The 288,358-nt window shown below is 30.6% G+C and overlaps 2 protein-coding genes, 3 long non-coding RNA genes and 1 pseudogene across 6 annotated transcripts in view; 2 read left to right on the forward strand and 4 right to left on the reverse strand.

Moving 5' to 3' along the window:
• Positions 1–4,062: 4,062 nt before the first annotated feature.
• Positions 4,063–5,678, reverse strand: LOC129317421 (uncharacterized). Its single transcript, XM_054961748.1, has 3 exons — positions 5,580–5,678; positions 5,249–5,463; positions 4,063–4,633 (listed from the first exon to the last, which is right to left on the reverse strand). Exons 1-3 carry the CDS (start codon positions 5,676–5,678, stop codon positions 4,063–4,065), a joined length of 885 nt encoding a protein of 294 aa, XP_054817723.1.
• A 24,835-nt stretch (positions 5,679–30,513) lies between these two features.
• Positions 30,514–32,276, forward strand: LOC129317817 (uncharacterized). Of its 2 annotated transcripts, none has more exons than XR_008595058.1 (3): positions 30,514–30,665; positions 30,799–30,886; positions 32,146–32,276. It is a non-coding gene; the product is annotated as an uncharacterized LOC129317817 (long non-coding RNA). The 2 variants fall into 2 exon arrangements; XR_008595059.1 differs by having other exon boundaries at positions 30,514–30,661.
• A 37,068-nt stretch (positions 32,277–69,344) lies between these two features.
• LOC129317790 (uncharacterized) lies at positions 69,345–72,175 on the reverse strand. Its single transcript, XR_008595048.1, has 3 exons — positions 72,006–72,175; positions 71,812–71,902; positions 69,345–69,492 (listed from the first exon to the last, which is right to left on the reverse strand). It is a non-coding gene; the product is annotated as an uncharacterized LOC129317790 (long non-coding RNA).
• Positions 72,176–105,471: 33,296 nt separating this feature from the next.
• LOC129318210 (beta-amyrin synthase-like) lies at positions 105,472–226,466 on the forward strand (annotated as a pseudogene).
• Positions 226,467–244,660: 18,194 nt separating this feature from the next.
• Positions 244,661–247,260, reverse strand: LOC129317422 (disease resistance protein RUN1-like). Its single transcript, XM_054961750.1, has 3 exons — positions 246,427–247,260; positions 246,261–246,311; positions 244,661–245,938 (listed from the first exon to the last, which is right to left on the reverse strand). Exons 1-3 carry the CDS (start codon positions 247,258–247,260, stop codon positions 244,661–244,663), a joined length of 2,163 nt encoding a protein of 720 aa, XP_054817725.1.
• Positions 247,261–287,332: 40,072 nt separating this feature from the next.
• Positions 287,333–288,358, reverse strand: part of LOC129318219 (uncharacterized) — an 8,585-nt gene continuing 7,559 nt past the window's right edge. Inside the window, exon 2 of the long non-coding RNA XR_008595207.1 lies at positions 287,333–288,358. This exon is cut by the window's right edge and continues 5,120 nt beyond it. This is a non-coding gene — a long non-coding RNA (uncharacterized LOC129318219).

The raw sequence follows: 288,358 nt of genomic DNA on the forward strand, positions 1-288,358 counted from the left end.
CTTTCATCTCTTCTTTTACGGCTGTCTTCTATTTATCTTTTGCTCGCATCTTGTAATGTCAATTCTTGTGGACAATGAGCCAAAGTAGTAACGAGAGTGGTTGTTCTAGGTCACATTAATAAAACTTTATTATTAATTATGGGTTCTGTCTGACAAAAACATAACTTTTATTATAAGCAACAAAAGGATTTTAAGCTTTTCTTATCTCCTCAACTGTGTTGTAGTGATTGATGAAACAAAAGGGAATAGAAAGAAAATGAGAGGGAATTGGCAGTGGAGGTAGCTGGGTTCTTTTTTATTTTTTTTCCCCCCATTAGGAAGGCTAGCCAAAGCTAGAGTAGAATGTTACACCAAAAGCAGCAACCAAGGGATCAGTGAGACAAACCCTCACTATAGTCTAGCATTAACAACTGTTCACATTATTTGGGAGGATCACGAATTAACATCAGCCCACATGAAGAATTGTGAGCCATGTGAGCCAAAAAATCAGCACAGACCATCACCTCGCATGGGGCATAAAAAAGCTTAAGATTGCTATGGTTAGAAATCATCTCTTGTACTTCAGAAACATCCTCATAGTAAGGACGGGCAACATGAACTCCTCAATAGACATAGAGGATGGCATCGAGAATCAGAATAAATGGCTGCCTATTCAGGATTCAAACTTAGGCTCAGCTGTACACCATATTTGATCGCTTTAATTTCTGCAATAGTAATTGGGAGATGACTTAGATTGCAAATAAACCCTTTCAACTACTCGCCATTCGAGTTTTGCACTAACCCACCACGGGCTGAACAATTCTGAGATTGAATAAGCGAAGCATCAACGTCTATTCTGAGTGTCCCTTGCAATGGTGGGATCCATTTATATCCATGATTGTCCCTTGTTTTGTCATGCGGCAATTTGATAAGCTCCAAGTCTCTTTCCTCCATCAATTTTCTTCTACATGCATGTAAAATATGTCCCGAGTTATATCAGTAACAATTTGTAAAATTTTATCTCAACCATTAATTTAGAACCCATAAGATTAGAAATTTCATTATGTACTTGACTAATTTGCTTTTCCTGAGGCTTGTTTTGAGTCCCTTGGAACTGAGAAGGAAACCCAATGAGGTTATAACACTGATCACTTTGTGTCCCTTTCTGTGCCAGTTTAAACATTCATCGGCAAAATCACCACGACCTTGTCCACTATGCATGCCCCTTCTCCTCCTCTTTCCATCATTGTCGCATTTTCTCGATGTGCGAGACGATGTAGAAACGTATCGTTTTGGATATCTTTGAGGGGGCAGGATGTAGGGCCAGCTCTGGTACCATGTTGAATCATGGGCCTGACATACTGAATAATATCTCAATAATCATTATTAAAAATAGTGTCTAACAAGACTGAGCCAAGCTAGACTAACGAATGAACCTATTTATATAGCTGATAAATGGTAAATTTATATATTTTTATTTTTTAATTTAAATTTTTAAATATTTATTTGAGATTAATTGAATTTAATTAAATATTATTTAATTTTATTAGCTAATATTTAGTTTTAGAATTTTAACTAACTAAATATTTAATTTTAAAATATAAATAATATCTTTAATATTTTTGCACAGGTGTTATTTAATTTTATTTTATTTGTGCAGATTTTTTAGATTTAATTTAAAAGATATTGATAGAGAATATTTTAGATAAGAAGAATATGAACATGCTTGAAGATTAAATCAAGAATTAAATATTTAAAAATTTATTTATATTTATTTTAAGTTTTTTTAGTGTAATTTTCGGCTAGGGTTATTTAGGACAGTGTCTTGGAAAGAAAGAAAGAGTGACGCAGCAACGCATCACTTTTCATATATACATAAAGCAAATACACAGCGAGGAGGCAACACACACGTCACGGATAAAAGGACTGACGGCAATCGCTCTTCATCTTCCGATTCTATTCTCCAATTCTTTTAGGCGATGACTTCTCCCATTCTCATCTCATGTTATTTAATTTTTAATTTTATGAAGAGCTAAATTATTATTGTAATCAATTACAAATATAATTTTAAATTTTAATAAGAGTTTTTAATATTCAAAGAAGATTTTATTTTAACATTATTTTAATTTGCTCTTCTTCTCTTTACTTCTAAATTTTATACTTTAATCGTTATTATTGATTAGAGTAGTTTTGTTGCATAATTTTTGGGTTATAAATTTTATCTAAGGTTTTACTTGCTATAGGTGATTGATATAGCATCGTAAGAGTAACTTAGCCTGGCTTGGATGATTATTCATGCTTTATTTCTAGTGTGGCTAACTTAAAATAGTTATTAGATTGTGGGTTAATGGAAATTTTAATTAATCTATAACTTAATTTATTGTTTAATTTTTGAATGGTAATTTGATAAATGTATAATGAAACCAGAATAAGCAAGTTAAATAAAATTAATTTATTTTGTGGAAAAGAAAGATTAAATTTAGGTAATTGAATTGTGATTGATTGTACTGTTTGTTCTTGGTAATTTTCTAAATTGAATTCCCTTTATTTATTTAATTTTAATTTAGTTTTTTTAAATTAATTCCATCATAAAAAATCCCCCCTATTATTTACTTTCTTATAATCATAATTTAAATAGTTACTCTATTCACTTTTAGGGAAACAACTTAAGTTGCACTTTGTTACAAGATTTAATTTTATTAATTTTGGAAGTATTCGATAATAGTGTCAATAGCCTACAAAGACCAGCGAAGAAAAGCAAGAAAGTAAAGAAACAGAAATAAACACTAAAGGCCAGAATACAAACGACCCAATACAAATGCAAAATAAATATGACAAGCTCAATTTATCTTATAGTTTCTACAACTTCTCTTACCGAAGACATGCTCCTTTAATGCTTTCATGATTCAGCTTGGAATTCTTCAACTTCACACCCTAAAACAGAACAAGGTTGAACAATTGAAAATATTAATCACTAGACACAAATGCTCCAATAGCAAGAAAATCAAAATCTATTTCCAAATGGGTCAATTTAACTTGCTTCCATTTCCCTAATTCTTAGGGCCCAAAAGTCCCAAACAACTTTAATTAAAATTATTTATGTATGGGCGAGTATGTCTCTAACATTGATATAAAAATTAAAAAGTGAGAAGAAATTAAAATAAAGGGATGATGGTGAGTTACCTATGAAAAGAAATCAGAGTTTTCTTCGTTTAGCAGAAAATGTTTCTGCTTCCTTGTTAACAATGGTGCTGTCTTCTTCTGTCACTTCTTCAACTTGGTGGGATCTCTTTCCATAAGCATAAAGACAGTGTTGAGAAGAGATTTCACTGTTACCACTTGTCCTGCATACATTCATTGATCTGCGACATTCTTCAACATCTTCACTTATCATATGCCACCCAGACTTGCTTATCACAAACCTACTCTCATTTTGCTTATCAAATTTTCCTCCCCATTGTGCTTCCATGTTTGCACACTTATATTTTTGTGTATAAAATATGAATTCAACTGGTGACTATCGACTGTGAAATTACTACTAAGAAAGTAAATCATCAACATTTGATGGGGATTGTTTCCCATGGCAATTGCCCAAGATATTCCACCTTTGAAGAGTTCATCTTGTGAAGCTTTATAAGCCAACCTGAGTTGTCGATGGAACACATATTCACTAGATGATGGAAGATCCAGATCTTGTAGAACAATGCAAAGAGAAATTCCCCACCTTACACATAAGCCACGAACATGAGAGATGTCTACTTTTATTAACACAATGGAATCAGATGGTTCAAAACCATCAATCAAAATACATCGATCAAAATCTTGGCATGAGATTTTGCTCTCAGAAATTTGAATAACATGATTATCTTGAAAGCCATCAACTTTATCAAGAAATTGGAAATTTTGATTATGGAACCATGATGGGATATCACTTTCCAACGTCCACTAGCATTTGTAAGCCATGTGATTTGAAATCCTAGAAGGAAAAGATTTTCAAAAATCATGACCAAATGTGTCCAAAACGGATACAAACTCGGAGAAAGATATAGCTTGCATTGAATGACAAGCAATTGTACATATATGCTATAGGTTAGGCGGAAGATTTGACAAATATTTAAGCTTTGGGCAATAGCTCAAATGAAGAGTAGACAGAAGTGATAGATTAGCAACACATTGAGCAGGAAGATGGGTAATTTTGTTTCCAGTTAGATCAAGTTCCTTCAATGATGATAAGCAACTAAGATCCTTAGGAATTGATCCATCACGGAGATTACAATTAATTAATTTCAAAAACTTCAATGAGGAAAGACATGAGAATGAAGGAGGAAGAACACAATTGCCATCAAGCAAGTTGCTGAAATCATTTTCACTCAAATCAAGGAACTCCAATAAAGGTAAGCCACCAAGAACATTTGGAATTGTTTTAAGATTGCAGTCACTTATATTCAATGCCTTGAATGATGCTAGACCTGAGAATGAAGGTGGAAAAACACAACTGCCATCAGGCAAGTTTTCAAAATTGTTTTTGCTCAAATCAAGGACCTCCAATGAAGGTAAGCAACCAAGAGCATTTGGAATTATTTTGAGATTGTAGTCACTTATATCCAATTCCTTCAATGATGCAAGACTTGAGATTAGTGGAGGAAACGCCAATCTAGTTTGACGAGAACAAACTTATTTTCATCAATGTTTTGAGGTAATGAGGAGAACTTTGAGCAATCAAAAATATTGAGAATTCTTAGGGATTTCAAATTACAAGTGGAGCTTGGAAGACAAACAAGGTTTTGACAATTTTTCACATCAAGAACCAATAAACTATTCATGCTTTTGCCCAAATTGTGGAAGGTTTTTAACTTTTAAGCACCCATAAAGGATCAATTTCTCCAATGAATGCATTTCCATTCTACTTGGAAGAGCCTTAAGATTCTTGCAGTCTTTCAAGTCCAATACAACAAGTTTTTTTATGTTGTCCAAATGATGGGTGAACTTCAGTAAGCTTTATGCAACCTTCAAGAACTAGTTGTTCAAGATTGGGAAGCATCAAAAAATCAAGAGTTCTTATGAAATACTTAGAGTATCTCAAATCAATGCACTTTAACTTTTCTAACATCTACTCTAAAACAATACAAATGTAGGGCATTATCTTTAAAAAACATGTAACAATATTGAGCTATATTTGGTTGGTAAAAAAAAAAAAAAACTTACTTGTGTTCTTTACCAAAGGTGTATGATCTTGCTATGATGCATTTTTAGGAGAACAAGTTGATACAGATGAACTCTGTGTGGAAGAGATTGCAAAGGATATGCTTGCCATTCAAGAATTTTCAATGAACTAGGAAGACATGTGAGACCATGAGGAAGATACACATTACATAAGATGATTAGTATTCTAAGACTCCACATACTAGAGAATGCTTCAGAACCCCAATTTGCTTTATATGGTATAGATGATTGAAGATATATAACTTCTATCAAATCAGATCCCTAGAAAAAAGCATCAACATCATAATGAAGGATGAGAAATAATATTGATCAATAGAGATCTAGCATATACATAAATACAGAAATTTAATACATCTCTAGAACAATGATATGCTTACTTTGTTTTTAGATATTACATGATCTATATCTTCTCGTGACCATATCCTGCTTCTTTTGCCAACATCCTTGGATTCCTCCAAAACAATACTTCTACCCATTTCTTGAAGGATATCATGCATGCCCAAACAATTGCCATGGTTAGAATAATATTCAGTTATCAAGCATTTCTCAACAAGTTCTCTTATTCCAAGGATTGGGAAAATACCACACATTTCAAATATTTGTGTTACTTGATCTTTTTTCATTCCCTTAAAAAAACATGCAAGATCTAAAAATATTTTCTTTTCCATATCACTCAATGCATCATAACTGATTCTAAGTCTTATTAGAATATTGCTCAACGGAAACCTTTAATTTTCTCCAAAGCTTCTTTCCATTCAAGTTCACCTCTTCCACAAAGATAAGAACCCAACACTTCAAGAGTTAAAGGAAGGCCCTGGGCATGGTGAATGATGCTCTTACACAACATCAAGTAACCTTCCATAGGTTCATCCCTTTTAAAAGTCCTCTTGCATAACAGTTGAAGAGATTCATAGTCACTTAACAATGCAGCCTTATAAATTTCAAATTCTCCATGCCCTATCAATGCATGCATATCTTTAGTTGTTACAATTACTCTACTCCCAGGACCCAACCAGGCTTTCTTAATAAAAAGTTTCTCTAATTGGCTTATTTCACTTGCATCATCCAAGACAACAAGAACTATTTTGCTGCATAACAAATTTCTTATTCTATTCTTTCCTTCATATGCATCATCAATATCCATGTCTTTTATTTTGAGTCCGGAAAGAAGTTTTCTTTGCAAGGGAACCAAACCCTTGGTTTCAAAGTTTTCTCTTACATTAGCAAGAAAACAACTAATTTCAAATTGGTGAGATAGTCTCTCACAGATAACTCTTGCAAGAGTTGTCTTTCCAATACCTATCATGCCCCATATTCCTATGAAGCGAACATCACGTAATCCAATCTTTAGAAGTGCACTCACTTTTTCTACTCTTGACTCTATGCCAACGAGCTCATGGTTGAAACAATATGGTAACTTAGACTGCACCTTTGCCCATACTTGTGCGATAATTTCTTCAATGAGTTTTGCTTCATGCCTACACGGAGAAAGGAATAATCAACAATTATTTAGTACCCCATTTCGTCCAAAATATTAGAGCTATTTAATTAATTTATAGAGATTAAGAAAATTAATTTAGTTAATTACTTGTATAAAAGGTGTGTTGATATCCCTAAAATACCCCCTTTAATCACTGGTATTGGAAACCATCCCATCAATTAACGGTAACCCTCCTTTAATATGTGGAGTCAGTAGGGATAGTTTGGAGAAAAATTATAAATTTAGAAGACAAAGTGAATTGAGGTTTTACATTTAGGATAAAAGCAAACCCCTCAACTAATTTCGACATTTAGGATCTGAGAAGGGCTGTGTGAAGGAATTTTGAGGTCTGAGACAAAATTATTGAAAAGGCTTAATATACTATCATTAATCTATTTTCATATTATTTTTTCAATTTATTAAAACCAAATTTATTTTTTTTAATATTTTTGCCACTTCAAATCCTATAAAAAATTAAAATAAGTACAATTTCAAATACAAAGCAAACGAATAACAAACACACATAATATAGCCGACACTGGAGATCATTTTTGGTTTTTTTCTCCTTTTTAAGCAAAACATTAATACTCCAATTTTTAAATAAAAATATATAATAAACATTAATACTTAATGAAAAATATAAAGAACGATCACATAAAATATAGATAAATATTGGTTTTTTGGCCTAAGGTGATTGCCTCATAGGCCTGACAGTTCATACGGCCTTGGAACTGAGGTAGTATTACAAATTACTGCCAGCTATGTACAATTAGATGATCAGATTGTAGTTTTCACGATTTTTCACTTGGTGGTCGAGAAAAAAATGGCATTAAGTTAAAAATACCAAAAAAAAAATTATGGAATAAAGCTGCTACTGCTATAATGTTTAGCTTAGGAAGGCAGGAAAATTAATTGATGGCAGAATATCAATAAGATCTATAGAAGAACAATCAAGTGAAAAGAAATAACACACACACTGACACACAAAAGTGATGAAATATCCATGGCGGCGTTGGTTTTTATGGCAGACCTTTATCCCATGTTCCAAAACTTCCATTGTACAGTTAAGGTATATGACTACTTGGCGTGCATGTGCACGCGTGTGTGTATCTTTGCGTGCGCGTCTGGGTGTATGCATGCGCGGGTGCTCTGTGTACGTATAGCCACGCGATTGGCTTTCGATGCCCATCGTTTGATGAGCATCGTACAATCCAAATGCTAGGATTTTATTTTTATATTTTTATTTTATATTTAATATAAAAATATAATATTTTAATAAATCTATCTTATCATTATTATAAATAATATAAATTTAATTTAAATAATTTAATTTAATATAAAAATTATAAATTAACTATCCAGATATATTCTGAACAGTTTGAATTTAATATTAAATTTTTTATAATTTTTATAAATTTTTATTTTAGTAAATATAATATTAAAAATAAAAATAATCTTCAAACTGATACTTTAAAAAAATTTAAGAAATAGCTACAACTTAAAAATCTAGATTGCCTAGAGTACATATAGATAATTAATTTATAAAAATATAAAAATATTTAATATTAAAAGGAATTCAATGTTAAAAAATGTAAGACATTTTGTGTTTTTTAAAGTGTAATTATTTCTTTTTTTTAAATTTCTCCAGTTTATATTTTTTTAGGGTGAAATTCTTTATTAAATAAAAGTAAATATAAAAAGATAGAGTTAGTTTACAAATAAGTAATTATGTTATTGAGGGTGAGATTCAGTTAAAAATATATTGCATTTTTCAATGAAAAAAGTATTATTTATAATTTTTATTTAAAATCTGTAAATTCTGACCATTTAAATTTTTTAAATTAAAAATTTAAATGATTCCGATTATTCATCATGTGATGAGCAGCATAGTGCTCAACCCGACTGGGGCAACGCTCTAACTATCAAAAGAACTCAGGTTGAAAATATGCTCTTTAAACATTGTTCTTTCGTTTTTATTTTTGTTTATTTTTTGCTTAAAGAAACAAAAGGTTAAAAATGCAATTGTAAGGAGAAATTAAGGGCTGTTTTTTTTATTTATAATTTTTTTGGCGCCCACTGATGGGCTGACCATATATTCCCCCCTGGTTAAATATATGCAATTAATAAATGAGAGAATCACTAAACTAATTAAGGCTAAACTATATTTTAATACTCTAACTTTATATAAAATTTCAATTTAATCCTTTAATTTTGTTAAGTCTCTTTTAGTCCTTTAATCCTAACATTATTAATTTTAAATAATTATTTTTTATATCAATCATCGTTATTTTAAAAAAATTATACTTAACATGTCAACATTTAAGAATATTTTATCAATATTTAAAAATTCAGTGTAAAAATTAGTGTTAATCTGTTAGGGTTAAAGGATTAAAAAAACACTTTATAAAGTTAAGGGACTAAAATAAAATATTATATAAAATTAAAGGACTAAATGTATACTTAAACTACTAATTAATTAAAAATTTTAATATTTAATTTTGAAATTTAAGCTTTAAATTAAATTCTTCCAACAATATCATTAATTATAACTAGTACATCACTACAAGAAAACAGGAGATTTGAGATAGAAATTTGTAACAATATAAAGAGTGTCACATACGTCTCAAAATCATTCCAAATATTGGAAATATCTAAGTATGCAAAACTTACTGATTTGTAGAGTCGTAGCCAGATATATTTGCAACTTCTTCCAAGGCGTCTCTCCATCTTTGCACCTTCTGTTTGCTTTCAGCAAATCTCTGACTATGTTTCACAAAGGCGCAGGCAAAGGTACCTCTCTGATGACGTACATCAGATGGATCAATCTTATAGAAGACTGCGATAACTTCTCTACCCAGAGATTTTTTAGATTCAAGAATCCTTAGGAGTTCATCCAATCATCAACTCGAAGAAGCATATGTTTCGGAAAGAATAACAAGAGAGATTAGAGATTCATCAATTGCTTGAATGATGTGGTGAGAAATAACCTCTCCGTTCTCGAGCTTATCATCGTTGAAAGTTATGATACCCTTTTGTTTTAGAGCAGCGTGTAATGGGGTGTCTTCTCCCCTGAAGCTCAAGAAGACATGGTACTTCCATGGTGGGATTGTCATCAAGTTCATGGAAGTCGAGAGACAGAGAGGCAGCTTCAAAAATAGGATCTATTCAAGGGTTTAATTAGTGGATTAATTAGACATATAAACAATTAACACATAAGGAGAAAAAAGAAAGAACAGAGCTTCCGTACCAGATTCGCAGCGGCGAAACAGGAAAGGGAAGAAGAACCAGCAACTATACAGTGACCAGGGACGGCAATGCGAAGGTAGGAATGTGGAAGCTCTGGACCTGAATGGTTTTATTTGCTCGCTCTCGCTATCTGAGACGCATCAACGGGAAGAAGAAGACAAGAGGAAAAAAATAGACCATGACCCTTAATTTTTTTAAGGGTATAATGGTAATTTCTCTATATCACTAATTATTTGAATTGAATGGTTCTATTCAGTATCATTCATCCCACATTGTATATCACTTTAATTTGAATCTATTTAGAAAAAGTGATTCTAAAGATCAAAATGAATTTTTGTTCTTTTTCTTTTTATCAACAAGATTAGGTTAGTGAAGGAAACTAGGTTTTTATAATGTGATGAACCAATATTTAAATCCTCAAATTAATAGAGATATCCAAATTTATTGCTCCATTATGTCTTGAATAAGATTGCATTTAATAAGAGAATACATGTGAATAATAGAAAAAAGGAAATTCTTTTTTCAGACAAAAAAAAAAGTAAAAAGAATTTGCCTTTGATGTTTAGAATTACTTTTTGTAAAATTTCCAAACCACCTAAGCCGTTACTCTTTCACGCATTCAAACTTCATTCTCCTTCCACCAGGTGAAGGAGGCAATATAAAGAAGTTCTCTTCAATCTCAATAAAATTGAAGGGAGGTAAATATATTTCACTCCAAAGCTAGAAAAGATCCTTTGTATTGGCATAACGCCTAAGACTAGCTAGATACAACTTTTAAATGGTGTTGCTTCCTATATTTTTTTAAAATTTTACTCTTTGTTATCAAATAGAAGTCACATATATACAGTGATACACATCGAACAATAAATATAATTAAATGTAGTTGATTAAAAAAGAATTTCTTTCTTGTTTTACCCATAAGACCATAATTAATAAAGTTAATAATCCTGCATCGAAAACCAACAAATTAATGGATAAGTCAAAGTTAGTTTCCATAGTTTGGATTATTTTTTCAGGGCTAATTTAAAAAGAAATATAATACTCTCTCTATCCCAAATTATAAAACACTTTTAGATAAAATATCATGTACCAATAAAGCTCGTTAAATATACTTTATTACCATATTTTTTCAAAACAAAAATATAAACTTTCAAAAATGCCTTAACTCTATTGCCTTGTTCTTTCTGGAGTACTAAATATTTCTAGTGCTTTTCAAAATGACTTATAGTCTCTCATTTTTTATTATAAGACACATCTAACTGCATCACCAAAATCAAGGATAGGTGATTAAGTTAGGAGGAATGGCATTAAGGGCCCTAAAAACAGAGTTTATTTCACTTAGGGCTTAAATGAATTTGAAATTGCTCTGCAGGCCTTGAGGCTTCAAGTGCAATTTTTTTTCATAGCGAAAATACTTTTTTGCCCTTAATGGACAGAAATGAAATCCAATGCAGAGAAAGAATGACAGACACGGGGATGGGTATTCAGCTGGAGAATGGGAAGGTTTCTGATCTCTAATAGAGAGGAGTAACTTTCAAGGTGCGTAGATTTTGAAATCTTTCCATCTTAAGTAGTGCTTTGATGATTTCATGGTCTGAGGTGGAAGTTTCCTGGTTTTTGACGGTGTTGCAGCAGAAATGAGCTAAGATTTTTATTGTTCTTGCTGTAGAAATGAGAGGCATCTATTGTTGCTACATAAATCATTTAAGGGTAGAAATAATCTAAGATTTTCCATTACTGGATGTGAGTTACTGGCGAAGTGGCGACAGAGATGATCTTCACTCATTTAATATGTAGTGGTTCATTTAATGAAAGCATTTGAGGGGGTTTTACATGAGATAGTAGGGTGCATATGAGATAGACTTTTTGTTGTACAAAGTTAAATGTAATATTGTTGAAATTGGATTTTTATTTGTGATTCTACTGCTGATATGAGATAAAGGTTGCTGAACCATTTTGGTCGTGATAGATGGACTTTTTGTTGCACAATGATAATGGTTGACTTATTTATATTGGAGTTTTACACGTGAACTGAATGAAATATGATCCAATATGAAGAAAATCTTTCACCAAAAATGTTGGAGTTTTTGTTGTGCAAAAAGGAACTTGGAGCTGTTTTTTTTAGACGTTGAGATGTGCATTATGTTAAGCGTAGTTTAATGATAAATTGGAATCACATGACATTCAGGTGAGAATATATGAACTTCGTGTTGTACATAGTGGATATTATGTTATGCCTTGTTTTCATACCTTGATCATTCCTTTTGTTAAGCTTAGCCTAATGATAAATTGGAATAACATGGTCTTTCAGGTGAGAATAAATGAACTTTATATTGTGCATAATGGATATTGTGTTATATATGATTTGCCTACTTGTGCAATTTGTTGAAGAAGCCTAAGCTACTGATATAAGCTAAAGGTTGCTGAACCATTATATTGGTTTAAGTGAGAATATATGAACTCTGTGTTGTGCATAGTGGATATTATGTTGTGCCATATTTGCCTAACTTGATCATTCCATTAAAGCTTAGCCTAATGATAAACTTGAATAACATGGACTTTTAGGTGAGAATATATGTACAATATCTATGGTTGACCTGTTAATATTGAATTTTGACATATGAATTGAATACAATATGACTCCCAATGTGAAGAAAATTTACTGTCAAAGACGTTGGAGTATTTGTTGTGTGAAAATGAACTTTGAGTTGTTTATGTTGAACTTTGTGTTGCGTAAAATTGGGCTTCTGTATGTGAACATTTACATAGATTAATTTCTTCATTGCAAGTTAATATAAGAGATGGAAAGTAATTCTAGAGAAAAATTGTTTTGTTTCTTCTACTGTGGCAATGAATTTGTGAGGAGTGCTGATAGTAGTATGAAGTATGAGGGTGGAAATGTAATTGCAAGAACCATAACAAAAGGAATGAAATATACAGAGCTAAGATCATTTATATCTTCAGAAGTTTACCATGGTGATAATAGAAATGACGTAAAGTTTACTGTTAAGATTGATTCAAGCACATTCATAGATCTGCTTGATGATGTTGGAGTTAAATAATTATTTGAATACAATGGAAGAACTACTCATGTGTATGTTGCTAGACGGGCTGCACTTGAAGATGATCCTGAAGAGTAAGTATTGACATTCATGTCATTTGGGTTAAAAAATGCATTGTCAGAAATATTGGATTATATAATGTGCAAACATGAATATTTACTTCTTTATTTTGAATAGTTAGTCATTTAAAATATAAGTCATTAATATAAAGTACTAATAATGTGGTAACTTTTATAAATGCAGGATAGACCAGTTTTTACCATTTTCAGATGGAAGTTCGCGATCTCCTTAGCATTGGGATATTGATTTGGAAGGCTTCAGCTTATGCAACTCTAGAGGAGGCATTCCAACAGAAAGTGGAGAAGATAATTTTGGGTATCTAATGCATTCCTACCCCTATTCCAGAGATGAATGCTAGCAAGTGGAAAGATTTGCTTGTTGGAGTAGGACAAACTTTTGCTCATGCTGTGGCATTTAGGAAGGCATTATACAAATATAGCCTAGCACACAAGTTCGGATACAAATTTTTGAAGAAAAACCAGGTCAAGTTATTGTGAAGTGTGTAGTTAAAGGATGTTCATGGTATATTGGAGCATACAAGTTAGGTGGAAAAGATAATAGTTTCTTAAGTATAAGAACTTTTAAGGATCAACATCTTCATTTTGTACAAAAAAATCTTAATGTTGCCCATAAAGTAGATCAACACTAATGTCATCCATAATAATTGATGAGTTGAGGGCTTCCATAGGCAAGTCTCCTAATGATATTAAACGAGACATCTATAGGGCGTATGGTTTGAAACTTAGTTATTATCAAGCATATAAAAGCAAGGAGAAAGCTTTGGCTGAAATACATGGTCAACTAGATAAATCATATATGTTAATTCCTTGGATGTGTCAAAGGCTAATTGAAAGTGATCCAACCACAGTTGCAAAATGGATAACTAGGCCATGCAATAGATTTCAATGTTTGTTCGTTGCATATAGATGTAGCATAAAAGGTTTCATGGAAGGTGCTCGACCCATACTATATATAGATGGGTCTTTCTTGAGTGGACCATATAAGGGAACTCTATGTGCATATGATGCAGATAATGTGATGTTTCTTGTGGCAAATGCCATAGTAGGTAGTAAGACAGTTGAGGAGTGGTCATGGTTTCTTTAAAATATTAGGAACATAATAGAATCGTGAGAGATAGCACTAGTATCTGACAGACATAATTCGATCATTAAGGCTATACAAGCAATATACGGTTGTGACAGGCATGCTTTCTATTACCGTCATGTGAAAGAAAACTTTAGGTCAGAGTTTTTGAAAGTCACAAAAGGTAAGAGAAAGAATGAAGTAACAAAGGATGCAGCATTCAAGCTCCTGGATGCAATAGCTTATACAAGACTTCCTAGTGAGTTTAATGTTGCAATGTCAAATATGATGAATTTTTATCTAGATTTATTGCAATGGCTTGAAACACACGGTGACATAGATAGATGGGCACTTAGCAAGTTTCCCCATAGGAGGTGGGATAACATAATAATCGACATTATTGAGTCCTTTAATTCTTGGGTTGTCAAGGAAAGGAAATATAATATTGCTGTTTTTATGTACGAGCATAGGGAGAAATTAGCGAAGAAGCTACACAACAGCAAAGTGGCACTAGAAAAATGGACAAATAGTGTTGGACCAAATGTGAAGACTAAGCTAAAGGAAAATGTGTTAAGAGGTGATACATTGCAAGCTGATTTTTATGCACTGAATACTATTAGGGTGAAAACATTAAATAGAGATGTGCGAGTAAATCTTGAATTACATGAATGCTCTTGCCTGGCATGGCAGATGTTTGGATTACCATGTCCTTATGCATGTGCTGCCATAAAGCTTTCACATGGCAATATATATCAATATGTTGAGGAATGATATCATTTAAGTTGTCAAGAAAAAATCTATGGTAGTAATATGATCTTGATTGAGACTTTTGACATTCCAAAGCCTGATACAGCAACATTAACAGATAACTTGTCACAAACTTTCTTGCAGCCGCTTTTAACCAGCTGTCCTCCTAGAAGGCCAAGAACAAGGAGGATAGAGTCTCAATTCTAAGATAAAAAGATTTATCATTGTTCAAGATGTGAGGCCGCACACAATTGCAAGACATGCAAGAATCCTAACCCATCATGACAAGTAGTTACATTATACTTCTTTAGTGTGCATAGGTAACTATCATTATATATATGGAAGCATTCCCAATTAATATTTTTTTAGGTAACTGGGAATGACATATACTTTTCGTCTGTATATAGAGAAGCAATTGTTAGATGTTTTACATACAGTGGGTAACTTTTTATGCATGTCAAACTTGAAATATGATGTCAAATTTCATGTGGCTAGTACCCATATGAAATTCTTATCTGATGTAATTGTCCTTATTAATATTGAAGGTGTATGGACTTTTCATTGTCCATCCACGGACAGCGTCTTGTGTATACTGGGTAGTCTTCCGTGTATGGTCTGCATAGCCATTTTAGCAACAGAATCTCTCAAAATGCATAGACTTTTCATTGTGCATACATAGCCATCGTATAGTTCATAGTGGGTGTTCTGCCATGCATGGTTCTGCATAACCTATCTCCAAGGTAGTGAATTACTGAAAAATCATAGATTTTTAGTTGTGCATGTATGGACATGGTCTTGTGTATAGTGGGCCTTTTGCTGTGCATGGTCTACGTAACCTGTCATTTTCTCCAGCTAGTGAATTACTAGAAAATCATGGATTTATAGTTGTGCATGCATGAACATGGGGTTATGCATAGTGGGTGTTCCACCGTGCATGGTCTGCGTAGTCATTTTAGCTAATATAGTAACTGAATTACTCAACATTCATGGATTTATAGTTGTGCATGCATGGATATCATCTTGTGCATGCATAGATATCATCCTGTGCATAGGGGGTATTGTCCTGTACATAATGGAAAGGTTGAGACTATAGCTTTCATTTTCTTTTCGTGCAAATATATACATAATTTCAATTGCAAACAAAAACTATTTCCAAATTACAAAAAAAAAATCTTCAGATATGTATACAATCCTTATCAGAGAATCTAATTCTGCAATCCTACATTTGTCTTTTCATGTGCCTGTTTCTACAAGTGAAAGTGGACGTTCACAGATGACATTGTTGGGATGCTCTACTAGCCAACATAATATGTCACACCTCATGGCCGATAATTCTTGTGTTGTGTATTTAGGCATGGTAAATGGAGGATGATCAACATTGACAGTATTGTTCCAGAATTTGAGCCACATAATGAGATAAATTCCACAATCATCACTGTACAACGAAGGCAATAGAGTGAGATATGAATGAAGGCAATAGTGAAAAAGATTATAACGTTATACCAACATAACTTGTTCTCTTGCTTGATGACCCGCAGATAGAGTATGTCACTACACTCGACCTGAGATAATTTTGGCCTCACCTTGAGCAAAATTGATCTGAAATGCTCCCTCTGTAAAAGTAAATGGTCAGCCATCAAACACTAAAAGGGTGGCAAATTCAAAAGCAAGTGTTCATAATTTAAAGCGTATAATATTTGCACCCATCATTATTTAGCCCTTGTACACTGGATCCTTCAGGCATTTTTTTGCCAACTTCCCTTTCCCTTTTCTTCCTACTTTTCTCATATCTTCCTCCTTAGCCTCTAATTGCTCATGATCAACCATAGAATCAAGAATATAAAATTTCATTATCTTTGGCTCTAGGACAAAGCAGAACCAATGTTTTCCAATAACCGCAGGCCCAAATATGAAATCACAGTCACCTAAGTTATATCCCAAATGCTCGGGGATAATATGCTTTGTATTCTCATCTATATTCCACCGTGATAGATTCTTTATCATCTTAGCTATGAATTCAGCATCAAAAATATGACATGTGACATGAGATGACTACTCCTTCTGATCACCTACAAGAGTCCTGCTTACCATAGTAATTACCTACATAGACATATATGGACATTTAGTTGTTCATTTGTGAACATGTAGTTGTACATATATGGACTTCCATTATTAAATGCAAGTTTGAAATTTTTTTACCTGATTGCTTATCCATTGTGCTGGTCCAAAAGAATGTAGCCCACTCCATGTAAGATAGTAGTTGTATATTTGGACAAATATCCTGCGGCATCCAACGAAAATAAATAGTTACGATACTTTGTAGTAAGGAACATTTTTTTTTTCAATTTCTTATGACATTAATTTTTTTCTTACTCTTCACCATCCTCTGTTGTACACCAATCTATGTACAATCCGTGCAGCCATTGCTTGTCACTAACTTTTCTCTTCTTCTGGGTAACAAGTGACGTCCACGGAGATTTAACAACAGCCTTCTTCTTCCTCTTAGATCTCCTTACTGGAAGTTTCCCTTTCTCTTCGGTAGCCACTTTGTGTTCAGATGCATCCATGTCTGATTTCTCTACTTCTTCTACCACTTGATCTCTATCTTTCTCTTTATCCTCCCCACCTTCTTGTTTGTCAACTTCTATGTTTTTTAGATCCTCCACCTCTGCTTGTTCTTCTATCTCTATGTCTGCATCATCATCATCCTTATCATGTTCCCCCTCCTCACCCTCCTCGTCGTCCTTGTCATTCTCACCTACCTCATCTTCATCCTCTTCCTCTTCCTTTTCTATGACAGCCCTTTTTAATTGCAGCTCTAGTGGCTTATTAGCCATGTAAGACATGATTCTCTCTTGTACTTCCTTCATTTCCTACAAAATATGAAATGTGCACTTATTCATAATAATATGTTCTTGTTTCATAATGAAATGTTCACAAATTAACATTGGCAAAACAAACCTTCTCTATGTAAGCCTTCACTCTTACGTACACATCCTTCGTGTCCTTCACATTAAAAGGTTCACTTGTTCTGAACTTAGGGTTCATTTACTCATAACTAAGGGATCCAAAAATTCTGTTGGGTTAAAAGTATACACACCTTGTCATGAAAGGCAATAATTGAAGGCAGTTGCGTCGAGGCATTAAGGTTGGCATCATGGTGGGCTAATGCTTTAGTGTACAACAGGCCATGGCAGCTTTGCCACTCAACCTTCACCATTTCATTAACCCTTTCTTCAGTCCAATACCCTATTGCATCACTAGCTGGGGGTACAACTTTGTTTCAGAGGAAAATTTTAGAGATAGAAAATCTGAAACATCAATTTAATGTAAGGATAGCTGTAACAACTAAGGTTCATGAGAATAGCAAAAATAACTTAGCTTACTAATAAGAAGTAGAGGCATCCTCTAATATATTTGGTTCCCTTTGACTTTCCCTTCTTGACATGCTCCTTGTAGAGCTGAATCTCTCGATTCAACTCCTCTAACACAAAAGTAGCCCAATCAAAATTACACCATGCATCATTCATACATGCCAACACCTTCAACACCTTACCAGTAACTCGGGGACTTCCACCAGGACACAAAAGAGTTCCAAGTGTCAACAATAAAAAATGGAACTCGAACTTGTCATTCTCATCATTTGATGTGATCTTGTTCTTCAAGTCATTTAATGACATTAATTTATAATCACTCTTCAATTCTGCTACCAACTCTTTGTTAACATTCAACTCTACTACCCTTGTAGCATTAGGTAGCCCCATAGTAGCATGTAGGTCCCCTACTCTCACTAATACCATTTTTCCCCTTATTGTCATTTTCTGAGTCAGGGGATCACAAGATCGTATGATCTCACGGCACAACTCTCTTGGGATTTTCAAGCCTTCGATATCCAACAACTTAGAAAACCTAATTGCCTCAACTTTCTCTTTTAAATGGCCATTCTCTTTTACAAACTCAACAATTTCTTTAAATTTTGCTGGAGAGCATCGAGTATGGAAAGGAATATCATATTTTTTCTATGTTTTCACCTCTCTATTTTCAGTCGCCTTCATTCTATACGGCTCCCTCTCCTTTATGCTCATTTCTTTACATATCTTAGCTGCAGCCTCATTTGAATCGCCTACCTTTTTGTACTTGCCTTTATTGATCTCCAAAAATTCTCTTCTAAAATCACGCCATCCCATAGTTGATATCGCTTTTTGTGGTTTGTTGGAAGCCATTTTATGCTTAGCACTTGTACAAATTAACTATAATTAGCAGAAAGAAAATAATCAAGGATAGCAACAAATCAAGAAAAGTGGATTTACTAATAGTGACCTAACAGTGACATAATTTCAGAACCAAAATGAATCAAGAAAAGTATAAAGACAAATTCATTTCTCATTCATGCACAACTACAAATCCATGAATGTTGAGTAATTCAGTTATCATATTGGTTGAAATGGCTACACAGACTATGCACAACAGAAGACCCACTATGCACAAGACTATTTCCATGGATGTACAACTAAAAAACCATGATTTTTTAGAAATTCACTAGCCTGGAGAAAGACAAGTTATGCATACCATGCACGCAGAAGACCCATTATGCACAAGACCATGTCCATGGATGCACAACTAAAAATCCATAATTTTTCAAAAATTCACTAGCTTGGAGAAAATGACAAGTTATGCAGACCATGCAAGGCAGAAGACCCACTATACACAAGACCATGTCTATAGATGCACAACTAAAAATTCATGACTTTCCAGAAATTCACTAGCCTGGAGAAAATGACAGGTTATGCAGACCATGCATAGCACTACTATGCACAAGACCATGTCCATAGATGCACAAATAAAAATCCATGATTTTCCACAAATTCATTAGCTTAAAGAAAATAACAAGTTATGCAGGCCATGCACGGCAGAAGACCTACTATGTACAAGACGATGCCTATGCATGCACAACTAAAAATTCATGATTTTCTAGAAATTCACTAGCGTAGAGAAAATGATAGGTTGTGCAGACCATGCACGACAGAACACCCACTATGCATAAGACCATGTCCATAGATGCACAACTAAAAATTCATGACTTTCCAGAAATTCACTAGCCTGGAGAAAATGATAGGTTACACAGACCATGCACAGCAGAACACACACTAGACACAAGACCATGTCCATGGATGCACAACTAAAAATCTATGATTTTCCAAAAATTCACTAGCTTGGAGAAAATGACAAGTTATGTAGACCATGCATAGCAGAGACCTACTATGTACAAGACCATATCCATGTATGCACAACTAAAAATCCATGATTTTTCAGTAATTCACTACCCTAGAGAAAATGATAGGTTGTGCAGACCATACACGGCAGAAGACCCACTATGCACAAGACCATGTCCATGTATGCACAACTAAAAATCCATGATTTTTTAAAAATTCACTAGCCTGGAGAAAGACAAGTTATGCAGACCATGCACGGTAGAAGACCTACTATGCACATGACCATGTCCTATGGATGCACAATTAAATCCATGATTTTCAAGAAATTCACTAGCCTGGAGAAAATGACAGGTTATGCAGACCATGCACGGTAGAAGACCCACTATATACAAGACCATATCCATGCATACACAACTAAAAATCCATGATTTTCTAATAATTCACTACCCTGGAGAAAATGATAGGTTGTGCAGACCATGCTTGGCAGAAGACCCACTATACATAAGACCATGTCCATGGATGCACAACTAAAAATCCATGATTTTCTAAAAATTCACTAGCCTAAAGAAAATGACAAGTTATGCAGACCATGCATGGCAAAAGACCCACTATGCATAAGACCATGTCCATGCATGCACAACTAAAAATCCATGATTTTTCAAAAATTCACTAGCCTGAAGAAAATGGCAGGTTATGCAGACCATGCATGGCAAAAAACCCACTATGCACAAGACCATGTCCATGGATGCCAACTAAAAATCATAATTTTCTAGAAATTCACTAACTTAGAGAAAATGGCAGGTTATGCAGACCATGCATGGCAGAAGACCCACTATGCACAAGACTATGTCCATGCATGCACAACAAAAATCCATGAATGTTGACTAATTTGCTTACCATATTGGCTCAAATGGCTATGCAGACCATGCACAACAGAACACCCATTATGCACATGACCATGTCCATACATGCATAACTAAAAATCTATGAATGTTGAGTAATTTGGTTACCATATTGGTTGAAATGGCTACGCAGACCATGCATGATAGAACACCCACTATGCACAAGACTGTGTCTATAGATACACAACTAAAAATATAAAGATAGATTCAGTCCTCATTCACTGCTTATTTTATCCCTTGTAACATTACATTTAGGTGAAGGGTTGTTTAACTACTAATGGAACAAACCATGGAAAGGCAAAGTGCAAACTACCAAACTACCATATGCAGAAAGAAGAAATTGCAAGTTTCAGGCAAACAATAGAAGAAATTACCAAAGCTGCAGACACTAAAGGGTTCAGACGCACGGTGACAGCAGGAGACTAGATTTGATCGTGTCACGATGAGAGCTTTAGACGACCAGAATGAGACTCCAATAGAATCTTATGGTAAAGTTATAGGAGCATTGGTAATGAACGGTGCTACTGACGAATGGATCAGGCCGACCGCGAGCAACAATGAAGAGAGCACGAAGACACGCGAAAAGACGAGCACCACTTGAGCAACTGGAAATAGATAATAGATAAGGAAATCAAAAGCTTTTCGAACAGCAGTGAAATGAGAACAGAAAGGAAATGAGAATAGAGAATTGCGTCAGTTTTTTCCTCTAGCAGAGCAAAGAGAACGAAGGAAAATAGGAAAATAGGGAGCAATGAGAATAAGGGTTCGTGCATGTTTTTTGATTCATATCAGACAAAGGGCAAAAAAGTATTTTCGCTCTGAAAAAAAATTACACTTGAGACCTTAAGGCCTGCAAAGCAATTTCAGATTCATTTAGGCCCTAAGTGAAATAAACTCTGTTTTTAGGGCCCTTAATGCCATTCCCCCATTAAGTTATTAATTTTGTCTAAAAATATAATGAACTTCTAATTTTAACCTTATTTAAATAAATTTTTTTCAAATTTATAGTACATTCTCTCTCATAATTAATGAATTTAAATAGATGTAATATTGAAAGAGTACAATTAATATCATATTAAGTGCCTTATATTAAGAATCAAATAATGTTTCTAAAAGATATCTTATAATAAGGACCAGAGGTAATATTTGATAACACAGAATATTCTCAGAATGCGACTTATATTTGACAAGCAGAGAAAGTATATTGTATTTATCAATTTATATATAGAATTTAAATTTATCTAGATACAATTTTTTTTAAAAAAAATTACTTATGTTTTTTGTGCTTTTTAAGGGAAAATATATCTAATTTTTCTTAGTAGCAAGAAGTTTACTCGTCTCCCCTTTTACTTAGCAATTAATAATTTCCCTTCTTTCAAGTAAGAGTAATATTCTTTCTTTTTAATAATAAAAAATATTTTTAACTAAATTACAGTATCTATGAGTTAATATAAATTAAATTTAAAATTATATATTCTTTTCATATTTACTCTTATTTAATATGGTGTCTTAATTATAAAACCTTATCATACTACAACAAAAATTTTTTTGGAGCATTTTGGAAACGCTCCGAAAGGACGAGCTCCCATATGTACAGGAGTGTTTACAAACTACTCCAATAGAGGAGACTTACGGAGCTTTTATATCAAGAAATGCTCCCGTAGGTCAATTCTACGAGAGCTTTTCCAGCCATACAAGAGCATTTCAAATGCAAAAGCTCCTGTATGGTGATCTACAGGAGCTTTTTTAGAAAGAAAAGCTCCTATAGGCTCAAGCATACGAGAGCCTTTTCCAATGCAAAAGCTCTCATGTGCGTGATTTATGAGAGCTTTTCCAAAAAGAAAAGCTCCTATAGGCTCACTTACCTATAGGAGCTTTTCTTTCATCAAATGCTCCTATAGTTTTTTTTTTTTTTTTACAAATTTTGTTTTTCTCTTCTCCACATCATCATTGCATTGCATGTAATAACTAATATTTTATACAAAATTCAACAATTCAACAATCCAAAAATGACAACACAAAATTTAACAAAACAACTATCATTCAATTTTAAGTAAGAAGTACAACTAAGAATTACAACTAAAGGTCAAAGTATTTTTTTTTTACATACCAAAACTCAAGCAACTAACAATATAGTTTTCATAATATATATATCTATATGTAACAGCCTTAGCTCACCAAGGGCCTCTCTCCCTAGACTTTCACCGTGTTGGACACACTCCCCCTAGGCCCCACACAGATGACCCTTTTTAAGAGAACATCAGGAGATAAGGCTTTCCCACAATAGTATGTGGGATTATTTTCTTATAATAAATACCATGAGGAGAGCCTTCCTAAGTTTGATTTTTTAACCTCTCCTACTTAATGAAGTTGAGGCTGAATCTGGTACTATTGAACCAAATTAGTTTTAACTTGACTTAATAGTACCTAACTTAGCCTTAACTTCCTTAAGGTGGTAGAGGTTGGAGGTTCAAGTCTGAGAATGTTCCAAAAGACCCTTGTGAGGGTGGGATGAAGAATAACCCAAGTATCACCTTAGGTAAAGCTGGGCCCGTTGCGCGAGTGGTTAAGGCTGCAGTCTAAAAGACCCCTGGTGAGGTAGGGTGAGGATTATTACACTACACCTATACCTATGCTACAAATTCTAACCACTTTGAATACCTTGTAAACATCTCATAACATATTTTGACCACTCTTCTATCAAGTCATCTATTTCTTCCATCTTGTAAGACTTGCATTGAACATCTTCAAAGAACTGTAAGACAAAATAACATATAATTAATTAAATTAGTTAATTATGCACATTTAATGAAACTAATTTTAAAATACTTACATTTTCTAGAATGACTATTTCTCCATCCTTTATAATATCTTTCATGAATTTCATGGTGTAATATCCGCATTCCCAATGGTCAATTTGTTTTGGTCCCTATAAAAAGAAAAAAGTGAATGCTCAAATTTTGTCAAGTTATAAACCAAATTAAAATTTAAGAAATATTAATTAATGCACCAAATGGATCATTCAAAGAGAAGTTATCTATAAAATCCTGTAAAAAAACTGGCAAAAATCTGATAGAGCCTCCCCTTAGAAGATGGACATTCCAATATCCCAATAATTCTATAGCAACCCAAGACAACATGTTTAGAGAGAAATATTTAAAATATCAATCAAACAGCCATTTAGAAGTAATAAAATGATAAATACCTTTATTCTTATCCACTTATAATAATCAGCTGGATCAAGTTTTCCAATTTAACATAAGTATTAATTAACTCCATTCTCATATTCTATAATATTTTACACAAGGGCATACGACTCCATAAGAGTCTTGGTCATGACAAAATGTAAATTCAATAAACTCATTAATTCCATTCTCATATTCCCTAGACAAATGATTGGCAGACATCCATTTTCGGTCCATATCAATCAATTACTTTCAAATTTTTGGAGAAACCCAAGAATTGTAACTCCTCACAATTCTACACTAGTCACAAAAATTCAACAACTTAGAATTCTAATAAATTATGACAAAAATTGCATGAAAAAGAAATTCATGGACTCAATGTCTTTCTAATAACTATGTATTTTATTTTATTAAAACAAAATCTAACACCATTGGAGAATAAAATCAGACATGCATAGTTATTTATTGTGGAGATTTAATATATAAAAAGTCTAATATATAATCCAACTAAACTGTCTAGATATTCAGAAATTTAAAAAAATAAAAGAAATGAAAGTAAAAAAATAAAAAGCAAGAGGATACAGGAGCATTTTAGAGAGAAAGAGCTCCTGTAGACTCTAACTTATGGAGCTTTTCATATCATAAAAGCTCCGATAGGTATTTAAAAGTTAAAATAAAAGAAATGAAAGTTTTAAAAAAAAAAAAAGCAGCTTTTCAGAGACACAAAGATTCTGTAAACTCTGACCTATGAGAGCTTTTCATATCATAAAAGCTCCAGTAGATATTCAAAAATTAAAAGAGTAAAACAAAAATAAAAAAGCGCCATGTGGGAGCTGTTCATAAGAAAAACACTCCAATATTCTCCCATTACCTATGAGAGCTTTTATATAAGAAAAGCTTTCGTAGGTGTTCAAAAATTAAAAAAATTATAAATATAATGTTTACAAGAGCTTTTTCAGTTAAAAAATATTTCAGTTCGAGTAATTTATTTTTATAAACAATTTAAAATTAACAATTACTATGAATTTTATAATTTAAAATCTTATGATAAATATTACTTATTTTTTATATAAAATATAAAATATAATATTAATAATTTACTTTTTCAAAATAAATTTAATTATATAATTTTACTTTCCTTTGCAAAATAATCATTTATATTTTATAAGTATTTAAAATTTTTAATGTTTTATTTTATTGTTTTTATTTAAAAAACTAACAATAGATTTTCCATGTAAAAACGCTCCTATAAGCTAAAAATTGCCTACAAGAACATTTTATTTATTGAAAAGCTTTCATAGGTTCTAGCTTACTGGAGTGTTTTCTTTCAAAATAGCTCTGGTATGTTCCACCTTTTCAAATTAGAGCATTTTTTGTTAGAAAAGCTCCTTATGCATGTTCCAATAGACCTATTTTGTAGTAGTGTCAATTACAACCCTAATTAAGAGTGTTTTTGAAAAAATTATTAATTGCATCTTGAAACCCAAACTGTCAAATATTTTTTAATATGATACTTTAAAAAAAAGTTATATAATATTAATTAGCTTTATGTGATGATGCACACAACATGTTTCACTACAAGTGTACAGGTTAATATGCAATATATTAGTATGCCAAGGTCGATTTCATAAGGAATCAAGCACAATAGCAATTAGGAAATAAAGTTCTCACTTGTGTTCATGTTAAGCAAAACTAATTATAATTGATTGATTAACTAAAATTAAAAATTAAAATGAATAAAATGAAATAAGATTCACAATCCAATAACTATGAATGTCCAAGGCAACTTAAAATCACTAATCCCTTGCTAGCTTCATAAATCTTGCTTTAATCCAAGTAATTAATTTTAATGCCAACTTTGTTAATTTAGAGCATTGGTAGCCATAAGGACCTTTCGAACCTCAAAGCCACTCTCAAATTAATCATGTTAGTCCTAACGAAATTATCCAAGATGCAAATTCGCACTTATGTATATTTCTATTCTAGTTGAAAATTAGATAACAATCTAATCCCACATTACTCAATTTAAGGGTCCAAATGACATTCTCATTTGTCAAGGAAAAACCCCAATACATGTATTCATGTTTAATGGTGGTCAAACATCAAGTAGACGATTAAATGCAAGATTGAACAACCAAAATCAACATTAAGCATAACCAATGGCTAAAAACATGTTCTAATCTACCAACAAGTTCATAGTTACTCTAAGTCAAGTAGAATCAACCACTAATAGCCATTAAACCAGCACAAATTAGCAATACTCAACAAAAGATACCACAAAAGAGAAAAGGAAGAAGAAAGCTTAGGAGGGATGATTTCTATTACAAATTGCAAAACTCAAGTATTCCCTAAACTTCTCCAACTCTTTCTCCACGATAGAATGTTCCCTAGACGTGCAGCTACTGTCAAAAAATGAACTGAAATGAAAATTGGTGTTCAAAAAACCCTTGAAATCGAAATTAAGTGAAGTTGTATGCTTTGTTGAAAACAAATGTGATGTCACAACATCCAAAATTAGTGTTGTAGTATCACTGAGCAAGATTTAATTTGTTGTGGGCTTCAAAATTGTCAGCTTTTGGCTCATAAATTTAGCCTCCCTATATGAAAAAACCTCAAATTTAATATAATAATTTATCAAATAACTTCTACAATTGTCTTAAACCTTGTCCACTTTCAATCTCATAAATAACTATTCAATTAATATTTGCTAATTAATTCCACAAGATCACTTCCAATTCCATTAAAAATGCCATTAAATTCATTAAAATATTGAAAGCCATCATGTAACTGCCATGGATTATCCTTTTTCTTTTATAATTCTACAAAGTTAATTTCGAGGGGCTCTTTTCTTTCAATATAATTGTAGCATTCCTCATTCTACCATTGGAAGCCAATTATTGGATCAACCCTTTTTTATGAATTTTCTGATTATCAAGGGATTTGTTTTGTACAAAATACCCAGTCTAATTTTGCTTCATCCCGTGAGAGATTTTCTTTTAAAGAAAAGCGACACAATAATCTCCTTTTCTCTCTGTTTATATATTTTTTGACAAAATTATGTATACTAATAAAATTCATTGAACACATTTTATAATCTTATTTTTAAACACAAATTAAATATAAATTTTTAAAAATATCATCATTAATAGAGAGAGAAAATATAATAAAGAGGAAAGGTAATATTGGAACAATTATAATTAATGAAATTATATTTTTGTCAAAGTGTCTTATATTTTGGAATACTAAATCACCTTTAAAAGTATTTTATAAACTAGGATAGAAAAATATTTTAATTACAGCTGTGAATTTGAATCTTATGAATAAAAAAAATTTAGAACAGTCTCTTTGGCTCAAATCTAAATTAGTTTGTAATATCACATGCTAGATAATTTTTTAAAAAAATTAAAATTAATTTTCATATTTAAAAATAGTTAAAAATCCAAACATTTATTAATCTAACATGAGAAAACCTGGACCTTACCTTATAAAGAAAAATCTTTTCTTATGAAAATGTGGACCTTAATTATGATTTTTTGTCTGAGAAAATCTAGATGAACCAATAATATACAAGGATATCCCATCCTTAAATCTTATCATTATCCCTACTGATGCAGCTTTTTAATGGTTGCTAACTTTGTGTCTGTCAAAAACCAAAAGCAAAATCCCATTCCTTTAATTGTCTTTGTGTCTCAAGATGAGCTCAAGAGTTATTGAAAAAACAACCCCTAAGAACTGTGGGTCCCTTATTTTACATATACATTGGCAATCTCCTTACTCAATCAAAAACTGTTGTTTTGGTAGTGCCATGATAATTCTATCTTTATTTAGGGAAAAAATTTTAAAAAAGACTATATATATATATATATATATATATATTATGTAATGTTAATCTTTTCTTTGGGAAAGCAGATGAGTATTATAGAGGTTAATAAAACCAATTCAATCAAGGAGAGTCTTGAAATTAAACTTGAGAGAGCAATTTGGTTTTTCAAGAAGCAATCCTTCTGTCAAATGATTCCAGGACTAATTATAAGTATTGATTCAATATTTTTGAAGAAGGCAGTTTCACGGTCTATCTTCAAAATATATATCATCTTCATCCACCTTTGGTGCAGAACATTCACAAAGATTACTAGCTCCTCTAGTTATGTTATTTTCAATGTATCTCAGGATGATTATCTTTTGAGAAAAATTTTAAAAAAGATTAATATATATATATATATGTAGTATCTTATATTGCGGTAAAGAAGGTTGGGAACAAACGGGGATATATGCATGAAGGTGTGATAGTGGTTTTCAGGTAGAAGAAGAGGAGGCATGGGAAAGAGGGGACAGTGTACGGCAAAGTGGTCGGGGTCCAAAAATCTGGACTGTGATTGAAGTTGAACATAGGGAGGATGACCCCCATTTTTAAGGGTATAATGATAATTTCTCAAATGCACTAATTAGTGGGTGGAGGTGAATTGAATGGTTCTATTCAATATCATTCATCGCACAACATATATCCATTCAATTTGATGAATATCTTTAGAAAAAATGATTCTAAATATAAGAGGGAAATTCTTTTTCCCTTCTTTTTTTACCAAAAGGGTTAGGTCTGGTGGAAGGAGCTCATACTTCATAGTATGGTGAATCAAGGTTTAAATCCTCATTGGAAGAGATCCTTACATTTAGTACATGGCCATGTCTTGAATATGATTTCCTCCAATAAAAGAATACATGTGAATAATAAAAAAAGGAAAATTCTTTTTTTTTTTTTGGCTGAATGAATGAAAAGAATATTCCTTTGAACTTTAGAATCACTTTTTCTAAATTTTCCATGGGTTAAAGGGCATTTTGGTCCTTCAATTATTCGCTCAAGAGTATCTAGTATCCTAAACTTTTATGTGCTGCAATTTTGTCCTTCAACATTTGAAAATGATGCTTGGGCTACATGCTATTAAAAAGTTAACTTTAATCATTAGTTATAAAAATTACAAAAAAAAGACCCATAAATATAGAAAATGACCCATGAAATTGCAAATAAGTATCCTACAAGAAAATTAATGTCACACCCCAAATTTTATGTGTGACCGGCATAAAGCATGTGTAAGAACTTACATTCTTTAAGCCATAACTCAAGAAATTCCTGATTTTTTTATCATAAACCCATTTATGATAAAAAGGTAGAATTCTTACATGCATAATTTGCATGCGAATGAAAGTCATACATTTGAAAATAGAAATTTTAACAAAACATCCTCTAAAAATAGGATGTTCCAAAAAATTTACAACAACAATTTCAATAAACCGCATGGAGCTCTACTCCTATCAACAGATAGATAAGTGGTAGCTAATCAAGATAAGGATCCTAGAGCACTTAGAACACTACTTATAAAAGTAAAATATATAAATTACTTGATCCAAATTCTAATCCTTAAATTTTCTCTATTCTTTATGATAATCCTACCACTAAAAAACTTTTTTGTTGTTTAAAAAATATTTATGGAAGGAATTTTGTAAATGAAAGTGATTATAAGTATTAAAAAAACCTAAAAAGTTGAAGCTAACCTAAAAAAATGGCATGCCGACCTGAAGAATAGAAGAGGAAGAAGACGCCGCAAGGATGAAGTGATAGGAATGGTTCGTGAAAGCGGGGAGTTTGAATATAATAAACATCTCTCTCTTTTTGGTTTGATAAATATATATTTACTTCTCTCTTTACTTTTCTTTTCTTTTCTTTTTATTTCACCTATGTATACATTTATTATGTTACTTCCGCTTTCATTTTTATTTTAATGTTTACCATATAAGATATTTTAACCTTCTTTCATAATTATCTAATATTAGATTAAAGTTATATCATAATCCGGAATAAAGCTTTAATTTCGTATTTTTGGTTCAACATGATTTTTAAGATATTTGATTAATTCTCCCAAATGGAAAGATAATTTATATATATTCTTTTTTAAAAACGAAAATCCTAGCTTGTGATGATATCTTAATTAAGTTAAGTGTAATGACCCTAAATTTTACATTGAACAAAATTTTCTTCCAATGGATATTTTATTTAAATAAGATTTATAGCAAATAGAAGTTGGTAGTTTGAAAGAATTTATGTTAGAAACTTTCTTGAAGGTCCAAAGTTTAAATTTTTTTGAAAAAAAGTTTGATTTTAAATTTTACAAAGTTTTATGCTCTTTCTGATAATTTTCCTGTTCCCTTTCTTGTAATTTTTGCATATATTCTTGGATCAGATTTTTTCCTTTTGCGAGAAAGAAAAACCGAGCATTTCCTTCTCTTATCTTCACCGACTTAGATTCTCTTTTCTCTCATCACTGTCGGTATTTTCTCCTTACCTTCGACTTGTTCTTCTTCTCACCGTTGGGCCACACCTCGCGTCACTAGTGTGTCTTTGCAGCTAGAAGAGTGGAGTCGCTGGAATCTCTTCGTTCTTTGCTATCATCTCTCGCTTCTCTGTTCAAGTTAGGCATCCGTATGTGTATGTGTGTGTATTTAGCTTCAATCCTTCTTGCTTCCCGGTTGCTAAACGTTTTGTATATGTGACTGAGCTAAATTTCTTTCCTTTCCTGGCTGCAATTTCTGGTTTTTTTTTTTTTTGGCTCATTCGAGCAACAGATCAGAACTCTTCCTTCTTCAATTTTTTTCTTCATCAGCGTCGACGACCTGCTGGTTATGAGCTATTCCTGCTGCACTTTAGGATGAGGTAAATCGTTAATCCTCTCTTTTCCTTCTTCAATGGAAACAACAACACTACAATATTCTCTTCTTCCTTCAGTCGGTTGATGTGGTCCCTTTTCCTCATTATTGATGTGCTATTTTTAGTGAGGATTGAAGTGTGGTTTTGGTTGGTATTAGAAATTGCTTGATTATGTTGAGTTGAGTATAATTAATGAAAGTAAAAGTTTGGAAGTTGTAGAAATTTCTTGGTTACTTATCTTATAATTTTGTCAATCATAAATACATGCCATTAAGGTAATTGTAAAAAAAAAAAAAAAAGGTATGAAAGAATAAATTGGTGAATTAAGTGTTGTTAAGTTTTCATGTTATAGTTTGAAGAAACCTATGTAAATTTTAGCTCAAGTTATTAATTGAAATTTTAAAATATCCAAGTGAGAGAAAGGAAATGCAAAGGATGCTGGTATGATTTGTTATTAAATCTAAAGAAAGCATGAGACTAGTTGATATGAGTTGTTATGACATCGGTTGAGAATAGGTTACAATGAGATATGAGGATGAATTAAGAGTTGGTAAAGGTTTAACTAACTGAAGAATCTCTGAAACATCATCAGTTATAATATTATCTTTAATATTGTTTGGATGGAATTTAAATGCTGGATGCTAACGGTAGTCCCGTTAACCCTTGACGCGCCATGATACACCTAGCTAGCAGGGTGCTTATAGGAGGTGCTAATCCTATGCGATAGCTAATGCACGTGGAACGGAGGAATGGTTATTCGTGAGCATCACACTCACGCTTGTTTTTCATGGACTTCATGCCTGCGTTTGATTCGTGACTCTTGTTGTGCTTGTTTCGTGGCTTTCACCCACGCTTGACTGGTTAATTATCCTCATAGACTGTGTGTCCACGCTTGATTGGTTATTTACTTTTGTGGACTGCGTGTCCACGGTTGTTACTCGTTTTGATAAAGCCTTCCTAAATTTAAACTAAAATTTTCATTTCTCTATTAATTCTCTAAAAGTATTTTGTCGAATTGCATTATTATTGAAAATTTTTATATTTTATGAGCTATATGATTTTAAACATTTATGTTATTCTAACAGCATTATTTAATTTCACATTTATTTTATTGAGAAAACTTGTTCTCTATTGTTAGCATAAGTATATGTTTCATTATTTCATGAAGTTATTTTGAATTAAATTTATTAGTTGCTATCTTTATAATTTTTTTAAATTATAATTTTGATTGGAATGCTACTCACCAAAAATTTCTTTGGTCTCAGACTTTGTAGGTGACCCTGTACCTCCTACTAGTCATTGAGGGGCACTATTGCTTTTGGTTAGTGGAAGCACCTATTGATATTTAGTTTGATTTAAATGTGCATTATATTATACAATTGTAGTTTAATGCTCCACGTATACCGTAGTTAAGTCCTAATCTTATTTTATTTTGTGAAATCTGCTAGTGTGAAGTTAAATTCCCTTTCTAGTTTGGCTGACAGGTTTTTGTTATTATAAAAATTTTTGGGAGGTCCTAATTACAGGTAAAGCTCTGCCAAAATTTCTACAAAATAGTGAAAACTTTACAAACTTCAAATTTAAATGTAAATTATATTGTTAATTTGAATAAATTTTTTAGTTATTTAAGGCTTATGGAATATGAGTCTATCTCATATTCCCTGCTGGTCACACCTTAAATACTAGGGTGTGACATTAAGCCTATCGATCATCTAATAAATTTAATTACTCTTAATTTTTCTCTAAATTTCTATTAACTCTAATTAAATTTTTAAATATTTATATTGGGATGTTACATTGGCCACGACTTGTCTTCGCTGTAACACCCGCCACTGCACGCGAAGTGTTGGCCTCAGTGGACATATTTTGCCTATAATGCCCTTTTGACATATTTAGCCCTAGGAATTACCATGCTTCAATCTTATTTAAGTTTTATATTAATATTTTGGATATAAATTCCTTACTTTGAATGCGATCCCATTGGCACACAAATGTATTCAATAAAATTCCTAAATTATCACAGTAAGCCTAAATTGTATGTCTAAATCTTTTCACCATGATTTAATCTTTTCTATCATGGTAGTCTACTTTAAATGATTTTATTAATTATGTAAACTTCTTTTTTACCATGGTATATCTTTATAAAGATGTTTTTTATTTTTAATTATTATGGTAGACTCTTTTCTACCATGGTAGGATTTTAAAATACTATCTTTTGTTTTTTCTACCATGGTAAACCCTTTATTATCATGGTAGTGTTTTGAGAAAATAATCTTTTGTCTTTTCTATCATGGTACACACTTTTTTAACCATGTTATAACTTTTAATAAGTTGTAATTTTGAATTATTATCTCACTTGTTCGTTTAAAATGTGTTGAAAAAATATGTATTACAATTTTAGGCTTATCAGATATTGACATTCATTTATTGTGATTTTGTCCCAGAAAATAGCACATGTCATTATTTACGGAGAATGACATTCAGGTTTTCAAAAGATTGAATTAATGAAAGTTAGATCCTGACAAAATTATCTTAAAAAATAAGTTGCAAATATCAAATTAGACAAATAATAAGAGTTGCAAACCGGAGTCTCAACTATAATCTAAGAATTGCAATTAAAACTTAAATTCTTATCACTAAATTGAAATTCCTAAATTTGTAATTTTCTAAATAGATATGTTGGACACTTTCAAAAAAAAAAATTGTTATGAATTTAACTGTCATTAATTCAATCTTTTAGGATCTAATTGTCATTCTCTTCCAATTATTTAATCCACTATTGCTTCTATGAACTTATCAAGTTTATTCTTCAAGCATGCATGGCATACTGTCATGTATAATCAATAGCGCAGCCATGGTAATTAACAAGAAATAAATTTCGAATAATTGTCCTTCAAATTATATATTGAGGGCTGAGGGTCATAATTTACATCCAATAGCCAAAATTAAGTAGCATTCAATGACTCGGTGCTAACATATGGCACCTCTCAATTACAAAGTCTAATTTATTATTTGTTGTGGCTTGTTTAATTATGAAGTTTGTTTTGTTATAATTCACCCGTGCCATGTACAGGATATTCTTGATTTCTATATAAATGAATATTAAATAAAAATTTAAATATTGAGCAATATATGTATAGTCATTAAATAGGGAATTTAGTATAAATATATTATATAATTGGGATATTAAAACTTGTTAATTGTTAATTGTCATTTACCATTATCTAATATATTTATAGTACAACATATAAACAAATTAAAATGTATCTCCCATGGTTATTTTTTTCCTTTCGAATTAAAGGCCAATTTTAAGTATAGTACTTAGTTGATATAAGTAGTGGTGTGAATAGTATGAAATGAGATTATGACAACCATATCCTGTGTCCAATCATGAAAAAAGGATAAGGGCTAAATTTTTATCCTGTCTTTCCCATTTGATGGGATCAAGACAAGATAGGAAAATCCCATAAAAAGATCATGGTCTAATCTGAAGATACAATAGAAATACTCTAAACATAATAGATTTGCTTCACAATATATATAATTTTTGTTAACTCATCTCACAAATCAACAAGCTTTTTTATCAACTAAATTTTACCATGTTCCATGTGTGAATCCTTCGCGCCATCTATATATTTCATTTAAATGTCATGTGGGGTACTAAAATTTATACATTATTACTGATCGGTAGAGTAGTAGACAGACATATTTGCAACTTCTTCCAAGGCCTCTCTCCATCTTTGCACCTTCTCTTTGTTTTCAACAAATCTCTGACTATGTTTCCGAAAGGCACAAGTAAAGGCAATCTTATAGAAGATTGGGATAACTTCTCTAAGATTGGGTAATTTCTCTACATAACTAATTTTTGAGTGGAGGTGAATTGAATGGTTCTATTCAGTATCATTCATCGCACAATGCTTATCCCTTTAATTTGAATCTATTTAGAAAAAGTGATTCTAAAGATCAAAAGAATATCTTTTCTTTTTCTTTTTCTTTCTAGTGACAATATTAGGTTAATGAAAGAAACTAGTTTTTTATAATGTAATGAAAATCTCCAAATTAAGAGAGATGTCGACATATATTGCTCGACTATGTCTCAAATATGATTGCGTCTAATAAGAGAATACATATGAGTAATAAAAAAAGAACAAAAAAAAAAGTAAAAAGAATTTGCTTCTGATCTTTAGAATCGCTTTTTCTAAAATTTTCAAGCCACCTAAACCATTACTCTATCAAAAATGCACCATTCAAAATCCATCCTCCTTTCACCAGGTGAAGGGGGAAATATAAAGAAGGTCTCTTTAATTTCAATAAAATTGAAGGGAGGTAAATATATTTTACTCCAAAGCTAGAAAAGATCCATTGTATTGGCATAACGTCTAAAATTGGCTAGATACAACTTCCAAATGGTGTTGGTTCCTATATTTTTTAAGAAAATATTTTTACCCTTTTTGTTATCAAATAGAATTCACTTATATACATTGATACACATAGACCAATAAATACAGTTAAATGTATTGAAATTTAGCAAATAAATTTTTCTTTCTTGTTTTACCCATAAGTAATAAAGTTAATAATCCTGCATCGAAAACCAACAAATTAATGGATATGTCAAAGTTAGTTTCCATAGTTTGGAGTATTTTTTCGGGGGTAATTTTAAAAAATATAATTTTAAATATTTCTAGTACTTTGCAAAATGACTAAGATACTCTCTCAGTCCTTAATAGAAGAGACATCAGAATCAAGGATAGGTGATCAAGTTATTAATTTTGTTTGAAAATATAATAAACTAATTTTATCCCTATTTAAATAAAAAGTTTTTAAATTTACATTACATTCTCTCTCATAGTTAATGAAGTTAAATAGTTGAAATGTTGAATGAATATAATTAATATCACATTAAGTGCCTTTTATTAAGGATTAAAGAATATTTCTAACAGGCATCTTATAATAGGGACCAGAGGTAATATTTGATAACACAAAATATTCTCAGAATGTGACTTACATTTGACAAGCAGAGAGAGTATATTATATTCATCCATTTATATGTAGAATTTAAATTTATCTTGATGCAATTTAAAAAAAATTAGTTATTTTTTCATGTGCTTGTTAGGGAAAATCTACCTAATTTTTCTTAGTGGCAAGAAGTTTACTCGTCTTCCCTTTTACTGAGAAATTAATATTTCCCTTCTTTCATGTAAGAGTACTGTTGTTTCTTATTAATAATATAAGATATTTTTAATTGAATTACACTTCTAATGTCTAGTATAAATTAACTTTAAAATTAAACTTTCTTTTCATATTTACCCTAATTTAATACGGTGTCTTAATTATAAAACCTTATTAATTACAACCCTAATTAAGAGTTTCTTTGGGAAAAATTATTAATTGCATCTTGAACAACCCAAAATGTCAAATATTTTCTAATATGATACTTAAAAAAAAAGTCCTATAATATTGAAGAATGGAGTAACTACCTTGGGTTACCAATTAATTAGCTTTATGTGACGGCCTTGGATTTTCCTTTTTTTTTTTAAATAATTCTACAAAGTTAATTTCACGGGTCACTTTTCTTCCAATATTGTAACATTCCTCATTCTACCATTGGAAACCAATTATTGGATCAACCCTTTTTTATGAATTATTAGACAACTAAAAGAACTTCCAGTCAAAATATAATTAGATTTATTTTAATAATGGGGAACTGCTATTAGGGATCAAAATGAACTTTCCATTCTTCTCATATTTTTTTAGTATGTGTATATATTAATGAAACTTAAAAGAGGCTAGTGCATGTAGTTAATATGTGTTGATTATTAAGGGATTTGTACAAAATCCCCAGTCTAATTTTGTTTCATCCCTTAAGAGATTTTCTTTTAAAGAAAAGGGACACAATAAACTCATTCTGTCTCTGTTTATATATTTTTTTGACAAAATTATGCATACTAAGAAAGCTCATCAAACATATTTTATAATATTATTTTTTTAATCTCAAATTAAATATAAATTTTCAAAAATATCATCATTTAATATAATCTATTTTATTGTGAAATATTAAATAAAGAGAGAAAATATAATAAAGAGGGAAGGTAATATTGGAACAAATATAATTAATGGAATCATATTTTTATTAAAGTGCCTTATATTTTGGGATACCAAATTATCTTCAAAAGTATTTTATAAACTGGGATGGGAGAATATTTTAATTACAACCTTGAATTTGAATCTTATGAATAAACAAAATGTTAGAATAGTCTCTATGGCTCAAATCTAAATTAGTTTGTAATATCACATGTTATTTTAAAAAAAATAAATTAATTTTAATATTAAAAATAATTGAAAATCCAAAAATTGATTAATCTAACATTTGAAAATGTGGACCTTATCTTATCAAAAAAAAAAATCTTATGTTATGAAAATGTGGATCTTAATCATGATTTTTTTGTCTCAGAAAAATCTAGATGAACCAACACAATACAGGGATACCCTATCCTTAAATCTTGTCGCTGTCCCCACTTTTTTTTCTTTTATCCAACTTGCCATTGTCCCTACTGATGCAGCATTTTTAATGGTTGCTAATTTTGTATCTGTCACAAAGCAAAAGCAAAATCTCATTCCTCTAATTGTCTTTGTGTCCAAGATGAGCTCAAGAGTTAGTAAAAAACACCCCATAAGAATTGGGGGTCCCTCGTTTTACATAAAGATTGGCAATCTCCTTACTCAATCAAAAACATGTTGTTTTGGCTGTATATATCATGATAAATATTCTATATTTTCTTTGGGAATTTTTTTTAAAATACAAATATATATTATATATTATATAATATCAATGTTATCTTGCAAAGTGATCTGTAGAGTTTCTCTGGCAATGTCGTACAAGAAAGCAGATGACTATTATAGAGGCTAATAAAGCTGATTTAATCAAGAGGAGTCTTGAAACTTGAGAGAGCAATTTGGTTTTTCAAGAAGCAATCCTTCTGTCAAATGATTCCAGGATTTGTCTATAAATATTGATTCAATGTTTTTGAAGAAGGCTGTATAATGGTCTATCTTCAAAATATCATCTTCATCAACCTTTGATGCAGGACATTCACAACATTGCTAGCTCTTTTAGTAATGTTATTTTCAACGTATCTTAAGATGATTATCTTTTGGAAAAAATTTCAAAAAAAAGACTAATATATATATATATATAGTATCTTATCTTGCACTAAAGAAGGCTGGGGACAAAAGGGGATATATGCACGAAGGTGTGATAATGGTTTTCAGGTAGAAGGGGAGGGACGGGAAAGAGAGAGTGGATAATGTGTGGCAAAGTGATTGGGAACAAAAATATTGAATTGTGATTGAAGTTGAAGAGCAGGGAAAATGACTCCCATTTTTAAGGGTGTAATGGTAATTTCCCAACATGCACTAATTATTGGGTGGAGGTGAATCGAATGGTTCTATTCAGTGTCATTCATCGCATAATATATATCCATTTAATTTGATGAATCTCTTTAGAAAAAGTGATTCTAAATAGGGAAAATATCAATCAAGGATTATTAGAGAAAATTTATAGCAATTAAGGATCACTTGTTAAAATTAGAATGGATACTTGTTAATTGAAGTGAGTCTTTTATTAATAAGTATTTATTAAGGTTTTAACAACAATACACTATAAATTAACAATAGTCCATTCAGACTTTTTTTTTTATTTGAATTTTGACAACCATTAGTCCTTGATTGATATAAATTTCCATTAGCGGTCCTTCATTGCTATTTTCTCTTCTAAATTTCAAAGGGAATATTTTTTTCTTCTTCTTGTTTTTTATTTTTAACAATGGAGTTAGATCTAATGAAAGGGGCTAATACTTCACAACATGGCAAATCAAGGCTTAAATCCACATTGGCAAAGGTGCCCATATTTAGCCCCTAACCATTTCTTGAACAAGATTGCCTCCAATAAGAGAATATGTGTGAATGATAAAGAAAGGGAAATTCTTTTTTCTGAAAAATAAACAGAATTTCCCTCTGATCTTTAAAATCACTTTTTCTATATTTTCCATGTGTTAAAGGGCATTTTTGCCCTTCAACTATCCGCATAGAATCATTTGATATCCTAAACTTTTTATGAAATGCAATTTCACCCTTCAAAATTTGAAAATAATATATTGGGCACCTGCCATTAAGAAAATCAACTTTAACAGTTGTTAGTTGATTGCAAAAATTTAAAAAAAATCTAAAAATTATAGAAAATGATCCAAAAAATTGCAAATATCCTATAAGAAAATTAATATTTGAATAAGTCTCCAAAATAATGGTTAGTCAAAATCATATTTAACCTTTTATCACTACTACAAAACTACCCATAAAGGACACCTCATATAGGACAGTTGTTAGCACAATCGTCCCATATAAGGAGCCGAGAATGTTAGAACACATTTAGGATATTTATGTAAGGAAACATTCTATATGCTAATAATATAGGATGATTCCTCATACAATCACCCTATATGTATTTCTAGAGTTTTGAAAATTAATTTTTTTCAAAAAATATACACATATATAAGATGACTGCATGAGGGAACCATCCTCTATATGTTTAACTTATAGAGTTGCAAAGTTTCCCTTCCCTCTTGCAATGTCTTTGTTGAACCCTAGTTTTGATGATTACAAAATAAAAAGAAGTTTCGTGCATTTTAGGCTTTCTTAACTAAAACCAAGTTAATTGGCTTAACATTAAATTTGACTAAGTAAAAGCTTATACATACCAGAAGGTATGTTATCTTGTTAGTTAAGTATTTGACTTAACTATAATCTTGGTGCTTGAAGTTGTCTTGTTCAAAAATGTTTTTAAGTATTGCTAACACCGGTACTAGAAGTTTTAACACCGGTGCTACCCTTATTATTCTCACTATTATATTAATTCGGGTTTCACATAACACCAATCCTACTCATTCTAACACCAGTGTTATCCCTTTAAACCTGTGCAATTGAGTATCTCTTATTCGAATCCTTTTCCTTGCACTGATACTATCTATTCAACATCGATCTTATTCTTCATTTATCTTTGGTTGAATTAAGACAACACCTACATTACTTGGTTAGCACCTGTACTAAGTTTTGTTCAAGTTTGTCCAACACCTATGCTAACACCTCAACACTGGTACTGCCCTTTCTTCTATCCTACAAAGAGATTTGATTGATATGTTACTTTCGTGTTATTTCCTTTTAAAACTAATGCTAAATAATCTTTTAAAACTAATGCTAAATAATCTTTTTAGAAATATTCTAAGTCTTCTAAAAATATCAAAAATATTTATCTTTTACATATTGGATTACACCCAGTACTACAAGGACAACACCTATGCTATGATCTTCTTTCCATGTCTACTTTTCACTGTAACACTGGTGCTAAAACATGATAACACCAGTACTGCTATGAGTCTTTGTGCTCTGTTTTTCCTATCTCTTTCGAAGGTCATCAGAACTCATCTTTTAATCCTTCTTTCTATACAAAATCAATTGTGTTCACTCTATATCTTTACTAAATAATACTTAAACACAATTATTTCCTTGAAGTTTTTCTAGTTTCTTATGATTGTTGTTGTTCACTGAGTCAGCTTTTTATTATACCAAAACGTATAAGCTTCAACCACTTTTGTTAGAAGTATTAATGTTTTTAGCTGTTACTATATAAAAGAGAAAATCTCTATCGTAAAGCACTGTTCCATTGGCTAATCCACTGAAGAACCTCAAAGAAGCTTGAATATTTGAGGAAACTCAAAGCTAGAAGGAAACAGATCACGAGAAACCTCCAACAGAAATATTTATGAGTTTAATGGATCATTTATGATCCCCAACTATAAATAGACTCATTTATGAAACCTAAAGAAGGAGAGGAACAACGAGAACAATAAGAACATTCTGCATTTATTTGAGCATCAAAGCTTACGTACCTTTTGTATATCATTTATTCTTAGAGAGCTTCATTGATTATATATCTACTCTAAAAGAGAGTTTAAAAGTAGTAGTAGTTCATTCTTGAACTTACTCTATTTATCCCTATTTTACATCTTCAAAAAAGAGGAACTTAAGCTTGGGGAGCTTAAGGGGATTTATCATTACCTTTATAAGGGAGAGAGTTTCAAACTCATTGAGAAGTTTATTTACATACTGAGGCAACCAAGAGCCCAGATTAACCCTGGTAATATACTTAAAAATCTTAGGAGGTTCTTGAGGACTGGATGTAAACTCAAGTGGTAGGAGTCAAATTAAGATAAATCACTTGTGTCAAGCTCTTCTCATCTAACTCTCATGATTGGTGATTTTGTTCCTTCATCTCACTTATTATTATTGCATTTCATTTAAATTTTTAATTAGCCCAATTTACCCCCTCTTGGGGCATTTACAATTGGTATCGGAGCGTGGTTGCTCATTTTTAACTTAATTGTCTAAGTAAAAGATCCTATTAATGGCTAATTTTGTAGATAATTTAGGAGAAGGTATGTCAACAATGAGGCCTCCTGAATTTAGAAGAGAAGACTATCCTTTCTAGAAAAGCAAAATGATGATGTATCTTAAAGCTCAGGACATTGAGATGTTGGGCATCGTTATCGGAGGTCTATATATCCCCATGATCCTTGGAGATAATGGCCCAATGAGATAAGAAATAAAAGAAGAATGGGATGATGAGGATAAAAAAGATTGAATCTCAACACCAAGGTAAAACTTACAGTTGCTTGTGCTCTCAATAGAACAAAATATTATCTTGTTACTCACTGTACCACTGTAAAAGAAATGTAAAATGCTTTGAGACAAGCTCATGGAGGAACTGATGGTGTTAAAGAAAATAAGAAGAGTAGTCTCATTTATAAATATGAGACATTCAAGATGAAGGAAGGAGAAGCAATTAAAGATATGTAACTACGTTTTACTCATATTATTAATCATTTGATAAATTTAGGCAAAGCTTATACTCAGGCTGAACAAGTCAGAAAAATACTCAAAAGTCTTTCAATGGAATAGCAACCTAAAATCACTTCTATTATTGAGGCACAAGGAGTATCAATGAGTTCGGTAGCTACACTCTTCGAAAGCATTAAGGAACACAAATCAACCTTGCTCTAATATAAGGAAGATATGGGCAAAAAGAAGAAAGGCATTGTTCTAAAAGTCAACGAAGATGAATTAGAAGTAAAGTCTGATAAAGATGAAGAATTTGGCATGATAGTCAAATGACTCAAAAGATTCTATTAAGGAAAGAGGAGCTTTAGAAAAGGATCTTCAAGCAGTAAGAAAGATTAAAAGGAGCCATTGACATTTATGAATGCAAGAAACTAGGACATATCAAATAGGATCGTCCTTAGTGACATAAGAAATAAGAAAAGGAGAAAAAAAATGAAAAGCCTTAGAAGAAGAAGAAGGCCTTTGCTGCATGGGGAGATAGCTCTTTAGATAATGATAAAGAGGAGGAGGAAACAACAACCCTACACCTAGTAGCATAAGAAATAGATCTAATTGAATCATAATCAGATGAGGTAAATTTTAATCTTCTACAAGATGAATATAATGAATTATTCTATCTATTTAAAGAACAGTGCAAACAACTTTTGCTTGCTAAAAATAAAATTTTTGTGTTAGAAGATAAGTTAAAAACATCTTCTAACAGAAGAATGTTTCTCAAAATGATTGTAATTTATGTACAAACTATATATCATTACAATTTCAAAATAACATCTTGAAAAATGATTTAGCAAAACTCACTCAGGGTACTGAGATGCTAAACATTTTGATTGGCTCACAAAGATGTATCTCTAATAGGTCAGGAATTGAATATAATCCTATCACTAATACTTCTTAAAAGAAGCCTAAAAAGGTAGCCAGATACTACCATAGCTACTTTAAATCTTCTATGCATTCTTCCAGTATGTTTATTACCTACTCATATTGTAACAAGAAAAGGCATCATGTCAAGTCTTGCTTACATAGGAAGAATGGATAAAGATGCTGCTGGAATAGAATATGATTGCAGATCATATAGAGAGATGATTAGATCTCTTCTATATTTCATAACAAGTCATCCAAATATATTCGTTAGTGTTAGTCTTTGTGCAAGGTTTCAATCAACAGCAAAAGAATCCTATGTGACAGCAATGAAAAAGATTTTCATATATCTAAAAGATACTAATTCATTGGGTCTCTGGTATCCTAAAGGAGGAAGTGATTTTTTTAATTGGATATTTTGATGTTGATTATGCAAGACAGAGAGAAAAAGCACAAGTGGAACATGCCACTTTTTTAATAGTTCACTTGTGTATTGGACAAGCAAGAAACAAAATACTATCTTTTTATCACCAACTGAATCAAAATATATAGCTGTTGGATTGTGTTATTCTCAAATCTTATGGATAAAGTAGTAACTTGAAGACTTCAAAATCAAGCTCAAGAATATTCCAATCAAGTGTGACAACACCAGTACAATATGCTTGACTAACAATTCAATTCATCATTCTCAAACTAAGCATATTGACATTCATCATCACTTTATCAGAAATCATGTTCACAAAAAAGATGTCATAGTAGAATTCATCCCTACTAAACTATAACTTGCTGATATCTTTAGAAAACCTCTAGGAGCAAAGTAGTTCGTATTCATAAGAAGAGAGTTGGGTCCATTAAATCTCAATAAATTGTAAGAAATTCTTTCTTTTTACTCTTTCTTTTTAATATATTTAATTATGTATTCTAACTTAGGCATTGAAGTTGCTATTTGAAAGTGTAGGTCTTTGTCTGTAGAAATTTTCTATTAGTGTTATAAAAATATATAACATCAGTGTTAGAAGTTCAACACCAATACTAATGGGTATTCTGAGATATTGCATATAGCTAACTTTGATATTAATACTAGCGTTATATTGTTCAACACTAATGCTGTGAAAGCCACTATAAAGCCATTAACATTATTAAGAGATGAGTCTGGCACCTTAAAATGACTTAGCATGGATAATATCAAATTGATTTATAACTTTAAATTATGTAACTGTTGAACTTTAATTTTTTGAGTTTAACACTAGTGTTATGATAAGCAACACCAGTGCTATATCAGTCTATATATATATGTGTGAGTATGCATTCTCACTCAATTCACTCTTTTGCCCCAAAACCACCAATGCTACTTTCTCTCTTGTACAAACTCCCCTTTCATTTAACTCTCTCATGACCATTTTTCCTATAAACCCAACCATTCCTCTATCAAATTTACACTATTTTCTCTATCCAAATCTCTGATATACACTGATCAAATTTGTGATGAAGCGTACATGAACAAAAATGACTAAAGAGGCTATGAAAGCTTGAGGACTCTCTGTGTCTGATTTCTTCCAAGCTAGAGACATTGTGGTTAAGCAAGCTGGGTCTAGATGACGAAATTCAAGTCTTAGCAGCTACAATGAAGTTATAAATAAAGTAGAACAACTTGCAAAGGTCAGAAAGAGAAAGGAAAGAATGAAGACGAAAACACTCAATGAAGAACAAGTGAAAACCATTGGTATTGCTCTATCTCATCCTACTCCTAAGAAGCTTAAGACTGCTCAAAAAGGTCAAAGAGCATCAAGGAAAACTAAAGCTTTTCAACCCTCTGAGCATGAATCTATCTCTTCTAAGAGGACACTTGAGGGTACGTTACCTAGTCAACCTTACTTTGAAAATCTTAAAGAATAATGATTTTGCTAGTATCAATGAGGAAAGGAAAAGCTTGTATCAATGAGGCATCAGATAAGAGTAATGATTTTGCTAGTTTCTACTTCAACTCACTCCATACTGGGCAAATTCCAAGTCTGGCCTTAAAAAATGGTCAGAAAAGAAGTCAATAAATCTTGCATTATCAACTTAATAGAGCTCAAATAGAAAGGGTATGATGTTACTGAAATGATGAAGCCTTATAAGACTCTATTGGAACTCAATATGGTAGTAAGTCTAAAAGTTATAAGAGCATTTTATAGTTCTCCACAAGTTCTGCACAATGGTGAAGTATTGAAAGCAATAGTATGAGGAAATTCTTTTGACATTGCAGAAGACAATTTCAACACTCTTTTGAATTTTCCAACCAATAAAAGGTTGATGAGGCTGTCAGACTTATCCTATCAAAAGCCAATCATGTTAACAACACTAGTGCCAACATGGGAAGAAAGTTCTAGTCTAATGGAAAAGCCAAAGTCCATGCCAACATTTCACAAAGTAATCTATCATATTCTATTAAGGTTGATTACTTGCAAAAGATCTAGGGTAAACAAGTTTATCTTTAAAGACTTGAGTTTTTTGATTGCCTTAATTAAAAGATTCAAATTGGATGTTGCCTTCATCATTTTTAAGAAAGTAATAACCTTAAAATATAAAAAATTAAAATATTCTCCCAATTTATATTTTATTTAAATTAGTTTTATGCAAATGGAGAGTGATGACTTAATGAAACTTATGCTAATAGCTTATTTGAAGATTCTAAGTTTGAATTCTTTTGAGCAATAGTTAAATTTTATTATTTTAAAATTTTAGGGAAAATTACAAAAAAATCCTATTTCTCTTATGTTATTAGAGGAAAATGCTGTGTCCTCTTTTTGTAAATTTTGTAAATTTTTAATATTCAGATATTTATTCTCCTCCTCTGTCAAATGAGGTGGTCTTATGGTTGCTGTCTCCCTTTGTTCATCCTCAATTTTCCGATGAGTTCTTGCTGTTTTGCCTCTGGTCAAGTCTTCCCCATTTTTCCTTTTCTTTTCTTCTCTTTTTCGGTAGTGCACATGCATTCTAGACCAGAGGAAGAGGGAGTTAGAGATTTTTTTACTCGGTTCCAGTAGCTTCGAACCTTAAATCCGAAAATCCATTCCTGTCATTTTCCTCTCCATGGTCTTATCCTCTAGCCAGTGACAATAGTTTGCTTGCCGTCGCCTAGTTGTCTTCCTCATTTAATGATTTTCGTTCTCCACTCATTACTGCATCGTTGCTGTACGTGGGAGCTAAGGCATAAAAGTTGAAACACTAGACTGAGCTACTATCTGTGATTCTTTTTTATTCTTGGTTTGATTTTGCTAGCTCTGTTCTTCTTTTTTCTGCATGATGTATCAGATTTTCCCTCCCCTGTTCAGCTTAAGGTGTGATTCCTTCTTCGCTTTGCTGTCTTTATTTAGTAATTTCTAGTATAGGATCTTTAAGTCTTCTTCGTATTTATTTTTCATATGAGCGGGTATGTGAGTTGATGATTTGAGTTGCAAAAATTTTCTCTTCTACTACTGCTGCTAAACGTGACTGGTGTATAAAGGAAAAGCTTGATTTAGGATGAAATTTATAGTTGTATAAGAGAAGGAGATGATGGAGTGGGTTTGAGTTTTAATTGAAGTTGATTGGATTATTGATTATAACATTGCTATTGAAAATTTTAAGGAAGTGATATTGAGGAGGAAGAGATTAATATGAGTTTAAAGATTGATGCCTATAAAGTGTTTGATTAAATGCTCGTTTGGAGAGTTTTTGCTTGACTGTGTATTTTCTAAAGTTCTATTGATTGATTCAAATGTTATTTAGTAGAGTTTTAATCTAAGCATCACAAAGAAATTGTGACATAAATGATGATGTTTAAGGTAATTATGATTCATTTAGATGGACTATGATTGTGTTAAGGAAAAAAATTAAAATTAAATTAAATTTAGAATCATGTTTTGCTCTTATGGGATGTTGAATCTTGTTATCAAATTGAATATAGGAAACTTTATAAAGGACTTGTTGATGCTTAAGGATTGTATGGCTGGCAATTTATAAGTTTTCATACCTATGTAAGATTTGATTTTAGAATGCATATAAGATGTTTGATGATGTGTTGTGGGAAGAGTGCAAATGTGAATAATGGTATTGTTTAGTTAAAACATGTTAGTAGATTATTATGATTTGGGCGCTAAAAAGAAATGCAAAGGACATGAATTTCTTTAGAAAAAAAATAAAAATACTGGTGTCCAAGAGCAATGTGAGAATGTATTACAATAAGTGAGTAAATAATTGTGAGTTTTATTAAATTTTAAAGATTCCATTATTATTATATTGGATGTTTTAGGAATAAACCTTATGGTGAGGAATGTTAAGGGATAAATTACAATGTTGGGATTACTTTAAGTGGATATCATCCCAACTAATTTTTTCAATCAAAATTTTCTCTAATAAAATATTACATTTTTTGTATAAATCATTTTAATGACAACAATGTGATTATTGTTTATTTTGATACTTAAATTACTTTTTTTTTGTGAAACTTTTTACAGATTTGATAATTTTAGTTAGTTAATAAATACAAGTTGCAACTTTGATTATGAGATTTCATCCTATCAAATATTGGATTGATACAGAGAATGATTTGTGCGAGCTTAACTTTGAAAATGAAAATTTTATATATTACTGATGATTTCCTTACATGTTTGAAATTATATTTAAAAAGGGACTTATTACAAAGCACTAGTTGCTAATGGCAATTCTGTTAGCCCTTGGCGTGCCATAGTCAATCACTAGCTAATTTGATTTTCATAAGCTTTTTTCTCACGTTTGTTATTTGTGGGTCTCATACTCGTGTTTATTTTCATGGTCTTGGGCCGCATTTGATTAGCATTACCCTCGTGAATTGTGTGCCCATGTTTGTTTCATAGCTTTGGCTGCATTTAGTTATTTACCCTTGTGGACTATGTGTCTATGTTTGTCTTCATGGCATAAGCTACGTTTGTTATTTACCCTCCTAGACTGTGTGTTCACGTTTGTTAGTTGTTTTAATAAGTCCCTATAATTATGAATCCAATTATTTGATAATTTATATTCCATTATTTTTATTTAGTAATTTGTTTATAAAAAATTTATTTCATTTATGTGCTTTCTTGAAATCAAGTGATATTATCATTTGTTATGATAGTTCAATGATTTGAGATTTTATTTGAAATTTTATATAGCCATTTTATTATGAAGTTTATTAAACTTTTATGGAAATTGTTGTCTCTTTAACGTACATAATTATTTCAAACTTCCCATTCTATTTATGTTCTATTGTTTATTGTTGGGACATGATACCTTAGTTGACACCGATCTTCCTGTTGATCCATGAGAACTCATAGATGTGCTGGGTGAAGAACTAATCAAAATTTCTCTTTTTATGTAACTATAAATGCTTATGTATTTTATTTTTGGAAAAGTCTGGTTAGGTGCTCCACATATGCTATATCTAAGGCTTCTATTTTGGTATATATGCTGTTTGTTTATTGGAAGAGCTAAGCTCCTGATTGATATGATATTCTGTAAATATTTTTGCATTGTAAAGTTTCGAAAGATCCTATTTACAGGTGAGGTTTTGTCAAATTTTTATAAATTTCTTTTTTAATTTTATTATGATGACCAATATCAAAATGTTAAAATTTCATTATAAATTTTATTACATTTTAGAAATGGAATGAGTTTAAGATTAGAGGCTTACGGAGATGTGTTATATGGTTCACATCTCGTCTCGGTTACTCTCTATTTTTGGAGTGTGACAAGGAAGATCAAGAACGTAGTCCAGATGAGTAGAAAAAAGAGATAGGAAACATCTCATCTATGGAAATGTAATTTTCAAAATGCTGGAAGATTAGAAGATTATGTATCTAGAAGGTAATGAGGTATTGGGACATGAGGAGATCAACTCTATGACTTTAAAGAAAATGGAAATTATTAAAGAAGAAGGAGGTAGTGCTTAAACAGAAGCTTACTCAGTAGCAGCTCATAATGCTCAAGGCAGACAAGATTCTCAACATGCTCAAAATGACTCAAATATCCCACCACCATCACAAGGAGTATATCTTGATTTAGATGGTATTAAGTAGTTAGATAGGAGGTTCAACATTCAAGCTAAGCTTTTCACTTTGTGTCTTGAAAGACAATCTAAGGACTTCAACCAAAAAATAAAGAAATCTTCTGAAGAGATTAGAGAAGAATTTAAAGAAGAAATTAGCTTGTTGAGAGCTCAAGTTTTGAGTTTGGGAGGTATACCAGGTAGACCAAGGGACTTATCTAAGCATTATTCTCCCTTTAAGATTGGTACACTTACTAGTGTCTCTCTAGATGAGAATGACGGAACACAGTTTATTGAGGATTTTGTGTCATTATACACATCCAGTACCTCTACTTCAAAGAAGGGGACTGAGGAAGACATTGACAGTGACATATAAATACCTTTCAAGATTAGAAATATGAGGATTGGACTAATTTCTTCTACTGATTTTAAACTAAGAGCTATGTTTGAAGATAGTTCAAAAAGAGCTAAGTCATATGCTTCAGACAGCAACAAGCTTGTACTAGTTGTGGCTAAGATTGCCATAGAGTATATTGAGATATCTGATAATGAAGAAGAATTGGAGTCTGCACAATCACCTCTACCTTCTACTCCATTCTTCTTTGGGATCAACTATACAGCTGCCTATTAAGACTTAATTAAAAGAAATCCTGATTTTGTGTTGTCTCCTACACCACTCACTGCTATTTGGAATTTGGTGCAGTTTTTAATCCTCCACTAAGGTTCAAGAATAGACTAGTTTGGATGGAAAGTAGTACTTTTACATCCTATGTGCCTTTCTCTAACTTTTTTGTTCTTGTTGATCTATCCCAGCCTTTTGCTAGTGACAAAAGGGGGGAGAAGAGTGATGCAGAGTTAGAAAACAAGGTAGGCAGCAAGGTTCACAGTAAGATTCAAGATAGTAGGTTAGATAAGCAAGTGGTTGAAGATTCAGGAAGTGGCAAGCATAAGGGTCAACTTGTAGTGAGAAGACCAAAAAGTGCCTTGCCTATACTCATTAGATTTAAAGTAAAGCCTTCAGAATCTTTTAAGCCTCAATCCTCATCCAAACCCTCTAAACCTCAATCCTCTCAACCCTTTAAAACACCCAAATCTTCATCTCCCACTACTAAGAAATTCCATGAGTTAATGGATTTCTTTAGTACTATTTTTAAGAAGTGAACTAAGTGATTGTTTAAATGTTTTCTTGTTTATCTGATTAAATTTTCTCTGATTTTTAACTTCTTTTAAATATATATAGTATGCATTTCTTCTCTCTATGTTTATATCTTTTAAGAAATAGAGATCAAAGTCTCTTCGAGAACTAACACTTTGCATCTGAGTTTTGTCATCATCAAAAAGGGGGAGAAATATTGAACACTAGTTTTGATGATTACAAAATAAAGAGAAGTTTTGTGTGTTTCAAGCTTTCTTAAATTAAACCAAGTTAATAGGCTTAATGTTAAATTTGACTAAGTAAAAGCTTATGCGTAATATAAGGTATGCTATCTTGTTAGTTAAGTATTTGACTTAATTATAATCTTTGTACTTGAAGCTGTCTTATTCAAAAATATTTTTAAGTATTGCTAACATCGATACTAGAAGTTTTAATACCGGTGCTACCCTTATTATTCTCACTATTCTATTAATTCGTGTTTCATATAACATCGGTCCTACTCGTTCTAACATCGGTGTTATCCTTTTAAACCTGTGCAATTGAGCGTCTTTTATTTGAATCTTTTTCCTTGCACTGGTACTATTTATTTAACATTGTTTTTATTCTTCATTTATCTTTAGTTGAATTAAAACAACACCTGTGTTACTTGGTTAGCACCTATACTATATTTTTTCAAGTTTGTACAACACCTGTGCTAATACCATAACATTAGTACTGTCCTTACTTCTGTCCTATAAAGAGATTTGATTGATATGTTACTTTCATATTATTTCCTTTTAACACCAGTGCTAAATAATCTTTTTATAAATATTCTAATTCTTCTAAAAATATCAAAAATCTTCATCTTTATGTATTGGATTATACTGGTACTACAAGGACAACACTTGTGCTATAACCTTCTTTCTGTGTCTGCTTTTCATTGTGACATTGGTGCTAAAACATGATAACACCGGTACTACTTTGACTCTTTGTGCTCTATTTTTTGTATCTCTTTTGAAGGTCATCAGAACTCATCTTTTAATCTTTCTTTTTATCTAAAATCAATTGTGTTCACTATATATCTTTACCAAATGATATTCAAACACAATTATTTCCTTAAAGTTTTTTTCTGGTTGCTCATGTTTGTTTTTGTTCACTAAGCTGGTTTTTTGTTATACCAAAACATATAAGTTTCAATCACTTTTATCAGAAGCATTTAATGTTTTTAGTCATTAATATACGAAAGAGGAAGTCTCTACTATAAAGCACTATTCCATTAGCTAATCCACCAGAGAACCTTAGAGAAGCTTGAATATTCAAGAAAACTCAAAGCTAGAAGGAAATAGATTGGGGGCAACCTCTAACAAAAAAATTTATGAGTCTAACAAATTATTTATGATTCCCAACTATAAATAGACTCATTTATGAAACCTAAAGAAGGAGACGAAGAATTAGAACAACAAGAACATTTTGAATTTATTTAAGTATTAAAGCTTACCTACCTTCTATATATTATTTATTATTAGAGAGCTTCATTGATTATATGTTTACTCTAAAAAGAGAGTTTAAAAGCAGTAGTAGTTCATTTTTGAACTTACTCTATTTATCCCTATTTTACATCTTCAAAACAGAGGAACTCAAGCTCGGGGAGATTAAGGGAATTTATTATTACTTTTGTAAGGGGGAGAATTTAAGACTTATTGAGAAGTCTGCTTATGTACTAAGGCAACCAAGAGCCTAAATTAGTCTTAGTAATATAGTTGAAAATCTTAGAAGGTTCTTCAAGACTAGATGTAGACTCAAGTGGTAGGAGTCAAATTAAGATAAATCACTTGTGTCAAGCTCTTCTCATCTAACTCTTGTGATTGGTGATTTCATTCCTTCATCTCACTTATTATTACTGCATTTCATTTAAATTTTCAATTAGCCTAATTCACCCTCCTTCTTGGGGCATTTATAGTCTTCTTCCTCTCTGTAAGCTTAGAACCCTAACGTCACAAAACCATTTTCTTTAACAAAAACCCAAAACCCCAGACCCAAAATCTAGAACTAGACGACATCATTCATGACAGTAGTGTCTTTGACTTCAATCGATAGCACTTGGGAAGTTTGGCTTCAAATTAATTGTAAGTTCTTTCTTTGTCTCTTGTCTGGTGTTTCTTTATGTTTGTCTATAATGACATTAGAAAATGTTGGGATGAGATTTGAAGAAATTAAAGTTTAGATTTATCGTTTGAACATTATGCACATAAGATATTTGATAAAATGTCCAAAAGGATTGTGATAAATTTTGGGTTTTTGGAATTGGGATTAGTTTTCTTTTTTTCTTTCCCCTTATAGCTATGTTCTTTGTTCTTGTGGCTTGTTTCATATTTGGTTTGTATATCTTAAAATAACTTTCTAATTGTTGAGTTTAATCTTAGATTATTGAATTTAATTGTGGTTTGCATCTCTATTATGTCACATCTCAATACTAAGGGTATGATCGGCATGAAATATGAGATGAATTCATAATCCATAAGCTTTGATTAACAAAAACTTAAGCTAAAATATCAATATATGTAAGTCATATATAATAACAAAGTTCGTAAAGTTTTAAATGTTTTATAAAAATTTTAATAGAGTCTCCCATGTAATTTGGACCTCCTAAAATTTCCACAAAGATAAAACCTATCAACTAAACCAACAAAGAGGCTAGCTCTATTCTAGCAATTGACATAATAACAAAATAAGACTAGGATCTAATTATGATGCATGTGGAGCACTAAATTATGATTACAAAATAAAATATATAGTTTTACCAAAAACAATAATCACAATAGGCAACCTCTTTTCCAAAAAGAAAAAAGGCCCCTCAATGATCTATTAGAGGTTTAGGATCAATTACAATATCTGAGACTAAAGAAATTGCCAGTGACTAGCATTCCAATCAAAATTATAATAAATAAAATATGAAGATAATAAATAATAAATTTAATTCAAAATGACCTAATTAAATAATGAATCATATACTTAAGTTAGAAATAAATAATGATTTTTCTCAATAATATAATTGTGAAATTAAACAATGCTATTAGAACCAGATAAATGTATTAAAAAATTTTACTACTCATAAAATATAAAAAACTCCAATAATAGTGCTGTTTGCTAAAGTACTTTTTAAAGAATTACAAGAGAAATGATAAATTTTAAATTAAATTTAGGAGGGCTTTATCAAAACAAAAAACAAGTGTGGACATATAGTCTATAAGGGTAAATAACAAATCAAGCGTAGACATACAATCCACGATGGTAAGTAACTAGTTAAGTATGGTTGAAAGCCACTAAGCAAGTGCGGCAGAAGCCATGAATCAAGCACAAGCATGAAGTCTACAAAAATAAGAGTGAGTACGATACTTATGAATAACCATCCTTCTATTTTGACGGCCTTTGCATAAGGCTAGCATCACCTATAAGTACCTTACTAATTAGGTGTATCATGATATGCCAAGGGCTAACGGGGATTGCTGTTAGCATCTAACGTTATGTAGTCAATCCTCCCCAATAAAATCAAGCATATATGGAGCAAGAAAACAATTTCAAAAATTTTCTATTTCAAACATCACTCAACCATCATTTTTCATTGTCCAAATTTATTATTACTTCCTCCATACATGAATCATTGCATTAAAAATTTTATATCAACATAAAATTCAGTAATTACACTACTTTAAAATATATATATATATCATTTATCATATGCACGTTTCAACCATTACTTATCAACAATATAAATCACCAGTAAAATAAAGATATTTTCATTAATAAGACAATTATTAGAAAAAATAGGATCAACAATGATATTTATAAAATTTATAAATGAATAACAATAAAAGTTAAATAAAAATTTTTATAAACACTTTGCTAGAAATCTATTCGTAATGCTACCCGCTCACTTGATATGTAATGACCCAAATTTTTTTTCTAAATTAATGTAAATTAATTTTCTCCTAATTAATATTTTATATAGATTAATTTTATAGCAAGTGAATAGAAGTAGTTTAAAACTTGATATGTAATGACCCAAATTTTTTTTCTAAATTAATGTAAATTAATTTTCTCCTAATTAATATTTTATATAGATTAATTTTATAGCAAGTGAATAGAAGTAGTTTAAAGGAACTTATCTAGTATTTTTTTGAAGTTCCATAATTTGAATTTTATTGAAAAGTGTGGTTTTATTTTGTTTTCAATTATGAAAAAATTTGTGCCTTTTCTTTTTCCTTGGGGCGTTTCTTGTAGTTTTCTCAATTATCCTTTTTGTTCAGAATTTATATGTGTGTTACACGAAAATAGACCATTGGTCGAGCTCATTTCTTTCCTTCCCTTCACCGACACGAGCATTCTGATTCTCCACCGCCATTGCACTCCTCCCCCGTTCTTCACATCTCCGATGGCGGTAGTGGTTGTGCTGTCTTGCAACACCAGGTTCTTTATCATCCTTCCCATCTTTTTGATTATTTTTCATGCTGCTACTCTGTTCTGCCATTCACGATCAAGTCGCTAGTGTGCGTGAGGAAATCAGCTGCTAGAGTTGGAGAGGGTGGTTGTAAGCTCTTTTTTTTTTTTGGGCTTGGTCTAGCGCTGTTAATTTTCATTTGCTTCCTTTCTTGTGCATCGAGTTAGATTTCTCCCACGTCCAGCTGTAATCTCGTCTTCTTCTCTCCCTATTCACTTGGTCTTTCTTCTCTGTTGTTATTGATTTAGGTGAGTAGCTTTAAACTTTTCTTCTTGCTGTTCTCTGTGTGTGTTTGCTGAGATGAATAAGGTTGTAAGTTTTATTTTTCCTTCCCTATACTGTCATGTATATCGAGTTTGAAAGGACCTTGACTGAAGCTGAAACTATAGAGAACAAGAGGATGATGGTTTGGCTCTAAACTTTATTTAAATTTGATATAATTGTCAATGCTAAAAAAAATTTAGACAAGTGGTTAGGATTAAGAAGTTTTATTGAATGAGCTAGGAAATGATACCCACTAGGTATTTGTTGAAAGGTCTAAGAGAAGATCGTATTTTTGTTAAATAATTTAGCTTTGTGTCAAGTAATTTGAGAAAACTTTGTCATGTAATTAAGGATTTAAAAAAAAATTTAAATCATTTGGATCGATCATGTTGTGATAAGGTTAGAAAGAAGTTTAAAAAAAAAATTTTTTATTATGAGGAGATTGGAAGAGAATTGGAATTATGATTCAAATAATAATACTTGTAAGATTTTTGCTAATACGCATATTAAAAATAGTTTTGTTTGATTATGACTTTTTTTTTAAATTTCATTAGTTTTTATGCAGACATACTCAATTTGGGTATTAATTATTCATGAATTTAACTTAAATTATATGAAGAATTTTGATTATGAAACTATGGTGAGACAAATTATATTCTATGAAATTATATGGATGATAATTATAAATGATAATGTTTAAAATGTGATTTGAGAATGCCTTTGAATTGTTTGAAAAAAGGGGTGATATGAGAACCTGAAATTTAGAGTGATTAATTATGGTATGTGTATATAAAATATTGATTAAGTTTTGTTGCTTGTACTTGATAAGAGTTGGAAAGAGTTTATCAAACTTGAATATGCCACTGAAATTTTCTTTTTATATTAGATAGGGCATTTAGAGGAACGAAGGTTTAATTGAGTTCTAAAAAGTGAATTTTAGTACTCAAGAAATGTCATGTAATTGAATAGTGTTCCAACTCCTTTATCATAAAATTATTTTCTAAAATATTATATTTATGTAAATCATTTTAATAACAACTATGTTAAGTATTGAATACACTACTAGAAAAAATTAGATTTGTGAGGAAATTTAGCGAGGATTTATGTATTCCTCTGTAAATGGTTGTATTAGTGAGGAATTTTGCGAGGAAATTTAACTTCGTCTCAAAGAAATTATTTAGAGAAGAAATTTAGCGATGAATAATATGTTCCTCTCTAATGTGCTTAATTAGCGAGGAATATTAGCGAGAAATATTGTATCCCTCTCTAAAAGTTTAAATTGCGAGGAAATTAGCAAGGAAATAAGGTCCTCTCTAATTAGCGAGGAATTGGCGAGGACTGATTATTCCTCTCTAAATAGTTAATAGAAAAATTAAAAAATAATAATAATTAGAAGGGTTCTAATTTTGTATTTACTTTTTTAAAAATGTACCTATTTTACCAAACTATTATTTTGTACTACATTAATATATATAAAAAATATTTTCTAAAATTTTATAATGCTTTCTACATTAATTGTTTTTAAAAAATTATAATCTCTTCTATATAAAATAACTATTTTTACTTTATAGGATTTTTATATTAAAAATATTTTCCTAAAAATATATTTCCCCTAAATTTCATATACCTCCAATTTATTTTTTAAAATTTTATTTTATTATTCCCTCCATTTTGTTCCCACGCAGCAAAGTAATCCTACTCAGCCCTTATTTCTTTATGCGTGCCTCACTAGGTGAAACCCTCACCCCTTTTGTTCTGGCGTCATTTTCTTCTGCCCTTATTTTCGAACATACAGAGCAAGAGCGTGAGAAAGAGCAGACCCCCTTTGTTCGATCTCCATCGTCTTCAAAATCGCTGACGTGGTTATGAGTAAGCATGTCTTCCGCCACCGCTGAGAGGTTAAGAGCGTGATTCTGCCACCGCCACCATTGTGAGTAAGCTAGTTGCTGTTTGGCTTATTCGTCCTTCACTGTTATTGCTGGAGTTGCTGTCGCTGCTAGAGTCACCATCGTGTTCTACTGTAACGAGTCTCATCGAGGTCAGGGGTTCCTTCTATTTCTGTGTTACTGTCGATCTTTGCCCTTTTTGTCTCTGTTTTGTGGTAGTGATCATAGATAGCTATGGAAGCTTGATCCTCTTCCATCGTCCCTCCTTGTTCCTTAGGGGAGTGAATATCAGCCCCTCCTCTCTTTGGTTTGATTCTGTTCACATATGTAATGGCGAATGAGGTTCTCAATTTTCATTCCTCTCCTTTCTTGGCTACCATAGGTCTGTGGAAAAAAATTTTAGTAAATTAAACTGATTCCATTTGGTAAGGTAGTTCAATTATTGTTGATGCTATTGGTGAAGTTGGATAGGATTTTTTTTTATTCTTTGAGTTTAACACTAGGTTGTTGGTCTAAAGCTATGGGAATGTGATTTGCAGAGAAGGGTTTAGAATTTATATTAAATATTTATATCTACAAGAGGTTCGAGGAAGGACCCATTAGAAAGGGTCAAGTTTAGTTATGAATTTTTTAAAATTTTATTAACTGTTACAAAGATATAGTTTGGTTTGGGTGTTAATTATTTATGGATTTAACTTGAGCTTTGTGAAGAATTTTGGTTATGAAATTATTGTGAAGATGCTTTCTAAAATATTTTTTTATATTTAATATAAGTTATAGAGAGTTATTAATTAAAATTTGTGAATGCCTTAGCTTGTTACTTAGAAACTCGTTATTTTTTTTTTGTAATGTAGAGGAATGATGGGTGATAGAAGTTGGATATACAATAGACAAGATCAGAGTAGAAAGGGGTTAACTGAAGAATTCATAAGTGGCATAGATGAGTTTATAGAGTTTGCAATAACTCAAAAAGACTTTGTATCTAATGGCATGATACGATGTCCTTGCTTAAGATGTGATAATATAAAGTTTCTTGACATAGATCTTGTCAAAACTCACCTTTATAGGCATGGTTTTATGCCCGATTACTACCAATAGGTCTCTCATGGAGAACCCTTTGTTGCAATGGCTAGAGAAGAATGTAATGTTAATTTAAGGTTTCAATTGAGGGGTGATAGTATACCAATTTTCAATGAATGTTGCAATATGGTTTTTGAAGCTGCTGATCCTAGTTTTAATCCAAATTTATTTGATACGAATGGGACCTTTAGTAGAAATCAAATGTTTGAAGTTGAGGAAGAGTTTCCTAATTGTGAAGCTGAGAAGTTTTATAAAATGTTAAAGGCTGCAGAAGAGCCACTTTTTGATGGGTGTAGAACACATTCTACATTATCTGTGGTGACAAGATTGCTAAATATTAAGTCTGAATTTAATATGAGTCAGAGTTGCTTCAATTGTGTTTTACAATTAATCAAAGAATTGTTACTAAAGGATGAAAAGTTGCCTAATGACTTGTACAAGACAAAACAATTGGTTGGTAAGCTTAGGTTAGGGTATGAGAAGATACATGTATGTGTAAATGGTTGTATTCTTTATTGGAAATAACATAAAGATAAAACCACTTGTCCTAAATGTGGTCATCCTCATTATAAGCCTAGGAAGAAAGGTGATCGGCGAAAGCATAACATACCTTATAAGATTTTAAGATACATGCCTCTTACCCTAAGGCTATAAAGACTGTACATGTCATCAAAGATAGCTGAACATATGACATGGCATTCAACAACTCGTCGAGAGTTAGGGGTAATGAGCCATCCTTGTGATGGTGAGGCGTAGAAGCATTTGACCAAAGCCATCCTTCTTTTGCTGCAAAACCTTGCAATGTTCGATTGGCCCTTGCATCTGATGGCTTTAGTCCCTACAGGCAAATGTCACATAATTATTCTTGTTGGCCAGTAATTGTCACACCGTACAACCTTCTGCCAGGAATGTGCATAAGTAGCCTTTATATGTTTCTAACTCTTGTCATTCCTAGTCCAAAGAGCCCTGGCCAAAATATAGACTTGTATTTGCAACCTCTTATAGATGAGTTGAAAACATTATGGGAGATTGGTGTAGAAACATATGATTCTTTAATTTAGATATATAAACTTTCAAATGCGAGCTGCTCTTATGTGGACTATAAATGACTTCCCTGCTTACGGTATGTTATCTGGATGGAGCACACATGGTGTTTTATCTTGCCCCATATGTATGGACCAAAGTAAAGCATTTTATTTGAAAGAAGGGAGGAAGCCATCTTTCTTTGATTCTCATCGCCAATTTTTACCAAATAATCATGCTTTTCGAAAGGAAAAGAAGTCTTTCAAAAAAGGCCAAGCTGAGAAGTCTTCTCCTCCAAAGAGGTTATCTAGTGAAGAAGTATGGGATAATGTGCATCGTTTACCCTCTATCATGGAAAAAATTGGGACAAATAAGCTACTTGGTTTTGGCAATGAGCATAATTGAACCAAACGAAGTATATTTTGGGAGTTGCCTTATTGGCGTACAAATCTCATACGCCATAATCTTGATGTGATGCACATTGAAAAAAATATGTTTGACAACATATTTAACACTGTTATGGATTATAAGGGTAAAACAAAAGACAATGTAAATGCAAGGAAGGATCTTTCTATATATTATAACTATCCAAATTATGAGTTGATTGAAAAAAGTGAAAGTAGCACCAGTAAGCCAAGAGCACCTTATACTTTAGGAAAGGAACAAAAAAAGTTAGTGTGTGAATGGATTACAAATTTAAGGCTCCTTGATGGGTATGCATCAAATTTATCTAAGTGTGTTGACATCCAAGCTCTTCAAATATCTAAGATGAAAAGTCATGATTGTCATGTTTTCATGGAGAAGTTGCTACCAATTGCATTAAGAGACTTGATTCCTGAGCCAGTTTGGAATGTCTTAACTAAAGTCAGCATATTTTTTAGAGATTTATGTTCAAATGTGTTGCGAGTAGATGAAATGCAAAAACTAATGAATAATATTGTTGTGACACTTTGCAAATTGGAAAAAATATTCCCCCCTGGATTCTTTGATTCTATGGAACATTTACCAATCCATCTACTATATGAGGCTAAAGTTGGTGGCCCAGTGCAATATCAATGGATGTATCCATTTGAGGGGTTTGTTGTTCAAATTATATATAAAATATTATATAAATGAGTAATTAGGTATTGATTCATGATAAATAACTTGTAAAATATATATTTTTACAGGACCTTACATGACTTGAAAAAAATGGTTAAGAATAAAGCTTGAGTAGAGGGATCTATTTGCGAAGCATACTTGATGCAAGAAGTTTCAAATTTTGGCTCATATTATTTTCTCCCTTACTTTGAAATAAAGTTAAATAGAGTAGGTGGAAATTATGATAGTGGTGAGGTTGATGCACCAGATGGATGCCTCTCATTATTTACTCATCTAGGTCATGCTAGTGGAAGAATACATAAGAGATTCTTAAATAATGAAGAATTTAATGCAGCTACACTATATGTGCTTTTGAATTGTGCTAAAATTGAGCCCTTTTAAGAGTAAGAACAAAAATAGCTCTTAATTATTACACTTAATTAAATTTATGCTATATTTAACTGATACCTCTACTTTAAAATGTAGGATTTTTGAAGAGGAATTAATGGTAGAAAACCCCAACATAACCAAGAATGAGAATGAGAGCAAGACAAATGAAGAGTTTGCATCTTAGTTAAAAGAATATGTTAGTTTCAAACTCAACTGTTTTAAGCATTAAGATTTTATTTATTATATCTTATATAAATTATTTATCATTTATTTGATCTTGTTAACTTTCTATAGGTATTCAATCCAAGAAATGGTGTTATTGATAGTCGAGTAAAGTACTTAGCTTCTGGTCCTTTATGAGAAGTGCGAACATGGCCTCAATACATTGTCAATGGTTATAGGTTCTATACAATTTCACATGGCTCAAAAAAAAATGACAATGAATAGTGGTGTCTGTATTAAAGGAATGTATTATGGTGATTTTGAGAATGATTACTACGGATTGTTAAATGATATAATAGAATTAGAATATCATAACCCAAGCCTTAAAACCACAACACTTGTGTTGTTTAAGTGTGATTGGTTTGATCCCACTATCAATAAAGGATGGAAGGTTCATAATCAATTTGGTCTTGTTGATATTAACTACAAGAGAAGGTTTTCCAAGTATGAACCCTTCATATTGGCTGAACAATCTCAACAAGTCTATTTTGTTGAATATGCTAGTAGAAAAAAGGATAGAGCTGATTGGAGGGTTGTGTATAAAATAAAAGCTAGAAGTGTGATAGATTCACCAGATTTAGCGTATCAAGAGGATGAAGTGTCAAACATAATTGAACCGGAAGTAAATGATGGACTTGATTTGATAGTAGAAGGTGAAGGAATTGAAGAGGAACTTGTGGATCAACAGGACATTAACAGTGAAATATTTGACATAGACAATCAAGAAACTGTTGATTCTCAAGACACTAAGGAATCTGAATTTGAGTCTGAAGAGGAAGATAGTGAAGAGGAGAACAATGAAGTTGCTCAGTATGATAGTGAGGATGAAGATGATGATGGAGAATCAAGTTGATTAACTACCTAGAATTGGGTGATGGTGATATCTTTAATGCTCTCTATTTTTGTAGATTATATCTTGTTTCATTCTTCATTTCTAATTTATGGCCTTGATAGTCATTCTAACATGCTCTGCTGGTTGTTTGCAGGGATCGTTGGCCAAAAATACCTCCACAGATCCAGAATTCTTTCAGGTCAATTTCTTTCCCAATTTGGCCATCATATATATACGAACTTAGAACACTGCCAGAAGCACAAGGTGTGGCATAGCTGCCTTCTTTTAAAATAAGAAAAGTTAGTTTTTGTTGAAACTTGTGTATGTAACATATTTCCATTATCATTGTAAACAATTTTATCTGATTTTGAGTATTAAAACAGTATGGAATTTCTAGATGCTGTCTTTTCTTTCTTTCTTTACTATTAATATTGTGTTTGCAAGAGACTGTTGGTGTGAAGTGGAAGAGGGCCTTGTTGCATTTCACTGAAGAAATTGACAGTAACATTGTGCCTAAAAGGTAATGCATTCCTTTAATATCTCAGATATTAAGGGATATAGATTATTTTTATTTATCCATGAGGTATATTGTCCATAAACCAATGTTGTTTGCACGGGCATATTGTTAATATTTTTTAATTGACTAATGCTACTCATACGACCATATTTGATAGTGGGAGTATCATTACTCAATGTACCTAGAATTTTTCTCATCCTTTCTGCATAACAATCCTAGCTGAGGATTATCAATGTCACAAGGCTGCTATTTGTGTGTAAGTCATTAATTGGATAAGCCATGATCTCATGGTTTGGGTTCTGTTTAATACTAAATTTTTTAATTTTCATGAAAAACAAAAGGTCAACTCCACTGGATCTTATTATTGAGATTTCTCTTTTAAAAAAACTAATGACTAGTCATCAACTTTGTTTCTATGTGTACAAACTAATTAATATGTTAGATAGATTGTTGAGATAAGTTGATTGGGCAGAAATGTTACTTGCATACGTAGCATTGGATAATTAGGACTATTCAAGAGGATATCTATGATGTTCAGCTTTATGTTCAGCTAATGCACTGTATATAAATTGGATATAAAATGCTCTCAATTCTTCAGATATGACCTACTGGAATTAACTACCATATCTTTAATGCTCTCTGTTTTTATAGATTATATTCTATTCAAATCGGAGTATGTTTTTAGTTCCTATGTAATTAAGGACCTCCAACATGTTCTGTGTGACCTCACTTACGTTTGATTCCATGCTTTAGGTAATGACAAAACTACACTTGTTAAATTTTATATCTTATTTCATTCTTCATTTCTAATCTTTTAGTGTATTTAACCTTAATCTTGTTTCTAAGTTAACAAACTAAATTTAATAATTATAAGCAATGAGTTTTCCATGCATTTTTATACACAGTAGATCTTAATTTAATAAAAGTACCAGCTACTTGGAGATTAAATATGCTTCCAACTGTCTATTACTGGAGGTATGTAGATATGCTTGCTTTGATTTCACATTCCGAACATTTGTTAAATTTCTTCTTGTTTCCTTTTCTTGCAGACGGTGGATTCTTCAAACAAGGATAAATCGCAAAAACAAAAGGCTGGAGGATATTATGCTCAGAAGGTCTGAATTTGATATTTCTTGTAGACTTTCACCGTGTGATTTATGCCCAAATTTCATTGAATATTACCTACATGAATTCATGATTTAGGCAGAGACAGATTGTACTATTTGTTGAATCAAGAAAAGCATTTGGGCTTGTTACTGATCTATAATCCAGATTATTTCTTTTAGATTTCCCGCATATCCTGAGTTCTCCTTCAGAACAATGCCCTGAAACTAATAACATGAGAATATTTTTGTTATTTCTAGATGCCATGGGTACACATGCCATGAAGCACCATTTCCCCGTTATATCATTTGATGGTTAAATAGACTGTGACTTTGCTATCCAAGTGTTGTACTGTATTCGCAGGTCTTAGTAGATTATGTGATTGGCAGGGCTTGATTTTGAATAACAGGGCCATTATGTATAGACCATCATCCATAGAAGAATATTTGATAAATATAAATATCTACATTTAGGTAAGTTCTTTGACTCACTCTCTTGTTTTAAAGTATGCTAGCTTTAGCTATTTTAGGTTCTTCTATCTAAATATTACCCCCTTATTCTGTGATGTGTGGTTAATCCTGTCTTATTGTCTAGGTTTGATATGTTAACTGATTGTCTAGGTTTCTATATACTATCTAGCTATGCCAAGAGGAAGAGGTCGAAGAAGAATACAAGGGGGTAGGGGGAGTAGCATTAGTAATGGAGTTGAAACAAATTCCACCAGATCACAAAGTAAAGATCCTATAGAAGTTGTCAACTCATACACTAGATGTGTTCGACCACACCTACCCATATCTGGAAATGGGATTCATATGTTGATGTTGATTTAAAAGTTTTGTTATGATTTTTTTCTTTTAATTTAAACACATTTGTCTTTACATGAAGGTTCACCCCATATTGTGCAATTCGTGATATCACTAAAATAATCAAAAAGTCATTTGCTGGCTCATGGCCTACTTGGACTTCAATCCTGTCTCACATTAGAGACAAATGGTTTGAACAACTAAATGTATGTTATGATTTTTTATTTTTTTGTTCTTAAATTTGTAGATTCAATTATTAAAATTTTTAGAAAGCTTTGGTTTTGTTAATTTGATTGTTATTGTAGAGATTATATCATTGGGAAGAAAATGATAAAGATATAATTAGAGGCACTTTTGAAGTTGTGGGCTCTAGAAGACTCTGTGACACATTCTATAAATTGAAAGAAAAGCTAAAATATAAAGAAGATTATATTCCCAATTGGATTAGTGTAGACCATTGGAATGAACTTAAACAACACTAGAATACTATAAAGTTCAAGCAAATTACAGCCACTAATTCAAGGAACAGATTGGTGAATCCTTCTTTGCATTCAGGAGGATCATGTCCTGCCCATGAACATGCTTATAAATTGGTAAGGTTTGAGTCATTAAGTTGTAAAACTCTCATATTGTGCCATTAATGTTTTGATTTTAAATTTATATTAATGATTATTATTTTTGTAGGAGAAAGAGAAAGGAAAAAGACCAATGTTATCTGAAGTGTACAAGGCAATACACAAGAAAAAAAAGATGATTAATGGGTTGATGACAAATCCAAAAATGCATATGTAAGTTTAATGTCAAAAATGATAATTAATTTACTTCTTCATTTATATCTACTTACTAATTAATTGAAATTTTAATTTTGTTAGGTCAAGTATAAACATAACACTTAAATCCATCTACCTGGATAGCCAATTGGAGAAGATGAGCAACATAGAGATTTTGAGAATGTTGCAATGTTTGAAAATAAAGGTGAAGGCCAAGATGTAAATGTTGATGATGGAGACTTCATTGAAGCTCAAGCTTCTCTCTCACAAGATCAAGTGGCTCAAGCATGGTTGAAGGCAGTTGGTGGAATGAAGAAGACTGGTAAAGTTTATGGACTTAGATCACATGCTGCTATGGTATGTGGAAATCATGGCAAGACCACTTGTAACATTAATATTGTTCATCCTACTCCTCCACATCCTACACCTTTACATCCTACACTAAATGTAGGAGATTTTGTTCAGACACCTGCATTTAAAGAAGCTGTTAACCGTGCAATAGAGGACAAGATAGAACATGTATTCGGCCAAAAGATGTCAGAGATGAGATTTTCCATTCAGCAAGATATTTTTGAGGCTATTCATAGTTTAGGTGAGATAGTTCCAACTCTAGAGCAACGTGCTAGCAGTGCAAATTCTTCTAAGCAACCGGATCCAAATGGTGGTGAAAAATAACCATGTTATTTCCTTAGTTTTTCCTTTATTTTTTATGTATGAGATACTTTAGAACTCTTATTGAGTTTATTACTCTACTATCTTATAATATTGTATGACTTTTGATATGTGGTTAACATATTGAACCACTTGATTATGATATGACTTTTTCATATATGGATTATAGATAGATTGAACCACTTATATTATATTGTGCACTTTAGATTTTATTTTCTAGTTAATTGCTTGATTAAACAAGATTTATTTATAATTAAAATTTTGATTCTTACAAAACTATAGTGCACTTTAGTGACCAAATTGCGAGGAAATTATTCCTCTCTAACTAGTTTGATTTGCAAGGAATTAATTCATCTCTAAATGTTTGCTGTCTTGATTTTTTTTGTTGTTAATTATAATCTATTAGCGAGAAACTAGCAATGACATATTCCTCGCTAATTTAGTGAGGAATACATCCCTCACTAAAAAAGTCCTAGCTAAAAAATGAACTTAGCGAGGAATTAGATGCCTCACTAATTTTAGAGAGGAAATAATAAGTCCTCGCTACTTCCTCGCTAATTAGCGAGGAAAAAATTATTCCTCGCTAATATTTAGCGACCCATAATTTAGCTACGCATTAGCAAGGAAATTAATTCCTCGCTAAATTACTTTTAGCGAGGAATAGATCTTATTTAGCGAGGAATAAGGTCCTCGCTAAATACAGATTTTCTTGTAGTGATATTTTGTCATTTAAATTCTTATATTGGGCAATTATAAAGAGGTGTTGAATTACGTGTTTTTGTTTTCTTATGATGAATACTTTCAAAATCAATGAGATTATTTTTATCAATTTCGGTTATTTTAAGTTATGCAATAAATGCCAAACATGGATTTCAGTTACAAAATTTTATCTTTGCAAGTTTTAATACTCAAAATTATTCATGCGAGTTTGATTTTGAGAGTGGAAACTGTATTTTATAACGATGATTTTCTTGCATGTTTAAAAATAGACTGATGGGAATTTTATACAGGACACTAGTTACTAATGGTAGTTCTATTAGCCCTTGGTGCGCCTTGGTTAATAACTAGCTAGTTTGAATTTCATGAGCTCTGTTTCATATTTGTTATTCGTGGATCTCGTACTCGCAGTTGTTTTCGCGGCTTCAAGTCATGTTTGGTTAGCATTACTCAAGTGGATTATGCATCCATATTTCTTTTGTGGCTTCAGCTATGTTTGGTTATTTATCCTTATGGATTGCGTGTCTACGTTTGATTTCATGGCATAAGTTTCGTTTGGTTATTTACTCGCATGGACTATGTGTCTTTATTTGTTACTTGCTCTAATAAATCCCCATAATTATGAGATTTTAATCATTTGATGAGTCTTTTTTTATTGGTTTTGATTAACGATATATTTATAATTATTTAATACAGTTATTTGCTTTATTAAAAATAAATGATAATGACATTTGATATGATGCTTTAAAGAATCAAGATTTTATTTAACGTTATATAGAAACCTCTTATGCCAAATTTTATTAAATATTTGGTTGCGAAAATTGTCATCTTTAGCACTTATAATTATTCTATATTTTCCTTTTATATACATTTAATTATTTATTGTTGGAATGCTATTCACTAAAAATTTATTTTGGTCTCTGATTAATTAGATGATACTAATCTCACTGCTGACCTTTGAAGGGCATACAACTACTTTGGGTGAAATTTTGCTTACCATTATCTCCTTTGATGTAAATATTTGAATTCATGTATTTTATTTTAAAGTTAAGGTTAGATGCTCCACAGAGCCTATAGATATATATCTATTTCGATATATGTTGTCTGTTAGCTGGAAGAAACTGAGCTCTTTATTGATATTATATTTTATGTAAAATATTGTGTTATAGAATTTTTGGGAGATCCTATTTATAAGAGAGGTTCTGCTAAAATTTATACAAAAATATTAAATATTTTATTATAATATTTTTTTCAATACTTTATAATTTCTACTAAAATGAAAAGATTTTCTTCAATTTAGGGCTTAAGGGATGTGGGATATAGTTCATATCTCGTGCAGGTCACCCTCTAATTTCAGGGCATGACATGATAGTTTTTCAAAATTTTAAAGCGTGCTTCTCTTAATCTTTTACTTTAATTATAATGGTGCTCTTAATTTCCAAACTAATAAATAGTAATTCTAAAATTATTTATAAAAAAATATCAATCACTTATTGGGCATTTGAATTCAATTCAAACAATATTAAATACAACACTCTAACCAGTTATGTTTTAAATATACTTGAGTTAGTTAAATCATTTGATAACTTTTAATTTATCCTCATATTTCTTTATGAACCATACTCATTCATAAATCATAATAAATCATATCAATCATTCTTAAGCTTCCGCTTCCCCTAGGCTAAAAAATGTGAAACAAGTAGTAATCCTTTCTCTTACTTTGGTATTTTAAAATTTTCAATTAAGAACTTGAACCAAAATTATAAATACTCCTCCTAGCTATAATATGAAAGTTTTAACAACCCATAAGTTACCAAATTCTTCTCCCACATATTTGTACAAATATCTTGAAGGCATGCATTTATTATTGACAAAAATTGTGAGATGAATAATCAAGAAATTCCAACAAGCCCCAAGCTTTTACTTTCATTAATCAAATTTAGTTCAGTCATCACCGTAGTAGTACAGCATCCAATTTTGACTGAAACTACACCTCAATCCTTTCTAAAACTTTATGACAGCAACAATAAGGGATAAGAATGTCATAACTCAGCTAGAGGAGCGAAAGGATCATTTGGTGCAGCTATAGAAACCGAAAAAGAAGAGAAAAACCCAACATCTCGCCCCAAACGAAATTCAATCGCAAAATCTATGAATAAATACATGCTCTGCATCGAAGAAGATAAGGAGAAAAGTTTCAGTCTCCTACATAAACCAGAAGCAGACGAAAATTTCAGCTAACAAATGCAATAGTCAAGCTACCATACACACACACACACACGGAACTTTCAGCAACTGAGGAGGAAGAAAAGAAAGACTGAACATGCATGCATACACCACCTTCGTTAGCCACGAAACAGAACAGAACCGATGAAGGAATTCAACCACTCCACATGACAAAAACAAACAAACAGCTGACGGAACTGAACGGGCAAACAGCCGGCGGTGAGGAGACATGTCCACTAACGGTAAGGACGAAGCTTATGTGACGGAGAAGAGAAGAAAAATGGAGAACACTCCCGAACTCTCTCACATTCTGTTCTGCGCTTTTTGACCGACAAGGAAGAAGCAAGATAACATGAAATAATAAGCTCTTTCGAAAAATTACAAAACAAGATCCAAATCTTGTTGGGGAAATTTCAAAACAATACCCCATCAGAATTTTTTAATTGATATTATAATGTTTTTATAACAATAAGCGAGGGGTATTTTGGTAATTTCTCATATAAAGGAAAATAAAACAATCATTTGGCTTAAGTAAGATTTAAATTCTAGACCTTCATATAAGTAATCCGTATAAATTTCACTAGGTCAATACTCTTTTTATATAATAAAGATAATTAAATAAAATATCAATAGGGAAGGAAAATTGTTTAATTTAAATTTTTGGATCATTACATATTGAGTTGACTTTCTAAAAAATGTTAAGTATTTTTAATCTTTTGATCTGTAATCATTGCTTTTTTTTTTCAAAAGTGCCCTTATTAATAATGACTTTATATTTATTATAAGGTGTTTAATAGCAATAAATACGGAAAGATAGGGTTAGTTTGAAAATAGGTAATTACTTTATTAGGGGTGAGATTCAATTAAAAATGCCTTATATTTTTAGCAGAAAAAGTACTAGATAATTTTTTAAAAATTAAAATTAATTTTAATATTAAAAAAGCAATTGAGAATCCAAACACTTATTAATCTAAAATTTGAAAATGTGGACCTTAATCATGATTTTTTGTCCCAGAAAAATCTAGATGAACCAATAACATACAAGGATACCCCATCCTTAAATCTTGTCATTCTCCCTAGGATGCAGCTTTTTTTAATGGTTGCTAATTGTCACGCTCCAAAAATAGGGGGTGATCGGCACGGGTGCGAACTACATCGTACATTCCCATAAGACTTAAAATGAAAATTCATTTTATTTTAAAAAAATTAATCAAATTATATGAAAATTTTAAAACTTTTGTTATTAATTGTCATAACAAAGTTTCAACATTTTCATAGAAATTTTGACAGAACCTCCTTTATAAATAGGATCTCCCAAAAATTTTCCTAAACATTGTATCAATCAGGAGCTCAGCTCCTTCCAGCCAACAGACAACTATATATATATTAAAATAAAACTCTAACTATAGCTTATGTGGAGCAACTAATCTTATTTCTAAACTAAAATACATGAATCTTAAATATTTACATCAAGAGGTAACAATACCAAATAAAATTTCCATCCAATATAGCCATATGCCCTTCAGAGGTCGGCAGTAGAATCAGCATCAACTAATGAATCTGAGACCAAAATAATTTTTCAGTGAGTAACGTCCTAACAATAAATAATTGAACATGAATAAAAATAAAGTTAAAATAATTTTTTTTATTTAAAGAGGCAACGATCTTCATAACAATTTAATAAACTTTTGAAATAAAAGAATTCTATAAAATTTTACATAAAATCTCAAATCATTAAAATATCATATCAAAAAATATTATCACTTGATTGCAAGGAAGCAAATAAAAAAATAAATAATTATGAATAATTTTATTATTTAAAACCAATGGGATGTGAAATTTCCAAAAAATCAAATTCATATAATAGGGACTTATCAAAACATTAAACAAACGTGGACAAACAGTCCATGAGGATATATAACCAAATGCGGCTTATGCCTCGAAAGCAAACGTGAACACATAATCCACGAAGGTAAGTAACCAAACGCCGCCGAAGCCATGAAACAAATGTGGACACACAATCCACGAGGGTAATGATAACCAAACGCGGCTCAAAGCCACAAAATCAAACGTGAGTACGATGCTCACGAGTAATCATCCCTCCGTTCCACGTGCGTTGGCCATCGCATGGGGCTAGCACCTCCTATGAACACCCTACTAGCTAGGTGTACCATGGCACGCCAAGGGCTAAAGGAACTGCCATTAGCAACCAGTGTTCCGTATAAAGTCCCCTCCTTTTTTTTAAAAAACCATTTTCAAACATGTGAGAAAATCATCACTTTCAAGATACAATTCTCATTCTCAAAATTGAACTCACATGAATACTTTTAAGTATTAAAACTTGCCAGAATAAAATTCATATCAAATGCTCATGCTTGCATTTATCGAATAATTAAAAATTTTTGAAGTCGAACTTGCAAACTTGCAAGAATCATTCTCTGTAGCAATTCAATAAGTTCCAGAATGAAAATCTCATAATTATAATCCAAACTTCTATTTACTGATAAAATAAAATTATCAAATTTGGTAAAGATAACTTCACAAAAATAAAATACTTTATTCAACAAAATATCTAATAATCACATTATTGCTGTAAAAAAGATTTGTATAAAAATGTAATATTTTAGTAAAAATTTTATTGGAATATCAATTGGGACGCTATTCATTTATCTGTAGTGCTTTCAAAGTTTGAAACTCACTTATTACCACTCCAATCGAGCTACCCTTCTCCCAATCACCCTATAATAAATAATAGGATCTTAGTGAACTTTACTTTTAAACCAACAAGTCTCTCTTTAGGAGAATTCACTCAACCAGAATTAATAATAAACTTTAAGTTTTAGTAACAAAATTTACATATAGAGGTTTCTTCTTAGATTTTCTAATCTTCCAATCTTTACCCAACAATTAATCAATAACCATACTATCCCAAGAATTTAACTAGTTGCATATGGATTCATAATCAATATATATAAAATTCAAGTTTTCCCAAACACCATCATTTATATTGTAAATTTCCTCTAAATTACTTCAGCCATAGTAAAACATTTGACTGAGGTATGATCCTTTCTCAAACCTTTCAACAAACACCTATTGTGCATCAATTCCTAATTTAATCAATTGAGATTCCTAGCCCTTTGCCAAAAATTTTCAATATCAACATTTAAATTTATCATATTTTCTCATCAAGAATTAATTTAAAATCATAAAATCCAAACCCACAACCGTCCTCCTCAAGCAATAGCCAACACAATAATGGAGTTATTTACCAAAAATTATCCTCTTTAATCCTGAATTTCATTTTGTCCAAATCCAATTTGCTTTCCCATTTACATGTCAAGTAAGAACAATGAGAGTACATCAGTTTTCTTTCCCCCCTTATCCAGGTAACCAATTCATCAGACTTAATTGTTACCATAAACCAACATCTATTCATCACATTTTATTAAATACTTAATTAAATTTTCTATGTTTCCAAAGTTCATATCTTTATCCAAACTGAATTTAGATCCATAATATTAGTCCTTAGTATACTGAATATGGTTAATAACTCCACTCCAACTCTTTTAAATATTTTATCAAACATCTGGAGTGCATTAAAAATTCAAAGCATATCATCAAGCTTCCTACTCTAAAAATTTCAAACCACTTACAGCTTCCAAACAACTTCATAAATTTAAATCCACTAAGATCAATACCCAAATCCTTCTTTCATCACAATAGATCATGGTTGAGTAATCAAACATGCTACAAAACACAGCAGAAAAGGAAAATTTTTTTGAGCTTAACCCTTACGCAAACAGCAAAAAGAAGGAAGAAGCAAAACAGAGACAGCACAGAACAGCACGAACGCGAAAAGACATGGAAGAATCCGGCAACCTTTGCCAGCAAAAGGTCTTCCGTTTCACACACACAGACGACGTACGAATGAAGAGCCCAAAATCTAGCAACACCAACACCCACAGCAAGACTGAATAAAAGAAGAATATTATTATTATTATTATTTTTACGCAAAACAGAGAGAGAAGAGAAATCCGGTGACCTTCGACGATGCTGGCCGGAAGATTGCTTACCCACTTGCTCTCGTCAGCGACGAAGGGGAGGAGAACAAAAATGAAGGTCTGGATGATTGAAGCTCTCCTCTCTCCCTCTCGGTTGTCACACGCACAAACCACCGACGTTGAAGACGACGAAGGAGGCCGGCAACGGTGACCCCCGATACAGCTGCTCTTTGACTCTCTCTCCCTCTTTGTCGGTCTCCAGAAGAATCGAAGAAGGGGAAAATTTTTTTATGAGATTGAAGAAGGGTAATTTGGTAATTTCGGATGGTAAAAAAGAACAAAATAATATCTCATTTTGCCTCAGCCAGATTCGAACTTGTTTAGCTGCCACTACAACCACTATCCTTTTTATCATAATAATTCCAAAAAAAAAGGTCTTATAATTACTATTAAAACATAAACTTATACACTTAATTATTTTATTTTTATTATTATTATTTTTGGGTTATTACACTAATTTTGTGTCTTTCACAAAGCAAAATCAAAATCCCATTCCTCTAATTGTCTGTCTCTAAAGATGAGCTCAAGAGTTAGTGAAAAACATCCCATAAGAATTATGGGTCCCTTATTTTTCACATAGATTGGCGATCTCCTTACTCAATCGAAAACATGTCTTTTTGGTAGTATCATGATAATTCTATCCTTTCTTTGGGAAAAAATTATAAAGACACTAATGTAGTGTGTGTATATATAATATCGATCTTATCTTGCAAAGTGGTCTGCAGAATTTCTTTGGCAAAATCAATGAAGTATACATTAATGAAGTGTTTTTTCCCCAAATTTCTCCTTTATAATTATAATAATCACTCTCTTACTTGACAGAAAATTATTTGCTTTAGGATAGAGTTTAAAATACTTAAATGAAGAGCAATTCTCAAAAGTTATAATATTTTTTTATGCTAACAAGAACATTATTAATTTTATCGATGACAATGCATGTTAAGTATTAAGTTCTACGACAATAGACTATAGAGGACAATAATGGCAACGTTGAAGTTCCCTTTGGTTTCTATTATAAGGAACTTTAATTTCTAGAAAGATTTTTTAGTCCTTAATATAAGCCACCTGATGGGATATTAATTACAATTTTTTAATATTATTCATATTTAAACTCACTAACTATAAAAGAGAATGTAATGCAAATTTGAAAATGTTTCATTTAAATATGGATAAAATTAAAAGTTTATTATATTTTGAGACAAAATTAATATCTTAACCACTTTTGTTTAAGTCCAATGTAAGTAATTAGAGGTTCCTTATGCTAGTGACCAGAGGGAGAATACAATACTGCAAATTTTTTTTTTAAAAGGTCTACCTTAATACATTGATTAATTAAATAACGGGTGACAATATATTAATTAATTTGTTTGTTTGAGATAGAAGGTGTTGAATCCTGTAGAATTTTTGGAGAATGTCGTAGTGGAGCATGAATATGTTGAGTGCACTGGGACAACAATTCAAGCTCTAGTTTTGTTCAGAGATCAGATATATCCAACATAGAGAAAGAAAGAGATCAAGAATTTTATTGACAATGCTGTGAGATACATTGAAGATACACAAACTGAAGATGGTTCCTGGTATGGAGGTTGGGGGATTTGCTTCATTTATGACAATTTTGCCTCCATTCGCAAAGCTGTCAACTTTCTGCTTACAACACAAAAACAGGATGGTGGGTGGGGAGAGAGTTATTTTTCATGGCCTAAAAAGGTTAATTAATTTCTTCTTGATAAAAAATAAGGGTAAAAGAAAATGGGCACTTAAATTATAGGTTCAGGAGCATTTGGGATCCTAAACTCATTTTGTGTGCAATGTTTCCCTTCAACTTGTGAAAATAGTGCAATCTAACCCAACTGTTAACTAAAATTAATTTTGACTGTTAATTGAACAAAAACTTAAAAACTACAGAAAAGGACCAATAAATTTGTTTGGGTCATTTTCTATAATTTTTGTGCCTTTATTTGTAATTTTTGGGTCATTTGCTATAATTTTTTAAGTCATTTTTTGTCAATTTTTGGTCAACTAATGGTCAAAATTAATTTTTGTTAATGCTAGAAGTTAGATTCAATCATTTTCAAAAGTTGAAAGAAAATAATGTATCAAAAATAAATTTAAGGGCCTCAGACACTCTTAAACCTATAGTTTAGAGGCCAACTTGATCCTTTTTTTTTTTTTCCACCCCTTTTAACAATGTTACTTCCTATTGACCATAATTATATAGTTTAACGACTTTGATGGATAATGCAGAAGTATGCAGCACTTGAAGGAAGCCGATCAAATATTCAACTGTTGTACAAACATCATGGGTTATGATGCGTCTTATTCGTGCTGGGCAGGTAGGTCATTAAACTTACTTCTTTAGAACATTCTGGTTTACATGATTTTAGAGTATAAACACCATAGAGATGCGTCTTATTTTGGGTCAAGCTTCTCTAGGCTTTATACAAGGACCATTTTACCTTGAGAGAGAACCCAAGTCATTTATTTATTGGCCAAATAACTCAAACTTAATATCACTGAGTATAAAAAATTCAACCCAAAATGATTTAAAGCACACCATTCTTTATTCCACTACAAAAAGGTTAAGGTATAAATCTACCCATGAAGAATATTGTATGGAGCTATGAGTATCCTTAACTCAAGTATGACGTAAGTTTACTCATGAACTCTGAAAAATAGTCCGTTAAGTAAAGATTGTGGGTCTCATTTACTATGCCATGTGTAAATGGATTAAGGTATAAATCTACCCATGAAAAACACCCCATTCTTTATTCCATTACAAAAAGGTTAACATATAAATCTACCCATGAAGAATATTGTAAGGAGCTATGAGTATCCTTAACTCAAGTATGGTGTAAGCTTATTCATGAACTCTGAAAAATAGTCCGTTAAGTAAAGGATTGTGGGTCTCATTTACTATGCCATGTGTAAATGGATTAGGAAAAACTATCCATAATGTATTATACTATGGTGCAATTTTGCCCATAAAAGTTAAAAATTGTGTAAGAATTCCCAACCTAAAAAAAGTCATATGCTGGCAAGCATTGACTATGAATGTCAAAATAATTAAAGTTATATTTGACTAGAAGTGTAAATGACAAAATACATGTTTTTGAGTTTTTCCTAGCTATCACAAACCATGAGCATAATATTTCATTTTTTTAACACTTCATAATCAAGAGGAAAAGGAAGAGGGTTTGAACTAACGTGGTTAGTGAAAAGAAGAGAGAAGTAAGAGTCGGGATAGAGTCAAAGCATGTTTATGTGATTATAATGCATGACAAAACAAAATGTTGTGCCTAGGGTTAATTTCTGTCCATTAGAACAAATTTAAACACTCCTCTGATTCTATTTTCAAGGAAGAGAGAGAAGATTAATTTTGATCATATTTATAAGACACTTCATTATTTTGTATATTCATCTTTACATTTATGCTCTTATTAAATACTAGAAACATTATCAAAAATAATTCTTTTTTATCCTTATTAGGGATAGAGGTAGAAACTTATTAAGTTTTAAGGTAGAATTAATGAGGTTTAAAGTTTTATTTGATTTTAATGAAACATGCTAGAAACAACTTATAAGGAGTAGATGTCTTTCCATGTTTGCACTTTGTGTCAAATAAAATATTAATGTTTCTTATATTCACGATCATATGTGATAACGTGTATATTTGTCAGGGATTGTGGATTTTTGCACCATTTTTAGGATTGACTGACAAAATTGCACCATAATGTATTGGTTTATAGATATTTTTTCTCCTAACATATTTACACATCGCATTAGTTCATAGATGTTTGATAACCTTTGTTATAAATTGGAGATTTTTGCACTGTTTTTTAAGGTTCATGGATAAAATTGCATCATACTTCAGTTACGGATGTCAATGGCTCCTCATCAAATTATGGGCAGATTTGCATCTTAACTCTTCTATAAAAAGACTAAATTTCTAAAAATATGAACGAACAGTGCCTCTCAATCCTTGATTCATTATGCATTTATTAGATTTGATGTAGGCAAAGAGAGATCTAACTCCTCTTCGTCGTGGAGCAAAAGTTCTAATTAATTCTCAATTAGGAGATGGGGATTGGCCACCACAGGTGAGTCCCTCCCTCTCTCCCTCTCTCATTCATTTGATTAATATAGTTAGTTAACTATAAAATTGTAATTAAATATTTTTATGTTATTTGTAGGAATCAACGGGAGCAGTATCCAATGTATAGAAACGTCTTCCCACTGTGGGCTCTCTCTGAACATTACAAGTAAATTCCATTGCCGATCCAACCATCATAAGCAAAGTTTGCACGCTTCATATTGCAAATTAACGAAGATTCAATGTATTTGAAATAAGGATTTGTTCAATTTTCTTGAAATCTGAATAAAGCACATCCCCAGTGAACAATATACTATAGGGATGAGGAACAAGTTCTCGATCATTAGGGATTGTTTTTTTTTTTAATTATTATTTAAATCTTTGGATTCCAAATCCAAATCTGTCTTATTATAATTGCTTTATTATTTCAAACAGTTTCTGAATCTTAGTTATTCGAAATTTCACATGCTCTTTTCTTTACGTTTTCACTATCAATGTCTCTATTAGCATCACCACTCCTCCCATCTCTCATTCTTGTTTCTCACCAATTAAAAAATAGAGATAAACTTGATATTTTCAATCTTCAGTTCCTGTTTCAAATTTTCACTAGTCTCTCTTTTACATTTAAAATTCTTTACATTATCCAAACAAAAACATTTTAAATACATGGATTTTGAATGTGAAATTTTAAATCTAAGATTTTAAATCAAAAATTTAAATTCAAATCCATCAATCAAAACACTATCTAATATTTTATAGTGATAGATGATCTAGATAGAGCTGACGGTGGGCAAATGCCCCACTCAACTTGGAGAAAATTACATGTATTGTAATTTTTTAAAATTTTCACCTAATACCTCAATACTTTTGGAAAGAATTACATTGAAATCTTATACAAGAAAATTAATTACCACAACGTCCATTAATAATTGAACTAAGGCAATTGACAACATAATTAGTTGTCAATTGTCTTAATTTAGTTGTCAATAGACCTTGTAGTAATTAATTTTCTTGTATAGAATCTGGATTTAATTCTCCCATAATTTTGAACCCATTAGCTAGACTCAAAATAAAACATATTTTTAGTTATAGAAAATTTAAGCCTTTCATATTCCATTTAAGTCCAGTAGATTTTAAATTCTTTTTTTTATAATAAAAAGTTTAGGTGGATTGGGTTTGGAGACTCGCCAAGGTCAAGGTGTGGCTTCAATTTCAAAGAATGTTTATAGAGATACTTACAAATCGCTCACCAACAAGGTCCTTAATTTTAAATTATAAGTCTATTAAATTTAAATTTAAATTATTAATTTTTGATATAAAAATTTATATTATATTTAAAGAATTTTCATTTTAATTATTTTTATTTTTTATACTTCCACTGATTTTGTGTCCTACATCCGCCACTGCAATTAAGTGAAATATAAAAATTAATTTTTATTATTTTTATATTTCTTTAGCGGTGTTGAACCATTGATTTGAGTTACAAGTTCTAGCTTTTGGTGTCTGTAATAGTCACCTCGCCGGTATAACTATTGGACTTACCAAAATATCCTTTTGATCCTTGTTATATGGCATTTCTATTAATATTATCAATATCAATGCAAAAAAAGTATAAAGAATAAAAGTGTATGTAATTTCAAATATGCTCCTATATAACAAATCCAAAAATTAATATCATGTTACTTTGTTTTCTCTTGTGAAAGGTAATTTTGAAAATACTATTCAAATTTTATATAAAAAGCCACATCATGACTTATAAATGAAATCAAATAAATATTTTAAAATATGCCTCATAAATGGGACAGGAGAGAGTAAACATATACATAATTGATAGCAAAGAGGATATTAATATTATTTGGCATTCCTATATCAGCAAAATAAGGAAATCCGTCTAGTCACAATGTCACAATTCACAGACAATTCTCAGGGAAATAAAATAATTGGTATTTTTGCACTTTAACCTTAAAATAAAATATTAAGAATGGTTGGAGGATTTTCCCCATTGCCGGTTGTCACAACAACTACATATCCATTTTGAAGAGGTTGTTATACGTGTGGAATCTCTTTATAAATAAGGGTGCCTGTTATGAGTCAAAAACACATCGAATGAAAAAGGAAAAGAACAACCAAGGTGTCAAGTACATTAAAACAAATGAAACAAGTACAATAAACATAGACTGAATATACAAATAGTGAAACCCACTAAACCACTTACAACACAAACATAAGGACAAAATTAAGCGGATAAACGAAGTGAGACATCTCTACATACCGCATATTCTCACCACCACGGAAAAGGCAATATTTGATAGTTTTTTCTTTAGCCCTGCTTGGTGATGCCATATATTCAAGGTTCCGTTATGACTTTCATTCTGTACACGTCTCACATATTTTTTCTTTTTAATCCACAATCTAATTTTTAGACTATTAATTGAAAATCAGTGTTTTTACTCGTAAGACTTGAGCAAGAAATATTACGCAAAAACTAGATTAGATCATGTTTATGTCTAACGCGAGGCCCGGTTTGATCTTACATCGGGCTAAATATTACTGCTCGTGAACTTGCCCAATTCAACATGAACCCGACATTTCGTGCACAACCTTAAATACATGCTTATGAAGTATGAGAAAATTGGTGTTGGGTACTATGAGGAGTATGGGTTGTTTTTTTTTTTTTATACATATAATAGAAACTTAAAAAATTACATGTTCCATGTACTCAAACAATATTAACCTGGAAACAAACTAATATTATATGTATGCCCTTATTTAATAGTGTCTCAATTAGAAAATTTTATTAATTACATTCCCTTATTAAGGGTATATTTGAAAAAATCTTATCAATTGCACATTGAAAAATTCAAAATATCTTATATTTTTTAACATCTTACCTCATGAAAAATGTTTTATATCTTTAAATGGAGGGAATATATATTTTTTTAATATACATGCAGTATAAGAACTTATACACATGTGTATGGAGGGGAGGAATCATTTATTAAAAAACGTGTGGGACTACAAACGCATAGGCATACACAATAGCAATATACCCTCATGCATGGAAATTGCAATAAAGTTTTTTTTTTTTTTTTTGGAAAGGGCATGTATAAGTAGGTTCGCCTTTGCTGTCAAATATTTGCAAATACTTAATGGTTGTTACCAAATAACTATAACATATATTTGGTAAAACCAAGTCCAAGCCTGATAGAAATTTACCATGAATACGTTCTTTAAAAATAATTGTCATGGATTCGCCAATACCTAACAGTTATTTCTAAATAATTGTCAAGTATTTATGATTTTTTTTGTAGATGGGAGTTGTTCTGCTGCAATTTTTTTACAAACTACAAATAGAATAGCCTAAAAAATTGACAATAGCAATAATATGAATATATTTTAGTAAAATTATAGTTTCCAAATACAGTGAAATTCTATAATTAATATCAACTCATCTCTTTTCATTCATTTCAAATTTTTTGAACTACCCAAACAAAGAATATTTAATACATGAATTTTAAATATGAGATTTGAAATTCTAAAATTCAAATTCAAATCCACCAGTCCAAATGTTAGTTGGGAGCACTTCTCCCTTTCTTCTAGTTCTGAATGTATCATATCACATGCCTAAAAAGATTAATACCATATGGAAAGGAGTTCATTTTTGGCTTTGTCCTTTGTATTATAATTAAAAAAAATTGACAATTTAGGAAAGGAAGAATGACAGTTAGGTCTCAAAAGAATGAATTATGATAGTTAGGTCCCTAATAAAATTTTCTACAAAATAAATTATAAATATTAATTCAAATAGTTACAAACAGAAATTTCTATTACAATCTAAGAGTTACATTTGATATTTAAATATTTATTTGTAATTGAAACTCCTGAATCTGTAATAATTTGGACTGATACTTTCAACATATTTGTTAAAAAAAATTGTCAGGGACTTAACTGTTATTAATTCATTACTTTGGGACTTAAATGTCAGTCTCCCTTCAGGAAATGAATCAGCCAAAATTGATAAAACTATAATATCTAAACCGTATCTTTTAGTTTCATTGTATTGAATCAGAAACCTTCATCCCAATTCAGCCTTTCAAAAAATTTCTCCGTCAAGTTTTCGGAGTTATATATTCATATACAAATTAAAATTATCTGTTTGAAATAATAATTTACTATTGTTAATTTTACGGTGCAGTGGAGTCATAAAACACAAAATAGAAAGTGATGAATTTAATCATACGAAAAGGAATTAAACAAACATTAAGAAACATCTGCAAAACGTGTGAATTTCATATTGTCTTCAAAGTAATATTTGTTCCTTATTGTAGTTGCAGAATACTCAAAAAGTTGCTTCCAAAATTTTATCCGAAGTACCTTGTGAGTAAACTAGTTGCAGACAAATATATACAGTTTTGAAACTACTTCCAACAAATTCAAATGGTATGTTTGGATTAATAGGGATTCAGATCAAATCACTCATTTGAATATACAAAAATTTGCAGATCTATTTCTTAGTATATTTCTTTTATAATTTTAAATTCTCTCAAAACCCTAGCTATTAGAAATTCTAATTACTCCGAACCTCTTGTTCTTTTCATGATTTTACTATTGATGCCTCTATAATTCCTGCATTTTTTCGTATTTCTCATTCTCTTCCCTCATTGATTGAAACATAGAGATAAATTCATTTCAATTTTTTTCTTATTTCTTCTTCATTTATTTGAAATTTTTTAAACTACCTAAACAAAGAATTCTAAATTCATGAATTTTAAATGTGATATTTGTAATGAATGCAATACCTTGAATCTAAAATTCAAATCCAATTTCATCAATCCAAACTCTGCCTTTAGAAAATCCATAGACCTTTTATTGATTAAATAAGGGTAAAGATGCATTTTTGCCTCTGATATTTTTTCTGAGGAGCACCTAATACCTTGAGATATTTCACCTAGCATTTTTGCCTCTTAAGCAATTAATTTGCAAAGAAATTTTCCCAATGTTAAATCATCAAATGTTGACTACTGTTAAGTTGAGGAGAGAGGAAGAAATCTAACCCAAAACATGCCAGGTGGCATCCAACATGGATCCTAGTAAAAGAGTGTAATGATTTGTGAAAGGCAAAATGGAGATTCATTTGGCACACTGTTAGCACCATCAATCTAGATAGAAAAAGCTCAAGGGTTTGCTGGGATCCATCTCCTCCACAACACCATTGCAATGGATTTATGAATCAAACATATCCATAAGAAAATCAATAAAATCAAATATAAGCAACAAAATTGAACAATCTATATTCAGCAAAATTGAACATTTTAGTCAACAGAATCAAACTAGATTTTGAGTCACAGCGATCGAACCAATCATGGTTTACAAATTCAACAATCAAAAAAGCTAGCAAGCTAACAAGATCATAGTTTACAAATTCAACAATCAACAAATTGAACATATAGAATTGCAGAAGATGAAGAATTGAGTATATTCAAAAATGAGAAAAGAAACCCAAAGGTGAAGGAAACCAAATCAACAAAGGAGGATCGAAGTAGATCTGGATTGGGATTCTTGGATTGCAAAGACATGAACTTAAATGAGTTTGAACTAGATTTGAGGCATGATGGCAAAGCGAGTGTTGTACTACTCTATGAGAGAAGCCTTACCCAATATGACGATGCCAGCTCGCCATAGTTTTGCAACCACATGGGACCTTCAAACCCCACAACACCAACGACCTTGCGCTCTTGACCTTCAAACCTAGCAATGTGGACAACCTTGTGCTGTCGACCTTTGAACCCAACAACACAAACGACTATCGAATCCTTCCTCTCCCAATTAACTTCTTCCTCTGCTTGAGCTCTCACGTCAAGTTCACTTCTAGTACGTTGTGAAGCTGGAGCAATGGTGACTATGCTGGAGGATGGTGAGTGATGATGAGCAAGGAGATGGAGATGAAGTTTGAAGGAGCTTGAAGATTGAAGGAGAATGAGAAGGATATAGAAGCAGAAGGAGATGAAAGTTCATATTCAGTCAAATTCCCTTTTTGTCCTTCTATTTTTCAATCAACAAGTCAACTAAATCTAGGTGGCATGACAAGTGAAATTTTTCAATCAAACTTCAATCCTAGTTAGCATTATCTAATGGTCAACATTAGGTATTTAACATGAGGGTAACAGATGCTCCGAATAAATTACTTAAGGGGTGAAAATGCTACATGAAATAACTTAGGATACTGGCCATAGGTGCTCCTTGGACAAAACTTTAGGGGAAAAAAATGCACTTTTACCTGTTAAATAATGTTGAAAAATTAGTAAAAAGTCTTCTAGATTCCAAATATAATCCTCAGCCTTATAGGTTACACACTTTATAACAAATTGAGAGGAAATAAAGAGATTTAATTTGAAAGCATTATGCGGACTAACATATTTAGCATATTCAACTATAGAAGTGAACTAACTTTTTATCCTTATTTAATTTATTCATATATTTTGCTTAACAAGAATTAAATTTAAATATCCGACAACAATGAATTAAATTTCAGACCAACTTTGAGTCCTATATATTCATCTACTTACACCCACACAGAACAAAGATCAGCATCGAAAATTATATTAAACTTGATCACTGCACTGTTGTTCTCAGTCATTGTAGAAATGGCAACGATTTCATTCAAACCTATCTTCTTCCTTCTTGTCATCGTCATCTCATGTGAATTCATCAACAACTCTTCGTTAATATTCAAATTCTAATATTTATGAAAAATTTGGCGGCTTCAGCATGTGTGTTAACGTATGTATGCACACAGATATAGATGCATGCACGTGTAGACATAAAGGAAAAATATAACTATTGGTCTCTATAACTTTGACATGTTGTCCTCATAGTTCTTTTTGGGCTTCAAGTCCTTCTAATTTACCCTATCTGCAATATTAGTTTTTCTATTTTTGAATACGCTTGAAAAGTCAATGAGAAGACACTAACAGTATTAAATATGTTGACCTATGACTAATATTGTTAATTTGTGCCAAGGTAAAATTATGATTCAACAAATTAATAGTGTTGTCTCTCCCATTCTGTTTCATAAGTCATGTTTGAATCTGTTGAATTATAATCTCACCTTAGCACAAAGATTAAGAGCATTAGTTATAGGTTAGCATATTTAACATTGTAAATGCCCCTTATTTAGTGGTGGAGACAGAGGGACCAGGAGGACCCACCGCACCCCCTAATTTTTTTTTTTAAAAATCCATAGTCAAATATAAGGGTTATATATTTTCAATCCTCCTAAGTTAGCACATTAAGCTCAGAGACTCTACAAGAGTTCTCATTTTAATTCTACATGTAATCTTTTACATATATATAATGCAATTGCTTCAATTCTTGAAAATATAACTATGATATATTTTACATTCAATGATGAAAGAAATTGTAATAATTATTATTAACAAACTTTTTTAAGCATTGCAACAAAAAATACTAAGATATAATGAATAATGTGTACTTGATGTTTATCATAAAATCTCTTATTCAAAAGTTAAGAGATTATGGTTAAGATATTATTTTGAAAACAATGTATTTTTTTAGTAACCAAGTTATAAAATTTATTTTAAGAATGGTTTTTACTATGATATAATTTGATCTCATTGATATAAAGATCTTGTAAAAATTGAGCATAATTATTGTGTTGATATATTTATTATTGTCATCAATTGACAATAGAAAGAATTAAATAGTAAATTCAATGAACAAGCAATAGAGTTTCTCTTAAATTGGACGTCATTTAATTCTCAAAAGGAAGAAGAATGTTTCATCCATTTAATGATAGTTTATGTTAAAAAGAAAATTGTTAAAAAATTTATCATTAACATGATAATTGGTGATTTTTATGACAAAAAAATTAATGAACAAAATTTAAAAATAAAAGTACATATTTGTGTTTGTTATATATTTATAAAATTGAATATAAATATATATATATATATATGTATGTTGAAATATTTATATTATATTATTAATAAATATAGAAATTAACTTTCCTTTTATTATCATATATACTTTATTATCTCAGCCTTCCTATTAAACTTTTTGGCTCTGCCCTTATCCTTATGGTATAAATACTCAACTTGAAATGCCCACAAGAGCATACTCAACTTGAAATGCCCACAAGAGCGCTCTCCCATAGAAGTGCTCCCTTAGGCCACCTTTACCCACTACAGGAGCACTTCCGTTTTTTTTTTTTTTTTTGTAGTTGCATCAATCAAGGCTCTAATGCTATAGTACACCCCAAAAAAAAAACCAATAAATATCAATATAAAATATCAAAAATATATAAAATTATACTATTTTTAAGTTATTAATGGTATCTTTCAGTCATTATTTCTTTCTCTTATTTTTTTTTTATCTTTCATTCGTTATTTCTTTCACTTATTTTTTTTCTTGGTTTTTTGGGTCCCTGATTGAATAATTCATGATATTACTGATTGAATAATTCATGATCTTATGTTATATTCATATATATATATATTAAATATGTTTGAAAGTAGTCTACTTCATCAAAATAGCTTAAATTATTTGATTACATACATCCTTAGCTTTATATGTTCTTAGTCCATCTTTTAATTTTTAGATGTGGAATTTCTTTGAAATCTTTATCTCTAATAGTGATAAGAGAACGTAAATTTTGAACATAAAAATCAATTAGTAGCTTTATGATTCTTAATATAGTTTGAGGTTAATTAATTATAATCCTTTTTCTTGCTATAGCTTTGGCAATGAGATCATGTAATGCTGCGAGATGCGTAAAGGTTTTGGACGCGAATCAGTGCCTTCTTGCGAAGTGCTAAGAAGATTGCTTTAACCTCAAAGGAGAACAAGGAGGTCGTGGAATATGCATAGAAATTGGAAACAACTCATCAAGACATTATCAATGTCAATGCATCTATAATTGTTGAACTCTATTATTCTCTTAGTTTTACTACAAACTGTCGCTCAATAGTTAATATGATATTTATATGTGTTTTGTTTCTGAACACACTTTCGTGTACGTTCATAATTGAGTAATAACAAATAAGGTTGTGACTGTGTGTGTTTAATCTCTTTTCACCATGTTGTGTCGTTTAAGAAAATTGATTAATTAAATAATTAATTTTTGTGTTGATTTAGGTAGCAATTCCTACTAAAAGAAAAGTAAAAGGATCACTTTCAGAATTTATGATACAAATCTTTCGCATTTAGCTTCGGTTTGGTTTGATAGAAAATAGTAGTCGTTACTTGCTTGTCATTCTTGTTTTGGATCCTTTTACTTTTCTTTTTTAAGTTATATATTGCCATAAGTATAGATTAACTAACGTATCATAATTAACACAATGCACCCTTCATATCCTTAATTAATATCATCTGATACATTATTATTATTTTTTTGGATATCGTAACTAATGTATCATCTGATACTTTTATCCCATGTCCATGTTCAAACTTGATGTCAATGTGGTCATATATGTATGTGATTTGTAAGTATGAGCATTCTTTGAAATCTGAGGTATACTTTGCCTAAGTTCTAAAGCCTAACTCACCTAAATTTTTTATTTAAAAATTTATGATTTTTTAGAAGAAATTGGAACATTAAATTAAAAATTGACCAAAGAAATTGAAATAAAAGACTTGGGAAATCTAACAAACTTGGTAAGAATTGGAACTTGCAAATCCTAAAAGGGTATCCTATCCTAGTATTCTTTAAAAATGTGTATTACTAAAATGTAAGTTTGTGTGCTGCACGAGTTGAAAAAATGACTAGAATTATTTATAATATATCAATATATCACAATTACATCATAATATAAAGTATATATATATATATATAAAGCTAAATTATACATTACTCCCCTGAACTTTGAACCATATATACATAACTTCCTTAACCTTTGAAATTTTACAATGAACCCTCATCAACTCTTATATTTATGTAGATAACTCTATATGATTAATTTTATATATTAATTATCTACACATAACTTTAAGTTTAAGGGGTTATCCGTATATCAATCAAAGTTTGGGCTTAAATGCACACAAAAATAAAGTTTAAGAGGGTATATGATTAATGGCTAGAGATTATTTACATAAATTTGAAAGGTCAAGGAGGTTTATTATTAAATTTTAAAAGGTAGGGAGGTTATTTGTATATAGTTTAAAGTTTAGGGGAGTTATACGTAATTTAGCTTATAAATGAAAAAGAACTTAATCATAATAAACAAAACAAAAAGAAAGAGCGAAAGATTTAGATTGGTAACAGAAGTAGACGAATTGATTTTGGACCAAAAAATAAGAAGCATAAATTACTTTATTGTCCCTAAATAAAGACATAATTTTTTATATTAAAAAAAGTTCACCATCAGTTCGCCAAAATAAAAAATAAAACAAAAAACAAAAAGTTCACCATCAGGTCCGGACATGGAAAATATATTTCTTATTTAAGGGGAATTATAAAGCCCAATCGAGCAATAGATGGGCCAAGAAATAGGAGAAGCCGCAGGCTTGAGACCAAACTGAAGAAGCTGGAATGAAGCCGGGAGAAAAAATCCGAGAGGCTTGGAGTTAGCTTCCAAGGTAAGATTCTGGACTTTCGCATGCTTATTTTGATTCCCTATTTTTGTTACAAATTGTAGCTGAAGTAAGAAGGACGAGGAAGTAAAGATGGTCTGAATTGGGAATTTAGCTTATGGTCTTTTGTGGATTTTGTTGTACTATCTATACAGAGTAGGTATATCGTCCCTTTCCTCATTCGTCATGATAGAACTGTGATTTGGAGGAACGGGTTTCGTTATGGTCTTTGTAAAGTGTTAATAGCATTTGAAGTTCAATATTCTAGTATGATTTAACCTGAATGGGTTCCAAAACTTAATCCCGAGTGTGCTGCTGCACAAAGTTCTGGGCTTGCTGTGCAATTGCTTGAAACATGTTCTAATTGGATCCTTCTTTGCAAAATCATGAGTTCAAAGTGATGCTTATATTTCTATGGTTCCTATGATTTAACCTTGCCTTCCGAATAAACTTTTTGTTAAACTCCTGAGCAAATGTTTCTCTGATAGTTCGTAATATAATATAATTTTTTGCTTTCTAGTTGACCCTGTGGTAGCTTCCTATGGCAATGCTTACTGATCACTGTGGACTGTTGCTATTGCTATTGCTATAGAGTTAGAGATTGCTTCCGCTCCCTTTATTTTATTTTTCTAAAGACTTTTAGGGATTTCAGATTTCTCATTCTTGAAAACATAGCTGTGAATTTCCCATAGACTTGCCTTCCATGCTATATTCTTAAATTAATTGGGCATTGGTGGTGACGGTGACTATGGCTAGAGCATTAGTGAGCTTAGTACTTAATAGTTTATTTTTTTTCTTTGTTCCCAAATAAGACATACCCTTTAACAGTGGTTTGATTCAATAGTTGGTATGCATGCCTTGCATAAACCTTAATCTTGTGTTAAGGCTTATTTTCCAAATAAAGCATGCCCTTTAACAGTGGGTCTAACAAACATGGGCCAATGATTGTCCATCTTAAGCATGAGGAAATGATCATTTGGCTCTGGCTTTGCATGTGAAAATTGTTCTTGCAATAAAAAATTTAATTATGGTTTTGTTTGATAAAATGACCCATTGGCCTTAGCTTTGCATGAGAAAAAACAAGTTTTAGTGGCAGTAAATGTGTAGGTACTGTTTAAATTCTAAAATGTTTCATATTCATATATTTTATGCATCTGTGATTGATTTTAGTTTCTGTATAGGCAGATTCTATTTTGGGTTATTAAACTAGGTAACGGGAGTGATTGTGTTACTTACAATCTCCATTTACTTATATATACAACTAGCATCAGAGTATCCTTTCATGCTCAAGCTGTTTCCTTGATAGCATAGCTCAATGTCCATGGTTTCATTTTGGTATCTTAGTTCTTTTCACTGCTTCCTTGTGCTTATATCCTGGGTTGGAATGGTAATGGCTTACAAGTTTAACCACATAATGTATATTCAATTGTGTACATCAAACTGCCAACTACACTTGAGTATTGAGACTTTTTTCATGTGTTTTATGTCGAAATTCCTTTGTAGTCTGCATGTTTTTACTCAGGTTATATGACCTTTGATTGCAAGGTGTCTATGAATTTATAGTCTTTCATGTTAAAATGCTTAAGGATTTTACTTATGTGGGTCTTTCGTGACAAACAATAGCCTCTTTGAGTGATTTCTATTTATCTTGACTCCCAAGATATATTTTGTTTCCCTCATGTCCTTCATTTCAAAGTTAAAATATAATCAGTCTTTGATTGTTGTAACTACCTTCAAGGTGTTTACATAGAAACGTTTCTTGTTTAGGCATAATTCCTAGCTTCCTCTCTTGTTAGTTTGATCATTTGATTTTGACCAATGTATCATAATTTAGCATGCCATGTATCAAAATTTAAATTTGATGAACTCAAAATAACAAAGCAAGAACTTGAATTAAAATCATAATTATACAACAATAGAAAGAAACAGTCTTAAATAAAACCAGAACCAAGGAAATCGGTCCTATCGCAAATGTCTGTGACATAATTGTGATTATTAACATTAATATGACACTTTGCTAAAGAAGTAACAATTACATGATTTTGTTGGATATCTAGAGCATACAGCACGTCATGTGGTGCTGGGCTTTGTCCTTTTGGCAATGTCAACTTGTGGATTCCAATCCCTTAAATGATTATATATTAATAGATATATTGTGAAATACTGTAATTTGACCTGGTGGTGTTGTGCTCTCCAGCTAAGGAGGCTGTTTTCTTTGTGTTAAGTTTGGTAAGAGATAACCACGTTTAATTTTTACCTTGTATATCTGATGAAGTGGTTTGAGTGTTTTCTATAATTTAATAATATTGGGGGGCTAAGCATAACAATCTATACTTGGATAAGTGGATTATTTTTTGAAATGACTTGTCGAGAATTTTATTGATTGATAATGATATGAAGTTTTAAACTAAGAATATTTTATGTATTTTTGTAAGGAATTAATAAATGTTAATTTTGGATATGCAATGGATATATGCCGTGAACTGTTGTATGGAATGGCGTTGTATGAATTGTTGGGTTTATTGTGTAATGGTTTATTTCTTTTTTTTACCATGTGATATGCCAATACTAGGCACCCTGTTGTTGGTTATTCTTAAGGCCCTTGATATCTCCTTTTCTTGACCGGAATTAGAGGGAGCCCTTGAGACATATGGTACATCTTTGAGGAGTGTTAATGAAAGGAAATACATAGACCGATGATGAGCTCTATGCCTTTGACTAGGCTGTATTTTATCGTTGGTGAGTTTGAAGATATCTAGTCACATGGATGTGTCCTATTTAACTATAGTAGTCAATAGAATTGGTCGTAGGTAATAAGGAGGATATAAGAAATGATTTCTTTATTGTATTTGATTTATGATTATTGAGATTGAAAGCATGGAATGTGTGTGAGATATGAAACCATTAATTTCACTTAATTAACTCTAAATCAACATTGTATGCTTGTAGAAATCGAACTGTGGTTACTGGACCATGTGTCTCATTATATAATTTTAATAATTTCTGGTGAGGTTTCTTTTGCAGCAAAGGGGAAGTACAGAGAGCTGAGGCTTGATTTGTATACCCTCTAATTTCCACTTATGTTAAACTTTTATATTTTCATATTAGAGCCCCCTTGTATTTCATTACTTTTGATTTATGTTTATATAACTGTTTACTACTAGGAGTATTGTTAGTTGTGGCCTAGGCTGCTATTGCATGTGACTATACATGAGAAACTATTGTGATGGCTTTGTTTAGATGTATATATGTAGGATATTTTTAGTAATTGGATTATTTGAAGCATGTTGAGATTATTAGGCTTTTGAAAGACATAAATGTCTTGAGCTTTAAATATGCCATAACCTGCTGAATTTGATTAGGTTATAGATTGATATATGATGAGGATTTATTATATTTATTTTTGTCTAATCATGGTAGACTCTTCTATCATGGTAGGGATTTTGTAGTGTTTCAAGTTATTTGTTCAATTCATAATAATTCTAGTCATAGTTTAATATTTTCTATTAAAGTTAGTCTGGTTTATAACTACATTTATGATCCTTCTGTAAGCATGATTGACTTTTTAGTATATTTTTGTTCTTATTTACCATGGATGTTGACTTGTTAATTGGTTCAATTTTTTTTATCATGATAGTTATTTTTATTTGTTTGTCTTTTTATTATCATAATAATGTTGGTTAAAGTGTGTTTTGGAAATTAGTTTGTTTTTATCGAATAAATTCACCACCAGTGCCTACTTTTCCACAGTCACATCCTCCACAAACACATGTACAACCTTAGTTCTATAATTCTTAGCAAGCTACTACATCTTCAGCTTTGGTTGGGCCTCTATGTGGCATCTGTTATTTGGCCACACACATTACTGATCAATGCCTATAGTTGGCTAATAGAGTTGAGAATTGTGCTAGAATTTTTCCAATTAGACCTATGCAATAAGGCTAGAAATATGATCATTTCTCCAGCACTTATAATCTAGGATGGAAAGATCACCCTAACTTTAGATATAGTGGAAGTCAATAGCAACAATATAATATTACAAGTCAAAATTCATAGTATGCAACCAATGAGGCAATTTAATCTAATTCAAGAGTCTAAAAATGAAGGACCAAGCTTAGAAGAGTTAACAAAGCAAATGAAAAATAATAACATCCAATTTCAACAACACATTGAGATAGTCATTCAATAATTGGAGAATCAAATTAGGCAATTGTCTACCTCTATTTATGAATTGAAGAGTCAAGGCTCCGGAAAGTTGCCTTCTCAAACAGTTGTGAATCTTAATTGCAGTAACGTGAGTGGCATTACTTTTAAAAGTGGAACGGAGCTTCCAGAGCCGTCTACAATATCTACCAAGGATAAGTTGGTTGTAGCAAAAACACAAGTCACACTTGAGGAGTCTAACAAAGAAAAGGAACTAAGGAAGATCTTTCCATTTCTAAATACAGAGACTCAAATTAAGAAGTTAAATGAAGTAGAATTGGAGAAAGAAATGCTTGATGTTTTCAAAAAGGTTGAAGTCAATATTCTTCTTTTGGAGGCCATAAAGCAAACTCCTAAATATAAAGTTCTTGAAAGACTTATGCACGAACAAGAGAAGATTTAAAGCTAATGAAAAGGTTAATTTAGGAAGAAGTATATCAACTTTATTCCATGAAGGAATGCAGTGCCAACCCTTCATACCCTTGAAATGAAAAGATCCGGGGGAGTTTCACTATACTATAGGAAATTTAGAATTTTCTAACACTTTGATCAATCTTGGTATATCGATAAACGTAATGCCTAAGTCCCTATTTTCTTCTTTGCAGGGTTGTAAGATGAAGCCGGCTGGGATTATTATACAATTAAGAAACAGGAGACTTGCCTACCCTAATGGTATGCTTGAAGACACTATAGTCAAGGTAAAAGATTTAGTCTTCCTTGCTAATTTTTATATTTTAGATATGGGTAAAGATGGTTGTAACATCTTGGGCTTTCAAATTAAGAATTTTCAATGTTTCCAAGGGTATTTTGGTCAATTTAGATAAATTATTGATTAATGTTGTTTATGGGAGACTAATATAATTTTTGGATTCTTGGATAGCTTTAAAAGAAGGCTAGGTTGATGTTTGAGCAGGTCGTGGTATGGAAGGGAATTTAAATTTTTGTAGGACTTTTTGTGCCAATCACCATGGTGGACATGCAAAATTTACACTTTTCATATCAAGAAAACATACCTAAAATTAGAAGTGGGATAAGGAAAATCGTAAGGAGGTGATAGGAAACAACCAGTGTCTGTTAGGGCATAATCTTTAGACTATTTTGGATGCATTTAGAGCTTGAATTATCATTAGATAAGTTTCACATTCCCTCTCCTCCCTCTTTTATGAAAAAAATTCTAACTTTTAGGACAATGGGGGCTTTAATCTAAGTTTTCTTGGATTTAGACTGAATCCATTGGCTTATTTAAGGTCTTAGTAAGTTAAATCAAGCCTCTAATCCTAGGTTTATGAGTTTTATAGTGATTTAAAATTTTTATTGAGGGTTTGGATGGACTCTAGGCATAATCTGAAGGTTTTAAGGTAATGTGGGGAATTGGATGATGAATTTAGTATGTTAGGATGTTTAATAGGATTGTTAGAGTGTTTTGAAATGGTTGATATTATTAGATAAGGAATTTGAGTGTTATGGGTACTTAGAACCTAAAGAATTCGAGGTTTATCTGGAGTAATAATTGATAATTGTCACATAATTGAGTAAATGAAGTGTTGCTCAAGCTTTATCATACATACATAACATGTAGAGCTAACATTGAGCCACAGTAACCCTTTTTGTGTGACAAAGGTTGAGCTAACGGAATAATTTACACTAATTGATTGTATTGGTTAACTGTTTGTGAGTAGATAAATATATTTGTTTACATGTGTTTTGAAAGCTTGGCATGCTGCAAAAGATAATTTTCCTTGTGTATTAGAAACTACTTTCAAAATGATAAAGATTTTTGAGTTCTTATATGAAAAAGATAGTGATTTTCATAAGTATGTGAAATGTGTGGCAAAATAAGCATGATCATGTTAAGGGATGAGAGTTCACTTGTAAGAAGGAGTAGTGGAAATCTATATGGCATGTATCTCGTTAGTGTCTAGTGAGGCACGGTGTTAAAGATTTTCTCTTTAGTATTCATACGGGATACCGCATTAGAGAGTGATGCTTCTTAGCATTAATAATGTGATGTTGGAATAACAACACCTCGATTCGTGTGTAATAAGGGGAAACCATAGTTTGGGAGTAGGATAGAATACCTTTGGCCTAGAGATCCTACCACCAAAGGTGAATTTGGACCATTACGGATGTGCATTTGGTTCAAGAGTCTATGGTTTCAGTTAGAGTGATATGGAGGCTCGGATGGTAGAATGATCATACTAGTGATAAATGACTTGTGTTCATGAAAAAGAGTATGTTTTAATATGCTAAAAGTATATTTTGGTACTTAATAGCTTTACTCCCTTATGGTTGTGCATGTGAATTAATAGTAGAGAATTATTTTGTTATTGAGATATTTATCTCACCCTGTGGTTATATTTTACAAGCGAGGGCTCTGGTAGGGGCAAGGGGAAGGCAGGGGTGACTAAAGAGTGAAGAGCATTGTTGTATAGCCTTTTCCTTTTTTTTTGGGTTTGCAATGAATATTGCTACAATATAATGCTAACTTAGGAATATGACATTGTTTCGTTATCACTTGTATAATCATATGTGAAGTATGCGTATCTTGGCCTAAGGTTATTGTCGTTGTGATTAAATGTGTGTTCTTGGACAAGATACAATTGCAAGTGATATATTTGAAGTGATTTATGCATCAAAAAGACTAAATCGGTATGTGTGATAAGTTTTATCCACCCCTTTGTGTTGTCATGAATTAAGGGTTTAGTGATTATTTTGAGTATGAATGTTTAATTGTATGATATGATTGACCTGTCATGTTATGTATGGTCTATTTGAGGTGGTCAGAGTGACTCCGTAGCTAGTGGCATTTAGTAGTGTGTTTTGGATACCATGGAAAGTGTTTTAAGGTAAAAATGAATCATTTTAGGTTTAAGTGTTCATCTTTTTAATAAATGATTATTTGAGTGTGAGACTAGTGCCATTAGCTCGAGGGATTGAAGAGCTTCATGTGAACACTTGAATCATTAAAAATAGACATTGGATGGCAAAACAACATGCTTTGGAATTTTAGAGTGCTGTCATGATAACAATCTACTATCATGATAGTAACTACGCTCTGTCCAAATACCCTAAGGGACTCGTCCCTTTGTGCCATCTACAGCGACAGGTGTGGTTTTCACATGGTAGACAGGTCAAAATCTAGAAAATTTCCATATGGTTTTAGCTTGTTTCAAAGTGCTGTTTGATTTTCATGCTTCCGTACTTATATTTGATTGATTTTTCAACTATGGTTTAAGTTCAAACAATATTTCTAAAAGGATTTTCTTGGGATCCCATTGTTTTAACTAATTATCTTTTAAACCCTTAGGTTGTGATGATTTTTATTTGAAGTTTTATCTAATCTTGATTATCACAACGGCATGTAAGAGTGTTGTCCTGATAATGTCAAGGCGAACATTATTATAATGGTAGTCATGGGCCGCCACCACTTACTTTAGTTAGGTCATTTCTTAAGACAATTAACACTACTCTTAATGTTAAAGATAGTACTCTCTCTATGAAATTTGTAGAACATGTTGTTTAGTTTAATCTCTTAAAGGCTATGAAACATCCTTTAAAAGATCATTCTATTATTAATGTGAGCATGCTTGATATGTTAGTTGATAATACATGTGATGAGCCTTAGGATAATTCGATTGTTGAGTTGCCTAATATGGTCAATTATGAAAACATTATGTATTGTACATCTAATGGCTTACATAATTATGCTGCTGCATTGAAAAGGATGAATTTTTTGAATTTTGATAATTCTTTGGATCCTCTTATTTACATCAATACTATTTAGTGTAATGATCCATTTGAGGCTATTAGTCTATCGTGCATTCAATTGGTTGCCTAAATGGAATTGATTTTGTGATCCCTATGACCTTTTATGATGGTGTTAACAGTATTAAGAGTATTGGGATTATTAATTATATTATGCATTTTGACTCTAATAGTGCTTGTGCGAAGGATTTTGTTGTTTCTATTAAGTTTCATAAGCATGTACTTGTGATTAGAAAAATTCCTTCTACTACATTAAGGCCATCTTTAATGGAGATATTGTCATACAGCCTTCAACCGGATAAAGAGAAGGTGTTGATGGCTCCTATTGCATAAGTTTTTACTCTTACTGATGAGAGTCTACTTAATTTTATTGGTTGTTTCTTATATAGAGAGGGCTTAGCTAATCATTTTCTATGCATTTTGGATCATCTGTCTATTGATCCAAAGCCAGTGCCTATAGGAGCTTTTGATGAGCTTGGAGAAAAGAATATTTTGAACAAGCATCTATTTTTCATCAGAGATGATAATTTTAATTGTAAGAGCTTATAGAGATTTAAATTATCTAGTTGTCTCTTCTCCTTTCACTTTTGCCTTACATTTAATATTCTATTACTAGATTGAATGGATTATTCTAAATTGAGTTTCATTGAGGGCAATGCAAGATTTAAATGTTGGGGAAGGGACTTATCTTTATTTTGAAAATTTTTAAATTTTTTTGTGTGTTTTCTTGTATTTTTTTTAAAAATACTTTTAGTGTCTTTTTGGTGTGAAGTTACAAATTTAAGGTAGTTTTAGTTTGAATACACTTGAGTATGATAAGTAATTGATCTTGCATTTGAAATTCAAGTTAAGTGGCAATGAATTTGGTTTCAATGGATTGATAGTCTATATCTTATGAGTATTTGAGCCTAATATTATTCTTTTCTTGTGTGTATTCTTCTATCACTACTCGCACTCTAAAACTTGTCTTGATTCTCAGTTGAAACTATTATTATATATGCTTTGCATGAAGATGATTTATGTATTCTTTTCTTTGGACCTACTTAGCCAAATAGCCATCTCTTGCAATTTAACCCTTGTTAGCCACTTTAAACCTAGAGCTTTTCTTTGACATTTTAGCCAATTAAAAATATAACCAATAAAATATTTTTTCCTTCATTTTTCTTACCCCATTTTACATAATGAAAGCATATCATTATATTTGTTTGAATGGAAGAATATATTTGAAGTGAGATTTGAATTATTTGAAAAAAAAAAGCAAAAGAAAAAAAAGAGCAAAAGAGAGTGCAAAAGGCAAAAAAGCCAAAAAAAAAACAGAGAAAGAAAAGAAAAGAAAGAAGGAAAAAAAGTCAAAGGGAAAAAAATGAAAAGGTGCAGGAAAAAAAAAGAAAACAAAAGAAGAGAAAAGGAGAAAAAAAGAAAAATAAAACCTAAATCAATTTATTTTACTTTTTTCATTATATATGTTTTATTTTGAACATGTTTCTCATTTTTCTAAAGTTTATTAGCCTTTATTTTTCTTATTCTTTTACTGTGCATTTACCCAAGCTTTGTTACAACCTGAAATAAAGTCCTTTTGATTCTAGCATTGCCTGTGATATAGATGATGGAGACTTAAATGATAAACAAACCTATGATAGTGAGGTTTTAATGTGAAAACTTAAGTTAAACACTTACCAATAAACACTTAAGAGTTTGAAGTTAAACACTTGACCTTTGTGAAGAGCCATTGCTTGATTATTCTAATCAAATGAAATTGTCATGATACTTGTTATTCTTGATATAAGAAAGATTGATCAGAATGTTAAAGTGTTAAAGAGCTATGATTGTTTTTTATTCTTTGTTGTTTCCACATTTTTTTTTCTCAAATTTTGAGATTTAAGTTTCTCCTACAAGTACAAAAGTCTAAGTGTGAGGAAATTAATAAATGATAATTTTATATATTTTTATCCTTTTTAATTTAGAATTTTAAATATTTATCTGAGGTTAATTGAGTGTAATTGGATATTATTTAATGTTATTAGCCAATCTTCGATTTTTAAATTTTAACTATCTAAATCTTTAATTTTAAAGTATAAATGATATCTTTGATATTTTTGCACAGTTGCTATTTAATTTTATTTTATTTGCGTAGATTCTCTATATTTAATTTGAAAGATATTGATAAATATTATTTTAGATAGAAGAATGTGGGATACTTGAAGATCAAATTAAAAATCAAATCATTGAAATTTTATTTAAATTTATTTTAGGTTTTTTTAGTGTAGTTTGTAATTAGGGTAGTTTTATCATTTTATTATTACTTTTCCTTGCCGTACAAATCACGCACAAGAACGCATGACTTCTAATATAAAAGGAGACGACTTTTGCAACACTGACTTAAGAGGAGGAGGAGCACAGGCGATCGTACTTCGTCCAGTCTTTTCTTCAATTTCTCATGGCGATGCTTCTACCTCATTTTTCACTCGTTTTCGTTCAGTTTTTACTTTCATGGAGGACTAATTTTCTTGATGTGATTAGTTACAAATTATGATCCTAAATTTTAATTAATCATAGTTTTTAATATTCAAAAAAAATTGTTTTAACTTTATTCCAATTTGCTCTCCTTCTTTATACCTCTGAATTTATATTTCAATTGCTATTGCTGATTAAAATAGTTTTATTACATGATTTCTGAGATATAAATTTTATCTGAGGTTTTACTTGTTATAATTGATTAATATAGCATCATAAGAGTAATTTGGCCTGACTTAGGTGATTACTCATACTTTTATGGTTAAATTAGAACAATTGTTAGGTCATGGGTTAAGGGATATTTTAATTAATTTATAATTTTATTTCTTATTTAATTCTTGAACGATAATTTAAAAAATATATAATAAAATTATAATAATAAATTTAAATAAAATTAATTTATTTTGTGAATGAGGTAGATTAAACTTAGGTGATTGTATTGTAATTGATTACACTGCTTGTGTTTAATAATTTTGTCAGTTAAACTTGCTTTTATTTATTTAATTTTAGTTTAGTTTTTTTTAAACTAATTTTTTCATTAAAAAATCTCCCCAATATTTAGCTTTACATAATTATAATTGAAGTAATTAATCTATTGACTCTTAAAGAGACAATTTAAGTTGCACTTTACTGTAAAATATAATTTTTTTATTTTAGTGCTATTCAACAATAGTGTCAACAAGTTATAATATTTGTATGCATATGGAGAATTATTCAAAATGGGATGAATAGCTATTTAAGGTAATAAATACTTTCCCAAAAAAAAAAATCGTCTAGGCAAATGATAAAAAAAAAGGGTTAAATTTATTTTATTACTTCAAGTTAATGGATCCCTGTTGCTTGAACTACTAGTTAAATTAAAATAATGATTATTTCATTCCAACAAATGACAAAAAAAATATTAGGATTAAGGTGTATTTTTATTCTTGAACTTTTTTAGAGAAGCCATAGTGCTTCTCGAAAAAATAATTTAAAGATAAAATTATTTCATTTATTAGTATAGGAGTAAAATTATTTCTTGATAAAAAGTTTAGAAGTAAAAATACACCTTGAATCAAAATATTAACTAGTGGCAACTAATTTTCTCAAATCTATTTTATCAGTGTTTAAGTTAACAGGTCCTTAGAAATCAATAACTAGTTAAATTTATTTTAGGGCAAATTAATCTCCAAGTCCTTATAGTTTTATTTGATTTTGAAATAGGTCCCTATAATTTAATTTATTTTAATCAAACTTTTATAAGTTAATGGATTAAATATGCCAGTCCTTGGTTGTTAAAATCCTTTAACTTTTCTTATGAAAAAAATAAAATTAAATACTTTCATATGTTTATTAAAAGATTATATAATTTTATAATTAACTATATAATTTTTATAACTCTAAATTTATATAATTAGCTTATGATTTCAAAATACATTTCATATGTATAGAATTTTCTTAAAAAATCTTGAAAGATACTTTATAAAATTAAGAGACTAAATTAAAATTTTGTATAAAATTAAAGAATTGAAAGTATGCTTTAGCCATTTATTTTAAGATTTTTGCAACAATTGCCACTTAATTTATTACTCTCTCTCCCCAAACTCCCACTAACCCTCCCCAAACTCGGAGTATGAATATAGCTAACGAAATTAATACACACTCTATTACCAGGCATATTAAAATTTGTATTAATTCACTGGAATATATTTTTCACCAACAATTGATGAAATTTAAACCAAAAAAAAAGTTATACAAATACTTTGGAATTTATATTTTTTAAAATTATCAATAAGTTACATAAAAATATATTATAACATGTACTGATAATTATATTTTATTTTATGTATATTTTTCTAAAAATAATTATCATTAAAAATATAATAATGTAATATAATAATAATGTAAGTCATTTTCTGATCAACTAATAGTTAAGTTAACTTTTGTTAATATTAAAGGCCAAATTGCACTGTTGTCAAAAATTGAGGAAACAATGTGAATAATTGAATAATGAATGAGTTTAGGGTTTATAATGCTACTAAACCTAAAGTTTAGAGAGTAATTTACTCATTTATGTTTTATAAACAAATACTAAAACCTAAACTAGTCATTAAATCGGTCAAAACACTAGTTCAAATGTTAAAGGCCAAAACTCAAAATCATAATCAAACTACTCATATTATTAAACTTATCAAAATACTAGTTTAAAGGTTCAATTGGGCAAGCTAACCCGGATCACCATACCATTAAAAAAGATAGAGAGAGAAAAGATAGGGAGAAAAATCTTGGCAAAATGACAATTAAGAATCCCATAAGATCATTAATTACAATTAAGAGCCTAAATTATTGAAATCTCAGTGGTCCTGGCTTGAAATTAAAACAGCTGAGTCTACCTTGAAAAATCATGAAAAGACAATACTGAAATTACTATTATGGGTTAGGATAATTGTTAATCTTTATTAAAAAAACCAGGACATACTTGGGAATGAGATTAACAATAATCCTAACTCATAATAATAATTTCAATAGTTCCAAGCCATAACACTTGGGATCTTGAGTTTTTAAATTGAGATTAATAATAGTCTCAACTCATGACACTACAAAAAAAAAAATTGGATTAGTGACAGAAAATCAATACAAATTTTATCAACAACTATTTTAGAGACAAAATTAGTGACAGAATAAGTACATCAATAAAAATAATACCATTAATTTTTTAGCTATGAAATTAATGACAAACAATTTCTATCAGTATATAAGGATAAGTTATTCCAATTCTACCATGGAAATTCCATTGCTAATGATAGGTCCATCAAAAATTATTATTGCCACATCACCCTATAGGCTAGTGCCACCTCATCGCCAAATACTTACTATATCATATATTAACTTTAAATAATTTTAAATGTGTTTTGGCCAAGCTTGAACACCTTCGTAAGGCCTTTGCATTTAATCTTATTGCTAGTTAAGCTAAAAAAAATCTCTAATCTTTAATTAATAAATTAAATATATAATATTTAACCCTAATATATATAAATCAATAAATATATTATTTAGATATTCTTATTTATTTTAAATTATATTTATCTATCAACATGATAAATTAATTTTTTATATAATAATTATTTCTATTATATTATATTTTTTAAAATATTTTTGACAGAAAATTTAAGATTAAATTGAAAAATATTTATTATAGTTATATATTGTGTTATAATATTTATAACATATGATATTTTATATTTTTATATTATTTATTTAAAAATATTTTGTGTATGTTTTCAAACAGCAATAGTTACGTATGATATAAAAAATATCAATAATTAAGTATACAATTTAAATTATTATTATTACTACTATTAATAATATCTAAATAATTAAAACTAATAAATTATAATTATTAAATTATTTATTTATTGCATAGTAATAAATTATATATAAATTTATATTATACATCATAAAATAAAATAAAAAAATAATTTGTAATGGAATTAGCAACAAAATTATGATGGAAAGGTTTGTGATGGAATTTTCTATCACAAATGCTGTCACAAAATTAAAATAAAATATCTTAAAATTAGCAATGAACGTTTTTGTTAGTGTATTCTATCACTAAAATATTTCTAATAGTTTAACGACATAACTTTTAGTAATAGAACATTCCGTCGATAAAGTTATTTATTAAGCTTTAGCCACAAAATATCAGTAGAAGTTTTACTAATGGAATGTTCCGTCAATAAATTAGCAACATAATTAGCTAAGAATTAGCGATGGATTAGTGATGGAATAAATCCATTGCCAAATTGCCGTTTTTTTTTTGTAGTGTGAAAGTAATTTTAATAATGTCTCCTTGATTTTCAAGTGGCTTACCTGTATATTAACAAGCATAAAAATTTAAAAATGATTGTCTTCATATTAAAAAGTAACTTTGATAAATTTTCAAGTGACTATCATATATTCACAAGTTTTTTTAAAAGTTTTACAAATGAATTTTAGTTTCATATATACTAGGAAGCAACCCGTTCATAGCATCCTAGTTTTCCTAACTAATATTAGCAATAGTTTCAATCTATAATAGTAATTTCAACAATTTTTTTTCTTCATTTTTCAATTAAGCCTCAATGGCTGTTTTATAAACTCATATATGTTTTAAATTTTAAGTAAGGATCATGATTTATTATTGATATTTCAATAATCCGGGATCTCTAACTGTAAATAATGGTCTTATGAGGTCAATAATTGTCACTTCCCAAAAAATCTGAGTCTCTTGTTGCTGCTATAAATAAGGGTGTGAAATTTGGGAATGCATATGCCAAGGAAGATATTAGTATTAGTGTAATAGTGTTCGTTTGAATCGAGAGTAGTGATCAGAGAGAGAATATGTGGAGGCTAAAGATAGGAGGAGGAGGGAAGGATCCGTACTTATTCAGTGCTAATAACTTTGTGCGGAGGCAAACTTGGGAGTTTGATGCTGAAGATGGAACTGAGGAGGAAACACCTCAGGTTGAAGCTGCTCGTCACAGCTTCTTCTCAAATCGCTTCCATTTCAAAGCCTGTGCTGATCTCCTTTGGCGATCAGGTTTCATTTCAATTATATTATATAGACGCAGGACTGCATAGATATATATTCAATTAATATTCTTATATTTCCTCTCTTATTTAGATTTAATTGGCTCCAGGTTTGTTTAATTAATCTCATTTTCCCGCATGCTTTTATTTGTAGTACCGAGTACCCCCAGCTATGGCTTTCATAAGCTTACCATGACATCAAATTGGATACGCCAGTAGTTTAATCAATGGAGAATTACTTCCATGTTTCACACAACACTCTGAAACAATGTTTTGAGACTGGACCAACCCAAATAATCAGACAAGTCGAGGTGACCATTCAACCTGTTTCAGTAGTTGGCTTGAGTTAGCCTGCTATAACTTGGCTGGGTTTTGAGAAGGCACCAAAACTCAGAACGATTGGATCATTTTGAACCCAATTTTCTTTTCTTTTTACGCTTATTCTATTAATTATAAAAACTTCTATTAAATTTAAAAATATTAATGCAAACTTTTACTTTAATTTTGGGCTATTATAATAAAATCTTGAGTACACGATTTGTTCATTGGCAAGTCAATCTCAGCCAATTATGAATCGCCGCTCTTCATTGTTTCAGTTCACTTGCTATAACAAACCGCATTATTATTAATATTAATTAATGGGACAATGAAGTCCCACCTGTGCTCTTTTTGGTAATACTGCTATTTATTGTGTTTGTGTGTGTTTGCCATTTGAGGACCTGACAAATTATTGAGAAAAATACACAATACGCTCCAAAATGCAAAAATGGAATATAATGCGCAGTTTGTCCAAAGAAGAAAAGAAAGAATAAACTGTGCATGTGGTATACACCTACGCATATTTAAATTTTTATTTAAAAATATAAGACATTTTAAAGGGAACAATATTATTTAATAAGATAATTAATAATTTTTAAACAAATATCATCTTTTTTTGTCAATCTATCTCACTTAGAGGGGAGGGTTGAGTGATTTATTTATTAAAAATATTTTTTAAAAATTATTAATTATATATTAAAAACTAAAATACTTTATACTTTTTAACATCTAATTAAAAAAATCATACAATTATGCGCCGACGGCTGCAGCTATAGAGATTTTTTGTTTATAATAATAATATTGAAATATTGAGTTGAAAATTTTGAACAAAAAGTAAATACTGAATTTATTTTGGAGGAGGGAGCTCAGTTTATAACGAAAAAAGTTAAAAATAAAGAGAAGGATAGGCCACATGCCCACATCAATGGTGAGAGTTTTCATGGCTATCACATGGGGTTGCAAGGATTTTAAGGCCGTGGGCCGTAAAAATATTGGTCATTGCTTTCACATCCACCGGCTGTAGATTCACAATTTGCCAGGTCCTCAAACCGCAAACACACAAAAATACTACACACAATATTACCAAAAGAACAGAGGCTGGACTTCATTGTCCCACTAATTAATACTACCTCCCTTTTTATATATAAGAAAAATTATTACTTTTAATTTATTTTTCATACAAACAAAATTCCATATTTTTCAATAAACATTTATTGCAAACTTTTTAAATCATTCCTTATAATTTTATCATTCATAATCATATAAAATACTCTCTCTATCTTAAATTATAAGACACATTTAGCGTTTCAAAATATAAAATACTTTGATAAAAATAAGGTTTCATTAATGATACTTTTTTAATATTATTCTTCTCATATATTCTCTCTCTTCAATATTCTTTCATTAATAAAGTATTAAATGAAGGGCATTTTTGAAAGTTTATATTTTTGTCTTAAAAAAGTAAGATGTATTTAATGAGTTTTATTAGCATGTGAGATTTTATCTAAAAGTATCTCATAATTTGAAACGAAAGGAGTAATTGATGAAGCATTGATTAACACAATTAATAAAAGTTATTGTAATCCAAATCTTTTATTGTTAGACACAATTAATATAGTTAATTAATTTTCTTAAACTATGTAATATAGTTTTTTTCCTACAAATAAAAATGGAGGGAGTATTAATAATAATGCCATTTGTTAGCAAATGAACTGAAACAATGAAGAGCGATGATTCATAATTGGCTAAGATTGACTTGCCAATGATTTTGTCAGTATTTTTTATCTTTTTATTTATATATATATATACACATATAAATATTATTTTTTATTCAATTATTATGTCATTAATTTAACCATTGGTCCAACCACTTAAACGATGAGAACTGCAGCTTGCTAAGCTTTCTTATTTATCATTTAATTCGATTTTTAAAACTATCACAATAAAATGTCATAAAGTCCATAGACAATAGTAAATGAACTTTATAGTATTTTAGGGTGTGTTTTATAGTAATTTATAAAAGATACACGTATCTTAGTTTATTGATAATTTTCATTCATGGACTGAAGGTATTTTATTTAGGATCGTGTTTCGTTTATTGATTTAAAGTGCTTTTATATATTTTCAATTGAAATATTGTGATTTATAAAAGATACACATAAATTACAATTTAAAAATTATCTTTTAGGATCGTGCTTATCTTAAGGTTCTTCTTGGCAATGAAAATGGTATAATACTATAATATTTTATGATTTGTTGATAATTTATAAAATATCAATAGTGAATAACCATGAATAAGCACGATCTTTTTATTTTGACATTTCGCTATTTATTTAAGGAATGAGCGACCATTCTATTTTGTCTTTGTGGAATGCTCTCTGCCATATGTGGCTTGGAACCCATCTCTGTATATATTGGGAAAGCAATGGTAGTTCAAATAATGACAAAACAAACTTGTTTAGGAAATCTTACTCCAATTCCGGTTCCCATCATAATAATAAAGATTCCAGCAACCAAACCTGCATGGCATAAATGTTGAAGTTTTCTCACATCTACCTCAAACTTGATTAGATGTTGAGTCACCAGATTCATTCAAGAGATGAATTTTGAGTACTCCAGGGTTTGTTTTATTTCGTCATATTAAGAAAAGAAAAGACACATTGCAGGTATGTATATGTTTATGCTTTTCTAGCATTTTAGCTAACTTCATCTCAATTCTCTTCATCAAAAATTTTATTATATTAATTAAATTTATCATATGGTGTAGGTCTTTTGCATGTATATTATAGGGCAGCTTGAAACTCTGTTTCCTAAAGAGTATTGTAAGGAGATCCTACGTTTCTTATATAATCACCAAGTGAAGTTTCAAATCTGTATCTTTCATTAGATTAGAGTGTCAATCTTTCTATTTAGGTTAATGGCCATTTTTTCCTAAACTTTTTTTAAGGAGTGCTAGTCACTCTGTAGTGAAAGTTAAGGCAATATCCCCCTTAAATGAATTTTTTTTTTGAGAAGCAAAATTGCCCTTCCATGACCGCAAGGCATTTTGACCTATTTTACTGCCGTTTCACCATTAAAATTAGGCTAGTTATTGCCACTATCACATACTTCTAGCCCTTTTAGCCTATATCAGAATGTCACAATGCTTTGTTGTCATTGTGCATGGACCTAACAACTATTTCATGTTAGTAAATACTGGAAAAGATGATGGGTTTCTAATAGGAGGATGATTTTGCTCCTAAAAAAAAATTATTTAGGAGGAACCTAACCCACCCTTTAGTACAGGGTGCCCAACACACTTAAAAAAAAAAAGTTTTTGGGGGGAAATAATGGTGTTGCCCTTTTATTTATGTTGTGAATTTTCAAATCTAGCAATTTTTTATGGATGGAACATGCATGGAATTGAATAATGAAGATGGAGGGTGGGGACTACATATAGAGAGTCATAGCACTATGTTTTGCGCTACACTCAGCCATATATGTATTCACATTTTGGGAGAAGAGCCTGATCATGAGATTGAAGACAATGCTTGTGTTAGGGCTCGAAATTGGATTCTCAATCATGGTGGTGTTATTTACATACCCTCTTGGGGGAAGACTTGGCTTTCTATTCGTCTCCTTCATTATTTAGCAATTTTTGATATGTTACTTGGTTCACATGTTCTCTTCTTAATTAATCTATTTTTGCTTATTAATATGTTACTATAGATACTTGGTGTATTTGAATGGTTTGGATGCAAACCAATGCCTCCTGAGTTTTGGCTCTTGCCTTCATTTCTTCCCATGCATCTAGGTAATTCATCTATTTAATTCATTATTTGAAAAACATGTTAAACTAGCCAGTCAAACTAGTTGGATTGTCAACTAGAGCCATTAATGGCTCAGTTTGGACCAAAAAAAAAAATTTTTTCAAGGTTGAGCAAATTTTGATTAGAGTTGAGCCATTATTGAGTTGGAAACCAGAGTTGAATTGGGAAACAGAATGGTTTTTAGAAAATTGGATGGTTCTAAACATAATAATAAAAAAATATTAAAAATAAAAAAATAGAAAATTCAAATAGGCCTCTACTAAAAGCCAACTTCATTTTTGGACAATTCACACAAATATAATATGATTTAAGACTATTTTTTATGAAGATATTAACAACTATAAGTGTAAATGTAGATACTTTTGAGACTAATCATATTTAAATTAATCAAGATTCGCCTATATTTGATAAGTTATAAAGTTATAATTTATAACATTGTTAATTTATGGTGATGTTGTGTCATTTTATTAACAACTATATATATATATATATTGTAGATTTGTTTCTTATATTTATTTTATATATATATTTAATATTATTTTTTATTTAATTATCACATTACTAGTTTGATCGTCGGTCTAACTGGTTAGACCATAAAAGCCAAGAACCATTAGCTTTCTTAGTTCAACATTTAGTCCAGCCTTTTGATGTGATTAATATCCAACCATATAGTATGTACTCTTTGCTCAATCTCATCTCAATGCCATATATATCTTTAACATTGAATTTATTATTTTCTACCTTAATGAATTATTGCAGCTAAAATGTGGTTCTATTGCCGATATGTTTACATACCCATGTCTTATTTAGATGGAAAATGATTTGTGGGTCCAATCATGCCACTTATTCTTCAGTTAAGACAAGAACTTCATGTTCAACCTTGTCATCAAATTGATTGAAACAAAGTTCGCCACCTTTGTGCAAAGGTAATGTATTGCCTTCCACTGCTCTTGCTAGTTTTTCCTCTCCCCCCTTTTTCAATTAGTCACTCCTCTTTTCTAATAATGATATCAAAGTTAGGTTTTGCTCGAGACCTATAAGCTTGTTATTGCATATACATTTGAAGCCTAAAATGGGATTGGCCATGACGGCAGCAAGGACTTGTGTGGCTGCACCATTTGAAAACTGTAAAATTGTGCTAGCCATAAAGTAGGTACTTGGTGTTTAGGATGTCTTTGATATGGGGAACTTGTGAACTCACACTTAAGGGGAAGATTGTTAGATTGTCTAACTGTGAGTAGACTTAAGTTAAGTTGAGCTTAATAACTAATATAAAATAAAGAGGAAAGACACATCAACTTGAGGCTTGGGATTTTAAGTCAATTTGTGTTGTCCCTCTGCCAATTTTAATTAGGATCAAATTTATTGTTAAGTCCGCATGGTTAGGGATAATTAATGAACATTGATTATTGTTTAAATATTATAGGAGGATCTTTACTCTCCACATCCTTTGGTACAAGATCTCATGTGGGATGGCTTAATTGTACATATTGATTGAACCACTTCTTACTCGTTGGCCCTTCAACAAATTGGTTAGAGAGAAGGCCCTTCAAAGAACAATAAAGCATGTCCACTATGAAGATGAAAATAGTCAATACATCACTGCTGGATGCGTAGAAAAGGTATATTTTCATAGTTAATAAATTAAACATCAATTTCATTGAAGTTAATTTAATGTTGGAAATAGTAAAATTGCAATATTACAAAATGTCCTCCTATACTTGTTATAGCCCCTATGTATGATTGTTTGTTGGGTTGAAGATCCACATGGTGATGCTTTCAAGAAGCATCTTTCTAGGGTTCTGGATTATTTATGGGTTTCAGAAGATGGAATGACAATGCAGGTAAAAATAACAAATAATAACCATGATGACAAATTAAAATAATATTTCAATTTCACCAAACTATTTTAATGCAATTTTTTTATACTTTGACATGCATGCTGGCGTGTGTCTGTTTTAAAGTTATTAGTTTCCGAACTGTGTCTCTGTTCAGTTAAGTTCCCTTTTAGGTTCTTTTATTGTTTTTCTTGTCAGACTTTAACTTTATGACTTTCTTTCTTTTTTTTTTTTTATGTTGTTAATATATTTAATATTTTTACCCCATAAAAGGGCGTATGTCACCAACGTGAATGTCACCTTTAAAATTTTTCTTTCTAAAGTAATATTTAATTTACTTTTTTAAATTAAACTATAATAGTTTCGGGCTGATATTTATGTTCAGATTTTTTTCATCAAAAAAAAAATTGTGCAGAGTTTTGGAAGTCAAACATGGGATGCTAGCATTGCCATTCAAGCTTTGCTTGCCACAAACCTAATTGAACAAATTGCTCCCACACTTGCAAGAGGACATCATTTCATCAAGGAATCTCAGGTTTGTTTCATAATAATAATAAGAATGCTAAAGTGTATTTTTAATTTTCTAACTTTATATAAGGTTTCAATTTGACTTTTTAATTTTCTAAAACATTTTTCTATCTTTTAGTGCTGTCAATCATTTTTATTTTTAAAAAATAAATTAATATGTAAACATTTGAAAATGTTTTGTTAATTAATATTTAAAATTTAACATAGAAATTTTTTATTGTTGAAAGTAATGATGTTAATATTAAAAGACTGAAAAGATACTTTTGAAAATTAGAAGACCAAAATGAAACATTAAGTAAAATTAAAAAAATTAAAAGTGTACTTTCACCAAATAGGAAAACCTATTCATATGACTTCGTATTTGAGAAATCTCCGTATGCAAGTGCATGTGTTGTATATAATTACTTCTTTGGTCTTATTTATAGGACAAGGAAAGAGAATATTTATTTTAGTTCTATTTATAAAATACCTCAATAATTATTATATCTATCTTTACTCTTTGGCCCTTATTGAATGTTGGAAAGGTTATGTTTAATAGGAGTGCAATTGGAAACTTGTTTTTTAAATAGAATATATGAGGTTTGAGATTCTTTTTAAAATTTTGATAAAAATACTGAAAGTAACTTATGAATAGGACCTGAAGGAGTATATGTAAGCCCACGAGCTAGTGTAAAATAAATAAATATATAAAATGATGACCAATAACAATTTGTTCAGGTTAAAAATGACCCTTCTGGTGATTTCAAGAGCATGTATCGTCACATTTCAAAAGGGTCGTGGACCTTTGCTGATCAAGACCATGGATTGCAGATTTCAGATGGTACCCCAGAAGGTTTAAAGGTGATTAACTAGATATTAATTATGTATGTGTAATTTTAACTTTACATTATTATATATTTTCTCATATAATGGTAATATCATTGTTTGTTTTAGTGTTGTCTTCTTTTATCAAGGCTGCCTCTAGAGATTGTGGGCAAAAAGATGGAACCTGAGAGATTGTTTTATTCTGTCAATATACTATTATCATTTCAGGTGAATTTTTTTTATTGGAATCAATTAATAATATTTAATTCAATGTGTTGTACGAATTTATGAATATATTTTTAATTATTTGCAGAGTAAAAAAGGTGGTGTAGCAGTTTGGGAACCAATTACAGCTCAAGATTGGTTGGAAGTAAGAACTTGCACTTCATTAATATTTGAAGTGAACTAATGTTATGTTTGGATACATATGAATTTGGACAAAATCTCTAGTTTAGATACTTAAAAATTTATGAATTTTGATATACCAGTATGTGTATGAATTTGAAATACATGTGTGATATTTTAAATTCAAAATTCAAATCCAAATTCACTAATCCAAACACTATCTAAGTATATTTTAGACCTTGAATAAATATAAGTACTACTTACTAGTAAGAGTTAGGTCTAGTGAAAAAGATTAGTCTCTAAATATAAAACCCATTACAAAATCAAATGAAGTACTTTTTTCCTTCAAATTTCTCCTTTCTAATTATAATAATCTCTCCCTTGAAAGAAAATTACTTGATTTAGGATAGAGATTAAAATGCTTGAATGAAGGGATATTAATTATATTTTTTTCAATATTACCTGTGATGGGATATTAATTATATTTTTTCAATATTACCCTATTTAAACTCATTTATTATGAGAGAGAATGTAATGCAACTTTGAACAATTTTCATTTAAATAGAGATAAAATTGGAAGTTTATTGTATTTTGAGACAAAATTAATGACTTAATCATCTTTCTTTAGTTCTAATGAAGTAATTTAAGGTTTCTTATAATAGAGACAGGGGAGTATACAATACTTTAATTTTTTTCTTTTCAAAAAAGGTCTTGGTTAATACATTGATTAATTCAATAACCGGTGATAATATGTTAATTAATTTGCTTGTTTGAGATAGCAAGTATTGAATCCTGTAGAATTTTTGGAGAATGTCGTAGTGGAGCATTAATATGTTGAGTGCACTGGGACAGCAATTCAAGCTTTGGTTTTGTTTAGAGAGATATATCCAACACATAGAGAGAAAGAGATCAAGAATTTTATTGACAATGCTATAAGATACATTGAAGATACACAAACTGAAGATGGTTCCTGGTATGGAGGTTGGGGAATTTGCTTCATTTATCCAACGATGTTTGCACTTGGTGGACTTTTTGCAGCTGGAAAGACTTGTGACAATTGCGCCTCCATTCGCAAAGCTGTCAGCTTTCTACTTTCAACACAAAAACAGGATGGTGGGTGGGGAGAGAGTTATCTTTCATTCAAGGTGAATCAATTTCTTCTAGGTTAAAAATAAAGATAAAAGAATAAATTCACTCCTCAATTGTAGGTTCAGGAGCATCTAAGATCCTAAACTCAATTTTTGTGTAATGTTCCCCTTCAACTTGTGAAAAAAGTGCAATCTTGCTCTTACCATTAACAAAAGTTAGTTTTGACCACTAATTGACCAAAAAATGACATAAAAAATTACAAAAAAAAACACCAATAAAATTTTCTCTATCCTTTTCTATAATTCTCTAGGTCCTTATTTGTAATTTTTAAGTCATTTTCTGTAGCTTTTTATGTCATTTTCTTATCGATTAATTGTTAAAATTAACTTTTGTTAATGCTGGAGGTTAGATTATAACATTTTTAAAAGTTGAAAGAAAACATTGTACCAAAAATGTGTTTAGGGTCCCAGACATTTAGGAACCTATAGCTTAGGAGTCAATTTCCTCTTTTACCTTTTTAATAATGTTATTTTCTATTGACCATAATTACATAGTTTAATGACTTTGATGGATAATGCAGAAGTATCTAGCACTTGAAGGAAGTCGATCAAATGTAGTACAAACATCATGGGTTATGATGGTTCTTATTCATGCCGGGCAGGTAGTTCATTAAGCTTCTTCTTTAATTAGAACATTCTTGTTTAGATGATTTTAGACTATAAATATCATAGGCATGCATCTTGTTTTGGGTAAAGCTTCTCTCTTGGCTTTATACAAGGACCATTTTACCTTGAGAGAGAACCCAAATCATTTATCTATTGTCCAATAAACTCAAACATCTCATAATATAACTGAATATAGAAAATTCGACCCAAAATGGTTTAAAACACCCCATTCTTTATCCCATTCTAAAAAAAGTTAAGGTATAAATTTACCATGAAGAATTTTATGAGGAGCTACAGGTATCCTTAACTCAAGTATGGTACAAGTTTAATCATGAACTCTAAAAAATAGTGCAAAAATCCCTAATTCTTAATAGAGGCCGGTCAAATGTCAGTTGAATAAAGATTGTGAGTCCCACTTACCATTTCATGTGTAAATGGGATTAAGGGCAAAAATATCCAACATGTATTATACTATGGAGAAATTTTAAGCTAAATTAATGAGGTCTAAAGTTTTCCTTAATTTCAGTAAAACATGCTAGAAATAACTTATAAATAGAATCATAGAAAGTATATGTCTTTCCATTTTTGCACGTTCAGTCAAATAAAATTTTAGTGTTTCTTGTATTCATAGTCAACATTGATAAAATGTAGCTTTGTTATGGATTGTGGATTTTTGCACCATTTTTAGGATTGATTGACAAAATTGCACCATAGTGTATTGCTTTATGTATATTAACTTATTTACTTGCAGCATAGTAGATGAGTCCCACAACCCTTAGTTCATTGATGTTTGATGGCCTCTGTTGTAGATTGGAGATTTTTGAACTGTTTTTCAGGGTTCATATGTAAAATTGTGCCATGCTTAAGTTAAGGATGTCAGTGACTCCTCATTGAACTATGAGTATATTTGCATCTTGATCCTTCTAAGAAAAAGACCAAATTTCTACAAATATGAATGAACAATGCCTCTAAGTCCTTGATTCATTATGCATTTATTTGAGTTGATGTAGGCAAATAGAGATCCAACTCCTCTTCATCGTAGAAAAGTTCTAATCAATTCTCAATTAGAAGATGGGGATTGGCCACAAAAAGTGACTCTCTCTCTCTCTCTCATACTTATTTGATTAATATAGCCAGTTAAATATAAAATTGAAATTAAATATTTGTAAGTTATTTTGTAGGAATCGACGGGAGCTTTTTTGAGTAATTGCCTAATACATTATCCAATGTATAGAAACGTCTTCCCACTGTGGGCTCTCTCTGAATATTACAAGCAAATTCCATTGCCGGTCCAAGCATCATAAGCAAAGTTGGCACGCTTCATATTGCAAATTAACTAAGATTCGATGTATTTGAAATATAAGGATTTGTTCAATTATCTTGTAATCTGAATGAAGCACATCCCAAGTGCACAATATACAATAGGGATGAAGAACAAGTTATCAATAGGGGTTGTTTTTTAATTATTATATAAATGCTTTAATGGTGTGTTTGAATGTACGAGGATTTGGATTGGGACAAAATTCTCCATTTATATACATAAAAGTCTTTGGATTCCAAATCCAAATCTATGTCTTATTATAACTTATTTATAATTTCAAATAGAATTCAAATCTATCAATACAGACACTACCTAATATCTTACTGCTGAAACCTCAATGCTTCTCAGTTTTCTTCACCTATGAGGCAAATGTGTTCTAGTTTTGTCCGATATGGTTTTAGTTCTTCCATTACTTTCAGATGTTGCCCCTCCGGATTACCCTTTCCATGGGCAGAACGGATCCGTCCTCACTTAAACGGTGGCTGATGAACTAGACAGAATTAAGGGTGGGCATATGCCCCACTCAAGTTTGTATTGTGAATTTTGAAAATTTGCACATTCTATCTCCATAATTTTGAACCCACTAGCTAGATCAAAATAAAACATGTTTGGGTTATAGAAAATTTAAACTTTTGATATTCTATTTAAGTTTAATAGATTTTAAATTCCTTTTTTTTTCTTATAACAAAAAAGTTTAGGTAAGTTGGGTCCCATGGGTTCACCAAGGTCAAGGCATGTTTCCCAATTTAAAGAGTGCTTACAGAAATACTTACAAATTGGCTACTAACAAGGTCCTCAATTTTAAATTCTAATCCTATTAAATTAAAATTTATATTATTAATTTTTTATGTAAAAGTTTATATTATTTTGATAGTATTTTAGTTTTAATTTTTATTATTTTTATATTTTACACTCCCACAGATTTAGGGTCCGACGTCTGCCCCTGCACTTAAGTGAAATGTGGGGAAAAAAACTTGGAAGTGTTGAAGCTGATATTTGATTTACGAGTTCTAGCTTTTGGTGCTTGTAAAACTATTAGACTTACCAAAGTAAACAGATACACAGTTGATAGCAAAGAGGATATCATTTAATATTCCTATATCAGCAAAACAAGGAAATCCGCCTCTAGTCATCAAAACGTCACAATTCACAGACAAGACAATTCTCAGGAAAATAATATAATGGGATATCCATGCACTATTATTGATTCAGAAATTCCTCAAAAAAATTTACAAGATGAGGTTTGAAATACAAAATTTCAAATCTAAAATTCAAATCCAAATCTATCAATCCAAACACTACTTGAGTGTAATTCTCCTTTTCTTCTAGTCCAGATTGTACCATATCACATGCCTAAATAGATCAATACCATATGGAAAGGAGTTCACTTTTGGCTTTGTTCCTTGTATTCTAATTAGTAAAATTGACAATTCATGAATCGAATCAGCCAAAATTGATAAAAATATAATATCTAAAATGTATCTTTTAGTTTCATTGTACTGAATCAGAAACCTTCATCCCAATTAAGCCTTTCAAAGAATTTCTCCGTCAAATTTTCAGATATACATATATATATATATATATATATATTCATATAAAATTAATATTATTTGTCCGAAATCGTAAAGTACAAAATAGAAAGTGATGAACTTAATCATACGAAAAGGAATGAAACAAACATTCAAAACAATTTCAAAACGAGTAAATTTCATATTGTCTTCAAAGTAATATTTGTTCCTTATTTTAGTAGCAGAATATTCATAAAGTCGCTTCTAAAATTTTATCCAAGGTATACCTAGTGAGTGAACTTGTTGCAGACAAATACATACAGTTTTGAAACTACTTCCAATGAATTCAAATGATGTGTTTGGATTAATAGGGATTTGGATCAAATCACTCATTTGGATATATAAAAATTTATGGATCCATTTCTTATTGTATTTTCTTTATAATTTTAACTTCCCTCTACGCCCTTGGTAATAGAAATTTTAGTTACTCCAAACCTCTCATTCTTTTTGTGATTTTACTATTGATGCCTCTATGATACTCATATTTTTTCTTATTTCTCATCTTCATCTCTCATTGATTGAAACATAGAGATAAATTCATCATTTTCAATTTTTTTCTTATTTCTTCATTTAAAAATTTTTAAACTACCCAGACAAAGAATTTTAAATGTAAGATTTGCAATGCATGCAAGATTTTAAATCTGAAATTTAAATCTAAATTCTTCAATCCAAATGCTACCTTTAGAAAATCCATAGATCTTTTATTGATTAAATAATGTCAAAAAATTATTAAAAAATACATACACACAGATATACACTTATATGCATAAACATGCATAAACATAATTTATGTGTCTACAAACGCATATGTCAATTGTTTAGCATATTCTCAACGATGGTATCAATGCTCAAGGATCTCCTTAAGAATCAAATCATCAATTAGGTTATTTTCTATAATTTTTTAGTCAACTAACAGTCAAAGTTAATTTGGGGGAAGATTGTCATGATTTTAAATGTTGGGCTCATTTGTTTAAGATTACAAAATACGTAATTTTTAGATAGTTTAGAGATTTTATAAAAAGAGACTTATTTTGTAGAGATTCTATGTTTGGTTGCAACAATTAAAAAAGTGATTAGTTAGTTATTTTTAAATTTAATAATATCTTTCTTAATTTTTGTTTTATAAAAATAATTTATTATTATATTATTTTAAAATTTTATGATATCCTTGCATATTCTGCCTTTTTAAAACAACTCTCTCACCTACAGCATTAGATGATTTTCAGAAGTTACTCACAAAATAGATTAAAAAAAAACAAGTAATTTTTTCACGAAATAAGCAAAAGCAAACAAGCCCATTTAGAAGTAAAAACGTACAAAAAATAAGTTTAATATTCCAAATGTTACCTACTCCTCCGGTCCTAAATATTAGCCACCTTCTAGAAGCATAATTTGGTCCACTTTATAAGTTATTAGTTGGTAGAATTATTTTGTTTCAAATTGAAAATCCCAAACTACTCTTAAAAAGTAAGTTTAATATTCCAAATGTTACCTACTCCTCCGGTCCTAAATATTAGCCACCTTCTAGAAGCATAATTTGGTCTACTTTATAAGTTATTAGTTAATAGAATTATTTTGTTTCAAATTAAAAATCCCAAACTACTCTTAAAAAGTAAGAAAGAGAGAGACAGAAAAATAATATTATATAATTGGCTTATGTTTTGCTTTTTATTCGAGGGTTATGTTTGGAATTTCACTTCCTTTTATTCTTTGTATTTTTATTGTATTGATTTTGATGAGTTGGTAGAAATGACTTATAAATAGGATCAGAGAGAGTATAATTTAAGGGACAAATTGTCATTTTGCCCTCTATATGTGTGTGTGTGTGTGTGTAACAACGTAACAACATAAACAATGAGAGTTCATAAATTTTAGGGAAAAATATATAAGTAGGTCCTTATAATTTCACTCAATTTGGAATTATGTTCTTGTAGTTTATTTTATTTTAATTGAACTCTTATAGTATGATCAATTAAAGTTTTTAATCTCTGAAGGTTAAAACTCTTAAATTTTTCTTTTAAAAAATTAAGAATTTTTATATTTTTATTAAATGATTACATAACTCTAGAATTAATTACACAATTTTTACAATACAAAATATATATAACTAGGCTGTCTTGTAAATATTATTTTTATAGATTTAATTTTCATTAAAATTTTAATAAAATATAAACTTTTTTATCTAATCAAATTTTCTTTTTTCATTTTGGGCTAGAAGTATTAAATTATGTTTTCTATAAACTCCAAAAGTATTTTTGTTTTGTGAAATTTAATAATTCCTTATTAATTTAACCTGAAAACAAAATTGAAAATTGAACAAAATTAAAAGAAATTGAAGATTAATTTTTCCTAAATTTTATTTGCTTTAAGGTTAATGAGCAAAATAGACCTTGAACTCTTACTCGACAAGTGCCTTGAACCTTGAACTCTTAAAATGTGTAAAATAAATCTTAAACTTTTAAATTTATAACAAATTAAACCTTACCATTATCTTTTTTTAAATATCATTACTATTCATTGTTATGTTCACTGTAGGCCCTAGTTAATTAGTATCAAAGACCCTAAACTATTATACTAGTAGCGTTTTGGACCCTGAACATTGAAATTTCGAGCAAATTATTCCACTATTTATGCATAGAACATTGACTATTATATAAATCAAATGAGGCTCAGTGTGGTTCACGTCACCACAGTGAATGTATTACAATGTTTTTTAAATGATTAATATCTCATGCTTTTATATACTCTATAACTCTAATTTAGTCTTATTTTGACTAATATTTATTTATTTAATGGTAAAAACTTGGGAACCTATTTGAAGAGAAGTTTAAGTGCCCGTTTGGATTTCAGTTGGATATAATAGATTATGAAAATAATTGACTAAGTGATAGATTTGAATCATAATTGATTGTGTTATAATTCAATCTATTTAGATACTATTTTTTTAAAATTAATTTTAATAGAATTGATGTATGAATAATTATTTAGAATCAATTTTAGTTGTATAAATTACTATAAAAGATATTACTTTTTAAAATTAAATTATTGATAAATTTGTATCTAATATTATTAAATTTGTTTCTGAAATGAATTTTAATTTTATTAAATTTTGTGCCTTTTTTATAATTTTTTAGGTCTTTTTTTGTAATTTTTCCCAATGTCTTTGATTAGCTTTTCCCCATAAGTTTGCAAATATAGCTTCCAAAAAGAATTAATTTTAACACTAATAACCGATTAATGACAAAAGGTGATGTTTGGATTTTTTTTAGTTAATTAATTTTTTCAGCAAAAAAATGGATTATTTGCCTAACCAAACAAGCACTAAGTATTATAGGATTTTACAGACGATGGATGCAAAAACTGACAATTTCATCAATGAATTTAAAACCTAAAGTAATCGGTTAATTAAAATTCTATAATATTTAAACTTCTTTTCCAATGGGATCCCAAGTTTTTACTATTAAATAAAAACATTATTTAAAACAAGACCAAATCAAAGTTATAGAATATATAGAAGCAAGTGACATCAATCAATTGGAAAAACATTGCAAAAAAAAGGGCAAAAAATATTGTCATTTCACAAAATTACTTGCGATTGTTGTCCACCAGAGGACTTGTGATAAGCAAACATAAATATTGAACGTGATAATAACTAATTGGCTTATGATTCTTGATATATATATATATATATATTTTGAGTTTAATTATATATAATCTTCTTCTTTTTTCTTTTTTCTTTTGTTTTTTTTTTTTGCTACTAGCTTTTGGCAATGAGAGGTGAACACGCAAGATGTGAAAAGGTTTTGGATGCAAATCAGTGTCTTCTTGTGAAGTGCCAAGAGGATTGCTTTAACCTTAAAAAAGAACAAGGAGGTCGTGGAATATGCATAGAAACCGGAAACAACCCATCAAGACATTATCAATGTCAATGCATCTATAATTGTTGGACTCTCTATTATTTTCTTGCTATTAATTACAACAAAATATCGCTCAATATCATAGGTATATGTGTTCTGTTTGTGAACACACTTTCGTGTGCGTTCATAATTGAGTAATAACAAATCAGGGCTATATATATATATATGCTCGTGTTTAATTTCTCTTTACCTTGTCATGTGTTGTTTATGCAACAAATCATAGTAAACCCTAAGACCCTATTTGGTAGGTGGTGTTAGAACGGTGGAATTGGGATTGAGATTGGCAAGTTAACCCCCTTTTACAATATTTGGTACGATAGATTGATTGTTACTTGGGATTGTTAAAACCCACTTAGATGGGATAGGGTAAACCCATGGGTAAGGCGGTATTGGAAATTTGATCATGGAATTGGAACTTTTCAAACCAAATTGCCTCCCTTCTAATAAACCGCCACTGTCAAAATGTCGCCTCTCTCACATATCTCCAATCACCTACTCCTCCCTCTTCTGAGGCATGGTGGGTGGCCATTCATCAGAAAAATTTTAGAGTATGAGAACATAACCTATGAATGTCTATTTATAATTGCTCGTCCGTCTTCAATTTGACGACGCACCTGTGAGTGCTTGAAAGAAAAATGACAGTGAGACAATGATGTGTAGAAAGCACAAAGGAGATAGAGGCATAGAGCATTGAGCATGGAGCAGAAAGCATGAAGAAGAAAGACAATGATGTTTTCATTTAGCGATGACAAGCAAAAAGCAAAGCAAAGAGTAGATGAAGGAGAAGTTCGATGAGATGAGGTACAATGTTGGGATGCACGATGAGAAAAGGTTCAAAGCCTTCATCTTTGTCTTCAATCTTCATCTCTTCAACACAAATATGGAGAATGAGATTGAGAGGTTTTTATTTTTGCTGAGGAAGCTTGAATATGGTCAAAGGCTTTTTTTTCTCACAAGGGTATCATAGTCTTTTGTAATTATATATATATATATATATATTAAATAAAAATTATTTAAGCATAGCCATGCCATACCAAACATGCTTTTTAAAACTTATTATTCCCATTCTCAATACCACTCTCACTCCCATTCCCATTTCCTTAAAACCTATCATTTGTACCAAACAAGGCCTTGTGATTCAAGTGGAAAGAAATTTGATTAGTATTATTTTTTTGTTGATTTAGGTAGCAATTTCGACTAAAATAAAAGTAAAAGAATCGCTTTCATAATTTATAATACAAATATTTTGCATTTAGCTTTGGTTTGGTTTGGTTTGATAGAAAATACTCTTTCCATTAAAAAATGTAAGGTATTTTTAACCAAATTCTATCCCCCAATAAAGTAGTTGCTTGTCTTTAAACATTTCACTTTAAAAAAAATATAAAGCAATTTATTCAATAGGAGTACTTTTAGGAAACAAAAAGATAATGATTACATATTAAAAGATTAAAAAATACCTTATATTTTTAAATAGGTGGAGTTATTGTTGTTATTATTCTTGATTTGGATTTTTTATTTTCTTGTTTAAGTTACATATTGCCATAAGAATCAATTAATGTATCATAATTAACACAATTCACCCTTCATATCCTTAATTAATATCACCTCATACATTTATTATTTTTCTAATTTGCAAAAAATGGAGCGAGTATCTCGAAAAAGGGCCGGACAGAATTTTCATCCCATGTCCATGTTCAAATTTGCTGTCAATGTGGTTATATAGGTAGGTGATTTGTAAGTATATTAGTAGGTGATCTTTGAAGTTGGAGGCATATCTTGCTTCTAGTAAGTTTTAAGACCCAACTCACCTAAATTTTTTATTTAAAAATTATGATTTCTTAGAAGAAATCGGAGCATTAAATGAAAAATAGACCAAATAAATTAAAATACAAGACTAGGGGAAATCTAAAAACTTCGTAAGAATTGAAGTTGCAAATCCAAAAAAAGTTTCCTATCCTAATATTTTTTAAAAATTTTATACTACTAAAATGTAAGCTTGTGTGTTGCACAAGTTGAAAAAATGACTAGAATTATTTATAATATATCAATTTATATATCACTATTACACCATAATATAAATTATATACATTGATGATTGATTTGAATAAAAAAGAACATAAATCACAATAAACAAAACAAAAGAAAGAACGAAATGTTGAGATTGGTAAAAGAAGTAGACGAATTGATTTTTGACCAAAAAATAAGTATAAATAAAAACATACTTTTTTATACTAAAAAAAGTTCACCACCAAGCTCGGACATGGAAAATATGGGCTTATTTGGCAACATGTTCTGAGAACAGTTTTCTGTTCTCCAAAACAAAAGAATAAAAAAATGTGTTTGGTAACATGTTTTCAAAATGTGTTTAGAGAACAAAAAAATAAATTATTATTTTGGAGAACAGAAAAATGGAAACAACTTTCAGGTGTTCCGGGATTATTGTTCTGGAGAATAAGGAATAATGAAAAAAATACCTATTTTTATTTTTTTTTGTTTTCAAAATATATTTTACAAAACACAGATTCTCAAAACAATAAAATAAAAATAATTTCAAACAGTCCCAATATTTCTTATTTCAGGAGTATCAAAGCCCAACTAGCAATAGATAGGCCTAAGTCCATTTATCTTAATTTTTTCTGAAATGGGAGAAGCCGCAGGCTTGAGACCATACTGAAGAAGCTAGAACGATGCCGGGAGAACAAATCCGAGAGGCTTGAAGTTAGTTTCCAAGGTAATATTCTAAGTTTTCGCATGCTTATTTTGATTCCCTATTTCCGTTACAAATTGTGGCTGAAGTAAGAAGGACGAGGAAGTAAAGATGGTCTGAATTGAGAATTTAGGTTATCGTCTTTTGTGGATTTTGGTTGTAGCATCCATACAGAGTTGGTATATCGTCCCCTTCCTCAACATTTCTATAGTTCATATGATTTAACCTTGCCTTTTGAATAAACTTTATGCTAAAATGCTAAGAAAATGATTGTCTGATAGTTTGTAATATTATGTATATATATATATATTTTTTTTTTGCTTTCTAGATGACTTTATGGTAACTTCTTATGGCAATGCTTACTGATCACTTTTACTATTGCTATTGCTGCTGCTATAGAGTTAAAGACTATTTCTGCTCCTTTTATTTTATTTTTCTAAAGACTTTTTGTGGTTTTAGACTTCTCATTCTTGAAAATCTAGCCGAGAATTTCCCATAGACTTGCCTTCCATACTATCTATATTCTTGAATTAAGAGGGCATTGGTGTTAAGGGTGACTATAGTTAGAATTGATGAGCTTAGTACTTAACAGTTTAGCTGGTATGCATGCCTTACATGAACTTTAATCTTGTGTGAAGGCTTATAAAAAAATACCCTTTAACCGTGGCCTAATAAGCATGGGCTAATGATTGTCTATGTTAAGCTTGAGGAAATGATCCTTAGCTCTGGCTTTGCATGTGAAAATTGTTCTTGATGCTGTAAATGATTTAATTCTGGTTTTGCTTGATAAAATAATTGACCCATTGGCCTTGGCTTTGCATGATAAAAAAATGTTTTAGTGACAGTAAATGTGTAGGTATTGTTTAAATTATAAAATGCTTCATATTCATATATTTTATGCATCTGTGATTGAGTTTAGTTTCTGTATAGGCAGATTCTATTTTGGGGTATGTAGTTATGAATTTGGGTAATGGGAGTGATTTTATTACTTACAATCTCCATTTACTTATATATACAACTGGCATCAGAGTTTCGTTTCATGCTCTAGCTGTTTCCTCAAAAGCATAGCTCGTCGTCCATAGTTTCATGTAGGTATCCTAATTCTCTTCACTGTTTCCTAGTGAACGGCTTGCAAGTTTAACCACATAACATGTGTCGTGTACACAATATTGCATACATCAAATTACCAACTATACTTGAGTATGGGACTTTTTCCATGTGTTTTATGTTGAATTCCTTTGTAGGTCACATGCTTTTTCATAAGTTATGACCTTTGATTACATGGTGTCTATGAATTTATAGTCTTTCTTGTTAAAAGGCTTAAGGATTTTACTTATGTAGGTCTTCTGTGACATAGAGTAGCCTCTTTGAGCGACTTCTTTTTATCTTGACTCCCAAGATATACTTTGTTTCGCCCGTCCTTCATTTTAAAGTTCAAAGATAATCATTCTTTGATGGTTTTATAACTACCTTTAAGTTATCTCCACAGACACATTTCTTATTTAGGCATAGTTCCTAGCTTCCTCTCTTGCTAATTTGATCATTTGATTTTGACCAATGTATCATAATCTAGTATGCTATATATCACATTTACATTTGATGAACTCAAAATAACAAAGCAAGAACTTGAATTAAAATCATAATCAAACAATAAAAGAAACCAACCGTCTTAAATAAAACCAAAAACAAGGAAATTGGTCCCATCACAATGTTTGTGACATAATTGTGAATATTAACATTAAAATGACACTTAACTAAAGAAGTAAAAAATACATGATTTTGTTGGATATCTAGAGCGTACAGCACATCATATTGTGCTAGGGTTTGTCCTTCTTGCAATGTCAACTTGCAGATTCCAACCCCAAAAATGATTATATATTAATAAAGATATATTGTGAAATGCTATAGATTGAATTGGTGTTGTTGTACTCTCTAGCTAAGGAGGTTTTCTTTGTGTTAAGTTTGGTAAGAGATAACCATGTTTAATTTTAACTTGTGTATCTGATGAATTGGTTTGAGTATTTTCTATAATATAATAATATTGGTGTATGTATATATTGCTAAGCATAATAATCTGTACTTGTTAAGAATTTTATTGATTGACAAGGATATGGAGTTTTAAACCAAAATCTTACATGTATTTTTGTAAGGAGTTAATAAATGTTGATTTTAGATATGCAATGAATACATGTTTTGTGAATTGTTATATGGAATGGAGTTGTATGAATTATTGGTCGTTATTGTGTAATGGGTTAATTCTTTTTTTTTTCACCATGTGGTATGCTACTACTAGGCACCCAGTAATTGGTTATTCTTTAAGGCCCTTAGTATCTCATTTTCTTAGCCAGAATTAAAGGGACCCTTGATAGATAAGGCACATCTTTAAGGAGTGTTCATGAAAGGAAATACATGGACCGGTGATGAGCTTTGCACCTTTAACCAGGCTGCATTTTATTACCATTAGTGAGTTTGAAGATATTTAGTCAAACGGATGGGCCCAATTTAATTATAATAGTCAATAGAATCAATCATGGTAATAAGGAGGACATAAGGAAAGATTTGTGTTATTATATTTGATTTATGATTATTGAAATTGAAAGCATGGTATGTGTGTGAGATTTGAAACCATTAATTTCACTTAATTGACTCTAAATCAACCTTGTATGCTTGTAGAAATTGAACCATGGTTACTGGACCCTGTGCTCATTATAAAATTTTAATAATTTTAGGTGAGGTTTCTTTCACAACAAAGAGGAAGAAGGCAGAGAACTGAGGCTTGATTTGTATACCCTCTAATTTCCACTTGTGTTAAACTTGTTTATTGCCAGCTTAGAGCCCCATTGTATTTCATTACTTTTGATTTATGTTTATATAACTGTTTTCTACTAGGAGTGCTGTTAGTTGTGGTCTGAGGCCTTGGATGCTACTGCACATGATTGTTTTTGAGAAACTATTTTAATGGATTTGTTTAGATGTATAATTGTAGTATATTTTTGGCAAGTGGATTATTTGAAGTATGTTGAGATTATTTTGTCTTGAGCTTTAAATATACCTTGACTTGCTGGATTTGATTTAGATATAGTTTGATACATAATGAGGATTTATTATTTTTATTTTTATCTAATCATGGTAGACTCTTCTATCATGATAGGGATTTTGCATTGTTTCAAGTTATTTGTTCAATTCATAATAATTTTGGTTGTAGTTTAATCTTTTCTATCAAGATTAGTTTGGTTTATAACTGCATTTACGATCCCTTTACAAGTATGACTGACTTTTTGTTCTTATTTTCCATGGATGTTGACTTGTTAATTGGTTCAATTTTTTTATCATGGTAATTATTTTTATTTGTTTGTCTTTCTAATATCATAGTAGTGTTGGTTAAAATGTGTTTTTGGAAATTAGGTGTTGCAATTTGGAAATTAGTTTGTTTTTATTCGATAAAAGGTGATTTGGAAAAGTAGGTGATATATTTTGATATCAAAGCCCTCACATTTAAGATTGTGGTTGGTTGTTACATCATTCATTAGATATAATAGGAATACACAATGTTTGTACAATTGCTTTTCCTTAAACTAATTAGATAGTTGGGTTGTGTGATTGGTATATTGTTAGGTTTTAAACTTTTTCGGTTGACTTGCATCTTTAGGAGAGGAGAAGATGGTGAACACACGTCGTACTCAAACTATAAATAACCATCTACCTTAGGACAACGATGTTCTCTTGAGTGAGATAAGGGATATGATTTTAAGAATTAAAGAGAAAGTGGAACAACATGAGGAGAAGTTGAATCGAATTAGATGACAGGGTAATAAAGATAATATTCTTAAGAATGACAAACTTCCTAGTGACAATCAATTAAAAGTAGGTCACTCTATAGAGGACCAATCAAGGGGTAAAGGTTTTTCACAATAGTAGCATCATACAGTATCCAACGTGTCAGTATGGAAGATCTTCTGCATCCACCTACCTTTGATGGTTCCTTTAAGCCATCAATTGGCAAGGCATGGATCGATCAATTAGAAATAATTTCACTGTGGTTAAGTGTACTTCAGAACAAAAGGTAATGATGTTAGTGTTATTATTAAGAAGGAGTGTAATGAATTGGTAGAGAGGTGTAAGGCCTATTGATGAGTCATGGATTTCTTGGGAGGAGTTTAAAGCCAAATTCTCTGGATTCTACTTCCCCCCAGAATTGTTGCAATATGAAGAAGAGGATGAATTTCATGCCTTTAAACAAGGAAATCTTGATGAGGAAGAGATTGGGAATGAGCAAAGGCAATATTCTAAAGGTAGATTCTCTTTTATGGGTCCTTTTGGAGGTATTAGCCAAAAAAAAAATAGTTACCATTTTAGAAGTCGAGGGAGCTCAAGGCAGAGAAGGGGTAACTTCCAGAGAGGGTCTAGGCAGAGAGTTTGTTTCAAATGTGGCAAGGTTGGTCACATAGCTCATTTTTTTTTTTAAGGAAGGCCAGTAAGGTACACTAGAGGCTTGCATCACCATTCCTGGCAGAGTATTCACCACAACTTAAGAGGAGGTTGGAGCATCTTTGAATCTTATATAAGGTATGATGACACTTCAAAGCTAAAAAACTATGCTATGTTTGACTGAAGAGGGGAGTTTAGTTTTGTGGGCTATGTACTTTTGGATTGGTTGGGTGTATTCTTGGACTAAGTCTCCAAGTAGTAGGATAAGGTTGCACTTAGAAGGCATCAGGAAGGGTAAGGATTATGCATCAATTGCTTGTTTATTTAAATGAGATAATTATATATCTTTATTCCAAGAAACTTTAGTTCCACGATCATGAGTTGCAAAACATATTGCTGAAGATGTGTATATGTACATATATCTATGGTTTGCAAAATGGCTTTAGGATTGGATTGCTGATATGAGTTAGAATATTCATATTATGAGATGTTAGATTTTATTTATTATCTCTTATAATTTTCAAGTGAGGGTTGTAGTAGGTTATAAGGGAATATGCTAGAGAATTGAGCCATTGGGGCTCTATCTTGTTCACTCCCTTTTGTTTTCTTATTGATATAGTACATTTTATTTTGTTATTGCTCAACTATTGCCATGATTTAGGATGATTTATTCACCCAATAAATTAAATATTTTAAATTTAAAAGATTTATGAGAGCATCAAACTTTACTCGTAAAAGAAAAATACTTTGATTTTGTTTTGCAAACTTAATGGTTGTCAATAATTTAAGAGTGGCGCTAGCAGTTTTGATGTGGACGATGTGAGGGAAAGAAAGGATCATGTTGTCTAGTGGAAAATGAAAAACATTCTATGTTTATCAGATTGCTAGAGTCTGACCTTTTGAGTCGAATCATTGATCTTATGCTTGAATCTTCAAATAGAGATTTTGTGATGGACCATACATGGAACATGGACCACATAAAAAGCAAGAAGGCATAGGGTCCATCAATATTCATGAAGAGGATGTACTTAAGGCTCAAGAGGAGTTAGAAGGCCTGCCAAGCCTAAATGAAAGTCAAAAAGTTGAAGTCTAATATGTCTAAGAATCCATTACAAAATATAAGGGGTTCAATAATAAGAACCTAGACCAAAGTTATGAAGGAAGCCATAACTTGTTTTATTAAACAAGTTCAACAGCTTAAGCCTATATTTCCTAATAAGTGTTACACATCTAACAAGTTCAATGAAAAAAGTCCATACTTAACATCTTAAGGATCTAAGTCCATAAAGATGTAAGCCCAAATGGTGAAGACTCAAACCTATTTAATTTATTATGTGCTAAATATGCTTGATGTAATTACCTCTATCATTAACTTCTAACTACCAATGAGTACTTGTCTTAGTGGTTAGGGACTTAGACAACTTAACCTGAGATCTCGAGTTTGAGTCCTAAGATATATAGCAGTATAGCTGAGCATGTAAAGCATGTTTTGCTAGTGATACCCACAAAACACCCTCGAAGAGGGCCCTACATTCGGGGATCCGGATTAGTTTGAAATGGATTGAGCAGGTAATGAACCCAGTATACCCAAACACTATCAGGATATCAGGTGCAAAAGCTAAAAAAAAAACCTCTAACTACTCTACTAACCAATACTATTAACAAAAGAATCAATTGAGGTGCTCTCATTTAAAACATTTATTCAAAGACAAGTATCAAATTCTAAAAATTAGATGTGAATAGCATGGAATATGCACAAATCTCATATAAGCCTTGATAGGAGAAACTCTTAAATTAATAATTTGAATACATTAATAGGAATTTTAACAAAATCTCCTTTGAAAATAAGTCCTCTGGAAATTTTTACAGTGGTAATTTACAATATCAAGTCAGATGTACAATTTTAAACTCTTATAATATTAATTTTTTCATAGATTATACATGAGAAAAACATTACAAACTATCCAATTATTAAATAGACCTATAAATTATAAAGGGAAAAAATGCAAAATTGCAATATCAGCACAATAAAAATAATAAACTATATTGTGGTTTAGAAAGAAGATATCTCAACAATTGTGGAGTATTAGACTTGATCAACTATAGTGGCTTCCCTATGAGAGTGAAAACAAAACAAAGCGAAAAAGAATGATGGATAAGTCAAAGAAAATAGATAAAAGGTATGGAGAGGAAGGCCACCATGATTTTAGGCATTTGAGGATTCATTATGAATTCTTTAGTCTTTGTTTTTATAATTCTAAACTCATCTTATTAATTAATGTTGCAATTTATTTTATGTAAATATTTTTCATGTGTATTAATTAATATTAAAAAATAATTTTATTTTAGGTTACAAAAATACACTGTGTAATGATACCATACTAATTTAACCAACAATAGCCCATTTAATTAACACATTTATATGCCATTATAGCCTAACGTTCTCCTATCAAACATTTTATCAAAACACCTCATGTCCATTCAAAACCAAACTATACAACAACTATCTTACTCTTTAAATTTCTTACACAACAATTTGCAAACATATATAAAAAGTTACTATGCAGATTAAACTCATTCCTACTCCAAACATTAAGTTAAATACCATGCAAAGAGAACATAACCAATCATTCTTCTCATATAGCAACCAAATATGCTTGAGGAATTGAAGTATAATTACCTCAAATCCTCAATTTTTAGCTTACTTAAAATCTAATTCTCTCTCATACTCACACACAAAAGCTCGAACAAAAAGGAGAAGAAAAAAAAAACAGAGAATCAAACATGTGCACACCACACAGTAGGGAAGAACAATAAGATAAAACTAAAGCTTCAACACTCAAACTAGAACAAGACAAATTTGAACAGGGGTAGAAACTCAGATGATACAATATGGGATGAAGAAAGAGAAACAAGAATCTGGTGGCTACCTCCAGCAACAACAAACTCGGCTCCTCTGTGCACACCCTCACCAGCGACGAGAAGAGGAAGACAGTGATAAGAGAGGGAAAATGAAAAGTGAAGGTCCAAAACTAGTTCAATCAGGCACTCTCTCCCTCTCTCTCCTCCCTCTCTCTCTCTCTCTCAAAGTTGCAGGCACTCGCACGAAGATGGGGGAAAAATGGAGATAGTCCAACGGCACTGGTACTTTCAGTAGTGGCAATCGAAAAATTTCTCACTCACCCACTCAAACACACCGATGGCAGAAGGGATGAGGATTAGTTGAGTAAGGTTTTAGTTCGCTCTCTCTTGTTTAGCTCCAGAACTGGGGAAAATAAAAGAACAAGTCGACAATGCTGTGTGTTTTATTTTTCTCTTTCTTCTCCTCCCTTTTTTAGGGGGGATTTTGGTAATTTTTTTAATGTTGAATCATAAAATAAAATTCCTCCACTATCACCTCACGGATTTGAGTGCATTTCCTCTTGATAAATTTATCTTGAAATTAATACAATTACTCTTATGATAAATTTTAATTCTTACTAAAAATTTTAGGGTTATTATGACAAGTAGGAATTGGAATCCTAACATCATTAAAGATTAAAGAGAATATTTTTATAAAGACAGAGTATTTAAAAAAATTATGTAGAAACATGGAATGTCCAAGCATTACATTAAAAAAGGAATGATAGAAAGGAAAAATTAGTCATTTTAGGAAGAACTACATGAATTATTAAGATTGCAAAATCTCACTCCTATTTGTTAACCTTCTCCAGGGGAGATGATAAGATGAAAGGAAAAGGGAAAGCTTCTGAGGCCAAGAGCTAGAGTTTTGCTGTTTGTAAAAGTTCCAGTTACCTTTTAGTGTAATGAAATAATTATCTTGCCAACTCTAGAGATTTTATCGCATATGTGGATTGTTTATCTTTTGCATGCGACCTTTTGTGTTTGACTTAGACATTTTTGGCTATTGATCCTTTGAGTTTTGGCAAAAGGCCCATCATGCAAATGTGTGCATGTTGAGTTGATGATTAAATTACTTTAGCAAGTATTATAATTATGTATGTGATGTTGGAGTATGAATTATGATTATTGAATGGTCAAGGTTAGTGGCTTGTATAAGGGAGACGCTTGGTGGGTGTGATGATTATTCTTGACAATCAATATTGCTAGCCCCAGAGTGTCTCCTATCCTTGTTTGGAACTAGATTGAACTAGAATTAGAGTCACTAGTTAGGGTGCTTAGTTATTTATATGGGGACACTTGGATCACCTCAATCAAATGCCTGATCTAAAAGTTAGGTATTTTCTACTATCAAACCTAGTGTTGTGTTGTTAAGTGTGCCTCGATGGGACATGTTATTAGCTGCGGCCTTTATGCCACAAGTCACAAAAACAAACATTTAGTTGTGACAAACGTGTTGCTTGGGGTTAGCTAAGGTGGAACATATCGTTAGCCATGATGAGTAGTTTCTGTGCTTCTACATGCAGCGAGTATGCCAATTAGTTGAAAATGACCTTTTGCCCTCTTTAACTTGTTTTTAATTATCAACCTAGTTCCATATTTTTGTAGTAAATTATCTAATTACATCATACCTTTCAAGGGCCTCGAATTGTAAAATTTTTTATTTCTTTTAATAATTGTTTTAGTATCTCATTGTTTTAAGTACTATCAAAGTAAATTACTAAACCTTTTCTTAACCATGGTTGTTCCTTACATTTGTTGTTTGAATTAATTTAGTTGAGTTTAGTATGGATAATGATGAAGGTCATTACACTCTCTACCCACATTTGCCTACAGATGTGGAATGTTGTATTTGTAACCACCCATGAACATAATATAGTTTTGATGAGTAAACTCTTGCGCACATGTTGCTAACGGACACAAAATGAAATGGATTTTCTACCATAACACCAAAAAATAGTTTTGAAGAGTAAAAAAATGACAAAAAAAAAGAAGAGAACAAAGAGGAAGCAAGAAGAAAGATTGTACATTGCTAGGGTATCAAGATTTCAAAGCTTGGGGAGCAATTTGTAGGTCCCTAACTACCAAGTGATCTAGCTCTCGTTTCTACCCATTAAGCTACAAAATCTTCAGATTTGGGGATATGAAATTCTAGGGTTCATATGGATTTCAAATTTGGGTGTTTTACTACTAGTTAAATGGTTGTTTGATGACTTACAATGGTTAATCTATCCTAGGTTTTAAGGTTTAAATAATGGAAATTTCATTGGATGATTGATTTGAAGATTTGGAAGTTAGGGTTTCAATACAGGTATAATGACTTTAGTGCTAATTAAGTTATAATTAAATGGATTAGGATTATTTACTAGAGGTTGAATATGATTTTAAAATGGTTTAGAATGTTAGCTAGGTTTGAAATTTGTGACTTGGAGAAATTGGGTGTCAGACAAGAAAACTTCAATTTGGAAATTTATGTAAGATAGAGGGTTGAGAAATAATTTATGATTAATAAAGGATTAATTGAGTTTGATATTGATAGGAATTTGATAGAAATTGGATTAGTTTAACCTTAGGCCTGGTGTAGATGGAGAGGAAAGTATAAAGAAAATAAGAAAGAAAATTAAAAGGAGAAATTTCTAAAAAATAATAATTTTTTTTACTATTTTTGGGAGTTTTCTTTCCTAATTATCTTTTCTCCATATTTTTCTCCTCATCTAAATAAAGAGCTAAAGTTTGCTCAAGGGAAATTAGTGTTAGGAATAGCAACACATCCAAAAGAATAGTGAATTGGATATCTATCAAAGTTTTTGTATTTTAAAATTTTTTAAAGTAAAACAAAACATGAAAGAATGGATAAATGATTAAGTTATATCTAATTATGAAACTCCTTTAAAAGAATGCTGAAACAATTTCACATTCAAAACAAGTAATAAGGATTGAAATAAATTTTCTAAAGAATGCTAACATCCTTGTTAGGCACGATCATTATGGCCTCTCAATAACAAGAACGATCGCAACTTTACACCCTATCACATGATTATGGTCATAGACTCATAATTGATAGGAGGACAAATGTCCTAACACCGCTATACTTGGTGGAGTGTAGTTGGATAAAAGGCATTATACCCCATGATATATAAAGACTATATATATATATATGCATATCATTCTAACACAACAGAATCTCATACTAGCAATTCACAGCTCATACAATATTCATTCCAATCTTATTATATCATAGCCAAATCCATCATAGCCAATAATCATGTCATATCATCCATCCTAATTTCATTATGACAATATTAATTCCAATATAATTATATTGTCAATCATTGGATCAACATTTTTCTTTTATAATGTTATACTATCAATCATATTCTATATCACTTTTAAATTGGATTATATGATGAATAATTTCAATTAGTCATATTATGAAACCATAAATATGCATGCATGCTAATACACAGTGATGGAATTAAACAGTGATTAGTGGGGCAAAATTGTTACTTAAAATAAATATTAATTATTCTTAAAAATATAATTTTGAATATTAAATTACATTAAAGGTAAAAATTTATTAAAATTAATTACCAAAGAGTAAGGTATAAAGAATAACATTATAATGATGTATTAAATAAAATTGTCTGGATATAAATAAAATTTATTTATCTCTTGTGTTGTAGAGGAATTTTTTACTTGACCAAATAACGAAATTAACTTTTTAAATTATTAGTTCCTCCACTCTATTATAACATATAGATTAGACCTGAGTTCATTAAATTTTTTAGGGATGAGTGAGACTTTTAAGAGGACACATGAATTTTTTCCTGTTGGGATGGGGCAATTTAGATTTTGGGGGCGGGGGGCGCATAGAAAATGTTTTGGGTCATCTAATATAATTTTTTATTTTTTCATATTGTGGGGGCACTTGCCCCCATGGAACACCAAGTAGGTCTATGCCTACTAATGTAATGAATGGCCTAAGTTACCTCAATTTTTTTTTTTTTTTGTTAAAGGGGATACAACACAATTGGAGAATCAAGCCAAACCAATTTAATCACAAACCGTTTGCCTTAAAATAACAACCATTAACTCAACAACAATAAAAGTTCTTCCAAGACATATAACCAATACCAAACATAGCCCAAAATCTGCATATTAGAGTCCAATCTCCAAATACAAAATCATAATCAAATGGCCAATCCAATCTCACCACATTGATTCCATACACTTCAAGGATATCAAAAGATGGGGAACCAATCCAAGTCAAACAACCTGATTCAATATCATAAGTTCAAGTTGTTACACAGCCCAAACATAAGCCAAACCACATAAAAAATTAAGTCCTAAACCATAAGATTATCGTAGGATGACATGAAAAGAGATTCAAAATTATAGTAAGAGGATATCATAGTCATCCTAAAACATTTCTTTCAGGCATTTTTTTGAAAAGCACCTATGCTTCTTCCAAGAGATTGAATTTCAGATTTTTTATTATTATTATTCCCTAAAATTTAACTATTTACAACTATCTTTAAAGGCATTTTGACTTTTGATAATTCAATTTAAAATATATTATCCCTTGAATTTATATTGTCAATTAAATTTTAGTAATCATCAATAAAAAATATAAAGCTCTTTACATCTTTGGAATCCATTTGGCCTAAATTATAAAATCTAATTATTAAATATGTTAGCCCCTCTTATTATTATCAAGTATTTCACTTTTGGAACCATTTGTCAGTGCCACACCCTGCACATCATCGACCATATCAACCAAAGTTGTAACGTTTTCAAGCCATAGAATATATACAAAAAACCTATTACCAACAAATTTATAATTTTACACTTATATTAACTTATAAATTTATAATTTATAATATCAACCATATCTTTTTTTGTTTTAAGAAAATGAAAAATAGGGGAGGAGTATATAACGATATGCTAAGAAGTTTCTTTAGTTTCCATGTACCTTTTCCTAGTAAAGCGATAGCCCACTTGACAACATCGCTCCCTGTATTGAGGTTTCTCAAATTCACACATTTCAATAGTTCCAACTTGTTGGCGAATGAAATTCAATAATGAATACTGCAAAATTCATCCCTGTGTTTGCACTTTTGAAGTTGTATCACTAATTACATGTAAATAAGGATGTAGAGAGACTTGAAATTAAGGTTCAACTTTGGCTATGAGATTTTGCTGTTCCTGCTTCCCCTACTTACAAGCAGTTATTTTCCTACATAGATTCATGCCTATTCATACCAATATTGTTATATTATATATATACATAACCACAACTTGATAACTGTAGCCATTTCAGTTTCTACAGAGAAATAAGATTAAGTGAAGTGATGTCGCCATTCATTACTCTTCCATATCATCTTCTTCCTAACTTTCTCTCATCTATTCCACCTCATTCAGCATCTTGAGAGCTCCAAGACTGCAAAAGTTAACACATTAAATTTATTAAAATCTATAGAACATAGACCAAGAAAAGCCCAACCCTTGCAAAAAGAATTCCATGGAATTCCAATTAATCTCCAAGAAATATGTTGCATAAAAATAAAGTAATCAGTGGTCTAGGGTTCGAGTTGATAATTTTCTTTCGTATTTCATCCTAAAAGTGTCTCTAAGAAATTATATCATTTCTAATAAGAAAACTTGTAGATAACTTGTGGCAAATGATCAATCTAAGTATGAAAAGAATGAAGAAAAGATGAAATCCATCAAGGAGAGATGAAGGAATACTTTAGAGCAAGAAATTTGCTGAGCCATCGAGCCCTAGATTTGTCATTGAAGCAATTTTAATCCAAGGCAACTTTTATATTACTCATTTTGTCCAAAATTATATGACATTTTTGAACAAAATTTCAAATATCAATAAACCTCAGTAAATACACTCAACAAACTTTTTTTTAAAAACAAAAATATAAACTTTTAAAAATACCCTTCACTTAAAATATTGAAAAGAGAGAAAGACAAAAATTAACTAGAGAGAGAAAAGATAATATTGAAATAAGTCTATCTAATAAAACCTTAATCTTTTCAAAGTGTCTTATATTTTGGGACAGCGAATCTCCTCCAAAATTGTCTCATTTCTCTTTCACTCAAAAAAGAAAAAAAGAAGTTCTCACAAATCATAACATTCTCTGCTTGAAAGGAGTTAAAAATACAAATCATTGTAAAGTTCTCCCCCCAAATTGGCACTATCTAGATTTGCACCTCCTAATTGCTGAGTGAAACATGGTAAAAAAAGGGAATGTATATTAGTTTCTTTTGCTAGCACATGTATATTGCCAAATTTCTTAACACAGAAATTGGATTAACACATGAAAATGATTCGTAAGATTCTTCATATGCCATGGAAAAACAAAGGCAACATGGAACCTTGAATATATAATTTTATAATGTGTGAAAAGTATATTTAATGTGTCAGATATATTTTTATCACAACATAAAGATGATCCTTATGAGGCAATATAATTTTCAAAATCATAATTGCATTCACATCTTGACATTGTAACCCTTTTAAAATGTCACTAAGTAATCTACTTATTTCACTTTGCAGACAAGTTCCTTTGATATTTGCATCATTCAAATTAGCATTCAACTTTGCACCAAGACATAAGTAAATCAAGTAATTTAAAAGACAAAACAATAATCTTTAACCAATAAAACCTAATAATAACAATAAATATTATCCTACTAGGTGAAGTCAATTATATAGATTGCACAATACCAACAAAACCTAAACTAGGGGAAAAAAACAAAGTGCACGCCATGCTTTTGATGATTTGTTTTTCCTAAGGAAACTTCTGATCAGATTATATTTTTCTTAATACTTGTTACTAGTCATATTTGATACATTGAAATGCCATCCAAAAAAAAATACCTATTTATATATTTTCACAACTTCATGAAACAAATCATCAAACGAATGAAACATTATGATTTTATAAGAATAGATTAACACAAACCAAGAAAGCATAAACATTGAATACTAAAATGCTGTAACAGAACACAAATGAAAATATAGCCAAAAGTTTCATTGAATTACATTATCCGTATCTATATCTTTTTGTGTTTTCTATCTGTAACCTATGCTCAAAAGTCAAACAAAGAATCCATTGTTTTATATGTGCATGCATGCATTTTATCTTCACTATATAATATAAGTTTCAGAGTGAGAAGCAAATAAAGTACTTATATAGTGATATACCTATACTGAAAGCTAATTAAGCTTTCTCCGTCGTGCTAAATATGTTTCTATTTCCTCATCATTGACAATGATTTCTTTTGGTAGATCTTCCCCTTCACGGTGTCTCTTTCCATGAATGGAATTTTGACAAAAGATTTCATTGATATCACTAGTGCTACATTGTTGGATTGTTCTGAGCCATTCTTCCACATCTTCCTTGCATGTCACACGCCAACCACACTTGCTTATTAAAAACTTACCATGACCTCCTTCATTAGCTTTCATATCTAATTCTTTTTCCATGTCAGAGCACATGATTTTTTTAGTATAAAATATGCATTCAACCCTTTTGGAACCAACTGCAAAATTACTTAAGGGCAAATACATAGTTAACATTTGATTAGAATTGCCTTTAAAGTTAACACCCCATCCTATCTCTTTTTTGAAGAATTCATCCTCTGATGCTTTACAAGTCATCAAAAGCTCAAGATTGGAGTCATTCTCAAGGTCCATATCTTGAAGAACAACACAAAGAGAAATTCCCCAACTTTTACTTGAATCATGAAAATGAGTGATATCTACTTCAATTGACATAATGGAATCAGCATGTACAAAATTGCCATTCTCATCATCATGACTAGTTTGCTCAAAAATTTGGACTACATGGTTATCTTGAAACCCAACAATTTTATCAAGAACTTGGAAGTCTTGATTATAGAACCATGATGGGATCTCATTCCCTAGAATCCACCATATAACCAATTCCATGTTGTATACACGGCTTTGTGGAAAATATGCCATAGAAGCATTTGCAAATGCAATACACTTCAGTAGCAACTCTGGAAATGATAATGGTTGCAACGAATGACAAGAAACTGTATCTATACGTTGTAAATTTGGTGGAAGGTCTGGCAAAAATTTAAGCCTTGGGCAGTGACTCAAATGAAGAGTATGAAGATGCAGAAGATTAGAGATACAACCAGTAGGTAAATGTGTGAAATTATTTCCCAGTAGACCAAGTTGAATCAATGATGGTAAAAAACCAAGATCTTCAGGAATTGACCCATCATTGAGATTGCATTGACACATGTTTAAAGTCTTCAATGAGGAAGGACATGAGGATAAAGATGAAAGTAACCAGTTACAAGCAGGTACATTACTGAAGTCATTTCCACTTAGACTAAGTAACTCCAATGATGACAAACGACCAAGATCATTTGGGATTGATCCAACTTTCAGATTGCAGTCATCTAAATACAATTCCTTTAATGACACTACACTTGAGATGAAAGAAGGAAACACTGATCTTGTAGGAGCTTCATTATCATACCCAAATATTTTTCGAATTGGGGAAAGCAAGCTCCTTCCCAATGAATTAGATCTTGAACTTAGACCTTTACATCCATTCAAATATAGTGACTTTAAATTTGGTAGGCCAATGATGGATGAAGGTACATCTTTGATGGCAGTTCCACTTAAATCAAGCTCTTCTAGGGCCTTATTTTCATTTAGATTTTGTGGCAATGTAGAAAATTTTGAGCAACCTAAAATATTGAGAATTTTGAGAGATTTTAGGTTACAAGTAGACCTTGGGAGACAAACAAGGTTTTTGCAATTTTTGAGATCAAGGATAAACAAGTTGGTCATATTTTCTCCAAACTCAGGAAGCTTTTTAACTTTTGCGCAACCAGAAAGGATCAATTTATTCAATGAATCCATTTCCATTCTAAATGGAAGAGCCTTAAGATTCTTGCAATCTTTCAAGTCAAGTACAACAAGTTTCTTAAGTTGTCCAAGTGATGGGTGAACCTCAACAAGTTTTATGCAACCTTCAAGAACTAGTTGCTCAAGGTTAGGAAGCATAAAAAAATCAGGAGTTCTACTAAAATCTTCAGAATAACTTAGATCAATGAACTTTAACTTTTCAAGCATCTGCTTAAAACAATAAAAATGCACAATGTTTAGCATTAGAAAAATTGGTAACAATATTGAACTTATTTATGTGGCATAAAGAAAATTTTCTTACATGTTTTATCTCCCAAAGTTGTAAAATCTTGCTGTGATGCATTTTCAGGATGCCAAGTTGATCTAAGTAAGCACCAGATGGAAGATAACTCAAAGGATATGTTTTCCATTCCAGAATTTTTAAAGAATTAGGAAGGCATTTGAGACCACGAGGAAGGTGCACATGACATGATATGATCAATATTCTAAGATTATACATCATAGAGAATACATTGGGATCCCAATTTACCTCACATCGCATAGTTGATTGAAGATGTATAACTTCCACCACATCAGAACCCTAAAAAATAAAAATAAATAAACAAATAAGTAAGGATGAGGAATAATGATCAATACAAATTCAGCAATGACATAAAAGAAAATTTTAATACCACTCCTTAACATATATAAGCTACTTACTTTGTTGTTTGTCATCATGCGGTCAATATCTTCTACTGACCATAACCTGCTTCTTTGGCTAGCATTATTGGGTGATTGCTCCAAAACAATACTTTTACCCATTTCTTGAAGGATATCGTGCATACCCAAACACCAAGTACCATAATCAGAATAGTATTCAACTATCAAGCATTTTTCCACAAGTTCTCTTATTGCAAGTAATGGATAAAGGCCACATATTTCAAATATTTGCATAACTTGATCTTTGACCATTCCCTTGAAAAAACATGCAATGTCTAAAAAGATTTTCTTTTCCACATCACCTAATGCATCATAGCTTATTCTAAGTCTCTTTAGAATACTACTTGGTGGAAACTTTTTAATTTTTTCTAAAGCTACATTCCATTCAAGTTCACTTCTTCCACAAAGGTAAGAACCCAAGACTTCAAGAGTCAAAGGAAGGCCTTCAGCATAGTGGATGACACTTTTACATAACTTGAGAAAATTTTCTTTAGGTTTGACCATTTTAAAAGCCCTCTTGCAAAGAAGTTGAAGAGATTCACCATTATTTAATAATTTAGCCTTGTAGGTTTCAAATTCTCCATGCGCCATCAACACTTGTATATCTCTAGTTGTCACAATAACCCTACTTCCAGAACCCAACCATGCTTTCTTTATTGAAAGGTTCTCTAGTTGGCTTATTTCGCTTACATCATCTAGCACAACTAGAAGTTTCCTATTGCAGAACAAATTTCTTATCAAATTCCTTCCTTCATATGCATCATCAACTTCTAAGTCTCTTATCTTGAGCTTGGAAAGAAGTTTTCTTTGCAAGCCAACAAAATCATTAGTTATGCAACTTTCTTTTACATTAGCAATAAAACAACTAATGTCGAATTGGTAACGTATTTTCTCATAAATAATTCTTGCAAGAGTTGTTTTTCCTATACCACTCATACCCCATATTCCTATTAAGTGAATATCAACCAATCCAATTCTTAAAAGTGTATTCACTTCTTCTATCCTGGAGTCAATGCCAACAAGCTCATCATGGAAACAACATGGTAATTTAGGTTGTAGCTTTGCCCATATTTCTTTAGTAATTTCTTCAATGAGTTTTGTCTCTGGCCTAAATGAAGGAAATGAATAATCAAAGGTTATTTTGTATATCTAAAGAAAATAACAACCTACCTACTACAAGAGCAAATTCAAGTTGTCATGATTTTTAAATCTGGTGATTAAGGGAAAAGCATATTAATATAAAAATAATGCTCTAAAGAAACCATATCAATAGTTTGCTAACTGAAGAAGACTTAGTACTTTTTTTTTATAACATAAAGACTCAATACTTATTAAGTCATATCTTATGTTCAAGTTTTGTAAATAGGAAAAATCACCTTGAGAAATTTTTTTTTTTGGAATTGGTACAATGAGAAATATTAAATAAATAAATGTTGAAATGTTGTAGCTAGTTATAAGTTTAGTGTATAGTTAAGATATTCTTGTAATGTTGTATAGGTGTGTAGGCTATTTTCTTTCATAAGAACAAGAAATAGATTCCACCAATGGTAGAGATTATCTCCCCTAAAGTACTAAAGGCAAAAGGTAGATATCTTCTAACTAAATTGTTACATACACAAGAATTAGGATTCAAACCCCCTAACTAGTTGCTTAAGTGAGAGAGCCTATAATACTCACGCTAACTTTAGTTGGTAAGACCTAGACATATTGTATAATTGACTCTACTTTATTTTAATCAAAACATAATTTGTTTCCCTTCTAGGCTCTGGGTTTGGATGTTTATATGTATATATCCAAATCAATAATATCAATACTTGATTGCTTTTCAATAGCAACAACAACACCAATAACAAAAATAACAATGATAACTAGGAAATAATCAAGTTGATACCTCAAGAATTATTAGCTATGGAAGATAGGAAAAGTCACCTCACATTAAGGAGATTAAGAGCAATCAATTGATGAAAAGAATATATATATTGGTTCAAAACTAAATGAAAAAGATACTCTAGTTTATTGCTTCAATCTCAAATGTCAGTACAAGGAAAACAAGGTCTTATTTATATTGCTCCAAGTCTTAAACTAAATATAAGGAAATAAATGGCAAGTTACAAATGCATTTTATTTGTATTAATGGTGGTGTTGCAACGGACATGAACGGATACACATTTCTTCTCTTTCATTTACTACTATTGTTCTATTTCATCCTCCCTAAATTTTATGGTCGGCATTATCGTTAGTGTAAGGAGATATATTAGAAACATTAAAGGTGGCAGACACTCCATAAAAACAAGTATGTCAATATTCAAGAGCGCTTAATTAGAAAGTGCTCCTGTAGGTATATTATTTTTTAAAATTTTCTTAGCCTTACAGGAGCACTTTAATAGAAACTGCTCCCTTCTGTTACACTTATGGGAGCACTTTTTAGATGAGTGCTCCCATATCTTTAACTTATGTTAAAGTGCTCCTGTATGTTACACTGATGGAAGCGCTTTTTAGATGAGTGCTCCCATATCTTTAACTTATAGAAGCGCTTCAAAAGCACTCTTATATATACGGCAGCGCTTCAAAAGCACTCTTGTTAGCCAAAAATAAGCATTCACAAAACCTTAGTTCGTGGTAGTGGAACTTCTTGAGATTAACATAAAGCTTATACTCTCACAAGGCTTGCAAGACTTGTCGTAAGTTCTCTAAGTGTTTATCTTGACTCTTGCTATAAATAAGAATGTCGTCAAAATAAACAACAATAAATTTTCTAATAAAGGGTCTCAATACCTGATTCATTAGGCCATGAGTATTCTAGGGGCATTTGTCAACTCAAAAGGCATCATATTCCCCACTCATATAAGTTATCTTTGGTCTTAAAAGTGGTCTTTCACTCATCTTCTAGCTAATTTTTAATTTAATGGTATCCACTATGAACATCAATTTTGAAAAAGGTAGTGGCACCATGCAATTAGTCTAACATATCATTGAGCTAGGGTATTAGAAATTGATACTTGATAGTGATCTTATTGACAGCTTAACAATTAATGCACATTCTCCAACTCCTGTCCTTCTTAAGTACTAAAAGAACAATTATAGCACAAGGGCTGACACTTTCTTGAACCAACCTTTTCTTTAATAGCTCTTTACCTTGCCATTAGATTTTGGCATGTTCTTAGGGACTCATCATGTAAGCAAGCTTGTTAAGAATAACTACTCTTGGAACAAAGCCAATAACGTGCTGTATGTCTCACATAGGTGCAACCCTGGTGGTATCTTATCATATATCACATCTAAGAATGCAGATAATAAAGGCATAACTCTTGCCAGATTGGTAGACTCATCATTCATCTTTAGCACTAGAATGAAACTCATCATTTAAGCTTCAGACTTTGTCACCTTAAACTCTTCCTTGGTTATCAAAAAAACCAATGGCTTAGATTCTCTCAAAGATTGGCTAATCTTCTCACTAGGCGGTAGAGGTGCTAATATAAACTTGACACCATCTTTTGTGAAAGAATAAGTGTTTGCATGTTCTTTACACATAGCATGTCAATCAAATTAACATGGTCTTCTTAAAAGAAGGTGGCATGCATCCATGGGAATAACATCACATAAAACTTCATCATAATACCTGCGCCTAATAGAAAAAGTCACAAGGTAATTTTTTAAAAATTTTACCTCATTCCCCTTATTAAGCCAGTGAAGATTGTAAGGATGTGGATCGTCTTATGTTGGTAATTTCAATTTTCCCACCATGTAGTCAAACACTACAGTTTCATGGCTTCTATTATCAATAATGACATTACAAACTTCTCCTTGGGCCATGCAATGAGTGTGAAAAATGTTGCATCATGGCTAAGGTTTTTCCTTAACTATAGTTGTGTGCAAACTTTATTTAATCACAAATGCTTTACCCTAATCTATAGGGATAACTTCTTCATGTGCTTTAAACACTTACCCTTCCCTAATGGTGACAACCCTCTAGGTTGGACATTTGCAGCAATATGGCCAAATCCTTGGCATTTAAAGCATTTGGGTGCTTTCAAACTAGATTCCTTAGCAATATTTAGTGGTAGCTTGCGCAAGTGCTAGATTGTGGCTTGCTTAAGGGGTTGGTTTGCTGAAACTCTACCTTATGAGTATTTAAATAGCCCCTAGAGGAAGAGGATTGGAAATGATATCTTTGGGTGTTTGCTTCTTAATACAAATGGCTAGATGAATTACATCATCCAAGGTCCAATATTGCTAAAGGTAGACTGGACGATTGGTACGAATGATAAGACTGCAAGATATCAGGCTATTATTTGCTCCTCCTTCTCCTGAATGTTACACATTCATCATAATTTTTTCAAATTATCTAGTATACATTTCTACAAATAAGGATCTTTATCCAAGATTTTGCAGCTAGAGAAAGTTATCCTAGTAGTAATGGTATAGTAAAAATTTCTTAGTAAGATGGTGTCTCATTTTTTCCCAAGTCTCAATCTTGCACTTTTCCTCATATTTTCACTTCCACCTGATGTTTTCCTATTAAACGGAGGCATGTTTCTTGACTTTCTGCACATCTAAAATCTCCTTATATTCAAATATATGTTCAACAATTTGAAGCCAGTCTATGAACTCATCTAGCTGGAGTCTTCCTTCGAATTCAGGAATGTCTACCTAGATGTCATTAGGATGGAATGGTTGTTATTAAGGATGGCAGTAGTTGTTAGTGGATGACAAACTATTGCTACCCGAATCTCCTTCTAGGCTTTCTCTGTTATTATCTAACAAAGCTCGCTGCATTTCTACGTAGCTTCCAACTCCCGTATCCTACATCTCATATCTCCCATCTCAACCTCGTATACATTCTTGTGTCTTGGAGGCATCTTGGAGTATTTTCTATAAGGTTAGGACTTTGGGAAAATAAATATGGGGGTGTGTTTGTAATTTCTTTAAGGGTATAGGGTAGAAAGAGAAATTTTAGGTAATAATGAGGCTAAAGAATTTTTGTAAAATAATGGGTTAAGTAATGATTTTTGAAAAATATAGGGGCCAAAATGGAATTTCAAAAAGTTTAAGGTCAAAATGGCATTTTGTAAAGATTAGGGGTCAAAATGAAAATAAAGGTTAGGGGTCAAACTAGAATTTTGGAAAATAAGGCTAATTGGGCAAGTTGACATGGCTGCATTGACACGTGGTAGAATCTGGTTAGTCTGACTTGTTATTGACTAGTCAAAAAGGTGGTGTAGCGGATGACATTAGTGTCTTCAACCTCCAGCAGGCACATGAGGTGTGTGGATCGATGGTGACGGCATGTGGGCTTCAAATAGTGGCGTGTGACAACGTTGCTAGTAATAGGGAACCTCTTGTTCCACATTTTTAGACTTCCAAGCATGATAGTGATGTTACTTTCCAGAGAAAAAAAACATCTGAATTGCAAGTTTCAAAGATGTTAGGAACTTCTCCTCTAAATATTTCTCTTCTCTGATGTAATTCCTCAACTCTCACCTCACTCTCTTGCTCTTTGGACCAGCTCTAATACCAAAATGGCTTAGAAACTAAATGAAAAAGATACTCTAATATATTGCTTCAATCTCAAATGTCAGTACAAGGAAAACAAGGTCCTATTTATACTGCTCTAAGTCTTAAACTGAAATAGGGAAATAAATGGCAGGTTACAAATGCATTTTATTTGCATTAATGGTGGTGATGCAAGGGACGTGAATGGATGTGCGCTTCTTCTCTTCCATTCACTACTATCATTTCGTTTAACATATATAGATAGATATATATATATATATATATAAATAGATAATATTTTGCCTCATTTTTTTTTAAAGTGGAGATAAAGAGTAAAGATAAAATTTGTAAAATAAGGCTAGCTTATTTGAATATTTAGAGTGAGGTGAGATATGAGTAATAACCAAATTTCAAATGCTCCAAATGTAAAAAATAACTTAAACATAAATTTTTGTACCATATTGCGTCTCACTTAATCATTTGGAAACTGATCGCATACCATTGAAAGGAGGGAAGAAACCAACAAGCATTAGTTGAATATGACAACTTAGCATAATATTTCAAGTTTGAGTTTGTATGAATGCAAAAAACACTTTTGAGAGAGCTATTCTCTATTTAAAGCCTAATAATACTTGAATTTGACTTGACAATGCTAGATTTGATATAGAGCAGCAGCATATATTAACTAGATGTCATTATAATAACATATTATACCTGCATATATATCATGTGTTTAATAGCAATAGTCATGTAAACATTCGTTTTGTTTTTGAATCATCGTATGGAGAGTTGATAGAAGAGCGCCATCATAACTCATACAAGTCAATGTCTATTGCAGAGAACTTACTGATTTTTAGAGTCAAAGCCACATATATTTGCAACTTCTTCTAAGGCATCTCTCCATCGCTGCACCTTCACTTGGTTTAAAGCAAATCTCTCGCTATGCTTTTTAAAGGCCCTCTCAAAGGCACCTCTTTGATGACGTACAAAAGTTGGATCGATCTTATAGAAGATCGGGATAACTTCTCTACCCAAAGATTTTCTAGATTCAAGAATCTTTTGGAGTTCATCCAAACACCAACGAGAAGAAGCATAATTAGGGGATAGAATAACAATGGAGATGAGGGATTCTTCAATTGCTTGACCTAATTGATCAGAAATGGTCTCTCCTCTTTTAAGCTCCTCATCAACAAAAGTTATGATACCCCTTTGCCGCAAAGCAGCGTATACATGGCCAGTGAAGCCTTTGCGGGTGTCTTTTCCACAAAAACTCAAGAAGACATGATACTTCCATGGAGGGATGTTTGAGTTCATGGAAGAGGAGATAGAAGTTGTTCCAGAGCTAATGATTGCCATTGATAAGTTTGGGTTTGGTAAAGAAGTGGGCCCTACCGCTGCTGGCCGTGGTCCGCACTCCTTTGCAGAGGTGTTGTTCGGCGCCGCGGGCTCTATCAGACTTGCTCTGAAATTCGTGGCGGATGATGGTGCAACACCGCAGCTCCCGTGGGAAGATCAGATCTGATGTTTGAGAGGAAGGAATAAGAAAGAAGATGGGGTAATAATAATAGCAATGTCGTTCGTACTTGAAGTTCGAATTTAGGGTGAGATTACGCGTCTTTGATAAGCCAAAATTCTGAAATGTAACTCTGAAGCCTTTGGGGCTAATTCTTTGATTCTTTCTGCCTTCTCGTTGTACAGATCGTACAATCTCTATGATCTCTCTTTAATGAGTGTTCGTTTTGGCGGGACTTGGTTTTCCCTCAAGCTTGTTTTTAGTGTAGATTTAATTAAATCGTTTAAATTAAATGTTAACAATCCATATTCATTTATATTTTTAAAAAACATTATTTAATCTAAATAATTAAATTTAATCAAACTGTTTGGACTTACAGCATTTTCTCTGCTACAGAAGAAGCCATCTCTATTCTAGCGCTGGGTGGCGATAGTTACTCAATTACTTTTGATAGTTTACATCTTTTATAAGTGAGTTTATGATATTTAAAATTATATATTTTTTACATTTATATTTATTTTATTTAATAAACTCAATTAAAAATAATTAATTACACTTATAATTGAGGACATATTATTAGAAATGAAGGAAAATATCATTTGGTCTTATAATTTTGACCAAATTATAATTCAATTCCTAAACTTTCACTAACTGTAATTAGATTATTATAGTTTTGACTCAGTTATAACTTTATCTTTCAATTTTGACTTATTATAACACAATTCATATAGTTTGAACCATCTAAAATATTGGTCATTATATCTTGAAAATAAAAATCTAAAAATTGAAATTAGAAAGATGATAAATAAAATTTTAATCTTTCTAATTTTATTTTTTAAAACACAGGGACTAATTTAAATAGTTAAAATTGTAGAGACTGAATTGTAGTAAGTTAAAGTTTATGGACTAAGTTATAATTGAATCAAAACTTTAAAAACTATGTTACAATGAGTTAAAGTTTATAGAGTGAGTTACAATTGAATTAAAATTACAAGGACCAAATGATTATTTTTTCTAAAATTTCTGATTCATTATATTTTTAAAAATTAAAATTATATTTTTGACATGTTACTTAAAAAAATATTTACAATTTTAAACTTTTAAAGGAGAGAATAATGTTATGGATCAGTCTCAGATATTTATAAACCATTCCTTCAAATCAAAGAGCAATCACTGCCAACTTTTAAATGAGAGAATAATGTTATGGATCAGTCTCAAATATTTATGAACCATTCACTTAATGCAAAGAGTAAGCACCGCTAACAATTATCTCTCTCAAATTATTGAGACTTAAAAATAGACTTCTCTACCTATATGCAATTCGAATAAGATTCTCTCTAATACAAAAAATACATGTAAACAAAAAATAAAAAAGATAAACCTCTCGTACACAAAGGCTAATAATATTTGAATTCCAATCGTTTTATTGGTAGAATCTTGTTTTTTCAGAAGACCTTTGAAACTTCCCCTGGCTATTCTTTGTCTGTTGGAAATATTACATACTCCCTCCCTTCCTATATATAAGGTGTTTTTTAAAACCTTATTTTGTTCCTAAATATAAAGGTGGCAATAATATTCATAAGTAATTAGACAATTTTACCTTTGTCTTGAAAAATAAAATAGATTATTAATTACATATTTTCACTATCACCACTATGATATTAATTATAATATTATTAGAGGTAAAATTGGAAAATGATTGTGATTTTATGTGAGATCAACTAAATAACAAACTTTTATTAGTACACAAGATTCAATTAAAAGAACCTTATATTATATATAGGGATGGAGAGAGTATATAGTGTCATTGTGTGTGTAATTGTCAAGTGATGTCTTTATGCATTCTGGGCTAGGGGCCTATAATGTGCCCTTCTCTCATGTCCCTTGTAATGCCCCAACGTCCTAATTTTATTTTTTATTTTTCTTTGGATCGTTGGCTTCTACGTAATATCTTGATGTCCCAAAATGGTGAAGACTTATATTTTTTTATAATTTTTCAAAAATAAAAGGGTGTATTTGTGATATTTTTCTTTAAAAAATCATAAAAAATACAAATCTTCACCATTTTAAGACATCAAGATATCCAAATATCTCTTATTTTATGTAGAAGCCAATGATCCAAAGAAAAATAAAAAATAAAATTGGGATGTTAGGGCATTACAAGGAGCATTAGAAAAGGGCACATTAGGGGTCCCTAGCCCATGCATTCTCTTGCCAAAGCGTGATCTAGTAAAGGATAACATCTGAGTCTTATCACATTTCTCCACTGCACCCGGCTGTGGCCTCATCCTTTTTACAATGTCAAGTATGTGTCCAATCTACATTGTTCAACTAATCATTATTATCAACAAAGGACTAAAAATCATACGAAACAGTCAAGGCACAAAATCAAAAGTTTAATGGTGAAACCTGTAACCAAGTCATGATCAAACTGATCCTGAAAGACATTTTATTAAACTGATCAAAATACTAATTTAATGGTGTATTAATTCAATCAGACATACTGACCCGGAATTTTCATGCTATGCTATGAACTCATCTCATTTTTTTGTCGTCAAAAAATAATCACTGGAATTAAGTTTTTATCAATATCCACACAATATATTTTACATTTATAGCCCCTGATACTTTTTTGATGATTGAAGATAGGGGGAAAATAGAATTTTAGGTATTTTTTATCTCTCTAAAGGTGCCAAGTTTGCTCATTATTTTGTGCATTGTCTACATTAATAAGAGAAGGATTTAATATTTTCTGTATCAAGTTTGATTTTCTTTTTACAAAAGATCAATATCATGGAAAGCTTTGATATTTTTTTACCACAATTTTCTTGTTAGTACTGAACACGTGTGTGCAAACATTGATCCTTTATGAAAATGAGATAATAATTTATAACTTATATTGTAGAATGAAAAAGCAAAAACAACAGCAATTTATTCACATTGTCTCATTCATCAAGCGAACAACCAGAAGAGTAGAGTTGCTTTTCAAGCTAATCAAAGTGATGATCCCTGTACATTTGTCCATCAAAATCCATTGCACAGGACCACAAGAAAATACATGCAAAGTGCGTACAGAACAGGAAGAGAATGATCCAAAATAGAAGCAAAAATGAGAGAGTTGGATGGACTTTGTTCCCAGAATTTTTTTTTTCCAAAAAGCAGCATAGATGTATGTCTTACAAGGTTAGATTTTGATTTTGATCCCAAAAAAAACAAGGCAGCAGCATGTATATATGTCTTGCAAGGTGAGATTTTGATCTGTCTAAGAGATTTATCAATAGGAGAAGCAACTGCATGACATCTATAAAATTTCCGTTGAGGGCCTTGTGCATGTGAGGAAGTATCAGCAATGTTAGAGCACTAATGCATTTTTTGGTAGGTAAAAAAGTGTTTCCTGAAAAAGAATTTTAAATGCACTTATTATATTTTCTTTCTAGGTAAATTTCTCAATTCCTTTATAAAAAAACCCTTTTCTGCATACTAAACATACACAATAAATCATTTATTATCCTCACTGACTAGACAATTTGAAATATCCAGTAGACCAAAGTTATCAGTTCATCATAGTTTACCCAAAAGAAAGGGTCAATAAAATGTGGAACATGAATGGTTAAATATAACATGGAAATATTTAAGGGTTGTCATTTTGGTTGTACATATTTCTGCCATTTCTTGTTCTACTCCAAGCATTCTGCCTTTCATATATGTTTGGTAGTATTTCTTAGCATTTATGTCAAATTCCAATGCAAATATTCTCCGGAGGTCCAAATCAAGTTGATTCCAGATAACATGATTCAGCAGACATTGTAGCATTTTGCAAAACCACAAGTACAGATTCCTCGATGTCAAAAAGAGTCACACTTCTTGCAAAGAATTCTAATTATTATTGCCCATATATTCTACTCCCTCCATGCTAAAAGGCAAACACAAGGCATATTTACATAGTCAAATATTGAAGAAAGGGTTCGTGGATGAATTTTCATCTAATATAATTAAACTAAGTGAGTAGAAAAAATAAATGTTCATAACAAATCTTACTAGCCAATCTTACCCTTCTATTTTTCTACAAAAGACTTGACATTTCCCAAATACCGTAGAAGCTCGATTCTATCCTTTTTAATCATATATTGATGCAAGAAAACACATAATTCATTATTTATCTCCCTTGCCTTCGAGTACTCATGAAATTTCTCCCGAATTTCAGCATTCAGAATCCTAAATCAGCAATTGAACCAGAACAAAATCACTAACAATTCCCATTACGAAACTTCAAATCAGCTATAAAAAATCTCAGGTTCAAACTAGCTTGAAACAACCATATGTCAGAGGCAAAGGCAAAAACATGCCAAACCTGAAGTCAGGTCGCATTAGGCAATAACGTAGCTGAACTATTTAGACAATAATTTTTGAATATGCTATCTTTGTCCTGGAAACTCATAACAAATATAGGCATTAAACTCTTCAATATCCCAAGAGTTGGCTGAAATAACATGCAGCTTTCTCAAACCTCATAGATCTTGTGCCCTCACATCCATTGATTTTAGGATATGGTTGAATGCAAGAGACTGCAGATCGGTCATTTTGGTTATCGCTAGTGGTGGTATTTTCAACTGTTCTGTGCCTTCTACATTTTCAACACATCCTAGCAATAAGAATAGGAATAATCGATTAACATGATGTGACGATAGGAATTATGTTTTCCAAACAAAAAGTGAAAAGGACATGAAATATAGAAATAAATTGAATATTATATATTGCATTTACATTGGGAGAATGACAAAAAGGTTCCACAAGGATCAATTAATTAACTCAAGTCCCAAGTGCCAAACCTAAAAAATTTGCAAGTTTGACTCTCAATTTTGCAATTTTGTTGTAATAAATTTGCAACTTGTTTACCAAATTTTAGAATAACTGAAGAATAAACAAATTTCTTTTCCTTATTTAAATTTAAAATGTAAGTCACAAAATTGAGAACCGAAGTTGCAAATTATTGGAATTTGGCACTTGAGACCTATGGTAAACTAATCGATTTGTTTGAGACCTCTTTATCATTCTTTCATTTATATATCCTTCACCATGTCTTAAAAAAGTGATAATCATTTAATATGATGTGATGATAGCAATTACTTACTTCAGGAAGTGTTAGAAAGAGTATATAAATTAAATTGTGGAAATGACTACCATAAGGGCTTGTGCATGGCTTCCTGCTGCTTTGTAATATAGTGTTTCCTTTCCTTGGTTTAAGTCACTCTTGAGCAACTCTAGAGCCAAATCCAATCACTGCTTTGTAATATAGTGTTTCCTTTCCACGGTTCAAGTCACTCTTGAGCAACTCCAAAACCAAATCCAATCTTTCTTTATCACTATGAAACAGCGCATTTTGTCCATATCATTTATATGACTGAGTGTTTAATTTTGTACATCTATGGGCATATGCATGTGTATGTGTGAACGAATATGTATGGAGCATTCAACAATAACTAGTTGGCAAGTGACCATGCCTGAAATGAAGGATTTTTCCTCACAAAATTATCCGATTGTTGCATACATTTAATAACAAATACACCAAAAATAATATTATATATATAATAGATGTATAAGAAAAAATGAATTGAAAAAAAAAACTAAAAAACGTACAAAATAAAAACATATGTTGGCAAACATACCACACAAACATGATTAAAAACATATTTAAATATCATTATTTTAAATCTTTGTGCTAATTTTTATTTAAAAATATTAAATTTAGAATAGTTATTAAAACTTAAATGTAAAAGGATAGCATATTTGTTAAGATTAAATATAGTAAAAATATTAAAAATATTGAATAGTCAATATTTTAAAGATAGATAAAGTGAATCAAAATGCTATTGTGCCCTCAATAAAATAGAAGGAGCTATTTAGCAAAAATAAATAAAAAATAAAAAACCATCCAGCTTAATCAAAACAGCCCAGGTTTGCGGTTTAAACGATACTGTGAAGTAGTTAGTCATTCATCCGTTCTTTTTTCTTCCCTCTTCGAACTAAGCATGAACCATTCGACTCAATGAAAAACCGCCCCAAGTTTGTGGTTTAAATCTAGCTCCCAGCTCAAAACCCAATTCTGGAAGGGTCAACATGGTCCAAACGCTTGAATGGTCGAAACATAAAAACCTAGCCACTAACCTTACCAGTTGATGGCCAAACCGGCTAGTTTGGTCCGACTTTCAAATCACTAAGATGCATACTTGTTTTAATAAACTTATAATTTACTTATAATTTAGAATTAAAAAAATCATAACCTCACCTGGTAGGCTGTGATGGGATATTGCTTGCGATTCTATAGTGAAATTTTGAGAACGTAACATCCTCAAAGAATTTCTCCATGGCAAGGAATTGCATGTGCGGGATTAATTCTATATATGGATTAATTATATGAACATTACAATTATATAACACTTACCAGTTTCTTGTTGTTGGTGCACATTCGGTTTCATCCATAAATGGATCACGAAGAGGATCCCATATTTCAACAACTCAATTCTTCACATGAATAGTGCATAAATAAAAATGTCCACATTGATTTTTTTCAACATATGCAGGAATAAATATCTGCAATATGTGATCAAACAAATCAAATTGACACACGCACAGATATATAGACATATATATATATATATATATATATTCAAAAAGAGCAATTGTAATGGTGAAGGAAACATCAACTACGACAAGACAATGACATAATACCTTCTCACAGCATTGAATCAAGTCATACATGTTGTTCTTCTCTCATGTCATGTTGGCCAACAAAGTCAAGGAAAGATCTTACGTCACTTTTGAGTGCTTCATTATATAACAAAAGAATCATTATACACACTGGTCAATAATTTGTTTTAGATTCAAGGACTAACATACCTCATCCAATTGAAAAGGGAATAAGATATCACCAAAAAAATGCCAACTGAGGAGGGAGCCGCGTGCACCCAGGGCGCGTGAAAGTCTGGTGCAATGGAACCGCAGCAGCTGATTCTCTTCACTGCGTCTCGGCTCTTCATTGAGCACGGCTCTTGTGCCAACTCTGAACTGTCGGACTTGGGTGCTCACGCGATCACCTCGTGATCTGAACTTTTCAGATTTAATTTAGACTGTGCTATTTAATATTCTTATTTAATTTTATTTTATTGTAATAAAAAATTATAAAAATTTTCATAAATTTATTAATCACCAATTAAGATAATATAGGCTTAATAAAAAATGAAGATTAAATTTAGACCATTCAAATTAAATTTGGATTTTCTAAATTGGTGATTTTCTAAGTTGGTGATGAGCTAATTTATTAAAAAAATTTATAATTGTTATCAATTTTTAGTTTAATAAATAAAAAAATAAAACTGGGTCTAGATTTTATGAAGGTGACAGGCACCTTGGTTGAAGTTAGACGAGACTTCTACCAGTCTTCTATTCCTAATCCTTTTTCTGTGTTTTTTTTTTTAACTTTCGATAACCAAAAGTTTAGCTGAGTTGGAGGGTGAGAGCTCGCCAATGTCAGGACATACCTCTACAGTCAAAGAGCTCTTATAGAGGTATTAAAAGATTGCCCATCAACAGGTTTTTCACATGGATTGTGGGATTTAAATCTATAACATTGTGGATATGTATCAAATTCTTATCAACTATTTATTAGTTAGCGTATGATATTGCATTTGTTTGACATTGGTATTGTTAAGTACAATCATTACCAACAAAATATTCGCTTCTCCTCTTTTCCCCGCCACCCACTTTACATATTTTATGCTGCTCCATTTCTCAATTACCAAATGCTTAATGATTCAGTGTTAAAAAATCTTTTCCAAGACAAAGTGTCAAAAAAGCATTCTGAAGTTTCATACAACAAAATATTTATATTATCTCAGCCGAGCAGATATTGTCCTTTAATTGATAATTTAAATGTAAATGTCAACCAATGACGACAGCACAACCATAATAGACTAATAGTCATCAACATTCGGAATCCAAGTTTGACGGGTGATAAGGTTAGTACAATTGTTAGAATCTTATATTTATAACTCTCAATTATTATATTAAAACAAAATAAAGTTAGGGAAAATCATAAACAAGAACCTTCAAATATCGCAAATAACTGATAAGAATCATGAAATTATGAAATTAAATTTTAGAACCACGGTCCTGTTTTGTTATCTAAAAAATAATACGTTGACTAAAATGCACATATTTGAAATGTCAATTTATAATTCGCTAATGCAGAAATTAATTTAATTGGGTTGAAAATTTAGTTGAAAAGAGGTATGAAATCACTTTATTTGAGTTAGAATTGTGATTTTTCCATAAAGTTAGCCACATCCGGGAAGTCACTACTTTCTTTACACTTCGAATCTCTGCCAAGATCTTAACCATCTTTTGTGCATGATCATTTGATTAGATTTGATTTAAATATTGTTAGGTTCAATTCAAAATGGCGGTTCTCCCAAAAAATATTTTCTGCATTCTCAAGGACTCGAGTTAACACCCCAGGCCTCATGCTTGAAGAGGCCATATCCCCTTTTACTAGGACTGATGCCTATTAGTAAATTTGTAATTGTTTCCTTCTTTCAATTGCTTTTTCTTCTCCAAAATTATATATTATCTAATCGTTATATATATATATATAGAAGTAGAGTTAACATTGATATTTTTTGTAACATCCCAAATTCTTAAATCTAGAATTTCAAGATTTGTTGGGGGTAAATTTTGTCTAATAGCACACATTTATTAATTAATGGTGTTTTCCGATGAATAATGAGCTTGTTAGATTTTAGGATGGTGATAAGAGAAGGCTAGGACAGGTCATGGGCTAACTTGACCCAAGTGGAAGGCCCAACCACTGCTAGAACAATTAAAATTAGTGTCAGACATTTGGTGATGGAACTCTGGTTCGTCCGTAATTATGGACATGAGTAATGGAAATTTTGTGACGCATTAAAATCTATCACTAATTATATAAATTAGTGATGGATATAGGATGCCGTCACATTTTAGTCAAATTTTATAAATTTAGTGATTGATTTTAAACCGTCACTAAATCTTCATGTTAGTAACAAATATTTTTAATTCAAAAATTAGTAAAATGGGCTCAAATATTTTATAAAAATAAATAATTTATAATATACATAGAGAGGTTTGCATAAAAAAATCTTCAAAAGTGTCAAATTAAATAATTATACAAATAATTTTTCTCCTATTATAAGTAAAATATATAATATAAAATGATATGAAAATAAAATTTTCTTCTTTTATTATGTAAACTTAAATATAAATTTTTATCATATGAAAATATTTTAATCATAACATAGATAATGTAAAATGACATATATAAATATTTATTTTCATAATATATATTATTTGGTATTAAATATTATATTTATTAACTAATAATAAATATTGAATTATATATTTATGTGTTAATGTGTGTGTATGATAATATATATTATCAACATATTTAAATAATAATATATTAAATATATAAAAATACATTGAAGTTAAATATATGTGTTCAATTAAGTAATATATATATATATATATAGATTAAATTTTGAATATTAAGAATAAATGGTCATCATAGCTCAACAAGCAAAAAGCACGTGTGAAAAAAGAGAGGTCTTAGGTTTGAGACGAAGCAATATCAGATTTAAAGAGAATTAAGATATATTGTTGACATGGCGGTGACATGGTGTGCATATCCAAGTAGTGATGACATGGTAGGTGGTGAGTAATGTGTACTTGTGAGGTGGCACAGGAAGTGACATGGTAGTAATTAAACCAAAAAAAAAAATTAACTATAAAATAAATTAGTAATGAAAGTTTACTAATTAGTGATGGATATTTTCCTTCGGTCACTAAATTAGTGATGCTGCATTTGTGACAGAAATTAGTGACAGACAATTCATCACTAAATCTAAAATTAGTGACGGATTTGTTCGTCACTAATCTAATTTTTTGTAGTAGTGAATTGGTATGATGGCTTGCTATCCCACATGCTGCGATACACAACCTTTTTCTGAATTAAATCAGATGCGAATAGCATTTGAATTGAGAGGAGGAAAAAGAGAGAAACAAGAGAGGCAATGGAGAAAAGGCATGTGGCCGCTAGGGCTTCATCGTTTGACTCTTTAAGGGGTATTCTAAGACAGCAAAACATTCAGGTAAGCTTTCTAACTCTCCTTCCTCTCCTTATTTCAAAGTTTTAATAGATTTGGATGTGGCTAGATGATGATTTCGCCTTCCCTTGGGTTGGAATCGAACCCATTGAGCTCTTTGGAACTATGAGGAGTTAATTTAAACTTCTATGCTTAGGTTTAGTGATTATATGAAGATTTAGAGTTTTGGCCTAGGGTTTGGACCAAATTTGCGAGTAATGTGGGCATAATTTGGTGTTATCTAAGCTTAAAGATGTTAAATGATACTAATGGATGATTGTTAGAGTTATAGTCAAGCTAATGATAAAAATTAGAGAGTATAGATAACAAATCTTAGTCTAAAAGTACATTTATTAGAGTTATAAATTAACAATTAGTAGTTAATTGTGTAGATTAATTATTCTTCAAATCCGTTTGAGCTAGTGGAGATTAGAGGAGTAGTGAATTGCCATCGGTAATCCTTTTTGTGACAAAAAGATTGAGGTGATCGAATGATCTAATCCTTTTATTTGTTTGTTAGACAGTTGTGAGTTTTATGAAATGTATTTCATTATTTTGCCATGCATGTGTGAATATAAATGTATGTTTATGCTTTTGGAAACCTATGTGATGTGGGGATTAATTGCAAACATGCATTTCTGTGAAAAATACATATATGTTGAAAAAATGGTTTTATACTTGGAAAATGCTAGTATGTAGACTTGAGCAAGGTATGGCATAATGTGGTTATGCATATCAAAATCTATACTGCCTTACAATGATACCTATATGAGTATGATTAGTTATGAGAATGTGAGAGTTCACCTTAAATGATTGGAATTTATAAATCCATAATGTACCTATTGGCATCTTAGGTGGCCCTGGTGCTCAGTCTTTCTATTTAGAAGTCCTAGTACTATCATTGAGGTAGATTGGGCGTATAACACCTAGAATATTGAAAAAAGGAAGTATGTGGTCTAAAAATAGGTAAAAGAGTCTTTGGCTGGATTGCATCTCATAATGAGTGAGCTTGTACTAGTCTAATATGTAGGCTTGGTCTTGCTAAATTGTTAGCTCACATATTCAGTTAGAAGTAATACAGAGTATATAAGGTGGGAGTGATTTAATCATGCATTGTATAGAGTAGATTATGTTTGGTTGTACCTTTATTAACAATATATGCTTATTTCCCCGTTACATCCTCATTTACTTTTCTAACTTACTTGTAGATAGATTAGATTGCTGAGATGTTGTTCTCACTCTCGTGGTTATTTTTATAGGTGAAGGCTCCTATAGGGGAAAAGGGGAGAGTTGTGCTAGCAAGGAGTAGGAGAGTTTCTCATTGTAATACACAATTTCATTTAATGTGCAATTTATGAACATATATATATATATATGATATTGCCAACTTAGGATGCATTTTTTGTTGCACTTCCATTAGATTGATTATGTTACATTGTGTATTTCAGCCTATACTTTCGTGTGTGTGATGTGATTGTTGTGAGAGGTCAAAATACAAATACAAGTATCAAAACATTATTTTGATTATGTACATGACTGGCCACAGTGATATTATGATGAATTTATGCTATGCCCTGCCTCCATCGTCAATTAAGGGGTTTTTGATGGCTATATTGCAATTAGAATATTTGTTTGGGTATATAATTGTTTCATTTGGTATAATTTTATTTGTATGAGTTGGTCTAAATGTTCGTTGGGCAATGGACACTTAATTTGTGGTTTTGGGCACTCTTGGGGTTGTTTGTACAAAAGAAGTGGTATGTCTGTAGTCAAGTGTCCAACTCTTAAATGGTATTGTACTTCATTGTGAAATAGGTGTCGATAATTAGGTAGCTTGATTAGCTATATGTGAACACTTAGATCGCTTAGATCAAACATCAAACAATGAAATGGCTAACTTCGAAAGTTGGCTCCAAAATGCTATCATCATAGAGATGTATGCTGTGGCATGTGTCACAGAGGAGGAACTTGCCCCTCTGCATCATTGCTGTAGTGGACTAACCAAGATGAGCCATGATAGGCAGAATGGCCGACTTTGCCCTTGCAATGCTGTCTTTTGGTTATTTACTTATTTGCCATGCTTCCATCACTTCTTGTAAGATATTTTATCTTTTATGTTTCAGTTCAAACACTTTTAAAACGGGTTTTCTTTTGGGATCCCGAACCTTGAACTTTCCTGTAAATAAATTTTTAACCCTTTTCTATCATGGTGACTGAATTTATGGATTTGTGTGATCCTAATCACCATGATAGAATATTATGAGTGGTGTGTTTTGGTAATAAAATCTAGGCAGCCATTGTACTCTACTTGTGATTTTGCATTATGAGGTCTCTTCCTTGCAATTATGTGCTTCAGTAATTAGATTTGATAATCCCTTTTAATTTGGTTAGGAGATTGGGTGATTGATTAAAAATATTCTACTAACGTATTTTCAAAATGTAATATTGACTGAAATTAATTGGTTACATATATATTCAAAATTTAATACGAAAAGTATTTTTGTACTTTGATAAGAAATACGGAATTCTACACCAACAATTCTTTTCATTTGATAATTATTGCTTCAAACAAACTACTGTATATAATGGGTATGGTAAAGCTATAAAATGTTATTGAATATTACACAACTATAATTATTTGACGATGAATATTTCGTTTTGTTGCTTTTTTTGCAACAGAAAACTTAAAAGAAGAAAATAAAAAAAAAGTAAGGAAGTAATATATCGGGAAAAATGATTCAGCAATAATTGTCTTAAATTTATTTCTTTCAAAATAGTTAAATTTATTTTAATTTATATTTTTTCCGGATTATTTGCAATTGATTTGTATTAGAAAGTTTGTGAAAGTAGAAAACATGGTTAATGTTTCGAACTATTTACAATTTATTACAGGTAAAATTTTAAATTTTCAATCTAATATCAAATTAACTTTTCATTTGGTGTGAGTCTAGCTTTCTTCATCATTTAATTTCTGAATTTTGAAAGAATTTTTTTAATGTTATTAAACTTTTATTTGGTTAAATTGCCATATACAAATCTTGAAAATTACACACATTCATTCACATTCTGAAACGAAAGAAAGAAATACACACACTATTGATAAATACTTATATTAATATGCTAATATATGTACTATATTTTAAAGGGCTAAAGGTCACTTTTTTCTGGAGGTATTAACCGAGGGACATTTGATGTCATAAACTTGATTTTTGGTCATTTGCCCCATAAAGTGTTTCAAATCAGACTACTTGCGCCTCTACCATTAACTTTGATCATTAAATCATTTTATTTGACCATATATGTCCACGCGCTATCCACATTGGCTGGCATAAACAATAGGATTAAATGTTACTTTTGTCCTGGAAGTATTAGCCAAGGCTGGAGGGAGACCTAATTTTCTAAACTTGATTTTTGGTCATTCCCTCTTAAATGTTTAAAAACAGATGACCAACTTTTCTTGTGTTGTTAACTTTGATCCTTAAGATTTGAGGATTCTATCCTTTTCCTTTTCATTCTCTTACCCCTTATTCCTAATTTCCTGCACTTAGATCAAGATTATTGGATGGTCTAAATCTGATCTCTTATATAGTATTTCATTTTATTTTGTTTCTACCATATTTTTAATTGTTTATATTAAATTTTAGCATTTTGAAATATATTATTGATATTTTTTTATAATTTAACATTTTAATAATAATTTTATATGAGATCAAATCTGAACCATTCAAATCTTAATCTAATAATCAATATGGGAAAAGAATGGAAGAGGATGTAAAGGAAGAGGAAGGAATCCTCTCCAGATCATTGTCATTTTATTTGAACAAAAGCATCCACATGGCACTCCATGTAGCATCCATATGCCGTTATTGATAGTTTGTGTGACATGGTGAATAAGCCAATCAGGGCAAAAGATCCTATAAAGACATACCATACGAATCTTTTGTTGTTCACATCCATTTACTATTAGAAAAATTAAAATTAGTGATGGATATTTAATGATGAATTCCCAATCCATCACTAGTTATAGACATTAGTGACAGATATTTTATGACAAATTGAAATCTGTCACTAATTACTTAAATTAGTGATGGATTAATTATGAACATAGGATGTTGTTTTATTTTAGCCAGATTTTTAAAATTAGTAAAATGTGATTAAATATTTTATAAAAATATAAAATTATACTATACTTAGAGAGATTCACATAAAAAAAAATCTTCAAAATTACCAAATGTTAGCATAGTTGAAGAATAAGCAAATTTGTTTTTCTTGTTAAACTTTGAAACACAGGTTGCAAAATTGAGAACCAAACTTGTAAATTTTTGGAGTTTGGCACTTGAGACTTAAGTTAAATTAATCGGTCCTTTTGAGACCTCTTTATCATTCTCCCATTTATATATCCTTCACCATATCATAAAAACAAAGTGATAATCATTTAATAAGATGTAATGATACCAATTACTTACTTCAGGGGGTTCTAGAAAGAGTATATAAATTAAATTGTGGAAATGACTACCAAAAGGGCTTGTGCATGGGTTCCTGCTGTTTTGTAATATAGTGTTTCCTTTCCTTGGTTTAAGTCACTCTTGAGCAATTCTAAAGCCAAATCCAATCCCTGCTTTATAGTATAGTGTTTCCTTTCCACGGTTCAAGTCACTCTTGAGCAACTCTAAAACCAAATCCAATCTTTCTTTATCACTACCAAACTACCCATTTTGTGCATATCATTTATATGACTGAGTGTTTAATTTTGTACGTCTGTGGGCATATGCATGTGTATGTGTCAATGAATATGTATGGAGCATTTAACAATAACTAGTTGGCAAGTGACCATACCTGAAATGAAGAATCTTTCCTCGCAAAATTATCCGATTGTTGCATATATTTAATAACAAATACACCAAAAATAATATTATATACAATAATACATGTATGAGAAAAAATGAATTGAAAAAAAAAAACTGAAAAACGTACAAAATAAACACATATGTTGGCAAGCATACCACAGACATGATTAAAAGCATATTTAAATATCAATATTTTAAATCCTTGTACTAATTTTTATTTAAAAATATTAAATTTAGAATAGTTATTAAAACTTAAATGTAAAAGGATAGCATATTTGTTTAGATTAAATATAGAAAAAATATCAAAAACATTGAATAATCAATATTTTGAAGATAGATAATGGGAATCAAAATGCTATTGTGCCCTCAATAAAATAGAAGGAGCCATTTTGCGAAAATAAATAAAAAATAAAAAAACCGTCCAGCACAATGAAAACAGCCCTAGTTTGCGGTTTAAATGATAATGTGAAGGAGTAAGTCTTTCATCCTTTCTTTTTTCTTCCCTTTTCGAACTAAGTATGAACCATTCGGCTCAATGAAGAACTGCCCCGGGTTTGTGGTTTAAACCTAGCCACTAACCTTACCAGTGGATGGCCAAACCGGCTAGTCTGGTCTGGCTTTCATATCACTAAGATACATACTTGTTTTAATAAAGCCTATAATTTAGAATTAAAAAAAAAATCATAACCTCACCTGGTAGGCTGTGGCGGGATATTGCTTGCCATTCTACAGTGAAATTTTGAGAACGTAACATCCTCAAAGAGTTTCTCCATGGCAAGGAATTTCATGTGCGGGATTAATTCTATATATGGATTAATTATATGAACATTACAATTATTTAACACTTACCAGTTTCTTGCTGTTGGTGCACATTCAGTTTCATCCATAAATGGATCACGAAGAGGATCCCATATTTCAACAACTCAATTCTTCACATGAATAATGTATAAAAAAAAATGTCCACATTGATTTTTTTCAACATATACAGGAATAAATATCTGCAATATGTGATCAAACAAATTAAATTGACACACGTGCAGATATATAGACATATATATATATATATATTCAAAAAGAGCAACTGTAATGGTGAAGGAAACATCAACTACGACAAGACAATGACATATACCTTCCCACAATATTGAATCAAGTCATACATGTAGTTCTTCTCTCATATCATGTCGGCCAACAAAGTCAACGAAAGATCTTACATCACTTTTGAGTGCTTCATTATATAACAAAAGAATCATTATACACAGTTGTCAATAATTTTTTTTTTTTTTTAGATCCAAGGACTAACATACATCATCCAATTGAAAAGGGGATAAGATATCACCAAAAAAATGCCAACTGAGGAGGGAGCCGCGTGCACCCAGGGCGCGTGAAAGTCTGGTGCAATGGAACCGCAGCAGCTGATTCTCTTCACTGCGTCTCGGCTCTTCATTGAGCACGGCTCTTGTGCCAACTCTGAACTGTCGGACTTGGGTGCTCACGCGATCACCTCGTGATCTGAACTTTTGATATTTAATTTAGACTGCGCGATTTAATATTTTTATTTTATTTTATTTTATTATAATAAAAAACCTTAAAAAATTTCATAAATTTATTAATCACCAATTAAGATAATATAGGCTTGATAAAAAATTAATTTTAAATTTAGACCACTAAAATTAAATTTAGATTATCTAAATTGGTGATACACTAATTTATTAAAAAAATTTATAATTGTTATCAATTTTTATTTTAATAAATATAAAAATAAAACTGGGTCTAGATTTTACCAAGTTGACAGGCACCTTGGTTGAAGCTAGATGAGACTTCCACGAGTCTTCTATTCCTAATCCTTTTTCTGTGTTTCTTTTTTCACTTTTGATTACCAAAAATTTAGTTGAGTTGGATCCTGAGAGCTTGCCAATATCAGGACATACCTCTAGAGTCAAAGAGCTCTTATAGAGGTATTAATAGATCACCTATCAACAAGTTTTTCACATGGATAGTGGGATTTAAATCTATAACTTTGTGGATATGTATCAAATTCTTATCAACTATTTATTAGTTAGCGTATGATATTGCATTTGTTTGACATTGGTATTGTTAAGTACAATCATTACCAACAAAATATTCGCTTCTCCTCTTTTCTCTGCCGCCCTCTTTACATATTTCATGCTTATCCATTTCTCAATTACCAAATGCTTAATGATTCAGTGTTAAAAAATCTTTTCCATGACAAAGTGTCAAAAAAGCATTCTGAAGTTTCCTACAACAAAATATTTATATTACCTCAGCCGAGTAGAGATTGTCCTTTAATTGATAATTTAAATGTAAATGTCAATCAAAGACGAGAGCACAACCATAATAGGCTAATAGTCATCAACATTCGGAATCCAAGTTTGACGGATGATAAGGTTAGTAGAATTGTTAGAATCTTATATTTATAACTCTCAATTATTATATTAAAACAAAATAAAGTTAGGGAAAATCATAAATAAGAACCTTCAAATATCGCAGATAACTGATCAGGATCATAAAATTATGAAATTAAATTTTAGAACTACGGTCCTGTTTTGTTATTTCAAAAATAACACATTGACTAGAATGCTCCTATTTGAAATGTCAATTTATAATTCGCTAATGCTGAAATTAATTTAATTGGGTTGAAAATTTAGTTGAAAAGCGGTATGAAATCACTTTATATGAGTTAGAATTGTGACTTTTCCATAAATTAGCCACATCCGAGAAGTCACTACTTTCTTTACGCGTCGAATTCCGCCAAGATGTTAGCTATCTTTTGTGTACGAGTATTTGATTAGATTTGATTTGAGTGTTATTAGGTTCGATTCAGAATGGCGGTTTTCCCAAAAAATAATTTTCTGCATTCTCAAGGACTCGATTTAACCCAAGGCCTCATGCTTAAGAATGAAGAGGCCATATCCCCTTTTACTAGGACCGATGCCTATTAGTAAATTTGTAATTCTTTCCTTCTTTCCATTTCTTTTTCTTCTCCAAAAATATATATTATATAATCATTATATATATATATATATAAGTAGAGTTAACTTTGATGTTTTTTGTAACATCCCAAATTCTTAAATCTATAATTTCAAGATTTATCGGGTGTAAGTTTTGTCTAATAGCACATTTATTAAATTATTGGTATTTCCTGATGAACGATGAGCTTGTTGGATCCTAGGATGGTGACATGAGAAGGCTAGGATAGGTCTTGGGCTAACTCAACCCAAGTGCAAGGCCCAATCACTGCTAGAAAAAATTAAAATTAGTGACAGATATTTGGTGACAAAATTCTAGTTCGTCACTAATTATGGGCATTAGTGATGAAAATTTTGTGAAGGACTAAAATCTATCACTAATTATATAAATTAGTGATGGATATAGGATGCCATCACATTTTAGTCAAATTTTATAAATTTAGTAATCGATTTAAATCCATCACTAAATCTTTATATTAGTAACAAATATTTTTTAATTCAAAAATTAGTAAAATGAGCTCAAATATTTTATAATATATATAGAGACATTCGCATAAAAAAATCTTCAAAAGTATCAAATTAAATAATTATACAAATAATTTTTCTCCTATTAGAAGTAAAATATATAATATAAAATGATATGAAAATAAAATTTTATTTTTTTATTATGTAAAATTAAAAATAAAATAAATTTTTTTCCATATGAAAATATTTTAATCATGACATAGATAATAGAAAATGATATATACAAATATTTATTTTCATAACATATATTATTTGGTATTAAATAATATATTTATTAACTAATAACAAACATTGAATTATATATTTATGTGTTAATTTGTGTGTATGATAATATATATTATTAGCATATTTAAATAATAATATATTAAATATACAAAAATACATTTAAGTTAAATATATGTGCTCAATTAAGTAATATATATATATATATATATATATTAAATTTTGTATATTAAGAATGAAAGCTCATCATAGCTCAACATACAAGAAGCAAGTGTGAAAAAAGAGAGATCTTAGGTTGAGACAAGGCAATGTCAGATTTAAAAAGAATTAAAATATATTGTTGACATGGCAATGACGTGGTGTGCATGTCCAAGTGGTGACGATGTGGTGGGTGGTGAGTAATGTATACTTGTGAGGTGGCATGGGAGGTGACATGGTAGTGATTAAACCCACAAAAAAATTTAATTATAAAATAAATTAGTGATGAAAGTTTACTAATTAGTGATGGATATTTTCCTTCGGTCACTAAATTAATGATGCCATATTTGTGACAGAAATTAGTGATAGACAATTCATCACTAAATTAATCTAAAATTAGTAACGGATTTGTTCGTCACTAATATGATTTTTTATAGTAGTAAATTGGCGTGATGGCTTGTTGTCTCACTTGTTGTGACACATAGCCTTTTTCTGAATTAAATCAGATGCGAATAGCATCTGAATTGCATGAAGGAAAAAGAGAGAAATGAGAGAGGCAATGGAGAAGAGGTGTGTAGCTGCTAGGGCTTCATCATTTGACCCTTTTAGGGGTATTCTAAGACAGCAAAACATTCAGGTAAGCTTTCTAACTCTCCTTCCTCTCCTTATTTCAAAGTTTTAATAGATTTGGATGTGCTTAGATGATGATTTCATCTTCCCTTGGGTTGGAATTAAACCAATTGAGCTCTTTATGACTATGGGGAGTTAATTTAAACTTTATGCTTAGGTTTAGCGATTATATGAAGATTTGGAATTTTGGCCCACGGTATAGATGAAATTTGGGAGTATTATGGTTCATAATTTGGTGTTATCAAAGCTTAGAGATGTTAAATGAAACTAATAGAAGATTTTAGATTTATAGTTAAGCTAATGATAAAAGTTAGAGAGTATAGATAACAAATCTTAGTCTAAAAGTGCATTCATTAAGGTTAAAAATTAACAATTAGCACTTAATTTTGTAGATTAATTATTGTTCAAACCCCTCTAAGCTAGTGGAGACTAGAGGAGTAGTGAAATGCCATCGGTAACCCTTTCTGTGACAAAAGGGTTAAGGTAATTAGATGATCTGATCCTCCTACTTGCTTGTTGGACAGTTGTGAGTTTTATGAAATATATTTCATTATTTTGCTATGAAATGTGTGAATATAAATGTATGTTTATGCTTCTGGAAACCTATATGGAGTAGGGATTAATTGCAAACATGCATTTCTGTGAAAATTACATATATGTTGAAAAAATGGTTTTATACTTGGAAAATGCTACTATGTAGACTAGAGCAAGATATGGCATAATGTGGTCATGCATATTAAAATCTATACCTGCCTTATAGTGATATATACATGAGTATGATCAGTTGTGAGAAGGTGAGAGTTCACCTTAGATGAGTAGAATTTATAAATCCATAATGTACCTACTGGCATCTTGGGTGGCCTTGGTGCTCAGTCTTTCTATTTGGAAGTGCCAGTACTACCATTGAGGTAGATTGGGCATATAACACCTAGAATATTGAAAAGAGGGAGTTTATGGTCTAAAAATGGGTGAAGGAGTTTTTGGCTAGGCTGCCTCCTATAATGAGTGAGCTTGTACTAGTCTAATACATAGGCTTGATCCTGTTGAATTGTTAGCTCACCTATTTAGTTAGAAGCAATATAGAGTATATAAGGTGGGAGTGATTTAATCATGCATTGTGTAGAGTAGAATATGTTTGGCTATACGTTTATTAACAATATATTCTTATTTCCCCGTTACATGCTCATTTACTTTTCTAACTTACTTGTAGATAGATTAGATTATTAAGGTGTTGTTCTCACTCTCGTGGTTACTTTTATAAGTGAAGGCTCCTATAAGGGAAAAGGGGAGAGCCGTGCTAGCAAGGAGTAGAAGAGCTTCTCAATGTAATGCACAATTTCATTTAATGGGCAATTTATGAACATATATATATATGATATTGCCAACTTAGGATGCATTTTTTGCTGCATTTCCATTAGATTGATTATGTTACCTTGTGTATTTCGGCCTAGACTTTCGTGTGTGTGATGTGATTGTTGTGAGATGTCAAAATACAAGTACAAGTATCGAAATATTATTTTGATTATGTACGTGAATGGCCATAGTGATATTATGATGAATTTATGTTATGCCCTACCTTCATTGTCAATTAAGGGGTTTTTGATGGCTATATTGCAATTAGAATATTTGTTTGGGTATATAATTGTTTCATTAGGTATAATTTTATTCGTATGAGTTGGTCTAAATGTTCGTTGGGCAATGGACACTTAGTTTGTGGCTTTGGGCACTCTTGGGGTTGTTTGTACGAAAGAAGTGGTATGTTTGTAGTCAAGTGTTCAACTCTTAAATGGTATTGTATTTCATTGTGAAAAAAGTGCTGATAATTAGGTAGCTTGATTAGCTATATGTGTACACTTGAATCGCTTTGATCAAACATCAAACAATGAAATGGCTCGCTTCGAACGTTGGCCCCAAATTTCTATCATCATAAAGATGATGCTCTGGCGTGTGTCACAGAGGAGGAACTTACCTGTCTGCATCATTGCTATAGTGGACTAACCAAGATGGGCCATGATGGGCAGAATGGCCAAATTTGCCCTTGGAATGCTATCTTTTGATTATTTACTTATTTGCCATGCTTCCATCACTTCTTGTAAGATATTTTATCTTATGTTTAAGTTCAAACACTTTTTAAAAAGGGTTTTCTTTTGGGATTCTGAACCTTGAACTTTCCTATAAATAAATTTTTAACCCTTTTCTATCATGGTGACCGAATTTATGGATTTGTCTAATCCTAATCACCATGATAGAATATTATGAGTGGTATGTTTTGGTAAAAATATATAGGCAGCCATTATACTCTTCTTGTGATTCTGCATTTTGAGGTGTTTTCCTTGCAATTTTGGTGTTTCAGTAGTTAGATTTGATAATCCCTTTTAATTTGGTTCGGAGATTAGGTGATTGATTAAAAATATTCTACTAATAATGTATTTTCAAGTAAACAAAATTTTAATATTGTTTGAAATTAATTGGTTACATATATATTCAAAATTTAATACGAAAAGTATTTTTGTACTTTGATAAGAAATGCGGAATTCTACACCAACAATTCTCTTCATTTGATAATTATTGCTTCAAACAAACCACGATATAATGAGTATGATAAAGATATAAAATGTTATAAAATTTTACACAACTATAATTATTTGATGATGAATATTTCCTTTTGTTGCTTTTTGGCAACAGAAAACTTAAAAGAAGAAAATTAAAAAAAAAGTAAGGAAGTAATATATCGGGAAAAATGATTCAGCAATAATTGTCCTAAAATTTATTTCTTTCAAAATAGTTAAATTTATTTTAATTTATATTTTTTTCGGATTATTTGCAATTGATTTGTATTAGAAAGTTTGTGAAAGTAGACAACATGGTTAATGTTTCGAAATATTTACAATTTATTACAGGTAAAATTTTAAATTTTCAATCTAATATCAAATTAACTTTTCATTTGGTGTGAGTCTAGCTTTCTTCATCATTTAATTTCTGAATTTTTAAATAATTTTTTAATGTTATTAAACTTTTATTTGGTTAAATTTCCATATACAAATCTTGAAAATTCCACACATTCATTCATTATCTAAAACGAAAAAAAGAAATGCACACGATAAATACTTTTATTAAGATGCTAATATATGTATTATAATTTAAAAGTTTAAAGGTTATTTTTTCCCTGAAAGTATTAATCGAGGGACATTTGATGTCATGAACTTGATTTTTGGTCATTTGTCCCATAAAGTGTTTCAAAACAGGCTACTTGTGCCTCTACCATTAACTTTGATCGTTAAATCATTTTATTTGACCATATATGTCCACGTATCCACATTGGCTGGCATAAACAATAGGATTAAATGTTACTTTTGTCCTGGAAGTATTAGCCAACGCTCGAGGGACATCTAATTTTCTGAACTTGATTTTTGGTCATTTCCTCTTAAATGATTAAAATTGGATGACCAACTTTTCTTGTGTTGTTAACTTTGATCCTTAAGATTTGTGGATTCTCTCCTTTTCCTTTTCATCCTCTTACCCTTTATTCCTAATTTCCAGCACTTAGATCAAGATTATTGGATGGTCTAAATTGATCTCTTATATAGTATTTCATCTTATTTTGTTTTTACCGTATTTTTTAATTGTTTATATTGAATTTTAGCATTCTGAAATTTATTATTTATATTTTTTATAATTTAACATTTTAATATTAATTTTATGTGAGATCAAATCTAAACCATCTAAATTTTAATCTAATGATCAGAAAGGGAAAAGAATGGAAGAGGATGTAAAGGAAGAGGAAAGAATACTCTCCCGATCATTGTTATTTTATTTGAACAAAATCATCCACATTGCACTCCATGTAGCATCCACATGCCGTTATTGATGGCTTGTGTGACATGGTGAATAAGGCAATCAAGGCAAAAGATCCTATAAAGACATACCATACAAATCTTTTGTTGTTCACATCCATTCACTATTAGAAAAATTAAAATTAGTGATGGACATTTAATGACGGACCACCAAAACCTCACTAATTATAGACATTTTGTGGCAAACTAAATCTGTCACTAATTACTTAAATTAGTCATGGATTAATTACAAACATAGGACATCGTTTTATTTTAGTCATCTTTTTAAAATTGGTAAAATGTGATTAAATATTTTATAAAAATATAAAATTATAATATACCTAGAGAGATTCACATGAAAAAATCTTCAAAATTACCAAATTAAATAATTACTCAAATAATTCTTTTTATCTTATTATTAATAAAATATGTAACATAAAATGATGTACATAAATATTTATTTTCATAAAATATATTATTTGAAATTAAATAATATATTTATTAACTAACATATTGATTTATATATTTATATGTGTTAATTTATATATGATAACATATATTATCAACATATTTATGTTAAGTATATCAAAAATACATTAAGTTAAACATATGTGTTCAATTAAGTAATATATATTTAATTTTGTATATTAAGATTGAAAAGTCATTTCAGCTTAACTAGCAATAGTTGCATCAGAAAAGAGATAGGTTTTATGTTTGAGACAAGCCAATGTCATAAGTAGAGATCGAATTAAGTTAGATTGTTGACATGGTAGTGACATGGCATGGAGGTCCAAGTGGCAATAATGTGGCGGGTAGTAGATGATGTGTACTTGAGAGGTGGCATGGGAGGTGACATGGCAGTGATTAGACTAGCAAAATTATTCTAATTATAAAATAAATTATTGACAAATTCATTTTTGTGACTAAATTAGTAATGCCATATTTGTGATGAAAATTAGTGATGATGATTAGTCATTAATGATGGATTTTTCTAACTAATCCGTCATTGATTTTATTTTTTTTAATAGTGATTCTTGATTTGAGCCATTAGACATATCATGGCCTTTGATTCTTGTTGCTTGACCTTGCTCGCAATAACAATAATGGCTTATATTACTATGCTTTTGATAATGATTTTAACGGTGTTTTTTGCCGATTCTATGGCCACAGGCAAGGAGCAAGGGACAGTGGTCCTACTGTATTGCTTGAGGTTGTTGTTTGATCTTTTTGCATTCCATTGTTTCCAATGTGGACGCCACATGGAGTGCCATGTCAACATTTTTGGTCAAACAAAATGATTTAAAGGTCAAAGTTAACAGCAAGGGCAAACTTGTCATGTTTTTAAACGTTTAGGCAAAAAATGATTAAAAATTGAGTTTAGGATATTAGGTGTCCCTCAGCTAATACTTTAATGGCAAAATTGATCTTTAACCCTTTTTTAAAAACATTATCTAAAAAATCTTTTGTATTAAAAACATATTTATTGAATTTTTGTTTATAATCTCATCTTTAAAGGTTGATTTATCCTATAGTTTTCATTATTAATTAACAATTTATGTCAAAGTTAGAATGTATTTTAAATATTTCAAAAATTTTATGACAATCAATAAAAAAGATAAGCACCCATGCCATGCATGGTTCATATATAACAATTTTTTTAGGGAAAATTTCAGTTGAGAACTACGAAAGAGAATTAATTATTGGTGAGTCCCTAAATAATTTAAAACCTCAATTTAGTCCTCCAGAACTAAAGTGAAAATAATTTGAATGTGGAAAAGATAAAAATACCCTAGGTTTAGCACTAAAAAACACCGTCAATGTGCATGTGATAGTGGATAAAGAGCAACAAGCAAGATCTTTGTTTTTGTAAAAAAAGAACCGCCATTGATGTCACGCCCCGACATTAAGGGCATGACCGGCATAGAATATGACGTGGACTCATATTCTATAAGCTTGGATTAGTCAAAGATTGAGTTAAAATATTGATATATAAGTTATATAAATTAATAAAGTTCATAAAGTTTTAAATGTTTTTTAAAAATTTCAGCAGAGTCTCCCTTGTAATTTAGACCCTTCAAAATTTGTACAATAACAAAGCCTTTTAATCAACCCAACAAAGGAGACTAGCTCCATATCAGCAAATTACACACCAACAAATTAAAACTAGGACCTCACCATGGTATACCTGAAGCACTAACTATCATTATATAATATAATGAATATTTACTTAAAATAAATGATTGAAGTGTGCTTCCATCATCCAAAAAGCAATAAAGCCCCTCAATAATGAACAAGAGTTGCTGGGTCAATTATATTATTTGAGATCGAAGAAATTTTCAGTGAGCAATGTCTCGATCAAAATTATAGATAAGACACATAAAAGTAATAATTAATATAATTTAGTTTAAAACAAATCAATGGAATATTAAATCATATAAACTACCAATGAATGACAAAGTTACTCAACAACATAACCATGGAATCAACCAATAATTTTGGAATTTTAATAGGTTGTCAAGAATCATACAATAAAATAAAAATATACAAAAAAGACTTTGAATGATGATATAATCAAGGAAAAATTTATAAATAACTATTATAAAACATATTTTTTAAATCCAATCTAGGAGGAAATTTACCATATAAAATCATATATTATTAAACAATAATTTATTTATTAGAATAAATTTAAAAATAATAATTCTCAAAATTTCACATCTAGCGGGACTTAATTAGAATGATTAACAAGTGTGGATACACAGTCCATGAGGGTAAATCACCAACAAGCATGGCTAGAAGCCACAAAATAATCAAGCATGGCTAGAAGCCAAGAAACAAGCACAGGCATGTAGCCCACGAAACAAGCGTGAGTAAGATACTCATGAATATCCATCCCTCAATTCCATATGTGTTGGCTTGCGCACAGAGCTAGGACCTCCTACAAACACCCTACTAGCTAGGTGTACCATGGCATACTAAGGATTAATGGAACTGTCATTAGCATTCAACGTTCTAAACTTAGTCCCTCTAGTAAAAATTATCAAGCGTGCAAGAAGTTGAAAAAAAAAACTCAATAATTTCATTTTCAAAGTATATAGTTTAACTACTATTTTCCATTTATAAACTCATTTTCATTTCTTCTTTGCACAATCTATTGTATTAAAAGATTTTATATCAACATAGAGTTAAGTAATTAATTTACTTTTAAAAATTTGGACCATTTATTCTATATCAACTTCAATCAATTCTTATTCATAACATAAATCATAAAAATAGAATTTACAAGAATGTTTATACAACTTATAAAAGAATAATATCAAAATTTAAAATTTAAATAAAGAAATTCTATAAAATACTTTGTAAGAAATTATTTGGGACACTATTCACTCATCTGAAAATTTTTCAATAATTTCTAAAGCTTACTCCTCTTCAACTTCTCACTTATATCTCAAATGATTCCATAAAATTCCTCTTGCTGACACAGAACAACACAATGACAAGGAAGGAGAATCAGCAACCTAACTCTACTATGGCTGGCATACGCGAACGAGAAGGATGGTAGTAGACGAAGCAACAGTAGCGATGGACGAGGTCATTGTTGAAACAACATGGTAACTTAAGCTGTACCTTAGCCCATACTTCTACAATGATCTCTTCAATGAGTTTTGCTTCATGGCTACACGGGGAAAGGAATCATCAACAATTATTTAGTCCTCCATTTGGTCCAAAATGTAGGAGCTATTTAATTAATTTATAAAGATTAAGAAAATTAGTTTAGTTAATTACTTGTATAAAAGATGTATTGATTTTCGTAAAATACCCCCTTTTAATCATTCGAATTGGAAACTATCCCATTAGTGGAAACCCTCAATTAATATGTTGAGTCAGTTGTGATGGTTTGGAGAAAAATTATAAATTTGGAAGACAAAGTGAATTGAGGTTTTACATTTAGGATGAAAGCAAACCCCTCAATTAATTTCTACATTTAGGATCGGAGGCAGTACTACTTACAACCAGCTATGTATTATTAAGTCAAATTCAAATGAGTCAATCATCCACTTTGGTATCTTATCTAACAAAAATGGTCATATTGTTCCTCCATTGATCGAGAATGTCAAGTTTTGGGAAGTATCATGGTCATCCAATAAAAAGGGTTTCCATTTTTTTCAAATGAATGAGTTGAAGACCTATTTATTCTAATAACTGATTGAAAAGTTGATCATTCGAACCTTCAAATTCGTAGATGTAGTTTTCATGATTTTTTCACTTGGTGATCGAAACCAAAATGGCATTAAGTTAAAAATATCCAAAAAAAAAATCTATGAACTAAAGCTACCACTGCTATAATGTTTAGCTTAATTATGAAGACAGGAAAAATTAGTTGATGGTAGAGTTGTAGAAAAGGCAGCTTATCAAGAAGATATATAGAAGAACAATCAAGTGAACGGAAGTAACAGCACACACACCCACACACACACACACAGAATGATGAAATATCCATGGCGGCATTGGTTTTTATAGCATACCTTTATCCCATGATCCAAAACTTCAATTGTATAATAAGGCATATGACTACTTGGTGTACGTGTGTACATGTGTGTGTATATAACTCTGTGCGTGTCTGGGTGTATGCATGTGTGTATGTACTCTGTATACATAAAGCCACGCTCTTACTATCAAAAGAACTCAATTTGAAAATATGCTTTTTAAATAATTTTCTTTCATTTTTATTTTGAGCTTTTGCAAATATAACCGATATTATAGGGCCAAATTTAATAAATAACCCAACATTTATTATATTTTGTATTATGAATAGTTTATTATGTTTGTCAATGATATATCGTTGTATATTAATAATAAACCTTTTACAAATTTACAAATTTTTAATGATCAATCCCTTGAATACCAGTTATAAACCTTTGTATATCAATATCAACTGGCCATACTTTCAAATTTTTAAAAATTTGGTCCTTATTTTTTGAGTATGAGAACTTTTTCAGCCAATGGGCCAATTTATCCTTTCTGTTATTTTTTTCTTGTTCTGTTTAGAGAAAGAAAAGGTTAACAATGCAACTGTAAGAAGAGATTAAGGTCCGTTTTGTTGGATTTATAATTTTTTTGGCACCCATTGATGGGCTGACCGTATATATTCCTCCGTGGCTAAAGTACTGCAATTACTAAATGAGAAAATCACTTAGCTAATTAATTAAAAGTTTTAATATCTAATTTTGAAATTCAAGCTTTAAATTTAAAGTATAGAAGATATTTTACTTTGATGATATTAAACGGTAAAAACAACTTGCAAAAGATGCCAATAACAATATTTGAACTACAAATCAGGAAAAACATATTATATATATATAGTCTTTCTTCAAAGAATAAAAATAATGCGGGCACACAGGATTTAAATTTTCTAAATTTGAGATCTATAAACTTCTGTAAAGTTTTCCATTTTTAATTTTTTTCTTTTATTAGTTTTTTAAAATATATTATCTTATCTTTCGTTCTTAAAAATACAAACTTCATTGAAATTTACGGATGTTAGTTTTAGAAGATTTAAATTCGCGCGGAAAAAACATATATATATTAAAAGTCATTATTCCTCCTCCGTACTCATTGTTGTATTCGCTTTGAAACTATTTATGATTGAATTGATGTTCAAAATGTGATTTCAATCAAATGTATGGAGCAGAAAATCTGAGAATATCTTTTTTTTTTTTTTTTTGAGTCAGTGCACATACGGAATTGCCAAAAGGTATGAAATTTATCAATTTTATCAAAAAAAAAAAAATCTTCCAACAATGATAGTAATGCTCAGTTGTTAAAAGACCCATCACAACTCATGCACTGAAAATATCCATACGAAGTATACAAAACTTACTTATCTGCAGAGTTATAGCCAGATATATTTGCAACTTCCTCCAAGGCCTCTCTCCATCTTTGCACCTTCTCTTTGTTTTCAGCAAATCTCTCACTACGTTTCTGAAAGGCACAAGCAAAGGTACCTCTCTGATGACGCACATCGGACGGATCAATCTTATAGAAGATTGGGGTAACTTCTCTACCCAGAGATTTTTTAGATTCAAGAATCCTTTGGAGTTCATCCAAACACCAACTCGAAGAAGTACAAGTTTCAGAAAGAATAACAAGAGAGATGAGAGATTCATCAATTGCTTGGAGGAGTTGTTGAGAAATAACCGCTCCTCTGTCGAGCTTATCATCTTTGAAAGTTATGACACCCTTCTGTTTTAGAGCAGCGTGTAAGTGGTCTTTAAAGCCTTTTCGGGTGTCTTCTCCCCTGAAGCTCAAGAAGACATGATACTTCCATGGTGGGATTGTCATCAAGTTCATGAGACGGAGAGACAGCTTCAACAATAGGATCTATTCTAAGGTTTAATCTGTGGATTAATCAGGCATACAATTAACACAAAAGGAGAAAAAAGAAAGAACAGAGCTTCCCTACCGGAATAGTAGCGACGGAACAGGAAGGGGAAGAAGAACCAGCCACTAAACAGTGAGCTGCGGTGGAGGGACGGCGATGACAAGGTAGGAAGGTGGAAGCTCTGGGCTCTTTCTCACTGTCGCGATCTGAGACTCATTAACTGGGGTTAAGGGCCTCTAATATATCATTATCTAATGCTCCTTGTAATGCCCCAATGTTCCAATTTCATTTTTCATTTTTCTTTGGATCATTGGCTTCTACATAAAATAAGAGACATTTAAATATCTTGATGTCGCAAAATGGTGAAGATTTGTATTTTTTATGATTTTTTAAAGAAAAATATCACCAATACACCCTTTTTAAAAAAAATCATAAAAAATACAAATCTTCACCATTTTAGGACATCAAGATATCCAAATGTCTTTTATTTTATGTAGAAGTCAATGATCTAAAGAAAAATAAAAAACAAAATTGAGACATTGAAATATTACAAGGGGCATTAGAGAAGGGCACATTAGAGGCCCCTAATCCCATTAACTAGGAGAAGAAGCAGCAAAGAGACAAAAAAAAAAAGAAAAAGACCTGGACGCCCATTTTTAAGGTTATAATGGTAATTTCATATCATGTAAAATAAAATATAAAAATAACCCAAACCGGACGCACGTGGGGCTGGTGAATTGAATGGTTCTATTCAGTATCATTCATCGTACAACATAATATTAACCTCCTTAGAAAAGGTGATTCTAAAGATCAAAGCGAAATCCTTGTTTTCATCTTCTTTTTATAGATCGAGTTAGGTTTAATGAAAAAAATTAATCTCTTATAACATGATCAATCAAGATTTGAATCTATATAAAGTATACAATTATATGATTGAATAATTAAAGTATGATATATAACACAAATTTATTTAAACATAATTCAAATCCTAATAATATATATTATAATGTTTTTTTTGCCAAACTCTACTTCATAATTCTCTTCTATTTTTCTATTTTTAGTTTAATCTTAATTAAAATAACTCCATCCCCTTAGTTTTATATTTTGTTAAAAAATTGCATATATTTGTTCTAATTCAAATTGGCAATAAGCCAAGCTTAATTATACAATAACGGTTATAACTCAAAGAAATTTGCATCTATTAACTAACATTTTTCACAAAGTTGTTTAATCAAATAATTGTATTAATGTTAGCTTTGTGGGAAGAGTCACAATTTCCATCATCTTGTTCTTTGTTGTTTAGAATAATTAGTTATTTTATATAAATTAGATTGGATAACGCCATACTTGGCTCACAAAATTGTTTAGTGAAATAATTGTATTCACATGGTTCCGTGTTTGAGGTTTTGCTGGGGATTTTTCCATCAAAATCAATGGTGAAATTACAACTCACCTGTGCGCGCACTTTTGACTTTGATTGAACCCAGTTCGCATGATTCACCAGTGATTCCACTCGAGTTTGATGAGAACAGAGTCTGCAAGGGATTGAACCAGATTTCAATAGTGCATCAGCGCTGGAGGTGGTACTTGATATCAGAGAATATTCTCAAATGCGACTTATATTTAATAAGAGAGAGTATATTAGAGAGAATGACTTAGAGCCAATTAATTCAATTTAAATTTCAAATCTTAAATTTTAAAAATTTGCAAGTTTATCTATCAAATTTTATTGTAATGAATTTATAATTTATTTTTTAAATTTTAACATGATTGAAGAATAAATAAATTTATTTTCTCTATGAAAATTTGGAACTAAATTTGTAAATTCATCATAATAAAGTTGTAAAATTGAGAATCGAACTTACAAATTCTTAAAATTTGAGACTTGAGACCTAAATTGAAAGATCTATATATCATTCTTCCTATATTACATTCATTCATTTTTATATAGAATTTAAATTTATCCCGATACATTTAAAAAAAGCACCTTTTTTAGGGAAAGTATACCTAATTTTCCTTAGTGGCAACAAGTTTACTCGTCTCTTGGGGCAGAACCACATTAGAGCCGAGGGGGGCTCCACCCCTTCATGTGTGTGTGTATAATATATGGTAAATAGCAATCAAGGTCCTTTATATAAAATTTATATAAGCTAAATATTAATTGTTATCAAAACCTAAATGAAAAATAAGCTTATATGGACTATTGTTAATTTAAAACGAATTGTTGTTAAAATCTAAATGGATACTTGTTGATAAAGGATTAATCCAAATCAACAAATATTCATTTAGATTTTAACAATAATTAGTTACTTACTGATATAAATTTCACACAGAATTCTTTGATTGCTATTTTCCATATAATATAGTTAAAAAACCAACCTTGCCCCTTAGATATATATATATATATATATATATAATGCATCTTGTACATATAATATACCCATTGCATGTGATATATGTTATGTATTATAAAATAAATTTTTTAGTTAGTTCAAATATTTTTATTAATTAATACTCCTTCCATATCAATTTATAATATATTTTTAGACAAAATTATGTATACTAATAAAACATATTAAATATACCTTACAATCTTATTTTTTAAAATATAAACGTCTAAAGCTCTTCATTTAATATTCTATCTGTGAAAAAATATTAAAGAGAAAAAATATAATGAGAATGATAATATTGATAAAATATAATTGATAAAACTTTATTTTTATTAAAATGTCTTATAATTTGAAATAAAGTAGTATTAACTTTTTATTGATAGAAAAGGAATTATGCATAATATTAATATATACAAATTAGTCTATTTTTTATTTAGCTTGTAAAATTAAATCATTTAAAATAACACATCATTTCTAATTCTATATAATTTATTATATACGTAATTTTTAATTACTTAAATTAATAATATTTATTAAGTTAAAATATTTGGCCTCCCTTAAAATTAAACTGTGGTTCCGCCCCTCCTCGTCTCACCTTTTATTGGGCAATTAATGATTCCATTCTTTATATTACAGGTATGATGGTGGTTTCCAGGTAGAAGGAGAGAATGGGAAAGAGAGAGGGGACAATTTACGGGTAAGAAATAACAATTATATTTTTTTATTTATATATACTTTATATAACTTAATTAATATCAATCTACTACTAAAAAGTGGAATTTAAGGAGGGACAAATCGCTCGCTAAATGTTATTTTTCCTCACTAAATTATATTTTAGCTAGGGATTTTGTCTCTCGTTAAATTCATACCTAAAAAGTGGCTATTTAAATTTAGTGAGAGATTGCATTTCCCTCTTTAATTAGCGAGGGGTTTAGCAAGGATTATATCCCTAATTAATACTATTCAAAATTTAATATCTAATTGCTCGCTAAATATGCCTAAATTTAAAAACGATGATGCAACATCACTTGCCATGTGTATATCAACTTATGATATGTCACCAACAATCTCATGCCTCGTCAACCACTTTGTTACTCAACATCTGATCCCTCATCACTTACCATATATGCGACAACTTATAACATGTTATCGTCCACTTCACGCCATGTCACTTACTCATTGCCATATCACATATTCCTTATGTTTTTCTCAAGGTTAACTAGACCCCTTGACCTCTTCTACCTTTCAAGCCTTATACTCTCTTTCTTTATCAGTTGAACTGAAAGGCACTTATAGTCATTATATAAGAAATTAAATGTATATTATTTAACTACGCAAATATATTAAATAATATATTATTAAAATACATATATATATTAAATTTTATTTTTAATTATTAATATGCTAAAAATATTTATATTTATTTAAGTTATTCTTTATATTATATTTTTAATAAAATATTATTTTATTAATGAAAATGAACTTAAAATAAAGAAACTATTAAATATTAAATAATTTTTTTGAATATTTTAGTTAAATTTTAAATTTAAATTTTATTTTTAAATGAAAATTATTAAATATATAATTATACATCATTGCTACAAGTTTTTTTTTTTTGTGGTAATTAGCTAGAGATAGATCCCTTGCTAAATCCCTCAACAAAGAGAGGAATTAACAGTCTCTCACTATTTTTCTTGGTAATTATCTTATTTTAGAAGAGGATTAATAGTTCATTGCTATTTTTCTTGCTAATTATTTTATTTTAGAGAGAGATTGATAGTCCCTTACTATTTTCCTTGTTAATTTTAAGTTAAGCTATAAAGTCAATATCCCTCACTAATTTGGTATTTTAGAATGATCCCTCGTTAATTTGCATTTTTCTATAGGATACTTATTTGTAATTTTATGGATCATTTTCTATAATTTTTTCAGAGTATTTTTGGTAGTTTCAAATCGACTAATGGTTAAATTAACTTTTTTAAAAGCAAGGTATTCCATGCACCATTTTCAAATGCAAAGAGGAAAAATTGTGTCACATAAAAATTTAGGATACCAGTATTCCTAAGTGAATAATTAAGAGGAAAAAATGTACCATTCAAGCCCCATCCTTATCCCACAAGGTGAAGCAGGCAATAACAAAGACATTCTGCAGTTGCAGTCACAAATAACAGATTTTGGGTTAAATGGCTATAATAGGAATTTGAGATAATTTTTTCACATAGAATATAAGTTAAATGTTGGAGTCAAGTGTACTTTCTAATGATATAAAGGAGGTCTCTAATTTCAATAAAATATAACTTTACACTAAAATATATATGGTTATTCAATCAGCTTACATGTATAATAAGCTGCTCCAGATATCGAATTTTTTAATCCATCATTAGAATTAAATTCTAGCTCAATTTTTCTGTCCATATTACATCAATTTAAATCATTTGTTACTAGGTGAGCCTGTTAATTAAGTAAGTCTGATCAAACTATAACTCACTCCTTTTAATTTTCTAATTTTTCCTAATAAAACTTCAGACCATGTAAGTTAAAAACTAACAACTTTGGCATGTCCTCTCTCAAGGATAAGACTTTTTCAAATAAAATATAATATACCCATTTGGCCCAATATATATATATACATATCTATAATATGCCATAGGGCTCGTCCATCTGCAAATTATTAATAACCTGCCAAGTGTCTTTTAATTTTTGAAAACACCACAAGGCATCACCTAGACATCTAATTAAGTGATAACTTCTCGTGATCAATTATTCTATTATGTTACTGATAAAGTACAATATTTTATTTACCATATTGCCTCTTTAACTTTTTTCTTTTACAGATAAATTCTGTCATGTTGCATTCTATTAGTGAAACATCTAGAAATGAATGATAAATAAGGAGTAGTTTTTATAATTTTTATGTAATAAATATTCTTTCAACTATTGATGTAAAAAATACCATTCAATATTAAATATACATCAAATTTTAGATCTAGTTCTAATGGATACGACTTTGCTAGCTCAAATTAAATATAATTGCCTGCTATGCTTGTTAGGCAATGTTATTAAAACTGCAGTGAATTGGCCAATTCAACCAGTTAAATTGAGAACTGATCCCAAGCCTAGTTCAATCACCACAGAAAATAGGAAATCTTGATAAATGGCCAAAAACTAATTGAACCGGCCTCAAACTAGCCAAAACCAGTGAGGAACTAGTTGAAGCAGACATTTTTTTTATATTTTAAATTCATATTTCTAAACTATAATTTGTACATACTTATACCTAATAAGCAATATGAAATGAATAAATACAAGAAATATGTATGAATTATGTATATATGTATATATTTTAAAGTTATAAATTATAAATTATGAAATAATTATATATATTTTGGATGAAAATGACATAATATTAACGGATATTGTCTTTTTTATTGTATATTATTTTGTTTGAAATTTAAACATTTACTTTGTTACTATATATGATTATTTCTTTTTTACTTTAAACACATAATATTTAAAATATATCAATTTATTCATGAACGTTTAAACCACGATCCAAACAATGAACTGTGGATCAATATCTCGATTGGTTCAATGGTCAACTTTGAGGCCCAACAACCTTAAGATTTTCTAAACCCAAAAATGTATTGGGCTGGGAGTACATACATGATGGGCCCAATACTCAGTTATGAAACTTGTGTGCCAAGTGGGTGTGGCATGGATAATAGTGGTCTAAGCTCCTAAAGTATTATTTCATGTTTTATTCGTGGAGATGTATATGGAGAGCATTGTTAAAAAGAAGATACAACTCCTTAAATGGTGCTTAAACACTTCAAGGGAAAGAGCTATTAGTGGCAGTGCATCTTTGCTTTAAACAAGTTTAGAGCACTACATAGATCATTCAAATCTCAAGTACTTGTTTAGCAAGAAGAAGCTAAAGGCTAGATTGATTTGATAGGTCTTACTCCTATAAGAATTGGATTTAGAAATTGTTGATTGAAAGGATACTTATTACAATCAAATGGCTGAATATCTCTCTAGTTTGAGTACTAATGCTCAACTAGAACCTAATGGAGTTATTAATGAAGCATTTCTTGATAAACAACTCTTCATGTTGGGTCATTTGTTGTCATGATTCATGAATTAGGTTGTTTATAGGATTTAATGAAAATCTTGAAGATAAAACAATCAAATTGAGAGTTACAAGAGATGAAGACCTTGTGTGAAACATCCTAAACATTTAACTTTAGAATTTCAAGATTTAGTGGGAGTAAATTAGTCAAATAACACATTTATCAAATTAATTGTGTTTTCAAACTACTAATAGGCTTGTTGGATCATTGGACAGCCTTAGAAGTGAACTAAGATGGAGTTTGGGCTAACCAAGTCCTAGTAGAGAGCCCAGGTGGCATAGTAGCTTTCTATATCACATGCTGTGCTGCATGCATATTGTGCCATAGTGCCATTTTTCTAGCATTAATCAAATGTGTTCAAGCTTCTTAAGCTGAGAGGAAAAAAGAAATAACAAGAGAGGCAATGGAGGGAAGATTTATGGCTACTAGAGCTTCATCTTGTGACCTTTTGGAGGTAATCTAAGCAAGAATTACACTTAGGTAAGCTTCCTATCCATCTTCCCTCTTTTCTATTCAAATTTTATATGGGGTTGAGTATGGATCCTTGGGTTTAAACCAAACTTGTTGAGTTTATTGGTGTTATAGGGAGTTAATTTAAGTTTTTATACTTAGGGTTAATGATTTTATGATATTTTGGAGTTTAGAGCTAGGGTTTGGAAGAACCATAGGCTCAAAATGAAAGTTTAGGAGTAATGTGGACCATAATTTAGTGTTGTCTAAGTTCATGAAAGATAAATAGAATTAATGTACTACCACAAAAAAGGCTTTTAACATCTCTTTTTTTAGGGCATTTCACATCCCTATCATGGGGGACATAAATTATGGAGACTTAGAAAGTTGACTCATTCACGTTACTTTTATGAGAAACATGGAAAAAAAAAAACACGTCACTTTTAAGAAGGAAAGATGTGGTTTCTTTGACATGGTTTCTTTCTTTCTTTTTTTGTTTTATAAAAAAGGACATGGTTAATATAAACATCTTTTTTTTTTGTAAAATTGACATTGATTTTTTTTAAATAGCTAATCTACATTTTTTGTTTATAGTCAATTGAACCTGTAAATTTTCATGACAGCAATAGCCCAACATTTATAACCAAAGTGTCCAACAAATAATAGCATAAGCATATAAACTAATGGAACAATAAAACCATCATATATTCAAGTGTTCAATATTTACAAATCAAAGTCCAACAAACTACAATAATGTACTAAGTAGAGTTTCTAACCATCTAAACTTTACTAATAGGCCTAGCTAAAATTCAAACTATAATGACCAAACTATAAATTCTAGATTGTGTAAATAGCTCTTAAAGAAGTTGACCTGCCAAACTATTTCAAATGACATTTATTCCATCCTTAGTCTTGCCATTTTTGTGCAAGAATATACCAAAAGGCTATCACACACATTTTTATCCATATGAAGATTGTGCCTTACATCTAGATTTTGCCAATATGGAAGATAAAAAAAAAAATATGCCTCTTTTTTCACAAATTCTTCTCACTTGCATTTTTTCATTTTTACTGAAAATGACATTGATTCTTTCTACATGTTGATAAACTTTCTCTCCAGTTAAGACCTTTGGAGCCAATTCATACTCTTGTGAGCCATTAAAAGCTTTCTTCAATCTATGGTAAGGGTAATACCAATCAAGAAATCTTTGATGACTAAGGCAGATTGTTTTTCTTCTATGCTTAAATTGTTAGTAGTGTGTGCCTTTTTCACATATAGGATATGTATTGTGCCCTTTTACACTATATCTTGACAAGTTTTTCATATGCAGGAAAATTATTTATTATGGTGAAAATCATGCTGTGCAACTTGAAGTACTCTTGCTTATAAGCATCAAATACATTTGCACATTCTTCCCACAACATTTTCAAGTCATCAATGAAAGGTCCAAGTAGATATCAATATTGTTTCTTGGTTGTTTTGGTCTCGAAATCATCAAAGACAATATTATGTAATTGCACTTCATACACAACTAATGAGGTAGGTTGTAAATAACCAACAAAACTGGCTATACACTTTATGTGCTATTCAGATTGTCATATGGATTAATTCCATCTGTACATAATCCAAAGTGAAGGTTTCTCAGATCACTACCAAATTTAGAAAATATGTGATTTATTGTTTTTCATTGAGGAGAATCAGATGGGTATCGAAGTTTTCTATCAGATAACTTCTCATCAAAGTGCCATCTCAAATTCTTTGCTTTTGTTGGATTAGCAAACAAACATTGAGACCATGGAATTATTGGAAGATACTACAATACCTTTGCACGAAGACCTTTAGTTATGATCTCATCACCATCAACACCATCATCATTCTTCACTTTGTAGGCTGAGGTCCCATATTTCAGACACTTGTGTAACTCTTCATACTCATTTCTGTATAATATGAAGTCATTATGACAAGCTTGTATCCTTTTATAATTCATACCCATCAGGCACAAGATTTTCTTTGCCTCATACATATGTTTTCGAAGCAAATTATGGGTTGAAAGCATTTTACTCAAGAATTCAAGTAACTTTATGAAGCTCAAATTAGTCTACCCACTTCTTAACTTTAAGTTAAGCAATCCTAATACAGCTGTCAAGAGGGTAAAATTAGTGTACCTCGAGTATAAGGGCTTCTTTGCATCACTCTACACAAGTTGTCATATACATGTGGTTGTACAAATGATGCCATTTCAGCATCATAAATTATATTCTTTATTCTGTCATCCAAGTCATTCATAATTGGCTCATTTTGGGGCATAGAAGTTGTTCTTGCTTTCCCATGCCATATCCATCTTGTATACCTCAAATTCATCCTATCACAAGTTAAATGCTCTTTTATTTCATCAACGCCCTATTTAATCTTATTCATATAATTAACACAAAGACAAGAATACTTTTCATTTTTACTAGGAACATTTCTTCTAGAAAATTCAAGAAATTGGTCCACACCATTCTCATATTCCTTACTCATGTTTCTAGCATTCATCCAACTACAATTCATTCTATTTTTACCTAATTAATCACTACAAAGTCCATCAAATTAGTCATTCTCTAACTTGCAAGGACACATCAAAAATTTTGGTAGAATTTCTCCTTAGAAACAGGAACTCTCCAAATTTTAACAATAATAAAATAAGCACTTTAACTAGTCCAAATAATTAAATATCAAATTTACAAATAAATAAAAAACAATATACCATAAAAAAATTGGCAGAGTTTAATTTCCATATTACAATAAGGGATATTACTTTTGAAAATTAAAATATTGATAAAGTTGAATATTTTATTAAATTTGTTAAATTTTATTTAACGAGTAAAATATATTATTTAACTTATATACCTAATTAATTATAGAAATTTAAATTATATTGATATGAATAATTTAACTTAGTGAGATGAGCTTTTTGGAAAACGCAATTAAGGGTGCAAAACGTGGTAATGAAGAAAAAAAGAGTGCGTCTGAATTTTTTTAAACAAAACCATTGTTAAGGCTTTTATAATTGATTTTTTTGGGTATCCAATAGGCACCTCAAAATTGTATCACCACCTGTACACAAACCTGTTAAGATTTTAAAAAAATTTAGCAGAATTTCCTCAAAAAAAAAAAAATGGGACCTTCAAAATTACAACAATATCGAGTAAGTATTTCCACCAGCACGAATTAGCAAATATCAAACTAAAGCATTTTCACCACTTGATTTATCCAATGATTCAAATCCTCTCAAATTCATAAACTTTAGAGAACGAGAACTTTAGCTGATTTTGATCCATATTCCTATTGTCTATTTTCCAAATTCTCAAAAGCAATTAAACAGCTAGCGCATATAATACATATTATATAAGAAAAATTTCAGTTGGAATAAGCAGAATCTTCCAGTAAATTTAAAATCAATATACTAAAAATTATTGAGAGAAGCTACCAATAAAAAATTTTTCTGGGCATAAAAAAAAAATTTATGGAATGAGTAGACGATAATTAAAAAAAATTAAAAGAAAAAAAAAACAAATCTGGATGGCGTGGAGAATGCAGCTGAATAGAGGAGAAGCGAGGCGGAGCTATGGATCACCAATGAAGAAGAGGCACCGAGGGGAGCTTCGTGTCTAAGCTGTGGGTGGTCACTGAGCTGTGGGTCACCAATGAAGAGGAGACAGCTTTGGGTCATCGACGAGGAACAGCACTACCAAGCCACGGGTTTTAGGGGGGAGAGAGAGATACGAGATTAGCTCGAGCTGAAGGAGGAGCTCAGGTATGTGCGTTTAGGAGAGAAGAGATGGAGGAGAAAGAGAAGAGCTATGGGTTTCAGGTCTTCTACCGCCGAGGGAGCTGAGGGAGAAATCTGAAGGTTTTAGGTTTCGGCGCTGAGGGAGCTGTGGGTGTAAGTTGAAGGCTTTGGGGTTTCGCATGCGGAGGTTTAATTAGCGGATTTAAACGCTGAGCATTATCCACGTTGCTTTTATTAATAAGCGATGTGGATATTCTTTTTTTGTTAAAAATAAATGTTAGAAATAAAAACCACGTCGCTTTTACACAAATAGGGCTTAGATAAATATATTTTTTATTAAAATAATTTATTTTACAAAATCAACGATGCTGACCTAAAAAAGACGACGTGATTAATTGTATTTTAAAAACATAATTTCGTAAATAGATAAATAATGTTAATTTCCTCGTCTATTTTTCAAAAAAGGCGACATTGATTTAAGAAATATTTTTTTCATTTTTTTATATAGTCCACGTCCTCTTAATAGAAAATTGACGTGGATAAATATAACTTTTTTTATTAACAAAATTTATTTAACAAAAACTGTCTTTTATATAAAATACGACGTGGCTAAATTTTTTTAAAAAAATTTCATTTTATGTAAACATAAAAACATTTCCACGTCACTTTTCTAATTAAGAGACGTTGATTTTGAAAAAAAATTATTTTCATTTTAAATTGCATTCTTTTATATAATCCACGTTGTTTTATACAAATTGGAACGTGGCTTTTTTCAATATCCACGTCGTTGTTAATTTAAGCGACGTGGATATACTTATTTAAATTACAAATTCACGTCACTTTCTCTCTCTGATGCGGATATTAAAATCACGTCCTTTATTTGTGAAAAGTGATGCCTATATATTTGTATATTTCAAACTTAATTACATAAATGCCACCCTGACCATTTTTTACCTCATGCATGTAAAAAGTGACGTTAATTGAGGGTAATAAAAAGTCTCTTCTGTAGTAATGATGGAAGGTTATTAGAGCTTGACTAAGCTAATGATAGAAGTTAGATGGTGTGGATGACAAATATAGGCTTAAAAGTGTGCATATTAGAGTTGGGAATTAATGATTAATGTTTAATCTTATAGATTGATTGTTGCTCAGATACTTTTGAGCTAGTGGAGGCTAGAGGAGTAATTATATTTCTATAGGTAACCTTTTTCATGACAAAAGAGTTGAGGCAATCAGATAATATAATCATTTTACTTGCTCGATTGGATGGCTGTGAGATCTTTTGGAATGTTAATTGTTTATTTTGATATGCATATAATAATTATAAAAGCATGTCCTTGGTTTTTCATAAAATTAATATGAAGAGGGAATTGAGAGAGAGAGAGAGTGTGTGTGTGTGTGTGTTTACACATAAATAGTTGCAAAATTGGCTTTCAATGTTTGTAGTATTGATATCAATCTTGAGCATGTGGTTTTGAATAAGACTATGATTATGTTAAGAAAAATGTTTGTGATGTTGCCTTATTGTAAAAGCATGATTAAGTTGTGCGGGTGGAAGTTCACCTTAGGGAGGAGTAGTAGTATTATAAATCCATATAATACCTATTGACACCATGAGTGGCTCAGTGTTCAGTCTTCTTGTTTGGAAGTCCCAATACTACCATATGAGGTAAATTGGGCACACAATACCCTGAGCATTCGTCAAGGAGGAATTTATAATTTGAAAATGGGTAAAGGCATCTTTGGCTATGCTACCTTCCATAACTAATGAGGTTAAGCCAGTCTAGTCCCATAGACTTGGTCTTGTTGAATTGTTAACCCACAAATTCAGTCGAAAATAAAGTGGAGGATATAAGATAAGTGTGAATAATCATGAATGTATGAGTTACAACATGCTTTGTTATGTTTCATAATTATCTGCATGTTTAACTTGTCCATTTTATATACTAATTACTTTCCTAGCTAGCTTGTGGATAGATTAAATTATTGGATAACTGTCACTTATTGATATATTTTTCTCACTCCCGTGGATTATTGTTTTACAGGTGAAAGCTCCTCGAGAGGCAAAAGGGATAACAGTGCAAGCAAGGAATATGAGAGCTACTTGTTATAACGCACTATTTGTTTTAATGTGTAATTGATGAATATATATATATATATATATATCATTGCCAACTGAGGACAAACATTCTTTTGGCTACACTTGCATGAGTACAGCTATGTCATGTTATGTATTTTGGTCTAGGATGATGTGTATGTGATGAATTTATTGTGAGAGGCTGAAATACTAGTGCATTATGATATTTTGGTGAATTATGACTATGTGCCATGTTATAATTGTTAAGTGGATTTAGTGACTAAATTGTAATTGGAACATTTTCTTGATTGTATGATTGTTTCATTCGGTGCAATTTGACCCATTTGAGTTAGTTCAAGTGGTCCTAAGGTTATTGGCACTTGATTTGTGAGTTTGGACACATTTGGGGTTGTTTGGAAGGAAAAAGTGGTCTTTGTGTACTTGGTTGTCCAATTTCTAAAGGATTTATTATTTTATTGTAAAACAAGTGTCATTAGTTAGATAACTTAATTAACTACATGTGGATACTTGGACACCCAGATTGGAGATTGGATGGTGAAATGACAAACTCTGAAAATTTGTTTTCGGTTGCTATCATGACATAGGGATGCGCCACGATGCATTATGAGTGTGTTGTGATATGAGGCACAGTGAGGGGATTTTCCTCTCTATGTTGTCTGTCGTGGCAGATGACACACCTGGCATTTGTCCCCACAATGATACCTTTTAAACTATCCTTCTGTTTTTCCCATGCTTTTATTTCGCTCTATTTGAACTCAAACACTGTTTTCAAAAAGGGTTTCTTGAGTTTCCAATCTTATAACTATTTTTTCATAATTTTATATTTAATCTTTGCTATCATGGGAACCTAATCTTAGGAGTTGTCTACTTTTCAAATTACCATGATAGAGTGTTGTATGGTGTGCTGGTAATGTCAAGGCATATATTATATTATGTCTAGGATTTTTTGCTTTGATATTTTAGACTCTCTTGTTAAGAGTTTTAGAGAGCTATTCTTGTGAGACAAGAAGTTTACGAAAAGGTTTTCAAGTTTAAAAGCTATTTGAATCGAACTTATTTTGGAAAGCAAAAACAAAGTTTTTGGCTTCTGGCCTGGTCCTCCAGTTAACATGCTATCCATCATATAGCATGCTATCTAGTGTGTATCTTCCTTAGTTTTCTCTCAAACTCCCTCGTTAGCACCTAATTAAGTCTCTACTTAACATGCACTTCAACTTAAGGGAAATTAAGTGTGAGCACTCGGGTCCTGCAGATAATGTGCTAACCAACAAATAGTGCATTATCGAGTAAGAGTCTCACTTCTGTTGCCTTCTGGTCACTTGGTTGATGTACTTGTCTTCCACATAGCCAAGACCTTCATGCATATAGCGCGCTAGTGCACCAAATAAAATATAATTTTTGTATCGATTCCATTCCCATGCACATGATTGCACTCGGTAAAACAAATTGATATTTTGTCGTGTTAGGTAACTCAACTGATCAGAATATCCATGTTTTCCTTTCTTTTTATCTCTCTTCTCATGTTGCATGTGTTATATCCCCAGCAATTGCATGGTTTTGGGTCACATGAAAGTTAGGCCGCCAAGCAAAAGAAGTTATTACAAAAAGGGAGGAAATCCAAAACAAACAAGTTTTTTGTCTCTCTTTTCAGATTTTTTGCGGTCTTGGCGACAGAATCAACAATAATCTAAGCATATATGTACATAAAACAATATATTACTCTTTCTTGTCCTTAATTATTACAAGAACCGTTCCCATGATCCTTATTTAATATAGTACCTTTTGCTTATGTTTTATTTTTTTTTTCTAGATATCATTTACTTTAATATTCTCTAACTAAACGTACATCTTCTAATTATAATTAACCGATTTCATTAATGGTGAATTTAAATTTTTAAAAAGAATTACTATTTTAAGCTAAATTTTATAATAATTGAAAATTGTCAATAGGTTCTTAATCTATGGGGGGGGGGGAATGAAGTCATTGCCAAAAAGTTTAAAAGTTGTCATTAAAAGTTTTTAGCCATGATTTTTCATTGCCAAAAAATCATCGCCCAAGTCACTAATAGATCTTGGTGGTGACATTACTGCCAAAAGTACACTTTTCATCATTACCAAAGGTTTTGTCACTAAATTCTTTTTTTAGTGGCAACATTTCAATAGAAAAAAAAATTTAAATCATCATCTCATACCATATCACATACCATGTGTAGATGGGGTCCATGCCATGTCACCCGCCATGTGCAGTAGGCCCATGCCTTGCCACCTTGCGGGCCACACGTACCTTGTCACTTGCCACATGCACATTGGCCCATGCTGTCACCCACCACTTTGCCACCTTATGCACCACATGTGCCTTGTGATATATTGGTTATAAATATGTCAAAATCAAAACTTAAACCTTTAACCTCACCTACCGCTTTCCAATCTTTAAGTCATTTTTCTTTGTCAGTTGATCTGAAATATACTTATAGTTATTATATATGAAATTAAATATATATTATTGAACAACATACATATAACAAATATATTGAATATTGTTTGAAATTAAATATTTTATTTGATATATCAAAAAATATATTTTATTTTCAATTATTTATATTATAAAATATTTTATATTTTTACGATTAACTATATTGTATTTTTAATAAACAAAAATGAAATTAAAATGAAACAGATTTTAAATTTTAAATTACAAATAATATTTTTATAAAATTTTAACCAATTTTTAGATTTTATTTTTTATTTTTAAATGAAAATTATTAAGTAGATAATTTATTTATAAATGTTTATTATGTTATGCCATATTGTATATCCTTTATGTGCTTAATAATCATTTTAAAAATATTGTGAGTGACTTATTTACATGACGACAAAATTTTGAATTTAAAATATCAATTTTAAGAATGTTTTTACTTTGATGTATTTTTTAATTATTCTTTAAACAATTTTCAATTTAGATATTATAATTTATATTTAATTTTTTTATATTTATGTATTTGTATGTAAGTAAGTATTTATTTATAACTTAGCCTAATTATAATAAAAAGTAATCACCCATCAATATTTTCATTATATCATATTAAAATACTAACTTCATAACATCATTCTTACTGCAGATGGGTTTTGTCTGAAAAAGACTATACTATTAGAAAAATTACTGATTAGCAAAATCCATCACTAATTTTGGATTTAGTAATAGATTATCCGTCACTAATTTCAGTGAGAATACCACCATGTGAGTGATGTATTTTTTTTAATGAATGTGAGAAATTTATTCTCTTTAAATGTGACACTCCCTTGGTTCAAACCCAATACCTCATCCTTCTCCTATGCATTTGAGTTGTGATAACCTTTCAATCTTAATATACAAAATTTAATATATATGTATGTATTACTTAATTGATCATATACATTTAAATTAATGTATTTTTATATATTCCATGTATTGTTAGTATGTAAATATGTTGATAATCTATATTACCACATATATACATAATGCATATAAATATATAAATCAATATATATTATTAATAAATAAATACATTATTTAATATCAATTAATATATATCACTAAAATAAATATTTTCACTAGTACAAAATATGCTTTTTAAACCCCTATATCTAAATCAGTTCAAGCACAGGCAGTATAGAAATAGGAGGCGGGAGCATAATTGTAAATAAATGGAAGGCTGATTTGATATTTAAACTGGTTACCTGAGTATTGGGTTTATAAATTAATAACTACATCGGTTATAACATACGACCGGTATATATTTGCATTAAATTTTTTGAAAAAAATTATTTTTTTAATATATCTAAAACAGTTTCTTTGAAACCGATTGAGATATTAATATATCTAGATTAGTTCTCTTCACAACCGGTGTAGATATTGATAACTAAATCAGTTTTTTTTTTTTTTGATATTCTTTCTAATTTCAAAACGCCTCTGTTCGCATCTTCATCATTGTCTGCCATCCTCTCCCTCTTCACACTGACAGAACCTAGAATATCCCTTCCAGTCGCCTCACCCTGCTCAAACCATAACCAGTTTACCGCATTCGAGCAATTGAAATCCAAAATCCTTCTCATACTCATGTGAAACCCTAGCTTCAAGCTCAGAAACCCTAGAGTCTTTTGCATTCATAGAGCTTCATCATCTCCACATAGCTTCGTCACCTTGAAACCCAAAAGCCCTTGCTTCGTTGCCTTCTCCCTCTGTTATTGATCTTCAATCCATGCTCATACTCGTGCCCACACAAATTCAAGGTATTTTTTAAATTTTCTTATTTTATTTTCAGAATTCTGTCTTGCTCGTGCCAAAGTCAGTTCACTGATTTTTTTTTTTTTCTAATTTTCTTGTGGACAGCTTTAATCCTTGCTTCCTCACTGTCCCCAAATTGATTGTCCTGCTCTAAACTTCCTCCTTGTGTCTTGAATTAGGTGAGCATCCTTGAATTTCTTCCATGATTTTGGTTTCTTCTCATTCTATTTCTTGCACATTGTGGTTATTGTAAGAGGAAAATGTGTTCAAATTGCACATATGGAGATTATCTTATAAGGACTGGAATTGGGGAGTTCGATAAACTTAAATATTAGCTAAACAAATTACAAAAAAAACATATATTCTCTTTAATGGAAGTTGAGATTAGAGTTAGATTTATTTGAAATGGTATTTTGATTGGAAAATTTGAGTCAAATTCGAGGAAAATGGCATTTTGTATTATTTACCTTATAATTAAAATATTTTAATAGGATAAAAATTTTATTTTAATACATAAATTTACATAATTAAAGAAAGATTATTTGTTATTATTTTGCCATATCATTTCATATTATTTATTCTACTTAAAATATAAAATAATTATTTGTACAATTATTTAGTTTGGTAATTTTGAATAGTTTTTATTGTAATCTCTATGTATGTTATAATTTTTTTAAAATTTATAAAATATTTCAACACATTTTACTAATTTTTTAATTAAAAATATACGTAATTAATATAAAGATTTAGTGATGTAAATTAGTGTCAACTGTTAAAAAATTAAAAATATTATTTTTGGAGGCAATTGTTAAAACTCACCATCAAAATTCCACTTTTTGGTGCCGATTGTTAAATGTCATGGCCGAATTCTATTTTTGATAGCGACAATTAAAAGCTATCACCAGAGTCCACTTTTAGTGCTAATAATTAAAATCTCCACCAAAAGTTATTTTTTATATATAAATTAGATACCAAATTAAAAATCCCAATAGATTCAATCTGCGTATAATTGCTTGCTTATATATTTTCTCCCACAAATGTGAGGCCAGTTTAAAAGACATTTTTTCCACTAGTGTGGGGAACAAAAGGGTTTATATGTGCTTGATTTAGGTGTACTAGGTTTGTTAGTTAAGCATGACTACGAATACGGTGGACAACTAAAAAAACATCTGATGGTGGTTGGTAAAAGTGGACAAGCGGGTTTGATAAGTATACATAGGAAAGGGGCTATCAATGCACCATTATATTGATTTGAAAATAAGGTAAGATTAATGACATGAGTCCCATATTGGAGAGGTTCACAAGTAAAATGAGGTTTATAAGTTTAAAGTACTCTCTCTCTCTCTCTCTCTTATAATAGGCTAGTCTTTTAAGATGGGTTTTCTCTTTGGACTTATAATCATGACATTAGTATACTTTCATTAAGAGTCTAGTGTTATGGAGAGAGCTACCTACTGAGCCTTATGATTGGTAAAAGGCTGAGTGAAGTCCTACAAAGTGGAGCCACTAGTGTTAGCTCTCAAATAGGATGGCATTGTATGTCATGAGTCTCATATTAGGGAACCTTACCAGTGAAGTGAGGTCTATCAACTCAAGGGGCTCTCCCTCTTAATATGTTAATTTTTTAAGATGGATTCTTCTTGTAGACTTGTGCTCATGACAGTCAACTACTTAAACTTGTTAATAGAACATGGTCCAATCCAAAATATAAATTGCAAACCAGCTTGATACAATTCACAGTTCAAGAAGATAAAGAAGATTTCAGCACCATGTAACTAGATTGTTACTTACTAACATGTTAAAAAAAAATCTAATTACAGTAGATGGGACTATGACCATTTAAGTACAAGGTTTCATGTTTAAGTCTATGTGAATGTAAAAAATACCTATGGGAGAGCTATCATCAATTGAACTCGACAATGCTTGACATTTAGATAACAATATTAAAAAAGGAAAAGGATGTAAAGTGTTATGGATTAATTCTCCTTTAATTTCTTATATTGCAAGAGCTGGAATGATGTTCTTATAAGATCAACGCTCACCAGGATTAATCCCCTTATGGCTTGACATGGATAGTAGCCTTTTTTATATATTAATTAAGAAAGAAAAAGGTCTTCAAAATTACACAATAGACACTAGACAGCGTATAATGGTAATGAATGGGTTTTGCTTTACTTACGTTTGATTTAGGTGTACAAGCATAGTTTTTATATTTAAGAATGATAATATTGGTTGGATTTGGATGAAGACTATCGGACACCTAAAACTTACGCATGTGATGGTAGTTGATGGATGTAGACAAACGGATTTTAAAGTGTGCATGTGAATGTCAATACCAATATTTTATAAACCGGACCGATAACAAACTAAAAATGTTAACGAGTCACGTTTGTCATGGTTTAACCAATATTTTATAAAAGCGTATTTTTGAAAAATGTTTATTTATATCATTGACACTATTTATTATTAATTGAGCCCTCTTGCTTTTACACAGTAAAGCTATTTTAAAAATGTGTAATAATAAAAATAGTAAAAAAAATCAAATAATATATTTTTATATATAAATGTATTGTTTGTTTTCTTAAAAGATGCCTCTCAGCACTTTCATTTTGAATCTATCAATGTATATGCATATGTAATAAGTGTGAGTAATGAATGAAGTTACAAGTCTCATATACGTAGAGATTGAATTACAAGCTATATTATGAATTTATGAATAATGTATTGATGTATTAATATATTGATATTTTGGCAAATTGCCCCAAGTGTTATTAAAGAAAATAAATAAAAATTAACGAAATGCTACATTCTTTAAACGTATCTACTCCCTCCGTTTCTATATATATATATATATATATATCACTTTTAACTTTTTTTTATGTAAGCAAAATCATATTTTTCAATAAATATTTATTGCAAACTTTTTAAATTGTCCCTCACAATTTTATCATTCATAATCACAAGGGACAATTAATGAAGACTTGATTGACACAATTAATGAAGGGTATTCTAGTTTAATTTTTTTATTTTCAAATACAATTAATATAGTTAACTAATTTTCTTAAACTGTGTGATATAAACTTTTTTTCTATAAATAGAAATGGAGGGAGTATTTCAATAACACAAATCTGAAATCCCAATTTGATTTCTAGGACACCAAAATTCTAAATTCACTGACACACCACTCGGTTTTTACCAAACTGAGTCGTGTGTCAATATTTATTTTTAATTTTTGAACAACTGCCACATAATTTGTTACCCTCTCTTCCAGAATTCCCAGCAAGCCTCCCATCATAATACTCCTTCAAATCTTATTTACAAGTTACTTTTAGTTTATTTCATCAAAATTAAAAAAATTAAACATCATTAACTCTACCTTAAAATTTAATAATTATGTTCCACCTCTACCACTAATTAGGACAACAAAAATTATTTTAATCATTTTTCTTACAATTTAATAATGACATAAAGGAATAAATAAACATGAAATTCCCCACAAATAGAACCAAAATTAATCTTCTCTCTTTGTCATGCAAATAGGACCAAAGGAGTACATATTAGTATTATAAATCTAGCTAATATATTTTAACAATCACACACACTATTACTAAGTATATTAACATAAATTAATTCATTGAAATATATGTTTCTTAATGAGATTTGGTAAAAAAAAATCGGTTATAAAAATATGTTGGAATTTGTGTTTTAAAAATTATCTGTATGGTACATAATATGTATTATAAATTTGTATGTATATATATATATATTATATAATTTGTATTGATATTGATAATGAAATTTTATTTTATGCATATTTTTCTAAAGAGAATGATCATTAAATATATAATAATATAATATAGTAAGATTTTATTTTTATAATTTTATATATAAATGGTTAAAAATGAAAATATCTAGTGTCATTGAACATGACACTAGTTCAAAAGTTAATGGTTAAAATCATAGTCGAACCATATCAAACTGGTCTAGACATTAATTTAATGGCTTAATAGTTCAATTAGGTGGGTTGACCTAGATTTCTATATTATAAGACAAAACTGAGAGAAAATGAGATAAAGTAAAAAAATTTGAGGGTCTGTTTGGTTTATGTTCTCATTTTTTTTAATTTTAACAAATATTTTGCAATATATTTTTTTAAAATTATTTTTCAAAATAAAGCAAAAAGAAAATATGTTTCATTGTGTTAATTTAAAAACAGTTTTTGAATTAAAAAATTTGTCAATAGTGATGGTCATCGGCGGTTAGTGATGGTGGCTTATGATAATTATTGGTCATGGTAATTGTAATTTTTAATAGTCAAATATAATGTAGAAAACAAGAAAAAAAGAAGACAGCTTTAAGATATTTCTATTTTTGTTTTTAAAAACAAAAAAATAGTTTTGGAAACAATTAAATTCAAAACACTCATCCAAAAAAAATTTTAAACCTTTTTATTTTTAAAATCCAAAAACTGTTTTTGAAAATATAAATTCTGTTTGGTTTATGTTTTTATTTTTATTTTTGAAAACTGTTTTCTAATATAATTTTCAAAATTTCTTTTCAGAACAAAATGAAATGAAAATCCATTTAGTTATGCTAATTTAAAAACAATTTTAGAATTAAAAAATAGATTGATAGTGATGGTTATAGACATTTAATGGTGGTGATTTATAAGAGAAATTAGTCAAGATAACTGTAATTTTTAATAATCCAATGTAATGTATTTTAAAAATAAGAAAAATAAAATGAAGGCGAAAACAGTTTTGAAAAAAATTAAATCAAAAACATTTAACAAAAAAGTTTTGAATTTTTATTTAAAAACAAAAAAAAATTAAAAAAGCCCTAAACAGGCCCTGAGTCTCTTGTTTCTATTATAAGGGCGTGGAAGTTTTTGGAAGAAAGGCAAGCAAACTAGAATTTGGGAATGCACGCCAAGGAAGCTATTAGTATTAGTGTTGGTTTAAAAGTCAAGATTAGTTAGTGATCAGAGAGAGAATATGTGGAGGGTAAAGATAGGAGGAGGAGGGAAGGATCCGTACTTATTCAGTGCTAACAACTTTGTGGGGAGGCAAACTTGGGAGTTTCATGCTGAAGATGGAACTGCGGAAGAAACAGCTCAGGTTGGAGCTTCTCGTCACAGCTTCTTCTCTAGTTGCTTCCATTTCAAAGCCTGTGCTGATCTGCTTTGGCGATTTCAGGTTTCGTTTCATTTTCTATAATATAGACGTAGGACTGACTAGATATATATTCAATTAACATTCTTATATTTCCTCTCTCATTTGATTTAATTGGCTCCTAATTTGTTTAATTAATCTTAGTTTCCTGCATGTTTTTACTTACTTACAGTACCTAGTACCCCCACCTATGGCTTTCATAATAAGCTTACCATGACATCAAATTGGACTCGCTAATAGTATAATCAATAGAGAATTACTTCCAAAGCTTCACACAACACTCTAAAACAATGGTATTAATACCCAAACCAAACCAAATGGATGGACCAGTCAAACCATTATCCAGTGAAGAAAGCGGTTGGGTACAACCATTTAATCCATTCTAGTACCTGACCCAAGTTAACCGGCTGCTATGATCCCGTTAGCTCTTAAAAACCTGACAAAACCAAGAACCCAGAATGGTTGGACCATTTTGAACTTTTTCCTCGCAACTGGATTGATGAAATTGACTTAACTTCTGTCCATTTCTTTTCACCTTCTCTTATTCTCCACTTTCTGCTTCAATTTTTGGATCAAATTTTAAGTAGTTAGGATTTAACATTTCACAGAAATATTATTAAAATTATTACTTTTTAATTACCATTCTGAAATTAATCAAATTTTTATAGTTTAAATTTATTTATTTTGCATAATTTTACAATTTAATTATATTTTTGAGAAATGGTATATCCTAATCATTCAAAATTTGATCCAAGGTTAAAATGCGAGGTGGAGAATGGGTCGGGGGATAGAGAGAAGCCAAGTCCACTGAACTTGTATAGCATCGATTGTGAATTTCAAGTAAACCAATTGTCAATACCAAGAGTTGTCTCTCAATGTCCTTCACAGATATTTTAATTGAAAAAACTTGGAGTTGGCTTCACTACAAATTTGGATCATTAAATTGAAGTTGATAATTTATATTTGATAGTTTTAAAAAATATAGATTAATCTGTATCGTTAAAATTTTAATAATATTAATTGGTAAAATAATTTTTTAGAAAAAAATATAACAACTTCACAATACCCAATATTTTAATCCAAGTAAAAATTTTAAAAAATGCCCTATATTGTGGTCCAGCCTGAGAGATAATTTATTGGGCATTTCTAGGAATGTGTAGCAAGGGAGTGCTCATTTGTTTTGAATTGTCAAGAGATTAAGAAAATTTAAAATTTTTTAATGAAATTAATAAATTTGAGACATTTTGATTAATTCGATCTTGTTAAGTCAGATTAAATATTTATCTACATAATAATGATGTGTAGGAAATTTGAATAATTGAAAATTAATGAATTAAAAGAGGCTATGTATTATTAATTAGTCCATGAGGCATTTCGTGGAAGGATGAATAACATACAGGTCTCAAAGATCAATCTAATAACTGAAGTTTCAAAAATTTTTATTAAAAAAATGAGGTGTAAATGTCTATTCATGAATTAGGGATGGAATGTAACGTTAACAATGGAAAATGTCCTCCATAATAAATTAGTAACGATATTTTTACTGATGGATGATTTCTGTTGCTAATTTTGTTAATGATAAAATTATCCTTACGTAGAAATAAAAAATTCCATAATTTATTCGCCATTTTTTTGAAGTGGTGGATCAGTCAGACTCAAATATAAGAATTTAAGTTGCAAATGACATATTTAAGTTTCATCTTATCACTTACAATTATTTAAATTAATATTTACAACTCATTTCAGTAATGTTTGTTGGGAATCTAACTTTGGTTAACCTCAACTTTTGAAACCTAATTATCATCCCCTTCATAAAATGGATTATTGCTGATGTAAGGATTTATACTTTTATATTAAATTAAATATTGGATAAGTATATAGTCAGATTAATATAAATCCTTTTTAATACTGATGTACAGTTTTATTCTAAAAATATATCATATAAATTTCAAAACATATATTTGAAAAAAAAATTTCAAAGCATGGTCGAACACATACTTTTAAGAAGGATAAAATATCTATTCTCAACTAACAATAATAGTCCAGTTAGTAATGATAATTGTTCCACAACTCAATGTTATGGAATAAATCTTGTTATCAATGTGAGGACTCTGTTAGTAGGTGATCCGTAAGTACCTTTGTAAGTATTTCGTTTTTCTTTTTTGAGTAGGCAAATGTTGAAATATTTGTAGGCGTAGTTTGAACCCACAATCTAAGCATCACAAACATGCCGCTGTGCCAGCTAAACCCAAGGTTCTTGGCTCTATAAGTATTCTTTGAATTTGAAAGCATGGTCTGACCTTTGTGAGTTATTGGGACCCAACTCACTTTTTCCTATAGAAATATTGTTCTCACATTTTTATCAAAATCGATTCTATAATATATTACATATTTACAATTATATAAACGTATGTTAGTATAAGTTGAGCCTATTACTGTGTCGTTGATCCATGTTTTCAAGTCCAAAGTGGATACTTATTTATTGGTAACTCATCTTTTATTGTGTGGTTAATGCTAATTCGATTCATGTGATGCAATTTTTGCGAGAAAAGAATTTCAAGCAAACAATACCATGGGTGTTGGGTTATTGTGGTTTTGACATGTCATTCTATTCAACAAAAATCAGTTTAGTTCTAGGCCTAGACCATTAAAAAAAATCTGAATTAGGCTGCCAGCCCAAATCATTAAAAAAAAAAACATTCGATGATGGTTATGGGTCCAAGGGTCGGGTACATAAAACCTGACCCAACTTAAAAAGTAATAATAATTAAAATTAAAAAAAACATTTTTTTAACATGTGGGGCGTAGGACCCATAAGGAGGATCGACAAGTGTGTGATGGACCCCACCCTGACCCTACCGGTGCGTGGAGCACAATCGATCGGTGTGTGTCATCACTGGAGCACAAGAAGGCACTGCATAATGTGCACATGCCTCCTCTGAGAGTGAAATTGTTTGTTTTTTATTTTTTTAGTATTTTTTTATCTATAAATGTTCTTAGGCCACGTGTGGCTTCATGTCAAATAAGATTGAGACACAATTTGTCTTAAAAAATCACTAACTTTGAGATCTTCATTTTGATATGCTATTTGCCTATTTTGGAGACAAAATAAGAAGTTATTTTTAAGTTATCCAATGCATTTTATGAGTTTAATTAATTATAAAAAAAATTTAGAATTTTTAATTTTTTTTAGGAAAATATGAAGGAAGAGGCTTCTGGCAGCATTGATAACTCAAAATTATTCTATTAGCATTAAGTACCTGGAGCCAGATTATGAGCCTCTCAATGAGGATTTCGAACTAGAACCTTTCAAAAAGGAGGAGAAAGAGTATGAACCTCAAAGTGAGGATTCTAATCCTGAAGAAAATCCCAATGTTGATCTTGAAAATGTGCCGTAAGGACATAAAGAGGTGCGCATAATGCCAGGACCAAAATATGAATAAGAGGGTGATGAGAATCTTCAAGACAAAGATGAAGATATGAAACAATCTTTTACACCCTTAGTGATCGTAAATATAGCAAAGAGAGAAGCTAAAAGAATTAAAAAGCCATATCACATTTCTCCGATAATGAGAGCATACTCAAGCTTCATAACAAAAGAAGAACAAGCCCTAGTTGTAGGAAAAATTTTCAAGCAACTCATGAAAAAACTTGTGCAACATAACAAGTAAAACAAGTCTTACTTGGAAAATCCTCTATGGAATAGAGCCACAAGGGGATGAGAGTGCAAGAAAATTATAAAGACATAATTAAGAGTTGTCTTTTTAGTTATGCACCTTAAGAATCTTTACGACTTTCTAGAATTTATTTAGTCAAGTTATGTTATGTTGTTTTTAAGACGTTGATGATTTATTTTATATATATATATATGAAGCATGTTATTTTTTATATGATTTTTTTATTTCTTTATAAATACTTCATTTGAGTGGAAGCTCTAAGGTGATAAGTCATTTAAGAGTAATATAATAATTGTAAAAATATTTGTAAAATTCTTTATAAATGAAAGTAATTTTGTTAGAATCAATATGATGGGAGATATAAACGTTGCCTCCTGATTGTTTATCTAATAGTGTTGTTATCACTTTAATAAAGAATAATACAAATATAAGACATTGTATGTTTCTCATAAGTATTTTATTTTTGGTTTAATATAGAAAACTATTAATAGGGGATAGTTTTGTCTCAAAACTAAGAATGGAAACAAAAAGTATTATTATTGAACTGAATAAGGGCAATAAGTTAAACGGGGATAATTGAGATTTATGGTGCCATAAGGTGTCATATATTTTAGAAGAGTAAGATACTGTTGAGCCACTAACTGTGGTCATGGTTGAGCCAGATATAAGAAACTCGGCTCAATATAGGAGAGACCAAGTGGCATTTGCGGCATAGAAATAGAAAAAATATTATCGCATGAATAAAACTTCTAAGTGCTATAGTGGATGATCTGATATGCAAATTTGAAAAGTACTCAACTGCTCGGGCCATGTGGGCTGCCTTAAAAGAGAAGTTTAGCAGTATCTCTAACCCAAACTAAGAAGGTTAATAATTAAATTTGACATTTATAAGCTAAAGCTCAATACTCCTAAGTGGCAGCACCTTAGAGAGATGACCAACATGATCCATAAATTTAAGAAAGCCGAGCACGATCTATCTAATAAACAACAAGTACAGGTTGTAATCAAATCACTCCCAACCAACTGGGAGCATATGAAGGTTAACTTCATCCACAATGAGAATTTCATTAACTTTAACAATGTAGCTAAGCACCTAGAGCTAGAGGCTAAATGTCTAGAGGCTTACAAGTCATATGGACAGGCTTACCATGTCGAGAAAGGCAGTCCTTCATCTGCTAAGCCTAAGAGGGGTAAGAAGCAACAAAAGAAGGGTAATAAAAGTTGCCCTAAGGTAAAGAAGGATAAACAACCTTTTAGAAAGAAGGGAAAAAAGAGCAACTAAAAGAGAACTGACCTTAAAATGGTCACATGTTTTTCCTATCAAAAGATGGACCATTTGTAAAGGATTGTCCTAAGTAAAGTGGACGTGATCAAGTACTTATGGATTATGTAAATTCACATTTTTCTTATGTTTCCAATAATGTTTTTCTATTGAAAACTATTTCCTCTCTTTAGATTGTAGACTCAGGCTCCAAAGACCACGTAAGCAAGGATCGTGGATCCTTGGTAAAGTACCATCAGTTTTCAAACTAAAGAAGTGGCTTTACGTTGGCAACAACGCGAGGATCAAGGTAAAAGGAATTAAAACTTACAAGTTGATCTTGCAAGGTGGCAAAGCCTTAATCCTCTATGATGTTTTCAATGTACCAAACATCCAATGAAACTTAATTTCTATTGCTTGCCTTTTAGAATTTGGGTTTGTAATTAAATTTCATGACAAGATTGCTCATATTATGTACAATTCAGCATTTTATGCTTGTGCTTTTCTTTTAAAAAAGTTCTTTATAATGAATATTGTTGAAAAATTTTATTTTCATGATTGCTTTACCACCTCTTCTAATAATGTTGATATGAATATCTAGCATGCTAGACTAAGGAATATTAATCAAAATAGAATGATTTAGCTAGCTAAAGAAGGAATGCTAGTTTTAATTACAAACATGAAAATGTCCTTGTGTGAAAATTGTCTAGTTGCTAAAGCAATAAGAAAACCTTTCGAAAAAGGTGTTAGGGCTAAAAATTCATTGCAATTAATCCACTTTGATATACATGGTCCTATGAGTATAAGGGCTAAACATAGAGTTTCGTATTTTATTACCTTTATTGATGATTTTTCACATTTTGGTCATGTCTATTTAATATCACAAAAGTCTGAAGTACCTAAGTGCTTTAGATGATACACTAACGAGGTTGAAAATCAAATGGACAATAAAATTAAAGTATTGTGAACTAACCGAGGAAGTGAATACTTACCTGATCAATTTAAAGAACTTTGTGAAGAAAAAGGAATAAGTAGACAACTAACTATTCCTAGCACTCCATAATAGAATGGATGTAACATATTTGATTTTTAAATTAGATTAATTAAGCCCAAACCAATTAATTAAGTGTATTAGTGAGGTGTGTGGCCAAAGAGGCCTATTAGGCGTGTTTAGTCTCTATTTTAGCTCTAAACATGGGTCTAAAGGAGAATCGGGTCACATAGGAATGGAATTAGAAGAAATTCTGAAGAGGGAGTTTCTATGCCACGCACTACGGCTTGTAGATGAACCATTGTGGTACATGTATGACAACATGCTTGGGAAGAGGCTCTTTATGCCATGCGCCATGGCGCATTTTGCATCTGCCGTGGCGCATGGTCATTTTTCTGCTAAAATAAATCATGAATTTGATGCATCAGAGAACAGAAGAAACAAAGAAATGAAAGAGCAGTGAGAGAGTAGTGCTAGGGCTTGAGAAACTAGAGTATTGGGAGTAGTTTGGTGCTCTTAAACATCAAAGAGAAGCTTCCTTACTTAAATCTTTCTCTCTTCCTCCATTTTCTTGATAGTGAAAATTAGGGTTTGATTGATATGATATTTTTTATTTCTAGAGGTTATGGATCCAAACTCATTGATTTAAAGAGAGTTAATTGAAGTAGATTTAGCTAAGTTTGATCGATGAATTATAGTTAGAGGACATTAAATGTCTGAAATTTTCATAAATATGGTGGTTGGGAATAATGTGGTTCCATTAATGACTATTAAAGGGCTCAATGATATTAATAAGGGTTAAAAGAAGCTAAAAAATCTTATGGGTACTAGTGAAAATTAGCTCAAATATGGATATTGATAATTTGCATGGTAAATGCTTGTAATGTGACTACCATTGGTACCATTCAAGTTTCTTGAAAGTTTTAACAGTGAGTAATTGAGAAGTAAAACCTTTGACCTTTTAAAGGTTTGATGTAAGGGGGAATTCTAACTTAAAGTTTTGTGTGTTTATTAGTTATTGATTTATAAATGATGATTGAATTATGTGAAATTGATTGAAATGCAAATGTGGCTTGCTTTGCTTGAAAAAGCCCACTAAGAAGTGGTGATTTAATGTATGTTTAATGATTTTGAAATTGTGAAGTTCAATGATTTTCCAAAGTATGGGGTACCGTGATTATGAAAATAGGAGTTTAATGATTAGAGTTGATAGAAGTTCAACAATTTTGAAACATATGGAGTTCAATGATAGTGAATGTGTAAGGTAAAATGATTTTTAAACTTGGAATTTGATGATTTGTTTGAATTAGAGTTCAATGACTTGTGTGATTTGGAGTTCAATAAAAATATGTTTAAGAATTTTAATGATTTGTAAAATGGAGGAGTTAAATGAAATTGACTATATGGAGTGCTGTGAATTAAGTTAAATATAAATTTTGTATGAATATGCATTGCAAGATTTTGAGAGGTAGAAGTTTGCCTAGAAAGAGGAGTAGAGAATTAAATTTACGTGATAGGGTTTCCATCCAAGTGATGGCTTTCTCAAATTGATTATATCCATATTATACTACTTGTTCAACGAGGAACTATCCCACTGATTCAATGAGGGACTTAAACATAGCTAGCTATCCACTAGTTAAGGTGTATGACACCCTAAAGTGTGAGAAATAGGAGAACCGTGTTCCATAAATGAGTTGGGTGCACCTTGGCCAGGTAATCCCCTCATAAGTGTTTAGGCTAAGAAGTCATAGATTATAGACCATCCCATTATATTATAGTCCACGGTTTCATGTCAGAGGAATAAGGAGGATATAAAGGAGGTATGATCATGCATATAGTAAATAAAGGCATATGATTGTTTATATTTTGACCTAATGAGAATAATCATGAACTGAGTTATAATCACTCCCCATTATGTATGATTGTATTGTCTGACAAACTTTTTGGGATGTGAAAATTGTTGAAAAGCATTATTTCCTCAATTATATGCTATTATGCTTGGAAATGTGAAAGTTCACTCTTCAATGTTTTACATGGCTTTGGAGAATTGATATTATTTGCCACTTGTGAAACATTCTCACTCCACTAAACATAATTAATAAATAAAACTCATGGTAATCAAAAAGGTAGCTCAAAGAGTGATTACTAAGGTTTAATCCAAACATAAGGAATCCTAAGTTTTCTAAATAACAATAAGTTTAAATCAGTCAAAATCTATCATATCAAAGTAAAAATAAGTTTCAAAAGCATGGAATACCTCAGAGAAGTGAAAGAAGTTAAAAACGGTTGAAAAACAACACATATGCTATAATACAGGGCAATACATCGTGGCTCGTGTACACTGCACCACGATTTGTTGCTCTCTGTGCTATGCCCCGTGGCTCAGGAGCCATATGCTACGGCATGTTGTATGAAATTTCTACTGATTCTGCTATCATTTGACACCAAAATTAGGGAATTTTTAACTCTCCTTGATTCTCTATCTGATGTCCGAATGACTTAATCTAGGTGCCTACAAAAAGCTCTCTATATGAGCTAGTTATTGGCATGGGTTTTACTTCCAAACATGTCACAGTAGGAAGATGGTCACCCAAACACAATTAAACCACTTTTCAATACTTTTACACAAAATGAGTGTCTAAAACCTTCAACAATTTCCAAAAGCTTTTCCTAATATCTGGGCTATGTCCTATAGACCTAAGACTACCCCAACACATCATAAGCACGAAAACATTAGTATAACAAAAATTCACTCCACAACCCCATTTTACCAAAATAGGTAGGGAGGTAAATTATCATTGCATTCCACTCAAATCATTCAAAACATGTTCAAATCTTCCTTTCTACACTTGTACTAGTATTTTGGGCCTATAAATATATATATCTCAGCATACATAAAGAATAAGGGCCCAAAATATAATTATAACATTTCCAACAACAAAGTAATGCAAGTGAGATGGTATGCATCCTAGAATTGACAAATCATATACTATCACACAATTAAATCTAAACTAGAGGATACAATAGAAATATGCTAATTTCCTGCCTCTTTAGCCTTCTCCCTCCCAACACCAGAGCTAGAGCCTAAAAAATGTTAAATGAAATATGTGAGTCTAGCCACTTTGTAACCAAGGTTAACCTACCATATGTAGTTATATGTCAATTGTAAACCAAATACATGCATAAGGAAATCAAGTATGCAAAACATACTAGCATATATCATATCCTGTCATTTATCATTAAATAACACCTTTAACTCTCATAACTAGGTGCATTATCACCATATTCTTAGATATGTGACATGACCCATTATTCACGCGACTTGCCACCACTTAACATGAGTGACATGTCATATATTTACTTAGGTAATGATCACCCAACCTTATATCCTCCTTATTTTCTTAGACCGAAACTGTGGGCTATAACACTAATTAAGGCTCCATTTGTGGGACCGGACTACCCAAGCTCACTAATCATGAGGCATAACCTATCTAAAGATTACAAGACTTACTCTCGAACTATGGCTTCCCCCATTCTTGAATCCCTTGGGTGTCTCATACCCTAAGCTATTTTCCTCATTGAACTAGTAGAGATAGCTAAGTTCTAGTCTCTCAACAAACTATGGGATAGTCTCTTAACAAACAGTGGGACAAGACTATACCCCTATGTACCAGAGGGTAGCCTAATTATCATATAGATTTTCTCTACTCCCAATCCTTAGGCGAACTTCCGCCACTAATCATGCCATAATCAATTACTTACTCATTTTTACTTTTTTGCTTTCATATACTCTATGTCATAATAATTATGTTGGGCTTACGACCATGTGCTACCCAAGTGTGCATTCTCATCTCTTTTTTTTAAATTCATTTCTCATTAACACACAAATACCTCTACACATCATCACATTCATTTTCCAAAAACCTGAGCATATTCATAGTTAAAATCCTCTTGACTTCGCGTTTTGCATTTTCAAGCCAAAAATAGCTTTTTCATGCACTCATTGAAACTAATATATAGCTTTTACTTTAAAAATCAATCCCATGTATGTAGCATTCACAATTCATATTTAACAACCAATTAATATATAACTACCCAAAGTAGAGTTTCCCTCTAGTTACCTCAAACCTTTGAGAGGTCAAAGGTTTACCCCTCAATCAACTAGCTTTCAAGCTTGAATTTCCAATCCAATAGGTGACCAAGAGCCAAAACTACAATCAACCAAGATCAACATAACCAACTAAAACATTCGAACTCTCAATCTCTACTTCTAAATTGCCCAACATTCACTCTACTAGAGTTGGAGCCTATCCATTAAGTTTAATAATTACCTTTAGCTCATAATAGAATTAATTAGTCATTAAATCTCCATTAATGGCATCACAAACTTCGAACCACCTATAATAAATAAGATTTTTAGATATTAATGGTGCCCAATAACCCAAGACACCAAAACTCATTTTACCTAGGTTTAGATACTCTAATCTACTCCTATTAATTCCATTTGAGTCAATAGATTTAAACCCATAACCTATATGGACCACAATTCCACTTCCACTATCAAACCTTAACCATACACTCATAAATGTGAAAGAAATGGGGAGATTAATGAGTGTGATACTTACCTTGGGCATTTATAACCTTCAAAATACTTTCAATGTCATCCACAAGTAAACCCTAACAAAGCATTAATACGTCTTTTTGTTCTCTCTTTTCTCTTTCTCTCTATTTTTATCTCAATTTACGTCTAATAAACTATAAAAAATGGCCATGCATTATGGCAGACACACAATGCACCACGACACATGGCATAAAGAGGTCCTCCCTTTCCTTAGAAATGTTTGTGCACTATAATGGATGATCCACATGCCATAGCATGTGGCATAGCAACATTAACTCTTCCATTTCTTCTCCTTTTGATGCTCAAGGTGGCCCGCCTCAATATTAGACCCACAACTAAGGTTGAAATACCATCAAATATGATTATTAGACCTCTCTGGCCACATACCACTTCAACTTACTTAATTACCCTAATTAGGTTTAATTAATTAAGGAATTAAAACTCAGGATGTTACAACTTATATTTAAACTAATTGACATACATTAGTATGGGTTGGTTAGATCTTGGTTATTGAGTGGTTGTACTCAACCCACTATCTTCAATATTATAAGGAATAGCTCAAGAGGTATAAATAGAGGAAAACACCCAGAGGCTTAGGACTACGATCCTATTATAGTAGGCCTCTTTATTTTGAGTATTTATGTGTGTATGATAATTTCAATTGCCAACTAGTGATTTCTCATTTTGATCCTTACTTGTATTATGTGAATTATGAATTGTAAATGTATTTTAAGCCTTAGGAAGTGATTTGATGATATATGTTATATATGATAGGGCTAAAATACTAATGCAAGTAAGAATAGAGTATATTATGTGATCATCATGGATTATTTGATGAGAACGTGACTAAACTCCCCCTTGTATGTTCTTGAGATTAAGGGGTTGAGTAGTGAAAATGTAAACCATGAGTATTTAATATGATATAGTACATTGTATAAATTAGTTTTAATGTTCTGCATGTGGTCAAATAGGTGTCAATGGCTATTGGCTTTTAGTAAATGAATTGGACACTTAGATTTAAAAAGAGTATTTAAATTTTTATTGAGTGATAATTTGATTATAAAACTAAAGCCATTAGCTAGATATCAGAAAGAGCTTTTCGTAGACATCTAGTTCACATCAATCAGACGTCAAATGAAGAATTGGGACACATTAAAAATTGCCCTAAAAGCTATCAATTTGATAGTAGTGCATGGTGCATAGTGCCATGAGCCACGGAGCATGTGGGGCAAACACGCCATGGCATATGTTCGATGAGTCATGGTGCATGCCCCAAAATTTTTTAGAATTTTAGTGTTTCCAAATTCTTAACCAAATACACTAATGTTTTGAATGATCCTATGCTTCCACATATTTATGAAACTTTGATTTGTCTAATTGTATGACTTTGAAAATGGTTTTAGTTTTGTAAACTTATGATCCTTATTTTTCTAACCGTTGAAAACTTGGTATTATGTTAACTACTTTAATCCCATTTCTTGTTACTTGAGAATTAATTTTAAATATGGAATTAGAAGAAGGTGGATATTACAATGGTGTTGCTGAAAGAAGAAATCGAACTCTTCTAGACATAGGTTAATAATGGCACAAGCAAATCTTTCAATCTCGTATTGGGGGGATGCTTTACTAATTACAGCCTTCATACTTAATCGTGTGCCCTCAAATTAGTTAGTTCCACATCATATGAGTTATGGACAAAATGCAAACTGGATTTAGATATCCTAAGACCATGGGGGTCAGCTACATATGCCCATAATGATTCCTATAAATATGGAAAATTAGGTCCAAGAGGGAAGAAATGTATCTTTATAAGATACTCTGAGCAATCAAAGGTCATGTTTCGATTGGTGAAAATAATGATGGAATTATAACTAAAATTGAATTTAAGAATATTACAATTTTAGAAAATGAGTTTTCCAGCAGGGAAGAAGTTGACCAAACTATATCTCTTTATGACACATGGGAGCAACATAATATAGAACAAATAAATAGGCTTGAATTATGGCAAAATGCCAGTTTAAGTGGGAGCTCTAAAAAGTCTACCAGAAGACCTAAAAAGAATCAAAATTCACAAGAGATCCCACTTCAAAAATGTAATAAAAAGAATGTGCCAAAAAAGACACTTCCAAATTAAGGGTGAGGCATTGATGGTAACTTCTTAAGATAATGATGAGCCACATTAAATGAAACTTTATTTGGACCTACTAAGGATAAATGGAAGAAGAAATAGATTCCATGAGGACCAGTCAAGTATGGAAATTAGTTGATTTATCACATGGCCAAAAGGCTATTAGGAACAAGTAGGTTTTTAAAATCAAAATAAAAGTAGATGGATCAATTGATAAATACAAGGCTCTCTTAGTAGCGAAAGGATATACACAATAAGAGGAAATCAATTATGAGGATACTTTTTCCCACGTTATACACTTCAATTCTATCAGACTGATTCTGACAATAGTAAATAGTCTGTCTGGACTTAGAATTGCACAAGAAGAATGTAAAAATCACTTTTCTAAATAGTGATCTAGATGAAGAAATCTATATGCAATAGCCATTAGGTTTTATTAAAAAAGGAAAAGAAGATAAAGTATGTAAATTAAATAGATTAATTTATGGACGAAAGCAATTGTCCAGAAAGTGATATTTAAGGTTTCATAGAGTAATAACCTTATATGACTTTCAAATAATTGAGAAAGACTACTGTGTTTACATTAAGAGGTTTAACAGGAACTTCGTAATCTTATCTCTTTATGTGGATGATATTCTACTAGCTAGAAATAATCTTAATTTGATAATTAGTGTTAAAGAATGGCTTTCATCAAATTTTAAAATGAAGATATAAGTAAAGCAGAATACATTCTTGGAGTTAAAATCTAAAAAAATCACTCTAAGAAGCTCTTTTCTCGTTAGTAAGAGAATTATATGAGGGAAATTCTTGAGCATTTTAATATAAGAGACTATAAACCAATGGATACCCAGTAGCATTAGGTGTGAAGCTTAGTCCTGATATGGGTCCTAACATTGAGACAGCTAAAAGAAAGATGGAAAAAGTTCCATATGCTAGTACAGGCAAAAGTCTGATGTACACAATGATGTGTATAAGACTAGATATTTACTATGCAGTAGGACTTGTGAATCGCTACCAATCCAGCCTCGGTGAAGAACATTAGAAGGTTGTAAAGAAGAGCTTAAGATACTTAAAGAATACTATTGACTATGCACTGTGTTACTAAGGGAGTGATCTATGTCCAACAGGATACTCTGACTTGGATTTGAGCGGAGAGGAAGATGAACGAAGATCGACTTTAGGCTACACTTTCTTACTGAACAATGGGGCTATTTGTTGGAGTAGCAAGAAGTAGACATGTATTGCCCTATACTCTATGGAAGCTAAGTATGTAGCATGTACTGCAGTAGTACAAGAGGCTATATGGCTAAAGAGATTATTAGAACATCTTAGGTTTAGAAATGGAAATACAAATCTAGTGTTAATTCATTGTGACAACATTGCAGCCATAGACTATACTAAAGATCCTAAGCACCACTACAAGACCAAATATATATACATTAAGTACAATTTTATAAGGGATTATATAGCACAAAAGGTTATCACTGCTCAATACATTTCCACAAAATGTATGATAGCAGATCCCTTAACAAAGCCCATAGCCAAGGAGATATTTGAGACACATGTAAGAGCTCTTGGCCTATCTAGATTGTGAAAAGACAGACTTGATGTAATATGTTGGTTATATTAATAGGAATTTTTCATAACTTCCATATGTATGTGCTATATGTATGTGCTCGAGAACATACAATGTCTAGTATTTCGTACAAGTTTATAAGATTGACTCTCTCACTACCTTTAACATTCAAATCAAAGTTAAGACATTTGTGTTCACTAGCAAGGCAATAGAAGTATTGATATGGTAGAGAAGAAATGCAAATCATATGTCACCTTGATTAAAGAGCAAGTTGAGATAAGATCCATAAGTATACTTGGATCAAGTCATGGATCCCCATATCATTGATGCCTATAGCCAAACAATAAATTCTTCTAAATTGATGTCATATGAGATTAATAGAATAAAAGAATTTAGGTTTAGGTATAGTGAGCATTTGAACTTAAGTTTGTATAGTGTTAATAACAAATGAAAGCAATGTATGCTCTTACAAGTAAGAGTAACACCACAATGTGTGTTTCGTACCACATGTGCTTAAGAATCACCATAGGAAGCAAGTGAATAAATCCCTGCTTCATTGCTTTGTGAGTCCCAGTAAGGAAAAATCCTTTCTATAATGTCCTTTGACTTTGACATTATCATGGAGATATATCACAGTGTCTGCTACTTTAACACACATGAGTTGAGCCTTTTATTTTATGGTTGATCTATGTTTTAAAGTCCAAAGTGGATGCTCACTTAATGCCAAATCGATTAATATGATGCAGTTTTTATGAGAAAAGAATTTTAAGCAAACAATACCATAGGTGAAGATTAAATATAAAGAGGAAGTAGCAAATGAAAGTGTTATGAACACAGTGAAAAGAGCAACACATTACTTGTCTGCATTACAATCTAAGGATGGCCACTGGCCTGGTCATACTTTTGGACCCCTATTCTTTATGTAACCTTTGGTATGTATATGTTTATGCTTTTCTAGCATTTTAGCTAACTTCATCTCAATTCTCTTCATGAAAAATTTTATTATATTAATTAAATTTATCATATGGTGCAGGTCTTTTGCATGTATATAACAGGGCAGCTTGAAACTGTGTTTCCTAAAGAGCATCGTAAAGAGATCCTACGTTTCTTATATAATCACCAAGTGAAGATTCAAATCTGTATCTTTCATTAGATTAGAGTGTCAATCTTTCTATTTAGGTTAATGGCCATTTTTTCCTAAACTCTTTTTAAGGAGTGTTACGCACCCTATAGTGAAAGGTAAGGCAATATCCCCCTTAAATGAGTTGTTTTTTAGAAGCAAAATTGCCCTTCCATGATAGCAAGGCATTTTGACCTATTTTACTGCTATTTCACCATTAAAATCAGGCTAGTTGTTGCCACCATCACATACTTCTAGCCTTTTTGGCCCATATCAGAATGTCAAAATGCTTTGTTGTCATTGTGCATAGACCTAACAACTATTTCATGTTAGTAGATAATGGAGAAGATGATGGGTTTCTAATAGAAGGATGATTTTGCTCCTAAAAAAAATTATTTAGGAGGAACTTAACCCACCCTTCAATATAGGGTGCCCAACACAGTCTTAAAAAAAAGGGTTTTTGGGGGAAAATAATGGTGTTGCCCTTTTATTTATGATGTGAATTTTCAAATCTAGTAATTTCTTATGGATGGAACATGCATGGAATTGAATAATGAAGATGGAGGGTAGGGACTACATATAAAGAGTCATAGCACTATGTTTTGCACTACACTCACCTATATATGTATTCACATTTTGGGAAAAGAGCCTGATTATGAGACTAAAGACAATGCTTGTGTTAGGCCTCAAAATTGGATTCTCAATCATGGTGGTGTCATTTACATACCCTCTTGGGGGAAGACTTGGCTTTCTGTTCATCTCCTTCATTATTTAGCAATTTTTGATATGTTACTTGGTTCACATGTTCTCTTCTTAATTAATATATTTTTCCTTATTAATATGTTACTATAGATACTTGGTGTATTCGAATGGTCTAGATGCAACCTAATGCCTCCTGAGTTTTGGCTCTTGCCTTCATTTCTTCCTATGCATCCAGGTAATTCATCTATTTAATTCATTATTTGAAAAACATGTTGAACTAGCCAGTCAAACTAGTTGGATTGTCGACTAGAGCCATTAATGGCTCAGTTTGGACCAAAAAAAACTATTTTCAAGGTTGAGCAAATTTCGATTGGAGTTGAGCCACTATTGAGTTGGAAACCAGAGTTGAATTGGGAAACCGAATGGTTTTTAGAAAATTGGATGGTTCTAAACATAATAATAAAAAAAAGCTTAAAAATAAAAAAAATAGAAAATTCAAAAATTAGACCCCTACTAAAAGCCAACTTCATTTTTGGACAATTCACACATATATAATATGATTTAAGACTATTTTTTATGAAGATATTAACAACTATAAGTGTAAATGTAGATACTTTTGAGACTAATCATATTTAAATTAATCAAGATTCGCCTATATTTAATAAGTTATAAAGTTATAATTTATAATATTGTTAATTTATGGTGATGTTGTGTCATTTTATTAACAACTATATATATGTTGTAGATTTGTTTCTTATATTTATTTTATATATACGTTTAATATTATTTTTTATATAATTATCACATTACTAGTTTGGTCGTCGATCTAATTGGTTAGACTATAAAAGCCAAGAACTATTAGCTTCCTTAGTTCAACATTTAGTCCAGCCTTTTGATGTGATTAATATCCAACCATGTAGTTTGTACTCTTTGCTCAATTTCATCTCAATGCTATATATATCTCTAACATTGAATTTATTATCTTCTACCTTAATGAATTATTGCAGCTAAAATGTGGTTCTATTGCCGATCTGTTTACATGCCTATGTCTTATTTAGATGGAAAACGATTTGTGGGTCCAATCACGCCACTTATTCTTTAGTTGAGACAAGAACTTCATGTTCAACCTTATCATCAAATTGATTGGAACAAAGCTTGCCACCTTTGTGCAAAGTTCATGTATTGCCTTCCGCTGCTCTTGCTAGTTTTTCCTCTCCCCCCTTTTTCAATTGGTCGCTCCTCTTTTTTAATAATGATATCAAAGTTAGGTTTTGCTCGAGACCTATAAGCTTGTTATTGCATATACATTTGAAGCCTAAAATGGGATTGGCCATGATGGCAGCAAGGACTTGTGTGGCCGCACCATTTGAAAACTGTAAAATTGTGCTAGCCGTAAAGTAGATACTTAGTGTTTAGGATGCCTTTGATATGGGAAACTTGTGAACTCACATTTAAGGAGAAGATTGTTAGATTGTCTAAGTGTGAGTGGACTTAAGTTAAATTGAGCTTAATAACTAATATAAAATAAAGAGGAAAGACACATAAACTTGAGGCTTGGGATTTTGAGTTAATATGTGTTGTCCCTCTGCCAATTTTAATTAGGATCAAATTTATTGTTAATTTCTCATGGTTAGGGATAATTAATGAACATTCATTATTGTTTAAATATTATAGGAGGATCTTTACTCTCCACATCCTTTGGTACAAGATCTCATGTGGGATAGCTTATACATATTGATTGAACCACTTCTTACTCGTTGGCCCTTCAACAAATTGGTTAGAGAGAAGGCCCTTCAAAAAAACATTAAAGCATGTCTACTATGAAGATGAAAATAGTCGATACATCACTGCTGGATGCGTAGAAAAGGTATATTTTCATAGTTAATAAATTAAACATCAATTTCATTGAAGTTAATTTAATATTGGAAATAGTAAAATTGCAATGTTAAAAAATGTCCTCCTATGCTTGTTACAGCCCCTATGTATGATTTTTTGTTGGGCTGAAGATCCACATGGTGATGCTTTCAAGAAGCATCTTGCTAGGGTTCCGGATTATTTATGAGTTTCAAAAGATGTAATGGCAATGCAGGTAAAAATAACAAATAATAGCCATGATGATAAATTAAAATAATATTTCAATTTCACCAAACTATTTTAATGCACTTTTTTTATACTTTGACATGCATGCTGGCGTGCGTCTGTTTTAAAGTTATTAGTTTCCGAAGTGTGGCTCTGTTCAGTCAAGTCCCCTTTTAGTTTCTTTTATTGTTTTTCTTGTCAGACTTTAACTTTATGACTTTCTTTTCTTTTTTTTATGTTGTTAATATATTTAATATTTTTACCCCAAAAAAGGGCGTATGTCACCAACGTGAATGTCACCTCTAAAATTTTTCTTTCTAAAGTAATATTTAATTTTCTTTTTTAAATTAAACTATAATAGTTTCGGGGCTGATATTTATGTTCAGATTTTTTTCATCAAAAAACAAAATGTGCAGAGTTTTGGAAGTCAAACATGGGATGCTAGCTTTGCCATTCAAGCTTTGTTGGCCACAAACCTAATTGAACAAATTGCTCCCACGCTTGCAAGAGGACATTATTTCATCAAGGAATCTCAGGTTTCTTTCATAATAATAATAAAAAGGTTAAAGTGTATTTTTAATTTTCTAACTTTATATAAGGTTTCAATTTGACTTTTTAATTTTCTAAAAAAAATTTTGTATCTTTTAGTGCTGTCAATCATTGTTATTTTTAAAAAATAAATTAATATGTAAACATTTAAAAATGTTTTGTTAATTAATATTTAAAATTTAACATATAATTTTTTTATTGTTGAAAGTAATGATGTTAATATTAAAAAACTGAAAAGATACTTTTGAAAATTAGAAGATCAAAATGAAACATTAAGTAAAATTAAAAAATTAAAAGTGTACTTTCACCAAATAGGAAAACCGATTCATGTTTCTTAATAATAGGAAAAGCTATTCATATGACTTCGTATTTGAGAAATCTCCGTATGCAAGTGCATGTGTTGTATATAATTACTTCTTTGGTCTTATTTATAGGACAAATTTATTATTGTCTTTTAGATATTTAATTAAGCTATTTTATTATATATATATATATATATATATTAGTGTGATTTTTTTAAAAAAATAAAAAATTGTACAAGCCTTCGAGCTTATCCCTGAATCCTATCAATAAAGGTTAGATTTGAAAAAAAAAATACTTATTTCAGGAAAAGTTAGTTTATGAGTTTGAGTCCTTAACGGCCAACCTTATAAAAGTCAGGCCAACTCATATTAATAGCTTTATATGCATTTCTTATATAATTTTGTGCTTAAGAAGTCAGGCTTTATTGTTAGTTTGTAAATAGATTTGAGCTAAATTTTTAAATATTTATAAATAAACTAGAAGGGTGGTGACAATATATATCTAAATTTACTTTAAAATATGATTTCAAATATTTACATTGATGGATTAATATCTTATTTTATGTAATCAAATTTTATCTTATTTAATTTGAAGATGTATTGACTTGAATTTTAAATATGGATTCAATTTCAAATTTTGAAATTTAAAGGTACTCATAATAATTATTTATACTAAATATAATTCAAATTTTGAAAGTTATTCAATTATTTAAACTCAAATCTATTTTTAGATATATATATATATATATATATAAATTATTTTTACCTATTTAAAATCCAAATCTCATTATATTTGAATTCAAATTAATATCTATCTATTTAAATTTTCTATCTACTCGAAAGATATGCCGAAAATTTAAGTCCATATGATCAAGTATATATATGCAAATATATTGAAATTCAAATTTAATGAATAAATGTGAATGGATACAGAAGTTATAAAACATATAAATCTATTTATTTTAATCAATGTAAATGGATACAAAATTATATAAATTTGGATTTTTTATAAAATACACAATATATTATATAAATCTATTTAAATATAAATATTAATTCTAATCAATTAAGAATTTTAAATGTTTTAATTATATTATTTATATTTTTTGTTTTAGATATTACAATATAGTATTTTTAAATTTAATTATTTTTTAACCAGCTTTTGAAAAGTATTTTCAATTTAATTTGTTTTATTCTAATTTTAAACGTGAATTTTTGTTTTAAAATTATATTTTTTAAAAAATTATTTTATTAAGATTTATTTTTCGTAATTGAATTTATTTATTTTTGTTATATATATAAATAGCTTTTTTCCGTTTATATATTTTTATTTTATGTATGCATTATTATATGATTTTTTAAAGTCAACAATAACAATTTTTGGATGTAATTCTATGATTCATATCAAAATAGAAATATTTTCAGTTAAATTTTGAATATATGTTAAATTATAACTGATTAATTTTACATCTTTTTAACAGTGTTAGTTATAAATACATTTCTATCAAAATATTTTAATACTATATTTACATTTTGGATGATAGAGGTAGGACTTATATAGCTTATATTATATTCTAGGGTTTGTATTATTTTGATTATACTTCAAAATTTATTATTGTCTTTTAGATACTAAATTAAGGTATTTTATTATATATATATATATATATTAGTATGATTTTTTAAAAAAAATAAAAAAATTGTACGAGCCTTCGAGCTTATCCCTAAATCCTATCAATAATGGTTAGATTTGAAAAAAAAAAATACTTATTTTAGGAACAGTTAGTTTATGAGCTTGAGTTCTTAATGACCTAGCTTATAAATGTTAGTCCAACTCATATTAATAGCTTTATGTGCATCTCTTACATAATTTTTTACTTAAGAAGTTAGGCTTTGTTGTTAGTTTGTAAATAGATTCGAGCTAAATTTTTAAATATTTATAAATAAACTAGAAGGGTGGTCGCAATATATATCTAAATTTACTTTAAAATATGATTTCCAATATTTACATTGATGGATTAACATCTTATTTTATGTAATCAAATTTTATCTTATTTAATTTGAAGATGTATTGACTTGAATTTTAAATATGGATTCAATTTCAAATTTTGAAATTTAAAGGTACTCATAATAATTATTTATACTAAATATAATTCAAATTTTGAAAGTTAATTCAATTATTTAAATTAATCTCATGTATAAAATTTTTTAGTGAGAGATTGTGAGAAAGTTATTAAATTGACTAAGCAATAATTATTTTAATATGCAGTCATCTCAATGTCACATGTCATTTTGTGTATATTTTAAATTGTGACACGTGTCCCTTTTTGAGTATTCTAGATTAATGTATTCCTTTTTTAGATCTACCCAAGTTCAAAAAAAATATGGTTGACAATATTTAATATAAATTCATAAATAAAAAAAATTCTACTTGAATTTCAAAAGTTAAAAAAATATGGGCATGAAGATCTATAATTTAGATAAAATTATCAAATTCAAATCAAATTTTCCTCCCATTTAGATATTATACTAATTACAAATAAGTGGTGTTGCCTACTATTTTCTTTTCATACCTACAAATTTAATTAAGGGTTAAAGGACAATGTCACTTTAAACATTAATAAAAATTAACTTTGAATGTTACTTGAATAAGAAATTATTGTAAAATATCCAAAAATATAGATACGGACTAAAAAATAGACACGAAAGGACCAAGAAAATTTTCTTGGTCTCTTTTCTATAATTTTGAGGTAATTTTTAGTCAACTAACAATCAAAATTATCATTAATTAATTGTAGGGGAAATATTATACTATTTTTAAAGATTGAAGAAGGATATTGCACAAAAAAATAAATTTAGAATATCATTTGCTTTTGGACCTATATTTCAAGGGCAAATTTGTCATTTAACCTTTTAATTAATTTTGTAAAATTCTCAAGTATTTTTTTGCATGACTGATTTATATAAATGTAAGATTTTATTTTGGTATTCTTCTAATGTTTTTTTACTTTGAAAATCAAGTTTGATTATTAATTTGTGAATATGTTTGAACTCAATTTTTAAGTATTTATGTATATAAAATAAAAGAATGATAGTTGTAGTATATCTTCTAAAAATATATTTTTTAATCCATCTTCATCTATATTTAAATCTTTAAAACTCAAATTATTGAGAAATATTGAAATTTGATGAACTTTTATAAAATTCAATATTATCATAAGGTTAAGATATTGATTGTTTCTGGTGTAAAATTTGAAATTTGAAAATACTCATATTTTCCAATTAAATAATGTTATTTGTATTTGCTTATCAAAAATAGTATTAATTAATTTAATGATATTTTTAATTAACTAATCATTTTATTTAATTAATAAATATTGAGATTTGAAATTCAAATATGTTATCAAAATAAGTTAAAATTGCAAAATATATTGACCAATTGAATGTACAAAAAATTATCTTTAAAGCATTTCTATGGTAAAATAATTCTCCCAAACTAATCATAAAGTTTGAGGAGTATTTAAAATTTTGGCAATGCTATCATTTAAGTAAGATAAGTTAATAGTACCAGTCAATATATTCAACTATTTTGGATTGCCAATATAATGTAGTTAATAATAAAAAGACTTTAAGTTCTTAATAAAAAAAGTATTTAAGTTTAAATTTTAAATTTTAAGCTATAAAAATTAAAATTTCAGTATATGATGATTAGAAAAGATTGTCAATCTTATATATTATAATAATTAAACAATTAAAAAAGTAAAATAGATTGACTTCTCTTCTGATTTACTTTAATTAAATATACGTCCTTTTTATTTTTTAAACATATAAACCTTTTCTAGAATTAATAGTTTTAAAACAAAAACCTCTTTTCTATTTTAAAATTTTCATTTCCATTCACCCAATTGTTAATTAACTATTAAGTTATATATTGGATCAAAATAGTCTATTTAAATGCAAATATTATCTAGCAATCATTCAATATATCTAAAAAAAAGTCTAATGCATATATATTTTAAACATTTTAATCATATTTTAAACTTTTTAGTTTTGAAAAATTATTTATTCAATTATTTTTTTAAAATATAAATACACAATTGTCTAAAATAATATTTTAAACATGTATATTCAAAAAGCACAATGAAATAGGGAAGTAATGCATCATGAGAATAAATTAGTTATCATAATTTATGCTTATTTTTCTTTAAATTTTATTAGTTTGATCGCAAAATTTTTAAATTACTTATTTTAAAATTTTCACATTTAATTATTTAAATTTCCTTAACTTGAGGAGGGGAGAGAATATACAAATACATTACAAGAGCAAATTAGTGCTTTTAGGTTTTTAATATAATTAAAATTAAAAAATTAAAGTATTTTTAAATCTTTAATTGAATATTCCTAATGGGTTTAAAAATTAGATTAAAATATAGGTTTTAAAATAAAAATGGAAATTTGTGTAATTTTAGCAAAATGGAGATTTCACTCTAATTAAATTAAATGATATTGGCTACCATTTCATTCTAGCTATATATTATACTAATTAAATAAGAAAGATTACTTTAATTAGGTGTTGAAATAAAATGATAAAGATTGGAAGAGGAAGGATTGAATAATTAAACAATAAAAATTATAAGCGAGTTAGCTCACAAGTTAGTGGGCTCTGGTTAAATGGTGCAAGCTAAGACTAACTAACATCTAATCAAGCTCCAAATTATACAAATTAGCCTGTCATTTTTTGGCAAGGTTTGACCCATGGGCTTGACTAATATTATCAGCTCTGATTGAAATTGAGAAAATACTGTAATCTAATGGGAAAAGTCTCAGAGATTAGGAGCTTATACTTTTACTTGACATGTCAAGTTTGGATGCAAGTGGAAACAAATTAATAAAAAATAAACTAAATTATGATAGGGTTGCATCATATGATGAATTGATAAGATTGCTTTAAAGCCTAACTTTTGAGAAAAAAGAAGATTTACGATGATGCCGTTGAATTTAATGAAGGAGATTTTTTTTTCATGTATGGATATGGTAGTGTTGGGAAGACGTATGCTTGGAGGACAATTTCTGCTTCATTAAGATCTAGAAGTAAAATAGTTCTCAATATAGCATTAAGCAGGATAGCCTACCTGGAGGACATACAACTTACACAAATTTTGTATTCCTCTTTCTAAGAATGAAGACACTATACATAACATGAAACATAGGAGCAATTTGGCTAAATTATTAGTTTACATATCATTGATAATATGAGATAAGGCTTTAATGGCACACAAGTTTTGTCTTGAAACTCTTGACAGATACCTAAAGGATATTCTAAAGTTAAGTAGCCTATTAGTTGGTGATTTTCCTTTTGGAGGAAAAGTTGTGATGTTTGGTGGAGACTTCAGGCCTTCATGTTATTCTAGGTGAGTCAAAGAAAGACATTATTTTTGTGACCATTAACTTTTTGTTTTGGGACAACTATCAACATTTGACACCAACAAATGACATGAGACTTATAGAAATAAATAATAGAGTATCTATTAGTGCTCTTTAAAATTTTGCTAATTAGATCATCTTAATTGGTAATGAAACTATTGTTGGAGATAATGAAGGATTTATGGATATTAAGATCCTAGAGGTAGGGCTATATTGGCTCTTATGTAGGTTGTGATTGAAGAAGTAAACAAGTACATGTTATTTTTTCTTTCTGAAAGAAAGTCATATACATGAGCTTTGATAGTGTTATTAAACATGTTGGAGATATTAATTTACTTCATGACTTGCACTCTACATATTTTCTAAATTAAATTACAATGTCAAGCCTCCTGAATTATAAAATAAAGCTTAAAATGGATGTCCCAATTTCAATGCAAATCGAAACATTGATAAGTTTATAGGTTGTGCAATAGTACACGTCTTATAGTTACATGAGCTAGAAATGTCTGAATCAATTATAAGAATGAAAGTATGTATACCAGATATTGCTATGTGTCTATCTAATATAAGGTTGTCATTTATTATGAGAAGGGAGCAGTTTCTCATTATGTTAGCCTTTGCAATGCCCATTAATAAAAGCTAGAATTTGATCCCTTGTCATATTGGTTTGTACATAATTCATATGTTTTTCACCAATGACTAATTATATGTTGTTGTTTCTCATGTTCAAAGTATAGGGAGTCTAAAAATGTTAGTTCTTAATGAGGATAGTCACTATAGAGTTATAACTTTTAATGTCACTTATAAGAATGTCTTCAATAATTCAATTTAAATAATTATGAAATTTTATTAATTTACCTCCCATGTTATTCATTTACACAATGTGCATTTAGTTTTTACCATTTGTTTTACTTTAATATGTATATATAATGTTAATGATTATAATTATACAACTTCATTGCTTATATGACAATATATGAATAAAATATCTTTTACAAGTTATTCTTTTAAACCTATTTATAAAAATTGTAATATAAAACCCATGCATTGCATGGGTACTTTACTAGTTTATAGGATAAAGAAAAAGAATATTTATTTTGGTTCTATTTATAAAATACCTCAATAATTATTATATCTATCTTTACTCTTTTGCCCTTATTGAATGTTGGAAAGGTTATGTTTACTAGGAGTGCAATTGGAAACTTGTTTTTTAAGTAGAATATATGAGGTTTGAGATTTTTTTAAAAAATTTTGATAAAAATACTGAAAGTAACTTATGAATAAGACTATAAGGAGTATATGTAAGCCCACAAGCCAGTGTAAAAGAAATAAATATATAAAATGATGACCAATAACAATTTGTTCAGGTAAAAAATGACCCTTCTGGTGATTTCAAGAGCATCTATTGTCACATTTCAAAAGGGTCATGGACCTTTGCTGATCAAGACCTTGGATTGCAGATTTCAGATGGTACTGCAGAAGGTTTAAAGGTGATTAACTAGATACTAATTATGTATGTGTAATTTTAACTCTCATTATTATATATTTTCTCACATAATGGTAATATCATTGTTTGTTTTAGTGTTGTCTTCTTTTATCAAAGCTGCCTCTAGAGATTATGGGCAAAAAATGGAACCTGAGAGATTGTTTGATTCTGTCAATATACTATTATCATTTCTAGTGAATTTTTTTATTGGAATCAATTAATAATATTTAATTCAATGTGTTGTACGAATTTATGAATATATTTTTAATTATTTGCAGAGTAAAAAAGGTGGTGTGGCAGTTTGGGAACCAATTAGGGCTCAACATTGGTTGGAAGTAAGAACTTGCACTTCATTAATATTTGAAGTGAACTTATGTTATGTTTGGATACATATGAATTTGGACAAAATCTCTAGTTTAGGTACTTAAAAATTTATGAATTTTGATATACTAGTATTTGTATGAATTTGAAATACATGTGTGATATTTTAAATTCAAAATTCAAATCCAAATTCACTAATCCAAACACTATCTAAGTATATTTTACACCTTGAATAAATATAAGTACTACTTACTAATAAGAGTTAGGTCTACTGAAAAAGATTAGTCTCTCACAACTTGGTAAACTAATATTTGAGTTCTTGCTAGGAGAGGATATTGTCTCTAGTAAAAGAATGCTTGTGTGCAATAAAAAAAGTACAAGTGTAACTTCACATATGTACATCTTTAAATTTAATCTCTTCATCAAGTATTTATATCATTTAACTTGATTTTATTTATAATTAGACCCCTTCAAAAATATTTTTATATTTTTAAATATAAGGGAATTTGCCATAAAATCTCTTGTTGGGAGGGAAATTGTTTATATAGACCAAGACTAATTTAAGGACTAAATGCACATCAGGCCTATCACCTAACACTCCAAGCCTATCACTCAATTTGGGGAGCAAGGTCATAGGCTTGGGTCACCAGGTCATAGGCTTGGTGTGCAAGGTAATAGGCCAGGTGTAGTGTATATTTGGTCCTTAAATTGCCTTGGCCCCTTAAAATAATTTCCCTCCAAATGATGGATTTTATGGCAATTTTCTCTAAATATAAAACCCTTTACAAAATCAAATGAAGTACTTTTTTTCTTCAAATTTCTCCTTTCTAATTATAATAATCTCTCCCTTGAAAGAAAATTACTTGATTTAGGACAGAGGTTAAAATGCTTGAATGAAGGGATATTAATTATATTTTTTTCAATATTACCCTGATGAGATATTAATTATATTTTTTCAATATTACCCTATTTAAACTCATTAATTATGAGAGAGAATGTAATGCAACTTTAAAAAATTTTCATTTAAATAGAGATAAAATTGGAAGTTTATTGTATTTTGAGACAAAATTAATGACTTAATCATCTTTCTTTAGTTCTAATGAAGTAATTTAAGGTTTCTTATAATAGAGACAGGGGAGTATACAATACTATAATTTTTTTATTTTCAAAAAGGTCTTGGTTAATACATTGATTAATTCAATAACCGGTGATAATATGTTAATTAATTTGCTTGTTTGAGATAGCAGGTATTGAATCCTGTAGAATTTTTGGAGAATGTCGTAGTGGAGCATAAATATGTTGAGTGCACTGGGATGGCAATTCAAGCTTTGGTTTTGTTCAGAGAGATATATATCCAACACATAGAGAAAAAGAGATCAATAATTTTATTGACAATGCTATGAGATACATTGAAGATACACAAAGTGAAGATGGTTCCTGGTATGGAGGTTGGGGAATTTGCTTCATTTATGCAACGATGTTTGCACTTGGTGGTCTTTCTGCAGCTGGAAAGACTTGTGACAATTGTGCCTCCAGTCGCAAAGCTATCAGCTTTCTACTTACAACACAAGAACAGCATGGTGGGTGGGGAGAGAGTTATCTTTCATGCCCTAAAAAGGTGAATCAATTTCTTCTAGGTTTAAAATAAGGATAAAAGAGTAAATTCACTCTTAAACTGTAACGTTCCCCTTCAACTTGTGAAAAAAGTGCAGTCTAGCTCTTGCCATTAACAAAAGTTAGTTTTGACCGCTAATTGACTAGAAAATGACATAAAAAATTACAAAAAAAAAAGACCAATAAAATTTTCTCTATCCTTTTCTATAATTCTCTAGGTCCTTATTTGTAATTTTTAAGTCATTTTCTATAGCTTTTTATGTCATTTTCTTATCGATTAATTGTTAAAATTAACTTTTGTTAATGCTGGAGGTTAGATTGTAACATTTTCAAAAGTTGAAAGAAAACATTGTACCAAAAATGTGTTTAGGGTCTCAGATGTTTATGAACCTATAGCTTAGGAGTCAATTTCCTCTTTTACCTTTTTAATAATGTTATTTTCTATTGACCATAGTTACATAGTTTAATGACTTTGATGGATAATGCAGAAGTATGTAGCACTTGAAGGAAATCAATCAAATGTAGTACAAACATCATGGGCTATGATGGTTCTTATTCATGCCGGGCAGGTAGTTCATTAAGCTTCTTCTTTAATTAGAATATTCTTGTTTAGATGATTTTCGACTATAAGTATCATAGGCATGCATCTTATTTTGGGTCAAGCTTCTCTCTTGGCTTTATACAATGACCATTTTATCTTGAGAGAGAACCCAAATCATTTATCTATTGTCCAATAAACTCAAACATCTCATAATCTAACTGAATATAGAAAATTCAACCCAAAATGGTTTAAAACACCCCATTCTTTATCCCATTCTAAAAAAAGTTAAGGCATAAATTTATCCATGAAGAATTTTATGAGGAGCTATAGGTATCCTTAACTCAAGTATGGTGTAAGTTTAATCATGAACTCTAAAAAATAGTGCAACAATCCCTAATTCATAATAGAGGCCGGTCAAATGTCAGTTGAATAAAGATTGTGAATCCCACTTACTATGTCACGTGTAAATGGAATTAAGGGCAAAAATATCCATCATGCATTATACTGTGGAGAAGTTTTAAGCTAAATTAATGAGGTCTAAAGTTTTCATTAATTTTAATAAAACATGCTAGAAGTAACTTATAAATAGGACCAACGAAAGTACATGTCTTTCCATTTTTGCATGTTCAGTCAAATAAAATTTTAGTGTTTCTTGTATTCATAGTCAACATTGATAAAATGTAGCTTTGTTATGGATTGTTGATTTTTGCACCATTTTTAGGATTGATTGACAAAATTGCACCACAGTGTATTGCTTTATGTATACTAAGCTATTTACTTGCGTCACAGTAGATGAGTCCCACAACCCTTAGTTAATTGACGTTTGATGGCCTCTGTTACAGATTGGAGATTTTTGCACTGTTTTTCAGGGTTCATATGTAAAATTGTGCCATGCTTAAGTTAAGGATGTCAGTGACTCCTCGTTGAACTATGAGTAGATTTGCATCTTGATCCTTCTAAAAAAAAAGACCAAATTTCTACAAATATGAATGAACAATGCCTCTAAGTCCTTGATTCATTATGCATTTATTTGAGTTGATGTAGGCAAAGAGAGATCCAACTCCTCGCATCGTGGAGCAAAAGTTCTAATTAATTCTCAATTAGAAGATGGGGATTGGCCACAAAAAGTGATTCTCTCTCTCTCTCTCTCTCTCTCTCATACTTATTTGATTAATATAGTCAGTTAAATATAAAATTGAAATTAAATATTTGTAAGTTATTTGTAGGAGTCGACGGGAGCTTTTTTGAGTAATTGCGTAATACATTATCCAGTGTATAGAAACGTCTTCCCATTGTGGGCTCTCTCTGAATATTACAAGCAAATTCCATTGCCGGTCCAAGCATCATAAGCAAAGTTGGCACGCTTCATATTGCAAATTAACGAAGATTCGATGTATTTGAAGTATAAGGATTTGTTCAATTATCTTGTAATCTGAATGAAGCACATCCCAAGTGAACAATATACAATAGGGATGAAGAACAAGTTATCGATAGGGGTTGTTTTTTAATTATTATATAAATGCTTTAATGGTGTGTTTGAATGTGCGAGGATTTGGATTGGGACAAAATTCTCCATTTAGATACATAAAAGTCTTTGGATTCCAAAACCAAATCTATGTCTTATTATAACCTGTTTATAATTTCAAATAGAATTCAAATCTATCAATACAAACACTACCTAATATCTTACTGCTGAAGCCTCAATGCCTCTCAGTTTTCAATACCTATGAGGCAAATATGTTATAGTTTTGTCCGATGTGGTTTTAGTTCTTCATCCATTGCATTCAGATGTTGCCCCTCCGGATTACCCTTTCCATGGGTAGAACGGATCCGTCCTCACTTAAACGGTGGCTGATGACCTAGATAGAATTAAGGGTGGGCATATGCCCCACTCAAGTTTGTATTGTGAATTTTGAAAATTTGCACATTCTATCTCCATAAGTTTGAACCCACTAGCTAGATCAAAATAAAACATGTTTGGGTTATAGAAAATTTAAACTTTTGATATTCTATTTAAGTTTAATAGATTTTAAATTCCTTTTTTTTTCTCATAACAAAAAAGTTTAGGTAAGTTGGGTCCCATGGGTTCACTAGAGTCATGGCGTGTTTCCAAATTTAAAGAGTGCTTACAGAAATACTTACAAATTGGCTACTAACAAGGTCCTCAATTTTAAATTCTAATCCTATTAAATTAAAATTTATATTATTAATTTTTTATGTAAAAGTTTATATTATTTTGATGGTATTTTAATTTTAATTTTTATTATTTTTATATTTTACACTCCCACAGATTTAGGGTCCGACGTCCGCCCCTGCACTTAAGTGAAATGTGGGGAAAAAACTAGGCAGTGTTGAAGCTGATTGATTTGATTTACGAGTTCTAGCTTTTGGTGCTTGTGAAACTATTGGACTTACCAAAGTAAACAGATACAGAATTGATAGCAAAGATGATATCATTTAGTATTCCTATATCAGCAAAACAAGGAAATCCGCCCTAGTCATCAAAACGTCACAATTCACAGACAAGAAATTCTCAGGAAAATAATATAATGGGATATCCATGCACTATTATTGATTCAGAAATTCCTGAAAAAAATTTACATGAGGTTTGAAATACAAAATTTCAAATCTAAAATCCAAATCCAAATCTATCAATCCAAACACTACTTGAATGTAATTCTCCTTTTCTTCTAGTCCAGATTGTACCATATCACATGCCTAAATAGATCAATACCAAATGGAAAGGAGTTCAGTTTTGGCTTTGTTCCTTGTATTCTAATTAGTAAAATTGACAATTCAGGAATCGAATCAGCCAAAATTGATAAAAATAAAATATCTAAAATCTATATTTTAGTTTCATTGTACTGAATCAGAAACCTTCATCCCAATTAAGCCTTTCAAAGAATTTCTCCGTCAAATTTTCAGATATATATATATATATATATATTCATATAAAAATTAATATTATTTGTCCGAAATCGTAAAGCACAAAATAGAAAGTGATGAATTTAATCATACGAAAAGGAATGAAACAAACATTAAAAAACAATTTCAAAACGAGTAAATTTCATATTGTCTTCAAAGTAATATTTGTTCCTTATTTTAGTTGCAGAATATTCATAAAGTCGCTTCTAAAATTTTATCCAAGGTATACCTAGTGAGTGAACTTGTTGCAGACAAATACATACAGTTTTGAAACTACTTCCAACGAATTCAAATGATGTGTTTGGATTAATAGGGATTTGGATCAAATCACTCGTTTGGGTGTATAAAAATTTATGGATCCATTTCTTATTGTATTTTCTTTATAATTTTAACTTCCCTCTACACCCTTGGTAATAGAAATTTTAGTTACTCCAAACCTCTCATTCCTTTTGTGATTTTACTATTGATGCCTCTATGATACTCATATTTTTTCTTATTTCTCATCTTCATCTCTCATTGATTGAAACATAGAGACAAATTCATCATTTTCAATTTTTTTTCTTATTTCTTTATTTAAAATTTTGTAAACTATCCAGACAAAGAATTTTAAATGTAAGATTTGCAATGCATGCAAGATTTTAAATCTGAAATTTAAATCAAAATTCTTCAATCCAAATGCTACATTTAGAAAATCCATAGATCTTTTATTGATTAAATAATGTCAAAAAATTATTAAAAAAATCTTCCAGGTTTCAAATATAATCCGCAGCCTTCTGGATTACACGATTTATAACAAATTTGAAAGGAAACATAGAGGTTTAATTTGAAAGCATTAATATGCATGCAGACTAACATATTTAGCATATTCAATTAACTAAAGAAGTGAACTAACTTTTTATCCTGATTTAATATATATTCCTATCTTTTGCTTAACAGGGAATTAACTTAACTATCCGATAACAACGAATTAAATTTCGGACCAACTCTGAGTCCTATATATACCTATACTTACACCCACACAAAACAAAGATCGACATCGAAGATTATACTAAACTTTATCACTGCACTATTGTTCTCACTCATTGTAGAAATGGCAAAGATTTCATTCAAATCTATCTTCTTCCTTCTTGTCATTGTCATCTCAGGCGAATTCATCAACTACTCTCCTTTGATGTTCAAATTCTAATATTTATGAGAAATTTGGTTGCTTCAACATGTGTGTGTTAACATATGTATGCACGCAGATATAGACGCGTTCATGTATACATATAATGGAAAAACATAACTAATGGTACCTATAATTTTAACGTGTTTTGGTATAGGTCTTTGTAGTTTTTTTCATTGCTTTAGGTCCTTCTAGTTTACCCTATTTGCAATATTAGTTCTTTTATTTTTTAATAAACTTAAAAAGACGATGAGATGTCACTAATGGTGTTAACTATGTTGATCTATGACTAATGATGTTAATATGTGGTAAGATGAAATTATAATTCACCAAATTACCAGTGTTGTCTACCCCATTATGTGTCATGTTCCATATTTGAATCTATTGAATAATAATTTCACCTCAATGCAAAAATTAACAGCATTAGTCACAAGTTAGCATATTTAACATTGTAAGTGCCCCTTATTTTGGAATGGAGACAGGGGGCTATTTTTAAATTTTTTCTTAGTCAAATGTAGGGGTTATATATTTTTAATCCTCTTCAGTTTGCACATTAAACTTGGAGACCCTGGAGAGAGTTCTCATTTCAATTATACATCTAGCCTTTTACACACTTAAGAGGTTATGGTTAAGATGTTCTTCTAGAACAACATGTTTTTTTTTTTTTTTGTAATAACCAAGTTATGAAATTTATTTTATGAATGGTTTTTACTATGGTATAATTCAATCTTATTGATATAAAGATTTTGTGACAATTGAGCATCATTACTGTCATCGATTGTCAATTGAAAGAATTAAATAATAAATTCAATAAGCAAGCAATAGAGTTTCTTAGATTAAACACAACTTTGGATCCTATTTGTTTGGGGCCAAAATGTCTTACATGGTCCCGAACACTAATGATGCATTTAAACTATTCAATGCTCAAAAGGAAGGAGAATTCTTCACTAATTTAATGATGGTTTATATTAGAAAAATTACTGAAAAATTTATCATTGATCCACATGATAATTGCTGATTTTTATGACATAAAAAACAATGAACAAAATTTAAAAATGAAAGTACATATTCATTTTTGTTATATATATATATAAATATACATGTGTAAAATTGAATTTAAATATAAATGTTGAAATATTTATATTATGTTAATGATATATATAAAAATTAACTTTCTTTTTATTATCAAATATACTTTGTCATCTTGACTCTCCTAATTAAAATTTCTAACTCCACCCCTCATGCTTATGGTATACATACTAAATTTGGGATGCCTGCGGGAGTGCTTTCCCATATATCAGAGTGCTCCTTTAGGCCACTCCCATGTGAGCGCTTTGTATATATGGGAGCACTGGCAGAAGCACTCCTATAAGCCAAAAATAAGCATTTTTATACCTTTTTTTTTAAATAATAATGCATCAAGCATGGCTCTAATGTTGTTTTACACCAACATATATATATATATATATATATATGCATAATCAATAGATATCAATATAAAATATCAACTATATATATATATAGATTTTCTTTTCTTTTTTATTTTATATTTTTCTAAATTACACCCCCATTTATGAGGTGTTTGAAATTCTTCACATTTTAATATTGATTTATTGGTTTTATAATATTTCATATTTCTCCATGCTTGTTTACATTTTTCAGATAAATATTCTTTTAGAAAATTTTCTCTTCTTCCCATAGTATCTATTTCTTCTATAAGATCTCTAACTTGTCATGTTGTACATTCTATTTCATTTATGCCTTGTTCAGATATTTTATTTAGCAAATGACCACATTCTTGTTGTAATTCTTTTAAGTTTTCTTTTTCTTCTATTTCCATTAATTCCTCTAATTCTTGTTGGTCTATTTCACTCATTTCTTCATATATTGATTTAGCTATGTTTATATTTGCTTTTTGTTGGCTTTGGTTATTTTTCTTATTCTTTTTTGGTATATAACCTTTTAACATTATTTCTGCTATTCTACTATTTTCTTCATAATCTATTTCTTCTATTTCTTGTTCCTTAAATTCTATTTCTTGTATATATACAGTTATACTATTTATAAATTATTTACAGTCTTTTTCATTCATTCATTCTTGCTCTTATTTTCTCTCTCTGTTTTTTTTTTTTGGTTCCGATCGAATGGTTCATGATACCATTTTAAATTCTTTTGTGACTGTGTGTGTTAAATATGTTAGTGGATAGTCTACTTCATTTGTTTATACACATCCATAGCTTTATATATTTTTAATCTATATACTAATTTCTAGATGTGGAACTTCTTTGAAGTCTTTATCTCTAATAGAGATAAGGGAATGTAAATTTTGAACATAATAATCAACTAGTAGCTTTATGATTCTTGATATAATTCAAGGTTAATTAATTATAATCCTTTTTCTTGCTATAGCTTTGGCAATGAGATCAGGTGAAGCCGCAAGATGTGTAAAGGTTTTGGATGCGAATCAGTGCCTTCTTGTAAAGTGCCAAGAGGATTGCTTTAACCTCAAAGGAGAATAAGGAGGTAGAGTACTATGCATAGAAAGTAGTAACATCCAAGGACGTTATGAATGCCAATGCATCTATAATTGTTGACATCTCTCTTAATCTCTTATTATTACTACAAAATATTGCTGGATATATGATATAATGAAGCAATAATAAATAAAGTTTATGTGTTTAATCTCTAAGGTTCCACCTCCTTAGTCATTTAAGAACAAAATCACAGTAAACCCTGAAGATAATAAAAATGCACACTGGGAAGAAAAACTCGGGAGATGGAAGAGGTTTGCTCAAAAGCTCAAGAGCTATGTGTTCTGAATACTCTACAAGCATGCCTTATATAGATGATAGATGTACATGAATGTTGGACACCATTTAATACCATTTGAATAAACATTGGAACAATGAATTTGGATACACCATTAAATACTGCAGATATAAGGAAGGATTTGTGTTATTATATTTGATTTATGATTATTGAGATTGAAAGCATTTGTGTTATTATATTTGATTTATGATTATTGAGATTGAAAGCATGGTATGTGTGTGAGATTTGAAACCATTAATTTCACTTAATTGACTCTAAATCAACCTTGTATGCTTGTAGAAATTGAACTATGGTTATTGGACCCTGTGCTCATTATAAAATTTTAATAATTTTAGGTGACGTTTCTTTCACAACAAAGAGGAAGTTGGCGGAGAGCTTAGGCTTGATTTGCATACCCTCTAATTTCCACTTGTGTTAAACTTGTTTATTGCCAGCTTAGAGCCCTATTGTATTTCATTCTTCTAATTTATGTTTATATAACTATTTACTGCTAGGAGTGCTATTAGTTGTAGTCTGAGGCCTTGGATGCTATTGCACATGACTGTTTTTGAGAAACTATTTTAATGGATTTGTTTAGATGTATAAATGTAGTATGTTTTTGGCAAGTGGATTATTTGAAGTATGTTGAGATTATTTTGTCTTGAGCTTTAAATATGCCCTAACTTGCTGAATTTGATTTAGATACAGTTTGATACATAATGAGGATTTATTATTTTTATTTTTATCTAATCATGGCAGACTCTTCTATCGTGATAGGAATTTTGCATTGTTTCAAGTTATTTGTTCAATTTGTAATAATCTTGGTCATAGTTTAATCTTTTCTATCAAGATTAGTTTGGTTTATAACTGCATTTACGATCCCTTTACAAGTATGACTGACTTTTTGTTCTTATTTTCCATGGATGTTGACTTGTTAATTGGTTCAATTTTTTTATCATGGTAATTATTTTTATTTGTTTGTCTTTCTATTATCATAGTAATGTTGGTTAAAATGTGTTTTGGAAACTAGGTGTTGCAATTTGGAAATTAGTTTGTTTTAATCAGATAAAAGGTGATTTGGAAAGGTGATATATTTTGATATCAAAGCCCTCACATTTAAGATTGTGGTTGGTTGTTACATCATTCATTAGATATACTAGGAATACGCAATGTTTGCACAGTTGCTTCTCCTTAAATTAATTAGATAGTTGGGTTGTGTGGTTGTTATATTGTTAGGTTTTAACCTTTTTCGGTTGACTTGCATCTTTAGGAGAGGAGAAGATGGTGAACACATGCCATACTCAAACTACAAATAACCATCTACCTCAAGACAACGATGTTCTCTTGAGTGAGATAAGGGATATGATTTTAAGAATTAAAGAGAAAGTGGAACAACATAAGGAGGAGTTGAATTGAATTAGAAGACAGGGTAATAAAGATAATATTCTTAAGAATGACAAAGTTCCTAGTGACAATCAATCAAAGGTAGGTCACTCTATAGAGGACCAATCAAGGGGTAAAGGTTCTTTACAACAGTAGCAGCATACATTATCCAACATGTCAATATGGAAGATCTTCTGCATGTTCAATCCGCCTACCTTTGATAGTTCCTTTAAGCTATCAATTGGTAAGGCATGGATCGATCGATTAGAAACAATTTTCATGTAGTTAAGTGTACTTCAGAACAAAAGGTAATGATGTCAGTGTTATTATTAAAAGGGAGTGCAATGAATTGGTGGAGAGGTGTAAGGCCTATTGATGAGTCATAAATTTCTTGGGAGGAGTTTAAAACCAACTTCTTTAGATTCTACTTCCTCTTAAAATTGTTGCAATATAAAGAAGAGGATGAATTTCATGCCTTTAAACAAGGAAATCAAGATGAGGAAGAGATTGGGAATGAGCAAAGGCTATATTCTTAAGGTAGATTCTCTTCTATGGGTCTTTTTGGAGGTATTAGCCAGAAAAAAAAATAGTTACCATTTTAGGAGTCGAGGGAGCTCAAGGCAAGGAAAGGGTAACTTCCAGAGAGGGTCTAGGCAGAGAGTTTGTTTCAAATATTAGAAGGTTGGTCACATAGTGCATTTTTGTAAGGAAGGCCGGTAGGGTATGCTAGAGGCTTGCTTCACCATTCCTGGCAGAGTATTCACCACAACTCAAGAGGATGTTGGAGCATCTTTGAATCTTATATGAGGTATGATGACACTTCAAGGCTAAAAAATTATGCTATGTTTCACTCAAAAGGGGAGTTTAGTTTTGTGGGCTATGTACTTTTGGATTGGTTGGGTGTATCCTTAGACTAAGTCTCTAACTAGTGGGATGAGGTTGGCACTTGGAAGGCATCAGGAAGGGTAAGGATTATGCATCAATTGTTTGTTTATTTAAATGAGATAATTATATATCTTTATTTCGAGAAACTTTAGTTCCATGGTTGTGAGTTGCAAAACATATTACTGAAGATTTGTATATGTACATATATCTATGGTTTGCAAAATGGCTTTAGGATTGTTTTTCTTATATGAGTTAGAATATTCATATTATGAGATGTTAGATTTTATTTATTATCTCTTATAATTTTCAAGTGAGGGTTGTAATAGGTTATAAGGGAATATGTCGGAGAATTGAGCCATTAGGGCTCTATCTTGTTCGCTCCCTTTTGTTTTCTTATCAACGTAGTACATTTTATTTTGTTATTGCTCAACTATTGCCTTGATTTAGAATGATTTATTCACCCAATAAATTAAATATTTTAAATTTAAAAGATTTATGAGAGCATCAAACTTTACCTGTAAAAGAAAAATACTTTGATTTTGTTTTGATTTTTAAACATCCTTTTTTGTTCTTTGATATTTTTTATCTACAAACTTAATGGTTGTCAATAATTTAAGAGTGGCACTAGCAGTGTTGACATGGACGACATGAGGAAGAGGAAGGATCATGTTGTCTGGTGGAAAATGAAAAACATTCGACGTTTATCAAATTTCTAGAGTCTGACCTTTTGAGTCGAATCATTGATCTTATGATTGAATCTTTAAATAAAGATTTTGTGATGGACCATACATGGAACATAGACCATATAAGAAGCAAGAAGGCGTGAAGTCCATCAATATTCATGAAGAGGATATACTTAAGGCTCAAGAGGAGTTAGAAGGCATGCCAAGCCAATGAAAGTCAAAAGTTGAAGTCTAAGATGTCTAAGAACCCATTGCAAAATATAAGGGGTTTCATGATAAGAACCTGGACCAAAGTTATGAAGGAAGCCATAACTTGTTTTACTAAAAAGTTCAAGAGCTTGAGCCTATATTCTTTAATAAGTGTTACACATCTAACAAGTTCAATGAAAAAAGTCCATACTTAACATCTTAAGGATCTAAGTCCATAAAGATGTAAGCCCAAATGGTGAAGACTCAAACCTATTTAATTTACTGTGTGCTAAATATGCTTGATGTAATTACCTTTGTCATTAACTTCTAACTACTAATGAGTGCTTGTCTTAGTAGTTAAGGACTTAGACAACTTAACCTGGGATCTCAAGTTTCAATCCCAAGATATATAGCAGTGCAACTGAGCATGCAAAGCATGTTTCGCCAGTGGTACCCGCGAAACCCCCTCAAAGAGGGCCCTATGTAAGCGAGGATCCAGATTAGTTTAAAGTGGATTGAGCGGGTAATGAACCCAACATACCCAAACACTATCAGGATATCAGGTGCAAAAGCTAAAAAAAAAAAACCTCTAACTACTCTACTAACCAACACCATTAACAAAAGAATCAATTGAGGCGCTCTCATTTAAAACATTTATTCAAAACAAGTATCAAATTCCAAAAATTAGATGTGAATAGCATGAAATATGCACATATCTCATATCCCTTAAGCCTCAATAGGAGAAACTCTTAAATTAATAATTTGAATACATTAATAGGAGTTTTAGCAAAATCCCCTTTAAAAATAAGACCTCTAGAAATTTTTACAGTGGTAATTTACAATATCAAGTTAGATGTACAATTTTAAACTCTTATAATATTAATTTTTTCATGGATTATACATGAGAAAAACATTACAAACTATCCAATTATTAAATAGACCTACAAATTATAAAGGGAAAAAATGCAAAATTGCAATATCAGCACAATGAAAATAATAAATTATATTATGGTTTAGAAAGAAGATATCTCAATGATTGTGGAGTATTGGACTTGATCAACTATCGTGGCTTCCTTATGAGAGTGAAAACAAAACAAAGCAAAAAATATTGGTGGATAAGTCAAAGAAAAGAGATAAAAGGTATGGAGAGGAAGGCCACCCTGATTTTGGGCATTTAAGGATTCATTATGAATTCTTTAGTCTTTGTTTTTATAATTCTAAGCTCATCTTATTAATTAATGTTGCAATTTATTTTATGTAACATTTTCCATTTGTATTAATTAATATTAAAAAATAATTTTATTTTATGTTACAAAAATACACTGTGCAATGATACCATACTAATTTAGCCAACAATAGCCCATTTAACACATTTCTATGCCATTGTAGCCTAAAGTTCTCCTATCAAACATTTTATCAAAACACCTTATGTGTATTTAAAACCAAACTATACAACAACTATCTTACTCTTTAAATTTCTTACACAGCAATTTCCAAACATATATATAAATTTACTATGCTGATTAAACTCATTCCTACTCTAAACATTAAGTTAAATACCATGAAAACAGAACATAACTAATCATTCTTCTCATATAGCAACCAAATATGCTTGAGGAGTTGAAGTATAATTACCTCAAATCCTCAATTTTTAGCTTACTTAGAATTTGATTCTCTCTCTTACTCACATACAAAAGCTCGAATAGAAAGGAGAAGGAAAAAAAAGCAAAGAATCAAACATGCACACACCATAGTAGGGAAGAACAATACGATAAAACTAAAGCTTCAACACTCAAACTAGAATAAGACAAAGTAGAACAGGGGTAGAAACTCAAACGATACAATATGGGACGAGGAAAGAGAAACAAGAATTTAGTGGTTGCCTCTGGCTACAGTAAACTCGGCTCCTCTGTGCACACCCTCACCGGTGATAAGAAGAGGAGGACAATAATGAGAGAGGGAAAATGAAGATTGAAGGTTCAAAACTGGTTTAATCGGGCACTCTCTCCCTCTCTCTCCTCTCTCTCTCTCTCTCTCTCTCAGAGTTACAGGCACGTGCACAAAAATAGGGGAAAATGGAGAAGGTCCAACGACACTGGTACTTCTGATAGTGGCGATCAAAAAATTTCTCACTCACCTACTCAAACATACCGACGGCAAAAGGGATGAGGATTAGCTGAGTAAGGTTTTAGGTCCCTCTTTCTTGTTTAGCTCTAGAATTGAGGAAAATAAAAGAACAAGTCGACAATGCTGTGTGTTTTGTTTTTCTCTTTCTTCTTCTTTCTTTTTTTGGGGGGGATTTTAGTAATTTTTTCAATGCTAAATTATAAAATAAAATTCCTCCACTATCACCCCACGAATTTGAGCTTAGTTCCTCTTAATAAATTTATCTTGGAATTAATATAATTACTCTTATAATAAATTTTAATTCTTACTAAAATTTTTGGGGTTGTTATGACAAGTAGGAATTGGAATCCTAACATCATTAAAGATTAAAGAGAATATTTTTATAAAGATAGAGTATTTAAAAAATTATGTGGAAACATGAAATGTCCAAGCATTGCATTGAAAAAGGAATGATGGAAAGGAAAAATTAGTCATTTTAGGAAGAACTACATGAGTTATTAAGATTGCAAAATCTCACTCCTATTTGTTAAACTTCTACAAGGGAGATGATAAGATGAAAGGAAAAGGGAAAGCTTCTGAGGCCAAGAGCTAGAGTTTTGCTATTTGTAAAAGTACTAGTTACCTTTTAGTGTACTGAAATAATTATCTTACCAAATCTAAAGATTTTATCGCATATGTGGATTGTTTATCTTTTACATGCGACCTTTTATGTTTGGCTTAGACATTTTTGGCTGTTCATCTTTTGTGTTTTGGCAAAAGGCCCACCATGCAAATTTGTGCATGTTGAGTTGATGATTAAATTACTTTAGTAGGTATTATAATTATTTATGTGATGTTGGAGTATGAATTATGATTGTTGAATGGTCAAGGTTAGTGGCTTTTATAAGGGAGACACTTGGTGGGTGTGATGATTATTCTTGACAATTAATGTTGCTAGCCCCAGAGTGTCTAGGATCCTTGTTTGGAACTATATTGAACTGGAATTAGAGTCACTAGTTAGGGTGCTTAATTATTTATATGGGATCAAATGCCTGATCTAAAAGTTAGGTATTTTTTACTATCAAACCTAGTGTTGTGTTGTTAAGTGTGCCTCGATGGGACATGTCATTAGCTACAGCCTCTATGCCACAAGTCATGAAAAACAAACATTTTGTTGTGATAGACGTGTTGCTTGGGGTTAGCTAAGGTGGAACATATTATTGGCCATGATGAGTAGTTTCTGTGCTTCTACATGCAGCGAGTATACCAATTAGTTGAAAATGAACTTTTTCCCTCTTTAACCTATTTTTAATTATCAACCTAGTTCCATATTTTTGTAGTAAATTATCTAATTACCTAATACCTTTTAAGGGCCTTGACTTGTAAAATTTTTTATTTCTTTTAATAATTGTTTTAGTATCTCATTGTTTTAAGTGCTATCAAAGTAAATTACTAAACCTTTTCTTAACCAAGGTTGTTCCTTACATTTGTTGTTTGAATTAATTAAGTTAGTTGAGTTTAGTATGGATAATGATGATAGTCATTACACTCTCTGCCTACATTTGCCCATAAATGTGGAATGTTGTATTTGTAACCACCTATGAACATAATATAGTTTTGATGAGTAAACTCTTGTGCGCATGTCGCTAATGGACACAAAATGAAATGGATTTTCTACCATAACACTAAAAAATAGTTTTAAAGAGCAAAAAAAAAAGACAAAAAATAGAAGAGAACAAAGAGGAAGTAAGAGGAAAGATTGTACATTACTGGGGTATCAAGATTTCAAAGCTTGGGGAGCAATTTGTAGGTCCTTAACTACCAAGTAATCTAGCTCTCTTTTCTACCCATTAAGCTACAAAATCTTCAGATTTGGGGATATGAAATTCTAGGGTTCATATGTATTTCAAATTTGGGTGTTTTCCTACTAGTTAAATGGTTGTTTGATGACTTACAAGGGTTAATCTATCCTAGTTTTTAAGGTTTAAATAATGAAAATTTCATTGGATGGTTGACTTGAGGATTTGGAAGCTAGGGTTTCAATGCAGATATAATGAATATAGTGCTAATTAAGTTATTATGAAATGGATTAGGATTATTTACTGGAGGTTGAATATGATTTTAAAATGGTTTAGAATGTTGGCTAGGTTTGAAATTTGTGACTTGGAGAAATTGTGCGTTAGACACTAAAACTTCGATTTGGAAATTTATGTAAGATAGAGGGTTGAGAAATAATTTATGAGTTATAAAGGATTAATTGAGTTTGATATTGATAGGAATTTGATAGAAATTGGATTAGTTTAACCTTAGGCCTGGTGTAGATGGAGAAAAGTAGAAAGAAAATTAAAAACAAAGAAAACTAAAAGGAGAAATTTCTAAAAAATAATAAATTTTTTTTACTATTTTTGGGAGCTTTCTTCCTAATTATCTTTTCTCCATATTTTTCTCCTCATCTAAACAAAGAGCTAAAGCTTGCTCAAGGGAAATTAGTGTTAGGAATAGCAATACATCCAAAAGAATAGTGAATTGGATATTTATCAAAGTTTTTGTATTTTAAAATTTTTTAAAGCAAAACAAAACATGAAAGAATGGATAAATGATTAAGTTAAATCCAATTATGAAACTCCTTTAAAAGAATGCTAAAACAATTTCACATTCAAAGCAAGTAATAAGGATTGAAATAAATTTTCTAAAGAATGCTAACATCCTTGTTAGGCACAGTCATTATGACCTCTCAATAACAAGCACGATTGCAACTTTACACCCTATCACATGATCATGGTCATAGACTTATAATTGATAGGAGGATAAATGTCCCAACACCGCTATACTTGGTGGAGTGTAGTTGGATAAAAGGCATTATACCCCATGATATATAAAGACTATATAAATGCATATCATTCTAACACAACAAAATCTCATACTAGCAATTCACAGCTCATACAATATTCATTCCAGTCTTATTATATCATAGCCAAATCCATCATGGCCAATAATCATGTCATACATTCCATCCTAATTTCATTATGACAATATTAATTCCAATATAATTATATTGTCAATCATTGGATCAACATTTTTCTTTTATAATGTTATACTATCAATCATATTCTATATCACTTTTAAATTGGATTATATGATGCATAATGCCAATTAGTTATATTATAAAACCATAAATATGCATGCATGCTAATACACAGCGATGGAATTAAATAGTGATTAGTGGGGCAAAATTGATACTTAAAATAATATTAATTATTCTTAAAAATATAATTTTGAACATTAAATTACATTAGAGGTAAAAATTTATTAAAATTAATTACCAAAGAATAAGGTATAAAGAATAACATTATAATGATGTATTAAATAAAATTGTCTGGATATAAATAAAATTTATTTATCTCTTGTGTTGTAGAGGAATTTTTTACTTGACCAAATAAAGAAATTAACTTTTTAAATTATTAGTTCCTCCACTCTATTATAACATATTAATTAGACCTGAGTTCATTAAATTTTTTAGGGATGAGTGAGACTTTTAAGAGGACAAATGAATTTTTTCCTATTAAGATGGGGCAATTTAGATTTTTCGGGGGAGGGGGCATAGAAAATGTTTTGGGTCATCTAGTATATTTTTTTTATTTTTTCATATTGTGGGGACATATGCCCCTATGAACCACCAAGTAGGTTCGTGCCTACTAATGTAATAAATGGCACCTCAATTTTTTTGGTTAAAGAGGATAGAACACAATTGGAGAATCAAGCCAAACCAATTTAATCACAAACCATTTGCCTTAAAATAACAACCATCAACTCAACAACAATAAAAGCTCTTCCAAGACATAGAACCAATACCAAACATAGCCCAAAATCCACATATTAGAGTCCAATCTCCAAATACAAAATCATAATCAAATGACCAATCTAATCTCACCACATTGATTCCATACACTTCAAGGATATTAAAAGATGGGGAACCAATCCAAGTCAAACAATCTGATTCAATATCATAAGTTCAAGTTGCTACACAGCCCAAACATAAGCCAAACCACATAAAAAATTAAGTCCTAAACCACAAGATTATCATAGGATGACATGAAAATAAATTCAAAATTAGAGTATAAGAGGATATCATAGTCATCCTGAAACATGTCTTTCAGGTTTTTTTTTTTTTTGAAAAGTACCTGTGCTTCTTCCAAGAGATTGAATTTTAGATTTATTATTATTATTATTATTCCTTGAAATTTAACTATTTACAACTATCTTTAAAGGCATTTTGACTTTTGACAATTCAATTTAAAATATATTATTCCCTAAAATTATATTGTTAATTAAACTTTAGTAATCATCAATAAAAAATATAAAGCTCTTTGCATCTTTGAAATCCATTCGGCCTGAATTATAAAATCTAATTATTAAATACGTTAGCCCCTCCTATTATTATCAAGTATTTCACTTTTGGAACCATTTGTCAGTGCCACACCCTACACATCATCGACCATATCACCTAAAGTTGTAACGTTTTCAAACCATAGAATATATACAGAAAACCTATTACTAACAAATTTATAATTTTACACTTATAGTAACTTATAAATTTATAATTTATATCCTTTTTTTGTTTTAAGAATATGAAAAATAGGGGAGGATTATATAATGATATGCTAAGAAGTTTCTTTAGTTTCTATGTACCTTTTTCTAGTGAAGCGATGGCCCACTTGACAACATTGCTCCCTCAAATTCACACATTTCAATAGTTCCAACTTGTTGACGAATGAAATTCAATAATGAATACTATAAAATTTGTCCCTATGTTTGCACTTTTGAAGTTGTATCACTAATTATATGTAAATAAGGATGTAAAGAGACTTGAAATTAAGGTTCAAGCAGTTATTTTCCTGCATAGGTTCATGCCTATTCATAGCAATATTGTTATATTATATATATATATACATAACCACAACTTGATAATTGTAGCCATTTTAGTTTCTACAAAGAAATAAGATTAAGTGAAGTGGTGTCGCCATTCATTACTCTTCCATGTCATCTTCTTCCCAACTTTCTCTCATCTAGTCCACCTCATTTAGCATCTTGAGAGCTCCAAGACTGTAAAAGTTAACACATTATTAAAATCTATAAAATGTAGACCAAGAAAAACTAAACCCTTGCAAAAAGAATTCCATGAAATTCCAACTAATCTCCGAGAAATAGGTTGTATAAAAATAAAGTAATCAGTGGTCTAAGGTTCGAGTTGATAATTTTCTTTTGTATTTCATCCTAAAAGTGTCTCTAAGAAATTATATCATTTCTAATAAGAAAACTTGTAGAGAACGACCAATCTAAGTATGAAAAGAATGAAGAAAAGATGAAATCCATCAAGGAGAGATGAAGGAATACTTTGAAGCAAGAACTTTGTTGAGCCACCAAGCCCTAGATTTGTCATCGAAGCAATTTTGATCCAAAGTAGCTTTTATATTACTCATTTCGTCTAAAATTATATGACACTTTTGAACAAAATTTCAAATATCAATAAAACTCACTAAATATACTCAACAAACTTATTTTTTAAAACAAAAATATAAATTTTTAAAAATACCCTTCACTTAAAACATTGAAAAGAGAGAAAGACATAAATTAACTAGAGAGAGAAAAGATAATATTGAAATAAGTCTATTTAATAAAACCTTAATCTTTTCAAAGTGTCTTATATTTTGGGATAGCAAATCTCCTCCAAAATTGTCTCATTTCTCTTTTACTCAAAAAAAAAAGTTCTCACAAATCACAACATTCTCCACTTGAAAGGAGTTAAAAACACAAATCATTGTAAAGTTCTCCCACCAAATTGGCACTATCTAGCTTTACACCTCCTAATTACTGATTGAAACATGGTAAAAAAAAGGGAATGTATATTAGTTTCTTTTGCTAGCACATGTATATTGCCAAATTTCTTAACATAGAAATTGGATTAACACACAAAAATGATTCGTAAGATTCTTCATATGCCATGGAAAAACAAAGGCAACATGGAACCTTGAATATATAATTTTATAATGTGTGAAAAGTATATTTAATGTGTTAGATATATTTTTATCACAACATAAAGATGATCCTTACGAGGCAATATAATTTTGAAAATCATAATTGCATTCACATCTTGACATTGTAACCCTTTCAAAGTGTCATAAGGTAATCTACTTATTTCACTTTGTAGACAAGTTCCTTTGATATTTGCATCATTCAAATTAGCATTCAACTTTGCACCAAGACACAAGGAAATCACGTAATTTAAAAGACAAAACAATTGACCAATGAAACCTAACAATAACAACAAATACTATCCTACTAGGTGAAGTCAATTATATGGATCGCACGATGCCAAAAAAACCTAAACTATAGGGAAAAACAAAGTGCAAGCCATGCTTTCGATAATTTATTTTTCCTGAGGAAACTTCTGGTCAGATTATATTTTTCTTAATGCTTGTGACTAGTCATATTTGATACACTGATATTCCATCCCAAGAAAAATACTTGTTTATATATTTTCACAACTTCATGAAACAAATCATCAAACGAATGAAACATTATGATTTTACAAGAATAGATTAACACAAAACTAAGAAAGCACAACTATTGAACACTAAAATGCTGTAACAGAACACAAATGAAAATATAGCCAAAAGTTTCATTGAATTACATTATCCATATCTATATCTTTTTGTGTTTTTTGTCTGTAACCTATACTTAAAAGTCAAATAAAGAATCCATTATTTTATATGTGCCTGCATGCATTTTATCTTCACTATATAATATAAGTTTCAGAGTGAGAAGCAAATAAAGCACTTATATAGTGATATACCTTTCCTATAAGCCAATTAAGCTTTCTCCGTCATGCTGAATATATTTCTGTTTCCTCATCATTGACAATGATTTCTTCTAGTAGATCTTCCCCTTTATGGTGTCTCTTTCCATGAATGAAATTTTGAGAAAAGATTTCATTAATATTACTAGTGCTAGATTGTTGGATTGTTTTGAGCCATTCTTCCACATCTTCCTTACATGTCACATGCCAACCACACTTGCTTATTAAAAACTTACCATGACCTCCTCCATTAGCTTTCACATCCAATTCTTTTTCCATATCAGTGCACATGATTTTTTTAGTATAAAATATGCATTCAACCCTTTTAGAACCAATTGCAAAATTACTTAAGGGCAAATACATAGTCAACATTTGATTAGAATTGCCTTTAAAGTTAACACCCCATCCTTTCTCTTTTTTGAAGAATTCATCCTCTGATGCTTTACAAGTCATCAAATGCTCAAGATTAGAGTCATTCTCAAGGTCTATATCTTAAAGAACAACACAAAGAGAAATTCCCCAACTTTTACTTGAATCATGAAAATGAGTGATATCTACTTCAATTGACACAATGGAATTAGAATGTACGAAATTGCCATTCTCATCATCATGACAAGTTTGCTCAAAAATTCAGACTATATAGTTATCTTGAAACCCAACAATTTTGTCAAGAACTTGGAAGTCTTGATTATAGAACCATGATGGGATCTCATTCCCTAGAATCCACCAGAAAACCAATTCCATGTTGTATACATGGCTTTGTGAAAAATATGCCATAGAAGCATTTGCAAATGCAATGCACTTCAGTAGCAACTCTGGAAATGATAATGGTTGCAATGAATGACAAGCATCTGTATCTATACGTTGTAAATTTGGTGAAAGGTTTGGCAAAAATTTTAGCCTTGGGCAGTGACTCAAATGAAGAGTATGAAGATGAAAAAGATTAAAGATACAACAAGAAGGTAAATGTGTGAAATTGTTTCCTAGTAGACCAAGTTGAATCAGTGATGGTAAAAAACCAAGATCTTCGAGAATTGACCCATCATTAAGATTGCATTGACATATGTTTAAAGTCTTCAATGAGGAAGGACATGAGGATAAAGATGAAAGTAACCAGTTACAAGCAGGTATATTGTTAAAGTCATTTCCACTCAAACTAAGTAACTCTAGTGATGACAAATGACCAAGATCATTTAGAATTGATCCAACTTTCAAATTGCAGTCATCTAAATACAATTCCTTTAATGACACTACACTTGAGATGAAAGAAGGAAACACCAATCTTGTGGGAGCTTCATTATCATACCCAAATATTTTTCGAATTGGGGAAAGCAAGCTCCTTCCTAATGAATTGGATCTTGAACTTAGACCTTTACATCCATTCAAATATAGTAACTTTAAATTTGGTAGGCCAATGATGGATGAAGGTACATCTTTGATGGCAGTTATACTCAAATCAAGCTCCTTTAGGACCTTATTTTCATTTAGATTTTGTGGCAATGTAGAAAATTTTGAGCAACCTAAAATATTAAAACTTTTGAGAGATTTTAGGTTACATGTAGACCTTAGAAGACAAACAAGGTTTTTGCAATTTTTGAGATCAAGGATAAACAAGTTGGTCATATTTTCTCCAAACTCAAGAAGCTTTTTAACTTTTGAGCAACCAGAAAGGATCAATTTATTTAATGAATCCATTTCCATTCTAAGTAGAAGAGCCTTAAGATTCTTGCAATCTTTCAAGTCAAGTACAACAAGTTTCTTAAGTTGTCCAAGTGATGGGTGAACCTCATCAAGTTTTATGCAACCTTTGAGAACTAGTTGCTCAAGGTTAGGAAGCATAAAAAAATTAGGAGTTCTACTAAAATCTTCAGAATAACTTAGATCAATGAACTTCATCTTTTCCAGCATCTACTTAAAACAATAAAAATGGAAAATGTTTAGCATTGGAAAAATTGGTAAAAAAATTGAACTTATTTATGTGGCGTAAAGAAAATTTTCTTATATGTTTTATCTCCCAAAGTTGTAAAATCTTGCTATGATGCATTTTAAGGATGCCAAGTTGATCTAAGTAAGCACCAGATGGAAGATAACTCAAAGGATATGTTTTCCATTCTAGAATTTTTAAAGAACTAGGAAGGCATTTGAGACCACAAGGAAGGTGCACATGACATGATATGATCAATATTCTAAGATTATACATCATAGAGAACACATTAGGATCCCAATTTGCCTCATATGGCATAGTTGATTGAAGATGTATAACTTCCACCATATCAGAACCCTAAAAAAAATAAATAGACAAATAATTAAGGATGAGAAATAATGATCAATACAAATTCAACAATGACACAAAAGAAAATTTTAATACCACTCCATAACATATATAAGCTACTTACTTTGTTGTTTGTCATCATGCGGTCAATATCTTCTACTGACCATAACCTACTTCTTTTACTAGCATCATTGGGTGATTGCTCCAAAATAATACTTTTACCCATTTCTTGAAGGATATCATGCATACCAAAACACCAAGTACCATAATCAAAATAGTATTCAACTATCAAGCATTTTTCCACAAGTTCTCTTATTGCAAGTAATAGATAAAGTCCACATATTTCAAATATTTGCATAACTTGATCTTTGACCATTCCCTTGAAAAAACATGCAATGTCCAAAAAGATTTTCTTTTCCACATCACCTAATGCATCATAGCTTATTCTAAGTCTCTTTAGAATACTACTTGGTGGAAACTTTTTAATTTTCTCTAAAGCTACATTCCATTCAAGTTCACTTCTTCCACAAAGGTAAGAACCCAAGACTTCAAGAGTCAAAGGAAGGCCTTTAGCATAGTGGATGACACTTTTATATAACTTGAGAAAATTTTTTTTAGGTTTGTCCATTTTAAAAGCCCTCTTGCAAAGAAGTTGAAGAGATTCGCCATCATTTAATAATTTAGCCTTGTATGTTTCAAATTCTCCATGCACCATCAACACTTGTATATTTCTAGTTGTCACAATAACCTTACTTCTAGAACCAAACCATGCTTTCTTTATTGAAAGGTTCTCTAGTTGGCTTATTTCACTTACATCATCTAGCACAACTAGTAGTTTCCTATTGCTGAACAAATTTCTTATCAAATTCTTTCCTTCATATGCATCATCAACTTCTAAGTCTCTTATCTTGAGCTTGGAAATAAGTTTTCTTTGTAAGCCAACAAAACCGTTAGTCATGCAACTTTCTTTTACATTAGCAATAAAACAACTAATGTCAAATTGGTAATGTATTTTCTCATAAATAATTCTTGCAAGAGTTGTTTTTCTTATACCACTCATACCCCATATTCCTATTAAGTGAATATCAACCAATCCAATTCTTAAAAGTGTATTCACTTCTTCTATCCTAGAGTCAATGCCAACAAGCTCATCATGGAAACAATATGGTAATTTAGGCTGTAGCTTTGCCCATATTTCTTTAGTAATTTCTTCAATGAGTTTTGTCTCTGGCCTAAATGAAGGAAATGAATAATCAAGGGTTATTTTGTATATCTAAAGAAAATAATAACCTAGCTACTACAAGAGCAAATTCAAGTTGTCATGATTTTTAAATCTGGTGGTCAAGGGGAAAGCATATTAACATAAAAATAATGCTCCAAAGAAACCATATCAATAGTTTGCTGACTGAAGAAGACTTAGTACTTTTTTTTGGTAACACAAAGACTCAATACTTATTAAGTCATATCTTATGTTCAAGTTTTGTAAATAGGAAAAATCACCTTGAGAAAATTTTTCCTTGAATTAGTACAATGAGAAATATTAAATAAATAAATGTTGAAATGTTGTAGCTAGTTATAAGTTTAGTGTATAGTTAAGATATTCTTGTAATATTGTACAAGTATGTGGGCTATTTTCTTTCATAAGAACAAGAAATAGATTCCACCAATATTAGAGATTATCTCCCCCAAAGTACCGAAGGCAAAAGGTAGATATCTTCTAACTAAATTGTTACATACATAAGAATTAGGATTCAAACCCCCTAACTAGTCGCTTATGTGAGAAAGCCTATAATACTCACGCTAACTTTAGTTGGTAAGACCTAAACATATTGTATAATCGACTTTATTTTATTTTAATCAAAACATATTTTGTTTCCCTTTTGGGCTCTAGGTTTGGATGTTTTTATGTATATATTCAAATCAATAATATCAGTACTAGATTGTTTTTCAATAGCAATAGCAATACCAATAATGAAAATAACAATGACAACTAGGAAATAATCAAGTTGATACCTTAAGAATTATTAGCTATGGAAGATAGGAAAAGTCACCTCACATCAAGGAGATTAAGAGCAATCAATTGATGAAAAGAATATATATTGGTTCAAAAACTAAATGAAAAAGATACTCTAGTTTATTGCTTCAATCTCAAATGTCAGTACAAGGAAAACAAGGTCTTATTTATACTGCTATAAGTCTTAAATTGAATATAAGGAAATAAATGGCAAGTTACAAATGCATTTTATTTGCATTAATGGTGGTGTTGCAACAGACATGAACAGATACGTGTTTCTTCTCTTTCACTTACTACTGTTGTTCTATTTTATCCTCCTTAAATTTCATGGTTGACATTGTCATTAATGTAAGGAGATAGATTAGCAACATTGAAGGTGAGAAACACTCCATAAGAACCAGTATGTAAATATTCAAGAGCGCTTAATTAGAAAGTACTCCTGTAAGTATATTATTTTTTTAAAATTTTCTTAGCCTTACAGGAGGCTTTAATAGAAGGTGCTCCCTTTTGTTACACTTATGGGAGTACTTTTTAGATGAATGCTCCTATATCTTCAACTTATGTTAAAGTGCTCCTATATGTTACATTTATGGAAGTGCTTTTTAGATGAGTGCTCCCACATCTTCAACTTATAGGAGCACTTCAAAAGCACTCTTATATATATGGCAGCACTTTAAAAGCATTGTCGTTAGCCAAAATAAGCATTTGCAAAACCTTAGTTTATGGTAGTGGTACTTCTTGAGATTAACATAAAGCTTTTTCTCTCATAAGGCTTGCAAGACTTGTCGTAAGTTCTTTAAGTGTTTATCTTGACTCTTGCTATAAATAAGAATGTCATCAAAATAAACAACAATAAATTTTCTAATGAAGGGTCTCAATACCTGATTCATTAGGCCATGAGTGTTCTAGGGACATTTGTTAACTCAAAAGACATCATATTCCACTCATATAAGCTATCTTTGGTCTTGAAAGTGGTCTTTCACTCATCTTCTGGCTAATTTTTGATTTAGTGGTACCCAATATGAAGGTCAATTTTAGAAAAGGTAGTGGTACCATGCAATTGGTTTAACATATCATTGAGTTAGGGTATTAGAAACTGATACTTGATAGTGATCTTGTTGACAGCTTAACAATCAATGTACATTCTCCAACTCCCATCCTTCTTAAATACTAGAAGAACAAGTACAACACAAGGGCTGATACTTTCTTGAACCAACCTTTTCTTCAATAGCTCTTTACCTTGCCATTAGATTTTGGCATGTTTTTAGGGACTCATCATGTAAGCAAGCTTGTTACGAATAATTGCTCTTGGAACAAAGCTAATAGCATGCTGTATGTCTCACATAGGTGGCAACCCTAGTGATATCTCATCACATATCAAATCTAAAAATTCAAATAATAAAGGCACAACTCTTGCCAGATTGGTAGACTCATCATTCATCTTTAACACTAGAATAAAACTCATTATTTGGGCTTCAGACTTTATCACCTTAAACTCCTTGGTTATTAAAAATACAAATGGCTTAGATTCCCTCAAAGATTGGCTAATCTCACTAGGCTGTAAAGGCACTAATGTGAACTTGACACCATCTTTTGTGAAAGAATAAGTGTTTACATGTTCTTTATACATAGCATGTCAATCAAATTAGCATGGTCTCCCTAAAAGGTGGTATGCATCCATAGGAATAACATCACACAAAACTTCATCATAATACCTACACCGAATAAAAAAAGTCACAAGGTAATTTTTAGAAACTTTTACCTCATTCCCCTTATTAAGCCAGTGAAGCTTGTAAGAATGTGGATGGTCTTATATTGGTAATTTCAATTTTCCCACCATGTGGTCAAATACTACAATTTCATAGCTTCTATTATCAATAATGACATTACAAACTTTTTCTTAGGCCATGCAATGAGTGTGAAAAATGTTGCATCGTGGCTAAGGTTTTTCCTTAACTATAGTTGTATACAAACTTTATCTAATCACAAATGCTTTACCCTAATCTATAGGCGTAACTTCTTCTTCATATACTAGATCAATTTCATAAGACTCAATCTTCTCCTCATCTTCTTCATGTGCTTCAAACACTTGCCCTTCCCTAATGGTGATAACCCTCTAGGTTGGACATCTGCAACAATATGCCCAAATCCTTAGTCTTTAAAGCATTTGGGTGCATTAGAACCAGATTCCTTAGCAACATTTAGTAGTGGCTTGCGCAAGCACTAGATTGTGGCTTGCTTAAGGGGCTAGTTTGCTGAAACTGTACCTTATAAGCATTTGAATAGCCCCTGGAGGAAGAGGGTTGGAAATGATCTCTTGGGCATTTGCTTCTTAACACAAATGGCAAGATGAATTACATCATCTAAGGTCTAATATTGCTAAAGCTAGACTAGATGATTGATGTAAATGATAAGATTGCAAGATATCAGGTTATTATTTGCTCCTCCTTCTCCTGAATGTTACATATTCATCATAATTTTTTCAAATTATCTAGTATACACTTCTACAAATAAAGACCTTTATCCAAGATTTTGCAGCTAGAGAAAGTTATCTTGGTAGTAATGATATGGTAAAAATTTCTTGGTGAGATGGTGTCTCATTTTTTCCCAAGTCTCAATTTTGCGCTTTCCCTCACATTTTCACTTCCACCTGATGTTTTCCCACTAAACGGAGGCATGTTTCTTGACTTTCTGTGTATCTGGAATCTCCTTATTTTCAAATATATGTTCAACAATTTGAAGCCAGTCTATGAACTCATTTAGCTGGAGTCTTCCTTCAAATTTAGGAATGTTTACCTAGATGTCATTAGGACGAAATGGTTGTTATTGAGGATGACGGTGGTTTTCAGTGGATGACAAACTACTACTTCTTGAATCTCCTTTTAGGTTTTCTCTATTATTATCTAATAATGCTCATTGCATTTCTACATAGCTTCCAACTCCCATATCCTACATCTCATCTCTCCCATCTCAACATTGTGTACATTCTTGCGTCTTGGAGGCATCTTGGAGTATTTTCTATAAGGTTAGGACTTTTGAAAAATGAATATAGGGGTGTGGTTGTAATTTTTTTAAGGGTATAGGGTAGAAAGAGAAATTTTAGGTAATAATGAGGCTAATAAAGTATTTTTGTAAAATAATGGGTCAAGTAATGATTTTTGAAAGGGCCAAAATGGAATTTAAAAAATTTTAAGGTCAAAATGGCATTTTGTAAAGACTAGGGGTCAAAATAAAAATAAAGGTTAGAGATCAAACTACAATTTTGGGAAATAGGGCTAATTGGGCAAGATGACATGGCTGCATTGACACATGGTAGAATTTGGTTAGTCTGACTTGTCATTGACTAGTCAAAAAGGTGGTGTGGTGGATGACATTAGTGTCTTCAACCTCCAACAGGCACATGAGGTGTGTGGATCGATGGTGATGGCACGTGGGCTTCAAACAGTGGAGCATGACAGCATTTCTAGCGATAGGGAACCTCTTGTTCCACATTTCTAGACTTCAGCACGATAATGATGTTACTTTCTAGAAAAAAAACATCTGAATTGCAAGTTTCAAAGATGTTAGTGACTTCTCCTCTAAATATTTCTCTTATCCGACGTAATTCCTCAACTCTCACCTCACTCTTTTGCTCTTTGGACCAGTTCTGATACCACAATGGCTTAAAAACTAAATGAAAAAGATACTCTAATCTATTGCTTCAATCTCAGATGTCAGTATAAGGAAAACAAGGTCCTATTTATACTGCTCTAAGTCTTAAACTGAAATAGGGAAATAAATGGCAGGTTACAAATGCATTTTATTTGCATTAATGGTGGTGATGCAAGGGACATGAATGGATGTGCATTTCTTCTCTTCCATTCATTGCTATCATTTCGTTTAACATATATAGATAGATAGATAGATAGATAGATAGATATATATATATATGTATATAAATAGATAATATTTTGCCTCTTTTTTTTTTTAAGAAAGTGGAGATAAAGAGTAAAGATAAAATTTGCAAAATAAGGCTAGCTTATTTTAATATTTAGAGTGAGGTGATATATGGGTAATAACCAAATTTCAAATTCTCCAAATGTAAAAAATAACTTAAACATAAATTTTTGTATCAATATTGCGTCTCACTTAATCATTTGGAAATTGATCCCATACCATTGAAAGAAGGAGGGAAGAAACCAACAAGCATTAGTTGAACGAGTCATGACAACTTAGCATAATGTTTCAAGTTTGACTTTGTATTAATGCAAAAGACAATTTTGAGAGAGCTATTCTCTATTTAAAGCCTAATAATACTTGAATTTGACTTGACAATGCTAGATTTGATATAGAGCAGCAGCATATATTAACCAGATGTCATTATAATAACATATCATAACTGCATATATATCATGTGTTTAAGAGCAATAGTCATGTAAACATTCGTTTTGTTTTTGAATCATCGTATGGAGAGTTGATAGAAGAGCGCCATCATAACTCATACAAGTCAATGTCTATTGTAGAGAACTTACTGATTTTTAGAGTCAAAGTCACATATATTTGCAACTTCTTCTAAGGCATCTCTCCATCGCTGCACCTTCACTTGGTTTAAAGCAAATCTCTCTCTATGCTTTTTAAAGGCCCTCTCAAAGGCACCTCTTTGATGACGTACAAAAGTTGGATCGATCTTATAGAAGATCGGGATAACTTCTCTACCCAAAGATTTTCTAGATTCAAGAATCTTTTGGAGTTCATCCAAACACCAACGAGAAGAAGCATAATTAGGGGATAGAATAACAATGGAGGTGAGGGATTCTTCAATTTGCTTGACCTAATTGATCAGAAATGGTCTCTCCTCTTTTGAGCTCCTCATCAACAAAACTTATGATACCCCTTTGCCGCAAATCAGCGTATACATGGCCAGTGAAGCCTTTGCGGGTGTCTTTTCCACAAAAACTCAAGAAGACATGATACTTCCATGGAGGGATGTTTGAGTTCATGGAAGAGGAGATAGAGGTTGTTCCAGAGCTAATGATTGCCATTGATAAGTTTGGGTTTGGTAAAGAAGTGGGCCCTACCGCTGCTGGCCGTGGTCCGCACTCCTTTGCAGAGGTGTTGTTCGGCGCCGCGGGCTCTATCAGAGTTGCTCTGAAATTCGTGGCGGATGATGGTGCAGCACCGCAGCTCCCGTGGGAAGATCAGATCTGATGCTTGAGAAGAAGGAATAAGAAAGAAGATGGGGTAATAATAATAGCAATGTCGTTCGAATTTAGGGTGAGATTACGCGTCTTTGATACGCCAAAATTCTGAAATGTAACTCTGAAGCCTTTGGGGCTAATTCTTTGGTTCTTTCTGCCTTCTCGTGGTATAGATCGTACAACATCTATAACCTCTCTTTAATGAGTGTTTGTTTTGGCGGGACTTGGTTTCCCCTCAAGCTTGTTTTTACTGTAAATTTAATTAAATCGTTTAAATTAAATGTTAACAATGCATATTCATTTATATTTTTAAACAAACATTATTTAATCTAAATAATTAAACTTAATCAAACTGCTCAGACTTACGGTATTTTCTCTGCTACAGAAAAAGCCATCTCTATTCTAGCGCTGGGTGGCGATAGTTACTCAATTACTTTTGATTGTTTACATCTTTTATAAGTGAGTTTATGATATTTAAAATTATATATTTTTTATTTTATATTTATTTTATTTAATAAACTCAATTAAAAATAATTAATTATACTTATAATTGAGGACATATTATTAGAAATGAAGGGAAAATATCATTTGGTCTTATAATTTTGACCAAATTATAATTCAATTCCTAAACTTTGACTCACTGTAATTAGATTATTATAGTTTTGACTCAGTTACAATTTTATCTCTAAATTTTGACTCATTATAACTCAATTTATATAGTTTTAACCATCTAAAATATTGGTCATTATATCTTGAAAATAAAAATCTAAAAATTGAAATTAGAAAGATTATAAATAAAATTTTAATCTTTCTAATTTTAATTTTTAAAACACAGGGACTAATTTAAGTAGTTAAAATTGTAGAGACTGAATTTTAGTCAATTAAAGTTTAGGGACGAAGTTGTAATTTAATCAAAACTTTAAAAACTAAATTACAATGAGTTAAAGTTTATAGATTGAGTTACAATTAAATTAAAATTACAGGGACTAAATGATTAATTTTTTCTAAAATTTCTCATTGATTATATTTTAAAAATTAAAATTATATTTTTGACATGTTACTTAAAAAAATCTTTACAATTTTAAACTTTTAAAGGAGAGAATAATGTTGTGGATCAGTCTCAAATATTTATAAACCATTCTCTTAATGCAAAGAGTAAGCACCGCTAACAATTATCTCTCTCAAAATATTGAGACTTAAAAATAGACATCTCTACCTATATGCAATTCGAATAAGATTCTCTCTAATACAAAAACTATATGTAAACAAAAAATAAAAAAGATAAACCTCTCGCACACAAAGGCTAATAATATTTGAATTCCAATCGTTTTATTGGTAGAATATTGTTTTTTCAGAAGACCTTTGAAACTTCCCCTGGCTATTATTTGTTTGTTGGAAATATTACATTCTCCCTCCCTTCCTATATATAAGGTATTTTTTAGAAGCTTATTTTGTTCCAAAATATAAGAGGTGGCAATGATATTTTTGAATAATTAGACAATTTTACTTTTATCTTGAAAAATGAAATAGATCATTAATTACATGTTTTCCTTATCACCATTATGATATTAATTATAATATTATTAGAGGTAAAACTGCAAAATGATTGTGATTTTATGTGAGATCAACTAAATAACAAACTTTTATCAGTACATGAGATTCAATTAAAACACCTTATATTATATATAGGGACGAAGGAAGTATATAGTGTCACTGTGTGTGTAACTGTAAAGCGACGTCTTTATGCATTCTCTCGCCAAAGCGTGATCTAGTAAAGGATAACATCTGATTCTGATCACATTTCTCCACTGCGCCCGGCTGTGGCCACGTCCTTTTTACAATGTCAAGTGTGTGTCCAATGTACATTGTTCAAATAATCATTATTATCAACAAAGGACTAAAAATCATACGAAACAGTCAAGACACAAATCAAAAGTTTAATGGTGAAACCTGCAACCAAGTCATGATCAAACTGATCCTAAAAAAACATTTTATTAAACTGATCAAAATACTAATTTAATGGTGTACTAGTTCAATTAGACATATTGACCCGGAATTTTCATGCTATGCTATGAACTCATCTCATTTTTTTGTCACCAAAAAATAATCACTGCAATTAAATGTTCATCAATATCCACACAATATATTTTACATTTATAGACCCTGATACTTTTTTGATGATTGAAGAAAGGCGCAAAATAGAATTTTAGGTATTTTTTATCTCTCTAAAGGTGAGCCATGTTTGCTCATTATTTTGTGCATTGTCTACGTTAATAAGAGAAGGATTTAATATTTTCTATATCAAGTTTGATTTTCTTTTTACAAAAGATCAATATCATGGAAATCTTTGATATTTTTTTACCGCAATTTTCTTATTAGTACTGAACACGTGTGTACAAACATTGATCCTTTATGAAAATGTGATAATAATTTATAACTTATATTGCAGAATTAAAAAGCAAAAACAACAGCAATTTATTCATATTGCCTCATTCATCGAGCGAACAACCAGAAGAGTAGAGTTGCTTTTCAAGCTAATCAAAGTGATGATCCCTATACATTTGTCCATTAAAATCCATTGCACAGAACCACAAGAAAATACATGCAAAGTGCGTACAAAACAGAAAGAGAAGGATCCAAAATAGAAGCAAAAATGAGAGAGTTGGATGGACTTTGTTCCCAGAATTTTTCTTGTTTTAAAAAGCAGCATAGATATATGTCTTACAAGGTTAGATTTTGATTTTGATCCCAAAAAAAAACAAGGCAGCAGCATGTATATATGTCTTGCAAGGCTAGATTTTGATCTGTTTAAGAGATTTATCAATAGGAGAAGCAACTGCATGACATCTGTAAAATTTCCCTTGAGGACCTTGTGCATGTGAGGAAGTGTCAGCAATATTAGAGACTAATGCATTTTTTGGTAGGTAAAAAAGTGTTTCCTGAAAAAGGAACTTTAAATGCACTTATTATATTTTCTTTCTAGGTAAATTTCTCAATTCGTTTATAAAAAAACACTTTTCTGTGTACTAAACATACACAATAAATCATTTATTATCCTCACTGACTAGACAATTTGAAATATCCAGTAGACCAAAGTTATCAGTTCCTCATAGTTTGCCCAAAAGAAAGGGTCAATAAAATGTGGAACATGAATGATTAAATATAACATGGAAATATTTAAGGGTTGTCATTTTGGTTGTACATATTTCTGCCATTTCTAGTTCTACTCCAACCATTCTGCCTTTCATATATGTTTGGTAGTATTTCTTAGCATTTATGTCAAATTCCAATGCAAATATTCTCCGGAGGACCAAATCAAGTTGATTCCAGAGAACATGATTCAGCAGACATTGTAGCATTTTGCAAAACCACAAGTACAGATTCCTCGATGTCAAAAAGAGTCACACTTCTTGCAAAGAATTTTAATTATTATTGCCCATATATTCTTCTCCCTCCATGCTAAAAGCCAAACACAAGGGATATTTACATAGTCAACTATTGAAGAAATGGTTCATGGATGAATTTTCATCTAATATAATGAAACTAAGTGAGTAGAAAAAATAAATGTTCATAACAAATCTTACTAGCCAATCTTACCCTTCTATTTTTCTACAAAAGACTTGACATTTCCCAAATACCGTAGAAGCTCGATTCTATCATTTTTAATCATATATTGATGCAAGAAAACACATAATTCATTATTTATCTCCCTTGCCTTCAAGTACTCATGAAATTTCTCCCGAATTTCAGCATTCAGAATCCTGAATCAGCAATTGAATCAGAACAAAATCACTAACAATTCCCATTACGAAACTTCAAATCAGCTATAAAAAATCTCAGGTTCAAACTAGCTTGAAACAACCATATGTCAGAGGCAAAGGCAAAAACATGCCAAACCTGAAGTCAGGTCGCATTAGGCAATAACGTAGCTGAACTAATTAGACAATAAATTTTGAATATGCTATCTTTGTCCTGGAAACTCATAACATATATAGGCATTAAAGTCTTCAATATCACAAAAGTTGGCCGAAATAACATGCAGCTTTCTCATACCTCATGGATCTTGTGCCCTCACATCCATTGATTTTGGGATATGGTTGAATGCAAGAGACTGCAGATCGGTCATTTTGGTTATCGCTAGTGGTGGTATTTTCAACTGTTCTGTGCCTTCTACATTTTCAACACATCCTAGCAATAACAATAGGAATAATCGATTAACATGATGTGACGATAGGAATTATTTTTTTCAAACAAAAAGTGAAAAGGACATGAAATATAGAAATAACTTGAATATTATATATTGCATTTATATTGGGATAATGACAGAGAGGTTTCAAAAGGATCAATTAATTAACTTAGGTCCCAGGTGCCAAACTTAAAAAATTTGCAAATTTGACTCTTAATTTTGACTCTCAATTTTGCAATTTCATTGTAATAAATTTGCAACTTGTTTACCAAATTTTAAAATAATTGAAGAATAAACAAATTTGTTTTTCTTATTAAAATTTAAAATGTAAGTCACAAAATTGAAAACCGAAGTTGCAAATTCTTGGAGTTTGGCACTTGGACCTTAAGTTGAACTAATCGGTTCTGTTAAGACCTCTTTATCATTCTCTCATATATATATATATATCCTTCACCATGTCTTAAAAAAAAAGTGATAATCATTTAATATGATGTGATGATAGCAATTACTTACTTCAGGAGGTGTTAGAAAGAGTATATAAATTAAATTGTGGAAATGACTACCAAAAGGGCTTCTGCATGGCTTCCTGCTGCTTTGTAATATAGTGTTTCCTTTCCTTGGTTTAAGTCACTCTTGAGCATCTCTAAAGCCAAATCCAATCCCTGCTGTAATATAGTGTTTCCTTTCCATGGTTCAAGTCACTCTTGAGCAACTCTAAAACCAAATCCAATCTTTCTTTATCACTATCAAACTACGCATTTTGTCCATATCGTTTATATGACTGAGTGTTTAATTTTGTACATCTATGGGCATATGCATGTGTATGTGTGAACGAATATGCATGGAGCATTCAACAATAACTAGTTGGCAAGTGACCATGCCTGAAATGAAGGATATTTCCTCACAAAATTATCCGATTGTTGCAAATATTTAATAACGAATACACCAAAAAATAATATTATATATAATAATACATGTATAAGAAAAAAAAATGAATTGAAAAAAAAAACTAGAAAACGTACAAAATAAAAACATATGTTGGCAAACATACCATACAAACATGATTAAAAACATATTTAAATATCATTATTTTAAATCCTTGTGCTAATTTTTATTAAAAAATATTAAATTTAGAATAGTTATTAAAACTTAAATGTAAAAGGATAGCATATTTGTTAAGATTAAATATAGTAAAAATATTAAAAATATTGAATAATCAATATTTTAAAGATAGATAAAGTGAATCAAAATGCTATTGTGCCCTCAATAAAATAGAAGGAGCTATTTAGCAAAAATAAATAAAAAATAAAAAACCGTCCAGCTCAATGAAAACAGCCCAGGTTTGCGGTTTAAACAATACTGTGAAGGAGTTAGTCATCCTTTCTTTTTTCTTCTCTTTTCGAACTAAGCATGAACCATTCGACTCAATGAAAAACTGCCCAAGTTTGTGGTTTAAATCTAGCTCCCGGCTCAAAACCCAATTCTGGAAGGCTCAACATGGTCCAAATGCTTGAATGGTCTAAACATAAAAACCTAGCCACTAACCTTACCAATTGATGGCCAAACCGGCTAGTCTGGTCCGACTTTTAAATCACTAAGATTCATACTTGTTTTAATAAAGCTTATAACTTAGAATTAAAAAAATCATAACCTCACCTGGTAGGCTATGGTGGATTATTGCTTGCCATTCTATAGTGGAATTTTGAGAACGTAACATCCTTAAAGAGTTTCTCCATGGCAAGGAATTGCATGTGTAGCATTAATTCTATATATGGATTAGTTATATGAACATTACAATTATTTAACACTTACCAGTTTCTTGTTGTTGGTGCACATTCAGTTTCATCCATAAATGGATCACGAATAGGATCCCATATTTCAACAACTCAATTGTTCACTTGAATAATGTATAAATAAAAATGTCCACATTGATTTATTTCAACATATACAGGGATAAATATCTGCAATATGTGATCAAACAAATCAAATTGACACACGCACAGATATATAGACATATATATATATATATATATATATATTCAAAAAGAGCAATTGTAATGGTGAAGGAAACATCAACTACGACAAGACAATGACATAATACCTTCTCGCAGTATTGAATCAAGTCATACAAGTAGTTCTTCCCTCATATCATGTCGGCCAACAAAGTCAAGGAAAGATCTTACGTCACTTCTGAGTGCTTCATTATATAACAAAAGAATCATTATACTAACATACCTCATCCAATTGAAAAGGGAATAAGATATCACCCAAAAAAAAAAAAATGCGAACTCGGGATGGAACCGCGTGCATCCAGGGCGCGTGAAAGTCTGTCGCCATGGAACCGCAACAGCTGATTCTCTTCACTGCATCTCGGCTCTTCATTGAGCACGGTTCTTGTGCCAACTCTGAACTGTCGGACTTGGGTGCTCCCGCGATCATCTCGTGATCTGAACTTTTGAGATTTAATTTAGACTGCAAGAGTTAATATTCTTATTTAATTTTATTTTATTGTAATAAAAAATTATAAAAAATTTCATAAATTTATTAATCACCAATTAAGATAATATAGGCTTAATAAAAAATTAAGATTAAATTTAGACCATTCAAATTAAATTTGGATTTTCTAAATTGGTTATGAGCTAATTTATAAAAAATTTTATAATTGTAATCAATTTTTATTTTAATAAATATAAAAATAAAACTGGGTCTAGATTTTACCAAGGTGACAGGCACCTTGGTTGAAGTTAGACGAGACTTCTACCAGTCTTCTACTCCTAATCCTTTTTCTGTGCTTTTTTTTTTTCCACTTTTGATAAGCAAAAGTTTAGTTGAGTTGGATCGTGAGAGCTCGCCAATGTCAGGACATGCCTCTAGAGTCAAAGAGCTCTTATAGAGGTATTAATAGATCGCCCATCAACAAGTTTTTCGCATGGATAGTGGGATTTAAATCTATAACTTTGTGGATATGTATCAAATTCTTATCAACTATTTATTAGTTAGCATATGATATTGCATTTGTTTGACATTGGTATTGTTAAGTACAATCATTACCATAAAATATTCCCTTCTCCTCTTTTCTCTGCCGCCCTCTTCACATATTTTATGCTTCTCCATTTCTCAATTACCAAATGCTTAATGATTCAGTGTTAAAAAATCTTTTCCAAGACAAAGTGTCAAAAAAGCATTCTGAAGTTTCATACAACAAAAAATTTATATTACCTCAGCCGAGCAGATATTGTCCTTTAATTGATAATTTAAATGTAAATGTCAACAAAAGACGACTGCACAACCATGATAGACTAATAGTCATCAACATTCGGAATCCAAGTTTGACGGGTGATAAGGTTAGTACAATTGTTAGAATCTTATATTTATAACTCTCAATTATTATATTAAAAAAAAATAAAGTTAAGGAAAATCATAAACAAGAACCTTCAAATATCGCAAATAACTTATAAGAATCATAAAATTTTGAAATTAAATTTTAGAACCACGGTCCTGTTTTGTTATCTAAAAAATAATACGTTGACTAAAATGCTCCTATTTGAAATGTCAATTTATAATTCGCTATGCATAAATTAATTTAGTTGGGTTGAAAATTTAGTTAAAAATACGTATGAAATCACTTTATTTGAGTTAGAATTGTGATTTTTCCATAAAGTTTGCCACATCCGGGAAGTCACTACTTTCTTTACACATCGAATCTCGACCAAGATCTTAACCACCTTTGGTGCATGAGCATTTGATTAGATTTGATTTGAGTATTGTTAGGTTCAATTCAGAATGACGGTTCTCCCAAAAAATATTTTCTGCATTCTCAAGGACTCGAGTTAACACCCCAGGCCTCATGCTTAAGAATGAAGAGGCCATATCCCCTTTTACTAGGACTGATGCCTATTAGTAAATTTGTAATTGTTTCCTTCTTTCAATTTCTTTTTCTTCTCCAAAATTATATATTATCTAATCATTATAAATATATATATATATATATATATAAGTAGAGTTAACATTGATATTTTTGTAACATCCCAAATTCTTAAATCTAGAATTTCAAGATTTATTGGGGGTAAATTTTGTCTAATAGCACATTTATTAAATTAATGGTGTTTCCGGATGAATAATGAGCTTGTTGGATCCTAAGATGGCGATAAGAGAAGGCTAGGACAGGTCATGGGCTAACTCAACCTAAGTGAAAGGCCCAACCATTGCTAGAACAATTAAAATTAGTGACAGACAATTAGTGATGGAACTCTGGTTCGTCCATAATTATGGACATGAGTGATGGAAATTTTGTGATGGATTAAAATCTGTCACTAATTATATAAATTAGTGATGGATATAGGATGCCGTCACATTTTAGTCAAATTTTATAAATTTAGTAGTTGATTTCAAACCATCACTAAATCTTCATGTTAGTAACAAATATTTTTAATTCAAAAATTAGTAAAATGAGCTCAAATATTTTATAAAAATTAATAATTTATAATATACATATAGAGGTTGACATAAAAAAATCTTCAAAAGTATCCAATTAAATAATTATACAAATAATTTTTCTCCTATTATAAGTAAAATATAAAATATAAAATGATATGAAAATAAAATTTTCTTCTTTTATTATGTAAACTTAAGTATAAAATAAAATTTTTACCATATGAAAATATTTTAATCATAACATAGATAATGTAAAATGACATATATAAATATTTATTTTCATAATATATATTATTTGGTATTAAATATTATATTTATTAATTAATAATAAATATTGAATTATATATTTATGCGTTAATGTGTGTGTATGATAATATATATTATCAACATATTTAAATAACAATATATTAAATATATAGAAATACATTTAAGTTAAATATATGTGTTCAATTAAGTAATATATATATATATATATATATAGATTAAATTTTGCATATTAAGAATAAATTGTCATCATAGCTCAACAAGCAAAAAGCACGTGTGAAAAAAGAGAGGTCTTAGGTTTGAGAAGAGGCAATGTCACATTTAAAGAGAATTAAGATATATTGTTGACATGGCGTTGAACATAGTGTGTACATCCAAGTAGTAATGACATGGTGGGTGGTGAATAATGTGTACTTGTGAGGTGGTACAGGAAGTGACATGGTAGTGATTTAACTCATAAAAAAATTTTAACTATAAAATAAATTAGTAATGAGAGTTTACTAATTAGTGATGGATATTTTGCTCCGGTCACTAAATTAGTGATACCGTATTTATGACAAAAATTAGTGACAAACAATTCGTCACTAAATCTAAAATTAGTGATGGATTTGTTCATCACTAATCTAATTTTTTCTAGTAGTGAATTGGCATGATGGCTTGCTATCCCACACACTATGACGCATAGCCTTTTTTTGAATTAAATCAGATGCGAATAGCATTTGAATTGAGGGAAGGAAAAAGAGAGAAACAAGAGAGGCAATAGAGAAGAGGCATGTGGCTGCTAGGGCTTCATCATTTAACCTTTTGGGGGGCATTCTAAGATAGTAAAACATTTGGATAAGTTTTCTAACTCTCCTTCCTCTCCTTATGTCAAAGTTTTAATAGATTTGGATGTGGCTAGATGATGATTTCACCTTCCCTTGGGTTGGAATTGAACCCATTGAGCTCTTCGGCACTATAGGGAGTTAATTTAAACTTCTATGCTTAGGTTTAATGATTATATGAAGATTTAGAGTTTTGGCCTAGGGTTTGGACCAAATTTGTGAGTAATGTGGGCCATAATTTGGTGTTATCTAAGCTTAGAGATGTTAAATGACACTAATGGAAGATTGTTGGAGTTATAGTTAAGCTAATGATAAAAATTAGAGAGTATGGATAACAAATCTTAATCTAAAAGTGCATTTATTATAATTATAAATTAACAATTAGCAGTTAATTTTGTAGATTAATTATTCTTCAAACCCCTTTGAGCTAGTAGAGACTAGAGGAATAGTGAATTGCTGTCGGTAACCTTTTTTGTGACAAAAGGGTTAAGATGATTGGATGATTTGATCCTTTTACTTGCTTGTTAGACAGTTGTGAGTTTTATGAAATGTATTTCATTATTTTGCTATGTAATGTGTGAATATAAATGTATCTTTGCGTTTTTGGAAACCTATGTGAAGTGGGGATTAATTGCAAACATGCATTTCTGTAAAAAATAAATATATGTTGCAAAAATGGCTTTATACTTGGAAAATGGTAGTATGTAGACTTGAGAAAGATATGGCATAATGTGGTTATGCATATTAAAATCTATACCTACTTTACATTGATACATATATGAGTATGATTAGTTGTGGGAAGGTGAGAGTTCACCTTAGACGAGTAGAATTTATTAATCCCAATGTACCTACTGGCATCTAGGGTGGCCTTGGTGCTCATTCTTTCTATTTAGAAGTCCCAGTACCACCATTAAGGCAGATTGGGCATATAACACCTAGAATATTGAAAAGAGGGGGTTAGTGGTCTAAAAATGGGTAAAGGAGTCTTTGGCTAGGCTGCCTACCATAATTAGTGAGCTTGGACTAGTCTAATACATAGGCTTGATCCTATTGAATTGTTAGCTCACATATTCAATTAGAACTAATATAGAGTATATAAGGTGGGAGTGATTTAATCATCCATTGTATAGAGTAGAATATGTTTGGTTGCACCTTTATTAATGATATATTCTTATTTTCCCATTACATACTCATTTACTTTTCTAACTTGCTTGTAGATAGATAAGATTACTGAGGTGTTGTTCTCACTCTCGTGGTTAGTAAAGGCTCTTATAGGGGAAAAGGGGAGAGCTGTGCTAGCAAGGAGTAGGAGAGCTTCTCATTGTAATGCACAATTTCATTTAATGTGCAATTTATGAACATATATATATATATATATATATATGATATTGCCAACTTAGGATGCATTTTTTGTTGCACTTCCATTAGATTGATTATGTTACCTTGTGTATTTCAACCTAGACTTTCGTTTGTGTGATGTGATTGTTGTGAGATGTTAAAATACAAGTACAACTATCGAAACATTATTTTGATTATGTACGTGAATGGCCAGAGTGATATTATGATAAATTTATGTTATGCCCTGCCTTCATTGTCAATTAAGGGGTTTTTGATGTTTATATTGCAATTGGAATATTTGTTTGGGTATATAATTGTTTCATTAGGTATAATTCTATTCATATGAGTTGGTCTAAATGTTCATTGGGTAATGGACATTTAGTTTCTGGTTTTGGGCACTCTTGGGGTTGTTTGTAAGGAAAAAGTTGTGTGTTTGTAATCAAGTGTCCAACTCTTAAATGGCATTGTACTTCATTATGAAATAGGTGCCAATAATTTGGTAGCTTGATTAGCTATATGTGAACACTTGAATTGCTTAGATCAAACATCAAACAATGAAATGGCTCACTTCAAAAGTTGGCTCCAAATTGCTATCATCATGGAGATGTATGCCATGGTGTGTGTCATAGAGGAGGAACTTGCCCCTCTACATCATTGCTGTAGTGGACTAACCAAGATGAGCCATGACGGGCAGAATGGCCAAATTTAACCTTGCAATGCTGTCTTTTGATTATTTACTTCTTTGCCATGCTTTTGTCACTTCTTGTAAGATATTTTATCATATGTGTTTGAGTTCAAATACTTTTTAAAACGGGTTTTCTTTTGGGATCCCAAACCGTGAACTTTCCTGTGCATAAATTTTTAACCCTTTTCAATCATGGTGACTGAATTTATGGATTTGTCTAATCCTAATCACCATGATAGAATATTATGAGTGGTGTGTTTTGGTAATAATATCTAGGCAGCCATTGTACTCTACTTGTGATTTTGCATTGTGAGGTGTGTTCCTTGCAATTGTGTGCTTTAGTAGTTAGATTTGATAATCCCTTTTAATTTGGTACGGAGATTAGGTGATTGATTAAAAATATTCTACTAATGTATTTTCAATTAAACAAAATTTTAATATTGATTGAAATTAATTGGTCACATATCTATTCAAAATTTAATACGAAAAGTATTTTTGTACTTTGATAAGAAATACGGAATTCTACACCGACAATTCTCTTCATTTGATAATTATTGCTTCAAACAAACTACTGTATATAATGGGTATGGTAAAGATATAAAATGTTATTAAATATTACACAGCTATAATTATTTGATGATGAATATTTCCTTTTGTTGCTTTTTTGCAACAGAAAACTTAAAAGAAGAAAATTTTTAAAAAAAAGTAAGGAAGTAGTATATCTGGAAAAATGATTTACCAATAATTGTCTTAAAATTTATTTCTTTCAAAAATAGTTAAAGTTATTTTAATTTATATTTTTTCCTGATTATTTGCAATTGATTTGCATTATAAAGTTTGTAAAAGTAGACAACATGCTTAATGTTTCGAAATATTTACAATTTATTACAGGTAAAATTTTAAATTTTCAATCTAATATCAAATTAACTTTTCATTTGGTGTAAGTCTAGCTTTCTTCATCATTTAATTTCTGAATTTTGAAAGAAATTTTTTTTAATGTTATTAAACTTTTATTTGGTTAAATTGCCATATACAAATCTTGAAAATTACACACATTCATTCACAATCTAAAACGAAAAAAAGAAATACACACACACTATTGATAAATACTTATATTAATATGCTAATATATGTACTACATTTTAAAGGGGTAAAGGTCACTTTTTCTCTAGAAGTATTAACTGAGGGACATTTGATGTCAGAAACTTGATTTTTGGTCATTTGCCCCATAAAGTGTTTCAAAATGGACTACTTGCGTCTCTACCATTAACTTTGATCATTAAATCATTTTATTTGACCATATATGTCCATGCGCTATACACATTGGCTGGCATAAACAATAGATTAAATGCTACTTTTGTCGTCAAAGTATTAGCCAAGGCTCGAGGGATACCTAATTTTCTAAACTTGATTTTTGGTCATTCCCTCTTAAATGTTTAAAAACAGATGACCAACTTTTCTTGGGTTGTTAACTTTGATCCTTAAGATTTGAGGATTCTCTCCTTTGCCTTTTCATCCTCTTACCCCTTATTCCTAATTTCTTGCACTTAGATCAAGATTATTGGATGGTCTAAATTTGATCTCTTATATAGTATTTCATGTTATTTTGTTTTTACCATATTTTTAATTGTGCATATTAAATTTTAGCATTTTGAAATTTATTACTGATATTTTTTTATAATTTAACATTTTAATAATAATTTTATATGAGATGAAATCTGAACCATCTAAATCTTAATCTAATAATCAAAATGGGAAAAGAATGGAAGTGGATGTAAAGGAAGAGGAAAGAATCCTCTCCCGATCATTGTCATTAACGAAAGCATCCACATGGCACTCCATGTAGCATCCATATGCCGTTATTGATAGTTTGTGTGACATGGTGAATAAGGCAATCAGGGCAAAAGGTCCTATAAAGACATACCATACAAATCTTTTGTTGTTCACATCCATTTACTATTAGAAAAATTAAAATTAGTGACGGACATTTAATGATGGATCCCCAATCCATCACTAGTTATAGACATTAGTGACAGGTATTTTCTGACAAATTGAAATCTGTCACTAATTAGTTAAATTAGTGATTGATTAATTACAAACACAGGATGTTATTTTATTTTAGCCAAATTTTTAAAATTAACAAAATGTGATTAAATATTTTATAAAAATATAAAATTATACTATACTTAGAGAGATTCACATAAAAAAATTTTCAAAATTACCAAAAGTTAACATAGTTGAAGAATAAACAATTTTTTTTCTTGTTAAAATTTGAAACACAGGTTGCAAAATTAAGAACCGAACTTGCAAATTTTTGGATTTTGACACTTGGGACCTAAGTTGAATTAATAGGTCCTTTTGAGACCTCATTATCATTCTCCCATTTATATATCCTTCACCATATCTTAAAAACAAAGTGATAATCATTTAATAAGATGTGATGATAGCAATAACTTACTTCAGGAGGTGTTAGAAATAGTATATAAATTAAATTGTGGAAAAGACTATCAAAAGGGCTTGTGCATGGGTTCCTGCTGTTTTATAATATAGTGTTTCCTTTTCTTGGTTTAAGTCACTCTTGAGCAATTCTAAAGCCAAATCCAATCCCTGCTTTATAGTATAATGTTTCCTTTGCACGGTTCAAGTCACTCTTGAGCAACTCTAAAACCAAATCCAATCTTTCTTTATCACTACCAAACTACCCATTTTGTCCATATCATTTATATGAGTGAGTGTTTAATTTTGTACGTCTATGGGCATATGCATGTGTATGTGTCAATGAATATGTAAGGAGCATTTAATAATAACTAGTTGGCAAGTGACCATACCTGAAATGAAGGATCTTTCCTCACAAAATTATCCGATTGTTGCATATATTTAATAACAAATACACCAAAAATAATATTATATACAATAATACATGTATGAGAAAAACTGAAAAACGTACAAAATAAACACATATGTTGGCAAACATACCACTGACATGATTAAAAGCATATTTAAATATCAATATTTTAAATCCTTGTACTAATTTTTATTTAAAACTATTAAATTTAGAATAGTTATTGAAACTTAAATGTAAAAGGATAGCATATTTGTTTAGATTAAATATAGTAAAAATATTAAAAATATTGAATAATCAATATTTTGAAGATAGATAATGTGAATCAAAATGCTATTGTGCCCTCAATAAAATAGAAGGAGCCATTTTGCGAAAATAAATAAAAAATAAAAAACCGTCCAGCTCAATGAAAACAGCCCTAGTTTGCAGTTTAAATGATAATGTGAAGGAGTAAGTCTTTCATCCTTTCTTTTTTCTTCCCTTTCCGAACTAAGTATGAACCATTCGGCTCAATGAAGAACTGCCCCGGGTTTGTGGTTTAAACCTACCCACTAACCTTACAATTGGATGGCCAAACCGGCTAGTCTGGTCTGACTTTCATATTACTAAGATGCATACTTGTTTTAATAAAGCCTATAATTTAGAATTAAAAAAAATCATAACCTCACCTGGTAGGCTGTGGTGGGATATTGCTTGCCATTCTACAGTGAAATTTTGAGAACGTAACATCCTCAAAGAGTTTCTCCATGGCACGGAATTGCATGTGCGGGATTAATTCTATATATGGATTAATTATATGAACATTACAATTATTTAACACTTACCAGTTTCTTGTTGTTGGTGCACATTAAGTTTCATCCATAAATGGATCAGGAAGAGGATCCCATATTTCAACAACTCAATTCTTCACATGAATAATGTATAAATAAAAATGTCCACATTGATTTTTTTCAACATATACAGGAATAAATATCTGCATTATGTGATCAAACAAATCAAATTGGCGCGCGCGCGCGCGCACACATATTCAAAAAGAGCAATTGTAATGGTGAAGGAAACGCATCAACTACGACAAGACAATAACATAATACGTTCCTCACAATTTTGAATCAAGTCATACATGTAGTTCTTCTCTCATATCATGTCGGCCAACAAAGTCAAGGAAAAGGGAATAAGATATCACCAAATGAAAAGGGAATAAGATATCACCAAAAAAATGCCAACAAGGGAGGGAGCCGCGTGCACCCAGGGTGCGTGAAAGTCTGGTGCAGTGGAACCGCAGCAGCTGATTCTCTTCACTGCGTCTCGGCTCTTCATTGAGCATGGCTCTAGTGCCAACTCTGAACTGTCGGACTTGGGTGCTCACGCGATCACCTCGTGATCTGAACTTTTCAGATTTAATTTAGACTGTGCTATTTAATATTCTTATTTAATTTTATTTTATTGTAATAAAAAATTATAAAAATTTTCATAAATTTATTAATCACCAATTAAGATAATATAGGCTTAATAAAAAATTAAGATTAAATTTAGACCATTTAAATTAAATTTGGATTTTCTAAATTGGTTATGAGCTAATTTATTAAAAAATTTTATAATTGTAAATAATTTTTATTTTAATAAATATAAAAATAAAGCTGGGTCTAGATTTTACCAAGGTGACAGGCACCTTGGTTGAAGTTAGACGAGACTTCTACCAGTCTTCTACTCCTAATCCTTTTTCTGTGCTTTTTTTTTTTTCACTTTTGATAACCAAAAGTTTAGTTGAGTTGGATCGCGAGAGTTCGCCAATGTCAGGACATGCCTCTTGAGTTAAAGAGCTCTTTAGAGGTATTAATAGATCGCCCATCAACAAGTTTTTCACATGGATAGTGGGATTTAAATCCATAACTTTGTGGATATGTATCAAATTCTTATCAACTATTTATTAGTTAGCGTATGATATTGCATTTGTTTGACATTGGTATTGTTAAGTACAATCATTACCAAAAAAATATTCCCTTCTCTTTTCTCTGCCGCCCTCTTTACATATTTTATGCTTCTCCATTTCTCCATTACCAAATGCTTAATGATTCAGTGTTAAAAAATCTTTTCCAAGACAAAGTGTCAAAAAAGCATTCTGAAGTTTCACACAACAAAATGTTTATATTATCTCAGCCGAGTAGAGATTGTCCTTTAATTGATAATTTAAATGTAAATGTAAATCAAAGACCAGAGCACAACCATAATAGGCTAATAGTCATCAACATTCGGAATCCAAGTTTAATGGGTGTTAAGGTTAGTAGAATTGTTAGAATCTTATATTTATAACTCTCAATTATTATATTAAAAAAATAAAGTTAGGGAAAATCATAAAGAACCTTCAAATATCGCAAATAACCGATCAGGATCATAAAATTTTAAATTTTAGAACCACGGTCCTGTTTTGTTATTTCAAAAATAATACATTCACTAGAATGCTCCTATTTGAAATGTCAATTTATAATTTGCTAATGCTGAAATTAATTTAATTGGGTTGAAGCTTTAGTTGAAAAGAGGCACGAAATCACTTTATTTGAGTTAGAATTGTGATTTTTTCATAAAATTAGTCACATCCAGAAAGTCACTACTTTCTTTACGCATCAAATTCCGCCAAGATCTTAACCATCTTTTGTGTATGAGTATTTGATTAGATTTGATTTGAATATTGTTAGGTTCAATTCAGAATGGCGGTTCTCCCAAAAAATATTTTCCGCCTTCTCAAGGGCTCAAGTTAACCCAAGGCCTCATGCTTAAGAATGAAGAGGCCATATCCCCTTTTACTAGGACCGATGCCTATTAGTAAATTTGTAATTATTTCGTTCTTTCCATTTCTTTTTCTTCTCCAAAATTATATATTATCTAATCATTATATATATATATATATATATATAAGTAGAGTTAACTTTGATGTTTTTTGTAACATTCCAAATTCTTAAATCTAGAATTTCAAGATTTATCAGGGGTAAATCTTGTCTAATAGCACATTTATTAGATTATTGGTGTTTCTGGATGAACAATGAGCTTGCTGGATCCTAGGATGGTGACAGGAGAAGGCTAGGACAGGTCTTGGGCTAACTCAACCCAACTGCAAGGCCAATCACTGCTAAAAAAATTAAAATTAGTGACAGACATTTGGTGACAGAACTCTAGTTCATCACTAATTATGGGCATTAGTGATGGAAATTTTGTGATAGACTAAAATCTGTCACTAATTATATAAATTAGTGATGGATATATGATGCCATCACATTTTAATCAAATTTTATAAATTTAGTGATCAATTTCAATCCGTCACTAAATCTTTATATTAGTAACAAATATTTTTAATTCAAAAATTAGTAAAATGATCTCAAATATTTTATAAAAATAAATAATTTATAATATACATAGAGAGATTCACTTAAAAAAATCTTCAAAAGTATCAAATTAAATAGTTATACAAATAATTTTTCTCCTATTAGAAGTAAAATATATAATATAGAACGATATGAAAATAAATTTTTTTTCTTTTATTATGTAAACTTAAATATAAAATATAATTTTTACCATATGAAAATATTTTAATCATAACATAGATAATATAAAACGATATATACAAATATTTTTTTTATAATATATATTATTTGGTATTAAATAATATATTTATTAACTAATAATAAATATTGAATTATATATTTATGTGTTAATGCATGTGTATGATAATATATATTATCAGCATATTTAAATAATAATAATATATTAAATATATAAAAATTCATTCAAGTTAAATATATGTGTTCAATTAAGTAATATATATGTATATATATTAAATTTTGCATATTAAGAATGAAAGGTCATCATAGCTCAACGTACAAGAAGCAAGTGTGAAAAAAAAGATGTCTTAGGTTTGAGACGAGGCAATGTCAAATTTAAAGAGAATTAAAATATATTGTTGACATGGTGGTGATGTGGTGTGCATGTCCAAGTAGTGACGATGTCGTGGGTAGTGAGTAATGTGTACTTATGAGGTGGTATGGAAGGTGACATCGTAGTGATTAAACCCACAAAAAAATTTTAATTGTAAAATAAATTAGTGATGAAAGTTTATAATTAGTGATGGATATTTTCCTTTGGTCACTATATTAGTGATGCTGTATTTGTGATAGAAATTAGTGGTGGACAATCTGTCACTAAATCTAAAATTAGTGACAGATTTGTTCATCACTAATATGATTTTTTATAGTAGTAAATTCGTGTGATGGCTTGCTATCCCACACGCTGCGACACACAGCCTTTTTTTTGAATTAAATTAGATGCGAATAACATCTAAATTGCATGAAGAAAAAAGAGAGAAATGAGAGAGGCAATGGAGAAGAGGTGTGTGGCTGCTAAGGCTTCATCATTTGACCCTTTTGGGGGTATTCTAAGACAACAAAACATTCAGGTAAGCTTTTTAACTCTCCTTCCTCTCCTTATTTCAAAGTTTTAATAGATTTCAATGTGCTTAGATGATGATTTCATCTTCCCTTGTGTTGGAATCGAACTTATTGAGCTCTTTACGACTATGGGGAGTTAATTTAAAATTTTATGCTTAGGTTTAGCAATTATATAAAGATTTAGAGTTTTGGCCTAGGGTTTGGACAAAATTTGCGAGTATTGTGGTTCATAATTTGGTGTTATCAACACTTAGAGATGTTAAATGAAACTAATGGAAGATTGTTAGAGTTATAGTTAATTAAGCTAATGATAAAAATTAGAGAGTATGGATAACAAATCTTAGTCTAAAAGTGCAGTTATTAGGGTTATGAATTAACAATTAGCACTTAATTTTGTAGATTAATTATTGTTCAAACCTCTCTGAGCTAGTGGAGACTAGAGTAGTGAAATGCCATCGGTAACCCTTTTTATGACAAAAGGGTTAAGGTAATCAGATGATCTGATCCTTTTACTTGCTTGTAGGACAATTGTGAGTTTTATGAAATGTATTTCATTATCTTGCTGTGTAATGTGTGAATATAAATGTATGTTTGTGCTTCTAGAAACCTGTGTGAAGTAGGGATTAATTGCAAACATGCATTTCTATGAAAAATATATATATGTTGAAAAAATGGCTTTGTACTTGGAAAATGCTAGTATGTAGACTTGAGCAAGATATGGCATAATGTGGTTATGCATATTAAAATCTATACCTAGCTTACAGTGATACATATATGAGTATGATCAGTTGTGAGAAGATGAGAGTTCACCTTAGACGAGTAGAATTTATAAGTCCATAATGTACCTAGTGGCATCTTGGGTGGCCCTAGTGCTCAGTCTTTCTATTTGGAAGTCCCAGTACTACCATTGAGGTAGATTGGCATATAACACCTAGAATATTGAAAAGAGGGAGTTTGTGGTCTAGAAATGGGTAAATGAGTCTTTGGCTGGGCTACCTCCCATAATGAGTAAGCTTGTACTAGTCTAATACATAGGCTTGATCCTGTTGAATTGTTAGCTCACATATTCAGTTAGAAGTAATATAGAGTATATAAGGCAGAGTGATTTAATCATGCATTGTATAGAGTAGAATATGTTTGGTTGTATCTTTATTATCAATATGTTCTTATTTCCCCATTACATACTGATTTACTTTTCTAACTCGCTCATAAATAGATTAGATTACTGAGGTGTTGTTCTCAATCTTGTGGTTATTTTTATAGGTGAAGGCTTCTATATTGGACAAGCGGAGAGTAGTGCTAGCAAGGAGGAGGGTAGCTTCTCATTGTAATGTGCAATTTATGAATATATATATATATATATATATATGATATTGCCAACTTAGGATGCATTTTTTGTTGCACTTCCATTAGATTGATTATGTTACCTTGTGTATTTCAACCTGAACTTTCGTTTGTATGATGTGATTGTTGTGAGAGGTTAAAATACAAGTACAACTATCGAAACATTATTTTGATTATGTACGTGAATGGCCAGAGTGATATTATGATAAATTTATGTTATGCCCTGCCTTCATTGTCAATTAAGGGGTTTTTGATGTTTATATTGCAATTGGAATATTTGTTTGGGTATATAATTGTTTCATTTGGTATAATTTTATTCATATGAGTTGGTCTAAATGTTCATTGGGCAATGGACACTTAGTTTGTGGTTTTGGGCACTCTTGGGGTTATTTGTAAGGAAAAAGTGGCATGTTTGTAGTCAAGTATCCAACTCTTAAATGGTGTCGTACTTCATTGTGAAATAGGTGCTGATAATTAGGTAGCTTGATTAGCTATATGTGAACACTTAAATCGCCTAGATCAAACATCAAACAATGAAACAGCTCACTTCGAAAGTTGGCTCCAAATTGCTATCATCATAGAGATGTAAGTTGTGGCGTGTCACAGAGGAGGAACTTGCCCCTCTGCATCATTGTTGTAGTGGACTAACCAAGATAGGCCATGACAAGAAGAATGGCCGAATTTGCCCTTGCAATGCTATCTTATTATTTACTTATTTGCCATGCTTCCGTCACTTCTTGTAAGATATTTTATTTTATGTTTGAGTTCAAACACTTTTTAAAAAGGGTTTTCTTTTTGGGTTCCAAACCTTGAACTTTCCTGTAAATAAAATTTTAACCTTTTTCTATTATGGTGACCGAATTTATGGATTTGTCTAATGCTAATCACCGTGATAGAATATTATGAGTGGTGTGTTTTGGTAAAAATATCTAGGCAACCATTACATTCTTCTTGTGATTCTGCATTTTGAGGTGTTTTCCTTCCAATTTTGGTGTTTCAGTAGTCAGATTTGATAATCCCTTTTAATTTGGTTCGCAGAATAGGTGATTGATTAAAAATATTCTATTAATAATGTACTTTCAATTAAACAAAATTTTAAGATTGTTTTAAATTAATTGGTTACATATATATTCAAAATTTAATACGAAAAGTGGAATTCTACACCAACAATTCTCTTCATTTGATAATTATTGCTTCAAACAAACCACTATATAGTGGGTATGATAAAGATATAAAATGTTATTAAATATTACACAACTATAATTATTTGATGATGAATATTTCCTTTTGTTGCTTTCTTGCAACATAAAACTTAAAAGAAGAAAATTTAAAAAAGTAAGGAAGTAATATATCTGGAAAAATGATTTAGCAATAATTGTCTTAAAATTTATTTCTTTCAAAATAGTTAAATTTATTTTAATTTATATTTTTTCCTGATTATTTGCAATTGATTTGTATTAGAAAGTTTGTGAAAGTAGACAACATGCTTAATGTTTCGAAATATTTACAATTTATTACAGGTAAAATTTTAAGTTTTCAATCTAGCATCAAATTAACTTTTCATTTGGTGTGAGTCTAGCTTTCTTCATCATTTAATTTCTAAATTTCTAAATAATTTTTTTTTATGTTATTAAACTTTTATTTGGTTAAATTGCCAAATACAAATCTTGAAAAATTACACACATTCATTCACAACCTAAAACGAAAAAAAGAAATGCACACGATAAATACTTTATTAAGATGCTAATATATGTATTATATTTTAAAGAGTTAAAGGTTATTTTTTTCCTGAAAGTATTAATCGAGAGACATTTGATGTCATAAACTTGATTTTTGGTCATTTGTCCCATAAAGTGTTTCAAAACGGACTACTTGTATCTCTACCATTAACTTTGATCGTTAAATCATTTTATTTGACCATATATGTCCGCGTGCTATCCACATTGGCTGGCATAAACAATAGAATTAAATGTTACTTTTGTCCTGGAAGTATTAGCCAAGGCTTGAGGGACACCTAATTTTCTGAACTTGATTTTTGGTGACTCCCTCTCAAATGTTTAAAATCGGATGACCAACTTTTCTTCTGTTGTTAACTTTGATCCTTAAGATTTGTGGATTCTCTCCTTTTCCTTTTCATCCTCTTACCCCTTATTCCCAATTTCCAGCACTTAGATCAAGATTATTGGATGGTCTAAATTTGATCTCTTATATAGTGTTTCATTTTATTTTGTTTTTACTGTATTTTTTAATTGTTTATATTGAATTTTAGCATTTTGAAATTTATTATTTATATTTTTTATAATTTAACATTTTAATATTAATTTTATATGAGATCAAATCTAAACCATCTAAATTTTAATCTACTAATCAGAAAGGAAAAAGAATGAAAGAGGATGTAAAGGAAGAGGAAAGAATCCTCTCCCAGTCATTGTCATTTTATTTGAACAAAAACATCCACATGGCACTCCATGTAGCATCCACATGCCGTTATTGATGGTTTGTGTGGCATGTTGAATAAGGCAATCAAGGCAAAAGATCCTATGAAGGCATACCATACGAATATTTTGTTGTTCACATCCATTCACTATTAGGAAAATTAAAATTAATGATGGACATTTAATGACGGACCCCCAAAACCTCACTAATTATAGAGATTAGTGACAGACATTTTGTGACAAACTGAAACCTGTCACTAATTACTTAAATTAGTCATGGATTAATCACGACCATAGGACGTCATCTTATTTTAGTCAACTTTTTAAAATTAGTAAAATGTGATTAAATATTTTATAAAAATATAAAATTATAATATACCTAGAGAGATTCACATGAAAAAAAAACTTCAAAATTACCAAATTAAATAATTGCTCAAATAATTCTTTTTCTCTTATTATTAATAAAATATATAATATAAAATGATGTACATAAATATTTATTTTCATAAAATATATTATTTGAAATTAAACAATATATTTATTAATTAATATATTGATTTATATATTTATATGTGTTAATGTATTAACATATATTATCAACATATTTAAAAAAAATAATATGTTAAGTATATCAAAAATACATTAAGTTAAATATATGTGTTCACTTAATATTAAATTTTGTATATTAAGATTGAAAAGTCATTACAGCTTAACTAGCAATGGGTGCATGAGAAAAGAGATAGGTTTTATGTTTGAGACAAGACAATGTCATAGGTAGAGACCAAATTAAATTAGATTGTTGACATGGTAGTGATATGGCATGGAAGTCTAAGTGGCAATAATGTGGCGGCTAGTGGATGATGTGTACTTGAGAGGTGGCATAGGAGGCGACATGGCAATGATTGGACTAGCAAAATTATTTTAATTATAAAATAAATTAGTGACAAAAGTTTATTAATTAATTACAAATTCACTTTTGTGACTAAATTAGTAATGCTATATTTGTGATGAAAATTAGTGAGGATGATCAGTCATTAATGATGGATTTTTCTAACTAATCCGTCATTGATTTTATTTTTTTAGTAGTGATTCTTGATTTGAGCCATTAGACTTATCATGGCCTTTGATTCTTGTTGCTTGACCTTGCTTGCAATGACAATAAAGGCTTATACTACTATGCTTTTGATAATGATTTTAACGGTGTTTTTTTGCCGATTCTGTTGCCACAGGCAAGGAGCAATGGACAGTGGTCCTACTGTGTTGCTTGAGGTTGTTGTTTGCTCCTTTTGCATTCCCTTGTTTCCAATGTGGATGCCACATGGAGTGCCATGTCAACATTTTTGGTCAAACAAAAATAACTTAAAGGTCAAAGTTAATAGCAAGGGCAAACTTGTTATGTTTTTAAACGTTTAGGCAAAAAATGATTAAAAATTGAGTTTAGGATACTAGGTATCCCTCAGCTAATACTTTGATGGCAAAATTAATCTTTAACCCTATTTTAAAAACATTATCTAAAAAATCTTTTGTATTAAAAACATATTTATTGAATTTTTGTTTATAATCTCATCTTGAAAGGTTGATTTATCCCATAGTTTTTATAATTAATTAACAATTTATGTCAAAGTTAGAATGTATTTTAAATATTTCAAAAATTTTATAACAATCAATAAAAAAGATATGAATCCATGCCATGCATGGTTCATATATAACAGTTTTTTTAGGGAGAATTCTAGTTGAGAACTATGGAAGAGACTTAATTATTGGTGAGTCCCTAAATAATTTAAAACCTCAATTTAGTCCTCTAAAACTTTGGTAAAAATAATTTGAATGTGGAAAATATAAAAATACCCTAGGTTTAGACATTAAAAAACACCATCAATGTGCATGTGATAGTGGAGAAAGAGCAACAAGCAAGGCTTTGTTTTTCTTAAAAAAAGAATTGCCATTGATGTCAAGCCTCGACATTAATGGCATAACTGGCATGGAATATGAGATTGACTCATATTCCATAAGCCTGAATTAGTCAAAAATCGAGTTAAAATATTGATATATATAAATTATATAAATTAATAACATTCATAAGGTTTTAAATATTTTTTAAAAATTTCAACAGAGTCTCCCTTATAATTTAGACCCTTCAAAATTTCTACAATAACAAAGCCTGTTATTCAACCCAGTAAAGGAAACTAGCTCCATATCAGCAAATTACATACCCACAAATTAAAACTAGGACCTCACTATAGTATACGTGAAGCACTAACTATCATTGTATAATATAATGAATATTTACATTAAAATAAATGATTGAAGTGTGCTTCCATCGTCCAAAAAATAATAAAGCCCATCAATGATCAGCAAGAGGTGTTGGGTCAATTATATTATCTGAGATCAAAGAAATTTTCAGTGAGTAGCATCCCAATCAAAATTATAGATAAGACACTAAAAGTAGTAATTAATATAATTTAGTTTAAAACAAATCAATAGATTATTAAACCATATAAACTCCCAATAAATGACAAAGTTACTTAACAACATAACCATGGAATAAACCAATAATTTTGGAATTTTAATAGGTTGTCAAGAATCATATAATAAAATAAAAATATACAAAAAAGAATTTGAATGATGATATAATCAAGGAAAAATTTATAAATAACTAATATAAAACATATTTTTTAAAATCCAATCTAGGAGGAAATTTACCATATAGAATCATATACTATTAAACAATAATTTATTTAGTAGAATAAATTTAAAAATAATAATTTTCAAAATTTCACATTTAGTAGGACTTAATGAAAACAATTAGCAAGTTTGAATACATAATCCACGAGGGTAAATCACCAACAAGCATGGTTAGAAGCCACAAAATAATTAAGTACGGCTAGAAGCCAAGAAATGAGCGCAGGCATGTAGCCCACGAAATAAGCATGAGTAAAATGCTTATGAATATCCATCCCTCCATTCCACTTGCATTGGCTTGCACATGGGGTTAACACCTCCTACAAACATCCTGCTAGGTAGGTGTATCATGTCACGACAAGAGTTAATAGAACTGTCATTAGCATTCAACATTTTAAACTTAGTCCTTCTTATAAAAGTTATCATGTGTGCAAGAAGTTGAAAAAGAAAAATCAATAATTTCATTTTCAAAGTATACAGTTTAACTACTATTTTCCATTTATAAACTCATTTTTATTTCTTCCTTGCACGAACTATTATATTAAAAGTTTTTATATCAACATAGAGTTAAGTAATTTACTTTTAAAAATTTAGACCATATATTCTATATCAACTTCAATCAATTCTTATTCATAACATAAATCATAAAAATAGAATCTACAAGAATGTTTATACAACTTATAAAAGAATAATATCAAAATTTAAAATTTAAATAAAGAAATTCTATAAACACTTTGCAAACAATTATTTAGGACACCATTCACTTATCTGAGAGTTTACTTCTCACTTATATCTCAAATGATCCCATAAAATTCCTCTTGCTGAGACAGAACAGCACAATGACAAGAAAGGAGAATCAGCAACCTAACTCCACTATGGCTGGCATATGCGAACGAGAAGGATGGTAGTAGATGAAGCAACAGTAGCGATGGATGAGGTCATTGTTGAAACAACATGGTAACTTAAGCTGTAGCTTTGCCCATACTTCTACAATTATCTCTTCAATGAGTTTTGCTTCATGGCTACACGGAGAAAGGAATCATCAACAATTATTTAGTTCTCCATTTGGTCCAAAATGTTGGAGCTATTTAATTAATTTATAAAGATTAAGAAAATTAGTTTAGTTAATTACTTGTATAAAAGATGTATTGATTTTCCTAAAATACCCCCTTTTAATCATTGGAATTGGAAACTATCCCATTAGTGGAAACCCTCAATTAGTATATGGAGTCAGTTGTGATGGTTTGGAGAAAAATTATAAATTTGGAAGACAAAGTGAATTGAGGTTTTACATTTAGGATGAAAGCGAACCCCTCAATTAATTTCTACATTTAGGATCGGAGGCAGTATTACTTACAACCAGCTATGTATTATTAAGCCAAATTCAAATGAGTCAATCATCCACTTTGTTATCTTATCTAACAAAAATGGTCATATTGTTCCTCCATTGATCGAGAATGTCAAGTCTTGAGAAGTATCATGGTCATCCAATAAGAAGAGTTTTCATTTTTTCAAATGAATGAGTTGAAGACCTAATTATTCTAATAACTGATTGAAAAGTTGATCATTCGAACCTTCAATTCATAGATGTAGTTTTCATGATTTTTTCACTTGGTGATCGAAACAAAAATGGCATTAAGTTAAAAATATCCAAAAAAAATCTATGAACTAAAGCTGCCACTGCTATAATGTTTGGCTTAATTATGAAGGCAGTAAAAATTAGTTGATGGTAGAGTTCTAGAAAAGGCAGCTTATCAAGAAGACATAAAGAAGAACAATCAAGTGAAAGGAAGTAACAACACACACACACACACAAAAGTGATGAAATATCCATGGCAGCATTGGTTTTTATAGCATACTTTTATCCCATGATCCAAAACTTCAATTGTATAGTAAGGCATATGACTACTTGGTGTACGTGTGTACATGTGTGTATATATAACTGTGGGCGTGTCTGGGTGTATGCATGTGTACTCTGCATACATAAAGCCACACTCCTACTATCAAAAGAACTCAATTTGAAAATATGCTTTTTAAATATTTTTCTTTCATTTTTATTTTGAGCTTTTGCAGATATAACCCATATTATAGGGCTAAGTTCAGTAAATAGCTCAACATTTATTATATTTTGCAGTATGAATGGCTTCTTGTATTTGTCAATGATATATCATTGTATATCAATAATAAACCTCTTACAAATTTGCAAATTTTCAATGATCAATCCCTTGAACACCAATGATAAACCTTTGCATATCAATGTCAACTGGCCATACTTTTAAATTTTTAAAAATTTGGTCCTTATTTTTTGAGTACGAGAATTTTTTCAGCCAATGGGCCAATTTATCCTTTTTGTTATTTTTCTCTTGTTTTGTTTAGAGAAATGAAAAGGTTAACAATGTAACTGTAAGAAGAGATTAAGGTCCGTTTTGTTAGATTTATAATTTTTTTGGCACCCATTGATGGGCCGACCATATATATTCCTCCCCGGCTAAAGTAATGCAATTACTAAATGAGAAAATCACTTAGCTAATTAATTAAAAGTTTTAATATCTAATTTTGAAATTCAAGCTTTAAATTTAAAGCATAGAAGATATTTTACTTTGATGACATTAAACGGTAAAAACAACTTGCAAAAGATGCCAATAACAATATTTGAACTACAAATCAGGAAAAACATATTATATATACAGTCTTTCTTCAAAGAATAAAAATAATGCGGGCACATAGGATTTAAATTTTCTAAAATTGAGATCTATGAACTTCTGTAAAGTTTTCCATTTTTAATTTTTTTCATTTGTTATTTTTCAAAATATATTATCTTATCTTTCGTTCTTAAAAAGACAAACTTCATGGAAATTTACGGATGTTAGTTTTAGAAGATTTAAATTCGCGCGGAAAAAACATATATAGCAAAATTCATTATTCATCCTCCGTACTCATTGGTGTATTCGCTTTGAAACTATTTAAGATTGAATTGACGTTCAAAATGTGATTTCAATCAAATGTATGGAGCAGAAAATTTGAGAATATCTTTTCTTTGAGTCACTGGACATACGGAATTGCCAAAAGGTATGAAATTTATCAATTTTATCAAAAAAAAAAAAAATCTTCCAACGATGATATTAATGCTCAGTTGTTAAAAGACCCATCACAACTCATGTACTGAAAATATCCATACGAAGTATACAAAACTTACTTATCTGCAGAGTTATAGCCAGATATATTTGCAACTTCTTCCAAGGCCTCTCTCCATCTTTGCACCTTCTCTCTGTGTTCAGCAAATCTCTCACTACGTTTCTGAAAGGCATATGCAAAGGCACCTCTCTTATGACGCACATCAGACGGATCAATCTTATAGGAGATTGGGTGTAATGACCCTAAATATTAAATTAAATTAAATTAAATTTTTTTCTCATTGATATTTTATTTAAATTAGTTTTATAATAAGTGGAGAGTGATTGTTTAAGTGAAACTTATACTAGTAACTTTTTTGAAGGTTTAGAGCTCAAATTCTATTGAGCAAAAGTTTGATTTTGTTTTGTTTTAAATTATAGAAAAATTTTGTGTCCTTTTTTGTAATTTTTCTCGTGCCTTTCTTTTAATTTTTCCCAAATTATTTTTGGTTCAGATTTTGTTCTTCCTAACGCGTAAAGAACAGAGCATCATTTTCATTTCTTTCTCTTCACCGACATGAACTCTCTCTCTCTATTTCTCTTCGATCTTTCTAGCGAGCTCACACTATTGTGTCTCTAGTCATCATTCTTCCTTCATTCTTCCTTCATTCTTCCTCCTTCCGCCAGCGTCCTCTTCAATCTCCAACGCTACAGCTGCGCTTTTACCGACAGTGTGTTGAAAACGTGAGATTTCTTCCTCCGTCATCATCCCCTGTCTCTTTTCGGATATGTGGTCGAGGGAGGCGCTTTGTTGTGCGCCCTCAGTCTTCATCTCTTCATCCTTTCTCAGCTGTAAGTATCACAGGGGTTTATGTGGTGGGCTCAGTCTCTCCTCTTACTCTAGCTTCCGATGTTGTTCTTCATTTTCTAATTCTGGTTGTCGAAAATTTGTGGATATTGAGGTGCTGTTTGGCTTATGTTGGGTGTTACTTTATTTTGATATTGAGCTGAATCTGCGTTGTAGAATTAAATACTTGAAGTTGTTCGAAGATTTGAATGTTGATTTCATGATTTAGCTCATGGTGGAAACTCAAGATATTTGTGAAAATGCTTGAAAGAATGTTGTTAAATTGGCATAATATAGCTTTGAAGGATCACATGTACAGTGACTTGAGCTATTGCTTGAGATTTTAAAATAGCAAAGGAGGGGAAAGAATTAATCTGATGCTTGTATAGTACTTTATTAAGTCTAAATGAAGGATAACAATAGTTGATATGGTCTATTATGATTTATGATTGAAGATGGGTTACAAAGAAGTATAAGGATAGATTAAAATTTGTCAAATGGTTTAATTGACTCAAGCATAATTAGAACTCAAATGAAGACAGCGCTCTCTTAATTACTACTTGCAAATTGATTATTGGTATATTGTGAAGCATGAAGTTGCATATGATTTGGTTTATATTATATTTTAAGGTATTTGAACATAAGAGTTGGTAAAAATGTGATTATTTAATTTTCATAATGGGCTTAGAGGAACTATAAATATTACTTGATGGAATATATGTCTTTACATACAATTTGTAAATTTGAACTACACATGGGAATCTTGTAGCACCTAAAGTGAAATTATTAAACTACATGATAATTAAGATTTTTGTTAAGTTTGAAATAAGAGTTGACTTAATTATTACAGTTGAATGTTGCTAAATATTGTTGACTACTTGATAAAAGTTGTTGGAGGGTTCAGTTAGAGTTTAAGGGGTTAATGAGAAATTTAGAAAATTATTGAAGAGCTTGAATGTTAATTTTACTTGCCTATATTAAAAAAAAAGGAAAATCATAATGATACAAAGATTACTGGTTTATGTGCTAGATTATTTGGGGTATCACTAAAGTAAATGAGAACTTGAGGAGGTCCTGTAGCTTTATTGGCAGGATCCGACTCTTAGGACATGTCCTAAGAGTTCAGTATGTGTTTTAACAGCTCCCAGACATTTAAATCAGGTGCATATAAGTCACTATTTTTATTTCCTTCAGTAGCTTTATTGGCAGGATCCGACTTGAATGAATTTTCACTAGTGGGCCTTGCTGAATTGATCAGACTTCTTTCTGAACCTTTGACTACTTTATGAGTTCTTTTTGTGGGCCTGTAGCTAGCAAGATTGGGCTGATTGCTTGTAGGTGCGTTTTTATCCAAGGCAAAGTCATTTGGGCCTTCCCATGAAAAACCCAGCCCAGTTCAAGTAGCCTTTCTCTCCTTTTCTTCATCGTTCCATTTGCTCTTTCCTTTAGAGCTTTTGGCTACCACCTCCTCTTCTCTTGGTCTCACTCTTTCCAAACTTGCTGCTTCTTTCTTCCTCCATACTTTCCTGTCAAGTTTAGCAGGCAATGACTTAGGTGGACCAATGTGCATCTCAAAGAAGACTTGTTGCTGAATTCGGCTTCCTCCAGATCTGCAAGAATGTTGAATCATGTACCAGATGTAGGATAAGGTCCAAAGCGTGTTGGTGGATTAGCCATTGTGTTTCTCGAGTTTAGTATGTCTGGTTTCTCATGTGAAGTTCATGAAATCGTTGAACTCTTCTTTCAACAAACTCTGAATGGATTCCGGTGAGTGCTATGTTTGAATATTTTCTCTTCTTTGCATTTTTTCACGTTCTTTTGAAGGCCCTAATTCCTTAGTAGGATTCTTATTCGTCTGATTTTTGCCCTTCCCTTTAGCCATCTCTAGTGCTATGTTTTTTGGATTATGGGGGCAGTTGTGTTTATTATGACCATAGCACCCACAGCAAAAAAAAAAAAAAGATTTAAGCTCTCATATTCCATGTTAAATAGCTCATCTCTAATAACTTTTCTGGGTACAAGTTTCATTTGTAGATCTACATCTACACTGATCCTCACGAATTTGCCACATTCGGTTTTGCCATTCTTATTTGTGGAGTCTGATTCAGATAGGGAGTTGGAATCCACTTTCAATGTTTTTCCTATACAATTTCCCAATCTCCAAAAAATTTCTTTATCACAGCATCATATAGGAATGTTGGTAAGTTTGACCTACAGAGCAATTTTGTCTAACAAATATGCAATGGTCCAAGATAGTCCATGGACCACCATTCAAAATTTTATCATATGTAGATTGGTCATTAGGTCTAATAATGTAATAGTCGTTAACAAGATCAATCAATTTAAAGTCTCTAAGTTGTCACATTTTAGCTAACCTAGGTTTGTGCGATTTTGGATTGAGTTGTAGACCCAGTGTATTGATAACAATGGCATCCATTCAGGGAAAGCAAATTTTCTTCCATTCTTCATTAGAGATTTGTAGAGATGGGTATTGATGCATTAATTTCTTTGTTCTCTCAGTTGGTGTCCACTGTTGCTCTAATTCTTCAGTAAGGTTTTCATTTCTGTGCTTACCTTCTCTCCGTGGGCAAATTCCATAGCATCCATTATAACCAGTTAGGGAGTCTTTTGTCGGAGATAGGAACTTTAGCCCCTTAAATCGCAGCAGCTGTGTTATTTTGTTAAGCATGAATGCTTGGAATGCTATTTAATTGAATGTCCATTGGCTACTCTTGGAGATTGTTGCTTGGCTTCTGATTTTGTATGTTGCTTGGTTTCTCAGATTGTTGATTCGATTTTGCACTTATGTCAGCCATATCATCATCTAGTTTAGAGATATTCCTATTAAGTTAGTTTCTTCTTTGGAAGCTGGGGGATTCAGAGGTTCTTTTTGGGTTGAAGAGGCTGAGAAAGTAAAGTTTGATTCAAGATTGCTGTTGGAATTCATCGATGGAGAAGAGTGAGCAAAGACTCTTGTGCATTTAAAAGGGTCATTTTCATCTTTTTTCACTCACTCTTTTTGTCAGATATCACATCAGGAATTTCAAAGTAATTTTAGAATATTTTGGTCCTTTTTCATAATTAAGACTTCATTGTGATTTTCCCTTTAAAAAATTATCGAGGACATAAATTTCATTTATAAAAACATAATTTTAATTATCACATACATTTTATGTAACCATTTTATTTTGTTGATCAATTTCAGCAATATAATATAAACATCTGCAAATTATTTTGTAAAATTTACTTGAAACACGATATTTATTAAGAAATTGATTGTTACAATATCATGGATTTTTTTAAAAAAACTGATCATAAGTAAATTTTAAGTTAAATGATTTACTATAAATATAATATAAACAATTGCATGCATGTATTGCCAACCAATTTTTGTCATCTAAAGCCAAAGTTTCTTTTTTTCTTTCTTTTTAGTTTGCAAGCATGTAGCAAATCAAATTGAAACAGACAAAGTCAATGTGATTTTCGCTGAAAATCAATGTAAAAAAAAAAACTTATTATGTCCATTTTAAATAGAACTGACATTGAAAATTCTAGTCCACCAGTAAAAGTATTGGAGCTTTTGTATATATAGCCTATATTATAAGACCAAACTAAACAAATAGCCCAACATTTATTATATTTTATATTATGACTATTTTATTATATTTGTTAATGATACATCATTATATATCAATGATAAATCACTTGTAAAGTTTTAAATTTTCAATGATAAACTCCTTATATATCAATGTGAACCGATCACACTTTTAAATTTTTAAAAATTTAATTCATACTTTCTGGGTATAATTTTTTTTTTCTATTAGTGGGCCAATTAATCCAAAAGTATAAAACCCTCACAATATTATTATTGTTATTATTATTATTATTATTTTCGGGGCAACACCCTCACAATATTCTTCACTCCTTTTAATTGGAGTGGGAAAACAGGTATCACACTATCACATGACTGCTCCAACCAAGTTGGAACCTTCATGCCTTGCACGTTCCAAATTCCTAAATGAATGTGTTAGTTTGCCTTTAAATATACATGTCATATACTTCATGTCAAGGATAAACAATAACGGCAACAAAAACGACTAATATACGACCTGTTTGGCTTTTGTGTCTAAAAATTATTTTCTATTTTTATAAAATAAAAAATAAAAAAATTATTTGGGAAAGTATTTTGGATTTAAACACTTTTAAAACTGATGAAATTTAAAAAAAAACTCAGTGCTTTTTTTGTTCTTTTTAATTTTTATAGCACATTACATTTATTTAATTATTGTAACATATCTTCAGTTGTGGTCCACTTGATGCAAAACAGGGAAGGAGAAGGGGGAGAGAATATAAAAAAGAAAGAAAGGGATCAATAGAGAGAATAAAGAAAAGAAAAAACTCAGAGAAGAGACAAGATAACAGTAATTCTTATTTAATCAAATGTGTGTACAAATCAAATGAGTTGAGGTGCTATTTATAGGCCTCAACCCAACCCTAGAAATAAATGTATGAAAATAATAGATATTCTAAAATTAAATAAAAAATAACAATAACTGAAAAGATAATAATAAATGTTGAAAGATAACAATAATTCAAATTAAAACAAAATATTCATAATTAATATGAAAGCAAAATATCTTATATTTTCAAATTTTCAATATCCTTATAATATCTTTAATTATTTCTTTTTCTATTTCTTCTCATCATCTCTCCCCCACTTAAAGAACTCTCCTTTGGGGAGTTAAATTATGGATATGCTCTGAAAGTACAATAGGATCAAGAGATTCTGAGTTATGTCTCTATTTAGAAATCCTTTCCAGCAAATCAGATACCAATAAATGGCATCAAGTGAATAGCAAACAATTTGAGCATGTAGAATTATAAAAGTGCAAGTTTGGAAATCCTTTCCAACAAATAAGGTAATATTAGAGGGGATCATGTGGTTCAAGAACAAATTGTTCTTCTAGAGTTACAATAACCTCAGCACTATGTGGTGTAGCAAACCAACAAGGTAAAATAGGATCAAGATCAAATTGCATACCATCATCAATAGTTTCAAAAGGAATAATCATCGTAAATAGAATTTGTATATGCAATTGCTTTGTCATATTACTGGCTTCTACTTGTTTCTCAATATCACCTATCTTTAGAGTAGGTGTAGAATCATTAGTATAGTTTGAAACCTCCTTCACGTCTAGATCGTCACATACATTAATCTTAAAATTATCAACACCATTGCTTTCTGGCACTACTGATATAGTTAAAAGTCTTTGTTGAGTGTATTATCCCCTTTAGAAGTCAAAATATTAAGGTCTTTGTGTGGTTATAAGATACTCTTGATAGGATTAAAAGTTTCTTCCTTTTAATATGACCTCTCTCTCTCTCTTTCTCAACTTGACAGCATTGCCCTTCTTTTAATGTTGATTGAAGGAAGC

Source organism: Prosopis cineraria, unplaced genomic scaffold (assembly GCF_029017545.1).
Source record: "Prosopis cineraria cultivar Desert tree isolate PC_DT_omini unplaced genomic scaffold, ASM2901754v1 PC8, whole genome shotgun sequence".
Lineage (NCBI taxonomy): Eukaryota > Viridiplantae > Streptophyta > Magnoliopsida > Fabales > Fabaceae > Prosopis > Prosopis cineraria.

What these genes read in the sequence shown, in the direction of transcription:
- LOC129317421 (XM_054961748.1), bottom strand. Translation starts at nt 5,678, where the DNA reads ATGGGTAGAAGTATTGTTTTGGAGGAATCCAAGGATGTTGGCAAAAGA. An exon ending in ATGTAATATCTAAAAACAAA is followed by an intron (nt 5,464 to 5,579) that starts GTAAGCATATCA and finishes GCTTTTTTCTAG; the next exon opens with GGATCTGATTTGATAGAAGT. An exon ending in CTTCCACACAGAGTTCATCT is followed by an intron (nt 4,634 to 5,248) that starts GTATCAACTTGT and finishes TCGTCAAACTAG; the next exon opens with ATTGGCGTTTCCTCCACTAA.
- LOC129317422 (XM_054961750.1), bottom strand. Translation starts at nt 247,260, where the DNA reads ATGACTAACGGTTTTGTTGGCTTACAAAGAAAACTTATTTCCAAGCTC. An exon ending in GCATGATGACAAACAACAAA is followed by an intron (nt 246,312 to 246,426) that starts GTAAGTAGCTTA and finishes TATTTTTTTTAG; the next exon opens with GGTTCTGATATGGTGGAAGT. An exon ending in AATCAACTATGCCATATGAG is followed by an intron (nt 245,939 to 246,260) that starts GCAAATTGGGAT and finishes TGTTTTAAGTAG; the next exon opens with ATGCTGGAAAAGATGAAGTT.